Consider the following 288,358-nt stretch of genomic DNA (forward strand, 5'->3'; position numbering starts at 1 on the left):
CCCTGTACGGGTCATCTTCTGTATGAGTTAGGATGCATTTGGCTGCAAGTAACAGAAAGCTGGAGGAAGAAGGCTTAACCCTTTGCACTGGCTTGCTTTATTCTCGATTCCTGCTACCGATGCTAACCGTGTCGAGTCACACTCGACATCCGAGTGCAAAAGGTTAAAGTTGGAAGATATTTGTTATCTTTAAAAGTAGGGGCCCACATGTGTAATGAATCGTTCAAGGGTTGGTTCTTTCATCAGCTCAATAATGGCACCAGGCACCCAGGTTCTTCCCACCTCTCTGCTCTGCCATCCTCAGCAGGTTGGTTTGTTCTAGGCTGGCGCCTTCCGGGTCCAATATGGCTACCACATTTCCAGGAGTCACATTCCAAAAACACTCAGAGGCCGAAACCGGTTTGGCTCAGTGGATAGAGCGTCGGCCTGTGGACTCAAGGGTCCCGGGTTCGATTCCGGTCGGGGGCATGTGCCTTGGTTGCGGGCACATCCCCAGTAGGGGGTGTGCAAGAGGCAGCTGATCGATGTTTCTCTCTCATCAATGTTTCTAACTCTCTATCCCTCTCTCTTCCTCTCTGTAAAAAATCAATAAAATATATTAAAAAAAAAAAACAGAGGAAGAAAAGTGCTGTTTCTCTTCCCTTCTTTGTAAAAACAAAGAAATGCTTCCCAGAAGCCTCTAGCAGACTTTTCTGAACATCTCACTGGCCTGGAAAATATCCTGTGCCCATTTCTAAATAATCACTGGCAAGCCCTGGCCAGTGTGGCTCAGTTGGTTGAACATTGTCTGGTGCACTGAGAGGTCACTGGTTCCCGGTCAGGCCACATGCCCAGATGGTGGGTTTGATGATCCCTAGTAGGGTGCATGCAGGAGGCAACCAATTGATGTTTCTCTCTCCCTCTCCCTTCCTCTCTCTCTAAAAAAAAAAAAAAAAAAAAAAAAATCAATAAAAAAAATCACTGGCAAGAGTGATGAAATCATCACCATGTTTACCTTGGACAAGTTCAGATTGAGCCGGGGTACCCCGAGGGATAAGACTTCCCCTGAAACACATGACCAACTGAAACCTGGAAAAGATCAGGGACGTGTGACCAAAGAAAAAGGGCAGTCTAGACAGCTAACAGTGTCCGGCACACCTTCTTGAATATTCCAGAAAGAGGATGTATTGTTTTATTTCTGTTCAGCGTTGCCCACTGTACCTCCACATGCTTCATTTGGTCACTCTGAGCTCTACCATCAAGCCCCCTGTGTCCAGTCCCCATGATAGGACATCTTTTGAGCACCAGTGCAGGAAAAATGTGAGCAGACCTCACTTCATCCGAGGTTGAATAGACTCTGATGAAAATTTAGGGTAAAAGGAAAGTGTTACATGGGAGGGGGAAACTTTGAAAAGGCTAATATTAAATATATGTTTCTCAAATATATGTTTCACACCATGGTTGAGGAGCTCAGTTGGTTAGAGCATCATCCTGATATGCCAAGGTTTCGGGTTTGATCCTAGTCAGGACACATGCAAGATAAGTGGAACAATAAATCAATCTCTCTCTCTCTCTCTCTCTCTCTCTCTCTCTCTCTCTCTCTCTCTCTCTCTCTCTCTCTCTGAATAATAAAGAAAAAGAGCCCTTCACAAGGCTTCCCACAAGCATTCCATGTTCCTAATCTCACTCCCTGGTCCTGAGGTCTGGATCTCTGTGAGAGAGTGACAAGATCCGCTGATGTTTGAACTGGGTCATACACTGGCTGCTGTGTGGGAAATGACTGACTGAGGAGAGTAGTGGAGGGGAGCAGAGAGCCATTAGGAGGCTGGTGCTGTGATCCATGAGACAGAGATGATGGAGCCTCCCCTCTGAGGACCCTTGGAGGTGCAGGGTGGGGTTAGGTAGTTCCTGGAGAGGTAATGGTCAGAGCAAATTCATGGTGACAGGAACACAGAGGCATGTCTGGGGAACAGCAAGCTCGTTGGTGCCTAGGAATGCAGGAAGGGCAGCTATGCGAGATGAGGCTGAGAACAGGGTTGCCATAGGGATCATGGAGGGTCCTGAGTACCAGGTGAGGAGCTTGGGCTTTCTGCTGTGGACACCAGGGAGCCTGCTCTCCAGGGCAGTGGGGCAAAATGGAGGGAGGATGCAGGAGAACCCATGGGGAGGTCCTGGCTGGCTGCTGGGGACTGACAGCAGAGGTGAGAATTAGTCTCTGTGATGCTATGGTTCTCACACTTCATCTCTCATTGCTGAGTGCCTCCAAGCCTGAAAAACCACGGCTGAGGGTCTGCTCTGCCCACACATAGATAGGGAGATAAGCTGGTTCTTTCCACCAAAGCTGAGATCCACCCTGAGTCCAGCTTCCCAGTCCCTTTCTCACCTGGGAGGGGCTGACAGATGATCCCTGACTCCCTGCTTTTGTACCTGGTTAACGCGTCAGGGCTGAGCTGGAGATCTGAGCCTCAGCTCTCAGAAGAGGGGTTGCAGGGCTGACAGAGGGGCACTGGGAATTCTAGAGAGCAGTTATCCTCTCCCGGGAGCAGCAAGGGCCACTCCAGGAGCTCTGCTGAGAAGGGGCAGGCTCAGGGAATGACCAGTGGCAAACTCATCAAGGACCTCCTATCCTTACCCCCATCTGTCCACCCCATTTTTTCTTTAGTTCCTACTGCTCAGTTTGGGCTGAGAACCACTAGCCCACACTACCTTTTCCTTTGGGTTATCCTAAACTATTTAGTAAACCAGTCCTGGGCTCAGTTTACCCATCCATATAATGGAGGGTCTAACAGGGAATTCCCTCAAGCTGCCCTGAGCCCCCTTCTCCTTCCCCCGTGTGATTACTTCCATTTCCACATTGCCTTGTATGAAGATGATAATCAAATACAGTCTCCCCCAGGGAGGGCACAGGTTCTAGTCCGGTTGGGCACTTAGGCACTTAGCGATGAGAGCTTGGGTAAGTCATGTGCCTCCTCTTTAGCTCTATAGAAGTTCTACACACACTCGTGATGTTCCTATCTTTTCCTATTAAGAACTCATGTGAGCAGAGATGAGAGTCCTGGTCTCCCTGTTAGTTGCTGTGTAATTCTGGGAAGAATGCTTCCCCAATCTGGGCTCTGCCCCATTCTTCATGGTACATGTTCCCTGTCTGAACTGCTTTTTATCAGGGACATCCTCCCCCGCCCCCCCACTCCCCCAGTGATCTGTCATGCCAATTCCCACCTAGAAGTCAGCCCTTCTCAGGAACAGAATGAGCACAGAAACCAAGTTCTCCAGAAAGATGTGTGTATTGGGGGCAGGGGAGGACTTGTTCAGGTGCCCAGGATTTGGGGCTGTCCAGGGGCACTTAAAATGCTCTAGACTCGCAGCGGTCGCCAACTGGTGGTCCGTGAGGTCTGAAAGGTTGGCAACCGCTGGTGTAAAGAAACCTTTGGAGCAGTGGTCGCCAACAGGTTAATAACTAGAGGATCCCTCAGACCAGATGGACTCAAAGAGAGGGCCGCTTCTGGCTGGCTATTGTGTCCTGAGAAGAAAGCTTTACTTTTCTCCTAAACCCCCACCTACCCCAGACTTGGGTCTAGAGCTGAAGGATCAAAGGCTAAGTCTATTCCATGCTTGAGCAAATGACTGTTGCTTAGGGAGGGTACGAAGACCAAAACCTAAGGTCCAGAAAGTGCCTCAGGAGCCTGGGTTCCTGCCCCAGCTCTAACTGGTACCCCAGCTTTCAAGATGCTTTTAGATACACTCTCAATAAATGTCATTGTCACAGTTGCCATAGGCTGGGAATATGAGGTAAGATCCATTCTGAGGGCTAGGATTCCAAGACGCAGAAAGTGCACCTGAGGCAGGAGGTAAAACGCTCCACCCCAGCCCTGGCCCAGCTCTCCTCTATGCAAGATAGCACTGTATCGGGTCTGTGGGTCAGAAACAGGAGGCTCCTGGAAGTTATTCTGGACCTCTGATCTCAACAACATAGCACATTTCTCCTCACCCCCATTTCTCTAATGTTCTGCCTCTTTGCCTAGGACAGTGGTCAGCAAACTCATTAGTCAACAGAGCCAAATATCAACAGTACAACGATGGAAATTTCTTTTGAGAGCCAAGTTTTTTAAATTGAAACTTCTTCTAACGCCACTTCTTCAAAATAGACTCGCCCAGACCGTGGTATTTTGTGAAAGAGCCACACTCAAGGGGCCAAAGAGCTGCATGTGGCTTGCGAGCCGCAGTTTGCCGACCACGCGCCTAGGGCATGTGTATCACCTGAGGGGCTTGTTGAAATGCAGGTTCTGGTCCAGTAGATCTGGGGTAGGGCCCAGGACTCTGCATGTCTAGCCAGTTCCCAGGGGTTGTCCATGCAGCTGGCCTATGGCCTCCACTTAAGAGTTGCAAGGCCTCAGGGTCTGGGTCTCTTGTGTAAAGTGGCAGGGGGGGCACGCCTCAGCTCTAAGTCTCTCTCCAAGCCTGTCTCCTGGCCCTTGGAGAACTGCATCCGGGATTCAAATGACCAAGAAAAGAGGAGTTAGAGAATGAAAGGGGACCTGAGGCCTACCCAGTGCAGGAAGAAACTTGTTCAAGATCTCACAGCATTTCAACCGTGATTGAAAAATTAAAAAGTTGCTAAAAAAAAAAAAAAAAAAAAAGATCTCACAGCAATTCAGTGACAAAGTTCCGGCACAGGCTTCCTACACAGGAAAAACAAAAACTAGAAAAAACACTCACTGAGGTGTTTACTGTGCTTTCTCTGGGTGAGCTATGGGTTCCTTTGACATTTTTTCTAACTTTTAAAAAATAAATGAATGTGTGCCAATTTTGTATTAAAAATTTTAATTTTAATAAAAGAAAGTTCTCACATGGTTCTTAGTAAATGAGATGATGTTTGAATGTGCTGAGTAAACTGTAACTACATACCGCTGCTGTTTAGTTCAGTTCTAATCGCCCGGATTCATTTCAACAGTTACCCTTACTCTTCTGGGCACACGAATCACCAGGATGAGGAGGATTCACCATCCGCCACCCTGAGCAGCTTGCTGCTCCCCCTCACCTCTGCTGTCTGAATTGGAATCTTTCCCCTTAAACTGGGGAAGAAGGTGCCCTAATCCGTTTTCGGGTAAACGACCTCGGGCCAATTCTGCTTTTGTTGCTGGTTTCCTGAGCTTAATTGCAAGCAAAGTTAATTTGAAAGAGAATAAATGTTACAGCTCTGGGGCGAATTCTAACGAGCCTTGGGCAATTAGGTAAGAACGCATCTAATTACCCAGGGCCTGGGGGCGCCTGCACACAACGCTGGGGTGCAGGGCTCAGAGAGGGGCAAACGGTTTTTCGGGCTTCATAACAGGAAGAAGAAAAAGTAAATAGTAACGCACCTCCCGTCCCTGAGCCCCCAGATGGGGAACCGGGAGGTCCTGTCCCACGGTTTGGGGGATTCTTGGAGTTGGAATTTCCAAAATGCTGCAGTGAAATGTTCTCAAGAGCCTACAGTCACGCGGAGGGTCTGCCCGCGCTCCCTCCCACCGCGGAAGCCAGAGCGGGCGCTCGCTCGCCGGCGCTGCAGCGTCGGTTCCAGCCAGGCCCGCCCCGGTGGCACAAGAGCTTTGGGTGTCGGCAGCCGGTGGGAGGCTTGAGGACTGACGCTCTGTCAAAGCCTTAATCCCAACCTTCGAGGGTCCCCTGTCTCTCCCGTGCCCACTGTTCACACCAAGTCCCTTTCTCGCTGCGTCCTCTTTGGGCACAGACCCTGGCTTTGGACCGTGGTCCTAGTTGACAAGGAGCGTGGGGGACGAAGGCGCGGGCACTTTACCCTCCATCTTTCTCCTTTCCCGGGCTTTATGGTGATGCTCCAGAAGGCTGGGGATATGGTGGTGCTTTTTTTATTTTAAAGCCTTTCCTCCCTCCTGTGCCTGGTACTTTACTGTTTACAAAGAATTTTTTCACCTCTGGTGTCTTGTTCAACTTTAGAAGGACTCTGTGAGGTAGGGGTCACACATTCCCATTCACAGGTAAGGACAGTGGCTTAAGGTTATTGGCGCTGTCAAATCACTTGACTTGGTAATTTTAAAAACACACACAAACAAACAGAGAAAGGGTACACTCCTGTACTAACGGGGCGCATAGACCATCCTTTCCCAGCCCAAATCCCCTGCTGGGCTGTTAGCAGCCAAGGACAAAACCCTTGGGTGGAGGGCTCTCAATTTCCAGGGCTTCCAACTAGGCAAGGCATCCTGACTTCTGCTTAGGTTCTCTAGCTGTGCATGGAGAACCTTTGAATTTCATACCAGCACGGGTCCATATGGAGATGATGACCAACCCCTAGAATTTCCCAAGTTCAAAAAGCTGGGACTCAAACCCAGACTCACGGTCAGCAGGGTCAGTGCTCCTGCCACCTTCTGCCTCCAGGTGGTCATTTAGCACCACCAAAGTCAGGAAGGGCCAGCATCTAGACCCGTACTATCCAGCGCAGTAGTCATCAGCCACACACTGCTATCCAGCACAGGGCATGTGGCTAGTCCAAATTTAGATGAGCTAAAGCTGTAAAATACACTCCAGATTTTGGAGACTTAGTATGAAAAACAAAAACAAAAACATCTCAACAATATTTATATTGATTATATGTTGAAATGATAGTTTGGCTATATTGGGTTAAATACAAAAATATTATTAGTTAATCTCACTTGTTTTTTATTTTATTAATGTTGACTACTAGAAAAACTTAAATTACACATGTAGCTTGCATTCTATTTCTATTGGACAACACTGAATTAGACAAATACCCGCCTGGAATGAATCACATTCACATGCATGTGAACAGGACAGCGCAATCCCCAAAATTAAAAGTAAGTACCAGTGGTTTTTAGTCTTCTTTTTCACATACCCACCCCCCTTCCCTACCAAGTTAACTACACAGAAAGAGGCCGAGTTTCTCTTGCCAGAACTCACTTGCTCAAAGATTTTTATTAAAATGGTTCATCTGAACACTCAGGTTTATCTGAAAGCTGCACCCGAGCCTCTGAAATATTTAATGCTGGACATGTTTACTCCAGAATAGAAACTTACAAGATTTCTCAAGAGAAAGGTGGGAAAGTTGTTGGATTTTCTGCTTTTGGTTAGCTTGCTTCTCAAAACAAACAAACAGATACAAAACAAAAATTTTAAAAAAATCTAGTTTCTTTCTAAAGCTTACTTCACCGACCACCTCAATTAATGTTTCACTTTCCTTTTTGCACGAGGAGAGGGTGGCAGAGGGTGCCAGGGATGGAACAGCCAACCCCATAAACTGAAAGCGTCACTAATGGGCTCCCCTGAATCCTTGTCATCCCTTTGAACTTGAGTTCATCCACTGGGTCCAGGGCTGCTTGATGAAAAGGGAGAGTGGAGCATGGACAAATGTATTTCTACCTGCTTCATTGGAAAACTACATTTAGGACCCAGATGAAACAGCTGCCAAATGATCAGCACATCATGCTCAAAAGATTCAAGAAATTATAATAATGACGGCCTGGAGCGAATCCAGAGACTTTAGATTAGATGCTTGCCATGAGCTCTATTCTAATTCCCTGGAATAGGGCTAGTTTAGGCCCTGGGTGGCCCACGAATGCTGCCAAATATACAGGCCAGCATCCACGGTGCTAGGGCCCCTCAAGATCATGTGAATGCTGCAGCCCTCTTGTATAACATCGGGGAGACTGGGGTGTGGGTGATGGTTCTGGGTCACACTGTGGAGCTGAGGCACAATCCAGACTCTGGCCGTATCTGCTATTCTCAGAGGCAGGGAAAACCAGCGGCAGGCCAGGCAAAGCAGAGCGATTTCCCCAATTGCAAAACAAAAGAAAACAACAAAACTACTTCTTTTGCAAACTTGTCTTCCTCACCTTAAAAGTAAGGCGCTATTGGAGCCTTTTATTGCAGTAACATAGTTAAAGGCATAAGAGGCGGAACCCGTGTAAAAAGGCCCGTTTCCCCGCCGTGCAGGGAAGAGTGAAGTCATGTGATTCGGATCCTAGAGTCCGGTGTAGACACGACACTGCGCCCCCTGAAAGGCATGTCTTTAGGAGCGTCACCTGATTGAGGGTCCTTTGTCCCAGTCCGTGAGCTGAGCTGCCTGTCCCAACGTCCTCCCATTTACAAAGTGAACCAGGTGTGTACGCGATGCACTCGGAGGCTGACTCTCCTGTCCACGCCTCTTCTCTGTAGCCCTCAGTTCGGCCCTCTCTCCAGTCCTGTCCTCAGTCTTGGGGATACTCTTGTGCAAACAGCCAAGGCATCTATGAATTTCCGACCGTCTGCTCGGCTCACATGGCGGACACGAAACGATCCACCCCGCCAGGATAGGCGGCCATGTGGCGAGCATGGTAGGCACCTGCGCCGCCCCCTCCGAGCTGCCCACCAGGGTTGTAGCAGGGCCCCAGCGCTCCGAATTGACCGGGCGACGTGCGCCCATAAAAGTCCACGGCGGTCTCGACGCCGCCACTGCTGCCACCGGCGGGGGGCGAGGCTGGCCCCGCCAACCGGCCAGCAGCCGCAAAGAGGGAGCCGCTGGCCCCTTGCGGGTACGCGCCGTCCGGGCCCGCGTAGGCGGCCGCGTAGGCGGAGGGGTTGACAGGCCGGGCTCCCGCACAGCCTGCGGGCTGGTAGCCGGTGGCTGTGGCCGAGGCGCTGGCCGCCGCAAAGGCGCACGAGCCCGCGGGGCCCGACGGCGCGGGGCCCAGCTCGGGGCTGAGCGGCCGCTCGGGCACCAGCCCGAAGACGCGGCACGGGCCTGGCGACGCAGCCGGGTAGTAGACCGGGGGCGGCGCGGCGAGCGACGGCGGGGCATAGCCCGCATAGACGGCGCCCGGGTACGGCGGGCGCGCGGCGGGCACGGCGCCCGGGAAGATGGCGGCGGCGGCGGCGGCGGCAGCGGCGGCGGCGGCGGCGGCGGCGTCGTGCATGTAGGCCGGGTAGGTGGAGAGGTCCGAGCGCTTGAAGCGCTTGCGGCGGCGCAGGAAGCTGCCGCTCTCGAACATGTCCTCGGCGTTGGGGTCGAGCGCCCAGTAGTTGCCCTTGCCCGGGCGGCCGGCCTCGCGCGGGATCTTGAGGAAGCAGTCGTTGAGCGTGAGGTTGTGGCGGATGCTGTTCTGCCACTTTTTGGGGTTGTCGCGGTAGAAGGGGAAACGCTCGGTGATGAACTTGTAGATGCCGCCGAGCGTGAGGCGGCGCTCCGGCGCGTGCGCGATGGCCATGGCGATGAGCGCGATGTAGCTGTAGGGCGGCTTCCCGCGCTGCAGGGGGCGCTTCCGTCGCCGCCCGCCCGAGCCGCGGCCCGCCGCCTCCACCGGGACCCCGGCCCCCGCCTCACCGCGTTCCTCCTTCACGGTAGCCAGCGCCTCCGGCTGCGGCGGCGGCGGCCCGCTCTCGGCTGTCATGGTGCAGCCGTCGCGTCCCCGCCGCGCGCTACTGTCGAGGGGCGGGGGCGGGTCTGAGAACCGCAGGCCCGGCGCGCAGGGTCCCGGGAAGGACGCCGGGCTCCTCCGAGGAGAGCTCCCGAGGTCCTCGCGGGCTGGCGCCCGAGCACGATTTCCCCGGCAGGGGCGCGCTGGAGGCTTGGCACCCGCAGCGTTCGGGCGGCCTCGGGCGGCACAGAGCGGCGTGTCCTGCCCACGGACGGCTCTGCTCGTGTTCGGGAGCTCGAGGCCAGGCGCCGGCAGTGGCGTTGGGACCGGGACTAGGCCCCGTCGCGGGCTGAACGGTCCTTTGGCGCCGGTGCCAGGAGGTCAACGGGTCTGGCAGTGGTCCTGGGGCCGAGGCGCCTGCACTGGTCTGGGCTTCCCGCTGATCAGAGGATAACCGTCGAGGTCGTGCTTCGGCCCGAAGGCCAGAAGGGCAACGAGTGAGGGCGTGTGCACTCTGATGGGGTCGCTAGGCCGCGCCCGGGCGGCCCAGGCTGCGGAGGGCGAAGAGAGCAGGGAGGCGAGGCGCGGGGCAGGCGGGACGGCCGGCGACTCCCTCTCCGCAGCCTTGGCCTCCACCGCCGACACCGCAGAAGAGGCTCTCCCCTGCACAAACCCGGACCGGCTCCTCCCTCCGCCGGCTTCTTCTCCTTAAAGGCGCCAGGAAGCTTAGGGCGGCGCCCGGTTCCCCGCCCGCCCCCCGACTGCCCGCCCCCTGGGCCCGGACGCACCTCTCCAGGTAGGAGCAGCTGTGGTGGAGGGCGGGAGCCCCAAACCTCAGAGCGGGGAGGGTGCTTGGAGATCCCCCGGCCGGCCTCCTCTGCACGCCGACGGGGAGACTAAGGCCAGGGACTGTCTTGGGGATCTCGGCGCCCGAACTCCGCGCTTCCGGACTTTCCCAGCCTCTGTAGAGCGCTGGGACCCACAGGTGAAAGAAAGGGTTTGCTTTACTTTTTTTGTCCACAGAGGGTGAGAACTGGCCAGGACGGTGCTTGATTCTTGTTGGGTGGGGGACTGGGAAGGGAGAAGACTTTCCAGGTGACTGGCTCCCAAGGTCTTTCCAGGATGATTTGCAAACCCCAGGCAAGACTTGCTTGCCCATTCCTGGTCCAGTCCCTCATCTTTCAGAGGAGGATTCCTAGACCCAATAGGGGAGGTGACTTGCCATAGCCCCACCGTGATTTTGCTGCGAGGGGAACCTCACACCCGTGTCTGTTCGGACTGCGCTGGAGACAGCCACTTTCTCTTTGGGTCGAGGGATCCCACACTGTACCGAGAGTTTGCATCTCCAGATTCCTTCTATTGCCGCTATTACGGGAATATTAAGGGAAAGGCCGCCCTCGACCTGCAATCATCTGTCTTTGGGTGACTCGAGACCCCTCTCTGTATGTGTGATGGTGAGTGGCGCACAGCTTAGAGGATGAAGGCTGGGCTTCTGCCCTCTCGTGGTCACGGAGGGCTCCAAGTGACTCCCAAGACCCAGGGGCCCGCCGAACCGCCCCTTCCTCTGCGGAGAGTGAGGGCTGCGAGAGGTGATGGCCGCGGGGGTGCTCCGAGTGGGCGCGTCTCCCGAGGAAGGGGCGGGCTGCTGGGACCCTTTGGCTTCGCGGGTGTCTACTTTCCAGCTAGGCCCCCTCCCCACGCCCCCCGAAGGCGAGCCTCAGCCCTCTCCTGAGACTCCCTGCGGCGGCAGCCCCGCCCGCCAGGGTTTGCTACTTGGTCTTTCCGCAAAAAAGACCCTTCCGCGAAAGCAGAACCTTAATTTTCTGCTCTGTGAATAGAGGGTGGGAGGGCACGTGCAGAGCTCGGAGGTCTCTTCTATCCTTAGGACTCCGGGCTTTGGTGCCAAATCCAGAGGCTTTTGCCCGGAGGCAGCTTTTCTGCGGGGCTGTGGGTGCAGGGTGGGGCATAGCCTTTGGGAGTTTTAGTCTTGTTCTTCGTGGCGGAGAGCTGGGGGCAGGCTCAGCCCCGCCAAGCATTGGGCAACAGTCTTTGGAAGAAAGAGGCAGAGAACCCAGATCCTTGCTTTGCCAACTCGCGATGTGGAAGCCATTGCACGATTTGCATGAGGACCTTTTTCTGTGGATAGGTGCGGTGCTAGAACGACTGGAGTGGGGCTTTTCACTCGCCCAACAAAACTCCCAGCTTCCTTCTTCCAAAGTAACACGGACACGAAAATCCAGGTTTAATCTAGTTATGTTTTACAAAGGGAAAATAAAACCAGTTAAATATTTTTTTAATTTTAACTGGATTACATCATGTCAATCTTACAATACTTGATTTTGTGGTCCCAAGATTCTAGAATAAGATTTCCAAACTTTAAATTTTGGATCACTATCCTAACGTAATTCCATAAATCAAAGAATTCACATTCTGTAATTCTAAGGTTTCATGACCAGAAGTCTAAATTCTTAGACTGTAACTATATTCTTGTGATTTTAAGCTTCTGGTCAAAGTCTAAAAGCGTATTCCTCATATTTTAAGATTCTGGGACTAAGATTTTTGTGCCTGAAAATATGATACCGCTTCTCGAGATTTTAGATATTTTTGCAGCTCTAAGGTGGTATATATTACTTAAGTTGAATTTCTGTCTAGGAATGTCTAATTGGAAAATTTGGCTCCTCTTAATCCACAACTCTCTTCTTCCTTAAGCCTGAAATGCTAACACTGGATCCACTATTCTTTGACTCAAAGAATCTAATTCTAATAATTCTTGTAATATTCATGACCATTGACTTTGGTCGGTCATGACTTTTATTTGGTTACATGAGTTTATGATTCTGTACTTTAAGCTCCAATGGCTAAAGTTAGAAGCCTTCATGTCTCATGATTTCTTCATCAAGGTTTATTATTCTAAAATTCCAATTCCTCTTTCTCAAACTTTGCTGTGACCACACAGACCAAGAGTTAGCATCCCAAGATTAGAAATCCCAAGATCCTAAGATTTTCATGAGCAAAAGATCCTAAAGATTCTAGTCCATGAATGTTTTATTCTAACGATGCATTTCAAATTTCTGTACTTTGAAGAGTCTATGAATTCACGATGTAACATTTGAATTAAAGGATTTGATGAGTGAACTGTGACAGTTTACCCGTTTGGATCAAAACTATACAAAAAGATCCCTCAGAGCATGGGCATTTCCTTGCTTTCCTCTGGTCAAATCTTCCCCTCTTCTCTAGGGAGGTGCTACGTAGGGGTAACAGACCCCATTGAGAACCATTTGAAAGCTATTGTTTAGGTTCCAGTCCCTTGGAAATCATTCTCCTCGGTCAGCAGGGATAGGTTGGCATTGGTGGGTGATTTACATCTGCTTTGTGTCTACCTTCAGTCCTGTGTGTATCCCCCGCACCCTTTGGAAAACCCTGCTGCCTTGAAGGATATTTTAATATACAATTTGGGTGTGTGTGTGCATGTGCCCGTTGGGGTGGGTGTGGGTGGGGGAAATGCTGGTGATCTGTAGAAGCCCCTGGCAGCTTTCTCCCTATGACTTCTTTGAAGTGCCCTGAAGGATTTGTAAAAATAAAGGAGGAGATCCAAGGAGTCATGGAAAATCCCTCCCTATCCCTTCACCCACCCGGTGCCCTTCATGCAGATTCAGAAGTAACCAGCTCTTCTCCTTAAGGAAACCTTGGACATTTGAGCTGGAAGGACCTAGGCCCAGATTGGCAAGGGGCTGGCTTACCGTCGTGCAGGGAGGGCTCAGCACCGAAAGGGAAAGTTAGATATTGGTGCTCCTTCCCTCCTGGTGGGCAGCCTCCCCCCTTTTCCTGAGTTCTCAGAGCCTCACCTGTGCTTAATGGTCGGCCTGGGCCACTCGCCTTGCCCTTACCTCACCCGTGGCAACGGAACCTCCTGGCCCCATTGCTTGCAAATCAGATCCAAGAATCTCGATGCAGTGGCAACACAGTGGCTGGGTTACTCTGGGACAGTCACTCAGGGCCACAGCTGTATGGCCTCAGAGAGCATCAGAGCAATACCCTGCCATGAAGGGGGTCCCCTGTCACAGCAGTGCCGCTGCCCGAGGGCGAGGATTGCAGCAGCACCGGGATGAGAGCTCTGATTCTAGCTAGTTCATTACTGATCCGGAGGCCTTGAGCCATCTGCTGCCCTTCTTAGGCCTCAGTTTCCCATCTGTTAAGTGGGGGGATTCACAACCTGTGGTCCCTCTTCCAGGGAGTCCAGAGGATGAAATGGGGTACATCGCTGACCCGAGATCGTTTTCTTCGTCGTTTAAATTGTTTTCAGGGCGAACTTGGATGTGAGAAAAGACAAGCTGGGGAAAATTCAAGCCGTACCCACGCATGGGCAGAGATAAGATGCAGCTAACTGGAAGAAGTAGCACTTGATTAAAGTAAAATGTTTTCTGCGGCCTGATGGGGGTGGGGGTGGGTTAGCTTCGGGTGCTTTCTCCCCGTTGGTTCACTTAAATACTGCGAAGAGAGAATGATCATCCCCCGGGGATCGGACGCAGGGACTGAGGCCCAGAGAGGGGAGCCTTCTGCTCCCCACAACCAGCCTCTGGGTTCACCTGGAGGAAGCACCTCGCTTTTTTCTTCACTCCCAATGTCTGCGAGTCCTCGGAGCGGGGAGCGGGAGCTCACGAGCGGGCGGGGAGCTCAGTGGCGGCGGCGAAAAGGGCAACCAGACTCGAGAGAACTTGAACTTGCAACCAGACTCGAGAGAACTTGAACTTGTCCGACCGACCGCGCTCAGAGAGTCCGGGACCCCAGCGCAGCCTGAGCGGAGGCTCCTCTTGGAGCCTCCACTCCCACTTGCCCCCTCTCCCAGGTGACTCCCCCAGGTTACGCTATCTCAGGCGCTCAGCGAGCCTTCCAGAGCCGAGGACCGCGGAGCAGAAGGCACGACCCGAGTCTGCTCAGACCGAGCCCGGCCACGGGATGGGAGAGAGCTCGGCGTTGGCGATGGCCCCGGGGCGGGTGGAGGTGGCGATGGGCAGGCACAAGTCCGTTAAATTCCGGGACCGTGGGTGCAAAAGCAGCCCCCTGGAATCGTCGAGCGTCTGGGTTTTTTGAGTGTGCTGAGCTCTTTGCAGATCTTTGGGACTCCGAGAAGCCTGGAATTTGCACGGAAGATTGTGGATGTTCATTTTGGGCGATAGAGTTCAGGGTTTGTAGGCTATCTCAAAAGGGCCCCCTCAAATTCCAGTTCAACCACCTGAGACAGGAATGAATACAGGTCTGCGCGGACCCGGCCTCTGATTGGGATCTTTGACTCCTCCAGCCTGTACTGCAGCCATCAGAGCAATCCCCCTGCAACGCCGTCTAGGTTCCCCGGGTGCGGGCGGGAAGGGGATGAGCTCGTGAGAGCTTGCCAGGTGCCTTAGGCATTCCCCACCCAACAAGACCCCTGCTGGGCGGGCTGCTTGCTTAGCCCCCAGGGCGTCAGAAGACACTGTACCCCGATGCACCCCCGGAAGGCTAGGCAGCTCTTTTCTAGCCCCTTTCCTTCGATTTTTATGGGGGTGGGGGGGTCTCTCTCTGTCTCAGGGCTGTGTGTTTCTCTCGAGCTCACTGTTGGTCTTTTGGCCTCAGTGTGTGAATCGGCCTGTGCATATCCTCCCTTTCTGGGCACTTCTACCCAGTCACTGCTGAAGAGAGCCTGCAGGTGTGTGAAGGGAGCCATCGCCGAAATCCAGCCAAGACCCAGCTGCCATATCAGCTTCTTCCCTCCTGGAGGCTGGGCAGTGGCAAGGCGGGGACAAACTCACATCCACCAGGAGGACACTGGAGCAGGTGGGAGTCATGATCCTCGGGCCTTTCTGCCCCAGGGCCTCTTGGAGCCTCCACTCCCTCTGCTCTGCTGAGCCTGGCCCCAGCATGTTTGGATTTTGGCACTTGTCACACATTTTATGGTATGATGATTTGGTTATGTGACTGTCTCTTCTTTGGGAGCTCCTCAGTGGCAGGTTCCATGCAACTGGGCACCTGAGTCATTAGCATAGGGCTTGGCCCAAGGCACAACATGGCCCTGCTGTGAGAGCAGGCTACGTAGAGAGTCTTGGATCAGTTTCTTTGCCTGCCTCTTTTTAGCTATATGACCTTTGGCCACTTATCCATTCTGGGCCTCGACTTTTCAATCTATAAAATGGGGATAATAAAATGATGTGGTAAGAGTTGTGAAGATTACCAATATTAACTGCAAACACATAAAATCTCTTTTATGTGCAGACACTCTTTTAAGCACTTTACATACATTAAATACACTAACATTATCAGGAGATCTGGGGGCAAGTCTCAAGTCTGTCACTAACTGGGCATTGGGGATTCATCCTGGAGAGCAGGCAGAGCACTGGATCTGGAAGGCATGATGACTGGATAGGCCATCTAGGCAGGCGGGCAGCTGCAAAAGAGCCCAGAAGCAGATGTCTTACAGGTAATACGGAGGGCATGAGGGAAGGTTCAGACTCAGACAATACCTTTTATCCAAGATGCAGGTACAGAGGCCTCTGGGATGATACTGGGGCCATCTTAGAGGGACAGTTTGGGCAACTTGGCCCTACTGGACTGGGGTCTAAGGGTCTCACAGGGGCAGCCTAGCTCCCTAGTCTCCTTGAAACGTAGGGCCTGGGGTCTGCATGCAGCCCTGGTTTTCTGCTCAGGCAGATCTGGTCCAACCTTTTGGCAGGAGCTTTGGGGAAAGCTTCAGCACTGGGCTGGGCATAGTCAGGGGCATAGTCCATGTGCTACCACCCAGTCGGGTAGGACTCCAGGGTCCACAGGGAAGGTCAGGGAACTAGACTTGCCCTCCTGATGTGGGTTTGGACATACTCCAGAGTAGGGAAGAGGTGAGAGACTGGGGGTCCTTTAGGGAGCCTCACCCTTGGTGGGTGGTGTATGTGGCTCCTCTGTCTTCCCTGAGCCCTAGCCAGGCCAAAATGGACCCAGATGGTGGGACCAAATGGACTGCTGGGACTTGGCTCTAGGTCAGTAAAATAATCATAGTGAAACCTCTACTCTTTCATGACAGCTGGGCAATTTCCAATGTCTTTGATATAGGTGATGCTGCTATGAATGTGTTTGTATAAGAGCTTTTGATTTATTTAGAAATATCCTTAAGACAAAGTCCTAAAGGTGAGATTTATGGGTCTTGGAATATTTTGATGGTTCTTAATATAGTGCTATCAAATTGTCTCCAAGGACATCTTGCAATGGTTCTATTGCTTCCTTTTTCAAAGTTCTAACTTTCTCATAGACCACCTACTATTTCCTATATGTGGTTTGTGGAACTGCCTCTGATTGTTAGAGCATTTGTTTGCCAGAGATGATTGACATTGGCTTTACCCAATGAATGGGTAAAACAGTGAAAGTGTAGGTAAGCAGCTCCACCTCTTCCTCCAGGTTCACTTTGCTGACCACCTAGTACTCCTCCCTTTGAAATTGGTTTCTGTCATAGAAAAAAAACACGAAACAGACTAACAGTGATGGAAGAATTCCACCAAGAGAAGAAAAGAGTGTGTCCCTTTACACCACCCCCTACCACTGTTCAGCATTTTATCAATGATTTAGAAGAAGACACAGAAGGCAAGCTGATTGGGCTTGTGGCTGACCACACTGAGGTGCTGATGCTGGTAGCTGACAGTTACAAGAATTGGAACAATCATCAGGTTGGGAGACTGAGCCAAAACCAACAAAAGTCATTTTAAAAAGTGTTATGAAAACATTATAACATTTCAGGTGATAAAACAGGAAGAAAAAAGTCACTCACATGCCAATTACCTATCATTCATCTACTAGGTTTTTCTATGTTTTATGTTTTTTTTCTCCTTTGTGTTCTTACACACACACACACACACACACACACACACACACATGTTTACATAGGCGTAACCATTGTATATGCACAATTCTGTAATCTTTGAACATAGTGCATTTGGTTTGTTTTGTAAACATAACTACATGTTGCCTTTTACTTCCCATTTTTCATCTGTAATTGTGAATGAAAAGGTCTAGTGTTGATTTAACCCTTTCACAATTGCTGTGCAATTAAGTAATTTACAGTATCTTTGATATAGGTGATGCTGCTATGAATGTGTTTGTATAAAGAGCTTTTTATTTATTTGGAAATATCCTTAAGACAAATTCCAAAGAGTGAGATTTATGGGGCCAGGAACATTTTTGGTTCTTAATATAGTGCTACCAAATTGTCTCCAAGGACATCTTGCAACCTACTACAATCAAGATAATTAACCTCAATTGCCCCTAAAAGTTTCCTCATGCCCCTGGGATTGATCCAATCCCCCCATTCCTGTTATCCGCAGGCAATCACTGATCTACTTATATCACAATAGACTAGTTTGCATTTTATAGAATTTTACAAAATGGAATAACACAGTGTATTCTTTTTGTCTGATTGCTTTCACTGAGCACAATTATTTTTATTCTCATCTATGTTGTGATATCAGTAGTCTCTGAGGAGTCTCAGGAGTACTGGGGATACCAGCATCAGGAGCCTCCTTTGAATTGCAGGCATTGGTGGATGGGAGGTTCTAGAGATAGGCCTCCTCTAGAGCCTTGGGTTCCTGTGCAAACTCCAGGCCTGGGGCTCACTGTGGGTCTGAAGGGGTCGATCAGGTGAGCATTGTGGATTTTTCTGACAACTCTTGTGGATGGTGGTGATCAGGAATATGAACAGGAAGGCTGGGGGGCTGGGGGAATCACTACCTGACACCCAGCAGCACTGGGGCTCTTCCCTCGGCTGAGCAGAATCCACCAGCCCTCAGGTTGAGATGTGTTCAGTCTTTTAAATTTTGCCCTTTTTAGTGAGTGTACAGTGGTATCTCATTGTAGCTTTAATTTGTATTTCCCTCATGACTAATAATATAATTATTATGTATTGCTATGTAACAAATTATCCCAAAATTAGTGGCTTAAAAAAACAAACATTTATTATCTCACAGTTTCAATGGGTCAGGAATTTGGGTGTGGCTTAGCTGGGTATAGCTAGCAGAATTGACCCATCTGAGCTTAAAGTTGCTTTGGAGTAGTGCTGAAATAGGAAAGTGGAAGAGAAGAAGAAATGAAAGAGCAAAGGGTTGGAAAAGTGGACAAAAGAAAGATCAAATTAAAGAATTAATTTAATTCTTTAAAGAATTAATTTAAAGAATTATTTTTCAGCCCTAGCCGGCTTGGCTCAGTGGATAGAGCGTCAGTGGGTTTGGTTCTGGTCAAGGGCATATGCTTGGGTTGCAGACTCGATCCCCAGTGGGGGGCGTGCAGGAGGCAGCTGATCGGTGATTCTCTCTCATCATTGATGTTTCTATCTCCCTCTCCCTCTCCCTTCCTCTCTGAAATCAATAAAAATATATTAAAAAAAAGAATTATTTTTCAGAACAATATAGTAGTCCTTAAACCAATTGTCAGGCTATAGTTCTGCTGAATGGAGGCGTTTAAAATTTTTTGATGATGCTGGGAAACGAAACATTTGTTGAGCAATGTACCTGTATCAGGCTTTGAACAGGAGCTATACATGTCTGTTGATTTAATCAACCCCAATAAGAGTCCCATTTTACAAATTTAGAAATTAAGGTCTGAAAAGTTAAGTAAAACTTGGCCAAGGCCATATACTTGAGATGGATTTGAATCCCTTCTGTTTCCTGCGAAAGCTCATGGTATTTCTTAGCAGTAACCTAGTACATTAATGCATTATTATACTTCCAACTCTGCCTTACAGTGTCCTTTGCCTCCAAGACCCATAAGAACTCTTTGAGTGAGTTGTAGTGGGCAGTAAGAAGCATAGATCCCCTGATCAGTCAGGTCTCAAGATGTGGTAGTCTGAGTTCTTGCAGATTGAGTTGTGTTACAAAACCTCTCCTTTCCGCAAGTCTAACAGGCTTCAATGGCCAGGAGGTCTTTGCCTGGCTACCTCCATGAATGGAAGAGTCGCTGGTGGCCCCGCCAGCGATGTCCTCTTTCCAGTCAGCACCCCTACAACACCCTTAAACACGATAAATCTTGGATGTGAAGCTGCTTCAAGTTTTAGCTCCAAGTCATGAATGGGTTTGAGAGGGTCCAGTCTCCTTTCCAACCTTCGTTTCTTCAATTATCGAATTGAGGGGGAAGAGTTAGTTGGATAGATTACTCCATGGAAGAGAAGACTGCAAAATATGCTCTAGTCCATCTGAGCACTAGGCTTGGTCTGTTAAGTCTCCTACAGGTCTTGCATATATACTTAGGACTACTTTTCAAATATATCTAAAATGCCATAAATAAAATGCAAATTCATTTAAATATGTTAGTGCAGTTTTGGTTAGTTTTTAGACATGAAATTTCCTAAAAATTGTATCTACATGTATGTGTGCCTGTTGTGAGAACTGTGCAATTTATAGCTGATAAAAACATATCTTCACATTCGAAATGATTGAGAAGCACTAAGAGATTCCCCATGGTCTCTCTAGCCAGATGGAGTAATATTAAACAGATTTAAGAACCAGTGTAAAATTACAATTATACAAGATTAATGAATAAACTGTAGAGATCTGCTTTAGGATATAGTGCTTATAGTTAACAATATGGTGTTGTGCACTTAAAAATGTGTTAAGAAGGTAGATCTCATGTTAAATGTTCTTAACACACATGAAAAAGGACACCATGAATCTTTTGGAGATGATGGATATGTTTGTTACCTTGACTGTAGTGATAGTATAACGTATATGCATACGTGTAATTCGTCAAAATGTGTACATTAAATATGTGCAGTTTTTGGTTCTATTATGCTCCAATCAAGCAGTCAAAAAATAAAAAAAAAACAAATTAATAAGTCAGAGTTATTGACCAATCAAAGTGTATGTGCTGGACCAGGAGCCCAATCAGAATGAAAGTCTGCTAAGACAGCATCCCTTATCCCTGATGCTTGAGGCTTTAACCTTGAGTTGAAGAATCTTGGGGTGTTCCAGGGAATCCCAGGGGAAGGGCTGAAACAAACAGGAAAGGCCGAGGATCCCAGGGGAAGGGGACATGGGTAGGAGTGAGAGGGGATCAGATAAAACCTCCTTTGGGGGTGAGTGTGGTTTTTGAGAACAGTGGAAAAGTGTGGTGATGAAGCTCAGTGATGCTGACCTAACACAAGTAAATGGCCAAGCATCCTCGTCTACCTGTTTCATTCAGTTTTCACAAGCACCTCATTTTACAAATAGGGATGTAGAGGCCCCAAGAAGGGGAGGAATAAAAATACAACCAGGGTCACAGAGCTGGAAAGTGCCAAAGCCACTTGGATTGAAAATAGAGTGTGATTCCAGGGCCTTGTGGGTCTTGGGAACTGGCTCAATTTACATAGAAAGGTTTGGGTGCTGAGGAGACCTGGATTCAAATCTCAGGTCTGCCATTTCCCAGCTGTGTGATTTTGGGCAAGTTACTCTTTTGAAGACTGTGTTCTCATGTGCAAAATAGAGACAACAGGGTCCTTTACCTTACAGAGCTCCTATGAAGGTGAACTGAGTGTCTGCGGTGGAGCCTGTAGTTAGTGCCTGGCATGCAGTGTTCCTCTGCTGCCCCACCAGCTCCTGATGTTCGCACCTTGGTCAGTAATGAGAGGCCAAGTACTCCAGCTCTCTGCACCCTGTGCTTCCATGAGAAAGGCCTGGAGGGTTTTCCTCAGTTGAACAAAAATAAGGGTGTTGGCAAAGGTGAGGTTTGCCTAAGGCCCAGGCCTGAAAGTTGGGGCCTCCTCCCCCAAAGTTCACTCCCTCTCACACATGGGTGGGGCCTAGTCAAAGCTGCTGAAGGCCCAGTTTGGATGCCCTGAGTCGCTCGCCATGCCTGACTGCATGGGGTGTCAGTTCTGCCTTGTTCCTGCTGCATTCCGGCTTCGTATGTCAGCACCTCATGAAAATCTTCCAGGTTCTGGCTTTGAATAGCCCCTTGGCTGCCTGGGAGTGAAGAGGCCGCCTCTGTTTTGCTTGTCAAATCATCTGCTTTGTCTATGGGCAGGTAAGCTGGGTCCCCCCACCCCCTTACATAATACCCACCGGGCCATCACTGTCAGGGCTGATTCTGCCCAGCTCAGGTTGAACAAACAGCCGTTTAGACCCACCAGCTGAGGCCGAGGCCACGCAGTGGCAGGAGCTGCTATTCTTTGGGAGCAGTTTGATGACAGGCTCTGAGCAGATGCCTGCCCTCCAGTGGGGAAGGAGCTGAGCTCTGACTTGCCTGTCCCAGCCGTGGCAAATCCCCCTTTCTTAGCTGAATCAGACCTTCCAGAGGACTCCCACTCTCATTCCTGAACTGGCTGGGCATGTGATACAGGGAGTAGGCAAAATGAAATGAGAGGGTAACGCTGATATACAAAGAGCCCTGAACGTGTACAGAGAACCCAATGGTCTGCCAGATTTCTTCTTTTGCCTTAACTGCTAGGAGACTTGGAACAAATTCAGTACTGGAGGCAATAGTTAACTCATCCCAATTGCCTGGTAACATCCTGTGTTCCTTTTAATTGGTTCTCGTCTTAGTATTTAATCAATCTTTTTAAATGTATTTTTTTATTGTGATGAAATACACATAAACATAAAATTTACCTATAGAGGGGGCCAATGGGGGAATAAAAGGGGACATCTGTAATACTTTCAACAATAAAGATACATTTTTAAAAATTACCATTAGTGACCTTTAGTACATTGACATGCTGTATAACCAGTGCCACTATCTAGTTACACATTTCATCATCCCCAAAGGAAACTGCTTACCCATAACCTGTCATTCCCTTTCTTTAACTTTTAAGACATCACAGATTTCCTTGTGAAGTGAGTATGGATTCTAAATAAGTATAATAAATAAAATAATAGTTAACACTAATTCCTTAATATCAAGGGCAACTCAATAGCTTGTTAAAAGTAAAGGTTCAGATTTTCAATTAGCTCATAAATGTATTTTATTCTTACATTTTATTTGGGATTAAAATTTTTAAAAATTGTGGTCAAGAACCCTTGAGATTGATTTTGGTTGGTTCATAAGTCTCATTTAATATATAAATTTTCACTCCATCTTTCATTTTTCCTTCGGAATTTATTTGTTGAAGAAACTGGGTTATTGGCCTTACAGAGTTTTCCACATTTTGAATTTTTATTTTTAATGGTGTAGTTTAACATGTTTATCTGTTTTCTGTATTTCCCATATATTGGTGACTAGGGCTGAATGTTTATAGATATTAAACCTTTTAATTCATGAACATGTTTCATTTATCATGTTTAAAATTGATTTTTAGAGAGAGGGAACGGGGAGGGAGAAATAGAAACATCAATGAGAGAGAAACATCGATGGGCTGCCTACTGCACGGCCTCCACTGGGGATCGAGCCCACAACCCACGTATGTGCCTTGACCCGACCTGGAATCAATAGGCCACCTCCTGATGCAGGGTTCGACACTTAACCACTGAGCAACATTGTCCAGGCTTGTTTATCATTTTAACGTAGGTTTTCCTTAATGTCAATCAATAAAGTTTAAAAATTTTTCTCCATAAAAGTTATGTACATCTTATTAAAATTACTTCTAATACTTTGTCTTTTTTGGATAAAATTTGAAATGTTAGCTGTGCCCCCCCTGCAAGCCCCCACCTGCTGCGACCTGCAGACCTGCACGGTGGGTTTCAGGATGACCTGTAGGAGGGCTGATGCATAATGAAGATACTACACAAGAAATATGAATTTTTAAGGCATGGGAGGCCACGTGGAGCCTCTTGAAAGAAGAGGAACCCACGAGTCCTGCCTGCTTTTATTCAGTTTGGTTACACATTTGCCCTTTAGCAATGCATGCAGGCAGAGCAGATAGAATCAAAGGTCAGTAAAGCTCAGTAAAGTTTAGTAAACAATGTAAAGATTATCACTTCAGGAAATCACCTCGACCCATCACAATCAGAGCAGGAGCAATCTATGCTGATATCAGCCCTGCTGTGAGATCAAGGTCCATTGGCCTTCCAATGTCTCTTTTGCACTTTCATGCTAATGCTGCTATGTGGTGGTCTCCAGCACCCACCCTGCTTTATCCTATATAATAAAGAGGTAATATGCAAATTGACCGTCACACCCTCACACAAGATGGCTGCCACAAGATGGCCAGCAGGGGAGGGCAGTTAGGGGCGACCAGGCCTGCAGAGGAGGGCATTTGGGGGCAACCAGGCCTGCAGGGGAAGGAGGGCATTTGGGGGGAACCAGGTCAGCAGGGGAGGGCAGTTGGGGGGAACCAAGTCAGCAGGGGAGGGCAGTTAGGGGTGACCAGGCCAGCAGGGGAGGGCAGTTGGGGGTGACCGGGTCAGCAGGGGAGGACAGTTGTGGGTGATCGGGTCAGCAGGGGAGGACAGTTGTGGGTGATCGGGTCAGCAGAGGAGCAGTTAGGTATTGATCAGGCTGGCAGGGGAGTGGTTAGAGGGTGATCAGGCTGGCAGGCAGAAGTGGTTACAGGCAATCAGGCAGGCAGGTGAGCGGTTGGGAGCCAGCAGTCCCGGATTGTGAGAGGGATGTCTTGTGGGATCGGGCCTAAACTGGCAGTTGGAAATCCCCTGAGGGGTCCCAGATTGGAGAGGGTGCCGGCTGGGCTGAGGGACATCCCCCCCCCCCCCAGTGCACAAATTTTGTGCACCAGGCCTCTAGTTGAGATATAATTGACATATAACATGTGTAAGTTTAAGATGTACAATGTCATAATTAGATACATGTATATATTGCAAAATGTTTACCACAATAAAGTTAGTTAACACATCTTTCACATCAAATAATTACCATTTTTTGTTCTGGTGGTAATTTGCTTATCAGTTCAAGGAGGTGGGTTTTTTTTGTTTTTGTTTTTGTCAACTCTGGGATTTTCTACATAGACAATCATGTCATCTGTGAACTAAGATGGTTTTATTTCTTCCTAATCTGTGTAACTTGATTTCTTTTTCTTGTCTTCTTGCATTAGCTGGAACTTTCTGTTACTGATTTTTTTTTAATCCTCACTTGAGGATATTTTTCTGTTGCTTTTTAGAGAGAGTAGAAGAGAGAGGGAAAGATAAAGAAGAATATTGATGTGGTAGAAACATATCAATTGGTTGCCTGGCCCGGGAGGAGCCTGCAACCAAAGTATGTGCCCTTGATTGGAATTGAACCTGGGACCCCTCAGTCTGCAGGCTGACCCTCTATCCACTGAGCCAAACTGGCTAGGGCTCTGCTATTGATTTTTTAGTTTAATTCTATTGTGGTCTGAGAGCATATATTGTATGATTTTTATTTTTAAAGAATTTTAAAGGTGTATTTTATGGCCCAAAATGTGGTCTATCATGGTAATTGTTCTGGATAAACTTGAAAAGAATATGTATTTTGCTATTGTTGAGGCGAGCATTCTATAAATGCTTAGTTATCTTTATAGTCTTATGTTCATATTTTCAAAACTCTTATTTTTTAAAAGATATATATATTTTTTATTGATTTCAGAGAGGAAGGGAGAGGGAGAGAGAAATAGAAACATCAGTGATAAGAGAGAATCATTGATTGGCTGCCTCATGCATGCCCCACAGTGGGAATCAAGCCTACAACCCGGGCATGTGCCCTGACCTGGAATTGAACTGTGATCTCCTGGTTTATAGGTCAATGCTCAATCACTGAGCCTCACTAGCTGGGCCTAGACTCTTATTTCTTATTACATAACAAAATATATTTAAGTGGAGCTTCTTTCATTGATTTTGTACAGGAAGTGATAAAGCCCTTCAACTCCCACCTAGGTCATTTTATATCTAGAAAGTTCTGTCCTTATGGCTTTTATTTTTTATTTCATTTTTATTTTTTAAATATATTTTCATTGATTTCAGAGAGGAAAGCAGAGGGAGAGAAACATCAATGATGAGAATCATTGATCGCCTCCTGCACGCTCCCTACTGGGAATTGAGCCCACAATCCAGGCATATGCCCTTGACTGGAATTGAACCCAGGACCCTTCAGTCCACAGGCCGATGCTCTATCCACTGAGCCAAACAAGCTAGGGCCTTATAGCTTTTATTTGTTCTAATCTCTTAAGGAACACCAAGTAAGTGTTGTGGAAGAGGAGTCTATAGAGGTAGGAAGAACTTTGATCTTGAAGGATGGTGCTGGAAATTTGCAGCAGAATAAACACTTGCTTGAGCTAGAACAAGCGAGCAAAGACAGGGAATCGGAAAAATTCACCATGCCCTTTTTTCCAAATATCTCTCTGATTTTTTCTTACCTGGTCCTCATCTCTCTCTCCTACCTTTCATGGGGTGATTTCTCATATACCACCTCTTCAGGGAAGCTGTCTCCTTCCTCTGGCTGGTGAGTGAGTTGTCTGTTTTCTGGACTAAGACTAGAATATCCCTGGTGCTAGGGATAGGTCTGGGTGGCCACTATGTCACCAACACTTACTGCAGTGCTTGGCCCCAAAGCAGGTATACAGTAAATGTCTACTAAATGGACAGATAATGGAATGAATGAAAATGAATGGAGGGCATTTGTTGATTGAACTGAATGAGGATTTGTTTGAACACTAGCAGTCAAATTATTTTTTAAAAAAAACCATTCCCACAGAGAGCTAGGGAAATGAAACAAGAATGACAGGCAAAATGGCTTCTAAAAATACCAGAACCTCAGGATCTTATTTTTCACACCTGGCTTGGCCAGTTTTGTTTATTCAGAATTTACTTTTTTCCATGTAAATCACATTCCCTGATATCAATCTCACTTTGACTTTATGTATTCCTGTCTTTTGGTTAAAACAAACAAACAAACAAACAAACAAACACTATGTTTTGTGAGCTCCTGGATCAAACATTCTGCTATTATTAAGAGACTACACGAAATTTGTGCACGGGGGTGGGGTCCCTCAGCCCGGCCTGCACCCTCTCGCAATCCAGGACCACTGGCTCCTAACCGCTTGCCTACCTGCCTGCCTGATCACCACTAACCACGCGCCTACCTGCCTCATCGCCCCTAACCTCTCTGCCTGCCTGCCTGATCGCCCCTAACCACTCTACCTGCCTGCCTGATCGCCCCTAACTGCTTGCCTGCCTGCCTAATCACCCCTAACTGCTTGCCTGCCTGCCTGATCACCCCTAACCACTCTGCCTACCTGCCTGATCGCCCCAAACCACCTCTGTCTTGGCCCCTCCCTCCGCGGCTTCATCCGGAAAGACGTCTAGAATGATGTCCGAAGGTCGTTTGGCTGTCTGGTCTAATTAGCATATTATGCTTTTATTATTATAGATACTATTTACTAGAGCTTCCTGTCTCAGCGGGTGCACTGAGTGACTGACATCTGATACATAATTAAATCCTCACTGATCAGTGCTATTTCCTCCGGTTTGTAGGTGAGGACACAAATCCAGAGAGGTTACCTCATTCCTGGTCACCCTGTAATAAGCAGTGAGGTCGGGATTTGGTCCTTTTGAATACCAATTCTTGGCTCCCCAACTCACAAAGTGGTCCACAGCCATCATTGGAATGGCTTCTTGAAGCCACTCTGTGAGGGAAGACAGCAGGGATCCCTACTTTGGGCATACATGTGTGGAAGGTGAGAGAGTTGATGGCAAATTTAGGATTTCAGCCCTGCCAGTGATGTGACTGTGGATGGTTGCTCTCCCTCTCCAAGTCTCAGAGTCCTCATCTGCAAAATGAGAAGAAGGGTTTTCTTTTCCTCCCCTGGCACCAAAAATGTGTCTTTTCTAACGAGGTGTCCTACAGTTAAATTCAGTTCTAATACTGACTCCACAGGTTAAGGGCTCAGTCTTACAGGACTGCACTCACTCAGATGCCGGTTGCAAGTGGTGAGTGGGTCCCCAATTACCTACACTTCTGCCTGACTTGGATACAAAGTCAGGAGTTCTCACAACCCCACTCCTTCCCCAGGTTCAGTAATTAGCTAGAACAACTCACAAGATTCTGGGGAATGCTATACTTGACACTTAATAAACACAAAAGATACATAAATGCATAATACACACATATATAAATACATATATCAATACATAAAACACATATAAATACATAATAAATTTGCATTTTATTATGAAGGGTATAAATAAACAGCCAGATGAGGAGGTACATAAGGTTCTGAGTAGAAAGGAATGTCAGTCTCCATAGAATTGGAGTTTGCCACCCTCCCAGCACCTTGATGTGTTTACCAACTCAGAAGCTCTCCAAATCCATTTTTTAGGGCTTTTCAATGGACATTTCAATACATGTGATTGATTAAATCATTGGCCATTGGTGATTGAACTTAACCTTTAGCCCGTCTCCCCTTCACTTCCTCGCAGGTCAGGCTAAGAAGGTAGTGCTGAAAGTTTCAACCCTCTAATCTGCCTGTTCTTTCTGGTTACCCCACCCTGGAGCTATTTGGAGCCTGCAAGAGTGACCTGGTTAGTATAAACTCAGGTATGGTTGAAAGGAGCTTGTTCTGAACAACAAAAGACACTCCTATCAACCTCAACACTCAGGAAATTCCAAAGGTTTTAGGTGCTCTGTGCTAGGAACTGGAGACAAAAATAGATTTTAAAAACTATTTGATAAATATCTCTCCTTCCCCCACCCCTACCCCCAGCCTCTGGTAACCACCATTTCTCTCTCCATTAGTATGAGTTCTACTTTTTTGTTGTTGTTTATATTTTAGCTTCCATGTATAAGTGAGATTATGCAATATTTGTCTTTCTGTGTCTAGCTTATTTCATTTAGCACATTCTTCGGTTTATACATGTTGTTGTAAATAGCAGGATTTCTTTTTTTAAAGCTGAATAATATATTTTTTCATATATATATATATATATATATATATATACTTTTCTTTACCCATTCATCTGTGGATGGCTATTCAAGTTGTTTCCCACATCTTGGCTATTGTGAATAATATTGCAATGTATATGGGAGTGCAGATATCTCTTTGAGATAGTGTTTTTATTTCCTTCTCATACATACCCAGAAGTGGGAATGCTGGATCATTTGGTGGTTCTATTTAAAAAAATTTAAGGGACCTCCATACTATTTTCCATAATCAACTATATCAATTTACAATCCCAGCAATAGTGCACAAGGTTTCCCCATGTTATCTTTTGACTTAAAAAATATTTTTATTGATTTCAGAGAAGAAGGGAGAGGGATTGAAAGATAGAAACATCAAAGATGAGAGAGAATCATTAATCGGCTGCCTCCTGCATGCCCCACATTGAGGATCAAGCCCAGAACCCGGGCATGTGTCCTGACTGGGAATTGAACCGTGACCTCCTGGTTCATAGGTTGACGCTCAACCATTGAGCCAGGCTGGCCGGGCTCTTTTGACTTTTTGATAATAGTCTTCCTAACAGGTATGAGCTGATATCTCATTGTGGGTTTGATTTGCATTTCCCTAATGATTAGTGATGTTGAACATCTTTTCATATGCCTGTTGGCCATTTGTATGTCTTCTTAGGGAAAATGTCTATTCAAGTCCTTTGCCCATTTAAAATTTTGTCTTTCTTTCTTTCTTTCTTTTTTTTTTTTTTTTTTTTGCCATTGAGTTGTATGAGTTCCTTATATATTTTGGATGTTAATAATTCCTTATCAGATATATGGTTTGTAAATATTTTCTCCCATTTGTTAGATTGCCTTTTCATTTTGTTGATGGTTTCCTTGCTGTGTAGAAGTTTTTTCGTTTGACATAGTCCCACTTATTTATTTTTGCGTTTGCTGCCTGTGCTTTTGGAGACAAAACAAATTTTAAGTAAAAAAGGTTGCAAGAGATAGAGGACAATATATATTGATAAAAATTCAATCCATCCATAAGCATTAAATTATGTAACAATTATAAACATCTGCACACTTGAAAATAGAGTTCCAAAATATATGAAGAAAAACTTGACAGACTTGGAGGGAGAAATAGACAGTTTTTATGATAAAAGTTGGAGGCTAGTTGGGACAGGTAGCTCAGTTGGTTAGAGTGTTGCCCTGATACACCAAGGTTTCAGGTTCGACCCCCGGTCAGATCACATACAGGAATCAACCAAAGAATGCATAAATAAGTGGAACAATATATCAATGTTTCTCTCTCTTTCTTTCTCACACATTCTTTCTCTCTCACTTCCTCTCTCTCTAAAATCAATAAAAAAGTTGGAGACTAGTTATATTGGGAGTAATATTCTTCTCCAACTAGTTCAGGCAATTCAAGGCTGAAGAAGATGAGTTAATTGCAGAGCAATGAGTCACCATGGCTTTCAGAGCCAGAATGAGGGGCAAATAAGGGCAAATTTGAAAGAAGTGGATGGGATGCTGAAGCACAGCTTTGAAGTTGAGGGCATGACAGGTCAACTGGTGGACATTCACAGGTTTAAAAACAAATGGCTATATTCAAATCATTGACAGCAGTCATGGGGATCAGCGCCTCATCCACAGCAGCTTGGGGGTTGACTAGAATTTCTTTGGTGTGCAGCGGCCCTCATTTTGGATGAGCCTCTGGTCATTGTATGAGATTCTTCAGCCCCTTACTGAGCTCCTACTATGTGCTGGGCATTGGTAGGGTGCCAGGATATGAAATGAATGAGGTAAGGAATAAAATACTGACGTATGCCACAACATGGATGAACCTCCAAAGAAATCATTCTAAGTGAAAGAAGCCAGACACAAAGGACCACATTTTATATCAGTCTGTTTATATGAAATGCCCAGAAAAAGCAAATCTATAGGAACAGAAGGCAGATTAGTGGTTGTTTTGGGCTGAGGATGGAAATGGGGAATGATTGGGATGAGGGGTCTTATTGAGTTCATGGAAATGTTCCAAAACTGGGCTATGGTGATGATTGTACAGATCTGTAAATTTATGGTATAAATCATTAAATTGTACACTTAAAATAGGTGAGTTTTGTGGTATATAAATTATAATTCAATAAAACTTTAAAAAAAATCACAAGATCTGTTTCTCTTCTTTGGGAATGTGGACCTTCCTAAGGAAGAGGAACTTGCAGGACACACAGTGCATGTATCAGCTGGGCACTTGAGGGGAGGTGGAGAGAAGGGAAAGGAGATGTGTGGTTGACTCATTTTCACCTTGGGGAACACATACCATACACACTGAATATTCCATACCACCCCCACAAAACATGAGGTATAGAACTTCATGGGAGTTGACTGGAATTTCTTTGATGTGTAGCTGCCAGGAGCAAACCCCCAGGATCCTGCCAGTGTCTGCGCTGACGGGTCTGTGCTATCCTGATGGTTTTTTGATAATCAGCCACAGGTGGGAGTATCAGCCCACCCCACCAGTCTTAGAACACTGAGGCCTAGAGTGGGAAAGGGCTGTGGCCCTGGTTCAGACAGCAACTGGGTGGATTTAAACCCAGGTCTCCAGCCCCCCACACTCCTGCTTCTTCCAAAAGGTCTGTCTGGGCTCCTGCATAGCAGGCTCTTGGGGATGAGGCTGAGAGGACCTAGGCTGACTCAGAGGCATGGTATTTCTCTTCTTATGTGGTGGAAATCTGGACTTGAGGCCCAGCTCTGACACTGGGGAGAAATCATGTTCCCTCTCTTGGGGACCAAGGGTCTATATTTGCAAAATTGACCTTTGAACATTGATTTCTTCTGAATAAAGATGTTATTCTAGGGAGCTTGATAGTTCCAACCTGCCCAGGGGCCAGCTCCTGAGTTGAGTCACAGGGAAGGAGAAGATAATTCTATTACAGAGGGGGCCACCCACTGGGGCCTTCTTAATCTAGCACAATAGTACAAGTAATTGCCTCCATTTAACCAGTATCTAGTATGAACCAAACACTGTGGTAGGTTCTTCCCAGACTTTATCCCACTTAATCCTCAGAGTAGTACTTAAAAAGGTAGGTGGTATTATTTGTATTTTACAAAAGAGGAAACTGAGGCTCAAAGAGGTGAGGTAACCTAGTATGCATTCCATGCCCACATCTGCCTGTTGAAAGCTTACTCATGGCTTGAGACCCATCCCTGGCACTTGTGGCTCCCCTCAGCGCCATCTCATGCCTCTGTACCACCATATCTGCCTGTCTCCCACAGCACTGGGGCTGTGGACTGTTGATTCTTGAATCTGTGTCAGATGCACCACTGGACTGGGAGCTTCCGGAGGGCAGGAAGCTACCCCTACTGGGCTCTGCCTCCCCAGAGGCTGGCCAGGCCTTCTGGGAATGTGGATTGGATTAGTCCCCAATTTATAAATTGGGTCAAGACCCACAGGCAACAAAGAGAAGAAAGAATACAAGGTCAGCAATAGTGAAAGTAAGTAATAATCCTCATACCCACCCTGTGAAGTAGGAATGATGATCCCCATTAAAAAATAATAAGGAAACAATCTCAGCTTGAGTAACTTGATTGAGGTCACGCTGCCAGCAAGTGGAGGAACTGGATTCAACCCTGACTTGATTCCAAAGCACACATTCTTTTCATTGTTCCAGGGAAGTTACCCATATGCTAGTCTTTTGATTCCTCCTTTACAATTTTTGCCATATCCACAAACCACTCATGCATTTGAGGATAATAAGTATCTATATTGTAATTAAAAAAATTTTTTTACATTGGTTTCAGAGAGGAAGGGAGAGGGAGAGAGAGATAGAAACATCAATGATGAGAGGGAATCATTGATCGGGTGCCTCCTGCACACCCCTTACTGGGGATCGAACCCACAATCCAGGCATGTGCCCTTGACCAGAATCGAACCCGGGACCTTTCAGTCCTCAGGCCAATGCTCTATCCACTGAGCCAAACCAGTTAGGCAATATTTTTCTTTAAATCAACTCACTTTTAAAAGACACAAATTTATTTTAAAAAGCAACTTTAGATGGAAACCCAGTATTATTTGTCATAATTAATTAATATGTTATTATAATAACGAAGTTCACCCCCATGCCACATTTCTTGGTGCCAATATGTACTCTGGGGAATCCATATCACCCTCCCCCCCAACACACACATTTCACACTGTCCCCATGACTCCTTCTAAGTTTCTTCTCTCCTCTTGTTTACTGTTCATTTGTCACATGATGCTCAGAGTCCTAGAAAGTGTGTATGGAAAGGGACATTCATCATGTCACTGTGTCTGAGGAGCTTGTGACTTGCTCACAGGCACATGTGGTCCAGGTCCCATAGGGGCTTTTCACTGCTCACATTTTATGGGCCAGAACCAGACAGGTGGTGCCACTTTACTACAAGGGGGCACAAACTGTAGACTCTCCTAGAAGGAGAGGAGGACCAAATAATGGTGAGCATTAGTAATATCTCCTACACATCATTCCTCACACCATTCCTATGGGGGGCAGGGAGGTGCTAAATATTCTTTCACTTCTATAAATGAGGGAACTGCAGCCCAGAGAGTTAAGTTGACCAAAGCCACACAGATGAAAAATGTCAGAGCCAGGAATGGCACCCTGGTAGCCTGGCTCCAGAGTTCATGTATAAAACCCAGGAGAGTGCCTAACAGACAGTCGGCAATCAATCTGTATTAGTTTTCTATGGCTGCTGAAACAAATCACCACAGACTTGGTGGCTTAAAACAATCCAAATTTATTCTCCTATTTCTGGAGGCCAGAAGTCCCAAATTTCACTGGGCTAAAGTCAAAGTATCAGCAGAGCTGATTCCTTCAGGAGGCTCTAGGGGAGAATCCATTTCATTTGTTTTTCTAGCTTCTGGAGGTGGCCTATATTCCTTGGCTCATGGCCCCTTTCTGGAATTACTCTAACCTCTTGCCTCCATTATCACTTCTCTTAGTCAAATCTCCCTCTGCCTCCGTCTTGTAGGGATACTTATGATTACATTTAGGGCCTGCCCCAGATAATCCTTCATTTACTCACACCCGCAAAGACCCTTTGCCACATAAAGCAATACTCTCAGATCCCAGGCATTAGAACACGGACATCTTTGGGGCTATTAGTCAGCCTGCCACACTACTGCGAGGTTCTTATTATGTGGATTCTGGTTATCTTTGCTCTGTCCCTTTTTTGCACATTCTACCTTGCAGGATAGCAATTTGTTATGGTTTATTTCTTCTGCTGGAATGCAAGTTCCCCGAGGGCAGGGATTTGGGCTGACTCACCTTCCTCTGTACAGAGTTGGTCACAAACAAATGACAAGCAATTGTGAAAGTGATTACATTGAGTGAAGTAAAAATTTCCCTTGAAGGCATCAGAAATAGCTGTGGCAAAGGCGGAGCCAGTGACGGGTGGTACCCCAATGAACCACCCTTTTTGAGGATGAAGAGGGTGTGGCCAGCTGTCCCCCAGGATTTATCATTGCTTTGTCCTATGCCTTGGCTTCATTTCTGTATGTTCAAGAGGTGAGAGCTGAGGGGAAAGTTGGTTGTGTTCTCACCAATGCCTTCAACTCATTGACTCATTCAGCAAGTGTTTATTGACTATCCCTAGACATTAGTAACATCTTCAGCTGAGGCAGCCATAGCCTTGGGAGCCTCTTGTGGGTGCTATGTGGAAAGACTTTGGGTCACATGTACGTATGCCATTGGCAAATTCCTAATCCATGAGGTGGGATAGAAAGAGGCTCAGGATACTTGAGCTCGTCTTGATTCTGCTGTTTCCTGGGACAAGTCACATCTACTCTCAGAGTGTCCACACAAGTTTGTGTTACTGAGTTTACCACATTATTAAGTTGTAATTATATATGGTTTCTGCACGCTCCTTCCAGGAGTACCCTGAAGAGAGGATAATGATTTTGTCATCTTTGTTTTCCCATTCATTATTTTAACACCTGGTGCATCATAAACTCTCATTAGTAGTAATAATAGTATAGTAATGATAATGTGTGTCAAGCACTGTTTTTTTATGTAATTTAATGTTGTAACTCATTTAATCCTTGAAACAATTCTATGAATTAATTATTATTCATGCTCTGCAGACGAGGAATCTGAGGCACAGAGAGGTTAAGTAACTTGCTCAAAGTCACATGATTAGTAAGTGGCAGAACCGGGTTTGAAGTCTAGGTCCTTCATCCATAGTTTATGTTTAAACCAGCAGTCGCCAACCTTTCGGACCTCACGGACCACCACTGGTCCACCGGCCACCGGTTGGCGACCGCTGGTTTAGACCACTCTGAGCATCATGGTTTGTTTGAAGAATGAAACAAAAGGTGAAACGAGGACCTCCAAGGTCTCTTTAGTTCAGATTTTCTCTGAGTCTTAAAAATGCCTCCCAGCAGACTATAAAAAGGTACAGGACAGAGTCTACTGAGAGAGGGAGTTTGAATCCTCGCCATGGCAGTTAGGTATGGTTGTGACCTTGAGAAAGTTATTTAACCTCCTTGAATTTCAGCTTCATCATATGGCAAAAGCACAATATAGTAAGTCCTCAATGCCATCTATGTGTTCTGTGACTTAAATGAAACAACATATGATGAAACCAATTTTGCCAGAACCTAATTGATATATATGAGTTAAGCTCCTAAGGCATCTCATCAATATTATATTGAAATGACACTGAACAAAACAATGTTATTTGAGGACCCGCTATAATGCCTACATTGCTATTGGGAGAATAAAAATATAAAAATGTAAAAAAAAAAAAAAAGAGAGATTACCTTATGGAAAAGGGCTTGTAGAGATAAAGCAGTGGAGTTTGGAATATAATCATTACAGAGTTGGATATTCTTTAAAACAGAGTTTGGTGGGAGATTTAGGTAGGTCACCTTCTTAAGGATTAGTATGAGAGATTCCCATGTAAAAAGTTAAATGAATCCAAGGGTGGTCTGCTTTCTGGATGTATGAGCTTTGGATAGAAATCAAGCAGGTTGCATCTGTGTGTAAGTGCATGTGTGTGTGTGTGTGTGTGTGTGTGTGTGTGTATAGCGAATCTTGGTGTCAATTTCTAGGAATTGGGTGGGAAAATATATTGGAATGAGTAGGGACTAGGGAATGAAGAAACATGTTCAGATTCCAGTTCTGCCATTATCTTCATTTGTAATCTGGCAGGTTTGGCAAGTTGCCAATCGTCTCGGCTTTAAGTTCCCTGTTTCCAAGATGAGGGGGTGGAATTTGAATACTTCCAAGGTCTCACTGAATACTACCAGTCTAGAAATTCCCAAGCCAAGTTCCAGGTTCTTCAATGAATGAAAATTCCTTCAGTATCCGTTTCTACCAAAACAGCAACTGTTTTCCCTTCCCACTGATTCGGGCACAGGTGAGGGGCTTTCTGTTCTACTGTACAGCCACCCTCTCCCCCCACCTCACGTTGGTGAGGCTCCAAAAGGTCCACTTATTCCAGCCAGGTTAGCTCACGCCTCTGGATAAAAATATCCAGTCAACAAACATTTCTTTCTTTCTTTTAATTTAAAACAATCACATAATTAGCAAATATAGGATTATGGGAGAAAACACAGATAAGTAAAATGAAAATTTTAAATTCCATCACCTAGAGATGACACTCTTAAGATTTTAGTATATGTCCTTCCAGATACTTTTTTTCTAAGTGAATTTTAATTAAAAAATTAGGTCCATACTGGACATACCTAAGTTTTTGTAACTTTCTTTTCCACCTAACATTACATTGTGAACTATTTTCCCTACTCTTCTACATTTTTAATTGTTGCATAGTATTCTATTGTATATTAGTAAGTATACAATCCAATCCCTTATCGCACCTTGTTGGTCATTTGCATTTTTCACTCTGCTGAATATCATTGTCCTTAAATATTGGAGTACATCTTTAAGGTCTTCTTATATTTCTGAAAAGAGGAATGGCTGGATTGAAGGATATGATCTTATTAAAAAATTTTGCCGAAACCGGTTTGGCTCAGTGGATAGAGCATCGGCCTGGGGACTGAAAGGTCCCAGGTTCAATTCCGGTCAAGGGCATGTACATTGGTTGCAGGCACATCCCCGGTGGGGGGTGTGCAGGAGGCAGCTGGTCGATGTTTCTCTCTCATCGATGTTTCTAGCTCTCTATCCCTCTCCCTTCCTCTCTGTAAAAAATCAATAAAATATATTAAAAAATTTTTGACACACATTTCCTTTTGCTTTCTAGAAAGTTTGTATCAAAATAAATTCACCACGAGATTAGTGATCATGCATTCCCACTTTAAGAGCAAATAGGATGGGTGCCTAAGTTAATTAGGGGTTGGGCAGATCTGGGGAAGCAATGCAAAGGAAGTGTCTATGTGGAAATCTGTAGAACAAGCAGGAGTGAGCCAAATAAGGAGGGAATATAAGTGATCCAGACAGAGGGAACAGCATATGAGAAGACCCAGAGGTATGGCACTGAGAACAGAAATAAGTTCCATGTGGTTAGAGTTTGGAGGGCTGGCAAGTAACATGTGAAGTGACATGATAAGATTTCTCTTTTAGGAAGGTTATTCTGGTTTCAGTGTAGATAAAGGATTGGAGGGGGCAAGACTGGAAACAGAATAACAAGTTAGGAGGCTGTTGCAGTTCCCCAGCTAAGTAATGCAGTGGCCAAGACTTGGGTAGTGACTGTGGGGATGGGAAAGACAGACTGGAGGACATTAAAGAGGTAGGGAAGACTGGAGTTAGTGATTATTTGGGCAGTAGGAGAATGGAAGAATTGGAAACCTTAAGGATGGCTCTTGGGTTTCTCTCTGATGCGGGATGGAGAACCTAGATGCCATCCTATGGTTTGGGGATAGGAAGATGATGGATTCAACTTGGGACATGTTAAATGTGAGGTTCCTGTGGGACCCAGCCGAGCGGTGTCCTCTAAATATTTGAATTTACAGAAGAGAGGTCTGGGCTGTACGCGGCTGCTGGGACCTCTGAAGTCTTGGTGAGGATGCAGTCACCAAGTCACTCCTCACCCCAAGGGACTCTAACTTCTAAGGGACGGGTAAGGGAGGAGCCTGGAAAGAGAGTGCCAAGGAGTAGCCAGAGGCAGGAGGAAAATCTGAAGGATCTGTTGTCACCGAAGCCAAGGGAAAGACTTTTTCAAGGACAGAGGTTCGGAGAGCTCCATAGGGCTATGTCCCTCACATTTTCTCAAGGGTTACCTCATTTAATCCTCCCAACAGAACTTCAGCATCTAATTTCAGAAGAGCACGTTGAAGACCAGAAGGGGAAGGCGTATTTCCCAAGGCCATTCAGCAAGTCAGTAGCAGACAGAATTGAACTCAGGTCTTGATGGGTAGAGTGTGGGCCCGGTGGGTGCGCCTCGCACATGGATTTCAGCCTGAGGTCTTGGGGTGGGTGATGAGAGAATAATGGCCGGCACTTCCCAGGTACCTAACGTGTGCCTGGCCCTGCCTCGCCGGCATTATTTCTAACCTCACAACCAGGACTGCGGAGGAGCCTGGGCCCAGAAGCTAAGCAGGTGCCAGGGCCGGGCATCACCAGCCCCATCACGCAGTCAGGCGGAGGCTCTTTCCACAGAGGGGGCAGCGTCTCCAGCGGGAACACCCGGAGGCGCCCCGGGACCCCCGCGCGCCCCTCGCCCCCGCCTGCATGCTTGGCCGCTGAGGCGTGAGAGCCGCCGCCCGGGGCCTCCCTCCCGCGCGCCTTGCACAACCCGCCCGATAAGTGCTGCGTCTTGGGGCAATTATCGCCCTCCCGCCGCGGGCTGGCCGGGCAGGAGGCCAGGGGCCAGGGGACTCGCAGCCACCCAAGGAGAGCGGTAACCGCCAGCGGGGCGAGCCACCTGCGTGGCCGCGATTGCACAAACCCGGGACGCGGGACGCGGGGACGGAAGGCGGGGAGACCGCGCGGCGCGGAGACGTCACGCACAGCGGCCCCGCCCCCGAGTCCTCGCCCCCGGCGCCCCGGGAAGACCTTGGGCGGTCGGCGGGGCGAGGCCGCCCTTGCGCTGCCAGGCTGCCGGCCAGGTATTCTTTTCCTCCTTCCTTTCCCCTCTGCTCTCCCTCCCCCCTCTTTATTCCCTTCTTCATCTTTTAAAACTTCCCCCCATTCCCTCCGTTTCCTCCTTCCTTCCTTCCTTCCTCCCTCCCTCCCTCCCTCCCTCCCTTCCTTCCTTCCTTCCTTCCTTCCTTCCTTCCTTCCTTCCTTCCTTCCTCCCTCCCTCCCTCCCTCCCTCCTTCCCCTCCCTTCCTTTTTCCTCCTTTTCTCTCCTCCCCCCTACATCTTTCTCTTCCTTTCTCCTTTCATCCCCCATCTCTTCTCCCTTTGTCTTCTCCTTCCTTCTTCTCTTCTCCTTTCCCCCCTACCTCCTTTCTCCCTCCCTTTAAAAATATTTTTAACTCAATTTTTAATTGTGGTAAAATACACAACATAAATTTTACCTTCTTAAGCATTTTTACGTGTAGAGCTCAGTAGTGTTAGGTGTACGCACGTCATTGTGTAACCAATCTCTAGAACTTTTTCATTTTGCAAAACGAACTATACCCACTGAAGAACAACTCCCCAATTCCCTTTCTCCCTAGCTCCCGGTAGCCACATTCTACTTTCTTTTCTTTTCTTTTTTTCTATCCTACTTTCTTTTTCTTCATTTCTTCCTTTTGCCTTTTTGTGCCTTTCTTTTTCCTTTATCCTTTTTCTTCCCCTCCCTCGTCCCATCTTTCTCACTTTCTCTTCTTAAAAGCCTCATTGCCCCACTGCACCCCTGCTAGCCCTCTAGAGTCTCTGCCAGGGGCTGGGCCCAGAGGCCTGTCAGCGAGGCTGTTAGCCGGCTGGTGAATCATCATTCCTCCCCAGTGTGTCAGGGCCAGTGGGCGGCCCCTGGAAGCCTCGCCTGGCTTTTCGCTGGTAGGCAAACATGTCCAGCAAGGAACTTCTGCCAGAAGAGTTAATTAGAGAGAGGCCCTGACTCCAGCAGGGTCTCAGGGTCAGACTGGGAGCCCCTCTCTCCTCTGGGCCTTCCCCAACCCTGGGATCCCCCTCTAGACAGTGCAAGACAGCCATGATGATGGTGATGGTGATGGTGATGATAACTTGGACTGACAGAACTTTACAGTTTACAAAGCATTGCCATAGACATGATCTCATCCTTGTTCTCTCAACAGTTCTGGGAGGTAAGCCTTATTATTCCCGTTTTACAGGTGAGGAAACTGAGCTTCAGAAAAATGAAGGGATTTGACTGTCGCTACAGAGCTGGTAAGGGGCAGAGTTGGCAAAGTGGGGACTAAGATTTGTATCACAAACAAAAGCACATACACAAAAAAAGGCTATATCAGAGTTTAAACATTTAAAAATTATTTATTGCTCCCTCTTCTGTGTTCCCAAAGCACCTTGTTTAGACCTCTCGTGGGTAGGCCCACCTGATGGTTTTCTTCAATACCTGGGCGTAGGGGGCAGATACTGAGTGAGTGAGTGGTGGAGGTATTCGATGGTATGCATATCAGGTGTAAAAGAGTTGATTTCTAGGCAGCTAATAGATTTTTAAAAGTCAAGCAGAACTGCTACCTGGCTGGCTCTGGGTTATCTGGAACTTTGGCTCTCTCTTCAGAAACCGTATTGAGAGAACAGGGGACTTCTGAGTGTGGATAGAGCTACAATTTTCCCACCTCTTCTGGGTGGAACTTCTGGCTCACAGTTCACATTCTTTGAGCACATTTCAGTTTCAATTACTTTTTCATATATTAGTGTGGGAATAAATTTTAGTTTCATGGGTAATTATGGTAGATTATAATTATTAATGTTCACCAATATCCACTTCTCTACTGGGTACATGGAGGCATACAATCCCCAGCCTTCCTGAAGTAAAGCATGGTCACAAGACTATTTTTTGCCAATAAATGTGATTTATTGGCATTTGTGGACCGGAGCATTGAATTGCAGATGTTCGACTCCTTAGTTCTCTCTTCTCCAGCTGCACTGACCAAGGAGGCCACATTTCAGGATATTGGTGCTTTATTGGCCTGGGTCTCAGGAAAACTACCATGAAAATAACCCCCTATCAGCTGTTATGAATGTATAGAGTGAGTGAGAAATAAACCTTGGTGGTATTAAGCTAATCACATTTGAGTTGTTTGTTACTGTAGCTTAATCTAGCCTATTCTGACCAATACAATCATCAGTAGAGCAATCGCTAGAATACACTGAGTATATAACAGATTAGTCAATGTTTAAAACCTAACTTTCACCCTTTGGAGCAAGATTAGAAATTTTAAAGACAAAAATTATAATTGCACAATCTAATAGAAGAGATAAGCTTTATTTATATTTTCTTCCCTAAAGCTCTCTTACCACATATACTTTAAACATGTTTTTAAGAGCTTAATTGAGATACAATTAAAATACAATAAACTTCACATATTTAAAGTGTACAATTTTATGCCCGGTCAGCGTGGCTCAGTGGTTGAGTGTCAATCTATGAACCAGGAGGTCACCATTCAATTCCCCGTTAGGGCACATGCCCAGGTTGTGGGCTCAATTCCCAGTAGGCGGCGTGCAGGAAGCAGCCAATCAGTGATTCTCTTTCATTATTGATGTTTCTGTCTCTCTCTCCCTCTCCCTTCCTCTCTGAAATCAGTAAAAATATATTTAATAAATAAATAAATAAACAAATAGGATAACATTCAGCAAAATTAATACTCATATTTATCATATTAACTCCTGGTGCATGGGTCAACACTCAACCAAAGAGGAAACCCCATATACATTAAGAAGTCACTTCCCATTTCCGGGGCCCTGGCAACCACGAATCTGTTTTCTGTCTCTATATATTTTTGCCTGTTCTGGAAATTTCATAATGAGATACGGAATATGGAATAAATGGAACCATACAACATGAAGTCCTTTATGACTGGCTTCTTTTCTTTAGCATAATGTTCTTGAGGTTCCTTATGTTGTAACATGAATCAGTATCTCATTCCTTTTTGTGTATGAATAATATTAAATTGTATGGATATACTATATTTTGTTTATCCATTCATTTTTTTGATAGATGTTTGGGTTGTATCTACCTTTTGGGTATTGTGAATAGTGCTGCTATGAACATTCACATAGAGGTATTCCAGATAGTGTTATAGAAGAGTGTTTTTCAAAGAAAGCTGTTCCTCCGGATATTAGTAGTTGCTGCAATAGAAGTATTATTTGCTCACATAAGTTTGAGAAACACTGAGTGAAACAATATTTGACATCTCCTGTTGGATTTCTCAGATCCTTTTATTTTCTAAAATGCTTTGTGTATATCAGAGAGGAAATGTGATGTGCAATACAGGGTGGAGCAAAAATAGGTTTGCAGTTGTTCATGTGGAAAATAATACAATAATTAATAAATAATAACCATAATATAAGAATAAACTCCATTCTGTGTACTCACAACTGTAAAGCTACTTTTGCTCCAGCCTGTATTTTTCAAGTCCAGTGTAGCACATAGTACATACTTTTTTCAATTTGTTACATAAAAAAATTTCTAAAAGATATAGTTCAGTGACTTTTACAAATGAAATGCTTCAGAGCATATATTCCCTACAAAGGGCTAAAAATACTTTTAGATTATATATGGGTTTCTCAAATTAAGAGTAATAATCTAAGGGACCATTTTAAAAGGACAAACATCTCATGGACTCCCCCAGAATTGACTTAAATATATTTCATTTTATTTTTTAAAATATATTTTTATTGATTTCAGAGAGGAAAGGAGAGGGGAAGAGTGATAGAAACATCAGTGATGAAAGAGAATCATTGATCAACTGTCTCCTGCACGTCTCCTACTGGTGATTGAGCCCACAACCCAAGCATGTGTCCTGACTGGGAATTGAACCGTGACCTCCTGATTCATAGGTTGACACTCAACCATTGAGCCACCCTTGCTGGGCTTAAATATATTTTAGTTTAATGTAACTTCAATGCGTACTGATATAAAAGTAGGCATAAACTCCTTATAAATAATAAAACCAAAACAAATTTATAAATTAAGTACAATATTACAAAAAGCATCAAAATCCAAACTGATGCATTCAATGTGATAGATTTCACTTCTTGCGGACACTCAGTGACTGTTTGCAGTGTTACTATGGGCTGACCGGTTAAGGGGAAGGTTCTTTTGATTCCCTCATGCCTGTGTTACTGTGTGGGTGGGATGTCTTCGTTCTCCGACAAACTTTTTTACTCAAACTTCTGAAAGCTTGCTTCTTCAGGGCTGTGAGATTTCATCTTCAGTTAACACTTTAAGATTAGGTCTGCCTTTCTTTTCTCATTAGCTATTATAATTGAAGTACTACTGCTTGGTCCCAATTCATCATAAAAGTGCATGCATGGGCAGTATGATGGTTAATTTATGTGTCAAGTTGACTGGGCCATGCGGTACCCAGATATTTGATCAAACGTTACTCTAATGTTTCTGTGAAGTTGTTTTTGGATGAGATTTACATTTAAATTTTTAGACTGAGTAAAGCAGATTTCCCTCCCTAATATGGATGGGCCTCATCCCATCAGTTGAAGGCTTACATAGAATAAAAAGGGCAACACTTCCCCTGGATGGAGACAAGATGTTGTGTTCACTAAGCCACCATCACTCCATGGCCCAGATCACATAGCTCCCCTCTAGCAGTACATCTGACAGCATCTCTGAATGGAGAAGGAGATGATTGGGAGGTCAGTTGATGATGGAAGAAATTTAAAAGTAATTTTGATTATGTGAAGTTTTTGCCTTCTATGCTAAGTTTAGCCCCCAACTCCCATGTCAGTTTTGTTCTCCTTGGCAACAGCACCTTGTGTAGGGCTTGGTAAGAAATGCTTGCAGCCCAGCCAGTGTGGCTTAGTGGTTGAGCATTGACCCATGAATCAGGTTCGATTCCCGGTCAGAGCACATGCAGAAGGCAGCTGCTGATTAATGATTCTCTCTCATCATTGATGTTTCTATCACCCTCTTCCTCTCCCTTTCTCCCTCTGAAATCAGAAAAGAAAAGAAAAGAATGAGATTTTAAAAAAGAAAGAAATTAAATGCTCCTCAAACATTAGAATTAGGAGGACCCTTATCAATTGTTAGAGCCAACCCACATTTTAAGGGGAAATAAAAAATAGTAATAACCGCCGAAACTGGTTTGGCTCAGTGGATAGAGCATCGGTCTGCGGACTGAAAGGTCCCAGGTTCGATTCTGGTCAAGGGCATGTACATTGGTTGCGGGCACATCCCCAGTAGGAGGTGTGCAAGAGGCAGCTGGTCGATGTTTCTCTCTCATCGATGTTTCTAGCTCTCTATCCCTCTCTCTTCCTCTCTGTAAAAAATCAATAAAATATATTTAAAAAAATAGTAATAACCATTTAATGAGAGCTGACTCTATGCTAGGACTCATGCTGAGCACTTTGCATACATTATCTAATTTTGTCCTTTTAACAACAATGTGAGCTGAAAATTACCATGCCTACCTTTTTTTAGATTATAAAAGATGTCTGTGTACAAAGGGCTAGCTAGCATTGTTTCTTTCATCAGGTAGGTGTCTTGGATAATCTATTCAAGGAAGAACACTTAGTCCAACTCGATGAAGCCTATATCCTTTGGGTACTAATGGAAACTGGTAGCCCATACTAAGGCCATATTTCCAGATCAGGCAGTGTCAGTTTGAGCAGATGAAAAAAGGGTGCGACTCTGGATGAATTTTTGATGGTGGCTCCAGTAGAGCTGCTGGTGACCCATAATGCTTTCAGGGGTGCAACAGGGCAAAAGGTTGCACAGCTGGTGACTTGCAGAACTGGCTGTGTCTAGAGCCCACTGGCTGACCTTATGCTATACTGCTTCTCATTGCATCTGGAGGAACTAGAGACCCACAGAAAGGCAGAAACTTGACCTGGTCCCCCAGCCCCTCAGGCAGGATGGCCACTTTATCCAGAGGCGCCTTTATTCCTGGGCCTCCCAAGACACCCGGCTGCAAGGACACCATGAAGAGGGAAAAAGAATTTCAAGTGCATTCTAAGAACCACCTCCATTCTCTTGCTGTGTAGGGTAGGAGCACGCACTCAAAGACCCAGCCAGGAAGGAAGATTTGATCTCCTGGGCAGGATCCACTTCCCATGGCGACGCCTTCTTGAGCCGAAGCTCTGGTATGAAGTAAGACTTGTTTAAAGCAGTTAAAAGCAGCAATCCCCATTGTGTCAAGTGGTGACAGTATAATCCTCCTTAATAATTTTGTTCCCTCTCCAAATTCCCCTCCATTATGCATCCTTAAAATGTGACTTCAGACGCCTCTTCAGGTTTCTAGTCCTGTAAGTGCAGGGGCATTTGGTGAGAGGGGGAGACGTAAAGACTGTCTCTGTTGCACTCAGATCATCATTGGAAATATCTGCCCCCATGTTGTTGGCTAGAGGTATTATTTAAAAATTTTTTAAATGAAAGTTTGAATTATATGCAAAAATAGAGATATTAATATACTAAAGCTCCACATCACCATCCTGTAGCTTTATTGATATCAACAAATGGCCAATCTTGCTTCATTTACACCCTATCCACTCCCAACTTCTTGCCACTGGATTATTTTGAAGGAAATCCCAGATCATTTGGGATACATGTATCTTGTATTTCTGAAAGATAAAGACTGTTTTAAAAAAAATTATATAGCCGTGGCCAGTGTGGCTCAGTTGGTTGAGGCGAGATAGAGGAATTCATTAAGGATGATGCTGAGGTGCTTGACCTGAGCCACTGGGAGGATTGGGGTGCCACTCACTGAGAAGAGGAATAGAAGAGGAAGAGCAGGTTTGAGGTGTGTGTGTGTGTGTGTTGATTGTTAAGCTCTGAAAATTTTTAGGTAAATAAGAACCTTTCCTTTCCCTGGAGAAATCATAATCCAGTGAGGGAAGCAGTGACATAAACAAATAATTCTGACATAAAGTGAAAGGTACTGAGTGGTAGACATCTCTATGAGGTGGTCAGGACTAAATCTGTGGGGTAAGAAGAAAACATCTGAGGAGGTTTCCTAGAGTTGGTGATAAAAATGTAAAGGTGGGAGAGTTCCAAGTAGAAGAGGGAGTTGGTGAGTTCTGGAGTTGGCTACCTGAAGTCCTGTGTGATGAGGTGAGGGTGTGTGAGTGGGAGTTCTCTTGGAGCTGGAGAGGCTGGCAAGGGGCTGAGCGGTATGGACTGCCTCTCACTGATGAAGGGCCAGGACTTAACAAATCCTTCTGTCACTAGAATGTAAGTTACCCAGAGGCAGATCATTGAATAGTGTCTTGCACATAGTAGGCACTCATGAAACATTTGTTGGATGAGTGATTGATTGGTGTTATTGAAATCTTTGCCTTTTCTTCCATGTTGTTGGGGATTTCTAAGCGCCATCTATTTCTTTTGTATACATTTTAAATAAGAATAAGGTAAAATTTATATTCTAAGTTCAATGAAAATTTCACTTATTTATTTATTCTTTCTGAAGCTAATCACCAGTAATTTATTTTTAAAAATAAAAACCAATATGTAAGTGGTTTTTGTGGGACTATAAATTTCACTCACAAGGGTTGAATATTATGAAATAATTAAGAAATGCAAAGAAATACATGAGTCGTTTTAAAAATATGAATATATCCTAAAGCATTTTAGTTGGTGTTATTTTCATTAACATTAGCAAGTTGAGAAATATCAGAAAACTAAACTAACTATGAAAAATTTCTAGGTATTTCTAGACTAGATATTATATCCTGAGCCAGCAATCTAAAAGCCAGTATTTTCAAATGTCATCATTGTTGGGGTGATGAATAATACTTAACTAACTAAAAATTATCAAATGTTAGAAGAGAAGGGAGATCCCTTTGATTTCTGGTCTACCCTTTCATTGTACAGGTGAGAAACAGGCCCAGAAAGGGAAAAATAGTCTAAGATCACATAGCAAGTTAGAGGCAGAGCCAAGAATAGCATCCAGATGTGGTGGCTATTATTCCATGCTGTGGTGGCTGTTGTTTGTGTCCATCTAGAATCCCTTCCCCCACTTCAGGAAACAGAATTCATTCCTCTGGCCACATGTGGGCATGTAGCACAGGCTAAGCCAAACATTGTATAGTACTTCACGCTCTCTTAGTCATTGGTTCAGGAGATGAACATGTGACCCAAGCTTGACTAATCAGAATCCTTCCCTGGCATTTGTGATAGTGGAGCTGGGAAAGGAAAGGCCCTTTAAACCTCTCTGGTTATGAAGCTGTGAGGACCTAAGCTCAGACTAATGTGGCTAGTCCTGTGTCGCACAGAAAGAATAACAGAAGGAAGACAGAGAGAAGAGCCGAAACCGGTTTGGCTCAGTGGATAGAGCGTTGGCCTGCGGACTGAAGGGTCCCGGGTTCGATTCCGGTCAAGGGCATGTACATTGGCTGCGGGCACATCCCTGGTGAGGGGTGTGCAGGAGGCAGCTGGTCGATGATTCTCTCTCATCGATGTTTCTAGCTCTCTATCCCTCTCCCGTCCTCTCTGTAAAAAATCAATAAAATATATTTAAAAAAAAAAAAAAAAAAGACAGAGAGAAGGGAGAGATACTCCAGATGGGAGTTGAATTACTTATTCTAGTTTCCAAGGTGTATCCAATCTGACGTTCTTTTGGCTCTTACATTTTTAAAAAAGTAATGATAATATCCTTCTGATAACCCATGTTCTTTTATTACTTTTTTCCCTTCTTTTTCTTTTGCTTAAACAAGTTAGAATTGGGTTCCTGTCACTTGTAGCCAAAGAGTCTAGCCCAGGATTTCTCAACAGCAGCAGTATTGACATTTTGGAGCAGATAATTCTGTGTTGGGAGGGGTTTCTCTGTGCCCTGTAGGATGTTTAGCAGCAGCGCTGGCCTCTACCCCACTAGATGCCAGTAGCACCCCATCCCAGTGGTGACAACCAAAAATGTCTCCAGACATTGCCAAATGTCCCCTGGGCCGGGGGGAGCGGGGGGCGGGAATGGCCATGGTTGAAAACCACTGGTCTCGTTTAATACCCATGTTGACTCTTACTTATAAAACAGAAAACCGATAGGGAAAACTGAAATTCAGTGAGATGTGGGACTTTTTTCAAGGTAACAAAGTCAGGACTATCAAATCAAGCAAAAGGGATCCAGGAAGTGATACTACAAAGAGATGTTGGTACATGCCGATGTTGGCTCTCTCATAGCTGTTGGAACAATAACAAACTCCACAAAATGAGTTGGGATTTTACCCATGACATAGGCCATAACGCTCTACCTAAGAATTCTCACGCATCTCAAGAGATGGTGAGACACAGCAATACCAATTAGTTTTATTTCTGTTGTTTTAGATCTTGGAGGTTTGGGTTCAGTGAACTTTGGGTGTCTCCAGAAAGCTCACCACATGTTCCTCTGAAGTAGATATCCAGGAAGCCAAATCTTGCTACAATTGCACAATGATGTCTACGTGAGATCAGTAAAAACCACCAAGAATCAGCTTTATTTTTGTTAGAACTATCTTGGAGGAAGTGCTCTTCAGAGGGGACATTGGGAGGAAACAAGTAGTAGCACAGGAATCAAGAGTGCTAAATGTGAGCTTGACTCTGCCACTAATGTGGGGTGACATTGTGTAAGTGTCTGCCTCTCTCTGGGCCTAAGTTTTCTTCTCCGTATAATGAGGGGTCGGATCAGACAAATGCTGAGGAGCGCCCCAGTACTGACCTTTAAAGATTCTTGTAAACAGACACTGTGTCATATCTATTCTGGCTCCTCTACCCCCAATACAGGACCTGGTATAGCCCTAGAAACCAAATAGGCACTAAGCAAATGCTTAGTAAATGCACAGATAAATAAATGATTTACTTAGGAGAGAAAAAACACAATAACATTCCAACTTCCACAGATGCATAGAACTGCACGGGATCTTAGAATTGAAAGGGATCCCTAAGTTTATTTAGTCCAGCTTCCCAATCAAAGCCAGAGCCCTCTACCTTATTTCTGAGATGGACATCTGTTTAAATACTTCTGATGATAGGGGTCTCACTGTCTGTAGGGGCAGCCAGTTCCACCTGAATAGATTAGATATTAGGAAGTTCTTTTTTTATCTGGAACCTAAATTAGCCGCCTTGTAGCTGTCACTTGCTTCTAGTTTTATTTTTCTAAATTAATTTTCATTTTAATCCAAGACTATATGCGCATAACTAAAAAAGTCAAATAATGTTAGACATCTTATTTATACTGAAAAATAACTCTCTTCCTCATCCTTCCTTATTCCCTTGGGTGCTTCCTCCATGCAACCACTTTCCACTCCTTTAGCTCTTTCTTGTGATACTTATATCTGAATTTCTAATTGATATGCCTAAATTGTAACTTCTAGATTTGTCAATTTTAGACATTATCTATTGACTTCCTATTTTTATAGGAGAGGGTTTACCCTCTTTAACTAACCTTCCCCAACTTTCCACTTCATCCTCTCACTATACTATCACAATGTTTGGTTCAATCAGTATGTAGTGTTTTCATTAAATATCATTTAATGCTAAGCCTACTAAAATACTGTTTCCTTTCTTGTACTTTTTTTCTGTTCTTTTTCCCCCCTGGGGTTAATAATTGTTTCGATTAATTTTCTATGTCCTTTCCCCTAATTATTCCCAAATGTTTCAACTAAACTCTACAATGCTTATCAAGACATCATTTACAGAAAAGATTTTATTTTTATCAAAGTTATACATATAGTAATTTAAAGAGTCAAATAACGCTATACGATTTGACAATGAATCTGTGCCACAATATACATTTCAGAAAGCCCCTTCACCTAGCCATGAACAACAGATGTGGCTGGAGGTTATTATGATTTGGCAACAGGTTAAGAAATGGAAGCCCAGAGAGGAAATGTGACCTGCCCAAGGTCACACAGCAAGCACCGAAGGAATAGAGCCTTTAACACAGCCCAGCAGTTTCCCAGCTACACTTGTGCCTGGAAACATTACTTTGAGTCCAGACTGGTCAATGGTAGAATGTGCTCTAAAGATAAGGGGCCCCTGGAGTGTGACTCATTTTTAATAGACTGGAATAAATCGCTTCTGTGCAAAGCAGGGCTCAGCAACTGGCAGGACTGAACGGGGTTGGCAGCCATCCGAAGTGTCAATGTGAAAGGCGAGAATGTCTCCACACCCTGTAATCCCACAAATAGGGTCTCTATTTTTTAAGATTTTTAAGCAGTATTACACAAACCCTCCAGGGGCTTACGCAGGAGCAGGAAAGTAATCTCCTCGCGTGTCCTGTTGCCACCTTCCTTGCTGGTAGAGAACAGTATCACCTTAATCCCCACGAGGAGCCAGAAGGGAAGGAGTGAGAAATGGCCCCAGGCCTGAAGTCACATCATCCTTATTTTGCAGAAGTGAGCTCTACAAGGTAAGAAAAGAACGCGTGTTTAGAAACAACCAGAACAATCCCTGCACAGTTAGGACTGGGGAGAGGGCAGGGCCCCTTTGACACATACGTGGTCGAGGGGGTTGCTTGAGACCGACTCCTGAGTCCTCAGAGGTAGGAGGATGCCATCTCTTCAGCTGTTTTTACCTGAAGAGCAGGGAAGGTTTTGTCCAGAGAGGAGGGACACCATGCCCTCCAGTGCAGCCCCAAATATTCCTGACTCTCTTCCTCAGCCCTAATCTCCAAGTTTTCCCCCAGCTCTTCAAGGCCCAAGGTCTCCTAATTTGCGATCACATACAAACGCAGCAGCAGCTCTGGGAATGGGCAGACTGCCTGTGTGGGGACTCACACCCAGGATATCCTGGAGCAGGAGTGTGGGGCCCACGGGCAGGGCCAGCAGCCGGGCCTAGAAAGGGAAACAGAGAAGTGACCTCCCTGACCCTGGAGTGGAATCCATAGTTTCAGTTGGGTTGGGGAAAGCTGGGGGTAGAGACCACAGAGCCCCTGAGTTAGAAGAAATATTTGTGATAGCTCGTTTGAAAGAGAAGAATGTGAAGCTTAGAGAAGAGGAGGGCCCGGCCCTCAGCCATGTGGTGCTTTGGTGCCACGGTTGCTCATGGCAATAACAGTAATTGGGTGCTTCCTGTATGCCACCCACAGAGCAAAACACTCTGCCTCCATTAAGTCATTTAATCATCCCAGGAACTCAGTGAGGGGGTACCCGTTATTTCTTGCATTTTGGAGATAAGCAAACTGAGGCTCAGAGTGGTGAAATAATTTGCCAAAGCCGTGGGGCTAGAAACAGGCAGAAGCAGGACTTGAACCGAGGCCTCTCCACTGCCAAAGCCTGTGCTGTGGACTCAATGAGATATCAGGTAGGACGATACTTTGGACAGAATTGGGGTATTGCATTTCCCTCTGTTCCAGTTCATATGGCTCTCAGCATGAAGGGAGAATTTGGGAGGCTGTGGTAGAGCGGGGAGTCAGGAAGCCTTGGGACCCAGCCTCTTAACTGACGTGCCCTGTGACCTGGGACACGTATCTCCCTTCCCCTCTCTGGTGCCCAATTTTTTCTCAGGGGCAAGGCGATGAAAGTGCATTCTGTGCTGCATACAGGGGATGGTCATGTGTCGTGGACACGATTCCATCCTGCCTTCGGTGGCAAAGGGGAGAAAGGCCACCAGAGGAGATTCTGGGCCGTGGCACAGAGCCTGGCCTCCCAAGAGGCTGGGCGGCTTCTAGCCCACCAGCCAGGCCAACACAAAACCTGCGCTTTTGTTTGACTTGGCTTCTTGTACCTTGTTTAGTCTGCAGAGCAGGGAGCTTATCCTGCTGCCTTTGTCACAGGCCATTAGTACACACATAATCCCCAGGGGTTTACCACTGGCTGGTTTCTCTAGGAATCTGGGGAGGGCTACAGAGGGAGCCCAGCTCTCAGGAACCATCCCCTCCCAGCCCCCATTTGAACAGCCTCAGCTGAGAACCCATGGCATTGTGTGCTCCTGGTCTGCGGTTCTGGCTGGGTGACCTTGGGCTAGCCTCTCCCCTTCTCTGGGTCTTCGTCTGCCCATCTGTGCAGGAGAGATCTAGCTCAGATGCCCTTCAAGGGACCTCAACTCCATGCGGATCAGAAATACATTCCTACGCGGTTTCTCTCCCTTTAGGCCTCCCTCATCCCTCTACTGCCCCCTCCCCCAGTTCTGGAGCAATTTGTTGTGTCTTTTCACTGATCTTATCCCTGCCCTGAGCCTGGGGCCAATGCCTCTCTCATTCAACCTCCTGCTTGTAAATCGAGGATAATAATGCCTGATAACTCACCCTGCTGCTATAGGGATTAACTAATTAGTGGTTATTAAAGGATGGCAGAACTCGATATATTCTTCCCATGAGGACACATTTTCTCCTCTGAGTTCCTGCTATTGTCTGCACAATAGTAAAACAATCCCAAGAGTTTTGACTTCCAGCACCCCCACTGTACAGATGGGGAAACTGAGGCCAGAGAGGGTAAGCAGTAGCCTAGGATCATGCAGTCTCTTTGCAGCAGAGAGGGGAGCAGACTGACTCAGGGCTCTGGACTTCTGCCCGGTGCTCCTCCGCCATACCGCACCCGGTAGTCGTGGTTCGGGGCTGTGGCCGTGGTCCCTGTGCTGGGACGGAAGATGCACCCACAGGCTCCCACACCCTGGTTCGTAGCTTGATGTTAAGGAACAAAATTTTGCTTCAGGAAGACCTCGGTGCCTGACCTGGTCTTGACTTACTGAGTGACCTTGGGCATGTCACCCCAGCTTGCTGCCTAATTGTCAGTTTCTTCATCTGCAAATGAAAATGACACCTTCCTCCCAGGTTAGTGGGAGGATTGGCCCAGAGCAGGCATTTGGAAACGGTAGTAACTATATAACTATGTTATTATGGTGTTTTTACTGACAAGCTCACCAGAGAGCTGCTCAGTGAAGCTTCAGGAGCAGACACTCCCCAGGTGCTCCTGCGGGCTACACCCTGGCTAGGGGCACCTTGCTTCATCCTCACCCGAGTCAGCCAGGGAGGTGCTATTACCCCATTTGACAGAGTTGCACATGGAGGCTCAGAGAGGAAAGAACTTGCCTAAAGCCATGCTTGCTTTCAGAGTGAGATGACCTCATTTTTAGTCTCTTCTCTTGAGCAGAGGCTGTAAGCTAACTGGCCTCCATGTTGCAGAGGGCATTTTCGTGGCTGTGTCCTGACTTCTACAGTCTCAGGATAGGGAAGAGCTAGTGAAGGATGGATTATACTGCTTCAGGGAACAGTAGTGAGGTTCATGTCACAGAAAACACTTAAACAGAAGCTGGATGAACACTCGACAGGAATTTTGTTGAAGTGACCAGTGCACCAGATAACAAGTTTAAGACCCTTTAGTGAGAGGTGACATGGAACTGGAGGAAAAGGAGGGGCTGGAGTCTAACTGAGGTCTGATTTAGTCTCCAGCATTTGCCAGCTGTGTGACCTGGGGCACGAGTCTTCATCTCTCTGAGCTTTGGCTTCCTCGCCTGTAAAATGAAAATTAGGATCTCTATCCTGCTTACCTTCCAGGACTGTAGTGAAGGGTCAGAGGTACATAGAGTACAGCTGTGTGGGAGTAAAAGGAGGGAGCTGCTCACTCAGTTGAGGCTCCAGAGGCTGCAAGAGAAGGGTGAAGTGGGGCATTCTGGGCCGGAAAAGGCCTTGTTGGTAAGGGAAAAGCATAGGCAGAGGCTTGAGGGCAAGAAAGAGCACAGCATATATGGAGAGTGAAGGTTGGTGTGAGAATGGAGGAGGGCTAGCAGCAGGATCAATGTCAGGTTTCCTGTCCCATCACCCAAGAAGTGCCCACTGCACTGACCGGGAGAGGCCATCAGGGCCAGCCTTGGTGAGGGCCTGTCTGTCCAACCTGCCCAGCACCATTCAGGACAAGTGACGGGGATGGCTTTGGGGGTCTCCCCCCTCCACCTCTTTCTCATGGAGTCTTGTCTCCCTGTCTGGCCTTCACCGATGGGCTTCAAGTCCTGGTGTCCTCCTTTGGCATACCCTTCCTGCCAAAACCCTGCTCATGACTCAGGCTTTGGCACTATTGGGCTGAGCTGTCTCCTCGCTTCACAAGTCCTGGGCTGACAGCCCGATTGGCTTCCTAACTGCCATTCCTGCCTCCAGCCCCACCTCACTCCAATTCAAGCCCCATATCAGTCACAAGCCCCTTAAAGTGACTAGGAGAGCAGACATCAGTGCCCAAAGGTTGGTTCTGGTTCTGGACAAGGTATGTGCATGTCTTCACCGAGCACCCTCCTCTTGCACAGACTAGTGGGCGAAAACGTCCTGCCTGAGGAGTTGATGTGGCGCAAGTTTAAGGGAAGCTGTGGCCAGGGTAGCCACATTTCTGTTTTGTGAGACAATACATTTTGTTATTTGCAGCTGAAAGCTTCTTAATCGGGGCAGAGAGAGGAAGTGCATCCTCAGGAATCTCTCAGTTTTGAGGGGTAGAAACTAATTCCAACTGGCTTGAGCAAAAGGAGGGACATGTTACTGCTTTCCATAATAATATAAGATGGATCTTCTTTTTTATTTTTTTAAAGTATGTTTTTATTGATTTCAGAGAAAGAAAGTGAGAGGAGCGAGGGATAGAAACCATCAATGGATCTTCTTTTTTTAAAAATATATTTTTATTGACTTCAGAGAGGAAGGGAGAGGGAGAGAGAGAGAGAAACATCAATGATGAGAGAGAATCATTGGCCAGCGGCTTCCGGCATGCCCCCTACTGGGGATTGAGCCCACAACCCAGGCATGTGCCCTTGACCGGAATCGAACCCGGGACCCTTTAGTCCCCAAGCCAATGCTCTACCCACTGAGTCAAATCAGCGAGGGCTCAGTGCATCTTCTTATGGGCAGAGGAATCCATGCAGATTACGTGGATTTTGAAAAATGCTTTCCTTCTGATAGTCTAGAGCCTATCCTGGCTTTGAGAATTATTGCTTAGCTTTGGAAAACTGTATGTGTGCGTTCCAAACATTACCATTCGGAAGACTGTGGGAAGAATGAGTAGGCCTTTTTAGCTCATATTGGTGGAGACACATTGACAAGGACCATCCTTTGAGTGCCCAGGCCCAGCCATGTTCTTCTGCAGGGGCTCGACGTGGTTATTCTAGACTCAGACTCTGGGAGAGATTCTGCTGGGGGTGGGGGTGGGGTAACTGTATACAGTGGGTCGCCTTGACTTTGGGTTAGTCCCATCCCTGTGATCAGGGTTGAGCTTGTCCTAACTGGTGAAGTTTCTCTGGTGAAAAACTGACAGAAGGGTTCCTCTCCCAGAAAGGGAAAGGGAAGTGGTCTTCAAGATCAGAAACACAAGGAAAACCCATGTGGAGGGTTGATGTTTCTTTGTTTCAGACTCTTGGAAGCGTTCTGTTTGTAATCCAGCTTTATGGCTGCATTTCCGTTGTTCTCTCTGACCTTCAGACTTGCGGGTGGGTTGTAGGTGTTGAGGATACACTGGGGGTAAGAGGGTGTTCTTTTCAACAGCCCCCACATGGTGAGGCTCTGCACTGGTAGCTACATCATGTGGCAGAGACTGGAGCAAAGCTGATGGAAGCCCAGCAAGGAGCCGAGAGAGGTGGGCAGTTGAGATCCTTTGAGATCTGTTCCTTAGCCCCAATAGGTATCCAGACATTTCCCTTTCAGGCCCCAGAGCTAGGTTAAGATGGGACTTTAGGGTGGCCTCTAAGGAGACACACCTCCCCACCCAGCAGCTTCTCTGCCCTCTTGGGTCTTTCCAAAGCCACCCCCTCTTATGATGGGTTTCCACCTCTGCCTTTGGGTCTGAGTTGGGGCCCAAGATGCCCTCAGTCTGGGGTACTGTCCTCCGCAAGGAGCAGTGATGTGTGTTACCTCCTCTCTTGTGTTGGGAGGCTTAGGGACTTAGTGTAGCTGTTGAGAAATAAAGCTATTTAAGTGGTGAGCATTATATTTTGATCCACAAGTCTGTCTGTTTCTAAAACTCCCTTGTAGACACCGTCAAGCAAAGCCTGGCAGGCTTATTTTATTTTATTTTACTTTTCATCCAAAAGATTGTGAAAATTGCTTGGTTAGATATGATACAAGAAGTCATTTTCCTTTGCGTTGGGCTCTACTCTGCCTTCTCCACTGAAGCCACCAGCTTGGAAGCTTTCTGGATACAAGCGGAGGGAGCTGCTCCTTGACCCCCCTGCCTTAGCCTGTGCTCAAGGGTATACTTGGCCACAATCTATAGCTCCTCCCATATTCTGCCTCAAAGGAGCACGCTGCAGGCCGGACTGGGATGCTTGGCCCTGCTCTTTGCTGGGTGGGAGCCTCAGCCATTCTGCCCCGAGTGCTGACTGTGGACTCACTCACTTTGCCTTTGCTGCTCCCCTTCTCTGGGCCCTTGGTAGAAATAAGGTAGCTGATCCATGGCTGTTTACATTCTTAGAAGGGACGATCCAGCCGAAACCGGTTTGGCTCGGTGGATAGAGCGTCGGCCTGCGGACTGAAGGGTCCCAGGTTCGATTCTGGTCAAGGGCACGTACCTTGGTTGTGGGCACATCCCCAGTAGGTGTGCAGGAGGCAGCTGATTGATGTTTCTTTCTCATCGATGTTTCTAACTCTCTATCCCTCTCCCTTCCTCTCTGTAAAAAAATCAATAAAATATATTAAAAAAAGAAAGAAAAAAAAAAAGAAAAGAAAGGACGATCCAGCTTCCTGGAGGACCTCCATGGTAAAGAAGTGTCAAGTGAAGTAGCATGGTAGGCAAAGGCCAGAAAAGCTTGAGGCCGGTCTGGGGAAAGGCAGGGAGTTGGACATGGCTGGAATATTGAGGATGTGATGGAAAATGCTGAGAGGTGAGGCTGGGAAGTTAAGAGTGGTGCCAGGTCATGGGGGAACAGGAGGTATTACTTTACCCTACAGACCAAGGGAGCCCCTGAAGGTGTTTGTGCAATGGAATGGTGGTGTCCAGGGTGCATTTGGGAAGAGCCCCGTGAGGGCAGCATGGGGCATAGGTTGGAAGAAGCGAGACACAACACAGGAGGAGATTCATGCGATAGGAGCCAGGGAAGAAGGGCCTAGAAAATGTCGATTTTTGGAAGGCAGGAGGGAGCGAGGATCTCCCCCTAAGGGCATGGACTCCTCTGTGCCCATCTTCCTCTTCAGCTTCCCAGTTTCCCAGACTCCCATCATCTGGGAACCAGGGGTGTGGACTCTCCCTGTTGCTCTCTATTCTGGCCTCATTTTGCGGAGACTCCCCCCAGCTTTAGTTGCTCCTTTGCTGGTATAGTTAACTCTTTCTATACTGAACACAACATTAAACTAATCTTGTCTGAAGTAGCAATAGCCTCCAAACAGGTCTCTCTGCCTCCATTCTAACCCCCATCATCTAATAGCTATCCAGTAGCAAGAGGGAGCCTATGAAAATAGAAGTCAAATAATGCCACCTCTCTGCTCCAAATTCCTCAGTGACTCCTCATGCACCGAGAGCAAAAGCCACCTCCTTACAATGGTCCTCTCTGCTCTGCCTCCCTCCCTGCCATCTCTCTGAAACTGTCCACTCTACCTCCTACCCGAGCCTCCTCACAGACCCTCCAGCATACTTGGCATTCTCCTCCTCAGGGATTTCACATCTGCTGCTCCTTCTGCCTGAAACTCTCTTCCCTATGGATGCCCTTGACTCTTTACCTCCTTCACTTATTTGTCCAGATGTCACTTTCATGGTCAAGCCTTCTCTGATGATCCTATTAAAGTTATATCTGCTCCCCTTCTCACTTATACTCTGGGTCCTCCTTCCTTGTTTTATTCTTTCCTTTCACCTGTCACCTTATACTATACTGCATAATTCTTATTTCTTAGGTTTGTTTTCTGTCTTTCTCTGCTAGAAAGTAATCTCAAGGAGGAGAGGGAATTCTGTCTGTTTAATTTCTGATGTATCTTCCAATATCAAAACGGGGACCATATAGCAGGTCACTCAATATTTGTAGAATGAATGAATGAATGAATGAATGAGAGAGTGATCTTTGACTGCCTTTGAGTCCTGAGAGCCACTGAGAGCTGTCCCTGGTGCTGCCTGGCTCTGCCTCTCCCTGTCCTTTCTGCGCTGTGTGCTGACCTCAGCTTGTCTGGTCACTCTCAACTCCTCTGGCCCCTGTCCCTACTCGCTCCTCAGCTGCTGATCCAGCCAGTCAGAGGGCAGATGAGGAAGCTACAAGATTTAAAATGAGGGGTATGAGTCCCTATGAACTCGACTGTCAAGTCCCAACCCCTTGGCATGTGTTAGAAGGCTCCTGCTTTCCGTTTCAGCTCATCCTTGCACCACGTCCTCCAGCAGCCTGTGCTCCTGTTCCCTTTCTGTTCCTCACCCACCTGTGACTCCAGATTCCATGCTGTTCTCTCACCCGCTCCCCCCGCACCCAGCTTGTCTGGCCAACTCTTGGTCAACCTTCAGATTTTATCTCTAAGATCACTTTCTCTGGAAGGCCTTGTTAGATTCCCAGATAAGCTTCACACGCCCATGGGGCTCTGATCCTCCTCTTTGGTGACAGTTATGCTTGTAATTATTCCCATTGCTTCCTTCCCCTCTAAATCGTGAGGCTGGAAGGAAGGTGCCAGGTCAGTTTTGCTCCCCTCAGTACCTTTGGAGCGCAGCGCAATGACAGGCACGTAGAAAGGGTTCAATAAATCATGGCCGAAAGAAAGACTGAAGAGGAAGAAGGAAGCTATAGAAGGCAGCCCGAAAGAGCAGGCTCTGGAATCTGAATGACTTACAATCTGTGTGACCACGGGTAAGTCCCCGCCCCTCTCTGAGCCTCTACTTCTCATCTCCAAAATATTGATAGTAACACAGCTGCACCCGGGTAGTTGGGATAATTACATGTGATACTGAGCAGACACGTGGTACTTGGAAGATGCGGGATAAATGGCCTAATTAATGATGAAATTATGAAACACTAGTAATCATTTCTCTCTGTTCAGCTTCTGTCTGTAAAGTACTTCCAAGACAATTATCTTATTTTATCACCTATTACATCACTTCTCTTAGAGTAGTTCTTGGAGGAAGGAAACTGCGATCAGACAGGTTAAGCAACTTGCTCAAGGTCACCCAGCGTTGTAGGGCTAGGCTGAGACTGGACCAGGCAGCATGACTCTGGAGTCTCTCTTCTAGGGACCTGCCATTCTCTGCTTTGTATTTTGGCTGCTTGGGTATAAATCTTACTAGATTGTAAAGGGCCAGTATTGTGCCCAGTTCACTACAGAATCCCTAGTTCCCAGTGCAGAGTCTGACTGAGAGCAGGTAGTTGGGAAACGTTTGTTGAGGAAAGTTTATCCATGACTCACACTGCTCACCTGGCTCCCTCTGGATGCTCAGTTCAGAGCAGGACCCCTCGACTAACTCCCACAGGCCCCTTAGGAAGGGCCAAAGGCAGGCTCCTGAGAGGCAGTGTGGCCTCAGAGGAAATAGCCATGGCTGTCACTGGAGCATGTCCTGGGCTCCACTGAGAGACAAGTCAAGTGTCCCCTGGAGCCCTAGTCGCCTCTCTTTCTCAGCACCTGCTTGGGTATCCACTCACCTATGACACCTGGGTCAGAAGCAGTGCTGGAGAGGGCATTGTGTGCAGCCAGGCACCCTGGGATCCCATGCTTGCTCCACCCCGGGGCTCTGGGGCCTGAATGCCATCTGTGAGCTCTTGGGCAGCCAGGGCAGCCTCCTGGGAGACATGCCAGCCTCCGGTCCTTCGGGCACGTAGGACCCTGGGCCTGGAGACTTCTACTGGTCACTCTCTGGGGAATTGGATTTATTGGGGGTCCGAGGACTTGAAGTATTTGTCTAATTTTGTTATCCCTGAGTACTCCCTGCCTCATAACTATTTTCTTTTTTTAAATAAAATTTTTATTTATTGAATTAGGGGGAGAGAGAGAGAGAGAGAGAGAGAGAGAGAGAGAGAGAGAGAGAACGAACGATTTGTTGTTCCACTTATTTATGTATTCATTGGTTGATTCTTGTATGTGCCCTGACTGGGGATCCGACCTGCAACCTTGGCGTATCGGGATGACACTCTCACCAGCTGAGCTACCCGGCCAAGGCTCTATTTCCTTTTTGAGTCTACGGCACATAGAAGAATGAGAAGAGCCCAAAGGAAAGAGCTGGAGAACCCAGATTTTGTCCCAACTTGGTTCCCTCTGTGGTGTGCCCTGGCAAGGTGCTTCCCTCACTGGAACTTGGCTTCTGAGGTTGAGAGGAGCATTACTGGGAGACCCTGTCCTTTCTCATCACAGATAGACAGGCAGCTCATGAGACTGTAAGACCACTGGATTCTGCATTAGGAGACTTCTATGACTTTGGGCAAGTTGCCTAACTTCACAGAGACTTGGTTTTCTCACCCATAAAATGAGGATAACATATCCCTTCTGGACCACATCCTAGGCCAGTGATGGGCAATCTTTTGAGCTTGGTGTGTCAAACTTCGCCAAAAAACTGAGCATAACTCGGGTAGTGTGTCACTTTGAGGAAAAAACATTATTTCGCAAATGTTTCATCCTTGGCATGCGGCCGCCTCAGCGGCCGCGTGTCATCAGAAATGGCTACGAGTGTCAGTGCTGACACGCGTGTCATAGGTTCGCCATCACTGTCTAGGCTGTTGGGGGCTCTGGAGGTTTCATCAAGGTCAGAGTGCCTATTAAGATTAGGAGGGAGGTGATGAGGATCCCAGTGTCAACCACCTGCATTTTAAATCACTAAATCTACAAATATTTCTTAAGTACCTACCATCTTTAATACAGCAATGCATTGAATGTGGAGATACACAAATATGTGTCCAAGGATTTAAAAGTTCAGGTTTCTGAGCCTTTGCTTTCTAAAAACCCAAATATAATAATTCTTAGATGTCATTGTTATCATCACTGGGAATAAGTTTCCAGGGGACTTGAGAGTCAAAACACATGTGGAGAAGATGTGGATCAAGGCAGAGGGCAGAGTCAGCCCATCACCGAGAGCCTACTGTGTGCTGAGTGCTGTGCATGTGTGATGTCCATTAGTCCTTAAGACAGCTCCTCTTTAAAAATGGGGAGATTTGACAGCACGGGGTCTGTCTTCCCAGATGGCAACAACGGGCTGGAATTGAATAGCAGCACGCCTGTTTGGATGGGGGAACGGGTTACCTGCTCACTACAGTCCCCTCCTGTCCTCCTTAACTCCCGAAAGACAGGTAACTGTAACCCAGTCTACTGATGAGGTTAATGGAAAAAACAAAAGCTGTTGAGAGACCCAGAGGCTAGCCACGGTGGGGAAGGGCAAAGGGAGGGCATGGAGGTGCCAGGGCCCAGAAAGGGTTGAGACTCTAGGGGAGCGTTGCCCAGCAGGAGCCATGGTCTTGGAGAGCTGCAGCTAATGTGGGTGGTTGGCGCTCAAGGAGGGCGAGGGCGAGTGCGATGAAAATGCATAATGGTCCCTCCTTCCTCTCACCGTCTGATCCCCTGCCAGTGCCCCAGCAGCCAAACCCTCCTGGAAGCCAGCCAGCAAGGGAGCCTGGGAGATGCAGTCTGCAGGGTCAGTGGCACAGGACGGCCACGGGTGGAGATGGGACTGAGGGATAGGACATGGCGCAAATGGAAAACAGTCAGCACATTTCCCTGAAGCCACTCCACTAATGAGATGCAAAGCTTGGTCTGAGGTCTGAATGCTTACCAGGACCTGGCAGGTTCATAAGGAGGACAGGAGGGGAGTGTAGTGAGCAGGTAACCCATCCCCCCATCCAAACAGGCCTGCTGCTATTCAATTCCAGCCCATTGCTGCCATCTGGGAAGACAGACCCAGTGCTATCAAATCTTCCCATTTTTTAAGAGAAGCTGAGAATATGGATTTCAATGTAATGCCTTCCATTCTTAATTATCGGCAAATAATTCCAGTTTAAAATCATACTGGCGAATGGTTAAAGAATCTGTGGTACAGTCATACAATGTAGTATTATCCTACATAATAAAATGGTAATATGTAAATTACCATCACTCCGCTACGCCCACGATTGGCCCAGCAGGAGGCGCAGGGGGCGGGACTCAGGGTGGCCGGGGTAGCTGATTGGGCCAGCAGGACGCTGAGCTCGCGGCGCCACTGGCGCGGCGAGCTCAGCGTCTGTGCCATGGCTGCGCCGGAGGCTTTCGGAAGGCCTGATGCACCGGCGGACAGCCGGCCAGCTCCCCTGCGATCAAAAGCCAAAGCGGGGGAGCTGGCCGGCTGTCTACTCCGGCACAAGGCCTTTCGAAAGCCTCCGCCGCGCAGGAGGCTTTCGGAAGGCCTGGTGCACCGGAGGACAGCCAGCCCGCTGGTGCACCAGGTGAATGATTAAATCATGCACTGGGCCTCTAGTTTAGCAATAAAAAGATATGAACTATCAAGCCATAAAAAGACATGGGGGAACCTTACATGCATATTGTCAAGTGAAAGAAGCCCGTCTGAAAAGGCTACATATTGTGTGATCCCAAGCATGTGACATTTTAGAAAAGGCAAAACTATAGAGACAATGAAAAGATCAGAGGGTGCCAGGGGTTTAGGGGGAAGGAGGAAGTATGACGAGGTAAAACAGGGGATTTTTAGGGAAGTGAAACTTCTTATGCCGCTGTAATGGTGACTACATGACATTATGCTCTGCCACAGTTCCTATACTGTAACCCAAAGAGTGAAACCTAATATAAATTATGGGCTTTAATTAATAATAATGTATCATGTTGGTTCAGCCATTGCAACATATGTGCTATACTAATGCAAGATGTTAATAATACAGAAAACTGTCGGAGTGGAATTAGGGAACTTTCCACTCAATTTTTCAGCTAAAACTGCTCTAAAAAATAAGGGCTATTATTAAAAAACAACAACATCATACTGAAAGTACCCTGTGGGCCAAATGCAACACATGCCTGCTGGGTCTAGCGACCAGTTTGTCACTTCTGATCTAATTCAACACCCACATTTTACAGAGAGGAAAACTGAAGAACAGAGAAGGGAAGGGGCCCTGGGAGTCTCCAAAACAAAGTTGGAGCAAAGCTTTCCATCCTGGGATGCTGGGGATCTTCCCAACAAAGGGAGGGGCACCCCAGGAAGGTCTGCTGCTGTGGAAGAAGAGGCAGCTGAGGGCACAGGTCAGTGGAGAGCTTTGTCTCTGGCCAGACTGGTTGGGCTGAAATGCCCCAACAGGTAGTGAGAGCTCCCAAGAGCCCAGGTGCTCTTAGTGCCTGTGTTTACTTAGCCAGAGACCAGACTCCCTCCCAGCCTGGCCTGGATCAGACTCACTGAGTTGGATGCAGAAAGGAGTGGACACTTGTGACCCTTGTATGTGCCTTAGAGCAGGACAAGACTCAGAGGATAGAAACTGCCCTCTGCAGGGCCCAAGCCTGTGATGTTATGATGCCGTCAGAAATGTGAGGAGTGCTAGGCAGTTCTTCGGCCCTTTATATACTTTATCTCCTCTAATTCTTCCCTTCCATCAAGGCTATGGAGCAGGTAGGACAGAGCTTATTATTCTGGTTTTATAGATGAGTAAACTGAAATTAAAGAGAGCTTGAGTGTGTGCCTTATATTGACACAGTCAGTGAGTGGCAGAGCTGGGGTTTGAAGCCAGGCCTTATTTTAAATATGAAAAATTATATTTGGCTCAAGACCAAAAGAAGTGTTTATAAATAAGCTAGTTGATAAATGTGTTCCTCATAGGAGTAGAGGTTAGTGTTCTGAAACTACATGTATATTAGAGGCAACAAGTAAGTAAATAAGTTGTAGGTCACACACGAGCATTGGGGAAAGAACTCCGTGGGGATAGATTAGAGTTGGAGGTATCAGTATGAATTAATGCCTATTCTTTTTTTTTTAAAATATATTTTATTGATTTTTTACAGAGAGGAAGAGGTAGGGATAGAGAGTTAGAAACATCGATGAGAGAGAAACATAGATCAACTGCCTCCTGCACACCCCCTACTGGGGATGTGCCCGCAACCAAGGTACATGCCCTTGACCGGAATCGAACCTGGGACCTTTCAGTCCGCAGGCCGACGCTCTATCCACCGAGCCAAACCGGTTTCGGCCCTATTCTTTTTATTTCATTTATTTTTATTTTAATCCTCATCAGAGGACATTTTTCCATTGATTTTTAGAGAGAGTGGAAGAGAGAGGGAAAGACAGAGAAATATCGATGTGAGAGAAACACATGGATTGGTTGCCTCCTGCATGAGCCCCGGCCAGGGCCCAGGCTGGGGAGGAGCTTGCAACTGAGGTACATGCCCTTGACCGGAATCGACTGAGCCAAACCAGCTAGGGCCATGTCTATTCTAATGTATGTACAAATATAGAAACAAATACAGATATGTGTGTCTGCACGGGTTAGCATACATTTATATTTCCTTTCTCTCTCTGCTGAGAGGGCCTGGAAGCAGTGACACCCCAGTAACAGTGATCACACTCAGAGTCTAGATCTTGGTTCCTAAATGCCATTCTCCAGTGAAATGAGCCAGGAATCCTGTCAGAAATGGCTGGATCTAGGACTGAGTCAGGGAAAATAAAAGATGATACAGAGCCTACAGTAGTGCTAAAAAGTAAGGATGCATTAAAAAAAAAAAAAGATGGACTTGTCAAAAGCATGGAAGAGTGACCCCGAGAGAGATTCCAGTGGCTAAAGAAAACACGTGTAATATTGGATTATAACCCAAAGAATAAAAAATAAAACCATGAGTCCATATTGATAAAATAAATAAATAAATAAATGAATAAATAAGTAAGGAATCTTCTGTACAGAAGAATTCCAAGTGATAAATACAGAAGGAATGAGAAAAAGACCATTTGAACACCCCATTAATCTCAAGAGCCAATGATAAAATCGATGGGCAAAACTTTAAGGACAAACAGGATATCTGTGTGGCCTCAAAAGGACCCCTCACCAAATGTGCTGATTTTAACATAGGCTACACACTCTTTGATAGTCCTCCTTCAGGAGGTGGAATTTGATTCCTCATCTCTTGAACTCAGTGCGTAGTACAGGCTGAGCTCAGTCAGCCTCTTCTCTGAGTAGAGTTTGGAAAGGGAAACATAGTAACATTATGGTGGGAAACCTGGCAAACACCACCTCAACCAAGTGGTCAAATTTAACATCTCCAGTAATAACACTAGTACTGTATATCATATCCCTGGTGTGATGCATTGGGAAAGGAACTTCATCTTTGTGATATTCTTCCTAAATACTCATTAGCTCTGTCAGCTCATGAGAAAACAGCAGACACACCTAAGTTGAGGACATTCTATAAAATGCCCAAGCAGCTTTAAAATGTCAAGGTCATGAAAGAAAAGGGAAGGCTGAGAAACTCATACAGGACCACCAAATTTAGTGTTTACTCTGTATTGGATTTTGGAACAAAAACAGGACATGAGTAGAAAAATGGGTGAACTCTTCGTGAAGTCTGTAGCTTAGTCTGGGCCAGTGTTAATTTCTTAGTTTTGATAGTGGTACAATAATTAATGTAAGATGTTAATATCAAGGGAAGCTGGGTGCAGGATAATTGGTAACTCTCTGTTCTATTTTTTGTGACTCTTGTAAATCGAAAAGTATTCCAAAATAAAAAGTTGTAAAATAAATTATATTTGTTGCACAAAGGAGTTGATAGCCACCACCGAGGAAATCTCAAAGCCAATGGCGTAGCCCCTGCTTTATAGTTCCAACACATCCACTGTCAGCATTCAGCCTTCAGTTCTCCGATCTGGTTTACTTTACGTTAGTCCCTGTTGATCTTTATAACACCAGGAGAGTGAAGGTAGATATTTACGGCAGTGCCCACTGCACGGATGAGGAAATTGAGACACAGATAATATTACTCACCTTCTCTTTGAGCAGAGTGGGGATTCTAGCCCAGAGAAGGGGGAGGGGCTGCCCCTGGTCACATAGGAGGTTAGGGGGCTAATCCGGGACTAAAGCTTCAGATTCCCTATTCTTAAAACTACCTTGGCTGCTGTTTCAGGGCAGCTGCAGACAGAGCTTAAATTTGGACTATTTGGGAAGACAAAGGAAAGCAAAGGAGAGTAAATCTCATTTTACCCCCACCCCCTTCTCACCTTTGAGTTAAGCAATAAAGCTGAAAAGATCCTTCAACAAACAAATCCCTCCTCATTATACAATCCATGGGCACACTGGCTCTTAGGAAACCTGAAAGGCAAGCTCCTTAGGAGGGAGGGCTGTTCATACATGTCTGTCCAGGTGCCCTCTTCCCTGTTCATGCTCAAGAAGACAGAATGTCTGCTTCAAGAGCAGCGGCTCGGTGGACATTAGGTTCCCACACTCCCGTGGTGGGACGGGCTGGGGGTGGTGGGAGCAGTACGCTTCCAAGAGCAGGCTTCCAGGAAGGCACGCTGGCCGAGGCACGGTCTACACGTCTCTAGTCCAAAGTCGGATTCATTCTTGGTGTTGGAAAATGCTCCCCAGTGTTCGTCGTTGGTGAAAAAGGCAATCGCGGAGTCAGGCCCATGTGGGTGATCAGATGAAGATGGTCCCAGGGCCAGAGGATGAGTCCAGAAAAGATAAGCCCCCTTTCTGTCAAGTGATAAATGAAGCCCCATTCTCCCTTTTAAACGATGAGAAAACCGGATTCGTATGAAATGCTTTTGCTTCTGAAATTGGGGCCAGGAACTCGTGGCAAGGTTTGGCCGCACCAAGAGGTGGAATTGCCTTAGAAAAGGGGAAGGTTTGCTTAAGCCACGGAAAGGCAGAGGAAAGAACCCACTTGGGCATCTTATTAGAGAGATGGAGAATGGTTTCTCCATTTGCATAAACAAAATATTAAAGCTTTCTGTGCAAGAAACCTATATCTCAGGGGAAAGGAATGCAATCATTCCGGTAATTAACAATTTCCCCAAGAAGTGTGGTTTGCATCATACGTGATCTTCTCATTTTGATCCTCTTTGTTCCCAGAAAATGCAGCTTTTCTTCTCCAGGGCCCCATGGAGGAGCGATGGCATTGACAGGAAGACTTTGCATTCCTCTAATGTCAGAGCCCAGAGTTTCAACTCTTGGCCGATTGGCTTTTTAGATTAGGAAATACAGTGTGGTTCCGAGGAAGATTCTGAGCATTGCTGTCACATCAACCCGGGCTTGAGTCCTGGTCCCATTTGGTAGCAGGTGACTGACCTTCAGATAATTGGTTAACCACTCTGTCTTCGATTTCTTCTCCTCTTTAAATTGGGCTAACGACTCCTACTTAATGGCATTGTTGGGAAAGCCCCTCAGAGAATTCCATCATGTAATGGACGTTTGTTTTGAGTATCTCTTGATTATTTTCTCTCTAATTTACTCTTCTTTAAAAAAAATTTTTTTTTGTTACTCCTCATATGAGGATATTTTTTTCGATTGATTCTTAGACAGAATGGAAGGAAAGGAGTGGGGGGGAGGGAGAGAGAGAAACATTGCTGTGAGAGAGACACATTGACTGGCTGCCTCCCCCACGAGGCCCAGATCAAACCTGCTGCAACCCAGGCACATGCCCTTGATTGGGAATCGAACCCGAGACTCTTTGGTTCAGGGGCCAATGCTCTAACCACCTCTCAACACTGGCCAGGGTTCTAATGTATTCTTAAGTAGTCTTGTTTTCCAGGATTATGTATTGATCAATGATTTCTTTTTATTTCTTCAGGTAAACAAGAATTTCTTTCTTCCTGCTCTTTTTTTTTTAATAACTGCCACGGTAAAGTTGATTTTAATAATAGTTTTCAAAACATTAAGCAGATTAACCGGAATTTTCTATTCTGAACAAGCTAATCATATGTAGTTCTACCTCTCATTTGTAGCAATTACCACCACTTTAATTGGCTAATTAATTGTTAAATGATGATCAGTCTTAGCAAAATGTAAGCTTTGTGAAGGCAAGGTTAGTAGAGATAGTGTCTGTCATGTTTGCTGCCCTATCCCTCATACCAGGTGCTGCCTTGTATGTGTGTGTGCGTGTGTATGTGTGTGTTCCAGTAAGTATTGGCATGAAAAAAAGAATTAATGAATGACTAAACCTTGGAAATAGTCAAGAGATACTCAGTCAACAAAAGGAAGATAGTTTTATATTGGAAGAAAAATATTTCACGTGATTTTATCAAAGATGACAGTGCATTGACTTTTAAGTTTGACTGAATTTCACATGGCATTGTACACCACTAACCATGAGTGAGGACCATAGTTTTATCACTAGAATCAATGGCTTTAAATCCCAATTCTGTCACTTCTTAGCTGTGTGACTTTAGACAAGTAAGTTCTTTTATACCCCCCGAGCCTCCATTTTTCTAGCTGTAAAATGGAAGATAATATTTATATCAAGGCTTTACAGATCATGTAAGTGATGCTTTGCATAGTGCCTGGCACATAGCACCTGTGTGATTAAGACAGCACCTTCAAGAGATGCTATAACACAGTGGTTAAGAATATAGCTTTTGGTGTTAGAGTGCCTGGGTTCAAACCCTGATTCTAATATTTATTAGTTGTGTTTCTTTGGAAAAGTTACATAACTTCTTTGTGTCATATTGTTTTTCTCATCTACAAAGTGGGGATGATAATAATAATACCTACCTTTATGGTCACTGTAAGATTTAAATAAGTTAATATAGGTATAATGCTTAGAGCAGTGTTTGGTGTGTGTGTGTGTGTGTGTGTGTGTGTGTGTGTGTGTGTGTGTATTAAGCATAATATAATGTCACTATTATTCTTTAGTAGCAAATGTTTCTCCTTTGAGGGTACAGCCAAAAGTTAATCTCAGCCATGTAAATGATCAAGGTGAAAAACGTTTTTTAGTTTAAACAAATAAAATTCACTTAATATTTATTTAACTCTAAATGCCAGGAGATCAGGCATGAATTGGACACTTTGTTTTCGAGGGGCCTCTGGCCAGGCTGAGGACACAGACATGTATATCAGCACTTGCAGGAAAGGCCAGTTAGAGCAGGAGGCAAAAGGCTTGAACTCTAGTTCCAGCTGTGCTTTGAACTTGTTGTGTGGCCTTGGACAAGTCCCTTTCCCTCTCTGGTCTTTGTGTTGGAGGAATAATTACATTTGATGTAATCTGTGGACCCATCCTGCTTGTTATCCTCAGATCTTATTATTATTATTTTTTTTCCAATAAGATGGTGCTTCTTCCATCTCCTGAAGCCTGTGCGGCCCCTACAGGAAGGCGTGTGAATTCCACCGCTGACAGGTTTTCAAACTGCCAGCCCCACCAGCCGGCCTGAATAAAGGCATTTCTTTGCCCTGAGGAGTGAGTCTGAGACCTACTCCCTCCCCTCACTGACTGTAAGGTGGGGGAGCACGTGCCATTATCTGGGTCTCGGAACCCCAGTGTGCAACAAAGAGGCTCTGCCCAAAGGTCTCCAAGGTTCCTTCAACATCTTTGTCCTCTGCTCTCAGGTTATTAATAGGAGCTGATGTTTTCTAGGGCAGCACTTCACAAACTATGTTCAGTAAAATAGTATCCTCTGTGGGATGTGGATAGGATTCAGTAAAACAAAAGGTGGTGGTGAGAGGGGGTTGTTCCAGCCTCCAACAAGCATGGGAAATATTTAGTAAAATAATGATTCTCAGGATGTTTAACATGTTAAATGCATGTTCAATTTCCTCAGGGGACGATGCAATAGACAGACAAAGGAAGGCTCACCATGTGGCTAAGAGCACAGGCTGGGATTTGAATCCTGGTTCTACTACTGTCCAGCTGTGTGACCATGGAGAATTTCACTAGCCTCTCTGAGCTGCAGTTTCCTCATTGGTAGGTCAGAGAAGAAGTGGAGCATTAGCTAGTGTAATTAAGCTAGTATAAAGCTTTTGTTGCCCCTGAAATTGTTCCATGGTCCCCTTGGTCTCTGATGGGCTGCATCAGTGCAGTCTGCAAGCCTTGAATGCCAGGCTAAGAGGTTTGTTCTGCAGCCTGCAGACTAATGGAAGAATTAGCCATAAAAGCCATAGGATTTAGAATGGAATCCTTGGCATTCTCTGCATGCACAGGGCTGGCTGGGCAGGGAGGTTCCCAGGAGAAAAGCAGATGGACCTTTGCCCTTCTCCCGCACTTAGGCAGAAAGTAGATTCAGGATAAGGTCGGCTGAGTAGTCTGGCTATTGTGCCTGCCCTTTGGGCTTCACCATCCAATCTGCCATAGTGCAGGGGGCTTAAGGCATGCCACTCGGGAGGCCGCGTGGTAAGCCCCAGCCGCTGCCCGGGCTTTGGGGAGCTCCTGAAAGCAAATAAGCCTGAGCCGAGGAATTAGTTCTGTTGTTTCCTAGAGAAAGGAGTGTGGCTGTAAATTTCCAGCTGGGGACCCACACTGTCCACCTGTCGCCAGGGGAGAGTCGACTCCTGTAGGCCCCCATAGAGCCTCTGAGCTTGACAGTTGAAATCTCCCATGGTGAGGCCCCTGGGGTGAAGAGAAGCAAGATCTGGGAGACATGGGCCTGGGGCAGGGCCTAGTTCTGTCTTTAACCCACTGGGTGAACTTGGGCAAGTTCATTCACTTCTTTGAGCCTCAGTTTCCTCATTTCCAAAATGAGGGAAGTCCTCCAAGGGCTGATATGAGCACTGTGTGTGGCAGGGCTTTGCACCAGGAGGGGTATTATTATCTTTATTAAGAGTGGCTGAAGGGGAGAGCAGAAAAGCATGACGATAATTGGAAATGAGAATTCTGTGTTATTGCTAGATAATCTTAAATTAGAGCATAGTAAGGGTATTTTGGTTATGTTTTAAAAATTAACTTTCTATCTTAAAAGCACATACTGAAATACGGTTAAAGCTATATAATATCTGAGATATGCTTCCAACTAAAGAAAGGTTGGTCTGGATATGGGTAGGGATGAAGCAAGACAGGCCAAAAGTTGATCAGTGAAGTTGGGTGACAGGTGCATGGGGGTTCATTATACTATTCTGTCTATTCTTCTATATGTTTAAATTTTCCCCTAATAAAAAGTTAGAAAGCATAGCATTTAGAGTCAGATTGACCTGTTTTCACCACTTAATAGCTGTGTGATCCAAGGCAAGACACTGCACCTCTCTGAATCTCTCTTCTCATCTCTTAATTAGTACAGTAATACTAGTACCTGTTTCTTAGGGTTCTCACAAAGACTGCATGTGATAATGCATGTCAAAATACTTACCCCATGCTTGGCACACAGTAGGCTTGTGGAAAACCACGATTCCCTTCCCCACAGAGATTTTCACCAAACATCTGTCACCCACTGCCCTGCTGGATGCAGTCAGGCTCTGGGCCAAGGTCTGTCTCCTCGGGTGGAGGAGGATAGTCCTGCCTCAAGCCTTTCTCCAGTGGTTGTTGCTGGGGCTCTGCTGGGAGAGTTGAAGGGAGCTAGCGTGGCATTCCCACCCCTCCTCCTCATCTGGAAAAAAGGGGAATGGGTGAGGGGCACGCACTTCGATTGGGCATCTTCTCTATACCGACCACTGAGATTCACAACCACCCTCTGAGGTCAGGGATTTCACTCAGAGGTTAAGAAACTTGCAAGTGGTTGCACGGCTAGTGAGTGAAGAGGAAAGAGGGAGGAGGGAATAAACAGAGGGAATAGGGACAGAGGGAGGTGAAAAGAAAGTGACTCCAGAAGAACAGTGAGGAGGCTAGAATGGGGTGAAAGAAGAGGAAGAGGATGAATTAGGGAGCAAGAGGCACCAAAGAGAGTAGGGAGAAGAGCAGAAGCAACCAGCCCTTCCATCTTTTTCTATTCCGGGTCCCTCACATGACTAGTCGTCTAGAAGGGTAGAAGATGGGAAGGCCAAACACATCTCCCTGGGGGTACCATCTTTTCCCAACAGCAGACCAGTCAGCACTGCTGATCGGACAGCATCCTGGCCACACCCAACTGGGCTCCGCATTCCCCTCACTCCTGGATCTCTGCATGGTGCTGGAGTTGAACCCCACAGTCCCATCCTCATCTCCTCTCCTTTAGGTGACTGTTCTCAGCTAGCTTAGGTGGGGTGTAGTCTTCCCAGGGGCAGGGCCTGACAAATGGAGGGGCATCTTTCACAGACCAGGCCTGAGCAGGTGGGTGGGAGCTTCCCAAGGAGTAGGAGAGGAGCATCCTTCCCCGAAAGGCTCAGTGTGCTTGGAGAGATAAGAGAGGTGGGCACGAACTCCTTGTAGAGCAATAAGAGGCATTTGGAAGAAGCAGAGTCAGCCACCTGGAGACCTGTCCTCAGAGCCTCACTGAAACCCACCCTGCCACTTGGCATCTATGTGACCTTGAGACAGTATCTTCACTTCTCTGGCTCTCAGGAGCGACTAGAGCATGTATAGGATGGTGGGATTAAAAGCACTTTGTGAACGCTGGAGCCCTGTGTCCATGTGAGCTCTCATTCCTAGGTGCTGCCCTGTGTGGTAGGATGTGGAATGGTGTTTCTCCATTGGGCTGTAGTTTTTATCCAGGGGTTACACAAGAGACCTCTACATGAGGACAGTCCCCTGATCTCCAAGTCACCGTTGACATTTTATCTCTTGCTTTGTTTGGTGTGTGAAGAGTCACTTGCTCAGTTATTCTTAGAATATGCTGTGAGGGAAAGATGTGTGCTTCTTAAAGAACAGATGTGGTTCCTTTTCAGAAAATGGAAATTACATAATTCACCCTGATTATCTTTTAGCCTCAGTTACCAGGAAGCTCAGAGTAAAACTTAAGCTTAATAATAACAATATAGGTGGTTATTATACAGTTTTCTTTCTTTCCCTTTTACCGGATTTTGTCCTCTTCTGTGTCAAAGTTCCCTCTGGCTCTTTCATATGACGATACATGTGATTGCATGTGGAGCCCAGAGGGATAATTTAGGGTAGCTCCTCCTCTCAAGATTTTTAACTTAATCACATCTTGTGCCAGATAATATTCATAAGTTCCAGGAATCAGGACATGGGCATATCTTTGGGGCAACCACTCAGCCCACCAGTCTATCGGAGAACCCTAGGCTCATAGAGCCATCCACTGTCTTTTATTCATTATATAACTTAGTGGTTAGGAGTAAGAGCTCTGGGGTCTGACTCCTGGCTTCCCATCCTAGCTGTGTCATTTGCTATAGGGCCTTGGGAAAAGTCCTGAATCTTTCAGCACCTCAGTTTTCTTGCCTGAAACAGTGAAGATAGTATCTCGTTCTTGTAGAGTTGTAATAAGGATTAACTAAAATGCTTTCTAAAAACACACAGTGTAGCACTGGCATATAGTAGACACTTAATACATGCTAGCTATTATTATAGACGGTGGTTTTAGGATATGTCCATGCAAATTCTTTAATATTCCTCCCTTCAGAAGGTAGGGCTCAATTATCCTCCTCTTGAGTATTGACTGGACCTAGTGGCTCACTTCTAATGAAGAGAATGAAGCAGAAGTGACCGTGTGTGACACCAAAGACTAGGTCATAAAGATGTGACAGCTGACTCCTTGCTCTCTCTAATCGCTTGCACTGGGGACCACGTGGCAAGGAACTGAGGTCTCCAGCTGACAGCAGCGTTGGGTGAATTTGTAAAGAGCCTCTTCCTGCCCCAGTCAAGCCTTGGGATGATTGCAGCCCTGGCCAGTACCTTGATTGCAATCTCATGAGAGACTCAGCTGGAGCACCCAGCTAAGCCTCAGTTCTGACCCACAGAAACAGGTGACAAATGTTATGTTAAGCCACTGAGCTTTAGGGCAACTTGTCACACACAACAGATACCTACATAATTACCTATTATTATTTACTAGAGGCCCAGTGCACGAAATTCATGCACAGGTGGGGTCCCTAGGTCTAGCCAGCGATTGGGGCCTATTAGGACCATCTCGCCCAGTCCTGATCAGGGTCGGGCCAGCCGGGGCCTGCCAGCTGCTGGCCGGGGCCTGCTGGCCGCTGGATGGGGCCTGCCAGACGGGGAGAGGGACAGGGGGAGGTTGGCTGGCCCTGGGAGATTGGCTGTGGGAGTGCACTGAGCACCAGGGGGCAGCTCCTGTGCTAAGCGTCTGTGCCCTGGTAGTCAGTGCACATCATAGCGACTGGTTGACTGGTAACGGTCGCTTAGGCTTTTATATATATAGATCTTTGCACACTAATTATCTATTGCATGCCGAGCAAGGGGCATTGCAGGGGATGGCAGAGGACCTGTCCTCAAGGGGCATTCAGTCTGGTGGGAATTGAAAGGGCAATGGGATGTAAAACACAGTTTGCAATAGAGGGTGAGACAGTGACAATGTGGTGTGTAGCACAGACAAGAAGGAAAAATGTTTTATTAAGACAGAATTCTGTAAAGGGGGCAGCTGAGCTGGTTGGGCATATCTAGAGCACCAGAATACGGGCTGAAGTTCAGGTGGAACCCAACCAGTCTGTGGATCTGCATATAACAATACCATGAAGGAAAAACCTCAGTCATTCTCTACAATTGTAAACTAGAGCTAAATATACACCTATCTTATTGTACTCGTGAATATAAATCAAAGAGAAATGTAGTTCACTGGAAGACAAGGACTGTAAGACTACTTATAGCATCATTAGTCATAATATCCCTAAATTGGAGATGACAATGGACAGTATAGGACATTTCTAGTACTCTACTGTATGCACAGAATACCTCAATTTAAAAAGTTTAAGATAAACAGGCCCACTAAAAAATGAAGCACATTATTAAATAAGAATTACATATATATTTTCATACTTATTTGTGCCTAAGTATATATACAATATACTACAAATCAGTGGGCCCTGACATAAACATCCGGTTCCTTGCCAGAGGGTCTTGTTGGCTTACTCTATGGCTGAGGCAACAATTCCTAACAGTGTACAACAGAATACCACAAAGTGTAAACTCAGTTTCAGCCAGAGTATTTCCAGATGCAGTTGAAATATTGAACTGGAGGGATTATGAGATGGAGGGTAACTCATTGTTAGTGAGAAATAGCACAGTAGCAAGAGGTCATCTTGACATGGTATTACACACAAGAACTCTGCTTTGTGGGTATGTAAGGAAATACAGCCTGGAGAGCATCCGTTCTATTAAATGATGCCACACTGCTGAGGGACAGGCAAGGAAATCCTGCACACCTGGGAGTGTTTACCATGTTCCAGGAGGTTTAGGTGTGCATGGCAAAAAGAGGCCTCTGGTTGGAGGGTGGAGAGTGTATCAGAGGCAGTCAGGAGGCGACAGGCAGACCAGTGAGGAGGCTAGTGCAGGAGTTAGGGTGAGAGTACATGAAAGCCTAAACCCCTGGGATGGGAGAGGAGGGGCAGGTGGGAGAGGTGTTCTGGAGGCAGGACTGCCTAGTGACTACATCAGAGGAGGGAGGAAGGAGGAGGAGTCTGGGATGACTCTTGAGTGTCTGGCTTAGGTGACTGTGTTGAATTTTGGAATCCGTAGCATTGAAGATTCTCAGTATCGTATAAACCCAGCTCCTAAGGGTTGAAGGGGGCTTAGATTAATCCCATCTCTGCTTCACTTACCGCTGATGATTCCCAAGCTGATTTTAGGTAGTCTAGGAACAAATCATCTTTTTGTGGTTGGGAAATTATTTTTATTGTATTAGGAACTACTAGCACATATGACCCATGATTTCACAGATTGCTTAGCAAAGGGCTAAAGAAATTATTTTCATTTAAAAGGCAAGTTAATAAAAAAAAATTGTTGGTAATAGCACAGGTGGACACTGATAGGGTTGAAATGAGGAAGGAGTGAAGTTCAGAGCACTCTGCACTGCCTGGAGCACATGTTTTCTCCATAGGGTCTGTAGTGATGCCCGGCCACCTGGGGCACACATCTCCACAGGGTCCGTAGTGATGCCCGACCACCTGGGGCACACATCTCCTCCACAGGACCCGCAGTGATGCCCATCTCTTCAATGGGACCAGCCTGCTGCCAAGCCTGGCTGTCCAATCAGGTTGGCCCATCGGCCCTCGGGAACTGACTAGGGCATCTGGGCCTTTGCGTTGCCTTGAGAGCCAGAGCCAGCTTGTCCAGATGAAGGATTAGACGGTGGCTGAAAGAAGGTAGAGAAAATGAACCTGCCCATTCCCCAGAGGCCTTCACGGAGATGAACTTGTCCTCACCTGCCTGCCGCCTGCCCGCCTGCCTGCCTTTTGTGCAGATCTCGGCATTGTCCCGAGAAAAGACTCATGCACGCAGGCTGGAACTTCATGTGAGGATGGCACTGTGAGGGATGGCAGCCATTGTGACCCTGGGAGCCCCAAGCCACCCACTGTGCAGGTAAAGAGCAGCTCTGGGCACCGCAGAGGTGGCCCCTATGAGCAGGCAGATGGGTGCATTAGCTGTGCAGCCCAGCAGCCTGCCCCAGCCACTGTCCACACAGGAGGGATTCCTATGGGGACACAGCCTTGTCGGGCTGGGCCTCCTTTTATGGGAGTCCCCAGCACAATGCTGGTAATCCTGCAGACCTGCCCCACAGTTGTGGGCAGGCAGGAGCGCACTTGGCTTCCTGTCTTGCTGAATGGCTTGAATGGGTGCTGGGCCCACTTTTAATCCCTCCAGCGTCTGCCTGTCTCAGTAGAGCAAGGTGGTAGAGAGGAGAGAGAAGGGGAGAGCAGCCATGTCTCCTCTCCAGGCAGGAGGCTGGTGTGGCCCTGCCCTGCACAGCTCCATACCTTTCAAGGACCAGACGTGAGACCAGCAATGGGACTGCTTGCCGGCACCCTCTTGGACCTCTGTCCTTCTCCCAACACTGTGCTTGGCCAGATTGGGTGTGCTAGGGTTACAAGCAGGGAGCCAATGGTGGAGAAGAGCTTCAAGATCCCAGCACATTGGAACTGGAAGCACCCTTCGGGATCCCATTTACTCCTCTCCTTTTACAGATGGGGACACTGAGGCCCAGATGGGTCAGGGTCTTGTCTGAGGCCATACAATGAGTAAGTGACAGATATGAATAACAGAGCTAACAGTCCTGACTTCAGTCAAGTGGCCTTTCCAGTGGACAGCAACTGGTTCCCAGACTGTTTCCTGGAGCACCCCTAACTATTGGGAAACATTTAATGCTGCTGACAAAAAGAGTCCTGTGGTCAGATAGGCCGGGAAATGCTGCACACGCACAAAGCACATCAAGAAGCAGAGGCATGACCCTGGCTGGGTAGCTCGGTTGGTTAGAGCATCATCCTGATACGCCAAGGTCGCAGTTCGAGCCCCGTTTAGGGCACATACAAGAATTGACCAATGAATGAATAAATAAGTGGAACAGCAAATCGATGTTTCTCTTTCACTCTTCCTCTTTCTCTCTAAAATCAATAAATAAAAAAGAAAAGAAGCAGAGGCCATGAGAAGTCCTGCAACATGTAAACTTGGTCGATGTTAAAACAACCCTTTCCACATGTATTTGGCAGTGCCGTTCTTTATTCACCTTTTCTCACACAGAAGTAGTACTCTGAAGCACACAGTCTGGAAATCCTGGATTAGACCGTGCTGAAGACTTTCTTGAAGTGATTACGAAGATGATGAGGACATTTCTGCTTAACGTCTGTGGAGTTTAACCCATGTGGAGGCCTGTAAAATGGGAGGGGTCTCCTTTTAGACTCAGAATCGCCCGATGTTTATTGAGCATCTCTTATTTCCAGGTGTCTTCCATCTCAATGATCTCTGCTAAGCCTCCTATTGGATGGGTAATAGAACCTCGGTTTTACTGTCATGGAAACTGAGGCACATGGAACTGATTAACTTGCTTACAGTCACACAGCCAACAGTTAGCAAAACCAGGTTTCAGGCCCAGGTCTACCCAGCCTTAGTGCAGAGCTCCTGCTCATCTGCCAGCTCCCCTCCCCTCTTCCCATACAGTCTGATAATAGGAAACAAAGGCATAGAACTGGAAATACAAGAAAAAGGCCTGGGACATGCCCTGTTCCACCCCAGATGCATTGTATGACCTTGGACAAGACCTGATGTTCCCCCAAGTCTCATCCCCTCCCCCGCTCCCCTCTACAATGGGAAGGTTAGACGAAGGGCCCGGTCCCTGTGGGTCTCTCCAGCTCTCCATGACTCTGGTCCTCAGGCCCAGGCATAGGTCATCCTGGAGGTGTGTCAGTGCAGAAACAGTGTGACTTGAGGCTGGACTCGTGTGTGGCACAGGGACAGGCCAGCCGTCTGCCTGAGAGGGCAGGCATGTGCCAACTCATTCCTGGCACCTTGTCAGAGCCAGGGGAAACTGTCACCCAGGGCTCAGGGATGGAGCCAGCCCTGCATGGTGTTGGTTCTCAGTAGCATGACCTGTGACACCCTCACAGGTAATGACGTCCTTAATGGGGGGTGGAGAAACTTGCAGGACTAGTGAGGGTGGGGCCAGGAAAGGGGCAGGTAGGCGGTAAGAAGGCATTGTAGCATTTTAGACCTGGCTTGGCTTTACTTTCCATAGGCTGTATTTGTCGCTTGTTAGTCAATTGATTTTTTTAAAAAAGAGGGCCATTGTCTTAGTTTGGGTTACCCTAGAAGCAGATTCTAAGACAGAGATACAAGTGGAAGTAATTTATTTGGGAGGGGACCCAGGAAATGCTGCCAGGGAGCATGGTGGTAAAGCAGGGAAGGGAAAGAATGAAAGGCATGTTACCAAGCAAGTGGCCCCTGTGGGGGCTCTGGGAGCCAGTGTGGCTGAATGTTCATCCTGGGCGTTACCCACCCGAGGGGCGAGGCAGCTGCAGTAGGTACCCCCAGCCTGTGGCAGCCACTGGTGGAGGACTGCTTCCAGGGAGGGGGCTGTTAATTCCCTAACACGTCTTCTCTGTGCTGGCAGTGACGGACCGGCAGGGGGACTAGGCAGAGTGGCAGGTGCTGAGGGCATGTGGGCGGGACACTGAAGTATGTGCCACGGAGGGTCAGTGACCCAGACTAACACAGCTCCACCCGAGAATGGGTCCAGGCTCCTCCACAGTGTGCAGGGGAGTGGAGTGGGGAGGGAGCAAGGTTGAGTGGGTCCCTTGCCCTCTTGGAGTTTCAGTTTCCTCATCCAACAGATGGAAATGTCACACACAGAACCAAATCATAATTGGTAAAAAGTCAGTGAGTATGTATTCATTGCCTGTTCCAATTCCACATACCGGTTCTCATTCACCTCTGCTCTGATTGTGAGCATTTTGGTCATCCCAGCGCCTACACACCCCTCCGACCCATCCTGGCCAAGGACCCATCACCCTAGAATGGGAAAGAACTTTAGATCTAGAAATTAAGATTTTTTTTTTCAGGCCGAAACCGGTTTGGCTCAGTGGATAGAGCGTCAGCCTGCGGACTGAAAGGTCCCAGGTTCGATTCCGGTCAAGGGCATGTACCTTGGTTGCGGGCACATCCCCAGTCGGGGGTGTGCAAGAGGCAGCTGATCGATGTTTCTAACTCTATCCCTCTCTGTAAAAAATCAATAAAATATATTTTTTAAAAAAAGATTTTTTTTCAGGTTCCAGGGAAAACAGAATGATACAGCTGAAATAATATGGGAATCTGAGAATAATAATAATAATAACCTGTGAATCAAGAGGCCAGGATTCAAATCTCAGTTCATTCATCCATTCACCTAATATTAATTGATAACCGGAGGCTGGGGGTTGTGATGAAGAAGATGCAGTTCCCAAAGGAATTCTGTGTCCTGGAGTAAGCAGGCCCCTGGCCCTCTCTTGGCTTCAGTCCCCCTACCTGTGAAGTGGGCCAGGTGGTCCCTGAGGTCCTTCCAGCACTATCATTTTTTGCTTTAAGTGCAACACCCCCAATCTCCTTGAGATCTGCCACCGAGGGTCAGTAGAGGAAGTGAGGCCAGGGTCCTGCTGCCTGATGACGATGGGCTGGGCCTCCAGTGAGACTGCCACAGTGCCTGTCCTGCTTCTGCGAGCGCCGCGTAAGCTCTGCAAACAGCAGCTGAAGATGGTGGATTTAGGCAGCATTAAGCTGTATTAAGTGGAGCTGTTTCTACAAAGAGTAGGTTATAGGATAAACATGGCAGCAAAAGCACACTAAGAGGATGGAGCGCTTGTAAGACGTGGCTTCATGCCATCACCAGCACCTGGGGGAGAGAACGGTTCCCCTGCCTCACCCATGTGCTGGGCTCTGAGAAGAAAACTGAACTGCATCTCCTTCCTCTGTGACTTCTAGGAAGATGTCCCTTGCTACCCTAGGCACATGACCCAGGCTGAGCCAATCGGAGGACTCCAGTGGTGATTGGTCCAGTCATGATCACATGACCCAAGCCAGACAAATGAGTGTCCTTTCTTAGGATATTTTTAGCTGGTGGAAAAGACTCCTCTCCTGATGGGTGATGGCGATGTGAAGGGTAGGGCTGTCAGGAGCCATGCCCTGGCCCACGGAGAAGCCTAGCTGTGTCAGGATGGAATGAAGCCCACAGTTAGAGATGAGAGTGAGTGTCTTGGTGTCTGAGGCCTTGGTATCAGACTTCCCTGAGGCCAGCTTTACCCCTGCTCTTCTTGGTTACTTAAAATAATAAAATGCTTTCTGAAGGTAGTGTGAGTTTTATTTCTATCACTGAAACCAAGAGGATCCTAAGTAAGACCAACATCTTCCATTTATTGAGCTACGTGGCAGGAGCTTTTCACTCCACCACATTACAGAGAGTTGAGAGAGCGGAGGGACTTTCCTAAGGCCTTTCTGCTGTAGTCAGTGGCTAAGCAGGGATTCAAACCCAGGTCTGCTAACACCGGACCCCTGTGCTCAACTCTTCTACACAGTGGAGCCCCTCCAGACCTCCCCCTCTGGGCGGTGCCTTCAGAACAGACTCAGCTCCCAGGACTTGACCTTTTGTGTCTTGGCTTCCTGTGCTGCATTTGAATTGCAAATACAATTGCTCCTGTAAATAATAGTTTGACAATAAGCTCCGACGATGGCTCTCAGCAGCTCAGTAGGTTAGAGTCAAAGCCTCCACGTCGGATCTCTCCTCAAACCTTCCCCAGGCTGACCAATGCTTTTTGTCGACATGCTTTGGAATGTGACATTTCTGAGCATATCAAGCCCTCGCCTCAAAAACTGCAACCAGCGTTGTCTCTGAAGTCTCAGAGAGGAAACGCGGCTTGCCGAGGTCACCCAGCTTGTCAGGGCAGAGCAGAAATGGGAGCCCAAGCCTTCATTTGGTTTCTTCCTTTTCTGATACATTTCTGGGTTCTCACCCTCTGCCACAAGTCCTGGCACAGGTGACGGTGAAGCTGATGCTAGTGCTGGTAGAGAGCCCCACCTTTTTCTTTCAACCAGCTGGGGCCTGCGCCTCCTTCATTGAAACCTCCCCACAGGCTGTGGGCAGGGAGTTGGGTAGAGTCGTCGCCCTTTCCTCTAACAACAGAGCGTTCCCCCAAAGCCAGTGTAGGTTAGAAGGGGGTATGGGAGACCTCAGGCCAGCCTTGGCACTGACAATGAATCTCTGAGTGACCTGAATATGTCCATCACCATCTACCCTGCTTTCAAGAGGGAAAAAACACTCTTTTTTTTTTTTTTTCCAAATATATCTTATTGATATTTTACAGAGAGGAAGGGAGAGGGATAGAGAGTTAGAAACATCAATGAGAGAGAAACATCCGTCAGCTGCCTCCTGCACGCCCCCTACTGGGGCTGTGCCCGCAACCAAGGTACATGCCCTTGACCAGAATCGAACCTGGGACCCTTCAGTCTGCAGGCCGACGCTCTATCCACTGAGCCAAACCAGTTAGGGTGGGAAAAAACACTCTTATTGAGTTTTGTATGTGTAGTCACTTGTAACTACCCAATGGAGTAGGTACTGTCGTCACCCCACCTGACAGATGGGGAACCTGAGGCCCAGAACAAACAGCACAACTAGCAAGTGGCAGAACTGGGATTTGAACCAAGGTAGCTTGGTTCCAGAGCCCAGTCTGTGAATCACCTCACTATCTCATCCTCTTCTGAATTGTGAGTGGGTATCCTCTGCAGTCAAACCAGTCCAGGTTTAGTGGAGGGAGGGTACATGCATCAAAAAGTGAGATTCTGAGGTTGAAATCACCAATGTTGTAGTAAGATAAAACGAGAGTGAATTAATCTCATTTAAAGGCAGTTCCTAAGGCTTACTTTACTACTTAAAGAAAAGGGAAAAGGCCTGTTCTCTGACATTTGTGTGGGCAGACTGAAGAAGCAGGATCTCAGCAGGGTCTTCCTGGCACTTCAGTGTCTCTGAACTCAGAGGCTCGTCTGGCAAGGCAAAGAGATCTGTCTCCCGTGTTAGGAGACAGCTCCACGACGAGGAAACTGGGGCCAGAGAGGGGGAAGCATTTGCTAAGTGCGTGCATGCGTGAGCGTGCATTTCTGGGTGCGTGTAGATGTGTGTGTGTTTGTTTCCGTGTGCATGTGCAAGAAGGGCCATGAATGCTCCCATGGGATCCCATCCAGATCCCAGCTGTGAGATGAGCTTGTCAGTTGTGATGCTTGGAGGGCAGTGTTCTGGTCCACTGCCCATGTATGGAGTCACTCTGACTGAGCTAAGTACACAGCAGCTGGAATCAGTGGGCAGCACAAAAATGTAGGTGTAGCTCCGTCCCTCCCCCCGCACTCCTTCTTCTTTCCCCTCCCACAGGGTGGAACTGCCTGGAACAGGCAGGCCCAGCCAACAAGTCTGCACATGCAGCATCCAGGAACAGCTGCAGGGCAGCTCTGGGGCACATGTGGAAACATGAGCCCTGATACACACACATGTATGTACATGCACATGTGTACATGCAGAGTTTTCTAGGAGTTACACTCAGGAAAAGTGTGGGGCTCTTCATTCTGTCTGGCTCAGCCTCTGACTCTCTGGCGACTTCTGACTCTTCCCTCTTTTGAGCTTCGGCTCTCAATCTGTAAAATGGGCACGATGTTGTCTACTTCCCAGGGCTGTTACAAGTCTCTAAAAAAGGATGGCAGGATTTAAGAACTCTGGGTCGGATCGAAGGAGCCCCGGGGGGACCGTTAGCCTAATGTTCGCATTTCACAGACAGGGATGCTGAGGTCCTGAGAGGGACAGAAATTGCCCAGATCACAGGGAAGTCAGGCACAGATTGGCTAGAACACAGGCCTCCTGGTTCCCCGTCCCACACGCCAAGCTCAAACCTTGGCTTTGAAAGAGCAAGTGCTGTCCCTCATGAGTCCTCGTTCTTGCATCTGACGTCCACGTGGATGTGGATGTGATCTGGAGACCAAAATACTTTGTAAACACCACTTATTAACACAAATTCACATGTACTTCACCGGGGGTGGGAGGTGTCCTTCTTTGTGAACTATTAGCTTAGAAAGGCATACAAAAGACTTTATGACTCTCAGTTTGCTTAACATATTTGGTTTGCTTTAGGCCTACAAGTTCATACTAAGCTCTTGCATATCTGCTGGGTTCTTTATTGACACTGTATCAGTCCAGCTTTCCCTAAAACGTAAATTCTAAAATAGATGGAGAGGCAGGGGAGCCAGGTTTTAGGGCTCCTGGGAGTGTTTGCCCAAGCCCCGCCCCTCTGCCCATCTGTAAACTGCCAGGCTGGCACTCATCCTGTGTGTTTTCCCTGCCCGTGCTGCCCCGGCCCCTCGGGCCACCTCACACTCCACTTCCTCACCCAGACTCTCACTTTGCCCTGTACTGTAGCTCTGCATATACACGCCCGTCGCCTATCAATCAGGTTGGGTGCTCCTCAAGGGCAGGAACCCTATAGGACCCAGCCCACAGTTGCCGCTCAGGAAATGTGTGTCTAGTGGAACAGCTCCCAGGTGAACTTGGAGTTCAGGCATGCAAGTCACAAGAGGAAGGAAGAACCTGAAGGCAGCAGGTCACGCACTGGGGAAGCCAACGCTGCTTTTCCCTCCACCTCTGCCACCAGCCTGTGTCATGTCCCAGACCGTGTGACAGGACTTCCTTGGTGACCTAGAGTCCCCTAATAGCAATCATATCCGTTTATTCAGCGTATACCATGTGCCAGGTATGTCTCATATGCTAGCTTTCATCTTAACGTCGCTGTAATCCTACGTTCAAGGTTGGGACCCGAGGTTTGGAAACCTCCATTTATTTGCTTCAAGCAGAGGAGCGAGGATTTGGCCTCAGGTCTGTGTGATTTCCAAGGCCATGCTTGTTCTATGATAACACAGGCCTCTTCCCAAACGCTGATGCTCTAAGGAGGCTTGGGATGAACAGCTTTCCCTCTGGAGGGCTGTTTTCTTATTGTGGAGCCAGGGAGGACGGGGGCTCTTCCCTGGCCCTGCTTCCTTGTGAGGTCATCCCCCGACCTCAGTTTTCTCATAGGCGTGATGAGGAAAGGGTCCAGATCCACCCAAATGTATTGGTAGTTCTGAAACCATCGCATTCTTTACTTGGGCTTTTAGGAGCAAAGCAGGAGAAAACGGGGCAGGGGGAAATCCCAATTGTAACTGCTGTCCTCAGAAGGGGTCAGAGAAGGACTTGGGCTGCCTGGGAGGGTGATAATTCACCTCCCTGGTCCGTAACTCCTGGAAGCATGGAGTCCAGGCATGCATAACAAAAGCCAAAGAAAGACCTTCTTGGAGTTTCCTGCCTCAGTAGGACTCAAAGCAATGGCAGTATCAGGCAGAAAAACAAAGCAGCCAGAGGCTGCAGTGTGTGTCTGTGAAGGGCAGAAGCCACAGGTGTCAGATTGGATGTGCAGGGCCCCCTGGAGGCAGCTCAGCCTGCCCAGACCTCCAGTCCCTGCCTTGGACTTGTCTCCTCTTTGACCTTGAGAGAGCTGGCACTCTGTGAGAAGATCTCTGGGCCCTCCCGGTTCTGGCTGTCTCACTGCTGGGATGCTTTGAAAGTGCAGGGTCTCCCTCTCCAATGGCTCCAAGGCATTTCCTCCTGGGGTGGTCCGGGCTCAGCACAAGCTCCAGCCAGGCTCACGCACTGGGAGGTCGGGAGCTGCCCCACCCACAGCCTCCTCCTTCCTCCTGAATGCTGTTTGGGCCAAGGACTGGGGCTAGAGGAATCTAGGGCAGTGAGGATGCTGGTCCTCTGGAAATAGCAGTTACCTCACCTCCTACAGTGTCACTACGATGTAGAATCCATTTTACATTCTCTGCTATAACCTTCTTTACCCGCTCCTGCCCTGTCTCTTTTGCCTGATTCCTTACCAGTGGTGTGTTGTAATGTTTAACAAGGGTCTCCTTAAAAAGGTGCATGCCTATACTGATAATAGAGGAATATGCAAATTGGTCAGGATGCCATCACGTAACAGCCAATCAGGACAGGGCCGGGGGCAGGGCCCAGGCAGAGAGCTCTCAGCATGCCTGCACCGGGGGTCCGCAGGGCGTGGAGATGAAGGGAGAGCAGATAGGCAGTTAGGGGGATTAGGCCAGGAGGGGAGAGCAGATAGGCAGTTAGGGCAATCAGGCCAGCAGCAGAGAGCAGATAGGCAGTTAGGGGATCAGGCTGGCAGGGGAGAGCAGTTAGGCAGTTAGGGTGATCAGGCAGCAGGGGAGGGCAGTTAGGGGGATCAGGCTGGCAGGGGGGAGCAGTTAGGCAGTTAGGGCGATCAGGCCAGCAGGGAGAGCAGTTAGGGGCATCAGGCAGGCAGGCAGGTGAGCGGTTAGGAGCCAGTGGTTCTGAAATAATAATATGCAATACTCTTTATTGTAAATTCCATACACCTTTAACTTCAGTGCTGCTATTCCTTATAATAGCCACTATCAGTTTTTATAATTCTGTCACCAACAACAGTGTCACAAAATCAAACTACTGTATTTTCGGCGTATAAGACGACTGGGCGTATAAGATTTTCCTGGGTTAAAAAGTCGTCTTATACGCCAGAAAATACGGTATGAACAAATGCTTGGTAACTAATAGGATTCAGCAAAGAAGTCACTCACATCATGGAGTGAAGTTCTTGTATGGATGTCTACTGACATTTTCATTTATACAATGTTAGAGTTAGAGTTAGACAAAAATGACATAATGAAGACATATAATGGAACTTCACTCATTCACCAATGGCAAAGATAATTTTTTTTTTTGCTGAATCAGATTAGTTTTCAAATACTAGAAAAATTTCCTCATATGTTGATGTTATTAATGATATAAAAAACTATAGACATGACAGACTTTTAAATTTAATCTGAATTATTAACATTTTCTCCATCACTTTTTAGTCCAGAGTCTAAGCTCTACAATCAACAAAACATTAAAATAAGTCCTGGTTTGTAGCATTTGCCCATTTCCATGGTGTAAGTACTCCCACCATTGCCAGTTTCAAGCTCCTGACATGTCACTGAACGTGGAGTTGGGGAGAGATGCATGATAGCACACCATTCTATAGTCTCCCACTGCTGATACAGAACAGGTAAACAAGCTCAAGGGTAGAGATACTAGTAAAATAATTAGGATGTGATGAGTTTGAGGTATTACCTTTGTCTCAAATATTATTTTATAAAATTGTAAGTTTATATAATTTATTTTTGATAATGGCTATACCTAAGCACCGGTGTGCAAGATTCCTGAAAATTTAGCAGTCAGGTCTCATGAACTAGCACAAACTGGCTCCAGCATGCCACATGTCCTCACCCTGCTTCAAGCGTCAAATGACACTTCCTCCTTGATGCCTTCCCTGATCACTTCAGGCAGAGGCCATTGCTCCCTCCCATGTGCTCCATGAGGGTGGCACCAGGTCTGACTGCCCTCTGTCCCTCAGGGCCTATCACTGAGCCGGCGCCATTGCTCAGCAAACCTGTGCCACAGGTATGTGTTGAACCAGCCCTCTTCACCCCACCCCCAGATGTCTTCTATGCCCTGCCCCTCCTGGTGCATGGTCACCGGCTTCTCCACCCTGCCCCTCAGTCATCCCTGCAGGCCACATGGAAGCTGTAGTGACAGGCTCTCAGCAGCAGGGACAGCCCCTTGGCCTCAATTTCCCTATCTGTCAAGTGCTAAGAAAGGAGGGATGGAAAGAAGGAACACAAAGTGATATTCCTTCTGCTCTTTCTTAGGCACATAGTTGTGGGCAGTTGTCATTGGTCTGTAGTGTCTTGTAGTTTTAGTGTCTTGTAGTTTCTCATGTAATATAAGCAATTTTCCACATTCCTGTATAGTTTTCAAATTTTCCACTTTTGGTGGATGTAGAATGTCATATTTTATTTAATTAAAATTCACTTCACCTTTTCTTTATTTTGAGACATTTGTATAGTTTTTGTTTTACTGGAACCAATTTTACTTCATCATCACCAGCATCAGGTGTTTTTATTTCAGAAAATACATGCTAACTTAAACATCACAGGCTTGTTATTGTTCAGTGTGCTTTTATTTTAATTCCTAGTGCTAGTGGACATTTTTTTCTGCCAACTTTTCTACTCCTTGCCCCTGCACTCTTAAACGGAGAGCACAGATCACAAAGCGACTTATTCTTCATGTCTTGAGTCGTTACTGACATAGCGGCTCCTGGAATGTGGAGGCTTTCGACTCCAGACTATGATTTTGAGTGAATACAGCTGTCATTTATACTCTTTGGGACATTTCTCCTGTCAGGCTGTTAAATATTGCCTTTGGCTAGGGTCAGTGGGCCAACTGCTTGAGTCTTTGTTTGCTTCTCCTCTGAAAAAGCAGACACAATAACGAAGCTTGTCAGACTTGCCCAGAAGAAAACACACTGGGCACCGGAGCCGGTTGCTTCATTGGGAGGAAGGTGCCTGGGTTCATGTCACCTGGTACAGCGGCCCGGGGACCTTGCAAGTTTAAATCCTAACTCTGGGCTGGTGTCTGGGTGTCTGCGGTTGTTGGATCAATGATTCCCCAGAAAGTGGAATGACTGCATTTGGTTTTATAAAAATCATGTGGGTAGAACAAATGTGGATTACGGTACCTTCACGTGTGCATTGAGCTCGACACTTTATGGAACCCTCTAGATATGTCATAGATCCTCACAGTTCCTCGATGGAACAGCTATGGCCATACCACTTCATGAATGAGGATGCTCAGACCTGACAAGATGATGTCCTACCCACGGTCCCTCAGCTGGTGTGCGGCAGGGCCGGCCCTGGAACTGGGGTCTGGACCATTGCTCCACAGCCAGATGTGAGGTCTGCGTGACTTGGGCTTCTGTGTGTCTGGCTCCTCCACATGTTCGCTCATGTTCAGAAAGCAGGATGTGGGGAAATTGCCTTTAAGTACAATAAAGGAGAAACAAGCGATGATCTCACAAGGTCTTTTGTTTGGGATGGTACCTGTTTATCTAACTGACTCTCCCCAAATCACTAATAGCGTCTTTGCAGCCAGGAGACGGGCCACCCTGTATCTGAGACATAGGCACCTCTCTTTGGAGTTCAGAAAGTCGTGATTCAATCCACACTGGTGCCTTGTGTTGGACAAATTCAAGAGAAAAAGGTGACTCTGGGTAAGGGGCCACTGATACCCTCCTGAGGACACCACGGGGACTCAGAGATTGCTGAAGGTAGGAGGTCTGCAAGATTCTGTGGCACGTGATGGATTCTCTATGGGTGGCCCTTCATAGAAAAGGCATTGGTGCCCTACCCGGTTTGGCTCAGTGGAAAGAGCGTCAGCCTGTGGACTGAAGGGTCCCAGGTTCGATTCCGGTCAAGGGCATGTACCTTGGTTGTGGGCACATCCCCAGTAGGAAGTGTGCAGGAGGCAGCTGATCGATGTTTCTCTCTCATTGATGTTTCTAACTCTCTCTTCCTCTCTGTAAAAAATCAATAGAATATATTTTTAATTAAAAAAAAAAGGCATTGGTTTCAGAAGGAAGCAACATGGTATGGAAGAGGGCACACAGGCTTTGGACAGACCAGAGGGACCTAACCCAAACAGACCACGGCTGGGATCTTGCCTGCCACCTGTGTGACCCTGGGCAAGTCACTTAACCTCTCTGGGCCCAGTCTCTGTGCACCTAACTGCAGTGCCTCCCAAAGGCCTGTCCTATGTGTGACACTGGTTCTCACTTTCTCTCTTTTGTTGTGAATGTCCAGCCTATCTATATGTCAGTGCTTTACCCATATCCACTCAGACCCCTTTCCCATGGTGGAGCCTACCTATGGCCAATGTCTGCATCTCTTTGTCAGAAGACTGTCCTCAAGTGCTGGAATCTGCTCTGCCTGCACACAGGAGAGCTCCAAGTGCTGGGAGGAGGCCCACCCCGCCCCCTTTGCCATGAACAGATGGACACAGAGGTATTAATACTCCCTCCAGCTCCCTTGCTCCTGACCAGGATGATGCTGGGCTGTGACTTGCAGGAGTTCCCTCGGAGTGACTGGTTTGAAGGTGCCCTTTGGTGCGAGGGCCAACACTCTAACCACTGAGCCAAATCGGCTAGGGCCGTTGTTTTGCTTTTAATGACAGGTAAAAAGCAAGAAGACATTACATTTTGGATTGTGGTAAACATTTATTAGAAACCTCCCAAGTTGTTTTCCAGTTTCATACAACTTGGAAAGAATAAAGTCCAAGTCAGGGAGACAAATATTTGAGAATTATGTGTGGGTTTAAAGAATGTTTACCCAATCCAGGTAAGAATCATTTGCCACTAAAAGGTTCCCTGCAACCTGTCCCCATCACCATGTCACCCTGCAGAAGGTCAAGTGGCCTTATGCACAAGACTCATTCCCTGCATTCCTGATCAAGGGGCACAGAGGGGTGGGTGTTGTCAGGAGCAGCCGGTGGACAGGAGGGGATTGGGACAAGACGCCCATAGTTGCAGGGGTAATTCAAATACCCCACACCCTTCCTTCAGAGACCAAAAGGCAGAGGACTGAGGCTTGCATCCATTTTGGACAAAACTATAGAAGAACAAACAGGTAGACCAAGGTCTAGCCATCATTAAGGTGAGCGACCTCAAATGACATTTACATAGTATATTATGGTTCTTATCACATACATCTAGTCAGTCTGCTTAAGAGAAGGCTGAGTTCCAGCCCCAGCTCAGCTACTGACTTGTTGGGTAATCTTGGGCAGGTAACTTGCCTTTTTTGGGTCCCAATTCTCTCATCTGTAAAAAAGGGATGGAGCAGATAATGTGTAAGCTGGTCCCGGATTCTTTCTTTGTAACCCATATGACAACTCTGAGATAGGTAGGAAAAGAGCATTATCCTCATTTTACAGATAAAAACACACACACAAAACAACAACACCCCAAGGCTCATTGGGTGGAAGAGTCCTGGACAAATTTGCAGTGTAAATAAGTGTTTTTGAATCCTCCACCTCCTGTGCTTTCTATTACATTGAAGACCCCATTGCATAGTCACCGTTGGAATTTTTGTTTTTGGGACAAAAGTCTTTGCAGGTGAAGGGATAGTTTGGGCAAAGGCCCAGGATCCTGTCTTTGCAGCCCAGGCACATCTGCTTCCCCCTATTGCTCACGACTTTCTTTCAAGGAGTTTAAAAAATTGGGTGTTTGATGTTACATAACCTTGGTTCTCCATCAACACTTAAGGAAGATACCACAGACAGAAGTAACCCCGGAATGACAAGAATGCAGTCGTATCTCTTAGGCATGTCAGCAAAAGACACGCTGGCTGGCTCCAGGTGGAGAGATGCTGAGCTGAGACGCACCCCCAACAGGCCAGGTGGGCAGCAGTGACCTTAGTTCACAAGATGGGAACTTCCTATGCAGCCACGTACTTCACCCACATCATCTCACTTAATCCTCACAGCAGTCCGAGAGGTGGGACACATTCATGATTAATCCCCATTTCACAGAGGAGAAAACCAAGGCCCTGAGGTTGGGGAGCTTTCCCAGAGAGTCTCTGCATGTGTTGGAACTGGGATGGAATTTGAACCAGGTCTGTCTGTCCACAAGCGTAGCTGTGTTTTCATTACCCCAAGACCACATGCTACCTTCCAGATTATTTTGGGACAATTTGCAAAACTCTGTAGTCTCTCTCTCTCTGTGTCTCTGTGTCTCTCTGTCTCTGTCTCTGTCTCTGTCACACACACACACACACACACACACACACACACACACACACACACACGATTAAGTGTGGTACCTCTGGGAAGGAAATCTGGTGACTCATGGGCATAGAAAGGAGGGAGATTTTCTTTTCAGCATATGTCCTTTACCTTTTAAAAATTCTGAACCATATGCATGTAATACCAGTTTAAATGGATTAATTAAATTTAACAAAAGGTAACCTAATATATTAGTTTCCTGTGGCTGCTGTAGTAAAGTACCACAGGCTTCGTGGCTTAAAACAGCAGAAATTGATATGCTCTCAGCTTTCTGGAGGCCAGAAGTCTGAAACCCAAGGGTTGCAGGGCCATACTCCTTCCCAGGGCTCTGGGGAAGAATCCGTTTTCTTGGCCGTGGGCCTTCTTTAACTTGCGACCACATCACTCCAATCTCTGTGGTCACACTGCTTCCTCCTCTTCTCTGTGTGCCTGTCTTACGAGGATACATGGGGTAGCACGGAGGGCCTGCCCGAATAATCCAGGAGAAGTCTCAAGATCCTTAACTTATTCACATCTTTTGCCATAGAAGGTGATATTTAGTCTTTGTGCTACATAAGGTAATATTCACAGGTAGCAGGGATGAGAATGTGGGCATATCTTTCCAGGGGCCGCCATTCAAGCCACTATACCTCGAAATTAGCAGGTGAATCTCCACTCCTTCCTGTCAGATGTTGTCTCCTCCAGGTGCATCTCTCTGGATAGCACGCTGGTGTCTAAACAGAGCAGTTGTAGATTTGAAGCTCATTAGAGTGTTTCTATGGGAGTTGGTCTGGGTAGGTTCTAATCTCAGGACCTCCATTTGCCACCTTGGGGGCTTTTAGGAAAACCAGTATGCCCGTTTTCCCAGAGTAGTACTCCTAAAGTGCAGTGCTGATGACATCACATCTCTGCCTTAGGTCTCCCAGTCTCCCCTTCCTCGCCCCCAATGAACGGCACACCCCTGGCCTTAGCATTCAAGGCCTCCTAATGACTGGCCCTGTGTCCCTGGCACGTTCACCTCATAATTTATATGGCCTGGCCTTGCTCTTTCTTACATCCCTGCTGCTCATGCTCTTCCCCTGCCTGGAATTCCTTTCTCCTTATCTGCACATGTTGAAATCCTTCTCATCCTTCAAGGCCCAATCAGATGCCACCTCTTCCACAACGTCTTTCCACCTGGCTCCTCCCATTACTCCTCTGGCCCCTGCATCTCCTGCACCATCTGTGCACTGGGCTTGGCTTTGTGTCAGGAGCCTCATCACCCTAATGAAGAGTGGCTCCGTCTGGGCACTGTCAGCGCTGGGAACAAGGCCTGCCATAGGGTACGTGTTCAATGCTGTTTGTTAAGCTGAATGATATAAAAATAATAGAAACTAGACTAGAAGTACCCTCAGGGGTTGTGTGTTCAAAATCCTTCATTGTAGCCCAGCTGGTGTGGCTCAGTGGTTGAGCGTCAACCTATGAATCAGGAGGTCAGGGTTTTGATTCCAGGTTAGGCACATTCCCCGGGTTGTGGGCTCGATCCCTAGTGTGGGGCGTGCAGGAAGCAATCGATCAATAATTCTCTCTCATTATTGATGTTTCTATCTCTCTCCCTCTCCCTTCCTCTCTGAAATCTATAAAAATATATATTTAAAAATCCATCATTTTATAGATGAGAAAACTGAGACCCAGACTGGGAAATTATGTCTCTCAGCCCTGTCTTTCTGGAAAACCAGAGGGATTAGAATAAAAGATTGAAAGGTTCTATTTGGGGCCCTCTTAGCCTCTGGCTTGGGCAACTATATCTATTTATAATGATGTCAAATGCAAAGGGCATGCCTTTCGTGGTGAACTTTATCTGTTTTAAAGGAACAAATACAGATAATTTGGTTCCTTCCTTACCTTTCTCTGGCTGTCACCAGCAAATTCCAACTCTAGTCTCACACATGGCCTAGTTAAGAAAGCTCTTTTCACTTCACTCTAATTTAAAAAACAAGCAAACAAACAAAAACACTTTCCATACTCAGATTTAAGCCTAAACTACCATCCAGACCCAAGGTTTTGGAGCTATTTTTTTGAGTTCTACTTCCCCAGGCCAGCGAAAGCTGCCTGCCCAGCAAATGCTGCTAGCTATGTAAAACCTCAGAGAGGTAAACCAGTCTTTATCATGTGGCAAAGTGTGAAAAGAGGGAAGCGGAAAGGCAGACCAGAACACCTGTGGCCATTATGAAAACCACAGTCACCTCCCAGCTCCACGTGGTTTTTATTCTGAACGTGCAGCATCTGTCAGCCACAGATGAAAACCCAGCAACAGAGGACCCAGAACGAGGGCTCAGATGAGTTGACTGAGGAATTAGAAGGATTTTGTAATAAGCTCATTAATTCTATCGGATTGAAATATCTTCCAGCTCCACACGGCCAGAGACAGCCGTACTTGTCTGACATTTACACGGCTTTTATGGCTGCCTGAAGCAGGGATGCAGGCCTGCCCAGAGCGGCGAAGGGCTTGAGACCAGGTGCTGGGACTCTGATCCATCACTTAGAGCTGAAAGGAGTCTTGACCAAACCAGTAAGCCCCCTGAGTCTCAACTACCTCACCTGTAAAAGGCTTTCCCCAGGACTACATTCGATTATGCATTTTACCCAGAGTTCAGACTGTAAAGTAGCATGCAATGGTTCATGTTATCACCAACTTGGGAGAAAAGGAAAAGCAAAACTGGGTGGTTGAGGGAAGGCCACTTATTTCAATTTTCTTCATAACATGAATGGAGAATTCACCGATTCCTCCTAATTTTGGTCCTTTGACTTAAGTCTGACCAAGGGAAGGGATGGTTTCAGCATCTAGGCTTGGAGGAGCTTGCAGGGGGACCCAAGTGGGTGGCCAGATGCAACCTCATTGATGCCTTAGGGTCATATCTAAGACAGCCCTGCATTTCTCTGCATTCTATGAGGAACATCTTAATTACTCCTGCTGGACACCAAATAATCAAAACCACCAACACCTCTTGGAAGGCAGAGTCTTGTCTTAAATGGTTTTCTTTGTTTTTACATTAATTGAATATAAAAACAAACGCTAATGGTCTTGCAATAATGTTAAATAATAAAGAAGAGACATTACAAAGTGGGATCTCAACTATGTAAAAACTATATATGTGTAGAAGAAAAGACTTGATGAAAATGTTAATAGTGGTTTATGTGAGAGAATAGATAATGAATTTTATTCTGCTTTTCTATATTTCCTAAAAATTTAAAAGGGCTCATCAATTATCTATATATATATATAAAAGCCTAAGTGACCATCTCAACCGAATGGATGACCGAACAGGCTGCGTGGGGCAACTAGGCCAGCAGGGGGGTTAGTGAGGGCCGACCAAATGACTGAGCAGCAGGCTGCATGGGGCGACCAGGCCATGGGGGGGGGCAGTTGGGGGCAATCAGGCAGGCAGGTGAGCAGTTAGGAGCCAGTGGTCCCGGATTGGAGAGGGTGCAGGCTGGGCTGAGGGGACCCCTCCCCCCGTGCACAAATTTTGTGCACTGGGCCTCTAGTTCTTATAATAAAAGAAGATCCTATCCAAAAGTATTTTAATGCCCTAAAGGAAAAATCCATTTATATATTTTCACAAAAGCTTTATATGCAACTTCAGTAAAAATTAATGATGTTATAATACTGAAAGAATTTGAAAATAAGATATTTTATGAATAGAGGCTCCAAGTAACTCAATAAGTACAATACAGGTGAATGTATATTAAAATACATTTCTTACACAATAAAAATATCTGTGTGATCAGAAAAACATTGTTTCTGAAAATAGTACAATTATAACAAGGAATATTTGATACATCTAAAAGCACAACATGAATGTAAAAGGATTTGGGCAGCCTCTTGGGGTTTGTTATAATAGGGTTTAACCTACATTTATTTAGGCTCAAAAGCATCAGCCTTGCTCAACACTATGCAGAGTTGGGTTCCCTGGAGCTGTCATTTGGCAGGAAGTCTTGAATGTTTGTTACCTGTGGAAAGGGTTCAGTGGTTAGAGACATTAGGTAAAGCTTGGTTTTAAGTATTCAACGAGTCTCATCCTTGCTTCCCTTCTTGGAGCCTCAGATATACTAATTTTCACTGTGAATCTCCAACAGGGCTGTGCAATACCCGTTTTGTGCATTTGCTTAAAACATTTGACCAGAAAATCTTTAGCCCCCACAAAGAACACGACACATTGAGACATGCAGTGTCACAGGCATGCAAAGATTTTATCTTTTCAATTTTTATTTTTGAGCCCACGGAGCAGAGTTTATCTCCATTGTCACAAAAGGGGTGTCTTATGAATTTGAAGCACACGTACAGATCCTAATAAACCACTTAATGAGTCCTGTCACATGGAACCGAAGCCCAGTTCCCACCGCCAGGTCGCATCTCATTCCAAGTCAGAAGCTCGCAGAAGCTGGGCTCGGAGGAGACAGCAGGAGACCAGCAAGGGCTCGTGAGCTTCCTCACAGATGCAGTGCTTCGGCCTCCTTTGTGAAATGTCTGAGGAATGACACGCAACCCTGCAACCCCTCCCACCCCCAGCACACAGACGCACACCCTCTGCTGGCATGCGAAGCGGCGTGCTTAGAAAGGGGACTAAAACCCAAACCACAAAACCTCACATTCCTTTTGAGGGCTGTGTGTGTACACACCCTGGCCCTTTGACCCTCTTTCCTTTCAGAACAGGGGTTTTCGAGGCTTTGAGTCAGGAGTCCTGGACTAAGATTGCAGCTCTGCCATGAACCAGCCTCGTGATTTCAGCATTTACCCTCTCGGGGGCTCAGTTTCTTTATCTGTAAAATGGAGCTAATGAACCCTGGACTGCAATAAGGACAAAACAGGATAAAAATGCTACGAGGCATTGGAAACATGAGGCTTGGTTATACCATTGTAAGCGGAAACAGCCCACCTTCTGTTTCTGAGATGGTGGGGAAAGTGAGAAAAAATAGGGGGCGGGCTGGAAAAACTAAAGGATGTTCCTTAAACAATCCCAAGCTCCTCTCAGAGTCCCTAGTCCCTTCCCCACCTATCTACTTAACCTTTGCATTTCACCAAACGCAAAGCTTCCATTCATTCTAAAGAAAACAAAAGCAGGAAAAGACAGGACACATGAAATAAAGTATCTAGAACACTATCCATAGCCTTTTCCAGTTCTGATAAAATGTTTATGCCACTGAAAAATCCACTCAAATGAGCACTTTCTTTAAACATGTGCCAAAAAGAAAAAACAAGCATTTGATTAGAAATATCCAAAACAGACATTAAAACTTCTGAAGAAACAAGAAAAAAGTCCAATAACAATTAACCACATCTCTGAGTACTAACAGGCCAGAATCTTGGAAAAATTGCCATAATTCTAAGGCAGGCAGAACTGCATTAAGAAGTGTATCAGCCCTAACTGGTTTGGCTCAGTGGATAGAGCGTCGGCCTGCGGACTGAGAGGTCCCAGGTTCGATTCTGGTCAAGGGCATGTGCCCTGGTTGTGGGCACATCCCCAGCAGGAGGCAGCTGATTGATGTTTCTCTCTCATTGATATTTCTAACTCTCTATCCCTCTCCCTTCCTCTCTGTAAAAACTCAATAAAATATATTAAAAAAAAAAGAAGTGTATCAAAATGGCAGAAAGAGTAGGAAGACCGGCATTGCATAATGTAGATTCCAAGTGGTTGTTTACAAATGTTAATTTCAGAAAGAAGGAACACTATTTCTATAATTTTGGAATGGCGAAAGCCTTTGTAAGAATGCCTCAAATACAGAAACCATAAAGAAAACCATTGCTTTATTTTACTATGTATTAGAAAACCATAAACACCTCCTACATTGCTAGTGGGAATTTTAAATGATGCAGCCACTTTGGAAAACTGGCCGTTCCTCAAAATGTTAGAGTTACCATATGGTCCAGAAATTCCATTCCTAGGTATATACCCATGAGAAATGAAATGTATGTCTGCATAAAAACTTGTACGTGAATGTTCATAACAGCATTATCACAATGGATAAAATGGATAAATGGATAAAAAATTGAGTATTCCCCTACAATGTGCTATTATCCAACCATAGAAAGAAGTGAAGTACTGACACATGCTACAACATGAATAAGCCAAGAAAGCATTATTCTGAGTGAAAGAAGGCAATCGTAAGAGACCACATGTGTATGTTCACGTATAGGTAGAATGGGCTATCTTATTAGTCTATCCCCGTGGTCGGCAAACTGCGGCTCGAGAGCCACATGCGGCTCTTTGGCCCCTTGAGTGTGGCTCTTCCACAAAATACCATGGCCTGGGCGAGTCTATTTTGAAGAAGTGGTGTTAGAAGAAGTTTAAGTTTAAAAAATTTGGCTCTCAAAAGAAATTTTAATCGTACTGTTGATATTTGGCTCTGTTGACTAATGAGTTTGCCGACCACTGGTCTATCCTGAATAGAAGTACAAATAGATCAGTGGTATCAGCAGTTGGGGTCTGGGGAAATTAAGAGTGACCACTAATGAGTTTGAGGTTTCTTTCTGGGGTGATGAATATGTTCTGAAATTAGATGATGGTGAGTATACTAAAATCCACTGAAATGTATAGTTTAAAAGGGCGAATTTTATGGTATGTGAATTATTTCTCAATAAAGCTATTATTTAAAAAACATAGAGCTGTTATTAAAAAACAAAATGGCAAAGTTAATGACAAATGAAAAAATTGTAACATTTCACACAGATGACTCATATCTGTAATACACAAGGAGTTCTTATACAAAATTTGAAAATAAATAGGTTATTTTAAAAATTGGCAAAAGCTAAGATGTGCATTTCATAGGAAAAGCAGCACAAAAGGTCAATAAACATTTTTCTGTTTATGCTCACTTTGGAATTTTGACGTTACCACGATCGTTAGACCTGTTGCTAGATGTTCCCAGTGTGTTAGTAATGAAGTTTATGCTTTACTGTGTCGTATTCTGAGAAGGGTCCTTAAGCTTTATCAGAGCGCCAGGGTATCTAGGGCACAAAAGTCAGGAATCCCAGAACAAGGGGACACAGGTAAATAAAGTATGGCATTTCTGTACAATGCAATTCTACGTAGCCATGAAAATGGACTGTGTAGGTGAGGCTGTATAGCAATGGAAACTCTTGTACAGCAGGAGAGAGTGTAAATGGGTGTAACCATTTTGGAGACTATTTGTTCTAATGCTGAACATATGCAGATCCCATGACCTAGCAATTGCATTCCTGAGCATATGTACAACAGCAGTGTATACATATGTTTACCAAAAGACATCTAAAGAATGTTTAGAGCAGCTGTGATAGCCAAGACCTGGAAGCAACCCCCATGTCCACCAACAGTAGAATGGATAAATCAATGGTGATATATTCATACAAAGGGATACTACATGGTAACAGGTGTTTATGAACTGTTGCTATATGCTAAAACACGAATAAATCCCATTCATATTCTACTGAAGGAAAGAATATAGACATAAGAATAAATACTGTATAATCCAAAGGTTCAAAAACCAGGCTACACTCATTAGAAATTAGAAGTCAGGATAGTAGGTACTTTTGAGGGAGTGGGTACTTTTTAGGAGAGGATCAAAAGGGTTTTTTGGGATGCTGGTAAATGACCTATTATTTTATATTGGTACTGAATATAAAAGTAGATTCAATTTATGAAAACACTTTGAGGTTTAGACTTATAATTTTTTTTGGCATATTTCTGTTTTTATCTTATGCTTTAGTCAAAAGTGTACTTAAACTGACACGGTAGAAGAATTTTAACAACATGAAAAGAAATTCATGCTGTTACATCATATTAAAAATACAGGTTGATACAGGTGCAAATTGTGTGAACAGTAAGCTACCATTTTTTTTTCTCCTTGAGGTTCACCATGCATTTATGATTATAAATGCATAACATGACATATCTTTAGGAGAATATACAAATAAATGATGGGAGTAAGTGCTCTGGACAGAGGAACTGGAAGAGAGATTTCTTTTCTAACTTATGCCCTTTTGTATCTTTTGAAGTTTTAACTGTGTATTTATATTGCCAATTCAATGCATAAATAAATTAATGATAATGCAGATTACAAACCTATATGATTTCATCTTTGTGAAAATAAAGACCTGGCACTATCAATATCAAACTGATAATCGTGTTTACCTCTGGGTAAGGGGTTTAAAATTATTTTTATTTCTTTTTAAATTTTTATTTTAAAAACGTGCCTGTATTTTTTGAGTCTTGTGTGAACGTGTATTTTTGAGAATGAGAAAAGTCATGAAACCTTTTTTGCAATTCCGTTTTTATCAATGTTATTGAAGTATAATTTGCAAACAGTAAAATGCACGGGTTTTTAAGTGTAGAGTACAGAGTTTTGCAAAGGGACTTACGATACACTCATGTCATCACCAGTGGTAGAAATCAATCAAGATGTAGAAAGCTTCCACCCCCTAGAAGGTCCCTCCATGCCCTGTGCAGGCAGCCTTCCCGCTCCAAGGAGGCAGCATTGCGCGAGATTCTATCGTGGCGGCTTAGTTTTGTCTGCTCTAGAAGTTCATAGAAATGGAGTTACACAGTATGTACTCTTTTGTGCCTGGCTTCTTTCACTCAACATAATGCTTTTGAGATTGATTTATGTTTTGTGTATATCAGTAATTCATTATAATTTTTCTTAATGAAGAGTAAATTCTTGCTGCTTTCCGATCTGTAGAGCGAGACGCAATCATCTACGCACAAAACAATCCTCCACAGCCTCTCCCTGTCTGCTGCAGGCTGGGGAGGTCGTACAGCCCGCATATCCTGGGAGGAGAGACAACAGCCACCCCCACCCCAGGCCTGGCCTGCCTCCTCCCCCTCCTGGCGGCAGCGCCCGTCTCAGGTGAGAGCCACCCTGCTCTTTGCCATTGTTCTGCCAGTGACAGCCTCCCAGGCAAATGGAAAGCCGTCAACCTGAGGGCTGTCAACTGCAGACAAGAATTCCTTTCTTTGTCAGGCTGGGTGGTCTCCGTGGCTTCGCCATCAACCTGCACAAAAGATGATAAGCATCATGTGCACTTGCAGAACCACACTGCCACCACCCAACAGCTCTAACCGCACTCCTTTGTGAGGCCAGGACTAGGCAAATGTGGCTTCCCTGGCCTGTGTGTAAATCATCAAGCCCCAGCCCCGTAAGGGCATCCAGAGGACGTTTTTGTCCACCCGACCCCACCACCTGCATGTTTCCTGAAATGTATTTGTCCCCAAACCTTAGTCACGGACAGCTAGACGATCCCTTAGCACCTGGTCCAACCCTCTTGGGCTTCAAAGAGGGTCCAGACACAGGTAGGGACTTGTCCAAGGTCACACAACACAAGGACTAGGGCAAGGACAAGAACCCCTGCTAGGAGAGCCATCTTTGAATTCTAAGCTGCTTTTGTTAATAAGTGATCCACACACACCTTCTCCCCTCAATAGCACAATGTAAAGCGTGATTTCTAACTTTCCAATAAAAAAGGAGTGGTGTGTGTGTGTGTGTGTGTGTGTGTGTAAAGCTACCTACTTGGTGGCTCTCCCTTCCTTGCCTTTGTGGCTAGGCTACCAAGACCATTTCATTTCATTTCATTTCATTTCATTTCATTTCATTTCATTTCATTTCAGGAATAGTTTGGTGCCCTCTACTGGTTATCAGTAACAGCAACAACAGCTACCCCTTCCTGGAACCTCCAGTGCAGGATATTCAACATGCATCATTATTTCTAATTTTGAATCCAAAGAACAGGCCAGTAGAGTAGGCAATTTTGTAGAAGAGGAAATTGAGGCTCATAGAGATTCAGTTGTCTGCTCAAAGTTGTAGCCCAGTGGGACTCCAAATTCTTTCCACTTTTTCAAGTCAATGTAGCACTTCCCTCTTAAAACAACTTATAGATGATAACCTCAAGCCCTAGCCAGTTTGGCTCAGTGGATAGAGTGTTGGCCTGCAGACTGAAGGGTCCCAGGTTCAATTCCGGTCAAGGGCATATGCCTGGGTTGTGGGCTCCATCCCCAGTAGGGGATGTGCAGGAGGCAGCCCATCAATGATTCTCTCTCATCATTGATGTTTCTACCTCTTCCTCTCTGAAATCAATAAAATATATATATTTTTAAAAGATAACCTCAAAATATGCCATGAAGTAGGCATTAACGCTCCTATTTAACACATGGGGAGGCCTGGGCTGGGACATCAGTGACTTGCCTAAGGCCACAGGGCCAGGAAATGCTGTTCCTAGTCACTGTGCTGGGCTGCTGCCCAGAAGGAGAGGCACACGTAAGGTCTGCAAGGAGCTTCTTTCTTGACAGCCTTTATCCAGAGGAGGAATTGGGAAGCTGCAGTGTTCCCAGCCAGAGGAACAGTGTTCCCACCTGGGGATTCTCTGGGCCTTTTTCTGTTCCAGGCCTTATGTGGTAAGGAGGTTCCAAGAGACTCAGGGATAAAGAAAACACATTTTCTACTCATGGGTAACTCGCATCATGATTCACCGAATGGGGTGGTCGGGCTGGTGTACTATAAAGTGATCAATTTCGACTTATAGTGAGAAATCTATTCCTCGTAGTGAGAGCAGTCCATAGACAGAAGGCTGCTTCTGTGGGTGTGAGCTCCAATCCCAGGGATAAGCAAGCAGAGCTAGGGAGACCACACAACAGAGATGTTGTAGAGAGATTTCAATCAAGCTTGCATGTTGTTTTTTAAGTGTGAGTGTTAACATTATTGGAAGGTTTTATATAAAAACCCAGATTTCTAGCTTCTCCTCTAACAAAATGGAAGGCTTAGCCTCATTGGACCTGCCTCAGCCCAGTCACAGCTGCCTCCTCAGCTCCCTATTGTTGGCCTGGCAACAAGGATGCCTGTTGACACCATTTCTCATTGCACATATGCTGTGTGATTGTTTGATTTTATTATAAAAACCAAAGTAAAACTATTTTTCTTATTACATCTTTGTCAAAAAGGAAAAATAGCCCGGCTGGCGTGGCTCAAGGGTTGAGCATCGACCTAGGAACCAGGAGGTCGGGGTTCGATTCCCGGTCAGGGCACATGCCGGGGTTGCGGGCTCGGTCCCCAGTGTGGGGTGTGCAGGAGGCAGCTGATCCATGGTTCTCTCTCATCATTGATGTTTCTCTCTCTCTCTCTCTCTCTCTCTCTCTCTCTCTCTCTCTCTTCCTCTCTGAAATGAATAAAAATATATTTTTTTTAAAAAAAAGGAAAAATAAAAGACCCAGTCATTTGTTGTAAGGAAAATAGGTCTGACATATTTATCTGTGGAAGTGAAACTATTTCTGTACATTTAAAAGGCCAGTGACCAACTAGCTTCACTTGTTTCCATTACAAGCTTGGGCCCCATGACAACTTGAATTTGCTTCCCTGTAGGGTCTTTGGTGCAGCAGCCCAGCACCTTGGGTCAGACTGTCATCCTGTTGCCACTTCGTCTTCAACTCCAGAGACGTGGGGCCAAAAGAGAAGGCCATGAGTCTGGTGATCTGAAGGGAGAAGAAACCCTGCCCAGTGAGACCGCCGCGAATCTCCAGCTCAGCGAGAGCACAAAGGCTGCAGCCCACCTCTGTGCCCTCTGCCCTAGTCCTTTGGAGATTGGCACCTTGATCGTGAACCTTCTGAATTAGCCTTCCTCTCTGCACTTTCTTCCTGTGATCGGGTTCCTAGCCCTTCCCTCCAATCTGGCCACACCATGGCTCAAATTCCCCCGGTGGTGTCCAGAAGTGGGCACAAGCTCCAGATGTGGTCTGAACAGCCAAAACAGTGAGAAGAACACCTCCCTCAGCTCAGACACTGCTTTCGTTCTTGTCACCTTGAACAGGTTACTTAACATCTCCATGCTTTCGTTGTCTCATCTATTAACTGAGATGAGTGAAAATACCCACTAAGTAGTTATAAAAATGAGATAAATTTAAAATGCTTTTGAAACCACGAGCACAATATAAGTGTTTGCTGTTATTTTTGTTACTATTGTTATTGCAGTAAGTAATGGCTAAAGCTGGACAGCAGTGGAATAGGCTGTTCTGAAGTGGAGTATTCTTTACCACTGCAGGTGTATAAGCAGAACCAAGGTGGTTGTAGGGTTCAGCTTTGGACCTTGAATTTTCAGTGCTGGTGAAACATCCAACTAGGCTTAGTCAGTATTACCATTCTATTTAATTCCACGGACATTTACTCAACAGCTACTCTGTGCCAGACATTGAGCTAAGTCCCGGAGATGTGAGAGAAATCAGACGGTCCCAGCTCTCAAGGACCCGAGAATCTAGTAAGGATAGCAGGTGTGGTAAGTGCCACAGCACCAGCATATATGAGGTTCATAGGCAGCCAGAGGAGGAAGTCAGGGCAGGCTTCTCGGAAGAGGCAGTAAGAAACAAGGTCCGCTGGGCTGTATTCAGGATCTGGGGGATGCAGAGTATGGAAGGTCCGGGAGTGACAAAGGATTTTGGGTTCCAGTGCTGACAGTCCTTTTTCCTAGGCCCTGTCCTTAGTTGAATCATTTGGACCCTCCCACCCCTTATTGCTTTTGGAAAGAAAGTCCTTGTGAGTCTTTAAGATGTTTCCTAAATCCCTTTGTACACACACAGACATTTTATTGATCAAATTTCCAATGTGATGTTCCCCCCCCCCCCCCCCCCTTTAATCCCTTTATCTTTTGGTTCACGGAGATTGAAATCTAAATTTCTCCAGGAGTGTTTGCCTGGTCAATCACAGCCTAAAGGGACTGCATTTCCTGGATTACTAAATCAATACAGCTTAAGTCAACAGGATCAGACTGACTTCTGTGTTTCTGCATCCTTGTCCCAGACAGTTTCCCCCTTGGCGTGCTCCTTCTCACCAGATGTTCTCCTATTATGGACTGATGCCAACTATGTTCAAAGTGACCACATTAAGGGGTACAGCCCCAGGGAATCAGGGTGAAAATGAAAATAAGAAAGAAAGCCACACACACGTACTATTTACTAGATAATAAAGACAAATATGTTCACATCCTGTCATCTCGGCATGAATAACCCCAGTAACGCTCTTAGACAGGAGGCCCTGTCAGGAAACACTGCCAAGTTTCTCATTCCCCTTCCTGGCTTCCATTCTTACCTGCCTGCTGCGCTTCAGGCTTGGGTCAGGGCTTTCCATTCTTTCTGTGCTTTGTTAATCACCCCTCTTTCAGCCAGCATCACAGTTGGTCTGGGAGATGGGAGAGGTACAAAGCAGGAAGATAGATGTAGTCACAGGTTTTCCCCGAGACTGGAAATGGGGAGAGGCAAGAATACATCCACTGGCCCATTCTCCTTGCCTGCTTTCCTTTTGTGCCCTCGTGGAGATGACTCATGCCGCTGCGCTCCGGGCAAGCCCCACGGCCTCCGTCACCCTGGGAGATGTACAGATCGGGGCATGCACTCTTTTTCCTTTCTCTAAAGGTGCCTCGTTTTAGCGTGGTTGAGGCGTCAGCTAACCATTCAGACCCAGTTTCATGAAACTTTCTAACAAAGGCCAGGAAGCTGGAGGAGAGGGAGTTACCGATAAGAGGAGACCCAACAGGTTGTCAAGAGTTACAAAACACTAGGGCTTGTACAGCATCTCAGCTGTGCTTTGTTCGAATGCTTTGTTGGGTAGGAGGCTCTAGGGGCTAATTATTCTCAAAAGGTTACTTTGGGGGAAGAACTGTTACCTTGTTCTTTAGAAATATTGCATAGCCCCAGCGACCCTTAGAGCTGCATCGAGTCTAAAAGGGTCACCTAGGGTTCTGGCTCTCAAATTTGGTGCCCATTAGAAGTATGTCGGGGTAAAGGGGTAGGGTAAGGAGGGTGCTTTACAGAATTCCAATGCCCAGATCCCATCCCTGACCAATGATATTGGAATTTCTGGGGGTAGGGCCTAAGCATGCGCTGGCTTAACTCCTCATATGCTTCCAGTGTGCTGCCAAGTTTGAGAACCTGTGAGTGGGACTCTTACTATTCACTGTGGTTAGTGGAGCTACAGTATACTAGGGAGCTTGTTAGCAATGCATATTCTTAAGGGTCCACCACAGACCTACTGAATCAGAATCAGCAGTTTAACAAGATCACCAGGTGACACGTATGTGCTTAAAGTTTGAGAAGCAGTTACTTTTCTTGAAGCATTGGGCAATCTGGCAATAGTGGGCCCAAATTCTGTCTTGACAACTACCCATGGGATCTGTGTAGTAGCTGACTCTTTTAAGAGGTACCCTCACTCCAGTTTGCTCAGGTTCCACACCTGACCAGGTTCATTAACTTCCACTGATCGCTTGGGCCCATTCACCACTATCTAGTTCCAGAACATTTTCATTACCCCAAAAAGAAAGCCTATATTCATAGGTAGTCATTCCCCAGCCCCCTCTTCCCTCAGCCCCTGGCAATCACTAATTGGCTTTCTGTCACTATGAGTTTGCTTATTCATATATTTCATATAAAAGGAATGCATAATGTTTTCAAGGGTTATCCATGTTTTAACATGTATCGTACTTTCTTCCTTTTATGGCTGAATAATATTCCTTCGTATGGATATACCACATTTTGCTTATCCATCCACCATTTAATAGATATTAGGGTAATTTCAAACTTTTGGCTATTGTGAATAGTGCTGCTATGAACATTTGTGTCTACATTTTTGTTTGAACTCTGTTGTCAATTCTTTTGGGTATATACCCAGTTGTGGAATTGCTGACTCATATGGTATTTCTATGTTTAACTTTTTTGAAGAATAGCCAAACTGTTTTATATAGCAGCATTTTATATTCCCACCAACAATGCGTGAGGGTTCCAATTTCTCCACATCTTTGTCAATTTACTATTTTGTTTTTTGTTTTTCTTAGTTCTAGTCATCTTATTGGGTGTAAAGTGGTCTCTGAATGGTCTGCCTGAAAACAAGAAAAGTTCTATTGGGATGGTATCCACAAATTACCTGAAAGATGTGGGAAATGTGTAGCTAGTGATGAACATTACTTTTTTTTTCCTGCATACTATATATTTTTATTGGTGTTGCATTAAAATATTTAATACCTACAACATAATAGAAAAATTCAGGTGGACATTACTTTGAATAAAGAAAGCACTTTTGATGTTTCTCTTGAAATTATCATGTTTTCTTTGGATTACAAAATCCATATTATTAACCGGTTAATAGCTAATTCACACTATTAATCGGTTAATAGCTAATTCACACTATTAATCGGTTAATAGCTAATCCACATTTTTAACTGGTTAATAATTAAGCCACATTAACTGGTTAAAATTAACCCACATTTTTTAACCAGTTAATAATCTGCATTTTAAACTGGTTAATAGCTAATCTGCAATATTAACTCCTTAATAGTTAATCCATATTATTAACCGGTTAATAATTAATCTGCATTAATTATTACAGTTAATAATTAGGATTTTGTAATCAAAGAAAACAGGATAATTTCAAGAGAAACATCAAAAGTGCTTTATTCAAAGTAATGTCCATCGCTAGCTACATATTTCCCCATCTTTCAGGTAATTTGTGGATACCATCCCAATAGAACTTTTCTTGTTTTCAGGCAGACCATTCAGAGACCCAATTTTCCACTTCTTCGTACGTTTTGAAGGGCTGCTCAGAAAGTGCGTGTGCCATCGATCGGAACAAGTGGTCATCTGAAGGAGCAATACAACAAAATAGCATACATATCAAATCGCATATATATCAACATATGTGTAACTCCATCTATTGAGAAAAATCCGCATTGTTAACCGGTACACTTAGTATACCAACCTTGGTACCAGGCTCTGCATTTGCCTGAGACCACACAGCAAGTGAGCGTTTGAACGCAGGTGTTCCCATTTCAACCTAAGGCTCCGTCCAAAGGCAAGTCAGATCAATCATCCCCGGGTCTCTCTTGATTGACACTACCATTATTACCAGCTGCTATCATTTTTGGAAGCTTACTCTGTGCCAGGCATTGTGTTGAAAGTCTTTACATCTAATTTTCCCAACAACCAGAAAGTGGTTCCGTACTTATCCTCATTTTACTACTGAATTCAGGTTAAATACAGTAACTTGTTCAAGATCACGCAGATGGTGTCAGAGTAGGACTTAACCTAGGTCTGACTCCAAAGCCTATATTCTAAACCAGCAACCGAAACGGTTACTTTAAAGATGACCAAGTCCCGAAGAAAACGACCTGGGTACCGCTTTCCCCCCTAATTTATAAACTGGCCGCTATTCCCGGTCCCCACAAGCGCGCAGACTCCGCCTGCCGCTCCTCCCTTCCGCCCTCCCATCGCGCAGGCGCGCTTCCCCTCCGAGGCTGCTCGGGGGCGCCTGCGCGTGCGCGTGCGCGTGCGCGTGCGCAAGGCTGGAGACCAGGCTCTCTGAGGTTGGAGATGGCGGCGGCCGAGGAAACTTCGCCGCAGCCGGCGACTTCAGAACAGCCGGCGGAGCTGCCTGCCTCCGTGCGGGCGAGCATCGAGCGGAAGCGGCAGCGGGCGCTGATGCTGCGCCAGGCCCGGCTGGCGGCCCGGCCGTACCCGGCGACGGCGGTTGCGGCTACCGGAGGTTTGGGTCCTGGCGGCGCTGCCCTTTCCCTCTGCTGGGGGACCGGGTGCCGGGTCTCTTGTGTGGCGTCGAGCCCCCTCGCGTCTGCGCGCACACCCTCCCGCTGTCCTGGGTGGCTGGGGGGTCCGCTCAGGGCCTTGTCGAAGCGAGCTGTCCCCGCCCACAGGACGGTTCCGCGGTAGAACCCGGCTTCCTGACTCCCAGCCCCGGGCTGCCCTGCCGCGGTCTGGAGCGTGGGAAAGCCGCTGCACTCGCCGGCAGGTGGGGCGCGCCAGTGCCGGTCAGCTCCTCGGCTGCCCCTTTCTGTTCTCTTCCTGCAGCTTCCAGGTACCAGAGGTGGTCCTTGTATAAAACTTTTAGACCTTCACCATGTCAGCGATCTGCACCTGCTCCCTCATTCATCCTCAAAGGGCGGCTGAGGGCACTTTCCGTACCCAGCCAGGGGTTTGCTACTGCCAAAAGGAGCAGACGGACATTAGCTACCTTCTTTGTGGGGCCAACAGAGGTAGCACCTGTTGGGCTTCACGTGTTTCAGATGAGCTCATTTGATTCTCAGAGCTAACCGGGAAAAGGATTAGGGGAAAGTTTGGAATCTGTTTTAATGAAGTGGTCATTGAGGACCAGAAAAGGAAAGAGGTTTGTTAGGGGTTCATCCCCGCAAGTGCACAGGCTAATCAGCACTAGAACTCAGGTCATCTGACATTGGGATCAGGTCCCCTCCGCCCCTCTAGCTGCCTCTGCTACACTAGGCATCTCTCACCTTTGTGTTGGGCTTGAAGGTGCTCAGGCAAGTGCTGCTAGTGCCGGGCCTAGGGCCACTCAGTGAGAGGTACCAGGCTTTCTGAGGCCAGATGTTGCTTGTTTAAGAGATTTTAGGAAGGTGCAAAGCATGTGCCAGGCCCTAGCCAGTTTGGCTCAGTGGATAGGGAGTGGCCTGCGGACTGAAAGGTCCCAGGTTCGATTCTGGTCAAGGGCACATACCTCAGTTGCAGGTTTGATCCCCGGCCCTGGGTTGCAAATGGGAAGCAACTAATCGACATGTCTCTCATCCTCTGTTTCTCTCTCTATGTCTGTCCCCCTCCCTTCTACTCTCTAAAAATCAATGGAAAAATGTCCTTGGGTGAGGATTAACAACAAAAAGCATGAGCCAAGGCAGACCGTTCATATGGAAAAGCCACTGAAAACGCCTTGGGTGGGCTCAGAAGTTGTGTGGGGCAGGGCCTCAGAATCACAAGGGCAGGTTAGACAGTATGAGCCAGGTTGATGGAGACTCAGCTATGGCTCGGGCCTGGGGGGTGGGGTGCAGGTCTCAGAAAAGGAACGATGGCTTCTGCTAGCACTTTTTGTTGTTGTTGTTAATCCTCATGTGAAGATGTTTTTCTATTGATTTTTAGGAAGAGTGGAAGAGAGAGGGACAGACAGCGAGAAACAATGAGAGAAACACATCGATTGATTACCTCCTGCTCAGCCCTGACCAGGGCCCAGGCCTGGGAGGAGCCTGCAACCGAGGTACATGCCTTTGACTGGAATAGAACCCAGGCCCTTCAGTCCATAGGCCGATGCTCTGTCCATTGAGCCAAACCGGCTAGGGCACGCTTTTGTCTGGCAGACAGCTGTTCCCCTGGCTCTGACCCTGATGCCAGAGAATTCATTTCCCCCTTGTACGTCCCTGGTTCCTTTCAAGTTGCTGCCCCAGCACTGAAGCTCAGGGAGAATGAGTCCGAGTAAGTCTGCGCATGGGCCCTTTGAGAAGAATTGCCTGGGACTCCAGCAACCCTTCATCTTGTTCAGCCACAATCCCTGCTGGTTTTTACAGCCATGCGTTATGGGGACTTCTCTTCCTGGCACTATAACCCTGGGCTTGGGGGCCTGGTGTGGGTCTGGGACCTCTCATTCCTAAGGGAGGACTTCCACAATTGAGATAATTTTTATCTGCCACACGTGGGTGTGGGACCACCCCTTTCTGAGTCTCTGCCCCTCCTACCAGTGTCACATGGCTGCTGCTTTAAATCCCTAGTTGTAGGATTTCCATTCAGCTAGATTTTGGGCAATTCTGAATGATGGTTTTCCTATAGTTTAGTTGTAATTTTGATGTGTTTGTGGGAGGATTCAAGTACCGATTTTATCTACATCACCATCTTGACCAGAAGTCTCTTTCTAGGTGCTATTTATTTGTTTATTATTTATTTTTTAAATCTGCACTTGAGGGATATGCCTTTATTGATTTTAATGAGAGTAAGGGGGGCGGGGAGGGGGGGGGGAGAGAGAGAGAGAGAGAGAGAGAGAGAGAGAAACATTGATGTGAGAGAAACATCGATCTGTTGCCTCCTGTATGCCCCCACAACTGGGGACTGAACCTTTTACCCAGGCAGATGCCGAAACTGAATCAAAAATGTGACCTTTCAGAGTATGGAAGGATGCTCCAACCAACAGCCCCACTGGCCAGGGCCCTGGCTGTTATTTTTTAATTGTAATTGTACATTCCTGTGCATGTTCTACATACATAATTAGATCATCTGTGAATAAAGACTGTTTTGCTTCTTCCCAACCTTTATGCCTGTTTTGTTGTCATATTGCTCTAGCTGGAACCTTTAATATAATGTTGGATAGAAGTGGTTATAGTGGACATTCCTTGTCTTGTTTGATATATATTAAATTTAAGGAAATTTTCTGTTTATGCAGAAGGGAGCATATGGGTTTACCTAGCTCATTTGTTGACCACTTTTACTTATTTCTTATAGGCATGACCAATATAAAAGCAGCACCAAAGATAATTGATACACATGGAGGCTTCATTCTGGAAGAGGAAGGAGAAGAAGAACATACAGTTGGAAAAGTTGTTCATCAACCAGGTAAAGTGTGTTTTCAGAAAATAGGAATCTAAGTGGGTCATTTAAAAAATTTATATTTTTATTGATTTCAGAGAGGAAGAGAGAGAGAGATAGAAACATCAAAGATGAGCCCTAACCAGTTTGGCTTAGTGGATAGAGCGTCGGCCTGCAGACTCAAGGGTCCCAGGTTCGATTCCGGTCAAGGGCATGTACCTTGGTTGCAGGCACATCCCTAGTAGGGAGGGTTCAGGAGGCAGCTGATCGATGTTTCTCTTTCATCGATGTTTCTAACTCTCTATCCCTTTCCCTTTCTCTCTGTAAAAAATCAATAAAAAAAGAAAGAAAAAAGAAAGAAACATCAAAGATGAGAGAGAATCATTGATTGGCTGCCTCTTGTAGTGGGGATCGAGCCCACAACTTGGACAGATGCCCTGACTGGGAATCGAACCTTGACCTCTTGAATTCATAAGTGGACATTCAACCACTGAGCCACACCAGCCAGGCTAGGTTGGTAATTTTGAGTAATTTGTATAATTCTTTGCAAATTGATGTTAAATAATTATCTTACACATGTTTGGGTTCAAAAATACTTGATGAATTGATAGGGATTTTCCCCCTGATGTTATTTCCTTTTTATTCTATCCTTTAAAATATTTTTTTCAGTAGATATAAGATTACTTAAAGTTTTATTTTGTCTTTTATGTAAATTTTGTCAGGCATAAAATACATGTCGAGAAGCTAATAAAATAGAGGAAAATGTATTCTAGTCACAAAAAAGAAAACTTATTAAAGAATTGATCTTCTTTTCTTTAGGACCTGTTATGGAATTTGATTATGCAATATGTGAAGAATGTAGTAGAGAATTTATGGATTCTTATCTTATGAGCCACTTTGATTTGCCAACTTGTGATAACTGCAGGTACTTACTTTATTTCAGACAATGTTCTCAATTGCTAAAGTTGAATGTTTACATACAGGCACTTGGATTTAATATATATATATATATATTTTTTAATATATATCTTTTTATTGATTTCAGAGAGGAAGGGATAGGGAGAGAGGGATAGAAACATCAATGATGAGAGAATCATTGATCGGCTGCCTTCTGCACGCCTCCCACTGGGGATGGAGCCCACAACCAGGCATGTGCCCTTGACTGGAATCGAACCCGGGACCCTTCAGTCCGCAGGCCGATGCTCTATTCACTGAGCCAAACCAGCTAGGGCAATATTTTTTTTTAGTAATAATGATTTTTATTTGGGGAGTTTCCTAACATTTCTATGGTTTCCATTTTGCCAAAGAAATACAGGAAGCCTGTGCTTATCAAAATTATATGTCACATAAATTGGAATGCCCTAGGTTCTGCCATAGATAGTTTTTTTTTTTCTTTCTGCTGGCCTGGGGGTTTTAACCATCTCTCAGTAGCAGGTTCCTAACCCTTCTCTAAGGATCTCCATTTCTTACTTGTCTCAGTGTATGTTGATGCCTTGGTCTGAGGACTGGGGCCCTTAATGAGAGAGAGCTCCCCAGCCACTCTCCTAGTTCTTTCCATTCATTTTTTTGCTCTCCTGAACAGCCAGGGAAGAATATAGATGAGGAAAAATCACATTCTTCTGTCATTCTTTTTCTTCTTCTCCTGGCCTTTATCCCCTTTTTTATATTACCCCAGAATAATTCTTTCCAAATGGTTCTCCTGTTCCTTGCTGTTTACCTCAGCCAAGTCCTGTGTTGGTGTCTTTCACACCTAAGATCCTATCGTGGAATCTTACTGAGCTCTCTTATCTGTTCCCTACTCCCAGTTCTTTTACCTATGGCCCTAGATTAACTCCTGACCTGCCAGGAGGACCTGCCTTTTCAGCATCCCTGCTACAGATACTGGGAGCAGTCACCATTGGCTTTTGTAGGTAGAATCCTTGGAAGATGGAGAGAATGGAGTTGTTTCTGACTTCATGATCACATCGGTGACTGGAAATGTTCTGGCACCCATTGGAATATAAATGATAAAATCTGTTCCCATTGACAGTGTCATTAATGCACACAGTGGTTAAGGTCCACAATATTGCTACTCTCCTTGAAGTATCAATAGCTTTGGAAACTGAATTCGCACTTATAATCTATTTCCATGAGAAAATGAAAGCAACCGATGTATCAATTTAAGAAAATTAGTGGTAAAAATATATTTGTAAAATTTACACATACTTAGGAACACAGTACTCCTTTCTGTTTCCTTTCAACATCTTCCAGGATTATAATTCAGTACAGTGTAGTTTACCTGACCCCTCCTTCAGTTGAGACTTACAAATTATTTACTTTCTTAAAGGTATTTCCAATTTTAAGTCTCCCTCCCTGACCTGTACCTCCTCCAGTGTTCATTACTTCAGTAAAGGCCAACTTCCTTCATTGGCTAGTTCTCTGCTATTCTGTGTTTAATTCCAAATCTGTTTGGCTCCATGTTCAAATTATATTCTCATCCTTTCTCCCACCATTACCTTAGACTAGGCCTCCATCAGCTCTTGCCCGGACCACTGTAGTAGTGATCTTTTAACTGGTCTCTTCTCCCCACTTTTGCACTGTTAGTCTCTTCTCCATATAGCCTTTTACTCAAAACTCTTTGTTTTGTTTTTGTTTTGCTAATCCTCATTTGAGGATATTTCTTTCCATTGATTTTTTTTTTTTTAAGAAAGAGTGTAGGGGGTAATGGGAGAGAGAGAGAAAAAACATCAATTGGTTGCCTTCTGCACCCTCCCTGACCAGGGCCGGGGATGGAACCTGCAGTCCAGGTATATGCCCTTGACCAGGAATTGTACCCCCAACCCTTTGATCGGGAGGCCTAGACTCTTAATTACTGAGCAAAACTGGCCAGGGCTCAAAACTCTTTAATGGTTCCTTATCCATTTGGAATAAAATTGTCTTCATCATTGCTTAGGAGGTTGATGCCTATCTCTGATTTTATCACTCATCACTGCTCACCATCACCCACTTTAAGCTTTCTAGCCACAGTGGCCCTCTTGCTGTGAGCTCCAGTTGCTAAGCAAACTCTTGTCTTGAAGCCTTTGCGTTTGCTCTTCTCTCTGCTAGGAATGTTCTTTCTCTGGCTATTCAGAATGTTCTGCCTTCTTAAGGGCTCTACTCAGAGTCCCCTATCAGACTTTCTCTGATACCCACTCTATCTGAAAATCCTTTCTTTACCCTCTTATATTCCTTCATAGCACTTTTATCTGTCACTGTGTTTACTTGTTGACTGACTTTTCCTTTACTGGGATGTAAACTTCATGAAAACAAGGCTTTATTTTATTCTTTGCTGTATTCCTCATGCCTCAGACAATACCTGGCATGTAGATAGGGAACAAATGAATGAGAAGAACTATATAATTGACTGTCTCCATTTTTGCCTTGACTTTAAAAAGCTCAGAGCCAACTGGACACTTAACTGTGTTGGGGCAGGTGGACCTTGCATATTTATTTTCCTTATTGCCTGTCCATCCTGACTTTATGCTTTAATTTATATTTTCTTATTTATTGAGTCTTAGTTCTCATTTATATTTGCTATACTCTAATGAGTTATTTAAAAATCTGTGGAAAAGAGGGACTTTAAGTAGAAAAGGAATTCTTAACATTTTCAATAATATGGATTTGTTGCTAATATAGCTTCTCAGAATATGTAAAGGATAAAGCATTTTTTTCTGTTAGAATTTTTGTGCTGCCAATTTGACCATGAGAGCTGCAGGAAAAAGTATATGTTCCTTTTGGTATGCATACCCTTAGGTTGTTAGGCTCTTTGAAAATGTAGTTTATATTAAATAACTAACTTATATAATGGACTTAATTTGTTTTCAGAGATGCTGATGATAAACACAAACTTATAACTAAAACAGAAGCAAAACAAGAATACCTTCTGAAAGACTGTGATTTAGAAAAAAGAGAACCACCTCTTAAATTTATTGTGAAGAAGAATCCTCGTCATTCACAATGGGGTGATATGAAACTCTACTTAAAATTACAGGTCTGTAATGAGTTATATTCAGTCATTTTATTCCCTGGGACAGGTGAAGTTTTAACAAGCAACTAGTTCTAATTAGTTTAGTTTTTGCTTTTAGAATTAAAAAGATCCTTTGCATTTTGCTTTGCATATGAATCACAGTTACTCATAATGACAATAGCATGTTTTCTTATTTTGCTTTTTGGTGCAGCACTTTGGAGCAAATGTATTATCATTGAGTAATGTTAGGAGTACAGTTGGGAAACTAAAAAAGCTTGGAGTGAGAGGCAGACCCTGTATTCCTGCCGCCCTCTGACCCGAAAGTCTTTTTTTAAAAAAATTCAGCAGTTTTACAGATGCCTAAAATCTAACTCTATTTGGGAAATACTCATCTGAAACGCTGTGAGGTGTCCATGTAACTGTAGTATGTTCCAGAGCAGATTTTCTCAACTCCTCTTGCTGCCATTGTGTTACAGGTGTGCCAAGATAGTGAATACTCTTAGTTCTTGGGGCTGCGATAGTGTCCAGGCTGGGTGCCTCGGGTCACAAGCAGCCTCTTGTATGTATCCCAGAATGGTACAAATACTGTAGTAATATTTTGAGGCATTAATTCAGAGCAATTTGAATTAAAATATACTAGAAAATCCTAGTATCTTTAAATAAAATTAAGCCACATGTATAACCAAACATACACGGAATTTCATTGAACATAAGACAACTATCGATTAGAAGATTTACTATTATTTTATGTACTATCAGAAATGAAAAAGTGCTCATTAAACTGACAGTGCTTCCTTATCACTTGGTGTTTTTATTTTATACTTACTGAAATAGTGCCATTACACTTATTATTATGCATTTTTGCTATATATCATGCTTGTGTGTACATAAAAAGGAAAATGCAAGTACAACAGCTTTATTAAGGTATTCTAAATTTCTTTACATTGAGTGTCCAATTGTTCTGAACCACTTTTTAAAAAAAAATATACTTTTATTGATATCAGAGAGAGGAAGGGAGAGGGAGAGATAGAAACATCAATGATGAGAGAATCATCAATTGGCTGCGTCCTGCACGGCCCCTACTGGGGATCGAGCTCGCAACCCAGGCATGTGCCCTGACAGGGAATCGAACCCTGACCTCCTGGTTCATAGGGTTCAACCACTAAGCCATGCCGGCCGGGCCTGAACCACTTTTGACTCAGAATTGTTAAAGTACTGTTAGCACGTTGGTGATACATCATTTTTAGAGGATTAATTGTGAAAAATGAGATGTTTTAGAAAGTTTGAAATAAGAGTATATCACGTTTTTTATGTTAAGAAGAAATTTGAGTTTGGCTACATTGATTGATATTTTGGTCCCCTTAACACAGTGGTCGGCAAACTCATTAGTCAACAGAGCCAAATATCAACAGTACAACGATTGAAATTTCTTTTGAGAGCCAAATTTTATAAACTTAAACTTCTTCTAACGCTACTTCTTCAAAATAGACTCGCCCAGGCCGTGGTATTTTGTGGAAGAGCCACAATCAAGGGGCCAAAGAGCCTTATGTGGCTCGTAAGCCGCAGTTTGCCGACCACGGACTTAACATATTGTGAGAGAGATCCTGAACATAATTCTCAGTGTATATATTATTCTCCTAAATATGAATAAATTTTATAAAGAGTAAAGCTACATAATCTAAAGTATTAAGAGTAGAATAAAGACTTTTTAGGTCATTCAGCTACCATAGATTTTAAAAAATGCATATTCTAAAGATCAGAAGTTAGTCAAGTAATGGAAACTATTATTGATTCAGGAGAAGAGTGGTAGTGATTGATTTCCTGTGGTGGGAGATTTTTGGAGGTTACCTCCTACTTAGATCTGATGTGACTAATTGATAAATAAATTTTGGGGGGTGAGCTTATTAAAACTCATCAGACCCCTGATTTATATGTCCTTATGTTGATTCAAATGGAAAAGCTGAGTGAGTCAGAGAAACAGTTACAGTCAAAGGATAACTTTCCTATTCATAATCAAGGTTAGCATACATTTACTGAGGGTCTCATAGGTTTAGATAGAGGTATTAATAGAGTTGTTTCTTATCAATATTTAAAATTTCAAATAAATATTTATAAAATTGTACTTGAGTTAGATCATTCTTCGGTGCCTGTGGATTTAATAATTATAACTATAATTTACAACTCTGAATCACAACTAATTTAAATATGAATTCTGTATTATAGATTGTGAAGAGGGCTCTTGAAGTTTGGGGTAGTCAGGAAGCATTAGAAGAAGCGAAGGAAGTTCGACAGAAAAACCGAGAGAAAATGAAACAGAAGAAGTTTGATAAAAAAGTAAAAGGTAAGTAGGTATATTTATATCCTAAAGGACTATGTTTTTTCCTGTTTAAAGATGTAATGTCACCAGTCGTTTGAAATACTAATATGTCATATGTACATTGAAGAAAAAAGTCTTAAAATATGCTCTCAGGAGGTTGGTGTTTGACACTCTGAGTCCAAGCCTCACAATATTGCAATTCTAAAAAGCATGTAAACCCTCATTTTAATGTGAATCATGTTTTTATATAAGATCAGGGTTGTATCCCTGGTCAAAGATTTGGCAACAGTTCAATCTTTATAAGTCAAAAGAGTTATTAAAAGCAAATATATTGATTAGCAAGCCTCTTAATTGCTGAAAATGAAAAAATCTTGGTTAAGTCTTATCTAATTTGGCAGCTAGAAGGAACCTATCTAATATCAGCTAGTTTAACCTTTTGCACTCGGATGTCGAGTGTGACTCGACAAGGTTAGCATTAGAATAAAGGAATCGAGAGAAAAGCAAGCGAGTGCAAAGGGTTAATCCCTTTTATTTTCTCTCTCTCTCTCTCTCTCTCTCTCTCTCTATATATATATATATATATATATATATATGTGTGTGTGTGTGTGTGTGTGTGTGTGTGTGTGTGTGTGATCTATATATATAAAAGGCTAATATGCTAAGTGTCCCTCTGCCTGTCCGACCAGTTGCTATGACACGCACTGACCGCCAGGGGGCAGATGCTCAATACAGGAGTTGCCGAGCTGCAGTGACTTGGCAGCGACGGTTCTCGGCTGATGCACCCAGAAACCAGAGAGGAGGGAGCCTGATTCCTTGTGGGGCCGTGCGATTCCACCTTCGGCCGTGGGTTATGTTGTTGCTGGGGCACTGTCAGCCCCAAATCTGGTTTACTGCACACTTGCATTTGCGTTCCACACCCTGTGCGACAGCAACTTTGCAGAGTGCCCTCTTGCACTCTGGGACCCCTCAGGGGATGTCAGAGAGCCGGTTTGGCCTGATACCTGCAGGCCAGGCCGAGGGACCCCAACTGCTGAGGGACCCTGCTCACTCCACAGATGCCGGGGAGGGACTGCAGGAGGTTGGCTCCAGGGCGTGTCTGGCCCATCTTGCCCAGTCCCACTCCGCTGGCCACCTTCTAATTAATTTTCTTTCAATGTGTCCGTGCACTGGGTCACTAGCATATGAATAAAAAACTTAGAAAGGTAGAATGACCTGGTACATAATTATGAGTGTTGGGACCAGGCTTTTATGACTGAAAGTCTGCATTGGCACATTAATTTCTCTGTCCATACATCAGTCTGTCCATGTGACTATCCATTCTGTTGTCCATTTATCTCTTATTTATTTGTTCATGCATCCATCTGTGTATGCATATGTGCATAAGTCTTCATCCCTCCCTCCATCCATCAGTGTATCTAATAATTAACGTGTCAGCTGTGTTCTAGGCACTGTGCTGATATAAATGCTGGAGTCAGTTTGTCAGAAGAAAAAGACCAGCAAACTTAAAATCATAGTAGAGTGTGATAAGTACTGTGATAATGGTGAGCATAGGTTGCTATAAGAGAACAAAGAGCACTTTTTGCTGTATCACAGAATCCCTAAAATATCTTAAAAAGCAGGCATAAATGTTCTTCATACAGTATTTGTAAGAGCCATAGGGTGTAAAGTGTATACAGATAGCATATATTTTATGTGTATACAGGGTTATACATATACTATATTGATTCATATGAAATTAATCTCTTAGCCATAAAAAATAATTTTGCTTATGTTTTTAGAATTTAGGTTTTGCAGGGTGAATGAAGGTTGCTCAGGTATCTTAAAAACAAACAAACAAAAAGCTGAATGTAAGCTGCCTTGTTTCTCATTGTGAGGGCATTTCCCTCATTTTCATTACGGGAGTAATTCATTTCAGTGCAGAAAAGTTAGAAAACTACAAAGAACTATCCCATGATTCTGCTACCCTGAGGCAATTAGTAACATTTCAATGTCTGTTTTTCCAGTTCTTTTCAATTCATAGACACCTTAGAAATTTTTTTTAATGAAAAATGGAAGCACTGTTGACATTTGTGAAGTTTATCATAACTTTATCGGAACAAATAACTGCATTATAAACATCCTTATATAATCTTTATATAGATTACAGTTAACTTAAAATATCAATTTGGCCCTAGTTGGTTTAGCTCAGTGGATAGAGCATCAGCCTGTGGACTGAAGGGTCCAATTCTAGTCAAGGACACGTACCTTGGTTGCAGGCTTGATCCCCGCTTCTGGTTGCGTTGAGTGCAAGAGGCAACCAATTGATGTGTCTCTCCCACATCGATGTTTCTCTCTCTCTGTCTCTCCCTGTCCCTTCCACTCTCTCTGAAAATTAATGGAAAAATATTCTTGGGTGAGGATTAACAACAACAAAAAATCAATTCCAGAATCAGAGGGTAAGGTAAGCATACTTTTATGGCTTTGAGAGAGATTTCCTATAGCAAACTATGCCGTATAAGAGTATTTCACAGACGAATCTTCCCAGGTTAGTCCCTGCTGTACCACAGCCTTCAAAAATACCTGCAAAGACTAATTGAGAGGATTTGGAATGACATCTTTGATCTTTTCGATGTTCTACCCTAGCCCTTTCTCTCTTCGACATCAAGGAGAGCCTAGAAGGATAAAGTAACAAAAGGCATCTTGAGGGATATGAAAGAGGGGGCATGTTTATAAACTAATTACATATTAGTCTAGGGTTTTTGTTAATCCCAGTTACCTGAATCATCTCAATTCTTCCTTCTGCTGCCTCTTTAAACCCCTTTCCTGATGGTATTTTAGTGCAGACAGTAATATATGGATAAAGGAATTAGAAATTTGTACCTGCAAAGAGACGGAGTATTTTGAAAAGGAGTGCTATCTGTAATGTTTTTCTTCTGTCTGTAATGTTTTTCTTAGATACTATTTCTGTAGTTTGGTCAAGATGTCACCCAAAGTTGACTAAATTTTTATAATTTGACTAATAATAAAATATTATGGCATTGGTTTAATCTTTTTTTCTATGAAAAGTTTTAAGGTAATATAATTTAAATATTAGTATGGATAGAATATTTCTTTTGAGATTTACCCAATTTTTATAGTTGTGGTTTTTTTTTAAAGTAAACTCGCATACAATTGACTCTTTTTCTCACCATGTTAAGTTGCTATTAATCACCAGATTGCTATGGATTTTCCTTATCCTTGAAGAGGTTTCCTAAGGCTGGTTTCTTTAATTCATTTCTTGTTTGGGTGAAGCATGTCTTTTTGTTTTGTTTTCAGCATTACAGCCTGACAGGTGTTTATTGTCCATTTTGTCAAATGACAAAGTGAAACGTGATGTATTACAAATAAACTAATGATTCATAATCTTGGTTCATGGGCTATTATATTTTACCTGATGTTAATATTTATGATTACTTTAAGACTTTTAAATTAGAGAATTTTTGATACATCATCTGTATATTGCAATGTGTGTTTACCACCAAAAGTCACAGCTTCTGTCACCATATTTGATCCCCTTTACCTTTTACTACCCTCCCAACCCCCTTCCCTCTGGTAACCACCATACTGTGGTCTGTGTATGAGTTTTTGTTTTTCTTGTTTGTTCATTTGTTGCTTTCTGTTTTATATCATATTAGTGATATCATGTGGTTCTTGACTTTTTTTCTGTCTGACTTTATTTATTTTTATTGTTTAAAGTATTACATATACTAGTAGTATTACATGTGTTCTTTTTCCCCTATTGACCTCCCCCATCCACCCCACCCCCAGCACATGCCCTCACCCCCCTAGTGTCTGTGTCTATTGGTTATGCTTATATGCATGCATACAAGTCCTTTGGTTGATCTCTTACCTCCCCCCCCCATCTTCCCACTGAAGTTTGATGGTCTGTTTGATGCTTCTCTGTCTCTGATTCTATTTTTGTTCATCAGTTTATATTGTTCATTATATTCCACAAATGAGTGAGATCATGTGATATTATCATTGGTTTCTTGGGATATATTCCTAGAAGTGGGATTACTGTGTCAAATGGCAGTTCCATTTTTAATTTTTTGAGGAAACGCCATACTGTCCTCCACAGTGGCTGCACCAGTCTGCATTCCCACCTGCAGTGCACCAGGGTTCCTTTTTCTCCGCATCGTCGCCAGCACTTGTCATTTGTTGATTTGTTGATGATAGCCATTCTGACAGGTGTGAGATGGTACCTCATTGTTTTGATTTGCATCTCTCGGATGATTAGTGACTTAGAGCATGTTGTCATATTCCTTTTGGCCTTCTGTATGTCCACTTTTGAAAGGTGTCTATTTAAGGCCTTTGCCCATATTTTTATTGGATTGTTTATCTTTTTTTTTAAGTTGTATGAGTTCTCTATAAATTTTGGAGATTAGGCCCTTATTGGATATAATATTGGCAAATATGTTCTCCCATGCAGTGGGCTTTCTTGTTGTTTTGTTGATGGTTTCTTTTGCTGTACAGAAGCTTTTTATTTTGATACGGTCCCATTTGTTTATTTTCTTCTTAGTTTCCATTGCCCTAGGAGCTGTGTCGGTAAAGATATTGCTACGACATATATCTGATATTTTGCTGACTATGGATTCTTCTAAGATTGTTATGGTTTCCCATCTTATGTTTAAGTCCTTTATCCATTTTGAGTTTATTTTTGTGTATGGTATAAGTTGGTGGTCTAGTTTCATTTTTTTGCATGTATCTGACCAATTTTCCCAACACCATTTATTGAAGAGACTGTCTTGATTCCATTGTATGCTCTTGTCTCCTTTGTCAAATATTAATTGAGCATAATGGCTTGGGTCTATTTCTCGGTTCTCTGTTCTTTTCATTTGTCTATATGTCTGTTCTTGTGCCAATACCAGACGTTTTTTGAGAACAGTGGCTTTGTAATACAGCTTAATATCTGGTATTGTGATCGCTTCAACTTTGTTCTTCTTTCTCAAGATTGCTGCAGCTATTCGGGGTCTGTTTTTATTCCAGGTGAATATTAGGAGAGTTTGTTCTAGGTCTGTGAAATATGCCATTGGTATCTTAACGGGGATTGATTGCATTGAATCTATAGATTGCTTTGGGTAGTATGGACATTTTAATGATGTTGATTCTACCAGTCCATGAACACAGTATGTTCTTCTATTTGTTTATGTCTTCCTCTGTCTCTTTTTTCAAGGTCCTGTAGTTTTCCGAGTACAGGTCTTTTATCTCCTTTGTTAAGTTTATTCCTAGGTATCTTAATTATTTTGGTGCAGTGGTAAATGGGACTTTTTTTTTTGTTTTGTTTCTTGTTTTGTGAGTTCATTTATTGGTGTATAAAAAAGCCATAAATATCTGGGTGTTAATTTTGTATCCTGTTACATTGCCAAATTCATTTATTAAATCTAGTAGTTTTTTTATGGAGTCTTTAGGGTTTTCTATGTACAATATCATGTCCTCTGTGAAAAATCAGTTTTACTTCTTTTCCAATTTGGATGCCTTTTATTTCTTCTTCTTGTCTGATTGCTATGGCTAGCACTTCAGTACTATGTCAAACAGGAGTGGTGAGAGTGGGCATCCCTGTCTTGTTTCTGTTATAAGGGGAAATGGTTTTAGTTTTTGCCCATTGAGTATGATGTTGGCTGTAAGTTTGTCATGTATGGCTTTTATTATGTTGAGGTATGATCCCTCTAGTCCCACCTTGCTGAGAGTTTTTATCAAGAAAGGGTGTTGGATTTTTATTTTATTTTAAATAAATCTTTATTGTTCAGATTATTACAGGTGTTCCTCTTCCCCCGCCCCCCCCCCCCATAGCTCTCCTCCACCTGATTCCCCACCCCACACCATGCCCTTATCCCCCGCCACAGTCTTCATCCATAGGTGTAAGATTTTGTCAATCTCTTCCTGCACCCCTCATACTCCCTTCCCCCCTGAGAATTGTCAGTCCACTCCCTTTCTATGTCCCTGATTCTATTATATTCATCAGTTTATTCTGTTCATCAGATTTTTTATTCACTTGATTTTTAGATTCACTTGTGGGTAGGTATGTATTTGTTGTCATTTTGTTGTTCATAATTTTTATCTTTACCTTCTCCTCCCCCTTCTCCCCCTTCTCCCCCTCCTCCCCCTCCTCCTCCCCCTCCTCCCCCTCCTCCCCCTCCTCCTCCCCCTCCTCCTCCCCCTCCTCCTCCTCCTCTTCCCCCTCCCCCCTCCCCCTCCCTCTCCCCCACCACTACGGTTCACGACCACGGTTCACGACCACGGTTTTGGATTCTTGCTGTTCATCACTTTGAATATTTCTTGCCACTCCCTTGCGGCTTTCAAGATTCTCTCTTTGTCTTTTGCCCTTAGCATTTTAATTATGATGTGTCTTGGTGTGGTCCTCTTTGGATTCCTCTTGTTTGGGGTTCTCTGTGCTTCCTGGACTTGTAAGTCTATTTCTTTCACCAGGTAGGGAAAGTTTTCTGTCATTATTTCTTCTAATATGTTTTCAATATTTTGCTCTCTCTCTTCTTCTGGCACCCCAATAATTCGGATGTTGGTACGCTTAAAGTTGTCCCAGAGGCTCCTTACGCTACCTTCATATTTTTGGATTCTTTTTTCTTTTTGTTTTTCTGTTTGGGTGTTTTTTGTTTCCTCATATTTCAGATCTTTGGTTTTATTCTTGGGGTCCTTTGATCTACAATTGAATTTCTGTATATTCTTTATTTCAGACAGTGTATGCTTAATTTCTGACTGGTCCTTTTCCATTTTTTTGGCATTCGCATTAAGGTCCTTGAAGGTCTCACTAAGCTCCTCGGAGGTCTCATCAAGTTTCTCGGCGGTTTTTAGAAGATTCTTGAGTAACCTTATAAATGTGGTTTTGAACTCTATGTCCAGTAGTTTGCTTTCCTCCATTTCTTTCATTCGTGACATGTTTCTTTGTCTCTGCATTTTGCTGCTTCCCTGCGTTGATGGAGTGGTTTTCTGTGGTAGGAGACCTATAGGGCCCAGTGGTTCAGCCTCCCCTATCACCTGAGGTGGACACTCTTGGTGCACCCCTTTGTGGGCTGAGTACAAAGTCTTGGTGTAGTTAAGCCTTGATTGCTGTTGGTACACTGGGAGGAATTGACCTCCAGGCCAATTGGCTGTGAGGACCCACTGTGTCTATAATGGAAGAACTGCTGTGCTGGAGACATGCTTATGGGGCAGGACTTGTTTCAGTGGGGCTTTGGTGCTCACTGAGTCTGCCTCTTGAATGTGTCACTTATGGATGTAAGGAGTTGAAATCTGGTGTCGTCTCACACTGACCACTAGATACACTAGCTTCTGGATCTCCAATGGGGTGCAGTTCAGCTACTGTCTGAGGCCACCCAGCAGGAGCTACAGCGAGAACTACAGTTTTCTCTTCTTTGCTTGGGGTTTGGAGGTTTTGGAGCTGTCTGACCAGAGCTGCAGTTTGTTAGGTTAAGCTGCGATAGGGCAGGCCATTTATATGCAAAAGCTGCTGCGTGGAGCTTGGGTGGGTTTGTAGATTGGGTGGGGCGGGTTCTCAGGGAGTCACTAGGCTAGGGCGTGGCAAACATCGATGGCTGCCAGTCAGCCGTCTCTGTGTCTCCGAGTTTCCCCATCCCTGTGTCTCGTGCCCCAGCGTAGTAAACAATGATTGCTGCGTGCACCTCTGCAAGAAAGCCGCCCTCATTTTCTGACCTGATGGCAGACAGTCCAGCTTCTCCCCGTAGGAGTTTGGGTCCCCAACGTCTCCCCAGAAACTTGTGTTCAGAGTAATCGGGAGCTTGTCTCCCTTCGGGTTGAAAAAAGCAGGGCATCCAGTCACCCGCTGCCAGCCCGATTCGCGTGCCTCCGTACCTCAGCTTTTCAGCGCTTGTGCACGTCTCAATGCTCTTTTCTCTTTCCTTCTAGTTGTAGAACTTCCACTCAGCCAGCTTTCCCGTGGTTCTGGGTGATAGACATTTTGTCTTTTAGTTGTAGTTTTGAAATTGTTGTGCGAGGCAGCAGTTTAGGTGTTTACCTGTGCCACCATCTTGGTTTCCCCAAGGGTGTTGGATTTTGTCAAATGCTTTTTCTGCATCAATTGATATGATTTATTCCAGAGATGCAAGGATGGTACAATATCTGCAAATCAATAAATGTGATACATCACATAAACAAATTAAATGTGATACATCACATAAATAAATTAAGGGATGGTTTTTATCCCTTAATTTGTTTATGTGATGTATCACGTTTATTGATTTGCAGATATTGTACCATCCTTGCATCTCTGGAATAAATCCCACATGGCCATGGTGTATTATCTTTATAATGTAATGCTTGATCCGATTTGCTAGAATTTTGTTGAGGATTTTGGCATCTATGTTCATGGGGGATATTGGCCTATAATTCTCTTTCTTTGTAGTGTCTTTATCTGGTTTTGGGATTAGGGTAATGCTGGCTTTATAGAAAGAGCTTGGAAGTGTTCCTTCCTCTTGAATTTTTTGGAATAGCCTTAGGAGGAGAGGTTTTAGTTCTTTGAATGTTTGGTAAAACTCCCCTGTGAAGCTGTCCGGCCCAGGGCTTTTGTTTGCTGGAAGTTTTTTTATTACTGCTGCAATTTCCTCCATAGTTATCGGCTTATTCAGATTTTTTTTATTCTTCCTGATTGAGTTTTAGAAGGTTGTATTTTTCTAGTAATATGTCCATTTCTTCTAGGTTGACCAGTTTGTTAGAATAGAGTTGCTCATAGTATTTTTTTTTTTTTTTTTTTTACAATCCTTTGTGTTTCTTTGGGGTCTGTTGTTATTTCGCCTCTTTCATTTCTGATCTTGTTTATTTGGGTCATCTCTCTTTGCTTCTTGGTGAGCCTACCTAGGGGTTCATCAATCCTTTTTTTTTTTTTTTTTAAGGATTCACACATTTATTACTGAACCAACCTACTATTTTAGAAAAAAAAAAAATCAAAATCAGAGCAAAATCACAAGTCCATTAATTTTCCAATGAAAATGCCCCAACTGTCCAGACAGTAGCATCTTTTCAATCATTTAAAGGTATAGGCAACCTGAATACAGCATAAATATGTGAGTCATCTCTCATGTGTGATTTCTCTTAGGTCCAGTTTGGTTCTTCTTCAGTGTCTCCTCTTCGAGTTGTACCTGCTTTTATTACCAGTTTTTATCAGAATCCATTGGGAATGGGCCAATTCTGCTTTTGTTTCTTGGCCAGGAACCTCTTGATCCTGAAAGTCTTGTGGGAAGACATGGTGAAGGAGAAGAGAACGCATGCACCTCGATGGTGGAGAAAGAGTGGGGTTCAATCTTGTTAATCCTTTCAAAAAATCATCTCTTGGTTTCATTGATCTTTTGTATTTTTCTTTTTTTTTGGGGGGGGGGGTCTCTATGTCATTTATTTCTGCTCTGATCTTTATTATTTCCTTCCTTCTGGTCACTCTGGGTTTTTCTTGTTGTTCTCTTTCTAATTCTTTAAGTTGTAGAGTTCGATAATTTCTTACCAGTTTTTTTTTTGTGTGTGTGTTTTTTTTTGAGGTAGGCTTGTAATACTATGAACTTCCCTCTCAGGACTGTTTTCACTGTGTCCCATAGATTTTGGATTGTTGTGTTTTCATGGTCGTTTGTTACCAGGATGCTTGTTATTTCTTCTTTGATCTCTTTGGTAACCCAATCATTGTTTAATAACATGCTATTTAGCCTCCAGGTGTTTTTGACTGTTTGTGATTGTTTTTATTATAGTTTATTTCTAATATTATGCCATTATGATCTGAGAAGATGCTTGATATGATTTCAGTCTTCTTGAATTTGAAGAGACTTTGCCTGTGTCCCAGTATGTGGTCTCTCTTTGAAAATGCCCCATGTGCACTTGAGAATAATGTATATTCTGTAGCTTTGGAGTGAAATGTTCTGAAGATGTCGATTAAGTCCATCTGATCTAGTGAGTTGTTTATGATTACTTTTTCTTTGCTGACTTTTTGTCTAGAGGATTTATCCAGTGATGTTAATGGGGTATTAAAGTACCCTACTATAGGTTGTATTGCTGTCAATCTCTCCCTTGAAGTCTTCCAGAAGTTCTTTTTTTTATGTATTTGGGTGCTCCTGCATTGGGTGCATACATATTTACCCAAGAGTTACATCCTCTTGTTGTATCGATCCCTTTAGTATTAAGAAGTGACCTTCCTTGTCTCTTGTTATGGCCTTCACTTTGAGGTCTCTTTTGTCAGATATAAGTATTGCTATCCCAGGTTTTTCTTCATTTTCATTTGCCTGAAAAATATTTTTCCATCCCTTCACTTTCAGTCTGTGTGAGTCCCTTGTTCTGAGGTGGGTCTCTTGTAGACAGCATATATATGGGTCCTGTTTTCTTATCCATTCAGCCACTCTTTGTCTTTTGATTGGAGCATTTAGTCGACTTACGTTTAAGGTTATTATTGATAGGTACTTGTTTGTAGTCATTTTTATTCTTTATGCCTGTTTTCCTTCTTCCCTTTCTATTTCTTCTTTTTACAACAATCCCTTTAGCATTTCTTGCATTGCTGGCTTAGTAGTGATAAACTTACCTTTTTTTTTGTCTGCGAAGCTCCTGATTTCCCCTTCAAATTCGAATAAATAGCCTTGCTGGATAGAGTATTCTTGGATTCAGTCCCTTGTTTTGCATTTCTTTGTATACTTCATTCCATTCCCTTCTGTCCTGATGTGTTTCTGTTGAGAAATCATTTGGTAATGTAATGGGATATCCTTTGTAGGTAACTCTCTGTCTTTTTCTTGTAGCCTTTAAGATTCACTCTTTATCTTTAACGTTTGCCATTGTAATTACATGTCTTGGGGTGGGTCTTTTTGGGTTCATCTTGTTTGGGACTTTAGTGCTTGTGTAACTTTTTCCTTCCCCAAATCAGGGAAGTTTTCTGTCATTATTTCTTCAGATAGGTTCTCTAATCTTGTTGCTCTTCTTGTCTTTCTGGAACCCCTCTTATACGTATGTTACTTCATTTCATGTTGTCCCAAAGCTCATTTAGGCTCTCCTCCTGCTTTTTAATTACTTTCTCCAATTGCTGTTCAGATTGGGCTTGTTTCCCTGCCCTATCTTCTAGCTCACTAATTCGGTCCTCTGCTTCTCTTAGTCTACTGTTAAAACCTTCCATTGTGTTTCTTATTGTTGCTATATCACTTTTTAAAAAAATATATATTTTATTGATTTTTTTACAGAGAGGAAGGGAGAGAGTTAGAAACATCAATGAGAGAGAAACATCAATCAGCTGCCTCCTGCACACCCCCCACTGGGAATGTGCCCGCAACCAAAGCACATGCCCTTGACCAGAATCAAACCTGGGACCTTTCAGTCCGCAGGCTGACGCTCTATCCACTGAGCCAAACCGGTTTTGGCTGTATCACTTTTGATTTCCTATTGATTGTTACATAGGTTGTTGATTTTCTCGTCCATCTGGTTTATGAATTGTATGACCATTACTCTGAATTCTTTTTCTGATGTATTTCATGCCTCTGTTTCATTCAGTCCCCTTTTTTGCCCCCCTCCTCCTTTTCATTCCTTTGGGGTTGCTTCTTGTCTCCCCAGTTTTGCTATCACTGGAGGGTCCAGGCGTTGAGTTGCACAGGGCCTGAGCTGTAGCGGTGGGCTTGGCGGGACGTTTTGCACCCAAAAGTCACGGGTGAGCTTGGGAGTCCCGGGGGGCATGGACGCTGCAGGTCGGTTGGAGCTGCGTGCATGCCAACAGTCAGGGGCCGGCTCGGGGCTGGGGAGGCATGGCTGCTGCTGGTCGGCAGGAGTTGTGAACATCGGCAATCAAGGGCTGTCTTGGGATGCTTGGGACCTGTGCCACCGTGGGACCTGTGCCACCATAGGACCTGTGCCGCCGTGGCAGGTAGGCGGGAGGTGAATGCACTTCAGGGCTCACAGGAGCCTGAGGCCGGGATGGCTGGAGTCATAGTGTCCATGGGTCTGCAGCTATGGTCTTTGTCCAGAGTGGCTGTAGGGTCTCGGTTTATGTCTGAGGCCAGTCTGGGTGATGGTGAGACTGGGCTCCTAGTCACAGCAGCTCTGCCCTTCAAGATGGCGTGGTTTCTGTGCCAGTGCTGGCCACCTGGGAGTGCTTGCAGTGGTAGCGGGGGCTCCCCGTGTAAGAGAGCCTGGTCCACCAGCCCCTGAAAGTCTTGCAGCATCTAACGGTTCTTCACACACACACACACACACACACACACACACACCACATCCCACATCCACACATTCCCCTTTCACTCCCTCACTGTCTCACACTCTCTCCCTCACTGCCACCCTGCCGGCCCTCATCTTCGACCTTCTCAAAGCATGTCTTTTGAGGAAATTTTTCCCTGTGGTTACAAGTCCCTGCAAATCTAAGAATGTTCTGTTTCTTTTGCATATGGAAACCTAAGTTCTCTTGTTGTATGACATAACTCCATTGTCTTATGGTATTTTATGTGCATTGGTCAGTGTGATACCTTCTTTAATTATGGCTTCTTGTTGAGTTGCTTTAGAGGTTGGTGGATATTTATGTTCTTGCCCTCCTGACTAGGCCACAAAGGGCTGACAGTGGAGCACACACTGTAGATTGGAAACAAGGAGCTTACTATGCAGTTTGATCAGAAGTCTCTGAACAGCGAGGAATAGAAGCAAGTCTAACAGTTTTTAGTTGAAAAGAAATTGGGACCTGGTTCCCTCTTGGTTTTCTGATTCTGATTCACAAAGAGGCTGACCCAAAGTTTACTTCTTTATGGAAAGGTAAGAGATTAATTACCTGCTTTTAGAATATGATCTACTTCAGTAGTTCGAGAAAGAATTAATCTTGCTACAAAAGGAAATTAAAAGTATAAATAGTATAAGGTATATTAAATATAGAGAAAGTGAAAGACAAGAATTTTGCCAGCAAATTCAAATTGTTATAGATCTCAGATTCAACGAGGCAGAAGTAGAAATGATGGCATCGCTGCTTCTCAGCTTAAGTGGATTTCAAAAAAGGCAGTATATGTTGGCCTTGATATTGGATGGGAACTTTCATTGGTGTAAATACACAGAACATGGTTTCTTTACACAAATAAGGCAGAGAAGGCCTTTCTTTAAAGTTATACTCAGCTTTCTTTCATTTAGTACTGGTAGAAGTTAGCCTTCTTAAAACAAAAAAGAAAATTAATTTTCACTCTTTGTTACTATGCATTTCCTCCCTCCCTCTCCCCGAAAAGAAGTGGGTGATTAAATTTCATTTGGGGCCCCTTCTAAGTTTGCGGACATTTTACATTTTGGGCCTATCTTACCTAATAATAGACAAACATGTAAATTGACCATACCTCTGCTATGCCCACAGCCATTCAAGAGCAAATATGCAAATTAACCCAACAAAGATGGCGGGTTAATTTGCATATGCAGGTGCGGAGCGGCCAGTCAGGGTGGGATGCCTGCTATGGTGGTGGGGGGGGGGGGGCGTGGAGGGAGCTATAGGAGCGGTGCTCTGTCCGGGAGCGAAGACTTGCAGGTTCCTGGTCTGCCGGGAGCAAAGGCTGGGAAAGGAAGGCCTATTCTTGCATGAATCTTCATGCAACGGGCCTCTATTGGTTATATATAACTTACTAGAGGCCCGGTGCATGGATTCGTGCACCAGTGGCATCACTTGGCCTGGCCTGCGAGGATTGGGCTGAAACTTGCTCTCTGACATCCCCCGAGGGGTCCCGGATTGCAAGAGGGAAGTTCTCGGGTGACGTACCCCGGAATCGGGCTCCCTCTTTTCTCCCAATATTATGTCACTTTCTCTCTGTATCCGTCTCACTTTACCCTAAGTTTGGCAGTGACTGATGACTTGTGGGCATTTGGCTGCAAAATGCAATTATTTAGCAAACAGGATTTACTTAGCCTGGAATCTGGTCGGCCTAGGGCAGGACTCTGCTCAATGTCAGGCTCCCGCCCAGGCCCTTCCGCCCAGGCGGAGTCCTGTGGCAGCGGGAACCTCCTTCTTCCCACCTGAGCTGCTCCTTCGCCTTCTTCCCTCCCCAGAGGTTGCCCACTGGTGCTCCTTACTGTCTGCCTGGAAGGAGGTAAGCTGCGGCCGATTTCCCAGCTCAGAGTGGTAATGGGAAAATTCGCTACCTCCACTGGAAATTGGTGTTAAGCGGATGGGCTAGCGTGGGCGCCAGACGTTGGGGCCACAGCCAATAGGTCCTGCATGTCTCATCATTTAGCTAATCGAGTTGAAAAGTTTCTATAAGGGCCAGACCCACCACCTCTGCAATGGGCTAGAGGTTTGGTGGGGAGCCAGACCTGAAGTGGGGAGCCAATGGGCTAGAGGCCCAGTGCATGGATTTGTGCACCGGTGGGGTCCCTCAGCCTGGCCTGTGGGAATCGGGCTGAAACCGACTCTCTGACAGCCCCCGAGGGGCCCCGGATTGCGAGAGGGCGGTTCTCAGGTGATGCATCCTGGAATCGGGCTCCCTCCTTTCTGGTTCTGGGTGCGTCACCTGAGTACTGTAGCTGCCAAGTCACACGGCTCAGCAGCTCCTGTGTTGAGCATCTGCCCCTTGGTGGTCAGTGCCTGTCATAGCTACCGGTTGGACGGTCGCTTAGGCTTTTGTATGTATAGATGACTGTCTTTGGCCATCTCTCAGGAGAGTGAAGGACACAATTCCCTGTTATTGTGCTTCAGTTTATGGAGGATAGAATAAAATAAAAGCTGCTTATGTTGTTTCATCATTTCCTGGTGATTTTTTCCCCTCTAGTTAACAAGGGGTACCCCTATGTTAAAACTTCCCATCTTCCCATCAAGTATTTAAAAGCATCTGGCCTCCCTTAGCCAGTTCTCATAAGTTTACCTCCTAAGCAGCACTCTATTTTTTTGAATACAGGCTGCCTCTTTTACAAAAGTAAGGCATTAAACCAAATAAAATGCAAGTCTTAGGCTACCAGTAGCACGTATTTTAACCTTTTGCACTCAGATGTCTAGTGTGACTCGACATGGTTAGCATTAGAATAAAGGAATCGAGAAAAAAGCGAGTGCAAAGGGTTAATAAATTACCAGGTGAGGCAGTCCACAGCTGTCTGTGCTGTGGAATGCTAAGCCAGGGGACTAGGAGGTTGTAACACTGTAAACCACTCTTGGCTTTCAATGCTGCTAGACTTGGTCCCTCTCGTTCCCCCCTCCAAGGTTTCCTCAGCTCCCAAGTCCTATCAACTCTCTCTCCCCTCTTCCAGTCTCAGACCTTTCTGCCTTCTCTTCTCATTCTCAGCAATAGGTAGTTCGATTTCTACTTTCCAAAGTTTTAAGTTGCTTAAATGAAGTAATGTGAAAAACATATTAATCTTTACTTAAACAAGTTTTTATTTCACCATATGTTGTTTGCCATATATGCTTTCTCTCCTCCACACATATATTTTGCTGAACTATTTAAGAATTACTTGTAGACACTGTAATTCTTATTATGTCAACATGTTCTCCTAAAAACAATGACATTCTCTGCATAACTAAAAACAATCACACCCATAAATTTAACATTAATATAATGCTGTTATCTAGTGTATGTATCTCCCCCCCGCGGGTCCCCCCCCCCTTGTTTCATTGCCTTTACCAGCTTTTCAGTTGTTGGATCTAGGGGCCAAAGATGATGCATATCTATAGTCTTAGTTTCTCAGTCTTTTTCTTTCATGATATTGATATTTTTTAAAACTAAGAGTTGACAATTTTATTTTTACACTAGAAGCCCGGTGCACGAAATTCGTGCACGGCGGGGGGTTGTCCCTCAGCCCAGCCTGTACCCTCTCCAATCTGGGACTCCTGGAGGGATGTCCGACTGCCCGTTTAGGCCCAATCCCGTTCGACTGCCCGTTTAGGCCCGATCCTGTTGGGATCGGGCCTAAACGGACAGTCGGACATCCCTCTCACAATCCAGGACTGCTGGCTCCCAACTACTCGCCTGCCTGCCTTCCTGATTGCCCCTAACCGCTTCTGCCTGCCAGCCTGATCACCCCCTAACCACTCCACTGCCAGCCTGGTTGATGCTTAACTGCTCCCCTGCCAGCCTGTTTGCCCCCAGCTTCTCTCCTCTGCTGGCCTGGTCACCCCTTACTGCCCTCCCCTGCAGGGTTGATCACCTCCAACTGCCCTCCCTTGCAGGCCGGGTGCCTCCTAACTGCCCTCTCCTGCTGGCCATCTTGTGTCCACATGAGGGAAGGATCTTTTACCACATGGGGGCAGCTATATTGTGTGTTGCAGTGATGATCAGTCTGTATATTACTCTTTTATTAGATAGGATTGAGGCCTGGTACACGGGTGGGGGCCAGCTGGTTTGCCCTGAAGGGTGTCCCGGATCAGGGTGGGGTTCCCTTGGGGTGTGGGTCGGCCTGAGCGAGGGGCCTGTGGTGGTTTGCAGGCCGGCCACGCCCCCTGGCGACCCAAGCAGAGGCCCTGGTATCTGGGATTTATTTTCCTTCTACAATTGAAACTTTGTAGCCTGGAGCGGAGCCAAGCCTGCTGCTCCCTCCGGGGCGGCAGCCATTTTCTGTGGCAGTTAATTCACCTTCTACAATTGAAACTTTGTAGCCTTAAGCGGGTGGGCCCGGCCAGGGTGTGCGGAAGCTTTGCTTCCCCTGTTGCCGGCGGCAACCCTGGCCTGCTCTCTCAAGCTCCATTCTGCCGCCATTTGTTTCAATTTGTTTACCTTCTATAACTGAAACTTTGTAGCTTGAGTGGAGGCTTAGGCCTGCAACGGCTATGGAAAGCTTGGCTTGCTCTGTTACCTGGGAAACCTTGCTCTCAGTGGCTGTAGCCATCTTGGATTGGGGTTAATTTGCATACTTGCCCTGATTGGCTGGTGGGCTTGGCTTGGCTGGTGGGCGTGGCTTATGTAGCAAAGTGATGGTTAATTTGCATATTACCATTTTATTAGAGAGGCTTTCATAATACAAGTAACATAAACTGATAAGAGGCTCCCTCTCTTAAAGAGTCCAGGCCACCTGGTGTGCGGAATGTCCCTCCATTTGGGTTTATTCGCAGTTTGTTTCCTCATAATTAGATTCAGGTGGCGTGGTTTTGGTAGGAACGCTTCCTAGGTGATGTGTGTATCATATCAGCACACATACCAGTTCTGTTCTCTAAGAGAGTGCTACTCAGTTTGATTGCTTGGTTAAGGCAGCGTCTGCCAGATTTCTTCAGCCACCCTTTACCCTGCAGGGTGACTTTTTGACACTTTGTCAACATCTTGTTCCTTAAATTTCTCTCAGTGGTTTTAGTACATGGGAATGATTCTTTCCTGAGTCAGTTATTGTTAGGGTGCATGTACTAGTAAATGGCAATTTTCTATTTGTTATTCTTTCTATAATTGCTATTTGACTTCTCTTGGAAAGCATTTTTAGTACCATTTGGATTCATGGATTCTTATTCTCAAACCAGTGTTATAATCCATATTTCTATCATTTATTTTGATGTTGTTGTCTCAAATTTGGCCAGTGGAAGCCCTTCAAGCTAGCTCCTGTCTTTTATTTTTATTTGTAAATAATTTCAAACTTACATAAAATTGTAAGAATAGTACAAAGGATACCCATATATCCTTTACCCCAGTTTACCTATTCTTAACTTTGTCATTTGCTTCATTATTTGCATTCTATATATGTTTTTTCTGTACCCTTTGAGTAGGTTGTATACATCATCACTCTTTACTCTTAAATACTACCGTATTACTTAATAGGAATGTCCTCTTACAAAATCAAAGTATAATATTGATATTTTTATCTAATCTGTCATCCATATTCTAGTTTTGTTAGCTGACCCAATAAAGTCCTGTATGATTTTTCGTTCTAGCATTAGGTATCGGCTTTAGGTACCATGTCTTTCTAAATTTTTTTATTCTACACTATTTCCATCAGCCTTTATTCTTTATGACAGTGTCATTTTTGAAGTGTTTCATTTGGGACTTTTCTGATTTGCCCTGAAGGTTAGATTCTGGTTACGCATTTCAGGGATAACACATAAATGATGTGTCTTTCTCGGGGCATCACACTTGGAGGCATGGTGGTGGTAATATTTATTTTTGATTTGATGAGCATAAACAAACAAAGAAATAAAATGGTAAGACTTGCAAATGTCCTTAACACTTCCCCCTAGAGTTTACCAACTATCCATGAGCCAGTCTTGAGTATTATGATTGCAAAGATTTTCTAACTTTAGCACTCCCTCTGCATTTAACCAGCATCCTTTCCCCCATTTGTTTATTACTGGTAGGGGTTAGTTCACAATAGGTTCATTTCTGTCAATTATTTTGGTGCTCAAATTTTAATCCTCACCTGAAGGTATATTTTTATCAATTTAGAGAGGAGGGGGGAAGAGAGAAAAACATTGATTGGTTGCCTCCCATATGGGCCCTGACCAGGAATTGAACCAGTAATTTAGCCATGTGTCCTGACCAGGAATCTGAACCAGCAACCTTTTGATATATGGGATGGCACTACAACCGAGTCACCTGGCCAGGGCAGGAGTACCTTCAGACTAGCTGAGTCCTTTTGACATGTCTTCATCATTTGCTGAGGAGTCCTTTCTGCTTTCTACATAAAACACATGAATATTTATTATATTTTTATGTTTGTCCATATACACACATATATAAAAATTAAAACCTTGAGTTCACACTGATAAACCCCATTCAATAAAATTTAGGGTCCATTCTATTTTCCTGACAGTGAGAAATCTGATTCCCATTATCCTTACTATAGTTAGCTGATTAATATCCCTGTGTGTAAAGTGATGTCCCATCACTGTTGCTGCCTCCTCTGTAGGGAGATCCTCCTTACCTTTCTTGGGCTGCCCCACCCTACCATGGATGCCTGCTTTACTTGCTCCACTTAATAATGGTTTTAGGACTGGATTGTTTCAGGAAGGAAAAGAAGGGCAAGAAAATGACAAACAGCAGTTTTTTTAGTACTTCCTTATTTTCTACCATATTTTCCTAGAAATGTCTAGTAAATACTAAAGGTATGACCGATCATGGCTACTAAGCTAGATTTTGGTTAAGTATTCTTTTAGTGTTAATACTTCTCTTCTCTCTCTCTCTCCCCCTAAATTCACATAATGCTCAAATTTAGGCAGAGGTTAGCTTAGCAGTGATTGGGATGCAGTCAGATTTTGAGGGATTTTCTGTGGGGCGGTAAAGAAAAAGTGGCCGGGACACCTTACATCAGAACAACGTTGAAAAGCAGGTATTGGTACTCAAACAGGAAACATTTTCCTGTCATGTGAAACCATGAAGCAGCTGTGAAGTTCTGGTTAGTTTATCATTTCAATTATTTATAAACTGGCCTAAGATAAAAAAAAAAAATAATAAAAGGCCTAGAGGACATTTCAGATGTCTAGAAAAATTAGGGTTCTTCGAAGTATGAGATTATAGGAATCAAGCTTAGATTTTGGATGAACATAAACTATCTTAAGGTGTGTACGCTGAAGCTTAAAAATCGTCTCAGATCAAGTGCTTTTCATACGGGAGGTATGAAAAGGCAGCACAGCTGTGGTTAAGAACATGGACCTGAGCTAGACTGTGCCTCTGCCATCAGCTAGCTGTTTGATCTATGACACACATTATGTAACTTCTCTGTGCCTTAGTTTTCTCATCTACAAAATTGGGATGATAGCTGTACTTATTTCAAAGGATTGGGAGGATTAAATGTATTTTATACAGTGCATAGAGCAGTGCCTGATACATAGCTCTATATATGTTTCATTTGATAAAGGCTGAAAATATGAATACTCAGGTAGCATTTTGATTGCTTATTACAGATCTAAAATGGAGCAAAGAAAATGTGTGATTACTTGGTGCATGTTGATCTTTATGGTTGACATAAAAGATAACTACCATACTCTCCCTTAGGTTGTGCTTCTGTTAGTGCTGGGCTTGATGGATCATTGGTTAGAATAGAAAAAAAGTAAGCAATTACTGTTGCTTTTTGTTCATTAAACTAGAAACTGAAGTTATTAGCTTGTTAATTTCAAAGTGGGAAGAGGAAGAGACAGACTCCCCTTGGCTGCTGTAGCATCCTGTCTCCCATAGTCCACCCACACACTCCATTTCTGAATCTATTTCATACTACTCCAATGGCATGAATGATTTGACAGGTCAACCTTGTGAGGTAAGTTTGTATAATCAATTTTGATTTGTTAAAGTTAAGGCACACCATACATACCTACACACCTGATAGATTTCAGCTGAATAGCACTACTGAAAAACTGGCATTTTGCTCAGTGGTGGTGTTGACCTATGAATCAGGAGGTCATGGTTTGATTCCCGGTCAGGGCACATGAGGACTGTGGGCTTGATCCCCAGTGTGGGGCATACAGGAGGCAGCCAATCAATGATTCTCTCTTATTGATATTTCTATCTCTCCCTCTCCCTTCCTCTCTGAAATCAATAAAAATATATTAAACACACACACAAAACCTGTTTTTCCCCCTCTTCTCCCTTTAGAATTACGGCGAGCAGTAAGAAGCAGTGTATGGAAAAGGGAAATGGTTGCTCACCAACATGAGTATGGACCAGAAGAAAACCTAGAAGATGACATGTACCGGAAGATTTGTACTATATGTGGCCATGAATTGACGTATGAGAAAATGTGATTTTTAAATGATATGTTTCACACAGTTTTAGGTTTAGATACAAGAAACTTACACAGGTCTTATTCAAAATTCACACACACAAAAAATGCCTTGATAGGTGAAATAGTTGTGTAAATAATGCTTCAGTACTAAGTGTGTATGTTATAGCTTAAGAGCAAGTGTCAGTTCAGGTCTAGCAAGTCTGGTTGTGGGCTAAATATTGGGTCTGATAGTTTTTTTCTGGAACAGGGATGGGAGCTTAGTGGTACAGTAGGTTTAAAAGTGTTAGGTGAGAGCTAAAGTTGAGAAATAAGAAACCAAGGCAAACCTTAGATTGGGGTAGGAGGATGAGTTTTAGTCAAGGCAAAAGCTGGCTGCACTGGGTTCTTATTCCAAGAAACAACAGGGATGGTGGTAAACCCTGCCAAGTCAGGGGGAAAGGAGCTACTACTGGGACAAGTCCTGGTTAATAACAGGAATAAAGAATGAGTTGTAGGGTCTGACCATGTTTTCTCTATTTGTAGGGTTTACTATAGGCACTAATATTAGTCGCTAGATAGCTCTGTTCAAATCTGGATTAAAATGGAAAAATAGCAAGGAAGGTAACTACAGTAAGTTTATCATACCTTGCTAACATTTACTGAGCACTTATGTGCCAGGAAACCATTATGCTAAGTGCCTTACAGATATTCTAATTTTATCCTGGGAGGGAAGACAGCTTGCTTCTCTGCTTATTTAGCACTTGGAAAGGAAATAACCAAAAACCTGACAAAGGCAAAAGTCAAAACAAAAGTTAAACCCAAAGAGGGTTGACTATAATTACTCATTATTCTTTTTATAAGTACTCAATACAGAAATGTTAAATATATTTTTTGTGTTGTTTTTTTTTTAATATGCCATGCTAAATGTTACAGCTCAATAAAAATTGATTCTGAACGGGCAGAAGACCTTCCTAGGACAAAAAAAAACAAAGCTTCCAGCTTGATGCTAACTAGGAGTTCAGGCTGCTGACAACATTACTGCGTTGGGAGATAAGGAGCCCTTGAGCCACATGGATTTAGGTTCAGATTTCACTTACTAGCTGTGGACCTTGGGTAAGTTACTCCATGGGCTGTTTTTATCTGGGCATAATAACACATCTCTTAAACTTATGAGGATTGAATATGGTGAATCTGTAGAACGTGGAACATAACAGCCACTCGTTAATGAGCACATATTGTCATCAAGACCAATAGTTATAGATTTGTCTAGCTGAGATCTAATTCTAGTCACTGTTTGCATTCATCATTTTAAGACAATCCTGGTATCCAGATACTAATGACAGCCAGGTCTGCTCTGGTTAGGTTGGCAAGTTCACTTAAAAAATACTTTTCTAGTAAAAGCAAACAAACTTATCTTCATAGAAACTGCTTCCTGAGTAATTCCTGGGAAATTTAGAATCAGGGAAAACAAAAGTATATGTTCACTTTGACAAAAGATGGTAAATGGCATCTGAGTAGACTATATTTTATAGTCACTAAATGTATGGTAAACCAAAGAGATATGTTAATGAGAATGCTTAATGCATTGTAAACTTATGATTCTATGTTGCACAAATGCTCAAAAATACTACCATTTGTGTGGTTGGTTTTTTTAATAGATTTCAGAGAGGGGGAGTGAGAGAGATTGAAACATCAATGATCAGCTGCCTCCTGCATGCCCCCTAATGGGGATTGAGCCCGCAACCTGGGCATGTGCCCTTGGCTGGAATTGAACCTGGGACCCTTCAGTCCCCGGCCAACGCTCTATCTACTGAGCCAAACCAGCTAGGGCCAGTTGTGGGGTTTTATTGGTAAATTTTTTTTAAAGTTTAATGAAAAAGTCTAAAAATGCTAGAAATATGAAATGTTAGATAATACCTTAAACTTGTATTTTACAGTGCAGTCTCATTATCCTAGTTAAGTCTCAACACCATATAGGAAACAGGCTCAGAAATTATTATTTGGACCAGGTTCTATAGAAACAAAATCCCAAGTATAGAGTTTTAGCCAATTTAGCTACTTCTGGAGGAAATGACCAGAGCCTCTAAGATAATGGCTCCCAAACTTGTCTGCACATTGGAATCACACCGAAGCCTTAAAAACTATAGATGGTATGTGTTGCACCCCCCCTCCCCCGAAGTTGTGATTAATTTAAAAAATAACTGAAGGTTGCCAGGTGATTTATGTTCAGAAAGATTTAGGAACTGCTACTGTAAATAACACTTTTTAAATACAACTATTTTAAAGGGAAAATTTCAAATGGAGGTAAGTACACCTTCAGTAAGAAATCACTAATTTTAAAATAGACTGAGATGATAAATCATGAAATACCAAAATGTAAAAAACGTATTTTTAGTTTTATTTGAGCCATGTTAGGTTATCCATAAGCTGTGAAAAGCTATGCTACTTGGTAATAAACCCATTGTTTCTATATACTACTTTGTAAGCTTGACCTCTAGGGTTCACATACCTCAAATCAGTTATCTTTTGTGCCTTAAGGAGAAAAAATGTCAATCAGAAAAGTTGTATCTGTTACATATATAATAATACATCCTATGGTCATCGATCGCCACATGTCATTAGGGAGTATTTGCTTTTTAGGGGTAATTACAGGTAACCACTGCCATATTCTTCACTGTCTTCCCTCTGTTTCCTTTAGAAAGTGAAAGGAGCTACAAGAAAGCAAGCATTCAAACCACCTGAAATAAGACAAATGAGACTTTAAAAAAAATCTTGACATGAAGGGGAAAAGGACCCTTAGGCCTGTAGGGCACAGAACTGCTGGAACACAGCCAGGATATGCGGGTCTAATTCAGCAGTGAAGAGCAGGTTCTCCAGGGTCACCATGTACTGCTGGATTATTTGGTGATGCTGTGGACACAAAAGGGGTGTTTAGGTCAGAAAAAGAGCACATAAGCAATCTTGCAGAATATTCCCCTCAGCAGCCCACCCACGTTGTGAAAAAATGGAAATAACGGGCCCCTGAAAAGCCCCAACATTTGTAGAGGGAAATGAGGATGTTCAATAACTTAAAAAATGCAGTTCTGACCAGCTTCTATGGCAATGCCTGCTGCTATCACTATTAGACTAGGTTAAGCTGGGTCTCTCTCCTCTAATGAGGACAAAACAAGTATAACTTTAATAAAAGTAGCCCAGAGATTGACCTACAAAGATTTTTTTAAATAGGAGTAGCACAATTGCTACTGTTTAAAACCATGGTTCTGAAATGTAAGAAGAGAAGTTTTGGAATCTTTACAAAAGAAAAAAAATTAATAGACAATTACCCAGTGATCTAATAATCTTTTCTATGTGCACCTATATAACTTGAATAGAGATCCCAAAAGAACTAGGGGTTGTTTTAATTGGCAATAACTAAATCTAGAGAGGATTTTTATTTGGAGGTTTAAAGAACTTTTTTTCCTTTATTTCCTTTAATCAGTTTCCCACAAACCTGTAAGAAGATCTGCTGGAGCCTCTCTATACAGTTCTTATACCATGGTGTTAATATGCTGGTCCCGTCCGTCTCACATCGTACTAAATGCTCAGTCAAGATCATGATAAAGCGCTGGAAAAGGGGGTACAGAGTTAGAGGTATTAAAGAGAGTGAATGAATTCTTCAGAAACAATCATACTTTTGACCAAGAGACCATAAAGATGCTATCTGTTCTGCTGTCTTTATGATATGTAACTTTCATAATTCAACAAATACTGTCTACAAAGACACACCAGTAATAATGTGAGTTAGTACATCCTCTTTGGCAATAGGTAAGGACCTTTAATGTCTAGATTACTTAGGACATAATCAGAAACGTTACAGAGGAATCTATGTACAAAAATGTTCATCAAGAAGGAAAACAGTCATTAAATGATCAGTAATTGGGAATAATGAGAGAAGTATTTAACATAAACATTCTCAGTTTTTTAAAGCCTGGAAAAATGCTCATGCAAGAATGCTGAGTCAACAACACAATTTGGAGAGATACATGGTTAACCCCAAGTGCTCAGCTTTTATTTCCTTTGTACTTTTAACTTTAATAACTACAAATGACATTTTTTAAACTAAAGAAATATATTTTTCTTTTTACATCAATGTCCAAGCCAAAATACCTGAAATATGACAAGGAAGAGGTTCTTTTGTTCACTCTGAGCAGATTCCACTTTTTCCTGCAGTCTTTCTATTTGCTCTTCAAGAGCCCCATCTTTCCTGTCACTGCTTCTGTCATCATCATCACTTCTCTACAGAATGCAAAGGAAAATGCCATTTAGAATGCTACTGTATTAAATCCCATCAAGTGAGGGAAATAACTTTATTCTGTCTGGTCAAATACTATTTGAAGACTTGTATTCATTTTTTAAAGTATGTTTGTATTGATTTTTTTAGAGGGATAGAAACATCGATGGCTGCCTCCCACCAGAGATTGAGCCCGTAAACTGGGTATGTGTCCTGATAGAAATCAAACTGGTGACTTCTTCATTCATAGGTCGATGCTCAACCACTGAGCCACACTGGCTGGGCTGAAGATTTGTATTCTATAGGGAAGAGTACCACCCCAACACACACACAGACATCCAAGGGTCAGAAAAATTCAGTGGCACTTATCTTGAATAATAGCAGTGGGAGTGTTTGCTATTAGACAGAAGTGAGTTATGCCTTTTACAAGATAGTCCAATCAGGGAGGAAATGTGTAGCATATATTTTTCCTCCAGTCAAAATGAAAACAACTGTGAGCTCCTGGAAAATATACTTGATTCCTGTTATTCATCATAGCTATGCTTTCTGAAGTAGCTGTGAGTCCAGAATTAGTTATTACTGAACCATTGCTCTTAGGGGAAATAGAGGGTTACATCTCAATCTTGCCCTAGCCAGTTTGTGCAATGGTTATAGCGTCGGCCTGTGGACTTGATTCCCGGCCCCAGTTGGGGTACGTGTGGGAGGCAACCAATCAATGGGTCTCTCTCCCCTTTCCCCTCTCTCTAAAACCAATGAAAAAAAAGTAGTGGTAGGTGAGGATTAACAACAAAAATACATAAATCTTACAAATAATTATATACAATATATTTTATGATTTCAGAGAGGAAAGGAGAGAATCATTGATCAGCTGCCTGCTACATGCCCCATGCTGGGAATCGAGCCATGACCTTCTGGTTCATAGGTTGACCTCTGAGCCATGCTGGCCAGGCTATAGTATTGGAACACTAGCTGAGAAGGACTTAACATTTTCCTGACCCTTAGTAATATGACTAAATTTCTTTGGCTTTCAATCTCTCAAGAATGCTGTCTCCCCCTCCCCACCCCCCCGCATTAATCTACACCTGAGGATATTTTTTCCATTGATTTTTATAGAGGAGAGGTTTTAATAACAAGTCATCATCTCATAAGTGCATAGATTTAGCTATTTTCCCATAGCTTTTCCCACACACTACAGATATTACTTTTTGATGGAGCATCCTCATGTACAGATTGGTGAATTTCCTCTTCCTTTTTCTGGGTGTATATTAATGGATTCATGAACATTGGATTCATAACCAACAGCACTGTAAGTCATGCCTGGACAAAGCTAACCTATGTATTTTCCCCATCAGGCAAATCATGGCCTTCTTGTACTTAGGAACGCTAGACAGCCCTTCAGTCTCATGCTTCAGGACCATTTTAAAAGTGAAATAACCAAAACGCCAGCACAGAATGAAAACAAAAAGTACAAATAACGTGGCACTAAACACCATCGAAAGGACACTTAAATAGGAGCACTGAAACAAGGCAGAATTGCGTTGTTCCATCTCAGCTGGGAACAAGCCCACTGGGCAACTCAAAATGTCCACCGCTCTGCATATGTCTGCCATGACCAGGAAAGCACCGTGAGTATTGACTTTTGAGGTTATAAATTACTTTAGTGAGTTTGTAAAAATAGAAGCTCCAAATAATAAGGACAGATAATGCATTCTTATAACTCGGCTATTTATTCAACAAAGTAGATGACCAATGAAAAAACCGACAGTGCTTTCCAATCATTAATAAATCTCTACCTGCCCATTTAAGCAATAACAGAAGGGTAGCTTGCTAATCTTTCATCCTCTAATGCAGGGGTCCTCAAACTTTTAAAACAGGGGGCCAGTTCACTGTCCCTCAGACCGTTTGAGGGCCGGACTATAGTCTAAAAAAAAAACTATGAGCAAATTCCTATGCACACTGCACATATCTTACTTTGAAGTAAAAAAACAAAACAGCAAAAACACCCGCATGTGGCCCACGGGCCGTAGTTTGAGGACGCCTGCTCTAATGGGACATAGAAAAACTGGGCAAGCCCTTACATAGCTCAAAGAGGCTCATCCTTGTAATAGCTGACGAATGGCTGTCCGACACGCAATTCACAGCAGACTGTTTAAGACTCTGCTGGCAATGATGGGCTCAATATAACTCTGTTAAGCTTTAACAGTTGCCTTCTAACTCACACTGAAGAACTTAAGAGTATTCACCAAGGTTATTTTTGTTGTTTTTAAAGGCAGAAGTCATGATTTTACAGATTAAGAGAATAGGCTCAGATGTTATATGACTTTCCCAGTGTCACAGCCGCCAAGTGGCAGAGACAGGAACTGACTCCAGGTGTGTTACATTCCAAGATCCTTTTAGCAAGAAGGTAGGCAGCACCACATTTGGAAAGCCCATTTCTTTCTAGGTAACACTCTATTGGTAAGGCCCATCTATGAGAGCCTCCTCTATTCCCCAAACAAAACGATCAGAACCTCTTCACTCTGCTTTTATCTCTAACACACCACCTGCTTTGGGGTCTGCCTAGGCAACTGGGCACATGTTTGTCTTTTCCTAACAATACACTAAGGCAAAGTTCTAGAGTACCACTGCCCAGTATACCGTTCTGCAATGAGAGAAAAGTTAGATATATCTGTGCTGCTTATTTATCACACTAGACATGTGACTACTGAGCACTTGAAATATGGTTAGTGTGACTAAGGAACTGAATTTTAAATTGTAGCTGTTACCGTATTGGACATCATATTCACAGAGAATGGTGTGGCATGAGGGAAAGTTTCTGGAGTTTGACCGACTTGGATCAGATCCTACCTCTGTCACTCATAAGCCATGTAATCTTAACCAAGTTATTTAACTTCTCTCAGCCTCAATTTATACATGTATAAAATGGGGATGACACCATTTACCTTACAGTATTTTAGGTCCATGAGCGTATGTTTAAATTCATACATTACATACATACGTACATGTGTGTCTATATGGAAACTAGAAGCATTTGAGTCTGCTATAGGTTCGTATAGATCATTAAACTTGCTCTCACCTTCTACTCTGGTAAATGTGTATATAACTCTAGAAAATACAGCCAGCTCACCCCTTCCCTCCAAAGTGGCAAAGTACTCAATTTCTTATTAATGAGAAACATTTTCTAAACTTGGAAATGACTGCCTCACCCTCACAGTACAGGTGGAGTGGTAAACATCGATAACTGCCGCCTCCTGTTGCAGCAGAAACGTAGAGAAATACTAGTACAAGTGTTTTCTTTCACTCTCCTCCATCCAGAGATGTTCAACTGGAAAAGTAAGGGTTGTGGCTTCCTAAACAGGCTCACCATGCAGCCGAGAGCAACAAACCCCCACGTGCTTCTTCTTCCTTCACTTCTACAAACAGCTACATATAAATTTGGCCTCAGAAAAAATAAGTTCCCATTCAAGGTAATGAATTTTGAATATTTTCAAAGAGTTTCTGGTGTACCTTGACCTTTTATGAGTAGAAATAAGACTTACCCGTTTGTGCTGTCTTGCGAGTTTTTCTTTAGCTTCATCTAGCTCTTTCTGTATCTTCAGAACGTGTTTGTTCATCTTACGAATTGTAGAGTGCAGGATTTCCCAAACAAACAATCTTAAAGTAAAATGATATTTGGTTACTGTATGCTAACCAATGTTTACAGAAAATAAGACCTCTCAACTTTTATAACCTACTCATGCTTAAGGTCTGGTATAGCCTTCCACTCTTTAGGCAGAATTAATCATATTGTCCCCATTAACATTTAAGCATCTATCACTACCCATTAGACTCAGGTGAGCTTCCTGAAGGCAATACTGGGTTCTTGGTCATTTTTCTTATTTACATCGCCTAAGACCGTGGTCGGCAAACTGCGGCTGGCGAGCCACATGCGGCTCTTTGGCCCCTTGAGTGTGGCTCTTCCACAAAACACCACGGCCTGGGCAAGTCTATTTTGAAGAAGTGGCGTTTGAAGAAGTTTAAGTTTAAAAAATTTGGCTCTCCAAAGAAATTTCAATCGTTGTACTGTTGATATTTGACTCTGTTGACTAATGAGTTTGCTGACCACTGGCCTACGCGATACACACATTGAAGAAATGTGTGCATATTCATTGAAATGAAATGGCAAGCCAGAAAAAACATGAACAAAATTACATGTTCTCTCTTATTTAAACACTAAATATTGGAATTTTCTTGAAGACCTAATCTGAGGCTCATTTTACATGCTTTATACTATTTAGCACACACTCAGCCAATTCTCTTGGAACATTTAAGAAACTCATTAGTTGACAATAGCTGTAAACTGCTGGGCTTTTAAGAATAAGATAAATATTTGTATGTCAGCTACCTTATCAGCAAATTGCTAAAGTACCAGAATCACCTTGTAGGCGCTTTTAAGTGACTTCTTAACTACTTTTCTGTCTATAAAGTAGGTCTCCTAACCCCAAGACATAGCATAGAAGAGTAGTACTTCCTTGTACAAATTCTGACTTGGATGACAGTTTTAAGTGGAAAATTGTCTTTCTATCTGTTTAGAATGTTAGCAGACAGGATAAAAAAAGCAGAGTACTTTAACTCTAGAAAGGGTGGTCAGAGAGAACTTTGCAGAAATAGCTGAGCTTGGACAGAGCTCTTGAACAATGTATTCATTCAAGAATGCATGTGTTTGAATTCCAGCTCTGCACTTAGCTATGCAACTTTGGGCAAGCTACGTAAGCACTTTCTACTTTGTAAAATATAGAGGATCATGTAACCCGTTCTGCAGTGGTGTTGTAAATGAGCTGCAAATGTAAATCACTCAGGATAATGGCTAACACTTACTTGGGTGGTCACTTTTCTGAGAGTTTGGAAGTCTGTTGTTTTGATTTATGAATGCCAACTTAGCCAGTATGATAACCTTAGATCACATCCTATCACTCTAAGGACTCAGTTTATTTCAGACAAGTGTCTTCTGCCAATAACGGACACAACGAAAAGGATAAATGCTTAGTGTTTAAATTTTTATGTCTTTGCAAGTAATTTTTCTTTGTTCCCTGTTTTGTGTTAATTTCTGTTGTCTGAGTCCTGATCAATTATAAAGACTGGGGACTCAACTTCATGAATAAGAACCAAACTTAATGAAAAGTCTCTTTCCTTTAAGGGGAAATGGGTGTAGAATGAATCTTCTGCATTAAATCCAGGATTTTTATGACTGAGGTGAGACCTCTCTCCCTCACAGGCATCTGGGTGTCCACCAGGCTTCCCTCAAATCTCTCTCTAAAAATGTATATTTAATCTGTGACTATTCTCCCAGTTCCTAGTGTGCATTTTAGGTCCCCAATGGAGCTGGAATTCTTTTCCGTGTTCCATAGTCTAGCCGAGACCCTGACACACAGCCTGATCTTCTCTCCTAATAATCTAGATCCTTATCAGCATTTCTACTTGACTGGTTGAGACCTGATTCAACTTACATGTGTGTCCCTAAGCGACACTGCAACTTGACTGGCTGTATTTCCACTGCCCAGGTGTCTGACCATTAGTATATGTTAATATCAACCTGGTTTGGATCAAAATTTGGAGCTCACGTGTAAGAACACACAAAAACCAATTTTTAGAGAAGAACTTTGTAAAATAATTCATATTACCTAATAAAGTCACGAGATAGTTCTGAAGAGAAGATCCAATTTGCTACTGCAGCACAGTCAACAATCTGTGTACGAATCATCTTGTCTACTAGTACAGCAATCATCTACGACGAGAGAAGAATTCTTAGGGTAAATCGCACTTATATGTAGGCCAAAATAATCCCACTGCTAGAAAAGTAAAATAGAATGGTCGTTAAGACTTATTCTGCCTTCTCCTTAGCTCTGGTACTTATTGCAGAAATACAATAACACCAGTAAAGATTGAGCAAAAAAAAAAAGAAAAACTCTGAATGGTAACATAAACTTAAAAAAAATTTAGATAATACCATTCTCACCCTTCAAAAATATAGGAATGTTTTATCATAAAAATCTTAAATATATCCTGAAACTTATTTAAATGCCTCTGTATAACTCATGGCATAAAAACAATATATTAATATTGAAAAATCTGGTGTGTTTGCAGAAACTGGATAGACTGCATAACTACTTCCTACCCTATTGGTAGAATCTTTAAGCAATAAGATTCGTACTATTGAAAATGTGTCAAGCTCTGGCTGGTTTGGCTCAGTGGATAGACTGTCGGCCTATGGACTGAAGGGTCCTGGGTCACAGGCTCGATCCCCAGTGGGGGGTGTGTGGGAGGCAGCCGATCAATGATTCTTATTGATGTTTCTCTCTCTCCCTTTCTCTCTGAAATCAATAAAAATATATTTAAAAAAATGTGTTGATATTATGGTCCCAAATCAAAATACTTGCTCTTAAAAAACACACAACCAAGTATCTTTAATTCACAGCAGTAAAAAAATTACATAGATTTTAAAACCATTCTATAGTCAAATATCATGTTTACAAACTGAAACGATGGTAATAAATAGCCTTGTTTTTATACCCTATACAATCAGAGCCTCAACATGTCTAAGTAGTTTTTACCTGTGGATGGTTCCTCCAGACCTCAAACATAACTCTTAGAACATGTAACTTTCCTTCATCACTTTCAGCTAGGGTTTTGAAGACTTCATGAAACCTTTTGATAGCGGGAGAAAAAAAATACCACATAAAAACTTATTCGTTAAGCATTTTAATGTTTCAAAGCCTTTTCAGTATTAATTTACAGTGCGAAATAACCAAATGTTAACCATTAAGGATATACAGAAAAGGAATGATTAGAAATTCAGTTTGTATGTAATTTGTCACAAAATCTTAAGAGATTTACAATATACCAGTTAGCCCAGAACTACAGAGTTTACTGTGTGTCTAAGAATAAGTGAGGTCTAAGGAATCATCTCCAAACACAGGTGATGTATTCTGTGCGACTCACCTTCTGTGGAAACCCTGCAAGTAATACTGTTTAACCTTTAGGATGTCGAGTGTGACTCGACACGGTTAGCATCGGTAGCAGCTCGAGAAAAAAGCAAGCGAGTGCAAAGGGTTAAGACGGGGCAAGGAGGTCAGTTTCTCTGGCCGGAGGAACATCTGTATGTTCTAATTTTGGACTGTCTGACGAGTCAGAAAGCTTTCTTCAGATGCCAAATTTTGGGTGGCTCCCAAAAATGCAGTGGGCTCTCATTTCTGCTTAAGTTCCTTTAGGAAGATGTCCAGACAGGGTGGGAGTTTCTTGACTGTAGTACTAGGGGCCCAGTGCACGAAATTCGTGCACTCAGAGGGGTCCCTAAGCCGGGTCTGCACCCTCTTGCAGTCAAGGAGCCCTCAGGGTTGTAGTCTCCCCTGGCTGCAGGCCCGAGGGAAGTGGGACTAAGCTGGCAGTTGGACATCCTTAGCACTGCTGTGGAGGTGGGAGAGGCTCCCGCCACTGCCTCTGCGCTCGCCAGCTTCTGGCTGAGCGGTGCTCTCCCTGTGGGAGTGCATTGACCACCGGGGGCAGCTCCTGCGTTGAGCGTCTGCCACCTGGTGGTCAGTGTGCGTCATAGCGACAGGTCCTTCTGCCATTTGGTTGATTTGCATATTAGCCTTTTATTATATAGGAGGATATGACTGTCCTAAGGACCCAAGTTTTCCACCGGTTTCTCTAAAGGGTCTATATAAAAAGCATTCCATGTATATATGCAAACTGTACACACAGATGATAGAAGCCATAGGACAAGGATTTTAGTTACCACAAATCAAAACCCATTGTATAAAGTTATATTGTAATACTAAGATCTTCATATTCAGCAATTTTAGGTAAAAATTACTGCTGTTATTCAAGCCAACTTCAAAACCTAAAGAAAGGGGGTGTGTTCTTGTTGCACTTACTTTGCAAGAGCACTGAAGGAGTGGCTGAATGATTTGGCTGCCAAATGTAGCAGAGTCTGCATAAAAACCTCTATTTTCAATGGATTAAAGCTGAATCCTTCATCTGAAAAATATTCCATAGTAAGACAGAACAACAGAAGTATAGCAATTCCTTGGTCCCTCACCTGGAATGCTCAACAGATGGCATGCTCACATCTAAATAAAAGATCACCACTGATCTCAAATACTCAAGACATAAAACTAAGCATAATTGTAATTCATTTTTTGGCTGCCTCCCTAATTCTTCTATGTGATCCATTTCTTTTATAAATACCACATAGATTTCCTTGTTCTTATCTCACTATATGGTAGCAAGGTAAGTTCTGTAATAATAAAAGCATAATATGCTAATTAGATCGGACAGCCGGTTGTCCTACCGGACAAGCCGGGGCTGCGAGGGCCGAGCCCCTGGCACAAATTTTGTGCATTGGGCCTTTAGTATATAAATAAAAAAAATACAGTAAACTTCAAGCACTTTAGTCTGTGTCCTGAGATGTCTGACAATGTCTAAATTTAATATCATACTTTTGACTTAGGCTTTCTAATTACATTTTTTCTAAAATCCTAAGTGTCTTAGAAAAATCCAAACAAAATCCCAGTAATAAATAACCCAAAGACCATTAATGTTTTATTTTGATTAGCCCTTTTTCTATGCACGTCTTATTCATAGATCTAACAAAATTTCTTTCTCCTGAAATGATTACCTAGTTGTCACAGATTTTCATCTGTTTTACTGATTTGTCTGTGTCGTTTGTTTGTGTAGTTTTCAAGATATGTTTTACATGTGATAAGGCAAGTCCCTCTCAACACTTGTCTTATCCATTTATTGATTCAAGGACACTAAGAAATTATTTTGCCAACTTTCCTATTCTTCCCCTCCAAATACTTAAGGACTTTCACCGGAATTACATGATACATAGTCAGTATTAAACATTATTATTATAACAGTTTAATTTGGAGAAAATATCCAACTTTGTAATACACCAAATCTTCCTGAACCTTTCTAAAGTGAAAGCAGGGAATGCCTAAAAATCTTTCAATGAAAGCAGTATATTGTGCTTTGCATTTAGATTATATACATAATCCAAGCTATTTCATAAGGATGTTAGAATCTCTTTATACAAGGGAGAAAATTCCTAGGTACTAGGTACAACTGACAGGCTGAACAGACTTCAAAGGAATACAGTGATTTATGAGCATCTAATGAGATTTAAAAGGAGCTTGTGTTGCCAGAGTTATGTTTATGCTCTAACCTGGCCTATACATAGTCCACTCAAGAAATATTTAATTCCCTTACCGTCATCATCATCCTGGTTCGGATTTGGTACATCTTTCAGAATGCTGAAGATTTCATCACTGGTTGCTTTACTTTTAAAGGCAACAGCTAAACAGAGGGCAACCGAATGTCCAGGAAGAGAATCTAAGCACAGAATGGGGGGGTGGAAGGGGGCGGGGAGGGAGGGAGGGAGGGTATAGATCAGGTTTGAAGATTATTCTTGCAAATAGTTAAATTAACTGAGAAACTAAAAATAGTTTTTTTTTTTTCAAAATAGAATAGTCTTTATCCCAAGATCAATATTTAATCTGTACAAAGATAACACATATGAAAGTTACATTTAATAAGTCAAGGCTTTTTACCTAAAATAAGGCATAATTCTCACCTCAACACTTCCTTAAAAACACTTAGCTAACTGAAATTAACAGTACAAGGGGTGTTGATCTTCAGGGATGAGAATGAAGGAAACTGTGAATACAGTTAAATAGTTCTTTGATATCCTCAAGTCCCTAGGCTTCTGTAAGCTGAAAAGCTGAGAATCAATGTATTCCTCTTTCATTTTTGCCACTTCTCTTTTCCTGAGATAGAGCAAACTGAGTTTGGGTTTGAACAAGGTGAAGGCTGCCAACTTAAAGTTTTTTCTTCTTCTGAGTCCATACACAAGCCAGATGTTCATGTGCTGTGTTTACTACTGGTTAATATCTATCAAGTCCTTATTGTATGAAATTTGTTCTAGTGTATGCTGTAAGACATCACCAGAGCAATACACTTTTAATGTAAGGTAGACAAAGGTAACAATTAAAAAGGAAGTTCTGACATAGAATATGAGTTAATAGGCACTTGGAATGAGTAAAGTAAATTACAATAGGTCACATGTACTTTGTGCTTTTCCTTGAAACTTGGAGAGAAAATAAGTGACAGAAAAAAGAATCCCTGGAACCGAGGTGTTTGTATTTTAGCTGGGGAACCAAGATATTCACAAAGGAAGCAGCCACAAAGCAACACAAAACTGGCTTGCTGAAGGTTAAAAGTATTTACAGTCATGAAGATACTAGAAAGGGAACAGGGTCCAAAGATAGACAGGGCTTTCCAGCCTGGGCCAATAGTACAAAGGCAAAGCCAACAACCAGAAGGATGGAAGAAAAAAAAAAAGGAAGTGGGACTGGCTGGAGTAGAGTTCCATTGGGAAGAACTGACAAATAAAAAAGCAGAAACTGTTAGCAGGGCCTTAAATGTTAGGCTGAGTTGTTTATGGGGAAAAAGAAGCCTAACAAAGTCCTGGATATCAAAGACTGTCTTACAATTCTGAACCAGTACAAGGCAGAACTCAAAACTCAGCACTTCCAGGTGCTGCATCAGGCTTTGCTCTTCCAGGAAAGCACTGTGGTTAAGAGCATGGCTGCTCAGTCAGTAAACCTGGACTTGGATCTGAGCTCTAACACTCAGAAGCAATCTCACTCTGGCTTTGCCTCTCTGAAGCATTTTCCTCATTGTAAAATGGATATCATAAACATACCTATTTCTCAGAGTTGTTTTAAGGATTAAGGAAATATATTTAGCCATGGGGGTTTATTTCATGGATAACAGGTGTAGTCTGAGGTGTAGGTGGAGAATTAAGAGTGCAGTATGAGGGCAAGAGAGAGGAGCAAGTTTTAAAATACAAAGAATCTACGCAACATGATATGGAAGACTCATGGAGGAGCTGTGTTTAATGCCAAGTGAAAAGACTAACTTTGAAAAACCTCACACCTAACTCTCTACCAGTGATGACTATTGGACACCTTACCTTCATTAACTGTGAAGTACAAAATGGCATATCAAATTATAATCCCTCTGGCTTATAATGCAATCTCACTGGTCAAAATATAGTGTATGTATATATAGTGTGCTCCCACACCCGAATTGGTATCAGATGATCAAGTTATTTCCATCACAATGACAAATATACATCTCCATTTTAATAAGTTCTGGCTATAAATTCACCTTGCTGTGCTTAGCAATATTTAACATAATGTCATGACTATAACATAATAACCAGTGTTAAAAGAAAAAAGTTACAAGCCAGTAATAACTAAGTGTATCACAATGAATCTTCAAAATGATGACAGAGCAGCTCCACCCGGCTTTGCTCAGTGGTTAGAACACGGGCCTGTGGACCTAAGGGTCACAGGTCCAATTCCCAGTCAAGGGAATGTACCTCAGTTGCAGGTTCCCCAGCCCCAGTGCAGGCACGTGTGGGAGGCAACCGATCAATGTGTCTCTCACTGTCTCGCTCACATCAATGTTCTCTCTCTCTCTCTCTCTCTCTCTCTCTCCCCCCTCTCCCCCATCTCTCTAGAAGTCAATGGGAATAATATCCTCGGATGAGGATTAAAAAAAAAAAAAAAGGCAAATAAAACAACAGTGGCTAGTAACAGATCACCTTTCAAATAGAGAAAATATAAATCCAAGAAAGAGTTGACTTTTTCCTCCTTAAATAACTGATGTCAAAGAATACTTGCATTGTTACTTCTTAAAGACAGGAATTTATTTTATTACTTACTGCTACTTTCATCTCCATATTTGTAAATGCAGGTTGGGTTTGCAGGACATAGAGCTGAGAAGGTAGGAGGAACAATATCTAATACACGCTGATGGTAAGACAACCTACAATACAAATAAGAACTTCAGAAATATCATTCATCAGTCCCATTCCTCATTAACATCCAACTTATTTGGAAAGTCACAATCTCCAGCACCCTCCCAGTACAATGCCAACTAATAAAAGAAGGAACAATGGAAAAAGAAACATCACTTAGCAATCATCATAAAGGTGGTAGGCAAAGAGTTGCCAGTAGAGGTTTGGTGAAGAATAGGGTGATGTGGAGGTTTGATGAACAGGATGAGTATAATCTCAGAATATTTACTCCAAAAAATCAATTACAAAGGGAAAAATGGTGAATTTAGGTGGAGAAGCCTGGCAGACAGAGACAGGACCAGGTAGTCAAAGTTAACATCTCCAGTGGTGGTATGCACTGTGAAGAGCAGCAACAACAATATAAGACTTGAGTCTGGTCATGATGACACAGCAGGGTGACCCAAGAAAGTGAGGCCTAGATTCTTTAAAACTGATAAGGACATGAAAAATAGAATAATAACTGTTCACGATTGAGGAATGTGAAGATAATGACAACTAAATGTTACACGTGTTCTTGGATAGAATTCTGAACCAGAAAGAAAAAAAGGCATTGTTAGGATAGCTGGCAAAATTTAAGCAGCATTCGTGGACTGTATGGTAGTATCTGTACCAGAGCTGATTTCCCGATTTGAAAGGTGGTATGTTGTCTTTGTTTTGGGGAAATATACAATGGACCGTTAAAGGTGACGAGATGTTATCTGCAGCTTGTTTCCAAATGGTTCAGAAAAAGACCCATGTAATAGTGTACACATAGAGGAGAAAAAGGAGAGAACCAGAACAAATGTAAAATGTTAATGAGGGAATCTGGATGAATAGGATAGAGTTCTTAGTATGTTTTTCTCAAGTAACAAAACAACTTTTTGGCTTAATTCACACAAAATCCAAATGTTATAGTTGCCTAATTTTTTCAGCTTACATCTTGATTAAAAACTAGCAAGGAAGAGATGCAGGTAGTTGGATTTTAAAAATTATATTCTGGGCATATACCACAAATGCAGAAGAGAGAAAAATCTTCCCACAAAAATTAGGAGACTTAAGGAGAAAACACAAAGAACATACCTCATACATTTTTCTAGAACTTCTTTTACAAACTTTGGTTTGGGACTATCAGGATCTTGAGTAAGACAATCTGACCTAATGAGTAAACATAGTTTTATAAGATCTTACACAGAATCTGTACTTATTCCTAACTTGTACTTAGCTAAAAATAGATTCCTTCTACCTAAATTATTTCATTTATGTATATAAATATAAAAAATAAACTAAATATTTTAGACCATGAAGACTGTTTTTATGTTATAGTTTTAAATATTAACAGTATCTTTAAAATTATGGTAGATTGTAGAGAAAGGAAAAGCTAAAATATAATACCACTTACCAATCTTCCCAGCTCCAACGGAACTGGAAGTTACTTAGATGATGGGAAAACCAATTAATAAACCTATACAGAGAAAAGGGAGGAAGGAACACAAAAAGATGAATGGTTACAATTTATTACCAGAAACTTATGTAATCCTTCAGACAAATAAAACCCTATGTTATACAGTTAAGTTACAAGCATATACTCCTACCTATAGCTGTATCTTCTGCTACTTATCCTTTTCTCTGCAAATCCTGTACCTCATCTTCTTAAAAAAATAACAATTTCCTATCTCACTCCTTTTTTAAGTGAATAATAGATATGACTTGAGTGCCTATTTTGTGCCATATCCTACATAATATCCTACATAATAAAAAGGTAATATGTAAATTACCATCACTCCGCTACGCCCACGATTGGGCCAGCGGGAGACACAGGGGGTGGGATTCGGGGTGGCTGGGGTGGTGATTGGGCTGGCAGGACGCTGAGCTCGCATTGCCAGCGGCGACGCGAGCTCAGCGTCTGCGCCATGGCTGTGCTGCGGCACAGACGGGCCTCTGGGGCAACAAGCCGGGGTTTTGGAGGTTTGGAGGCAGCGAGGGTGGGTGGGCGGCGCGGCTCCCCCGGGGGAGGAGTCTGGCGGCAGTTGGGCCACAGGAGCGCGTGGCAGTGTCCCGGTGTCCGCAGAGGACGGGGATTTCCACGAAGGCAGAGGAGGCAGCGGGGCCCCAGCCTTCCTGGGCGGGAGGCAAAGGCAAGACCCCGGCCTGGGCTCTGGCCGCAGGAGGACCACGCCCCCGCCCCGCCTCTCCCTAGGGGCCCAGGGATTTCGGAGCTGCCGGCCACACCGGGTCCCGACCAGCGGACAGACAGCCTACACGTGCATGATTAAATCATGCACTGGGCCTCTAGTGTTTATATAATTTAATAACTTCTGAGGAGTATATTATTTTTCCTATTACTTAAAACAGTGGCAAAAAAAGATTAAATGGCAGATAAAACATTTTATAAATTGTAAAGCCAAAGCATTGTTTTTTACCATCACGACCATACGTTCACCACAAACAGCAAAATATACCACTGAAGCTCCCTTGCCTCTAAAAATATATCTAATCTAGATAGGGATCACCTTAGCAAGCTGTATAATACTGTGAAATTTTTAAGAGCCCAATAAATATTTGCTGAATGAATAGCATAATTGGGATGCCAAATACAACTGGTAGTTTTACTAATTAGACAGGGGGAAAAAATCAGAAGACACTTTCTTAAAGTACATCTCTCATGTAGCTATAATTTCAATCACTGAAATTAATCAAGATAATAGGCCAATGACACAGAATAGCCCTTATTGCTAATTTTCAGATATGGAATTTGAATATGGACATAAAAGATCATGAAAATTGGAGAAATATTCAAAACCTGTCCTGATCTGATTTGGGAAGCTGACAAAGGTAAGAAAGGTGGTACATAGATCTCATTCAAAAGAAGACAGTGGGCATGCAATGACCACAGCTATAAAAATCCATTTGTATAAACAGTCTTGAAGCTGGAGTTACTGTATGTTGAAGCTAATTATTTTAGAAACAGATACTATATCTAAATAAAAATATATGTGCTTATATATAATAAATATATAGTATCAGACTCTACTTCTACATAGAGGTTAGCATAAAGTCAATTATAAAAGCTTACATACCCAATAGCAGTGGGAAAAGTGTAACTGTACCAAAGCACCCAACAAGTAAACAATGAATGAAATTAAAGAAACCTTAGCATGGGCATCATTTCCTATTGAAGATTAGAATAAAAAGTGTAATGTGATATTTACAAGTATGAGGTGTGGTTTTTTTAAACTTTTTTTAAAATGTACATACAAAGGATTATTTTGGGGAGGCAAGAGAGAAAAATCAACTTGGAAATTCTTAAAAAGGCAAATCAAATTCTTTTATAAAGCACAAGGAGAACTGGTTAACAACCAGTATAGAAATAAGGCAATTACTGTACCTGTCTACACATGTAGTATTCATCGTGTCCAAACGCATATATAACATTTCAGTTGCCTGCGCAAGCTGTAAATTTGAGGATAAGGAAAACTATTCTCCACCCTCCTTCAAAGTAAGTTGTGATAGAAAAAATAAATAGCATTTCCTACAAGTCTGTATAATGACTGATAATGTTGAAACATTTTTTCATGTAATTGATCTTTATAAAAATAGCTTTGAGGTATCAATGTACAATAAATTTGACCTGTATATACCCATACAAGTCAAGATAATGAACACTTACATCACTTCCAAAATTTCTCCATGCTCCTTTGTAATCCATTCTCCCTTCTCCCCACCCCTACCCATGCTCCCAAGCAAATATTGGGGTTATCACTAGATCACTTTGCATTTTCTAGAATTTTGTGTAAATAGAATCACATAGTATGAATTATTTAGATTTTTAAAAAAAATCCTTAACCAAGGACATGTTCCCATTGATTTTAGGAAGAAAGGGGGGGAAAGAGGAAGGGAAAGTTAGAAGGGGAGGGAGAAGGGGGAGAGACATAGAGATAGAGATAGAGAGAGAAAGAAACATTGATTAGCTATCTCCTGAATTCACCCTGACCTGAGACCTAACCTGAAACTTAGGTATGTGCCCCCACAGCAAATCGAATCCACAAACCTCTGGTGCATGGGACGAAGCTCCAATCAACTGAACCACCCACTTAGGGCTGTTTGGTGTTTTTTACTCAGCATAATTATTTTACAATTGATTCATGTTATTGTAGGCATCAAAAACTTTTTTATTATAGAGTAGTATTCCACTGTATAGGCATAACAAAATTTGTTAATCTACTCATATATTGATGAGTATTTGGACTTTCAGTTTAAAGTTATTACCAATAAAGTGTCCATGAACATTAATGCCTAAGTCTTTGTGTAGACTTGTGCTTCCATTTCTCTTGGGTAAATACCTGAGTGGAATGGCTAAACTGCATGGTACACATATGTTTAACTTAAAAAAAAAAAAGTCAAACTGTTTTCATGAAGTGATTTAAACCTACTAGCAGAAATATTTAGTAATCTTTTAAAGCTAGGCCAACAAGAGTAAGTTTAAAAACAAAGGAAAGGATACAACTTGGGGTAGAGAGCCAGGCTGAAGTTTGCACAGTTCAATGAGAAGTGTTGTGTACATCACATCAATGTGAGGGGGTGCTGGAAGTTGAAACAGCTCTGCAAAGATCACCTACAAAAGAATCAGGAGTCAGAACTCAATTCAACAGCTATCTATGCACGTCTATTAGAAATACCTCACTATTCTAAACATAAACTCTAACTCCATGACATTTATAATGAAAGAATCACTTTTTTGTTTTGGTTAATCCTCACCTGAGGATATTTTTTCCATTGATTTTTAGAGGCGGGGAGGGTGGAAGAGAGAGAAACATTCATGTGAAAGAGACACATTGATTGGTTGCCTCCCACATGCATCTGGGGCTGGGAACCAAACCTGCAACCCAGGTGCTCGGGCCGACCCTCTAACCCCTGAGCACAATGGCCAGGACAAGAATTACTTTTTAATCTTTAATGAAAGTTCCTTCTCTGTATAACTCATTCAGATAAGAATATGCAAATACAGTAAACCCTCAATTTTGTGGATCTTGATTTAACAGACTTTGAAATTCATGGACAAAATTTTTGGTCTATATGTCATATGTGAAAATTAACACCCTGTTCATTTAAAAATGCTTTTAACCAAGATATGCGTATATTAAATGAACAGGGTTTTTGTTTTTTGTTATTAGGTCATGGTTATTATTATTTTTAAAAATATGTTTTCATTGATTTCAGGAAGAGGGAGAGGGAGGGAGGGATAGAAACATCAAACATGAGAATCATCAACTGGGTCTCCTGCACACCTCCCTACTGGGGATTGAGCCCAAAACCCAGGCATGTGCCCTGACAGGGAATCGAATCAGGGACCTTCTGGTTCTGAGCCACACCAGCTGGGCTAATTCATGGTTATTTATAACAAATTTTAGCGAATAGGCCATATGTTGGAAAAACACTAATTTTACTGACATAAGTATTATATATCTACAACTATAATCTACATATTTAAATCAAAGAATCACCGCTCATAAATCTGCAAATGTATGTGATCACACCACAGTGCTCAAGGTTAACTGGTTCTGTTGTCCTGGGGCATGACTTTCTGTAGTAGTTTTAACTTGTGCCAGCCGATGTTTAGTAGTGCCCCAGCCATGTGCATGCATGCATTTACTAGACCTATTAAGTATAAATTTAAAATTACAGTAACATATAGAAAACTTTTCTGTGAAATTAAAATTTTCAGTTAATTTTAATTACACAAACATGTCTGTAGAAGTAAAAACAGGTAAACTAATTTGTCAATTTTTAAGATATATATATGTTTTAAAATATATTTTTTATTGATTTCAGAGAGGAAGGGAGAGGAAGAGAGAGATAGAAACATGAATGATGAGAGAGAAGCATTGATCAGCTGCCTCCTGCAAGCCCCCTACTGGGGATCATGCCCACAACGTGAGCATGTGCCCTTGACTGGAACCGAACCCAGGACCCTTCAATCCGTTGGCTGACGCTCTATCCACTGAGCCAAACCAAAATTTTGTCAAATTTTTAACGTACATTTTGAAAACCTATATAACAGACTTTCAGCTATAACTGACACCCCCTCACCCAAATTAGTCCATTATATTGAGGTTTTACTATTATTAGTGCTTATTTGATAATCCCAGAGAACCATGTAATTAAATTCCAACTCTGGAATTATAGGAGGCACATATCTATATTAATTTTATTCTAATAAATTAAGTAGTAAAAACTCTTATGAGACTGAGGATGCAAATGGACAATAGTCAAGTCATTCCACTCTGCTACTTGAAACTGGTGCCCACAAACCTTTTTGGTAATCCAGGCATTATTGGCCATGCCACTTGTTCAGAAACTTGTTTCCACCCTCCCTTGTGTGGACCACCTACCAAGAATTCTAAAGCCTGATCTGCATTCCTTCCTCTGCCTGCTGTCTCCACACTTCCCTATGTACTTCATTCTGACTTTCTGCACATTTTAACATATGACTTATATTTTGCACTTCAAATGACATGTCAGTGAATCAAATTCAGGGCTAAGCTTACTCTCAAATTCTGTAAAAACTGTACAGCTGCAGTACTTTTAAGAAAGCACACAAGTGCAGTATAAATAAAAAGTGAATCATAAATAATACATCATAAGTATGCTCATGAGTATTTTAACTTAAAGGACTATGTAATTGACAGTTTGACTCATGTGTCAAGTTGAAAACACTTTTAGAACCTAAATCTCATAAGGTATTCAAATATACTACTAATATCATCTTTCTGTATGACTTAATATGGAATCAAAGCATTATTCATTCTTCCTACTTCCAAAACTATTGGCTCTTTTTTAATAAGAATTTTGGTTTTCTTTCTTTCTCCTTCCCCCTTCCCCCTCCCCCTCTCCTTCTCTCCCCCTCCCCCTCTGTTTCCTTTCTAATATATTTTTATTGATTTCAGAGAGGAAGGGAGAGGGGAGAGATAGAAACATCAATGAGAGAGAATCGAGCCAAACCAACTAGGCAATAATTAGCTCTATTGATTTCTAAGAATAAAGATTCATATTTAACCCTACACCTTGTGACACGGTAAATAATATTCTAGTCGGGTGTATACTACTAAGAGGCCAGATAAACAGTTAAAAATAGATTATCTGCTAAAAGTAATACAATACTGTCAAGTATTAAAGCCAATTATATATCTGTTACGTGGACAATGTACTGACAGAGCTAGAGTAACTTATATTATCCATGATAACTATCCAGGAATGACGATATACTATATAAATAATTGATAGTCCTCAAAATTCCATTTGGCTATTGGTTTAAACCTCCTCTTTTCTCTGTATTAACATGGCTAACAGAGTACCAAAACAGACAGCAATTTCCTCGCTCCTCTTTTAACTTTTAATACCTGACAAGTAGCAAGAAAAAAAACAATAAGCCAAGAGTAGATTAATACTTTTAAGTCAACAGAAAGATTCTGAGAAACAAGCTCCATGTGGAATGCATACCTCAACTATATGGTAGTTCAAGGGGATCTTGTTTTTCCCTGGATAGCTCACCAGCTGTGCAGCACTGTAAAAGGTATAATTTAAGTTCAGTAAGTATAAAAGATACACGAACAATCAAATAAGTAGTTTCAAAGCAGTTGCTTAGATATAAGGAAAGGAAATCTTTTCTGGAACTTTCTAGATTTCAATTACTTCACTACAGCACAGATTATTTTATCAAAAGAAAAATTTTTAATGCATCCAAAACTCCTTGAAAGGTCAGGAGTTTAGGTAACAATACTAAGGAAGTATATTCAACATACTAACTTAAAAAGTTTAATACGGCAGGCCACTCCCAAAAGACTATGTTCCTTTCCACCTTAAAACCCAAACCAAACTTTCCAAAGTCTAAGAAAATATTAAAAGTAAACTTTCCCCAAGCTAAATGTCTAAATGCTAGAAAACACAGCAAAACCATTAGTATTCATTTATTCCCATAATATTCACACCAAATATATTGTCATTCAAATTAATTTGTCCATAGCATATTACAAATGTCCACACAAAAAAGCCGACATCATATGCATTATTATAAAGCACTATAGTACTATAAAGCACTCAGAAAAGTACTATTTTGAGAAAGCAAAGTAGATTGGTCTTAGCAAGACAGGGTGTCAGATGATTTTTTTTTAATACTCTAAACATACATTTTTGCTCTTATTAACTTATCTACATTGATACATTTTCTCCACTCTAAAAGAAACATGAAAAGAATCCTACCAAGTATTTCTTTCCTTCCAGTGGGACTTAATGATGCAGTGAAGATTCTCTTCTATTACAAATCTTTCCACAGAATGACTCCCTGGCATTACAGGACCCTGGAAAGAAAACCAAATGTATATACCACAGACCTAAAAAAAATATTTTCTTTCATTTATTCAACAAATATTTGAGAGCTTATGTATAATACTATATTGGGTGCTGGGAATAAAAGAAAGTGTGAAAACTCTGTATTTTCAGCAAATATCATCGTCGTATTCACTTACAACAGAATGAGTGTCAGCTGCAGTATTTCTTCTATATCTCTGACACCACACTATCATAGCCCACCTCAATTCTTATGTGAAACAAAATAATTGTTGTACATCATTAGCTCTATACTGCTTATTTTAAACTATAATGGTGGACTACTTCCATAATAAACATGGAGGGGAAAATTTTATTTCAAATACCATATAGACATAACTAAATCATGTATGCATTGTAAGATATCCACATTATATTGTTTTTAAAAAGGTTAAAAAACATGTATTGTTTAATTTTTTATAAAAGTACATGCATAGCAAATAGGTTCAAAGAGTTTATTATTTACTATTATAGACTCTTAATCTCTATAATTTCTAATTTTTTTTTTTACATAAACTTTCCCCCGCCCAAAGGCCAGAACAGAAACACACAAATCCTCTTCCTTTTGAGGAGAACAGTTCTTTTGTATTTTATGCTCTTCTGGACACATTATAGAGACAACATCAATTAAGTGTAAACAGTACAGGCGAAACAAATTTTGAGGTCCCTTTCCAGTTCCCCTTGCACAAATAAATACTGAATCACAAAGATTCCAGCAGTCTTAAATGTAAATTAGACTTTTAATTAGACATACTGAATTAGACCATTACATAATGCTGGCCAAAAGCATTTTACTATATATGTAATACTAGAGGCCCAATGCATGAAATTTGTGCAAGAGTAGTTTTTCGCAGCCCCAGTTGCCTCGGCCCTCGCAGACCTGGTTGTGTCTGGACTGTCATCAGGACAGTCGTTCTGCTGTTCGGCCGATTGGTCCATTTGTATATTACGCTTTTAATATTATAGACTAGTGGCCTGGTGCACGAAATTCATGCATGGAGGGGGGGGCTCCCTCAGCCCAGTCTGTACCCTCTCCAATCAGACATCCCTCTCACAATCTGGGACCGCTGGCTCCTAACCGCTCACCTGCCTGCCTGCTTGATCGCCCCTAACTGCCTCAGCCTGCCTGCCTGATCACCCCTAACTGCCCTTCCCTGCCGGCCAATTTGGTTCTGATGGATCGGTTTCTATGCCAGTCAGCGTCAAAAGCTCTGCCTCCTAGGCCGCCATTGGCTCCTTAACAGTTCAGCCAGATTTGGTTCTGATTGGTCAGTTTCTATGCCAGTCAGCGTCTCTAAACCTGATCAGAGAGGCAGGGCTGATCAGCAGCCCCCTCGGAGGCCTGGAGAGAAACAGAGGCGCGGCTGCTGGCGAAGCCCAGGGACAAAGAGAGAGGCAATGACTGATCAACAGCTGCCACGGAGGCTGCGGATCAGACCCTGCCTCTCTCTTCGGGCCTCTCTCTGAGCCTGATCCGCAGCTCCCTCGGCAGTCAGTGCTGAGTCGCTACGGCAATCCAGCACTGACTGCAGGAGTGACTTCCGGTGTTCGGTCAAGCCTTCGGTCGGTCATTATGGACCCTGGATTTTTATATATTAGGATAGGCAAAGTGGGTTGCAAACTGATAACTTCATAAACATAACCAATTATCTAACAACTTTTTACTCAGTTTGATTTTACATATATCAAATTTTCACCAGTCATTAGCAATTTATGGTAGGAGAAAGAAAATTCAAGTTTGACCTTAGGTGGTAATACTGGTTCATATGCCAATGGTTCTCAACTGGGGCAATTTTGCTCCTAAGAGGACATCTGGCAATTGCTGGAGACATTTTTGGTTGTCACAATTGGCATTTAGCCACTAAATACTACTAGCAATTAGAAGGTAGGGGCCAGGGATGCTGCTAAGCATCCTACAATTCACAGGACAGAGCCCCACAAGAAAGAATTATCCAGCCCAAATGTCAATTGAGTTGAGCCTGAGAAATTCTGCTCTATGCTGACTGGGATATACTAAGCCAGAGATTTTTAACTTTTTTTGTCTCATGGCACATATAACTAATTACTAAAATTCTGCAGCACACCAAAAGGTATATTTTTTGGCTGATCTGACAAAAAATTTTAAGTTATAATTTAGATTCATTCACACTGGACGGCTACTGCTGTGTTGGTTATTGTCATTTTTTTATTTGACAATCCCAGGGGAAAACGGTCAGTGCTCATGACTAGTCAGGTAATGCATGTTTTAAAAATGCTTGTGGCACACTGGTTGAAAATCATGCACTAAGCAAAAGGTATGGTACTTCAGCCATTTGAGTTTTTAGTACGAATCCAATAATCACTGTGCCCGTGGCTTGGATATGAAAGTTAAGACAGTCATTCAAATGCAGAAGTATAAAATAATTAAAGCATAGTTACAATGTAAATTTTTATACTAAATGTCAATATTAAAAGTATACATTTTCTTAATTGCTCAAGTATAACTGTTGCCAACAACTTGACATCATAATAAAAAATACATATGTTTTAAACTATAAACTCAGCTTATACTCATCGTCAGGGTTTTTTAATTACTTTATTTTTTTTAAAGTGTAGGGATTAGAGAAAGATGAGTGATCTCTAAAACTGGGTATTATTCTTGAAAAATAGCCTTATTAAAAATAATAGCTAGTGCCCCAGCCGGGTGGCTCAGTTGGTTGGAGCATCATCCTGTTTATCAAAAAGGTAGTAAGTTCGATTCCCAGTCAGGGTACATACTTAGGTTACAGGTTCAATCCCTGGTTGGGCTATGTACGAGAGGCAATTGATGATGTCACTCTCTATCCCTTCCCCTCGCTCTAAAATCAATAAACATATCCTTGGGTGAGGATTTTAAAAAAAGAAAATAATAGATAAAATTATTGAGCATTCATAATTTATTGTATTCTGTTCTATGCATGTTATGTTTATTAATAACTTAATCCTCTTACAACTTTATTTAACAGTACTATTATTATTCTGTTAGGAAACTGAGACAGAGAGGTAACTAACTCATCTAAGATCACACATCAAGGATATAACTAAACCAGCAATAAAACACAAACGAATGTGGTTCTCGAACTTACTCTCTCTTTTTTTAATCCTCACCCAAGGACATGTTTTTTATTGATTTTTAGAGAGGAAGGGAGAGAGAGAAACATCTACGTAAGAGAAAAACATCGACTGGTTGCCACCGGTAATGCCCCGATCAGGGATTGAACTAGAAACCTGGGCATGTACCCTGATCAGAATCAAACCTGTAGTCTTTTTGGGTACAGGGACAATGCTCCAACCAACTGAGCCACCTGGCCAGGGCTCAAATTTACTCTCTTTAATTTCACACTGTGCTTTCTCTTAATCTATATAGACATGCTAAATATAATTTCTTGCATAATGAAGTGATAACATTCACTGAATTAAACTGTTAACTTCATTGCTACAGACCCTCTTAGATAATAAACTCAAAATTAAAATGTATCACAGGCATAATTCAAATACGCTTAAACCATAAATACAATGCAACACATCGTATTTGACAGGAACTTTTAATTGGTCACATACCTCAGGATCATCCGTGTAATCAAACATTCTGAAGATGACTCTTGGCATTGGGTACACTGAATCCTCAGTGTGAGGAGGTGGTGTAAAAGGAGGCAAATTGTGCTGCAATGCTTCACACAGGATGCTGTCAAAGGCAAGATAAGGTCTTAGGATGTGCCGCTCCTGCCAGCGATCCTTTTTCAATTTCTGAATCTGGGCCCACAGGCAATCTAAATACTAAAGACATTAATTTTTAATAATTAATATATATTTGGAGGCTAGAAGAAATAACATGTTCAGTAGACAAAGCCAAAAATCACTACTTCTAAAATACAGGATGCAGAAAAGAAGCTAACTTTCAATTAAATATAGTACAAAGGAATGGTGTTTTTGTTTTAATGATTTTATAAAGTCAGTATCTGTCTGAAGCTGTTACATTCTTCAAATTGGGCATTTAAGTAAAAAAAAACAAAACAACAACAAAAAACAAAAGTCAACTCTATGATAGCTGGAATTCTCCAGAACAGGCAATGTTTCAATAATGTTTCAATTACATTCAAACATTTATTAAATATCCACTATATGCCCAGGGCTATGAGGAGGTGGGTCCCTGATAGGAAATGTGGAAACCTAGCTAAGGTATATAAATGGAATGACCTGAATAATCACAGAGATAAGAATCTACTCAAGAGCTGACTGTCCCTATATCTCAAGAGACTAAAATTAATTTACCTCTTCTTGTGGATGTGGTTTCTCAGCAGTCCACACTTGTAACATGGGCACATGAGTCTTTTGGCGTCTTCTAAAGATAAAATGAAAATCTATTTTTTAGGTTTTTAAAAACATGAAAAGATGTTCAGTTGCAATGCCATTTCTAAGAATTCATGTCTCCCACAAATATATTTGCACATATATACAAAGACATTTGTACAAGGATATTCACTGAAACATCTGTTTATAATGCAAGAGACTGGAAATAACCTAAACATCTCCAACTTGGAACTAAAGAAATTATGGCACATTAAAAGAGTGGAATATTGTACAACTATTAAGAAGAATGAGGTAGAGCTATATGTGTTTATGCAAAAAATCCCAAGTTATATTAAGGGGCGGGGAAGCAAGAAAAGAGGAGTGTGCATATTGGACTACCATATGGATAAAAAATGGAAAAGGACATATACCAGCACTCAAATGCTAGAATATTCATACATTTTAATTTTTATTCTTTGGCAAGCATCTACCTTTTTTAAGAAAACCAGTACAACTTTTCAAAAACATAAAAACATTTTCAAAATCTAACATTTAAAGGTAGCTTAACATGATAAAAAAGCAGATTTCTATCCTTAAGACTTCTTTTAGCTTTATTTGTAACTAAGCAGATATTAGCAATATCCAAAGAAATATCTATGAATAGACAGAAAATGAAACTTGTAACAAACGTATTTTGAAAAACGTAGGGGGCACAAAGCAAGTACCTACCTACCAAGCAATTAAGCCTAAGTTTACTAATAACTCCTATTTTTAGTATTAAAGGTTAAGGACCACTGTTACAAGGACTTGGTTTAGGATTTACCCACCTGAAATACATTGTATGTTCTCCACTGTGAAATAAATTAATAGTAAAGATGTTCAAACCTCTAAAATATTGTGTCGGTAGGTCTGGGGGCTGGGTTTAGAGCATACTTAAGTTCCACAGGTAAATCTTAGACATATTAGTATCTGGAACCACTGTGTTAAGATGTTTTATGCCTTTGCAATATGTACAAGAGTAGCTTAAAAGCAGCTATGTTACCAACTCTTTTGCTCGAACGAAGTAGGGATATGAGATTACCTAGAGAAAGCTTTAGGAAACTCCACAGCTTATTTTTGAGAAATGCAATTCAAATGATATTACTAAAACAGATAACACATAAAACATTTATGATATCAGGAAGGTATTCTTTACTTAAACAAAGAGAACTATGAATTGTGCCCTTACTTAAGATAGCTTTCAGTGTTGGCAAAGATGCGGTCCATCTCTGCATCTTTCTTCTCATACAATTCCTTTCCAACCCAGGGCAAAGATGACAGAAATGCATACACATACCAATCCCGTCGCACCTAAAGAATTTTTTAAAAGGTAAGTTTAAAATATGTGCTAGTTAATTGTCATTCATATTGTATTCTTGAATGAAATCCCGTGAAAGCTATTTAACAGGACTTAAGACATCTGTTTCATTCAGAGCATTTCCAGATATTTTAGTTTTACTAGACAGAATCATTTAACATAGAGGTCATAAGAACCTATCAAAATACTAGTTGACTTAACTTTTAGATATTAAGAATTTATAGCATGATAATCTATTATCTTTTCTTTTTAAGTAAATTATTTTTACTTTATGAGAGGTTAAAATGAAAACCACTGACAGCTTCAATTTGTATGTACATTTTTTAAATTAAAAAAAAAAAAGAGCTATAAGCATTAAAAACATTATTTTAAAAGGGTTACCAGTCAAAAATTCCTAGTACTATATGGACAAGACTCAGCATAAGGAGTTTTCTTACCTGAGGTACATCCTCTTCCTGAGTTACGCTTACAAAATTTTCAAACATAGCAACCATTGATGGGGCTGCAATGACGTGACAATTCACAAGATCAGATAAAAAACGAACCTGTTGGAGAAAACAATTTCTACTAAATTGAAATGTCCCTTATAATAACTACAAAACAAACTTGGAAGGTGCAAGCCACAGGTCTGAAAAACTCGAGCCCAAGGGCCTAATCTAGTCTGTTTTTATTTATGTTTTTTTGTTTCTTTCACAGCCTATGGACTAAGAATAATTTTTACATATTTAAATGCTTGAAAAAGATCCAAAAGAATACTTTGACTTACATAAATTATATAAAATTAAATTTCAGTGTCCACAAGTAAATGTTTACTGGAACATAGTCATACTTATGTGTTTACATATTGTCTACGGTTGCTTCTGTGCTACAATAGGAGAGCTGAGTAATTGTGTCTGAGATCTTATGAAGGACAGGAATCTGTGCATTTATAGGTTTCCATTCTATACTATACGAAGAACCTAGACTGTGATATTCTAACTTCTTCAATGTATAATCTTCTTTTTTATATGGCTGTGGTGCTGCAAAAAGCAACAGATGTAAAGAATCACATATTACAGAGAGAAGAACTAGGATTAAGAAACCATTGGACTTGGTAATGAACTCTTTGGTACCTTTAAAGAGAACAGTTTCAAAAGAGCAGTTATTGTGATGAGTGTGGAACTGTATTTCAAGAGAAAGGACAAATTATTTGATGGTAATTCACCTCCATCCCTGTCTTTTCTTTTTTTAAAATATATTTTTATTGATTTCAGAGAGGAAGGGAGAGGGAGAGAAAGATAGAAACATCAATGATGAGAGAGAATCACTGATCGGCTGCCTCCTGCATGCCCCAGCGCGCAACCCGGGCATGTGCCCTTGACCGGAATCGAACCTGGGACCCTTCATTCCGCAGGCCAACGCTCTATCCACTGAGCCAAACCAGCTAGGGCAATCCCTATCTTAATATACCAAAAACAAACAAACAAAAAACACCCCCCCTTAAAAACCTCATAAAACTACTTACCAAATACACAGCTTCATTATAATTGTTTGCTTTCAAAGATTCTTTAAGTTGACGAATCATGGCTTCTACAAATTCTCCACCAAAGTTGTAATTCCTGGCATTCAGCAATCCAACTAATGTTGTATAAATTGTCAACTTCTCAGGTAACAGACGTGCACTGATTTGAAAACCCAGTACAAGAAGAAAACCCCAAAACAAGCATTATGTTAAGTTGCTGAATTTTGTATTACATAAACCTTTTATCATTTTATGAATTTGGGAACAGGATTACTTCTGGCTGTTTTCAAAACTATTTCAGAAAAGGCATAAATTTTGAGAAGAGTTGCCGACATGGCCCCCACAATTTTTCATTTTAATTCTAATTAGTTAATCCAAGAGTCAAAAAAATAATGCACTATAATTATGAAGTTGCCAAACAGAAAAAATATATAACCAGTTTTTAATCCAACATTTTTAGTGCAACTGAATAGCAATTCCATACAAAACAGTTTTCATGGTAAAATACCTGGGAAATACCAGGTCAAACAAGTTTCTTTAATGCAGAATCATTAAGGGGGAGATTCAGCATTTCTAAACTTAGCTAACCAAATGTTGTAAGATCAGAATTCCATTTTGAGAAACACTATTCAGAACTAAAACTAGTTTCAATCAAGCTTCTACAGTTAAATTATTGAATTATTGAAATTTTAAAATGGTACTCTGATATAGTAAATTTCTTCATATCCCAGTTTGCTTACTCCAGGTGTGTTAATTTTCATTAAAGTTATTTGAAAAGAAGAAAAGAGGATTACAGTAATAAACCTTTGGAAAAAGCAAATGTTACTTCCTAATTTAGGCAGCCTTTAGAAATTAGCTAAAAAAGAAAAGCAACTAGGAACTCATGATCATTCAGATTCTCATCTATTTTTTTCTGTTTTTCTAAGGTACCTAGCAGAGAAGGGCAATTTATGTTAAAAAAAAAAAAATCTTTCCATTGATAGTAATCCCTGCACTCCTAAAAAAGTCATGACTCATCTGAGTCTAAGCATAAATCTACTCCATTCTAACAAATGCCTGCAAAACAGAAGACATCTTATGGGTAACTATAGCAAACTGATTTTCTCAGTTTCTTAGTCCAAGAACATATCTTCTTGAATACTAACTGGATTCCTTGGAAAAATTATAAGTGAAATTTTTACTTTATGAGAGGTTAAATGAAAACCACTGACAGCTTCAATTTGTATATACTTTTTTTTTTAAAAAAAAAGAGCTATAAGCATTAAAAACATTTTAAAATAACTGAAATGACAACTTATAAGTCACCTTCATAATTCAAGAATACCTAGATAATTTATAATCTCTAATAATAAAAGCATAATATGCTAATTAGACCAGATGTCCTTTTGGAGGTCCTTCCGGACCAAGCCGCAGTGGGCGGGGACAGAGGCAGAGGCAGAGTTCGTGCATCGGGCCTCTAGTTTCACATAAAGTACAAAGATCCCTTAATCCAAAAGTCATAGCTACTTCTTTCAAGGCATACGATTCAGTCTATTTGAGAGATGAGAAACTCTAGATTGCTAATTCCACCACTAGGAGAGACTGTTTCATGATTCCACGTTAGACTTTTCTCACTTTAATTTCCTCACAAATTAAATGCTGATACTTGTTCTAGCTAATCTAACTCAGAAAGTTTATGCCTAATAATACTTCAAAAGCTTCTCAGGCTTCCAAGAATTACTTTAATTCTCAAATTTGTTTGGTAAAATACAAGTTAAATTCTATTATATATATTTAAATGTACATGCTTAAAAGAAAATCTCTGAATGTGAAAATATCTACTTTCTCACTTAAAAACAGTCAACTCAAATGATTCTCAGGTTGCAAGAAACAAAAGGAAAATGCTCAATTTTAGTTCTATCTATCTCTGAGAAAAAGAGTTAACCAAAGGGCCACAGGTCATTTCATTTGTACGAATTCCCCAATAGAAGGAAAGCTGATCACATACAGAACATAAGCACATTTTTTAACATTTCCCAAAGCATTTAAGAGTAGATAATACATTATCACCTGGATTCATAAATCTTTTGCATACATACACTGTACAAAGAAGCCTTAAGATCTTGCTCTTGTAGTTAGGAATATCCGCTTCCAAAACACCAGCCAAGCCTTCGAGGTTGCTCTCCAAAGAGCAGGCACTCTGTGGAGGACGGCATATTATGTATCTGTCAAGTACTTAGCAAGTAGTAAGTTAAAATTTTCTAGGTGATCATAAAAAAAGTTAAAGTGTTACACACACAAGGCACTAAGGTTTAATATAAATCAATTCAGGTCGTTACTGTTTTTTAGAAATCCATGAAAAGTGAATGAGTGAAAATTTAAAAGTAAGCAGTCTAAGACAGCAGAGTATTAGAAATGAGGACATCACAGCTCTATTCTTTTTCTCTAATTCACTTACTATATGACATTGGGCAAAGTACCTTAAGTATCCAGGATTTATTTGGCTCATTTATAAACTGAGAGACTATTCCCTAAAACGTCTTAAGACTCATATTCTATGAAAAGTGCTAAAAACATTTATTCTCAATTATCTGCATCCCAATGTTTTAAATGTGCATACTCTGGGCTACAGAGGCATGGCAATACATACAAGCTTTGCCTAAAACAGACCATCAAAGCTTTCAGCTGATGAAATTAATCAAAGTACTGTCAACTACAACCCTTAGTCCCTCACAGTTTGTACCTATTTTGGTGCATACCTTTTCTCCTACTTTGCATATTAAAGATTCCAAATGATCTTCAGTTTCATTTGCATCAGAGGTCTTTCTCCTTTTGTGAGGTTGTCCCCCTGTTTCAACAACATAAAAAATTAACATTACGTGATAAATTCGCTGTCACAAATTTCATTTAACATTTTAAATGCTATGCTAACATTTTAACATTTTAAATGCTCTTTTTCTACCAGAAGCCCTACTTTTTACATATAGTAAAAACTCTTAACTGATCCTCCACTTCTCAAATTAGGCTGGATTAACCAACAGTCTCCATACCCAGGGCTACTGTAATTCTAGGAGGCATTATTTATGTTAAATTGTGTGTAAAAGGTGCCCCACAAGTGATGAATGCAGCAGCCCTCTGCATTTCTGCGCATGGACAGGAATGGTGCTATCCACTGGCAGACAGAGCACTCTCTAACATCATGTATTGCTACTTCCTTTCTTTACATTTGAATTGTTTATTGTTCCTCAATTACCTATTCTTAAAACCTGTTAGTGCTAGCAATACTCATTGTAATAATAAAATTATTATGTAAGCTGATAAAATATGGTGCAAAACCAAACTGAAGCTTTGGAAAGACTTGATTAGAAAATAAAGCTTTTATATTAGGTATGAAGAGGAAAACTTCAATAGATGAGAAAAGGAGAATAAAACATTAGAATTCCTCACAAGCTTTACAAAAATCTGAGCTCTTAATTCTTCAATTAATAGTTTTGGGTCTGTAGACCATGCAGCACTAAGGTACAGTTTACACCAAGCAATGGGAATTACAATCAGACATTTATACTCAAAGAAAGTCCTCAGCACTCTACCAAATAATTGGTGGGGAAAAAGTATGCATTTTATTTTATTTTATTTTTAAACAAATGATATATATATATTTTTTAATATATTTTATTGATTTTTCACAGAGAGGAAGAGAGAGGGATAGAGAGTTAGAAACATCGATGAGAGAGAGACATCGATCAGCTGCCTCCTGCACAACCCCCACTGGGGACGTGCCCGCAACCAAGGTACATGCCCTTGACCGGAATCGAACCTGGGACCTTTCAGTCCGCAGGCTGACGCTCTATCCACTGAGCCAAACCGGTTTCGGCAAGTATGCATTTTAGAATTCCCCAATTTAACTATTGATCCTATTATGTTAAAAAAAACACCTCACATCCTTTTGTGGAATAAAAGGATTCTTTAAAGAAGCTTAAAAGAAAATATTCCAGCCCGGCCGGTGATGCTCAGTGGTTGAGCATCGACTTATGAACCAGGAGGGCATTATTCGATTCCCGGTCAGGGCACATGCCCAGATTATGGGCTCCATCACAGGTGTGGGACACGCAGGAGGCAGCTGACCAATGATTTTCTCTCATCATTGATGTTTCTATCTCTCTCTCCCTCTCCCTTCCTCTCTGAAATCAATAAAATGTATTTTATCTATCTGTCCTTTCAGTTGCTAAAGAATTAAAGTTGAATGAAGCTGTGCTACAAATCAACCTTAAGCACTGGACTGTCTACTATTCCGACTCCTGCTGTTAGTGGTCTCTTACTATTTTGTTTAAAACTAACATACTGCCCTGGCCAGGTGGCTCAGTTTGGTGGAGTGTCATCCCGTGTACCAAAAGTTTGCAGTTTGATGTGGTCAGGGCACATACCTAGGTTGAAGGTTTGATTCCCTGGTTGGGGCGTGTGGGGAGGCAATTGATCTAAGTTTCTCTCACATCAATGTTTCTTCCCCTGGCCCCCCCCCCCACCCCCCACTTCATTTCTCTCTAAGAATCAATAAAACATCCTTAGGTGAGGATTAAAATACAACTATAATATACTGATCTCATGTCCTTTTGTGGAATAACATACCATACACTTAAAAAACTTAAAACTAATATTGCTAAGTATGGTACATAATGCTGATGCTACACATAATGCTGGCTAGTCTCCCAATATAATTAAAATTTTTTTTTAAATGTTTTTTATTGATTTTTAGTGAGAGGAAGGGAGAAGGCTAGAGAGATAGAAACATTAACCTGCTGCCTCCTGCACCGCCCCCCCCACCTGGGATCAAGCCCGCAATCCCAGCATATGCCCTGACCAGAAATCGAACCAGTGACCTCTTGGTTCCCGGGTCAATGCTCAACCACTGAGCCATACCAGCTGGGTTATAATTTAATTTTGAACTTCCAACAATTAGATTATTAGGACAGCATATAGACAAGGGAGCAGTAGTCTGTAACTGTGCTGGGGATCTGTATTAGTAATGAAAATCTGCAGCTGGATATAGGGTTACACATAACTTCAATCTCCTCTAGACTTGTACGGCCTAAAGAACTAAGCCATTTTTACAAAGTTCATAATCACTTGCCATGAGACCTTTTGGCTTGAAATATATGGTGATTATCATAAAACACAGCATATGGCTATTCGAAGCTTTGGGTGTTAAAGTTGCTCCAGTGACTGAAATGATCATTGTTTTGCATCCCCTTAAATGTTATGCTGAACAAAACCAATCTATTACTACCCAGGTAGGATCAGATGTAAAGACCACAGGGTAAAGCACTCTGTGTCTTGACTCCTCCACCCCTTAGTCATCATTATGACCTGGCTTAAATAACCACTGAGTACAGTTTTGAAGGGATAATGCCATAAAAAAATACAACATGCGTGCAGTATGACAGCTGAGATATATTCTTGGGAGACATCTTCCTGTGTAAAGTTGTGGACATGTGTGGCATTCTGAGATCAGTGACCTTGATTCTTTTGGTTAATCCTCACCCAAGGATATTTTTTCCATTGATTTTTTAGAGAGAATGGAAGGGAAGGGGAGAGACACACAGAGAGAAACATCGATATGAGACACATCAACTGGTTGCCTCCCATGGGTTGAGCCTGCAACTAGAGGTATGTGCCCTTGACCGGAATCAACCCACAACCCTTCAGTCCACAGGCTGACATTCTAACCACTGAGCCAAACCGGCTAGGGCATGACCTTGAATCTTAAGTATACATCAAATCTAAGTCATAAGATCTATAAAGGTTCCACTATCTGGAGAGCCAACTTTCATTCAAAGGTCTTCTATTTCTAGGATTCATTCATTGAATAAAAGTTGCCTATTTGATGCAACGTTTATATAAGCTAAAAGCCAGGACATTAAAAATAGCATTCTCCTAGAGCAGTGGTTCTCAATTGGGTGAGATTCTGCTTCCCAAGGGTTGTCTGACAATTGCTGGAGACAATTTTAGTCATCACAATTTGGGGAGTGTTTCTAGTATCAAGTGGGTAGCCAGCGATTCTGCTAAATATACTACATTGCACAGGGCAACTCCCAACCACAAATAACCCAGCCTGATGTTGAAAAATTCTGTTCTAGGAGGCAGAATGTAATAGTGTTCCTTGGAACCAGATTCCAATAAGGTTGGGGGTATGTACAGGCTGAAAAATTAGCTGAATGAGAGCAGTTTGTTGTTGTTTTAAACTTTAACCACTGCTATCTTCTTTCTGCCCCATCTACTTTGCCAACCCTTTATTCCACAACCTCCTTAAATTAGCTATCCAGCTGGCTTATTCCCATACCAGTTTGAAATCATATCCTGGTTTTTAAAGCAACCCGCCTCGCCCCTTTTAGAAGCTTGAAAAGGAGGAAATGATGCTGTAGGGAGAGAAAGCAGGATTTACAAAGAAAAGCCAGATAATCCAAGTGCACAGTCCTATATCTGAACTACAACACCTCTTTTTTCTCTTCTTCCCATTTTGACTATATCAAAAAACTAATTTATTGTGGAGAATGGAAAGAGTCAGGATGTATTGAGAAGAGAAGCCCCATTCTCACCTGATATTGGAGAGAATATGAAGGGAGGGGGTAAACTACAGACAAATTTTGAACTCATGGACAGTAACAGGATATTGAAACGTAGAAGAGAACCTGGATGACAAGCATGGGGAAGTAGAATAAAACACCTTAATTAAGAATAAAACTTGGGGAATTAGCTGAATGTCTTCACATACCCTCAAGAAAACATATTTATGCCTGGCTAGTGTGGCTCAGTGGTTGAGCGCCAACCTATGAACCATGAGTTTCACTGTTTGATTCTCGGTCAGGGCATATACATGACCAGGTTGTGGGCTCGATCCTCTGGGGTGGGGGGGACATGCAGGAGGCAGCCGATCAATGATTCTCTTCATTGACGTTTCTATCTCTCCCTCTCCCTTCCTCACTGAAATCAATAAAAATATATTTTAAAACAAACAAACACTATGGTAGCTCCCAAAGCAAGAATAGCTTTTATATTAAAATGTAACTATGTAGTAGTTTTGCAATATAAAGTTACATATTGCCACTTCATTCAGACACCCTTGGCTAGAATAGAACGGATGCAGCAAGTCTCCATTGAACCCATCTAAAAGGATCTTGGTACACCAAATAATTTTCCCCCTGTAAGGCGATTCTAATTTTATATGAATATGTTGTCCTATACATTATGTCCTTATTTAGAATTAGATATACTATAAGAAGTTTTAGACCCACGAAGTCAAAAACAAAAACCAACAAGGTAAGAGAGAAAGTAAAGTAACAAAAACCTACAAGGTAAAAGAGAAAAATAAAGTACCTTGACCTTGCATATTTAAAGCGGAGGTAACCATCACTTCTGAAACAAGCTATACTTTTCCTGAAAGTAACAAATCCCTTCACTTCTATTCATTTTATTTTTCTACTAGTGTCCCAGTGCACAAATTCATGCACAGTGAAAGGAAATTAATTAGAGAAGAAATACTTTAATATTGCTATTCACATCTTGCTAATGAAAATTAAGTAGGATTCTACCGAGTCTCCTATCTACCTACTCCAGGACTTCTGTGAGGATCAAACGAGATGAGGCAATAAAAACACTTCACAAACATTTGGTTAAACTGTAAAATGTTTGCACCTGGCTATAAAGCAAGTCGGGTTCCTGGGCTGAAGAAACTCCAAGGAGGCTAGTTGCTAGGGAGAGGAAGCTGGACGTTGCTATGTGATGTCATTACTCAGTGCCCACAGCCACCGTTTCTGGGCTGGGCTGTGGGCCGCATTTTGCGCCATGGGGTCTTGGCAGCATTGGGTGCGATTTTGGTGGGTGCTGCTCCGGGGTGGTGGCGGGGCCTGTTTCCCACTTGGGGGAAGCCAAGTGTTGGTTTGTAGGCGACTGGTCCGTGGTGCAGTTTACTTTTAAATGGCCAGTACACGTCATGGCAGCTCCTGTGTTGAGCGTATGCCCCCTTGGGGTCCATGAGCATCATAGCTACCAGTCAGATGGACACTTAGCCATATATACATACATACATATATATATACATACACACACACACACACACACACACACACACACACACACACACATATATATATATATGCCTGGTGCATGAATTCGTGCACATTGAAAGGAAATTAATTAGAAGAAATATTTTAATATTGCTATTCGCCCTTTCTCTATAATAGAAGTGTCAACCAAATTCACAATTGACAATGACAGATTGAAACACATGCATGCGATTGGCACCAGTGAGAGCTTTATATGTACGGCACATGTGCGAGTCAACTTAGCCTTTTATAGATATAAAATAAACTTGCTTAATTAGACCTGCTTTCTGATTTAGCTAAGCTTTTTCCAGCCCAGTGAAGCACCCCAACTTCTCTTTCAGGTAATTGTCAGCAACACAGCAATAAATACCAACATGAAGCAGATTATTATTGTAGATCACGCAGGGAGAACAAAAGGTAAAATATTTAACTGCAGCAGTGTTTGACTATATTCTGCACAGTGAGAAAACTTGAAGTCATTTTCAAGGTCCACAATTTCTTACTTCTTTTCAGTCGGGTCAAGTTTCTAAGCTTTCTAAATCTCCGTTTTCTGGCTAATGAAAAGAAAATAGGATTCCACCAAGTCTCCTATCTACCTACTCCAGGACTTCTGTGAGGATCAAATGAGATAAGGCACGTGAAAACGCTTCACAGACATTTGGTTACAGTGTGAAATGTTTCCACCTGGCTATAAAGCAAGTTGTGTTCCTGAGCTGAAGAAACTCAAGGAGGCTAGTCGCTAGGGAGAGGAAGCCAGGCATTGCTACGTGATGTCATTACCCGGATGGTTGGACACTTAATATATTAGCCTTTTATATAGATAGTTAAGTAAAAAACCAGTTAGCCTAAAGGATAAGGATCTAATTCTAAGTAGCTTAAATGGGGCTAATGTGGGTTTTTGGCTAAGATTATGGACAACTTAAATACTTTCTTAAAAGAACACAACAATGTACTGAACAGTTATTATCCTATGCATATCCTATAACTGAAAAGCTTCAGAAATACTCTTAAAGAGATAATAAGAAATGTTAGATTTAGCACTGGACCAGTATCCATACACATTTTCACTTGGACTTCTCTTTCTTTGTCTATAAATTGACCTATAGGTGAACTTCGTTGGTATAGTTGCCTGTTTCCCTGGATCCTTGACACTTTAGTTTCGACACAGAGATACAATTTTTTTAATAAATATATTTTTATTGATTTCAGAGAGGAAGGAAGAGGGAGAGAGAGGAACATCAATGATGAGAGAGAATCATTGATCGGCTGCCTCCTGCATGCCCCCCACTGGGGATCGAGCCGGCAACCCGGGCATGTGCCCTTGACCAGAATAGAACCCAGGACCCTCCAGTCCGCAGGCTGACGCTCTATCCACTGAGCCAAACCAGCCAGGGCCAGAGATACAATTTTAAAATCAACTTCTATGAGCTGATCCTCTGCTACTTCTTTGATCTTACCTCCTATAACTCTCTCCCTCACTCCGCAGCAGCAACACTGGCCTTCTTGCTGTTTTGTGAATAAGACAGGAATGTTCTAGCCTTAAGGCCTTTGCATTTGTTGTTCCCTACCACTGCCTTCCCCCATAGAGCCATCTAGTTTGCTCCTTACCTTCTAAAGATGCCATTCTAAAGTTTTTTTAATAATATATTTTTATTGATTTCAGAGAGGAAGGAAGAGGGAGCGAGAGATAGAAACATCAATGATGAGAGAATCATTGATCAGTTGTCTCCTGCCTGCCCTCAATTGGGGAACAAGCCAGCAACCTGGGCATGTGCCCTTGACTGGAATCGAACCTGGGACCCTTTAGTCCACAGGCTGCTATATTTACTGAGCCAAACCAGCTAGGGCAACATGACATTCTTAAAGAGGCTTTCCCTGAGCAACCTATAGAAAACACAGCATTTAACAACTTAACAAAAGGAAGATAAACAGCCAATCAAAAAATGGGCAAAGGATCTAAAATTTAGATCCTAAATAGACACTTTTCGAAAGAGGACATTCAGAAAGCCAAGAGACATATGAATACATGCTCAAAGTCACTAATCATCCGAGAGATGCAAATCAAAACAACAATGAGGTACCACCTCACACCTGTCAGAATGGCTATCATTAACAAATCAACAAATGACAAGTGCTGGCGAGGATGTGGAGAAAAAGGAATCTTAGTGCACTGTTGTTGGGAATGCAGACTGGTGCAGGCATTGTGGAAAACAGTATGGCATTTCCTCAAAAATTTAAAAATGGAACTGCCATTTGATCCAGTAATCCCACTTCTAGGAATATATCCTAAGAAAACATTAACACCAATCAGAAAGAATATATGCATTCCTATGTTCATAGCAGCACAATTTACAACTAAGATTTGGAAACAGCCTAAATGCCCATCAACAGATGAGTGGATTAGAAAACTATGGTACAACTACACAATGGAATACTATGCTGCTATAAAAAAGAAGGAATTCTTGCCAATTGCAGCAGCATGGATGGAATTGGAGAGCATTATGCTAAGTGAAATAAGCCAGTCAGTGAAAGAAAAATACCACATGATCTCACTCATTTATGGATAATAAAGAACATTATAACCTGATGAACAAAAATATAGATACAGAGGCAGAAAAGCACTGAACAGACTATTAAATTACAGCGGGAAGGCTGGGGGTGGGTAAGAGATCAACCGAAGGACTTGTATGCATGCATATAAGCAAAACCAATGGACGAAAGACACTGGGGGAGGAGGAGGGGGGTGGAGAGGGGAGGCCAGGGGAAGGCCAATGGGGGGGAAGGGGGAGGAGACATATGTACTACTATTTGTAATACTTTAAACAAACCCAAAAAAAATTTAAAAGAAAGAAAACACAGCAACTCCTCCCCCACAGCAGTCTCTGCCCTCTTAGTTTTATTTTCCCCTGTATGACTTATTGTCATATGATACACTATATTTTATTTGTTTTCTATCTTTATATTGTTCACTGCTGTATTGCCAGTAGTTAGGACAATGCTTGGCACTGTCGAATATTTGTAGAATAAATGATTATATCTCATCAAGCACATGGGAAGTCATGGCAATCAATGCCTCATTAAGAGCTGACAATAATCCAGAAATGCTATGATGTATCTTCTATTAAACGATAATAATAATAATAACTCAGCTTATAAGAACATAGCCTATGATAATATTTAAGCTTCTAATATTTTTAATTTTAAAAATATTAATAGATGCTCAACTAAAACAAAAGTATATAAAACACTTGATTCTGATCACTGGTTAGGGTAAGCCCTAGCTAATCATTACACAAATACAAAAGTTCCAGATTTGGTGTAGTAACCAAGTCTATAAACTGCCCCTCCATTACTAAGTTATTTGCCATAGTAAGCTTTGATTAAGTAACTCCTTATTTTACTTCTGAGGTTCCTGCAACAAGACCCGAATGGACAATGATTTAGCTGCCAGCTGGCATTAAAATAACTAACTCTCAAGAAAAATGTGCCAGCATCCCAATAACCAAAGCAAAAGTTGCATTTTTACATATTCAAATCCAATTCTCCAAGTTGCCCTCTGGAAACATTTTCTCTCCCAATAGGTTTACTCCAGAAGGGAGAAGAAGGAATGGAGAAAAGAAAGTATAAGAAAAGCAAAGAAAATGAAATAACTTTAAAAGGCTCAAGTTCTCTAAACCCCAAGCATATTAGTTTTTGATTAATCTAATTCAAAGCATAAGAAAACTGTATTTTCTGTGCCCCGAATGTACCTTATACAAAAAGCCCATGTAAAAAAAGAAGTATGAGCATACCGTGCAGTGAAGAGCACCCTGGACTTGCGCTCACCGGTATCTAAGCACTGCCAGCTGTGGCTCCATGTTAATTACACGAAAACTCTAGATCCTGAGGTATCAGGGGAGAACCGCTTAGCCATGCCCTAGCTGAAATCTGTTGTTTCGTTGTTAAAACTAAATACACGTGATTTAGTTTTACCTACTCCTAACCGCATCAACATTCATGTAGAGAAATATGTTAGTGGAGAAAATTAATTCAATTAAATTTTATTATTTTTTTCTTACATCATTGACATCTGCCAATGTTTACCACCTCTTAAGCATTAACAGGTGATAAAACAGACATCATCATATGCCATTCATCACATGTATTATTTCATTTAACCATTACAAACCAGTAAGAGGTATGTATCATCTTCTATATTACAGATTAATGTTAAAAAAAGGTGATCTAACCCCCAGGTAAATGGTAGAGTCTAGCTTTAATCTTAAACCCTCGATTCCAAAGTCTGCCCACTTAACCACTACACTACATTCTTTGCAAAGAATACATTAAAATACTAATAGAATTAGGTTTTTTGGATGTATGCTCTTGACTGATTATGTAATGTGAGCATCTTTTTTTCTGTTTTTAACTAACACAATTATACTTGGTTTTTATGATGCACCATGATCTCCATGAGCACAACCATCCAAATGGAGACGACAACCCCTGATCTAAATCTCTAAGAGCCCTCCAGGTGGTTTTCCAGCAGTCTCTTACACCAGGGAAATACAGTTACAGCCAGTTCAAAATCTAACTTAACTACACGCATCTGTTTATTAGCGACCTCTTGGGTGTGGATGAGGGATCTCTTTCCCTGCAGCTTAAGAGAAGGCACATCCACAATGACCGGTAGGGGAGGGAGACCACATAGATTCATCAGACCTTTCAGTTACTGCTTTGTTCCTTTCCCTTAGCAATCTGCCCAGAGTCCTTTTCAGGTGCAGTTTGAGGGTCAAAACGAGAGACGGGGACTAGAGGGTCCGCCGTCACTGTCCCCAAGAGGCGGCCGCACAGACACAGGTGTGCTTCCCTCCCGGCTCCGTGGTGCTAAGGACCAAATCCAGAAAAGTCGTTAGAGACGTGGGCCCCCCCAAGGCCTCCAATCAGCCAACGACTAAAGGCGGGGAGGGGAGGGGAGCAGGAGCTTTTTCAGAGGTCGCCAGGCCACACTCGCGCTGTGCTACCCTCCTCCTCTTCGTGGGAGGGCTTCCCGTCCCCTTCCCTCGAGACCCAAAGACCAAGGAAGCCAAACCTCGGCCCCCACCTGGGCGCGGCCTCGGCGGCCGGGCCCACGGTACTTACCGTCGTTCTCGTCCCGGTGCCGCCGCCGCGACATGCCGCACGTCTCCGCGCTGCCGAGCCGAGCCGAGCGGGCGGGCGGGCGGGCAGGAAGCACCGAAGGAACCGTCGGAACGCCGGCCGGCGCGAGGACAGCGGCGAGGCGCGCGGAGTGGCCGGCGCGCAGGCGCACTCGCTCGGGAGGGCTCCCGGAAGCGCAAGGAGGGGCCGCCGGGTGGACGCGGCGGTGTCTAGGAGCTCCCCAGGCCGCGGGCTTCAGGTCCGCACGCAGCCGCCCCCTCGTGCTTCCTCTAGCGGTTCCCCTCTCCCGCCACTCGCTCTAAGTCCTTCCGGGGCCACGTAGATAGCGACACCGCTTCAGCCAGGCACGGCCCGGGGCTGCGAGCCAAGCTGGGAGGCGGGCGGTCCAGGAGGGAGGCTGCCGCCCCCGCCTCAATTTCAGACCCTCTCTCGGCGCGGGGGCGGGCTCTCTGGTTTTCCCAGCGTCCCTTCCGCTAAAAGTCTCAAAGACTTCCGGCGCGGCTGACGTCTCCAGCGTTCCTTCCTACGTAAACTCCAGGCGGGGCCTGCGGGACCCTGGGTGGTGAGCTGTGTTAATTTTTAGGCGGAGACTGTTCGATGAAGAAAGATCTAAGAAAGGATCAGGACCGGCAGGTACGTGCTCACCGAACTGCCACTTCCGGGCCTTTGCCTCCTCGGGAAAGCCGGCCGGAGAGACTGGGCCTTGCCCGGAGCGCCATTTTGGTAAATGGCACCATTCATCCGATTGCTTAATCCAAAAATGTTGGTCGGAGTCGTTCTTGGGTCCTCCTTTTCCTTCACGTCCTACCTAACAATGAATCTGTAGACCCTGTCGGCTCTACTTTCAAAACAAATCCAGAACCAGACCGCCTCACTCCCTTGTTTACAACTCTCCTGTGACTTGCCACTGCGAACTCCATATCATTAATTCCTTTCTCATCTCTGTACTCCAACCACTCTTTCTTCCTGAACCTCCAGTAAGTCAAGCGTGTTCCCCCTTTAGGAAATGATTCTCACTATTTCCTTTGCCTGCAGATCTCTGCTGCCAACTCTGCATGGAGAGCTTCTTGTCATTTTAGGTTTCAGCTCAAACATCAGGTCCTTAGTGAAGCCTTCTCTGGCTACCCAATCACTTTTACTTCACATACTGTATTTGCTAACATTTAGCACCTCCTGTGTGCCAGGCAGTGTTCTAGATGCTGAGGATGCACAGGTGGACAAAGGAAAATCCCTCCTTTCTTGGTGTTGGTGACCAATCAGGGATGGACAAACAATGCAATCAGAGGTAGTGAGCAAACGGAACGTAGTAAAAAAGGAGATTAGAGACGTGGTGGGAAGGGCATTGTAAGGACGTTGGAGTTTATTTGAGTAAGTTGAGAAGCGTTTGGAGACTGGTCTAGTTTTTTAATAGTTATTACCTTCCTGGCTCTTACATGAGGAGGCCAGTTAGTCTCCTTCAATAATTCTCTCAAGAAATGATGGTGGCTTGAATGGGGTTGGTAGTGAAAGTGGTGTAAAGTGATCTGATCTGATTGTATTTCAAAAACAAAGTTGGTAGGATTTTCTGAGAGACTGTGCGATAGTGTGAAAGAATAAGGAATCAAGAAGAAGCCCAAAGATTTTTTTTCTCTGAATAACAGAAAGAATAAAAATGCCATTTATGCAAGTGGAACTAGGAGGGGGCTGCAGCATCCCTCCTGGACCGCAAGTAAGGAAGACTGGGGAAAAACAAGAGTTTGGTTTTGAACAGCTGCATTTGAACAACCTATTAGCCTTCCCACAGAAGCTATCCAGTAGACAGTTGGATATGTGAATTTGGAGTTCAGGAGAGAGGCCCAGCCTTGAGATATAAATTGGAGTCAGTTAGTGTATAGTATTCTCAACATAAATTTCCCTTTATTTGTGATTGCTTACCTTTTTCAAATATTTACAAAAGTTGAGAAAATTATGAACCCCCATGTATTTTAACAATCAGCTTCAGCAATTCCCAACTAGTAACCAATCTAGTTTCACATGTATTATCACAGTTATTCTCAGGAAATTTAGTTTTTAAATTCTTGGGACTAGATGAGATTACCTAGAGGGCGAGTGTAGATAAAGCGATTCAATAATTAAAGTTTGGGATGGAGGGTAAGGAGAATCCCCAGCAAAGGAAATTGAGAAGTTTCATGTTTCACTGATAGTTTCATGTTTTTAAATGTGTTTACTTATTTAGTGTCGCTCTTCTCTTACTAGAATATAAGCGTCAAAAGAGCAGGGATAGTAACTGTTTTCATTAAGACTGGCACCCGCAACACTATTCTATGTGCCAGGCATAGAATAGTTAAGAATGTCTAAAGGCGAAAACTGAAAAGGATTTAGAGTGAGGGGAGGCCATTTTGGGGTGGTGGGTAAGGTATGTGTGGAGACTGTAAGGCAGGGAAGGGCATGAGTCATTTGTGGAACTAGGCAAAGCCCGTTGTAGCCAGAGCAGGTTATATGAGGGAGAGTGTTGTCTGAGATGAGCCTAGATTGGTAGGGGAATTAAGGAGACAAATTCCTTTCCAGTCCTCTCTACATCCCTACAAGGTAGATGCTGTCATCGAATTTTAGAAATTAGAGAATTAGAACTCAGAGAAGTTTAATATCTTGCCCAGGTTCACATACTTGCACTCAGCTACATCATGATCCAAAGCCAATGTCTTTCCCAGTGTTTCATGTTGCCTCTTTGTTACCTGTAACATTTGCTTTATAAAAGAAAGAATGCACTATGTTGGTTGTAGTGTGTCCATTTTGGCAAGATTTGGCCACAGTAACAATTTGTATATTTCTTCTGGCTCACTAAAATAGGTTTCTCTTGGTAGTTATTTCTTCTAAGAAAGGGAATTTGCATAGCTCAAACATTTAGGGGACAAGAAAAGAACAAAGTGTTTATAACTGAAGTTATTAGCATACAGCTTGGTTGTACCGGTGCTTTTTTGGTATCAACTTACCGTAAGTTTGCCCTCTAATTCAGGTTTTTGCTCAAATGCTACTGCCTCAGACTTTACCTACCCTCTGTGTTTTAAAGATCCCCTCCATCACCCTGGCTCCTTACTCTGTCTTCATAATCTCTTTTACCATGTGACTTAAAAAAAAAAATTATTTGCTTACCTTCTGTCTCTCCCCATTGGAATGCAAACTCTAAGAAAGAAGAGACTTTTTTCTTTTGCATTCACTGCTATATCCCCAGTATCTAGAACAATGCCTGCTAACTAAATACTATTTATTGAATGAATGAGTGAATGAATGGATAGCTTGGGCTACTGGGCCCCTGCTCATTTGCATGATTGATTAACTTCAAGTTTACTTCAAGTAGGAATCAAAGACTTGGACAATGTTGTTTCTCCCTTGCTCACTTCCTAGGAAATAGTTAACTGAAAGGAATCTGCCTCACTGCTACAACCAAACCAGATGCCTTCTTCGACTTCACCAGACCAAGGAAATGACCTGGAGGCCTGTCTTTTAAGATTTTCAGACTTGGATTTGAAAGACACAAGTATTATCAATCCCAGTAGCAGTCTTAAAGCAGAGCTAGATGTCAACACAAAGAAGAAATATTCATTTGCAAAGAAAAAGGTAAAATTGCTAAAATTGCTGTTGATGTTTCAGGATCATGTGTGTATAGCTAATGCCGGTAGATCTGGAAGTAGCTCATCAAGGTTGTCCTCCAGGGAGAGGAGGGATAGTGAGACAGTAGGCTGTTGCCATGCTCGAAGTAAGGTCTCCTCAGCACCATTACCAGTGATCTTAATTCTGTGCCAGGCAAAGGAGACTCGTAGGCAAGGTGTGGCTCTGGAACACGTGTGGTGAGGTACAGATCCTAGACAGATGGGCTGGATTCCTTTCGCCACCCTGGGTTATGGGAAGAAACTCAGGAGTCCAAGTCACAGGGAGAACAGACAGGCAGTAGGGCAGCTGCTATCTGAGACTCCTGATCTGATCCAGCTGATATAAAGCTTACTAATAAAACTGTTACTCTTCATGTTCTTCTACCGAATAGTAGAAACTGGAAACCGCTGTGGGAAGATAATAGAAGAAATTTCACTGAGGCTTCCATTAGCCTCAAACCTAAGGTTATTTCACAGTGACAATTTGAAATGTAATTGCAGGCATTTGCCCTTTTTGTCAAAACCAAAGAAGTTCCAGCACCATCTTATAAATGCAAAGAAATATGGTGGAAATGCTGTCAGCAACTGTTCACGGGCCCCACTAGCATCCATAGACACGTGGCAACACAGCACGCTGATGAGATTTGGCACCAGACTGCTTCTGTTTTAAAGCAGCTCGCTGTGGCATCGAGCACCTCAAAGAGCCTTAAGTCTGCCGACAAAAGGAACCCCCCGAAAGAGTGCCTTACTCGAAACCATGAAGTGTCTGCTTGGCTCCCTGACATTAGTTGCTTTAGCCCTGATGAGCTGATAAGGTAAGAATTTCATTCTGTACTTTTGTTTTAATTTAAAAAATGTTTTTTCAGCCACAGTGAGATATCACTAAAATGGCAAGATCTTAAAGGCACAGAATTTCTTTACAGGCCTAAGCAAGGGTGATAAACATGTACTGTGTGTAATAGAAGATTTTAGTCTATGCAGTAGCAGGTACCCACACAGCTGGTAATGTAGCCAGGTTTCTTGAAAGCCATTCTGCATCTTATCTTTAGGGAGAAGTAAAGAACAGAAAATTATATTATTTTCAAAGAGAATAGGAAGGCCCAGAAACATTAATGATTCCTCTACCCTGAATAATATCATTGCTTAAAATTTTTTTTTAGTTACCAAATGTGGCTTTCTGAGCTGAATATGCTTTAGAAAGGATGTTAACTTTTAGAACTGAGGCACAGGATTAAGAGGTTTAGACTCTGCCTTTGAAAAACTTACCAAATTATACTACAGAATACTAGAGGACGGATTTCTGGTTTTAAGCAATTCCTGAATTTGGTGAATTGAAAATGTCCAAGTCTGATATGATTTTATCACTAGTATTTAGTGCTAAATCCACCTTGTTTATCAGAAAGAAAAGGAGAAAGGAAGAGAATTGAACTTGGAGTCAGACTTGAGCGAGTTGCTAAAATTTGTTGTGCCTTCATTTCCTCGCTTTTAAAATTGGAATAATAATGTCTGCCCTGCCTATCATACAGTATTGCTGTATGAGTTCTCTAAAATGATGATGGTACAAGCACTTGTGAACTATAAAGTGCTTTATAAATGTGGCCTCATTTAGGTATGGTCCTGCATTTCAAGGAATTTGCTTTCTAGTTAGAAAAACAAAGAAAAGGGCATGAAACAATTAGCAGAAGATATGAGACAAAGTATATAATTATTAGTTAAATTGTATGGTTCAGATAATTTGTTACAGGAGTTTAGAGAAAAGAAAATAGATAGGCTCTGAAATAGAGAAAAGGCTTTGGAGGAAGCTGAAATATGATAAGGGTATTGAGAGATTTAGACTCCAGAGCTGGACAGGACTTTAATTATCATCCACTATAGCATTCTCTAAAATACATCTGTGCAACAATATTGTAGAGGATGCTATCAGGTATTGAAAAGAGGTACTAAAGACAAATAAGTTTGGAAGCACTAGTTTAAAATGTTCTTTATTACAGGATTTCTCAGAGCCTTCAATAGATAAGGGGCTTTTACTGGGACTGAAAGAGGGAAAAACTGCCTGTAGGATTTCTCAAAGGTGATTTCAAAGAACAGCTTCAGAGCACACTTTTGGGAAATGCAGCTTATTTCATTTCTCCAGTTTTACAGATGAGGAAATCAAGGCTCAGAAATGATAAGTGACCTGCCCGGATCCCACAAGTTAGTATAAGACAGCACAGTGCAATAGAAAGAAAGGGTATATGGGTTCTAGTGTCAGAAATCTGGTGTTTTGAGTCCTGATTGTCACTTGTAGTTGTCTCACCTGTAAGGAATTGACTTCAGTTTACTTAGCTATAAAGTGCAGATATGTTCTTCTTTAGAGCAAATACAGACAGATAGGGGTTGCTTCTCATTTTAGGAGAACAATAGTAGGTGCAAAGGCAGGCATGAATTGCTCCATCTAGGCCTTCCCTGCCTCGGCCTGGTTATACTTGATGAACTTAGGCCAGTGATTCAGATGTCCTTTCTCTGTGGTTTTCTTTTTGCAGTGGTGAGGGCAGTGATGAAGGAGAGGTGTTACTTTATTACTGCTATCGTGACCTGGAGGACCCCCACTGGATCTGTGCCTGGCAGACAGCTCTGTGTCGGCACCTGCACCTCACAGGCAAGGTAACACCTTCTTCCACCCCATCCTTCACTAGGCTGCTCTGGCCTCCAACTTGGATTGCAGAGGCTGTGCTCTTTGTTTTTATTTTTTTATTGGTTTCAGAGAGGAAGGGAGAGAGAGAGATAGAAATATCAATTATGAGAGAGAATCATTGATTGGCTACCTACTACATGTCTCCTACTGGGGATCGAGCCCGCAACCCAGGCATGTGCCTTTGACTGAAACTGAACCCGGGACCTTTTAGTCTGCAGGCCAATGCTCTATCCACTGAGCCAGACCGGCTAGGGTAAGGCTGTGCTCTTTACAAAGAGATTTGCTGTTGAGTTTTTAGAAATTAGCAAACTCCTGTGAGGCATATAAGTAGAATACTAAGTAGCTATTAACATGGTGTTTTATAAGAATATATAATGGCATAGACCAGGGGTCAGCAAACTTTTTCTTAAAGAGCCAAATAGTAAATATTTTAGGATTTGCACAAAGAAACGACTCAACCCTGCCTTTGTAACATGAAAACAACTGTAGATAATTAGGTAAATGGTGGGTATGCCTATGTTCCTGCAAAAGCAGGCATAATTTCCCTTGGCATAGGGAAATGTTCTTGATATAGTACCTAGAAAAACATTTTATAGAACTGTACATAGAGGTGTGATTCCAAGTTTCTTCTTAATTTTCCTAGAACATGCCAGGGCCTTTACCATTTCATGGTACTGACATTTGCTATTTTCTTTCCCTCTAGAATGCTTTTTCCCTAGATCTTCACATGGCTCATTCCTCACTTCAAATCTCTGCTCAGATGTTATCTTCTCAGAACTCTAATCTGAAGAGGTCCTTTTGTAAGCCTCATCACTTTCTATCCCTTCTAGTCAAAGAATTTACTACTATCTGAAAGTATAGTCTTTAATTTGTTATATCTGTCCCATATAGAATGTAAACTTCATGAAGACAAGAACTTCGTCTTAATTGATGTATTGTCAGTGCACAGGGCTTAGCACATAGCAGACAGTGTATGTTCAGAGAATGTTGAATAAAGGAATGAATATGTGTTTGTAACAAAAGCACAAGTGTTTGTGTGTATAAAGATGGAGAGTAGTAGACATCGAAGTGTTAATTATGACTCTCTACCAGAGGATTATGGGTGGTTTTTCTTTTTTAAAAATATCCTTGATGATTACATATCTGTTCATGTATATGTATATTATATATTTTTAAAAATTTAAAAAGTGAGTTAGGTTCCCTCTGGGATCCCCTCTAGTTATGACGCTGTACTGTCTATGTGTAATCTTTCCCACTCATGTCCCAGGTTTTAATTTGCTTTGGCAATCATTTGATCAGTCAGCGACATTTTCCACATCCATGTTTGCTAACAGATAGTGGACTGAAAGCTTCATTCAGTTCATCACCCAGTCCTGCCATTTCTACCTCTAAAATGTCCCTTGACTCCATTCACTCTGTCCTACACTTCCACCACTTTAGACCAAGCCCCACCCTCTTACCTGGTCCATTTCCATAGCTTGCAAACTATTCTCCATTCTTCTCTCCCTGCCTGCCATTTAATCTAGTCTGTACACAGCAGCCAGAATGATCTTCAAAGGTAAATAAAATCATATTAGCCCTCAAAATCTTTTAGTGGCTATCCAGTGCATTTAGTGTAAAACCCAAATTGTTAACATGCCCTTAGGTTCCTGCATGATTTGGACCCTTCTTACCTTCTTTCCGCTCATCTGATACCATTCTTCTTTCAGTTTCTTGGAGCCCACAAAGTCTTTTTGTGTTTTTGGGCCTTTTTATAAGAAAAGTCTTTAAGGAACTCTCCCATACTAGTACTCGGTTTCTCCTGTGTAATTTTCCCTCAATCTTCACTTCTCAAAGAGATCTTTCTTGACCTTCAATCAATTTCATCTTTCAAAATATACTCTCTTATAGCATCTTGTAGTTATTTTTTATAGCACTTGTCAGTTTGTAACTTTTATCTTAATATCTGTGACTTCCCTTAGTCTATAAGCTCCAAGAGCGCAAGAACTGTATTTTTTCCCAACCACTATATCCCTAATTCTCAGTACAGTTCCTTGAGCATAATAAAAAATTTAGTAAACATTTGTGGAATGAATACATTTGTCACCATGTCTATTTAGAGAGCATCTTAAAAGATGGGCATTCTCATAGTAAAACTGAATGTACAAAATATGAAATCAATCTCTTTCCTTGGTTTAGGGGCAGATTTTTATTCTTGGCCCAACCTGAGGTGAACTAACAGTGAGGGTCCCTAACCACAAGGTGGCAGTACCTGCCTAGATCATAGGTCTAAATTCTAAGGTTTCCATGATACATGATGAGTTTACTGAGATAGTTTTCTGCTGGTAGGAGATTTGTCAGGATGTTGGCATTTAGGTAGAAAAGAGGAGAACTTGAAAATTCTGGAATTGTGGAAGGAAGCTTCTTGTTCCTATTGCTATACATTCATTATTCCCAAAAGATACATAAGGGAATGCATTGGAGACTTTGGAAAGGAAAAATTACAAGATTTATAGCCAATAAGATCTGGTTTTGAATCCCAGATCTACACCTACCAACCTGTGCTCTTGGACAAATTACTTGATTTCTCTGAGCTTCTGTTTCCTTTTCTGTTGAGTGGGGATTATGACATCTACCTTTCAGGAATATATTATAAAGCTCCTGTCTCATAGTAGGTGCTCAGTAAATGCTAACTGTTGCTCTTCATCTCTGAGGTTTAAGGCCTTTCTCACCAAGGAGCTACTTTGAAGATTTCTGTTAAAGAATCCTAGTGATTGAAAGTCTAGCGGATGAGTTTAGAGATTGTTCTGCCCCAATTGTATAGGGAGTGGATGTGCTTGTTTTTATTTGGGTTCTGAGATTTAAAATAACAGGAAAGAATATACTAACCTACCCAAAAGACAGTTACGTACAAGTATGTACCTCTTCATCATATCTGTCACAGTAATAACAGCTTTAGGGTAGAGTTCCTGACTCATCCTGGTTTAGCTCTTTTTCTATGTAATCCCTTAAAAATATAGAAGTTGAATCATTTAATCAAAAAATTCTCTCCAAATATGGTTTAGAGGGAAGTTTCAGGTTTAGTGGGAGAGTAGACAGTTAATATTACTCATAGTAAAAATAAATGTTTACACTTTAAACATTGATCCGTCAATACTGTTAGCCATACATAGCAATGGACATTCATTTTTAATGATCTCTACCCTTTTCATAAGTTTATTAAAATAACAAGTAGTAAAAAATGTATTATTGTATTACTATTATTGCAATAGTAATAGTTATCTCAATTTTGAAATAAAGCCTAATAAATAATTTTGTTAAATTGGAAAAAATGTGTATATATAAGCTGGTAATAGGTATAGTAGTCTCTGCAGATGGCGTGTACTTCCGACTCTCTTCTCCCGGCCGAGAACAGGCTTCCCTAGGCTCCAGTACTCCCTCAAGGACTGGATGTGACCCAGAATGCTCATCATGGAATTCTGCACAGCCACTACTAGTGAGCTGGCGTGGGCTTGTAAATGAATCCCATTTATATCCATGCCCTAAAAGAATTGAATCAAGTGTCTCAGCCAATGGAGTATCATCTCTGGGCCCTGAAAAGGGGGAGCCTTTAAAAATTTTAAAATTCTAATGCATTTGGGAGGTATCATTGTTATACAGGTAGTAGTAACACTATAGGACCTTAAATTACCTTTCCAGAGAATACCGTGATATAGGTAAGTGTTGCACTTTTCTCTAGAGAGCTCAGCACCCTCTAAAGATGATACATCTTTAAACTCATCCAAGGATTTTGTAGCACCAAAACAGCTAACTTTGCAGGGTCCCCAGAGCATTGCCTCTTAAGGCAGGGGCCTTAATCCAAGCTCTAATGTCTCCTAACCAGTGAAGCATTTTAAAAAGAGTACAGATTTGAGAAGCCAGAAAACCTCAGATGTAGACACACATTCATTTGTTCAACAGATACATATTGAATGCCTACTATGAGGCAGGTGTTCTAGGCACTGGTTATGCAACAGTGAACAAAACAAACACTCCTCCTGCAGCTTTGTATTCCAGTGGGTGGGTTTGCAATGGTGGGCTTTCCCCAAACACCATGCAGAGATGCATTCACCCCATTCCCAGTCCTTAGGTGTGCTCTGTGCTTTAGAACTTGGGGAGTCTCTCCCCAGCAGTGGTTTTCATTGTTCTCTTTTTCCTCTGTTTTATCAAGATAAAGAAATTATATAAAGAAGTAAAGATAAGAAGTAAAATAATTTCCTCAGGGCACTTTGCAAGGAAGTGGCAAAACTGAATCTTGATTCTAGATCTGCTGACCTGGATTAAACTCAAAATGTGGTTCTCTGGCCATTGGACAACTGGAGCTCCATAGCAAATGGGGCTTTAATTTCATGCTCTTATTCAGCACACATTAACCAAGTACCTCATCTGAATTTAGGGAGTGCTGTTTTAGAAAACACAGGTATCTTTGTGGTAACACTTTGGTGTCCACAGCAGTGTCTGTGTTTCCTGTTCAACTCACTGATACACTTGAGCCTGTTCTGCCCTGGGAAGATTTAAACTGCATTCCCTTTCTCTCACCATCTTGTGTCTCAGGTGCGAATTGCTACCGAAGGAATCAACGGGACAGTTGGTGGAAGCAAATTGGCCACCAGACTCTATGTGGAAGTCATGCTTTCCTGCCCATTGTTTAAGGATTATCTGTGTGAGGATGATTTTAAGGTAAGAGAAATTGAAAAGGAAATGGCTCTAGAGCCATGCCTCAGTGCCTCTTCCTGCTGTAGGTTATGAAGAGAGGGCAGTATAGAGAAATAAGCAGTGCCAGGTAACTACCCTTCCCCGTTACCAGGTGACAAGGTAGTGTGTTGGAAGGATGTGCTTGTTCCAGTTCTTCCACTGAGTCGCCATGTGGTCTTGGACAAGATAGTGCCCTCTCTGGACCTCAGTCTCCCTTCTTAAAGAATAAGGTTGACACAATATAAATTCTGAAACTTAGATGTGTTTGCTTATTTGGGAGACTGCCTGGCTATCTCGGTAAACCTGGAATGATCAGAGCACCACTTCACACAGGGAACAAGGTTGCTCTTACAGCTCAGGTGCTTTATCATAATAGGTGATAAAGGTGGTGGGAAATACCTTGGTAGTGTTAGTGCTGGTGGTGATAGGTAAAGAGGTCATTGCTCCAGGACAAAAGCTGGGATGTGATCTTACATGTTGAAATTGCTCAGCGGTGTTTCAATTTTAAATGCTATTGCTATAGAAACACCTTTTCAGTGTAACATTTCTGAAACATGGTAAATATGCAGTAAGTACCAAATATGAGAATTATTTATAATACCATAGCTGTAGTATTAAGAAGTCTCAAATTAGAAAAACCTGTTTTAATGGGAAAAGGGAATTATGGCTAGACTGTTCCAGAAAATTCAACATTATCTGCTTTGTTTCTCATTGGCTAGACCAGCAAAGGAGGAGCTTGCTGTTTTCCAGAGTTGCGTGTTGGTGTATTTGAAGAAATTGTGCCTATGGGGATCAGTCCCAATAAGATCTCCTATAAAAAGCCTGGTATGCTTGCTTTTAGAAGGACAAAACAATAGACATATGTGAAGGTTAGACACATCAATCAGCTGGAGTTGTGATGAATCCTTTCATTAAAATAGCTGTGGGTGGCTAACATATGGGTCATTTAATGCGTAAATTGGTCTTCTCTTTGGAGATTCCCCCTCAGAATGACTTATTCTTGATGACGGTTTGGCAAGAAGTCGTTTCCTCTTTAAAGATAGCAGTTTTGGAAGAGTGCAATTCTTACTTGTGAATAGTTTATCAACTAATTTTTTGGTTTGATTTTAGGAATCCATTTATCCCCAGGTGAATTTCATAAAGAAGTAGAAAAGTTTTTGTCTCAGGCAAATCAAGAACAAAGTGATACTATCCTCCTGGACTGCAGAAACTTCTATGAAAGCAAAATAGTAAGAACCAGAATTGAGTCCCCACGGTATGGCATGTTCCCCAAGGGAATGTGTGTGCCCATCAGTGGTCAAGTCCCATGGATCTCTTCCCACTGCTAGCAGCTGCAGAGAAAAACCCAAGCCTTTCAACTCAGGATCTGATGAGAAAGCCTAAGAAAATAGGAATTACAGACATATTGGCGAGTAACGTGCGTTCCGGCTCCCATGTGCCTACCCTTGACACATGTCAAGGATCTTGTAAACTTTGCTTTGGGCAGCCTCTCCAGTTCCCCTGAAGATTGGGAAGGTGACTCACAGCTCGCCAGCTGTGTCTCTTAAGTTCCAGATCTTGAAGTTGAAAGGTTCAGAGTGTGGGATGAGAACAGCAACTAGCTGGTGTTTCCTTGCCAAGGAAGGTGGTGCGGGAGGGGAGGGTGTGTGTGACAGAAGAAAGCATACCAGGTATACTTTTTTTTTTTTTTTTTTACCATTTTCCTTCTATCCCACACTGTAGGGACACTTCCAGGGCTGCTTAGCCCCAGACATCAGGAAATTCAGTTACTTCCCTAGCTACGTTGACAAAAACCTAGAACTTTTCAGAGAGAAGAGGGTACTGATGTATTGCACTGGGGGCATCCGTTGTGAGCGGGGTTCTGCTTACCTCAAAGCCAAGGTGAGTCACCCTCCTTGGGGCACCATAGGCCTGGCCGTGAAGAAGGCATAGTCCACAGCATGTGTGGAGCTCCCTTCCCCCTTCATTCCCTCTCCCATCCTGGCCAGCCAAGTGTTTATTTTCCCCTGGTATGGTTTCAGCTTGGAGTTTATAAGTACAAAATACAAAGTTCTTAAATCTTAAGATGTGAAAAACACTCAGTCTTAGAAACTCACCAGGTACAAACGGGAAAGATTAGTTAACGTTTCCCTTTGCCTAATACTTTTGCTTGATCCTGAGAAGAGCAAATTCAGTAACATTACATGTCCCAACAGGTGTCTTTCTATATTTAGGGGGTGGCAAAAATAGTTGAGCTTCCAGAATCTAGAGAGTGAAGGCCCTGACTGCTGTCATCACCCATCGCCCCCCTCTCCCCCACGCAAGATCTGGCCAGTTGCTTCCTTGCGCCCTTGGTCAGCAGTTTCTCAGTGTCCTGCAGTGGGAGCCAGGAGCCACCCTTGGGCATCCTCACCACGTGCCTGAAGACTGAGATTGCATGACGATTCAGATAATAAATAAGATAGGAGTTGGATTGTCCTCTTTCCTTCTTAATCTTTAATTAGTTTGGATAGTCTTGTATTTGTGTCCTCTGTAGAGCTTCTTCCTGACCTCTGCTTGTCTCCTGAATCTCCTGCTGTTTTTCCACACATAGGGAGTGTGCAAGGAAGTGTTCCAGCTCAAGGGTGGCATCCACAAGTACCTGGAAGAGTTTCCTGACGGTTTTTACAAAGGGAAATTGTTTGTTTTCGATGAGCGTTATGCCTTGTCCTACAACAGTGACATAGTGTCAGGTAGGTCAGCACAAGCCTAGAACCTAAACTCACGATTAGGCACACTCTGTATGAACCATGCTGGAAGGCAGGCTGGCACTGATTCTGTGAAGAATAAAACTGGGAGAAGGAGTGCGTGGCACCACCACTGCCCAACAGAGTTGGAGATGTAGCGGTACAGCAGAGCCAGGAGGCCTGTGTTGGGATCCTGGCTTCACCATTTACTCATTAGAGTCCTAAAAATGGAGATAATGTCCCTAGCTCTCTGCCTGCTCGGCAGTGAACTAATAGGCTAAATCAGGGTTCTTCACCTGGGGTCAATATGTAGAATTCGGGAATTCTGTGAATTTGGATAGGAATAATTTATTTTCATAACCTCTCACTAAATGTAACACTACCATCAATTATGAATATAAGCAACAAATCAGTAGTATTAGATGTACCTGTGACTTTGTCAGTAGAAATCAGTATTTTCATAGATTACAGTTGCTACCTGTATCAAAATCGTATTTATGTTCATCATTGCTTCAAAATGGAAAGAGCTATTAGGCCCACCACTAATTCTTATTATTTAATGTGCTAAAATCTTTCTATATTCCAGATTTTAAAAAAGATTTTAATATTTTGTATTTCTATATAATTGCTTTCCTTTGTAATCCTATGTAGTTTATTTTATGCATTTAAAAATATATATTTCTAAGAGTTCATAGTCTTCACTAGACTGCCAAGTAAATCCATGGCACAGAGGAAAAGACTCCCCTAGTTTAGATGGTCTATGGACACATGTGGTCTTGCACTTTTGCATGGTGGGTGGGGCATTCCAAGGTGGGAGCTGGACCTAGGGCCAAGGCCAGAGGCAGGGGTGGCCACAGGAAGCGGTGACCACAGGAAATGTGTGGTTTGACTAGTTTTGAGTCCACACTAAAATGTGGTACCAAATGAAGGCAGTCCGTGGAGAAGAATGGAAATAGTCCTTTAGCAAAAGGGCTCTTGATGCCACGGTCTTGAGCAGGAAAGGTCACGGGCAGACATCCCTAGTGGCTACTGTAGTTTCTAGAATGGGGATCAGAGACTGAGATTGCATGACGATTCAGATAATAAATAAGATAGGAGTTGGATTGTCCTCTTTCCTTCTTAATCTTTAATTAGTTTGGATAGTCTTGTATTTGTGTCTGCTATTAAAAGCTATATTGCACATCTGTTTTGGAGCTAGGTGGAGTATAAAGGGAAGAGAGAAGGCTTGAAGGTATCTTAGATAAGCTAGGTAAAGAGACTTGAAGAAGGATGTTACTAATGGTAACAGGAGTCAGTAGGAAAAAACCCGCTGAGAAAGTAGCTAAGTATGATTTTTAGGAATCCCAGTGGCAAGTGTCTGTTAGCAACAAACAGCAGGAGAACCTCAGGCCTGGGGAAGAGGGATGCAGAGCTGAGTAGGGATGCAATGATCATCTACATTCAGGTATGTTGTCTCCCAATGAAAAAGGGAGTAATCTAAAGGAAAAAGACCGTTGAACAAGAGGGTGGTTGGCTCGCTTTGAAATAGTTAATGAAAGAGAGAAGCATTACTATTTGTTTCTAAATGGGAAAAGGAAAAGTGGATTGGTGAATGCTGGAATCAGGAAGACAATTTCTGGAAGCAACCTCTCCCCCCAAAAAGTGGGATGAGGAGTGTTTTTTGTTAGAAGATAGGAGACTTACTATTTAGAAATCTTCCCCAGATGCAACAGGATATATTTGATTCTAATGAGCTAAGAGTTATATTTAGGAACTGGAGAAGTGCGTGTGTTTATAACAAAGATTGTTCTTCCATCCCCAGAATGTTCATTCTGTGGAGCCCCATGGGACCAGTATAAACTCTGCTCCACTCCCCAGTGCCGCCAGCTCGTCTTGACCTGCCCTGCCTGTCAAGGACAAGGACTCACAGCCTGTTGTATCACATGTCAAGACAAAGGGAGCAGGCCAGCTTCAAGCCCTACCCAGAACAGCTTTAAAGAGGAATGTGACTGTACAGCCCGACGGCCACGCATACCCAGTGAACTTCCACAGCAGGCGCTACCCCCCCTGAGCCCAGAGCCAAGACCTGATGTTGCTGAGGATGGGCCCTGCTTGTGTGAGCGGCACCGGCAGCATTTCCCTGAGGCTTCACAAAGCTAGGTTCGAGGCAGCCGTGTATCTGGGAATAGCCAGGCTGCAGCAACAGAGAAATGGGCAACTTGGGTGCTGGCCAATGACACCGTGGCAAACTGGTCACCTATTGGCCACTTATACTTCATAAGAGAGAAGAGGGAGTTGGTGCTGACCACTTACCTGAGACATTCTGACTCAGAAGATGCTAGAGCACAGGAAAAGGTGAGCTGTGTGGGATCCCATAGCAGCTGAGGAATAGAGCCTTGAGCCTGGCGACCAGGTCATGCCTTTTCTGTGCCAGGTGTCAGGGCTGCTAGCAGTCATTTTTCTTGTCATCATACCTGTCTGTCCTGATGGCAAAAGTGTGAAAGCTGTGACCCTGGAAGTAGACTCCTTGGAACAAGTCCTATTAGTCCCCTGCCATCCACCCCAACCCTCACCTCGTCTGTTAGCCTGAGTGCACTAGACCGGGATCTGTAAACTACGGCATTTGGCCCATCTCCTGCTTTTGTAAATAAAGCTTCATTGGAATAGCCACACCCATTTTTTAACATATGATTTAAGACAGACTTAACCTTTTGCACTCGGATGTCGAGTGTGACTCGACACGGTTAGCATCGGTAGCAGCTCGTATGTCGAATTGTATTGAATGTATCAATAATTTGAAATATAAAAAAATCCAAATAAATAAGTTTGTATGAAAAGAAACTCCAGTTTTTTATTCTATTGCCGCGCTTTGTAAAATCTGGGGTATTTAAAAAATTAAATCCCGAGTAGAATAAAGGAATCGAGAAAAAAGCAAGCGAGTGCAAAGGGTTAAGTATTTACAACAGAAAAGTTATGGCCTGAAAAACCTATATTTATTATCTGTTCCTTTACAGAAAAAATTGCCACCTTCTGGTCTAAACCACAAGCTCGACTGATGGAACAGATGGTCATAAAGATGTGGCTCACCTTCATTTTTTATTGATTTGGTTTTTAACAGAGATCTTCCCCTAGTAGTCTCTGCTTTCCCTAGCAGCCACCACACTTTGCTTTTAAGTATTTTCTTTGAGGGATTCAGATTAGCTTGATGACACATAGGGGCAGTTTTTACACCAGTGGTTTGGGATACAAGACATTCTGAGTGAGGTCATTCAGCACTGCCATGGTTTCCCGGCCTTGTCGGGTGTGTGTCGCTGTCACAAAGGTCCCAAGAAACACATACGCAGCCATTCATAGACCAACAGATTTAATGTTAAATTGCAGTTTCCAGTGATGCAGAATACAGCTGCAATTGTGTTTCAAGGAGAAGCTGGTGGTGCCACTCCTGGGTCCATCTGCAGCCTCGTAGACACTCTTCCACAGAGGTGGCTCCACCTCTGGTTACCCTGCGCTGTCACGGCATCACAGTTCAGTGTGCAAGACTTTTCCTTTCTCGTCAAAAGCCTCTGCTCAGTGCTCTGCAGCAGTCTGTTCGTCAGCTCTTTGGCCTGGCCTTGATCAGAACATTTATCCTATCACTCATGAATGTAACTTCCCAAGCAACAGAAATACTAGCTCGACTGGCACTGTGGTATGTTAAAAGGCACAAGGGCATTGTGGCTTCACATTTTTGCTGGATCCCAAGAAGTGCACATGTTAAAGGGATGCGGCAGAGATACTAAAATTACGTTTTCAGAATCATCATCTTGGGATAGTTTGGCCAGGGTTTCCTATCTTTACTATCTGGGTCTTCCTATTGGCTTTCAGAGGCTTAACTTTTTAATTAAGATTAGCAGTGACATGTCTAGTAAGTGCTGCCACATGTAGTTGCAAGTCTGTCAGCATAGACTGGAAATTTATCCCTCTAACGTTTGACTTCAAGTAAGCCATTAGCCCACTGTGTGATACAGAAAGGTGTTTTCAAGTATTTGGCCACAGGGTTTCATATCCACCATAAGGTTAGCATTCAATAAAGGAAAACATTCTTTCTGACTCCGGTGTTAAATTATAAATAAACCCTGATGCCATAAAGAACACTCAAGGAGCTGTTTGTTGCCTGGGATTGGTAAAGACAGGATCATTTTTGAAACTTGGAATTTCCTCATATCCAGCAAAAGGAATCTCGTGTTCTTTGATTCCTGGCAGAGCTCAGTGGCTTCAGTCTTTCTGTCTTTCTTGAGGGGAAAAATTATGTTCTTGATCCAGTAATCAATTTGGCAACTTTAATCTTGAGGTTCTTTGATTTAAAGGAGGGTTAATAAAAAAAAAACCTGTTGTGCTGGCTAAATAGCCGAGATCAAATTTGTAATAAAGTATTGTATAATGCTTCTATACCGTGCGGAAGAGTGTGCTGTTTGTTCGTGCGTTACACAGTCAATACACCTGAAACACCACATAGCAAGGCCACCAAAACCAGGCTCTCGGGGGTAAGTCACTGCTGCTGTAACGTCATCTTCAGGAAGATCTGCTGGTCCAGGGGCTTCTTAGTTTTTAAACAATAACCAGATGGAACTTCTGTGACTAAAGAAAAACTTCACATTAACCATAGTTTATAAAATCTCAACTGTAACCACTAGTTATCCTAAAACCTTTGTGCATAAAGAACTGAACCACAAAAGGGTTTGTGCCGGCATTCTGCCTTCTGGCTTCCACCGCAGAGCACAGAGTATCAGTAGGACGTGTCCAGTTCAAAGGCGTGGTCATCACCGCCACGCACTAGACTCCACTCCGGCACTTGGGAATGATGGGCCCAGTCAAGTCTGCGAGCCTCCTCTTCCTCACTGGAAAGGAATGGAGATGAGATGTAAGCCAGATGTCCCTGTGCGCCAGGAACCACCTCTGGCTCAGAAAGTGCTGTGAGCTTCTCGCAAACTCTTTGGTTAGAGTCTGAAGCCAGTTGTTTCTAAAGGATAGTTATGCGTGGGTTGTGTAACGGCCCTCCAAATTGTCAGCATTCACTGATGAGGGTCTGTGGTAATGTAGATTCATTCATAAATTACTTCTAAATTGCTGGCCTACAGATATAAAACACCTTTATCCAGCTCCACTATTTTAACTTTATGTACAGAGGCCCTACAGCCGAAGATCCCTAGTCCACTTCAGATAAGAGTTAAGTCAGTCTTCTTAATGAGACTAGGGTCTTAACTGCTGGGTACGTTTCCCTTGGCTTTCTCGGAGCTCCTGGCCTCCCTCCTGACTATATAAACAACAGTGTCTACCCTAAGATTCCCCTGCATTATCTGTCCCCTCAGGGTTAACCCTGACATTTTCCCAGATGCAAAACATAAGCTCAAACGCGGTCACAGAACAGAGTAGTTAAAAGCCATAACGAAGAAAACACTAGCCAGGAGGTTGCAGGCTGGAGGCATTAGCTTACAGGACCACAGGACAGGGAAGGGGTTCCCTTGGTTGTAACAAGGAAGAGTGTTTTGAAATGAATTAAGTGTCTGCAGATGAAGACCAAGCAGCAAGCTAGATCAGCCATGAGAGGAAGAAGTCTGTAGAGCTGGAAGGTGGCAATCGGGGCTGCTGGTGTGGCAGACAGGAAGCGGAGGAAAAAGGTCTGTCTATACTTAGATGTCTTCCAGTTCCCAAGCCGGACAGTAGACCTGCAGCCAACAGATTGATGAATACGAGCTGCAACAAGAACCGAATCAGCTTGTGCAATCACGGAGCCTATAAAGCAGAACTACCTAGGAAGGTGCGGTCCTCAGGTTGTGGCTGGGAGCTGGGGGAGGGGCGTGGGGCACAGGGCACCCAGTATGGGGCCCAGAGTTCAGCTGGTGCCTGAGCTCCTACACACCCCTTCGCCCCCATCTGGAGAATAATAAATGCAAATCAATGGGCAATCTCCTGATGAGAAAACACTGGAACTATCAGAATGTCCAACAGCTTGGGGTTAGATGTGGCGAAACAAAAACCCAAAGAGTGGAGGAGGTTCACCTGAGGTCACCAAAGGGTTTATGATTCAGGGGTGGGGAACGTCCGGCCCGTGGGCCGTATAAGGCCTGTGAAATCATTTAATCTGGCCCTGCCAAGGCATTAGGGATGAGTCAATTAAATGTCTGACCAAGTACAGCAGGCTAATTTTTAAGTTGATAATTCTGTATGGCCCTCAAATGATGTCATAAATATCCAAATGGCCCTTGGCAGAGAAAAGGTTCCCCACCCCTGGTTACGTGAACAGACCTTCAGGCATGTCCATGTTACCTGTGCAAGCATGCCCAGCAGGGCAGCCTCTTTACACCTTGCACGCAACGCCTCATTGCAGACCTCCACAATTCTGGAATGTCAGTGTTGTTACCATTTCCATATGACGGACGAGGAAAGAAGGGCAGAGAGAGGGTACACTTTCTGCTCAAAGCACCACAGCTGGTGCCAGAGAGAACCAAGGCTTGTGCCTCAGTCCAGCGCCTCTCTCACTACAACCCGAGCCCTCCACGTGGGTTTTACATATCCACAGCTCATCTGGTCCTCACAGGAGGATTAGCTCCATTTCCCTGGACAAGGAAAGAGCCAGGGTCTTGAGAGCTGGTGGCAGAGTCAGGACTGGAACCTGGGTCCCCAGCCCAAGCTCAGGGTACAGAAAAGAACCCCGTGTTTCTTTCCCCGCTGCATGCCCTCACTGCGTACCCTGGGCTGGGGCTGGGCCGAGTTCCCCTGCACTGATGTCGCAGGGACTGGGTGAGGAGAGGGGGAGGCACTCACTCACTAGTACTCAATATTCTTTCCCCCCATTTTAAGGAAATTGAGGCCAAGAGAGGGAATAACATGCTCCAATTCATGAGAATAAGTGACAGAACTGGGAGTAGAAGCCAGGTCTCCCAATATCCTCCTGCCATTCAACCTGCTGTTTACTTCCATTACAGCGAATTGCTCCATGTTGCTTATCATTGCAACATCAAGAGACTCGTTTATCAGAGCCCGAAGGAATCTTGAGTCATCCAGACCAACCTCCACGGTGACTTGAGCTCCCTCCATCACTTCCCGCCAGGCTTGGACACCTCCATCACGTCTTTGGGGAGCTTTTTACGTGCATTTATATACACAACAGCACTTACTGAGTGCTATTATGTCCCAAGCACAAGAATCAGAACTAAAGATATTGCTTAACAGGGGACCCAGATATACCAACAGTAAGTTTGATAAACTATTACAGGTACCCTGGCAGGTCTCTATCAAGTATGAGGCACAATGCACGAAGTGGTCAGATCTTCTGAGGAGGGGCAGGTAACATTCTGCTGAACCTTACAGGATAAAGGGGTAGATGGTGGGAAGGGAGCAGGAACATTAGGAGTAAAGGCCCTCTATGGGGATGCTTTCGCTTGCGTCTCTCAGAGGCATTCTAGCTACTTGGAATGGTTGGTGCTAATATGGCAAGAGGATGGCTCATCAGGGTTGTCAAGAGATGAGTCTGGCAGGGCCTCACCCAGAGAGGAGGTGGGGAGCACAGGTTCAAGGGCTGGACTGCCAGTTCGAAGCCCACTTCTGCCCACTGTGGATAACCTTACCTACTCTCTAGGCCTCCTTTCCTTAGCCCAGAATGGGGGTAATAACAGCACCTGCCTCAGCTGGCTGCTGGCAGCCGGCGGGAGTAAGATGGGAGTGTGCACAGCAGTGCCTGGCACACAGCGGGCACCATGCATCAACGACGTTGTTAAGGGACTTGTGAGCCATGTCAGGGCGTTTAGGCTGAGAGCAGTGGGAGCCCCGAAAGGGGTCTAAGCAGAGCCCGAAGGAATCCTGACAAGACAAGGTTCGGGATGAGCACTGGGCCTGGTGCCAGCCCCGGAGGACCAGGTAAGTGTGATGAGGACTTGACATGAGGCAGCCCGATGGGGGTGGCGAGGAGGTGACTGGCTGGGGTGGGGCTGTGTACAGAGAGAGGCCCAGATTTCTGGTTTGAATGGCTGTGAGGAAAGTAGTGCCTTTTCTGAGATGGTCTTAGGGGAAGACGATGATTTGGGGTGTGCTGTGCCAGGGAGAATACAGTAAAAGAGTGACGTTTCTAGGAAGGGATGTTTTCTAGGTTTAAACATGTTACACCCTCCCCCGACCCTAGCCTTCCCTTCCCGCCCCCTCCCCCCACCAGACTCCCTTCCCTCCTCGTCCCACACACACAACTGTCTTAACTTGGAGGCTGCAATTCAGACTTAAGTAGAGAGAACTTCAACAGCAGATTTACAGGACCTGACGGCCAGGCTTAGCCTAGGTCTGAGCTATAAATAGGACTTATCTGAGATCACCATGGGAAAACGTAGCCGGGGACCCAGGGCTCCTCCCAGATACCACCATGCCCAGGTCCCTGCTCTCTCCCACAGAACACAGGTGGGAGGGATCACAGACACACCAGGCAGGAGGGTCCCAGGCAGGCTGCCTGTCTGCAGGGGCTCTGGCTGACCCATGGCCTTGGGGACTGCTATCCCCCCAGGAGGAGCCCACCTGCCCAAGCCATAGGCCGGGAGCCAGCACAGACGCAGGTCACAGCGAGAGGAGACGGGAGGCTCAGACACTGCTCACGACCACGGTGGCTGAGTGGAGCCCACAGGAGTATTTTATGATAAACATATTCAGCTGGAAAACACAGAAGCCTGTCTGCTTCATCGGAGCATCAAGAGTGAGATGAAGGGACTGTGTTGGAAAGAAAGGGTTTGTCTTCCACAGAATCCCTTTTAAAGGAGGATTTCCCTTTTCTGATGCATTGTCAGAATCAGAAGCATTTCTTTTACCAAAATTAGCAGCTGGCCGCAAATTTGCTTTTAAAGCTAGAAATCCTACATCACCAACTAGCGCTCTGCATGTTGTGTGTAATCACCGACCCGATTCTGCTCCGATTCCTCCTGTGGGGAACCCCAAGGGGAAAGCCGCACAGTCTCCCAGAGGCCCACGTTGATCACCCGTCACTCCTGTCCAGGAAAATGCCACAGTCCCGCTTCCCACCTGCTTTCATCACCAAACTCTTCAGGTTGGCACTGAAGGCCTTTGGCTCACAGCCTCCCCACATTTCCTGAGTCCCATTCCTTGTGAACACCTCCCATACCTGCCAATCATCCTGCCTTTGCCCATGCCCTTCCCTCTGCTTGAAACGCCCTTCCTCCCTTCTCAGTGAGTTCCCATTTTCTGTTCTAGGTCTAACTCCCCATAATAGTTCCTCAGTCCTCTTGGGTCCTTCGTCTCTCCTGTCCTGCACACTGGGTCCTATCACCTCGCCTTTGCCCGTGCTAGTACCCCATCAGGAGCGCCTCCTGACCTCCCCCACAGCCTCTCTTCCTTTCCAGGCTGGCTGAAGGCCCACCCCAACCAGGATGCTTTGTTTAACTGGCCTTTGCCCTCACAAATCATTTCCTCATTTTATTTGGATACAGTATGCAGGCACGCTTGAATTTTTAGGCACATCTTTGAGTCTTTTCTCCCCTAAAAGGTATAAAGGTTCTTGAGTCAGAGAACTAGTGTTTCTGTTACCCCTTACGTCACCGAGCACACGCTCACTAACCACTGGTGTGACTTGACTGAGCCGCTGCCTACAAGGGCAGCCTGACCCAGGCTTCACTTTCTCCACAGGGAAACGGAGGGATGGGCCTGAAGTCCTTCCAGCTCAGGCACAACCTCAGGAGATCCCCAGTGCTAGGAGTTGGGCCTGGATTTTGGAATCACAGACTCTCAGGACTGGGAGTGTCCTCCAGAGTATTGCATTAAACCTCCAGCTGATTTTGGTGTCTCAGCTTACCCCCAACCCCTACCCCACCGTCCCTGCAGCAACCCTGATCTCTAGTCACCTGGAACCTTCCTTCCCCAGAAGAAGAAAAAAAAAAGACCCCCAGACCATCTTGCTACTGGAAGACCCGAGCTGCATTAGCCCTGAGAGAGGCACCGAGGGGCACCCCGGAAGCTCAACTTAGGCTTGGAGGGGCCATGGGAGGCGACTGCATAGCACAACGGATCTGAAGGCTGCCAGGGCTCCTTCTGAAGCCAGCTCCCACCCAGCTGGGCCAACAGAGTTGAGATGGATGGCCTCCCGCGACAGTTCAGGGTGGCTATCAACTCTGTGGCACCATAATCATCGCAGTTCTTAGTTCTTATTGTTACTTCTTATTTTATTTCAAATCAGGGCACTTCAGATAAACCAGGGCACTGGTGCATTTTTTGGTTTGTTTTATGGACTTTCCTGGACCTGCAGCTCTAGAAAAAAGTGGCAAGTGGCGTGAGTAATGACTGACTAGCCTCTGGGCTGTGATGGCTTGAAGAGCAAGAACCTGCATCTTCAACACCCAGGGGCCGATGGGGCTTTGACCAGTGTTTGTTGAACGGACTAACTCCATCTGCAGTGTGTGTGGCTCTGAGGTAATCTAGGCAGAGGTTCTGCGAGCGCCTGCCTTGTGCACACACACACCTGCACACTCATCTCCAGGCATTCACCTCGCCTCAGGTTCATCACCAGGCGCTTTACCCTTTTGCACTCGGATGTCGAGTGTGACTCGACACGGTTAGCATTAGAATAAAGGAATCGAGAAAAAAGCAAGCGAGTGCAAAGGGTTAGTACGAGGCTCTTTGTATTTTACTGAGTGTTAAAAACAAAACAAACAACAAAAGCCACATGTAAAGCAGGTTTGAATTTGATGAAAAACTCACTGGATACATTGCCCTTTAGAAAACATATTTCATAATTCAATCTCAGAAAGCAACTTTTTTTTTTAACTCATCATGCTGCCATCTCATCTGTAATAAGAATAACATAATTTGGTTTTTCTTCTTCCTGCCTTGTCTCTAGCAAACGCATGGCTAAATATAATAATCAATTATGTTAACGTATTAGGCCTACTCCTTTTCTTGGTTGTTTTTTCCTCCAATTTTCCTATAGCCTTATCAGACACACTCTTTTGGGAGGCTATACCAAGTTCTTTTAACAGCCAGCAGGAACACACATAAATAACTACACACAGAGCTGGGGAACAATGGCATCTGGAAAAGTCAGTGATGGATCTCACTTTTCATTCAACTGACGTATGGGTGTTTGCTCACAAGAAAGATTGTGACGTTTTCTTTTAAGAAAAGACAAACTATACCTTTAACTGAGATTCAATTACTGTCACCTGTTTACTACGAAGTCAACATTTTCAACTTTTATCTTAAAAACAAAGAGACATCTCCTAGGCTTGGGGCTTTGGTCATAGTGCTGGTTGGGGGCTGTGGGACCTGGGGCTAGAGCCAGACCGTGACCTGGACAGAATTCTTGAGTTCAGAGAAGGGTGTTCAGAAGAGAAGACTCAAGGGGAGCCTGTGTTCTTCCAAGGTTCATTTCAGGAGCTAATGCACTGAGGGTGCCCTCTGGGCCTGCCCTGGGCTGGGCTGGGCTGACCTGAGCTGAGCTTTGCTGCGGAGGGGGGGGGGGGGGGGGGCTGGGGTGGAGAGGGCCCAGCCTCGGATCCCTGAGACAGGCTGCTCACAGCCCAGCGAGGAGACAAGGCATAAACACACAAAACAAATGCAACCAACGTGAAAGTCGGAGTCAGGCTCACCAAGAGGACCCCCTGGAGAAGTTATCCATGAAAATTCCCCCAGGACAGGTAGGGAGGGAGCATTTTTACTCACCAAGGTCGTTGTTGCTCATCATGGCGTTGGAGGCCCGCAGCCGGGGCCCCTGCTGGGTAAAGTGGTAGCCGAATTTCAGAAGCGTTGTGTTTTTCTCCAACATGCTCACGATCTCCATTTCCACTTTGCTGCCCAGGGGCTGGCTCTTTGGTCAAGAAAGAACAACAGTCACCACTCATTCCATTTGCAATGTACCTGTCCCTTCTCTACCCACCAGAAACCCTGAGTGGTGGGCAGGGATTTTTATCCCCACCTCCCAGAGCAGGAAATGGAAGTCTGGAGCAGGTGAAAGGTCACAGCCGGGAGGAAATGAGCTGGGATTTGAACCCAGGCCACTGGACACCTACGATAGTCTTTCCACTGGCCCACAGCAGCATCCTAGAAGGACTGAGCAGAAGGACCTTCAAATCATCTAGTCCCAAGGAAATTTAAAATCCTGCTGCCCGGGCTGTTCCCCGTATTAATTAATCCAGGATCACTGGGAGTGAGGCTCAGGTGTACGTGGCTTTTCAAACTCCTCAGGTGATTCCAATGTACAGCCAGGTTTGCTAATCAGTCATTTAGACTCATCTGCAATTTACAAATGAAGAATCTGAGGCTGAGAGAGGGAAAGGATTTGCCCAAAGTCACACAGGGGGTGGGAATGCCAGAGTCAGCTTCCTACAGCCTGTTATGTCCCTTACCCCCAAAGCTATAGTGATCATCTGACAAAGATGAAAGAAAGGGAAAACCCTTTAAGATTTACTCTTAGAAACTTTTGAATATGCAATGTAGTATTATTAACTCTAATAATATAAGTCATGCTGTACATTACATCTCTATGACTTATTTATTTTATAGCTAGAAGTTTTCACTTTTTAAAAAATATATTTTTATTGATTTCAGAGAGGAAGGGAGAGAGAGAAACATCAATGATGAGAGCAAATCATTCACCGGCTGCCTCTCACTACTGGGTATAGAGCCTGAAACCTGGGCACGTGCCCTGACCGGGAATCGAACCATGACCTCCCGGTTCATTCATCAATGCTCAACCACTGGGCCATGCCGGCAGGGTGAAGCTTTCACTTTTTGACCCCCTTCGCCCATTTCATCCACTGGACCCCATCCCTGGCAACTACCAATCTTTTCTCTGTATCTATGAGCTTGGTTGGGTTATAAGTGAGTTCATATGGTATTTGTCTTTGTCTGACTTATTTCACTTAGCATAAGGCTCTCAAGGTCCATCTATGTTGTTGCAAATGGCAAGATTTCATTCTTTTTTTATGATTAAATAATATTCCATTGTGTACACACACATGCACATCTTTTTTAATCCATTCATCCATTGATGGGTACTTAGGTTGCTTCCATGTGTTGGTATTGTCAATTGCAGTGAACCTGAGGGTACACGGTGTATCTTTTCGAATTAGTGTTAGTGTTTTCTCAGAAGTGGGATTGCTGGATCATATGGTAGTTTTATATTTTTTTCAGGAATCTCCATACTGTTTTCCACAGAGGCTGCATCAATTTACATTCCTACCAATAGTGCACAAGGATTCCTTTTTCTCCATATCCTTGCCAGCCCATGGTATTTCTTGTCATTTTGATAATAGCCATTCTACCAGGTGTGTGGCAATATCTCATTACAGTTTTGATATGTATTTCCCTGATGATTAATGATTTTGAGCATCTTTTCATGTACCCATTAGCCATCTGTATGTCTTCTTTGGAAAAATGTCTACTCAGATATTCTGCCCATTTTAAAACTGGACTGTTTATTAAACTTTAAATTTAAATAATTAAAATTAAATAAAATTTAAAATCCAGTTCCCCAGTTGCACTGGCCACAGGTCAAGTGTGCGATAGCCACGGGCTACCATGTTGGTGCTGCAGACACGGAGCATTCCCATCATCACAGGAAGTTCTTGTGGAGGCGCTGTCCTAGACTGTGAGCCCTTGGATGGCACAGAGGGCCCAGAGCTCTAGGTCAAGGTCACGGAATTGAATTGAATGGAGGAAACAGGAATGGGCTCGATGCATAGGAGGGCTGAGATGATACGTCAGCCCAGCATCCAAAGCGACAAGCGTGGAACTGTGGTTGAAATCTTGACAGAGAACTCCTCCCCGGTTATTCTGAGTTCACCAGAGCTTGTCTGGGTTCAGATGGGGCTGAGCCTGATCAGGGCAAGCAGAGGGCCGCTGGTGAAATTCTGCCAGACTGTCTGGCAAGGCTCCTGAAAGGGCTGGGAAGAGCTCTGGCCTGTCCTCAGAGGACTCGGACCAGCCCTGCGCTCTGGCTGGCTTGGCCTGGCAGCCCATTCCCCCCCACCCCCCCTTGTCCCCCTTTTGTAGCTGGAAGCCTGGCCTCCCCTTGCGGGCACTTGCTGGGAGAGCACTGAGCAAACTCGCAAACTCGCAGACTCACGATGGGCTAGTCCAGTGGTCGGCGAACTCATTAGTCAACAGAGCCAAATATCAACAGTACAACGATCGAAATTTCTTTTGAGAGCCAAATTTTTTAAACTTAAACTTCCTCTAACGCCATTTCTTCAAAATAGACTCGCCCAGGCCGTGGTATTTTGTGGAAGAGCCACACTCAAGGGGCCAAAGAGCTGCATGTGGCTCGCAAGCCCCAGTTTGCCGACCCCTGGCCCAGTCTGAGAGAGCGCAGAAGCGCAGGTCCTCCCTGACTGGAGGGGCTGCCGGGGCTGCTTCTGCAAAGCTGGCACTTGAGGTCGCTCAGTCCAGAGTACAGCGCACCCCAGTGCAGACTGCCCCCATCCAACCTCCCTACATCCTGCGGAGGTGGGCCGGGCAGGCAGGAACTAGCACCCCCGTCTTAGAGATGAGTAAACTGAGCCCACGTATAGATGGAAGCTGGACTGTGCTCCCTCTGCTTACTGACAGAGCCAAGGCTTGACCCTAGCCTGGGGCTGGAAGGACTTCAGAGGACCCTGTAGGCCCACATTCTCAAACTCGCATCCACTATCCCTGAGACACACGCAGATGTCTGCGTGTGTGTGTGTGTGTGTGTGTGTGTGTGTGTGTGTGTGTGTGTGTGTTTGAGAGAGAGAGAGAGAGAGAGAGAGAGAGAGAGAGAGAGAGAGAGAGAGAGAGAAGATACAGGATTCTTTTAGATAATTGTGGCCAATCTTCATGGCATGTTAATCTTGGACCAAAACCACTATTTTACATTAAGGAGTAAAATAGAAAATATGCATGCATCTTAACAAGCTTTGCACTTGCTTTATTCTCAGGCCCTCCCCCTTTTCTCCAGGGATCCTGGGACTAGAAGGCCTCGATCATCTCAGAGATGAGAGAAGAGGCCACGGGGATGAGGTTAGGACTAAAACTCTGGTTCTTACTTATTTTTCAAATACTTGTTAGTTAGTGATCATTGTATGTCATAAGCACCTTACATACGCTAACTAGGAACCTATGGAATATGTACTATTGTTGTACCTTTCATCTTACAGGTGAGAAACATGAAGAACAGAGGTATTAAGAAATTCCCGCTGAATCACAGAGCTAGGCAGGTGCAGACCAGGATTTGAATATGGGTGGTTTGCTCCCGTGTTGATCATTGTTTTTAGTTGCTAAATTCTGGGGGGTAATTTGTTACACAGCTATAGATAATTGCTGCACACACATAACATTGAGCAAAAACAAAACAAAACAAAAAAACAGATGTAAAAGAGTACATGCATGTGATCCCATTGATCTGACGGTTAAGAACAGGCAAAACTCATCTCTGGTGATAGAAAGCAGGATGTGACTGCATTAGGAGGGAATCGATTGGGAAGGGGCATGAGGGAGCCTGCTGGGCTGCTGGAGGCATTCTGTCTTGGTCTTGGTGGGGATTACACAGGTGTATACATGTATGAGTCCACTGAGCTGTCCTTTTAAGACATATTTGCTTTACTATATATGTTACACTTCACTAAAAAAGTAAAGTTAAGTAAGAAAGGGAGGGAATAAGGGAAGAAAGGAGGTAAAAAGTTGTTCCTTGCATGAGCTAGAATCTCTCCCAGAAGTTAGTTCTCCCTACCCCATCTGTCCACCACCAACTAAGTGTAACAAACGACAGAAATATCACCTCCCTTTGATTGAGAGACGACTACATGGTTAAAGGATCAACACATTAAATCCTCTCACTATGCTAGTAGGTTGAGTAACAGTATTATTCCCATTTTATAGATGAGGAAACTGAGCCATGGACACATTAAGTGACTTCCCCGAGTTGCACAGCAAGAACAGAAGGGGGGCTTGATCCTTTGTTTGACTTTAAGTGTCAGGGATCTGAAGACAGGTCATCTTTTGGGTCAGGCTGTCTCTTGTCTGGGAAGCTCCTGGTTTTTCAGGACAGAGTGTCGTGGCAACCTGACACGGAGCGAGACGGTTGTTGTCACAAATCTTTAGTCTAATTCACTCTGACCTGGGTAGGAAAAGGGTTTTCTCTTCACCATACATTTTCTCTCTCACTTCCACTAATTTTATCTCATTTTTCCCTGAGAAGTGAGGTCAGTAAAGGAACACAATTGGCATGTGGGTGAAGGAACAGAGACACAGGCCTGTCCTCTCATTGAAGTTGGATTACTTAGTTAATTCCAGGCAGAATTACTTCAAATCACAGTGAAAATACAGACGTGAAAATGATGCACAGACCCAGAGCTGCTGCTTCGGAGGTAAATGGATAAGGAACCACACAGAGAGCACACTTAGTCGAAAAGTCTTGCTCTTTTGGTTTTCAAGTGTTCTTCTTACGCCTTGCAAAACCAGAAGTGTATTCAGTCTCACTTAACATGGTTAGCCAGCTGACATAAGTGTGTCATCTAAAAGTAAGGGGTGTTGCCGTGTGTGAAACCCTTCAGGATTCTGTTCCAGTGTAGCTTTCATTTTCTTTCTAAACTTATTTTCATTAGGAAAATAATCCAATCTGGGGAAAACAAGAAAACACAATCCACTTTCTTTTTTTTCAAAATATTAAGCACATCCTCACTGTCAAACATTGGAATGAAACGTGATAAATCCAGCCAATACCCCGACCTTGCACATGTCTTCATTTGGGGAGGGGGTCGTGTTTCAGGTGTTGTCTGCTCAGAGGGGCAGGGAGAGCGCCCTGGGCCCTCAGGGTCCTGGGAAGGGCCTGCTGGAGGGAGCTCAGTCAGGAGCGAGGAGGGTGACTTGAGAGGCCCAGAGGACCCCCATTTGGGTATGACCTGCTGGGAGTGGATGGGGCCTGCAGACACCCCATTGCAGGGTCTCCCCTGTCCATCCAGACAGGCAGCCTGTCTGACAGGCAGGACCTCTCCGCTCCAACCCAGCTCTGACTCTTACTTGATCTATGACTTCGGGCAAGTCTCATCCCTTCTCTGACCCTCAGTTTCCCCGCCTGTAAAAGGAGGGCAGGACTGCCATTTTCTCAGTGTCCTCAGCTCCGGTCAGCGCCCCTCTGCCCCCTCCCACGCTCACTGCCTTCCCTGCCCCTCCAGCCCTCACTGCTGGCTCTGGGCAACTTCACGCAGCAGCAGAGCAGAGTCTGGAGATAAAGGAAGACTGGCCAAGTAAACAAAGAGCCTCAGAGTCCTGGTTCCAGAATTTGTGTCCTGAGCCGGCCCGGGAGGCTCCTGTCACCGGGTAGAAGGCCCCACGTCCCTTGCCTTGGCCATATAAGGAGAGAGGAGAGCAGCGACTCACTGACACAGGTTACAGGCATAAGGGCTGAGGAGAAGGCTGCCGCCTCTGAAGGCCTCGGGGACTAAACAAGAACGAGGAATAAATCACATGCCACTCACCACCTCCTTTTGGTCACGCTCCCCAGAAGCCTAGGGGCTGGGGCACCTGATGAGAGGCAGTCGCCATGCCCAGACCTCCTACCGCACTGTGAGAGGCATGGGCGGCCTTCCCTAGAGCCTGGGTGGCAGAGCCCCCTCCCCAAGACAGGCCTCCTCCCAGTCCTCCTCCTCCCCTACCAGACCCCACTCAGTCTCCAGACTCCAGCATATGGGAGCCCTTCCCCCAGGTCCCCTCATCCAGGAGGTCATCCCACCCCCTCTGGTCTCTCAGGCCCGGATGCCCTCTTCCCGCTCCCATCCAGCAGGGAACCATGTTCCCCGAGCACAACTTGGGTGCACAGGGCAGTCTACCACCCACCTTCCCTCCACATTCCTTCAGAGCCCCTTGGACTCCCAACTCCCTGTCTGTCCTTCCTCCTGGGGTACCATTCATCACGTTTGGATGGGCTCCTTCACTTTCCCTCTCCTTCTCTTTGTTTGTGTGATTCCTGCACCTGAGATGCCCTGGCCTCACTTCACATTCTGAGATACTGTCCACCCTAAGGTTTATCTCAAACTTCACCTCCTCCAAGAAGCCCTCCCTGATGCCTGCTCCTGGCTGAGAATGCCCCTTCCGGTGGACGGCAGGGCCCAGTCTGTGGCCTGCTGGAGTCCCTCGCCTAATGGTCATTCCTGCTCTATGCTTCCTATGCAGCACAGAATCCCTGGAGGGCAGCGCAAGAGCCTCATTCACACAGTGCCCAGCCCTGCTCTGGGGTGCAGCCAGCGCTCACCAAATGCTGACAGAAACCAAAAATGAGGCTCCCAGGCTGCGGGGGTAGGTGTGAGAATGCTCTGGCCTCACACCAAAGGAATGGAGAGCTGAGAAAAGCCAAGCGAGGGCCATGTGAAACTACAGTAGCATTCAAGAGCCCGGACAGACACAGCTCATACACTTTGGAGTCGCCTAGACCTGGGTTCTAATCTTGCTTCTGCCACTTACTTACTGTGTGACCTTGGGCAGGTCACAAAGCCTGCATGGGCCTCAGTTTCCTCGTCTACAACACCCACTCACAGTCTGTGCGAGATTCGAGGCACCTGCTCAGGAAATTAACTCTGAATAATGTGTGAACTCCCTAGATCGCCTCTGGAGTAATTACAGAAGTTATCGACCACCCTAGTGGCCCGGTGCACAAAATTTGCGCACATTAAAAGGGAATTAATTAGAGGAAATATTTTAATATTGCTATTTGCCCTTTCTGTATAATAGACGTGTCAGAGATGGAAGTTAGTAAAGTTTATATAAAAATCTTCCTCCTGTCAGAGTCTGGGGTGTGCCGCAGGACCCAGAGTCAAGTGCCTGCCCACCCGCATGCGCCTCGAAATCGCGCGAGACCCAGACCTGGCCGGCCCCACCCCCGTCAAGCCCCGCCAAGCAGAGGGCACAGCCTCAGGTCCCCGTCAAGCCTCGCCGGGCCGGGGGTGCAGCCTCAGGTCCCCTGGTGCACACCGGGCAGGGGGCGCAGCTTCAGGTCCCCCACTGCACCCTCAGGCCCCCCGGCCCAGCGCCAGGGTGGGGGGCGTGGCCTCAGGTCCTCTGGCCTGGGGTGAAGGGGATGGCCTGAGGTCTCCTGGCCCAGCACCGGGGTGGAGGGTGTGCCTTGAGGTCCCCCGTCAAGCCCTGCTGGGTGGGGGGCATGGCCTGAGATCCCCTCACAGACTCAGGTCCCCTGCCCCGGCCTGGCGCCATGCAGCCTCAGGTCCCTGCTGATTGCTTGTTACAGGAATTCCACCTCCACTGTGGGCGCAGCCATCTTGTGATGGTGTTATGGTGTGTGGGTCAATTTGCATATTACCTCTTTATTATTTAGGTTTAATCTGCCATCTCCTCAGAAGTGGAGATTTTATTACCCCATTTACAAGGGAGGTAGTGAGGCTCGGGGAAGTGTGAGGGTGAGGGTGATGCTCCCTCTCTGGGCTCTGGGGGAATAGTAGTGAGAAGGAAGGTGGGCAGCTCGCTCCCTGGCAGCTGCCATCACAGCGACCTGAGGCCAGTGGTCTGGGCCCTCTTTGGCCAGCATTCTGCCCCAGGTGTCAGTTTTCAGCTGACGCTGGGTAGACCCTGACTCCTTGCACAGCTAGGCTTGAAGTCACATGACCAGCTGATCCCGGGCCTGGCTCAGAGCTGCTGCCAAGCCTGCTGCATGCCTCTGTTCCATCTGCTGTGCCCCTCCTGCCTCCAATAAGCAGGGTCAGCAATGGCCAAAGGAGGGGCACGATAGGTGGGGTGGGTAGGGGCTGGGAACGGGCGATGTAGCAGCCAGGCCACAGCACGTGAGAGAGGCGAGGAGTCCAATGCAGCAGATTCACATGCCGGGGCCACAGCGGGCTCACGCGGCCCTTTTACATGAGTTAGAGAAAAGGACCCTCTCTGCAGAACAAAGCCCCACCCTGAGTCTCGGAGAGCGGAATGCGGGTTAGACTCCGACCCCTGCCTGCTCATGGTGCGGTGAACACGCATGGCCATCCAGGGCAGCCCTGCTTACCAAGCACCGCTGCGGGCCAGGTTCTGAGCTCAGCCCTGAGATGGCGATGACACAGACACAGCACCAGCCTCTGAGAACCTCACAGGGAAGCCAAGGTCCTAGCAGAACACCGGGGGGGGGGGGGGGGGGGGGGGGGGGAGAGCACCCACCTCGCTCTGGGGGGCCAATTTTCAGTGTAAACATTCCCGCTAGGGGGGGTTTCAAGGTTCCGAGGTGCTATCGCTGAAGGGGATTTGGGGAGAGATGTGCAGTCAGCTCTGGCACGCTGGGTCCAGCTGGCTCCAGAACCCCAGTGGGAGAGGAAGGGGCTGCAGCTGAATCCAGAGGGAGAGGCGCTCTCCAGGCAGAGAAGTGGTGGGGGCAGGGAGGACCCTCCAGCGGGGAGAAAGCAAACTGTGAAGAGCTCTGAAGGGGTTCTGATGGACAAGGGCCCACGGAATCTTCTGGAACCTGGTGCTATTTCAGTTCTTGGCCTGGACAGGGGTCACCAGCGCGGTGTGATTCGTTCAACTGCGCGTTTAAGTGTCACGCACTTTTCTGTTTGTTTGAACTGGTTTACAATAGAGATAAATGTCTCCTTCAGGGATAACCACTACTTATAATTGTACTTCCTTCCCATCTTTCTCCTATGCACACATTTGTATGACCAGAAAGCAAACATTTTCATGTAGAAAACACAAGTTCCCTATCCACACACCATAAAGAAGACAGTGTGAAAGTGTTTTAACACGTAATGGATGGAGGGTGGGTTTTGGAGTCACCGAGTCCTGGATTCAAATCCTGGCTCCTAAAACATGAATGTGGTGGCCCTAAGAATGTTGCTTGCCTGAGCCTCTCTGAACTGTTTTCTCTTCTGCAAAGTGGGAGGGAGAGTACCCACCTCCTGCAGGGAGGTTGGGAAAATCAGAGATGGTGAGTGTCAGGTGCATGGCACGGAGCCTGGCCCACAATGGACCCTCAACACATGTAACACATAAGATATCCAACCTGTAAGATATGGTTATTAGCTCTGTTTTAAAAGTCAGAACTGAAAGAGTTGCCCTGAAAATAAATGATTGGATCACAGAAGTCATAGAGAAACGATAACCCCATAAGGATAAAAACAAACCAGAATTTACCCAAAGAGTAACTTGGATGGTAAGGAGACTCAAAAACCCATTGAGTGTGGGGCGGGGGTGATGGAAGGAAATGGGATATTTAGCCTGGAGAGGAAGATTCCAATGGTTTATAAGATCTGTGCAACAGATGTGTCCTGTGTGTAGCACAGAATGGAATTAAGCCCAACAAACAGGACTTACTAGTAAAGGGAGCTAATTTCTACAGGAGCTAAGAAAGGGTAGCCGGGTAAGGAGTGAGCTCCCCGTCACTAGGGGAACACAAGCGAAAGCTGCCAGAGCCCTTGGTGGGAATGAAGGAGGAGGATGAGCGTGGTGGAGGTCCCCTGAAGCTGGGCTCTGTAGCTTTTATAATCAGCAGCTTCTGCTCCCTCCAGCAGCACGCAGGAAAGCGCAGGACGGCGAGCGTCCTGTGGCGAAGGACTCGAGGAGACCCTTGCCCAGCTTACCTGGTTATCGATTTTCAGTTCCACCAGGGAAGTGTTGTACGGAAGAGCTTCCACCAGGCGCAGGATCCCGGCTCCGGAAATGAAGTTGGATTCCACATTCAGGGTCTTCAACACCTTGTTCTCCTTGAGCATCTCAGCAAGGGCCTTGGGCCACGGGAGAAAAGCCAGGGTTACCTGTGAGTCCCTTGAGCAAGGCTGGCGCCCCTCTTGGGTAAAACCTAAAACACCGAGGGAAACTTGCCGGGAGCAAGAGTCCCTTGTACACTTCTGCTGTTCAAGCTAGGGACCAGGCTCGCCACACTCCCTTCACCAAGCACAGCTTGGCGCCTCTCCTCCCCTCCACCCTGCCATGGCTCCCAAACCCCTCCCGGAGCCTCTACTGGAGGCAGGTTCTCCTCTCTCCCCTTCAGCCTCAGCTCTCGCTGCTCCCTTATGGCAGGGCCACTCCCAGGCCCCCGTGCACGCCCTGCGCTCTCCCACTGTGTAGCCTTTGCTCATCCTGTCCTTGCCGACTGGAATGCCCTTTCCCTTCTGCTTCACTCATCCAAACCCTCCCCGTCCTTCAAGGTCATTTTCAATGCCCCCTTCTCGAGAGGGGCCTTGCTGACACAGCTAGCTCGCTGTGGCCTGTCTTATTGAACCTCATGGACTTTATCCACAATCTTTCATGGCACTGCTATCCCCTGGTTTAGATTGTTTTTATATTGATGTTGTCTCTGCCATTACACTTTTTACCCTCCGTGGGCTGAGAAATCACTGTATTCATCCCAGCGCTCAGCACGGAACAGGTCCTCATCACTGTCCACTGAGCGACAGGTGGAGTCCCGGCCTCCCCAAATATTCTCACTGTCTCTTCTATTTCCCTGTTGGGATTCCATGGAGCCGCTGTTCTCTGGGTCTGAGCGGCAGAGAGCAGGGAGAGTAGCCTGGGAAACCACCCACTGGGCTCAGGTAGCCCCAGCACGTCTGGGCGGAGTTCGGCCTGGGGCGCAGATGACGGGCAGCGCCTCTGAAGGAAATGAAGTAATTAGCGGCTGGCGGAAACAGTGTGTCGCAGAGGAAAGGAGACACCAACCAGCAGCTGACGGGCCAGGATATACACCCGTGGGCCTGGCTGTCTGCAATGGCGATCTGAGCCAGGAGTGCCCTTCCCACTGGCCCTGCTTGCTGAGACCCCACGCAAGGCTCACTCCCAGGAAGCCTTCCTTACTGAGACCATCACTCCCCGCTCAGCTCGCCCTGCCGTGCACCCCCAGGGTGCAGGTCAGCTTTCCCTGTGACCCTCCCGAGGGGAGGGACCCAGTCTGGGTTCTCTCCCAGCATCCCCCTTGCCTGGGCCTGCCAATCAAAATATTTAATAACCACAGGCAAGTCCACAGGCTGATCCGAGTGGACACACTGGTGGCTGAGCAGGTGCCGGAGGCACTGCCATGCCAGGTGTCAGCTCTGTTTGCTGGACCAGAGGGAAGGGATTGGGCGTCAGGGGTGGGTGGGAGAAGAGCTGGGGCGGGCAGTGGGGGTACATACAGAGCGGCCTGATTTACCAGCCGGCCCAGAGCATCCCAGTATCCAGAGTGAGTATACGGGTGCGGACGGGCTGACTTCCGCCTTTGTGTTGAATGTGTAAAAAGAAAAAATTGAAGGCTACTTTATAATAAATACAATTTCATTTGAACCACAGTATTTTTAAGATATATAAAAAAAAAAACACCAATGAATAAAATTGGTCATCAGGACCCACTGAGGAAGACAATGATTTTAAAGATGGAGAAACCGAGGCGCAGTGTGGGGCAGGCCCTTGTCCAAACCATGCTGAAAGCAGAGATCCAGCTGTAGGGTCCACGTGAGTTGCATTTAAATCTCAGCTCCCCCCTCCACTTGCTCTGCAGCTTTGGACAAAGCAAGTTTCCTGAGCTTCCCGCACCCCAGGTTCTTCATCTGCCAAGTGGGGAGGCCTGCCCTTCCGGGACCAGGGGTTGCTGGTGGAGATGAACGAGGATAACGTACCGGTGGTGCCTGGGTACCCGCCATTCTGCCCACGTCCTCTCCCGGCTCTCGCCCGGTGCCCCTCACCACACCACGCGAGGTTCTTCCTCAGTGGGAGATGGCCAGGCCCGAGGCCACAGCACCAACCCTCCTGTGTGTGTGCCACCCACCCTCCAGGCAGCAGAGGAGAAAGGTACGTACAAAGGCCACGGGGTCATTGCTCCGCGTCCCCACGATGCTGAACTTCTTCACATACGCGTTGCCTTTCAGGGCTTCTGCGTACGCCTTGAGGGTGGGAACGGGGATGTTCTGCAGAGAGAAAGGCGGCAGTGACCAGCGGCCCCTGCCAGCGGCAGGCTGGGCAGGCAGGTGGGTGTACCTACGTGCAGCCTGATTTATAGCAAATCTCTGACCAAAAAGCTAACTGGGCAAAGGATTCCGGTTTAGCTCCACGTAGCTGGGATTTGGGGAGAACCTTCTGGTGAACAGATGGACAGAAACCCTTCCTGGAAGTTCAGACAGGACCCACCCCTACCTCTGTGCGCACAGAGACCAGAGGAGGAGGAAAAAGCAAGGCAGTGGGTGCGGAGGAGTGTTGGGCCAAGAACTCGGGCCTGGGCTGCGGGGGTGGGCAGGAGCTTGGCCTCTGCCCCAGCAAGTGGCAATGTTTCCGGTTTGCTCGGTGACTCTGGGAGGGCTCTTCCCTTCTCTGGGCCTGATTTTGGAAAACAGGTGTGTGTGTGTGTGTGTGTGTGTGTGTGTGTGTGTGTGTGTTGGGGGGGAGGGTAGGGGGTGCCCTAGATAATCTTTAAGAGAAATCTGTCCCAGAGGTCTCAGCCCTGACGTACAACGGAGGTTCCTGGGAACTTTTACAAAATGCTGAAGCTCGGGCCTGCTCCAGACCAATAAAATTAGAAACTGGGAGGGGAGTGGGTCTGGCATATATATATTTTTTTATTTCCGCAGGTGAAATATACTGATCTAGTCCAGCTGCCTGATGTGCAGAGGGGAGAATGAGGCCTGGGGAGGCCGAGCCCTTGCGGAGGCCCCACCGTGAAGGGGCGGGGTCCCACCCCATGCCCTCGGAGCTGCCATCCACTCCAGGACACACAGATCTGAACCAGGCCAGTGTCTCCCTCTTGGCACATGGCAGGCATTGGAGGCCCTGGCTGTGTCTTAATGGATCTCTCGTTTCAGAGCGTCACTTTAGCTCCCATGGGAACAGAGCCTGGGAGGCAGGTGGGGGAGAACACTCCGGACGGACGCAGGTTTCCAATCTGATTGTGCCGCGGGGCTGGCAGTCACTTAAAGGAAAGCGGAGAAGAAAGGAAAGAGGAGCCTGGAGTGAGGGGCCCGCTTCGTGTCTTGCTGCCACCCCCTCCCGGAACCAATCCTCCTGGCCACCGGGCTGAGCAGGTGGGCGAGCAGCTGGGCTGCTTCTGAATTTCCCCTGCAGCCTGTCCAGCACAGGGCTGCCTGTCCATCTGTCCCTCCTGTGCCCGTGGGGGTCACACGGGAAATGCCTGGAGAGAGATGGCTGACAGCGTGGCGTACGGCTTTAGACCTCTGGGCCCACAGCCCCCTCTCCGCTGCAGAACGAGGCTGAAGGGAGCATGACACAGCGCAGCGGTGGTTCCGGGCGGCACCTCCCAGGCTGGGGGACCCCGCGGGCCTGGTGGGCACCGGGCTTTTCCAGCCGTGGATCCTGCGCAGCCAAGTGTGTGTGGCTCACGGTCTTCTCTCAGAGAGGCTCTGTTTTGAGTAACAGGGCGGGTTTCCCGAGTGGCAGCTGGGTTGGTCCGGGATGAACATCTGGGCCTGATGTCAGTCCTCAGAAACAAACCAGGGCCACGGGATGTGCTCGTCTGCACTGTCCACCCCCCCTCCCCCCGAAGGTTTTGCCCCTATTCCTGACCCCGAGGGGCCCGGAGCCCACACAGGCCCGTCCTCTCTGTGCTACTAAGCCGGCTGTGGGCATCACGGTGACACCAGGCCATAGCTCCCCCTCAGGTGCCGTGGGAAGACCGGGACTTACCCGGATGTTGTTGAGGTTCACCTCTTCAAGCTTCGGGTCGTTGCTCTTTATCCGCTCCAGCGTTTCCTCCACGTCGGTGGAGTTTGGTTCCTCGTCGGGCACAGGCTTGTACTGTGTCGGTTTAATCACACCTAGAGTGACCCATGAAAGGGAGGTGTCTGACAGAGACACAGGGGTCACCTTCCCTCCACACGAGCACGCCCAGGAGGAAGCAGAGTTCAGGGACAGGTAGAGGGGGTGGGCCCTGCTTGGATTGTCTTTAATGTCCTGCAAGAAGTGGGTGACTTCCTTAAAACTCTCTGCACCTCGGGGTCCTCGCCTTGTAGCCTGTGAACAGGGGTTCTTGTGGGGATGAAAGGAAGCCTGGGTGGGAGAGACATATATATAAGCCTTACGGGGGGTGTGTGTTCGTGATTCTCTGGGCACCCCCATTTCTCTCTGGGTCCAAACGCCAGCTTGGAACAAGGTGCCGGGGCAATGAAGACAGTGCAATATTGGCACAGGAAGAGACAAACGGACTCGTGGAACAGGAGAGGCACCCGAGACAGACAGACGCACGTGGACGCACGGAAGCGTAGGATCAAGGTGGAGTCCCACACCAGCGGTGGGAAGACGCTGTGCAAATAAATCATGGTGTTGGGACAATGAGGTATCCACTGAAAAATGAAACTCTGATCTCGCCTCGCACCGCACACAAACATGAACTCCAGGTGGATTAAGAAGTTGCAGAGAAGAAGTGAACCTCTACAACTTTTAGAAGAAAGTACAGGAGGATATTTCAATAACACTGGGATGGAGAAGCCCTTTGTAAACAAGACGTAAACCCTGGAGGAGCAAAAGGAAAAGGTGGATAGATCTGGCAACGTAAAAACGTAAAAGTTCCGCCAGGAGCCAAAGAGCAGGAGTGGGAGGAAGCAAACAGTATGAGGACGACTTCCCTTCCCAGGTGTCCTCGCTGGGGGGATGAGGAGGGGTGAGGGGGGCTGCGTACTCACTGTTGAGTCCCTCCTTGTTCACGATGGAGCTGCTGCCCAGCGCCTGGTAGTACTGCTGGTTGCTCATGAGCGTGTGCATGCCCAGGATAGCTGCGGGGACACGGAAGGGCCCATGACTCGCCCCTCTCAGACAGAAGAGCCCCCCGGGCACGGACCTTCCACACCCTTGAAATTCTTGCTCCCAGAAATGGCAAGAAACTCATGCACGAAAACTTTTAAATGTCATTTGCCTCTATTTGCACGAATGTCAAATCTCTGTCACCAGCCTAGACTTCTCCAGTCCCCGGCCTCAGATTCCTAGATGTCCCCTGATGTCCTACTGACACATCCAACCCAACGTGGCCAACAGGACTCATGTTCCCCAGCAACAGCCTCTTCCTTTGGATCTCCTTCCATCTGGTCACCCTGCCTGTCCCTCAGGCTAGAACCTCAGCCCAGGCACCTTCACCCAGTCCCCACCCTTCTAACCAGTGTCTCTCGTGGGTCCCACCTCCCGCTCCATCACCTTTGTCTTGGTTGAGGCTCTCCCATTTCTTGGCCGTACTGTCACAGCTGTGTAGCCGCTGGTGTCCTGGCCCCACCCCCCAGCTTCAGCACAGAGCAGCCAGAAACATCTTTCTGGAAATGCAGATCTGACCACATCACACCTGTGCGCAAGTCATTCTTTCATCCACTCACTCACTAACGTTTACTGAGTGCCCACCTCATGTGTGCAGCTCCAGGGGCGAGGGGGACAGCGGGGAACAGGAAAGACAGGGTCCCCACCCGTGTAGCTTACTGTCTGCGGGGGACAGAGCCGCTAAGCAGGGACCCACACAATTAAAAACAGGCACAGTGTAAGGCAGGTGTGGTAAGGGAGAAGCTCAGTGTGTTCTGGGACAGTGGTCGGCAAACTCATGAGTCAACAGAGCCCAATATCAACACTACAACGATTGAAATTTCTTTTGAGAGCCAAATTTTTTAAACTTAAACTTCTTCTAACGCCACTTCTTCAAAACAGACTCGCCCAGGCCGTGGTATTTTGTGGAAGAGCCACACTCAAGGGGCCAAAGAGCCGCATGTGGCTCGCGAGCCGCAGTTTGCCGACCACGGTTCTGGGAGAATGGGATGGGAGTGATGAGTTCGTGTTGGCCCAGTGAAGAGAAGGGAGGCAGAGCATTGTGGGCAGAGGGAACAGCGGGTGGGAAAGCCCTAGGCTCGGGGAGTGCAGGGCCAGGAGCGGGCTGAGGTGAAGTTGGACACGTCGGGGGTGCCACTCGCTCTGGGCCAGAGAACACGCTGCACATCAGCCATTCTCGTTTGTTTGTGTATTGGAATCACTGGGGAATCTTTAGAAATTCCTGACACTCAGGCCTTCCCCAGACCAATTAAACCACCATCTCTGGGGCTGAGGGCCGAGATATCTGCCTTTGTAAAAAGCTTCCCAGGTGGTTTCAAGGGGCCGTCAAAGTGGGGGACACCGCCTGACACCATCCCCCTGAATCCTCCCAACAACGCTTGGGAGCAGACTGTATTCCATAGTCAGGTGGGATCCTGCAGGGTGGTCTAGGTTTGGGTAAGGAGTTTGGGGTCTTTTTCTAGGTGCAGCCTGGGAAGCCACTGGAGGCCTGAGCAGGGCATGAGCTGGCCTGACTCGAGTTCAGTGTGTTACTCTGGCTGCCTGGAGCACTAACTACAGCAGGAGGGGAGGACATGGGGGGACCACGAGGCTGTTGCAGTCATCGGGGTGGGTGGGTGGGTGGTGGGTTGTGACCCCCAGAGTTTGGCTTCACCAGCACTCCCTGGGCTGGCCCTGCTTTCACAGCCCGTCCCTCCCGCACACCCTCTCTGCCCCAGGGACACTCACTGCTCAGTAGTTTCTCCTGCTTCTCTCCCCCCACCCCCACTCTGCTGTCAATTCTCTCATTTGCAGCGCCCACTGCTGAAATGCCCCTAGTCGTGTTGCTAGATGTAGCACATAAAATTAAAGACACCCAGTTACGTTGGAATTTCAGATAAAAGATGAAAAATGTTTTAGTATACGTAGGTCTCATTTAGTCTTTGGGCTACTTATGTTAAAAACTTACCTGTTGTTTATCTGAAATTCAAATCTAACTGAGCATCCTGCATTTGACCTAACTACTCTACCCCTCCATCCCTCAAGACTTAGAATAACACTTCCTCCCCCAGGAAGTCCTCCTGGATTCCTCCCTCTCCCCTGCTAGTTCTCCCACAGCACCTGGTGTCCTTATCCCAGCACATAGTATACCAGGAGTTAGAGATATCTGCGTATCTGTGTCCTTCCCCTACTGGGCTATAGACTTCCAGATGCCAGGAAAGAATATAATCTCCCTCTCTTCTTCCTCTTCCAGAATACAGTAAGCATTTGGTAAATATTATTTGCTGATGCTTTTTAAAAATTCCCCCAGCCATTTCATGAGACGTGGTTTCTAGCTAGAAAAAAAAAAATACCAGGGCCCTTAGGGAAGAGTCAGGACTGGTCCTGATTATGCCCCCAATGCTGTGTGACCTTGGGCAAGTCCCCTCCCTCTCCAGGCTTCAGCCTTCTCTGTCCAATGAAGGGGTGAGACAAGATCGTGGCTGGACATACAATTCACCTGGGAACTTTGAGACAATATCCCTGCTCCACCCTGGACCAACTAATCCGAATCTCTGGAGGTATATTTTTTAATCTCACCTTGGATGGTTTTGATGTTCAGTGGGAGCTGAGAGCCACAAGATGAGATGATCTCCAAGTCCCTTCTGTTTCTCACATTCTAAGAGTTTTCTCTGCTAAAATTAGACCTGCCTGCTCATCACTAAGGAGAACTGGTAGGGAGAGAGGCATCTGCATTTTACAGGCCCTCTGGGCTTCTATTTGGGCTGTGGCTACGTGGGTAGTGGGAGCTGAGGCCTGAGTCAGCGGCAGGTGGATCGGAGCACCGTGCATCGCCTTCTGGAGCCGCCCCCCCAGCTCCCACACAGGGAGCGGCTCGGGGAGCTTCTGGGCTGCTGCTGCGACTGCAGGTTTGGAAGAACAGTTTGGAAAGGTTCCTGGGAATCCCAGGACAGACATGGCTGCACGTGGCTGACTGGTCTTCCTGAGAGTGTATAGAGAGATGGAAAATGTAAAATACATTTTGTGCTCGGATGACAGCTTCCTGTAACAGTCCAGAAAGGAGGGCAGAGGCAGGAAGGTTACAGAATGTGCCGGGGACCTGAGGAAGGAGACCTGGGCTCCAGTCTGGCCTTGGTACTAATTTGCTGGGTGACCCTGTCACGTCTGCTTTTTGGGCCTCAGTTTTCTCACCTGTAAAATGGGGTGTGTTCGAAAGCTGGTCTCTTACCTTCACATAGCACTTAACAGCCACATCACATCTCATCATTTTATCCTGTTTGATTTTTCGCAAGCCTCCAGGGCAGGCGCTGTGGACCCTCCACTTTCCAGCAGGCTCGAGAGGAAATGGTTTGTCAGAGACCATTTAGTGAGGACTCTCTGGCTTCTAAGTTAGCTTTCATTCACACACACACGCCTCCATGCGCTAGGTCACCAGCACTTCTAAAGTTCTAAACTTCCCCTCTACTTCAAAATCCTAAAAACAGATAACATGTATTCTAGGAAGTAATGAATGCCAATAGCAGGCCTAAGAAGAACTCTGAGGAAAGTAGGGATCCAAGAGAAAAAAACGAAGGAAGGAAGGAAAGAGGCAGGGAGGGGAGGAGGGAGAGAAAAAAGGAGGGAGGAAGAAGAAGAAGGGAGGGAGGGGAGTGAGAAGAAGAGGGAGGGGAGGAGGGAGGGAGGAAGGGAAGGAGGGAGGGAGGGAGGGAGGGAGGGAGGGAGAGAAGGAGGGAGGGGAGGAGGGAGGGAGGGAGGGAGGGAGGGAGGGAGGGAGGGAGGCGTGAGTGATGAAGGAAAACAGCACATCAGCATTGCCTGCTGCTTCGTTCCTGGTAGATATTGGCAAGGCTGGATTTAGCACTGGGGAATGTGAGTTTTTTAAAATAAGTCAAATCTTCCTCAAAACTCAAAAAGGACTATTTTTGAACTCTGAAAAAGAACATCAAGTTCTCCTTCCCCTCTCTGCCTTGGCAGGGCTCACTCGGCTCGTAATTCCGCTAAGGGTGCAGAGAGATAACGGCACACACCCTGGCCTGTCCAGCGGCCAACGGCTCAGGCTGGCGCAGGGCAGACGCAGGCATCCAGGAACAGGTGGGAGAAGCTGGCTCTGGCCCAGGACCGGGCGCAGTTGAATGCCCGCACCCTGCCTCTCCTACAGCAGGAGCCTACGGGCATGAAAGAGCACCCGAAGCTGGGGAGGGGGCTCTGCCTAAGACGACCTCTGAGAGTCACAAGAGCCAGGGGGTGCCAACGGCCCTTGGGGTTGCCTGGGGTTGGCCCTTCTGAAGGGCGAGTCTCCCTACCCACAATTCCTTCTGGGTCCGTCCCATCTGAAGGGTCCCCAAAGGCAAGCCAGGATGGCATCCCTAACTGAGAAGGGGAGGCACGATCATGCCAAGTGCTTGCAGGTGACTCCCAGGGGCCCCCAAGCCACAGCCCAAGGCCACACGCCAAGAATTCAGTACTGTCAGAGGCAAGTGTTCCCCACCCCGTGGCGACGCTTTTCACGTTAAAATTGACATGCCTCTGCGCCGTCCTCATCACGTCCTGGGCCCGCCAAGGGCAAGGACTGGGTCTGACTCATTCACACGGTGGGAGTTCAATAATGCACGTGACTCCATGAGTGAATGAATGACGCACAAACATGAAAACAAGTGAATAAATGAGAGTTCACAGGCCCTGCCTGACCCGTGTCACACCTGAGTCAATGTGACGCCTGCTGGGGGTCCTACCTGTTCCTATCAGCACCAAATGCCAAGCCCGTGCATGTGCATCTGCAAAGCAAGCGGCTCAGCGGGGCCGCCTCCGCTCCCCCGTTCACCCTGCCCTTCCTCCTTCAGGATCAGCTTGTCTCTGGCCTTAGCTCCCCAGCACGCAGCCCAGCCCCCTCCTGCACCCTGTCCTTTTCCCTCTGCGACACTCACTCTCACCTGTCATTTCCCACTGGCCTCAGTGTTGGCTTAGGCGGCTCTGGGAGGGCAGGCACCAGGCTGCTTTCTTCTACCAGGGCCCGGCCAGCGCCTGGCACACGGAGGGGAGGCCAGATACACGGCCGCGGAGTGCGTGAATGTGTGACTGGCGGAGGTGAGCCTATGGGAGTGCTCTGCCTGGGAGCTGAGGTGTGAAGGCTCCAGGTGATGCCCTCCTCTCCCTACTTTTCTATCTCTGGTGACCCGTCCACCTCCTGGCTCCATGCACCCCCTCCTTCGGAAGGCCCAGCCACCCCCCACCCTTCCATCCCTGCCTCTGGTGGGTCAGCCACACCCAGCACTCCGGCAAGATGTCCTGCCCCCTGCCTCCATCTCTTGCAGCATCTTTGAAATTCTGGCCTCTGGTCCAGCACTAGGAATAGCTGGTCTCTCGGTGGAGCCACCTCTTATGCAGTCCCTGGCTCCACCTGGCCATCGGCCTTACCTGGGGGCTGCCTTCTATGACCCCCCCCCCATCCTCTAAACACCACTGCCTCTCTGCCTACACCCCTGCTTTCATTCACCTCTCCAGCACTCCCCTAGTCCCAGGTGTCAGCGCTGGAATGTGGCATCCAGAGCCTTTCCTGCCCTAGCCGCTTTGGCTCAGTGGACAGAGTGTCGGCCTGTGGACCAAAGGGTATCAGGTTCGATTCCGGTCAAGGGCATGTACCTAGGTTGCCGGCTCCTCCCCGGCCTGGGCCCTGGTTGGGCTCATACAGGAGGCAACCAATATTTCTCACATCGATATTTTTCTCTGTCTTTCCCTCTCTCTTCCACTCTCTAAAAATCAATGGAAAAATATCCTCGGGTGAGGATTAAACAAACAGACAGACAGAGCCTTTCCTACTGTGGTCCCATCTTCCCCCAGCCACTCCGGGAGACTCGGCACCCCCTCCACCCACCGTCTGTGTCCACCGTGCCCTCCAACCCTGAGGGCTTTATCCAGGCTGCACCAGTTGGTGCTGATGCGAGTGGGCCATCGCACCAAGCTGCCTGGGTTCCACGCCCACGGGCAAGGCATTTAACCTCACGGTGCCTACTTTCTCCGTCTGTAAAATGGGGGCAATGAATCTTACTTCACAGGGTGTTGTCATCAATAAATAAACAGCAAGGCATTGGAAGCAATGCCCAGCGCACCTGGGACCTCGGCGTTGGAGGTCAGCATCTGTTCAGCCCCTCCTTCCCCAGAGACACCGTCACCTTCAAATGGCTGATACACAATGACAGGCGCCCACGCTGAGCCGGTGAACACCCGCGGCGACTTACGGCTCCCCCTCTCCTCTCCGGGCATGGGAAGGGCATGGTATCATGAACAGATAATAATAATGAGCCACGCCAACAAAAATAAAGAGAAACAGTTTCAAGAAATCAACACAGAAACTCGGCCCAATATTGCAGTTCTATTTTGGCACAGAAGCTGGCGGTTCTGACAGTGGAGTCATTTGATAATCCCTCTGAGCTGACTAATGAGGGCAGTGATGTCACGGAGGGTGATCGGGGGGAGAAGGACCAGGACAAAAACAGCTCCGGGGTGAGTCAGCGTGGAGGTGCTGCACAAGGATGTCAGCCACCCACCTCCCTGCTGCACAGATTAACCGGGAGTCAAGGGGACCCCCATCAGGGACACGGTTCGGTCGAAATCCATGGGCATGATGTGGGATCTAGTATGACTTGTGTGGTTTTGACAAAACAAAACTTGAACTTCAAAGCAAACCGGTTACGTTTTCTGAGTTAAGTGTTTGTTTCCATCAGGGCTGGGTGGGTGCTCACGGCTTCTGTATTTCATAGTGGAATGGAAATCTTTCTCTCTCGGCCCCTGACACCCTTCAAGCCACTGTCCTTTGGTCTTTCCCAAACTCCCTGCCTCCTGAGGGAAGGGTGTTTTGGACTCACAGTCTACACACTGGCTTTCTGCATTCGCCACTTGGTCCCTGAAACCTGGCTTTGGCCACCAGCACCTAAGGTCACCCTCCTGCACGTTGGAGTCCTCTCACTGTCCCTCCCCACATGGTTCCACTGTAGATGACAGCCGCCCCCTTTCCCTCTCCCATCCCCTGCGACAAATGCCACCAGCACGCACCCACAGCACCCACGAGAAGCCAGAGGATGCGATGAGGCAGGAGACCAAGTCCCCCAGCACTGGTGGCCTCACCTGGCCTCCAGCCTCACACACCTCTGCGTCTCAGGCGAGCCCCAAACCCTCATTCTGTCTCCCTAGCTCTTGCATTAGGTTCTGTCCATTGTGATTTGACCTTCGGCTCCCAGCCCATTTGTGGCTAACTGGCCCTCACCTCTCAAAGGCTTCTACCCGAGCCAGGACACTTGCCTGCACACCCCCAGGCCCCACTCCTGTCATGCCCTCTGCCTGGAGCTTGGCAATGCTAATGATGCCCACATCTCCATGCTAATGATGCCACAAGGGCTGCAGTGTGGATCCCTTGCAGAATTCAAGACTTTCATGGACAACTCTTCCCGCCTGGGTGGCCCACAGGCACTTTGAACTCCAAAGGTCTCAAACTGAACTCAGCAGTTCCCCTGAGCCTGCTCCTCTGCCACTGGTAGGGGCTGAATTGTGTCCCTCCAAAACCCCAAGGTTCACGTCCTAATCGCCAGGACCTTAGAATGTGTCACTGTATTTGGAGGTAAGGTCTTTGAAAAGGTGACTAAGTTACAATGAGGCTTTCAGGGTGGGCCCTAGTCTAATCTGACTGGCGTCTTCAGAAGAAAAGAGTAGGACACACATCACACCAGGGGACACAAGCATAGAGGGACGCAGTGAGATGTGACTACTGACCAGCCAATGGGAGGGCTCAGAAGAAATCAAACCTGCCGCCACCTTGAGCTTCTGACTTCCAGTCCGTGAGACAATACACTTCTGTTAAGCCACCCAGCCTGGGGTATTTTGTTATGGCAGCTCAAGCAGACTAATATACGCTCATTAACGACACCAACAGCCACTTAGTTTCTGGAGCTGGCAATCTGGAACCTTCCTTGACTCCTCCTCAACCTCAGCCAGGCAGAGTCAACCCCATCTTTCCTCTTCCCTTCCCACTTGTCTGAGTCTCTCCCCGTCCTACCCACCCTCCTGTCATCATCTGGGTGGTGATGGTTAATAGCCCCCAAGTCTGCAGAATCAAAAGACCACCCATCCCCCTGGCCAGGGAGCACAGCACGATGGGGGTGGGGTGGAGGGAGATGCAGACTGTTTGGTGTGGCCAGATCTGACTCTTGGTGGGCATGCGGGGCAGAGACTAGACAGTAGTAAGGAGAGATGCTGAGGTGGTGAAGGGCTCTGAAGATCAGGCCACCTGCTGGAGTTTTAGGGGCCATTTGGGAAGATCATGTGGCAATACACAGGAAGAGGGAGAGTGCTGTACAATATGAGATAGGCGTTTCCTGAGGGTGCAAAGTGGTAAAATCAGATGGCTTTGCTCCAGCCCTTGTGAACCTCCCAAGCTTGGGATGCCCACAGTCCTCTGTCTGCCCTCCACTCGCCCCCCATTCTCTCTTCCCAGGTGGCATGGGCAGGATTTGATGCAGATGGGAGCGGGGCCCATGCAGCCCCAGCCCCACCCCAGGATGCTTCCACATCCCTCTGGGAGGGGCTCTCATGGCAACAACCCATGGTTCCATAGTGTAATGAGTTTAGGTGGTTCTACCTCTATTGTCCTCATTTTGGTTTTTGATGATGGACTTCCATTTTAATATTCTTGGTCTCCTCTAGTCCTTGTTAGAGAGAGAGAGGCGGTTCACGTTGAAATAAACCGCCCACGGCTCCCTGCAGACGCAGGTCAAGTCCTGCTGGAGGACACGGGAGCGTGTGGCGCGCCGCTCACCTGCGATGTCACAGAGTTCCGCATCGGAGGCGTTCGCCAAGGCCTCCTCCAGCTCTGGCTCCAGGGTCACACTTTCCAGCACGGGATCCATCGGCTTCTGCTTGGGGACCCAGACCTTTCCTGCAAACACATGAGCGTCCATTACAGGGAGTGCAAGCGCGGCGGCACCGGGCAGCCTCCGGCAGCAGCCCTGGGGCCTTCCCCGAGCTCTGGGATCTCTCCATGCTGAGAGTCCCTGGAGGTGTCTCCCTCTGGGGACCAGTGCCAGACCTCCCCAAGAACAGGAATGGAAGATCTCCAACAAAGTACCTTTCTTTTTGAAAAGGATACCTTTATAGCTTGGTCAAACTAGACTGTTTGCTATTGAAGACATGGGTCATTAATTTAAATGGCCTGTAAGTAGAAAAAAGATTTTTAAAAAAGTCGAATACCAGTGGCTGGGATATCCTAACTAAGGGTTCTAATAGGAGAGAAAAATTTAGAAACATTTCTAAACAAAATAAATAAAATACACTCAGATCATTAAAAGAGGACTAGGGAGCAAGAAATGTCTCCTTGCCTCATGGGACGTGATATTTTTAAAGTGTCAGACTCAGAACTGAATGAGGAGCAAAGAGGCGCACAAGGATGGTCACTGCAGTGTCCACACAGAGGGACCGCTGGAGGAATTCTGGGGCATCCATGCGATGGAGTCCCAGCAGTTCTTACAAAGGATGATGGGGCTCTCCACTTACTAAGAAGGAAAATGCCAAGACAAAAGGTGCAAAAGCCAGTTTACAAAATAGCATGAATAATTTAATTCCATGCATGAAAAATTACACACACACACACACACACACACACACACACACACATATATATATACACTAGAGGCCCAGTACACAAAATTCGTGCACTCAGGGGGTGGGGGTCCCTCAGCCCAGCCTGTGCCCTCTCGCAGTCTGGGAGCCCTTGGGGGATGTCTGGCTGATGGCTTAGGCCTGTCAGTTGGACATCCTTAGGGCTGTTGTGGAGGCGGGAGAGGCTCCCACCACCACCGCTGCGCTTGCCAGCCATGAACCCAGCTTCTGGCTGAGCAGTGCTCCTCCTGAGTTGAGCATCTGCCCCCTGGTGGTCATTGTGCATCATAGCGACCGGTAGTTCCACCGATCGGATTTGCATATTAGCCTTTTATTATATAGGATATATGCAATAGATACTTATTGAGTGTTTCCTATGTGCTAGGCACCTTTCTAGGGGCTAGAGGAATATCAATGAACAATTTACAACTTAGTGAAAGGATATAGGTAATAAACAAGCATGTAAAGCTATTAGAGGATATTATGGGGAAATATAAAGCAGAGCAAATGACTAGGAAGTTCTAGGCTGGGTGTGAGTGAGGGGGCACTGCTCCTTCAGGAAGGTGGTCAGGGTGCAGGCTGGGCTGAGGGATCCCCGCCCCCAGTGCATGAATTTCATGCACTGAGCCTCTAGTTTCATCTATAATAGCATCCAAAGGAAAAACAATAGAAATAAATTTAACCAAGGAGGTGAAAGACTTGTGCATGGAACACTACAAATCATTGCTGAAAGGAATTAAAAAAAGACACAAATAAATAAAAAAGAATCCCAAGTTCATGGACTGGAAGACCATATTAAAATGGCAATAATGTCCAAACAATCTACAGACATAATGCAATTTTATCAAAATTCCAATGGCTTTCTTTTTCAGAAATGAAAAAGCCAATCCTCAAATTCATTTAAAATTGCTAGAGGCATCAAATAGCCAAAACAATCTTGATAAAGAATGAAGTTGGAGGACTTAGACGTCCTGATTTAAAAACCTACTATAACATAAAGCAAGGTGGTGTTGACATGAGGATAAATATAGAAACAATGGATAGAATTAAGAGTCCAGAAATAAACCCATACATAGATCTATGGCAAAGTTATTTTAGGGTGCCAAGTCCATTCAATGAAAAAAAGGAATAGTTTCTTCAAGAAGTTGTGATGGCCCTTCCGGTGGCTCAGTGGTTGAGTGCCGACCTATGAAGCAGGAGGTCATGGTTCTATTCCTGCTCAGGGCACATGCCCAGGTTGTGGGCTCAATCCCCAGTGGGGGGGGTGTGCAGGAGGCAGCCAACCAATGATTCTCTCTCATCATTGATGTTTCTCTCTCTCTCTCCCTGCCTCTCTGAAGTCAATAAAAACATATTTTTTAAAAAAAGAAGTTGTACTGGGACAACTGGAGATCCACATGCAAAAGGGTGAAGTTGGACCCCTATCTCATAGCATCTATAGCATCTACACAAATAAATGGAAATAAATCAGTGACTTCAACATAACAGCTAAGACTATAAAACTCTTAAAAGAAAACAGACGTAAATCTTTATGACCTTAGATTTGGCAATATATTCTTAGACATGACAAATAAAGAAAAAAAAATAGATCAACTGGACTTCATAAAAATTTAAAACTTTGCCCGGTTGGTGAGGCTCAGCGGTTGAGCATCAGAGCAGGAACCAAGAGGTCACCGATTCGATTCCCAGTCAGGGCACATGCCTGGATTGCAGGCTCAGTTCCCAGTAGGGGGCGTGCAGGAGGCAGCTGATCAATGATGTTTCTCTCTCACTGATGTTTCTATTTCTCTATTCTTCTTCTCCCTTCCTTTCTCTCTAAAAATCAATAAAAATAAAAAATTTAAAACTTTTGTGCATTAAAGGATATTATCAATAAAGTGAAAAGTCAACATACACAATGGGAGAAAATATTCACAGTCACATATCTGATAGGGTCTAATATGCAGACTACATTAAAGAACTTTTACAACTCAACAAGCACAACAAAACCCAATTTTAAAATGGGCAAAGGATTTTTAGATATTTCTCCAACAACATGTGAAAAGATGCTCAACATCCTTAGTCATTAGGGAGATGCAAGTCGAAATTGCAATGAGATCCCACCTCACACCCATGAGGATGGCTATAGTAAAAACCAAAAACCAAAATAACAAGGGCTGGCAAGGATGTGGAGAAACTGGAACCCTTGTATATTGCTGGTGGGAATGTAAAATGGTGAAGTTGCTTTGGAAGTGTTTTAGTTCTTCAAAAAACTTATTCCCCCCATATGATCCAACGAAAAAACCTGAAAAAAAACACACACCGAATACTTGTACATAAAAGTTCATAACAGCACTAATCACAGTAGCCAAAAAGTGGGAACCAAAAAGTTCCTCACTGGATGGACGGTTAAACAAACTACAGAATATTATTCAGTCATAAAAGGGAATGAATGACTCTCGAAAACAAGACGCTAAGCGAAAGAAGCCAGACACACGAAGTCACACATTATGTGATTTAATTTATAGGAAATATCCAGAATAGATAAATCCATAGAAACAGACTGGTGGTTGCCGGGGCGAGACGGGAAGGGAGAATGAGAGGAACTGCTCTTTGGTACAGGGTTTTAGTGTAGAGCGATGAGAGTGTTTTCCATCTAGACAGAGATGGTGCTTGCACAACATTATGAATGTACTAAATGCCCCTGAGTCGGTCACTTTAAAATGGTTAATTTTATGTTATGTGACTATTACCTCAATTTAAAAAAAAAAAACCTGCTCACTTTCACGACTGATTGAGAATAGCCCGGAGCAGGTGAGGATGGAAGCCGGAGATAGATAGGAGGCTCCTGCAATAGTCCAGGTGAGAGATGAGGGTGACTTGGACCAGGGTGGTAATGGCAGAGGTGGGAAGGGGTAGAAAGTGCAGAGAGAAATGTCCAGAAGAATATTCACTAAAATGGGAGGTCTATCTCTCAGTGGAGGAAATTACGTTGAGTTACTTTTATTGTTTAAATTGTTTACAGCAATGGCCAATACACAACAAAATCATCTGGGGGGAAATGTATCCAGAGATGGATCTGGAAAAGGGCAAAACATACAAAGGAGACAAAGGGGCTAAAATGAAAATCAACTGTGAAAATGACCGATACAATGCCTAGGATGAAATTCAATAAATATTTAAGACCTATGGTTTCCTGTCTCCTACAGCAGGTGCCTCCAGAGAGGTACCAGAAGGATTCAGACTTCTTCCCTTCCTTCATCTTACTAATGGGATGTGGGTGTGATGACTGGAGCTTCAAGCAACCAGAAAGGCCACGAGGACAAGAACATATTGCAGGGGATGAAAGATTAAAAAACTGGTAAGGGTGGCCCTAACCGGTTTGGCTCAGTGGGTAGAGCGCCGGCCTGCAGACCAAAGGATCCCGGGTTCTATTCCGGTGAAGGCACATACCTCGGTTGCAGGCTTCTCCCCAGCCTGGGCCCTGGTCAGGTTCCTGTAGGAGGCAACCAATCGATGTTCTTCTCTCACATTGATATTTCTCTCTGTCTTTCCCTCTCCCACTCTCTAAAAATCAATGGGAAAATATCCTCGGGTGAGGATTAAAATAACAATAACAATAATAATAACAATAATAATAATAATAATAAACTGGAAAGGGTGTTGATTCCTAATACCAGGCAAGATGCCTTACTAGCTCTGGACTGCCTAACCCTGCAACTCTTGTAAGTGAAAGAAAATTAAACTTCCACCTTGCTTAAGCTCTCTTATTTTACTTTTTTCCCTAGCACATATAGCCAAACAAATCTAATTCTAACGAAAATATTCTGCATGGATATTTTATTCTGACTCCTGCTTGAGTCAGCGTGAATGAAGTTCACATTCCTCAGGACTGTGCACCAGTGTATGGCTCCTACCACATTCTGTTGGGTCTTGCGTGCTGGAGTGTTGTTTCCCCTCAGCCTAGCTAGCTCTAGGCCCAGTGTGGGTGAATGCCCAGCCAGGGCTGGACTGAATGGCCCTGAGTCTGGCTGTTGGAGATGGAAGGTCTTCCCCACACTCTCTGTTGAGACCCCCCCCTCATTCAATCTACAAGGACTCCAACAATCACCAGGAAATACTTTATGGAGATGACACTGATGTTGGGGGTGAGAGTGATGATGATGAACCTTTTAAGCTTGTCATTATGCGGCAATAGAATAAATTCTAGCTACCCTCCTCGGGTCGGCCTGGTTTTTCACGAAGGCAGTCAGGCTCTGGGAGCTGAGAGCACGGTGCCAGGCTCCAGCCAGACTGGCTCCTCTGGAGCGGCAGGACCGGTTGTGTGCCGCCCAGATTCCCTTCCCACACCCATCCCCTCCGCAGCTCCTCCCCTGGGAGAGCGATGGGGGCCTGAGCAAGTGGACGCCAGCAAGGACTCACCCGCCGTCCACCCAGGCCTGCTGCCGACTCTCTCACAGCCTCGGTTTCCTCATTTTTCAAATGTGTGGGTGGGACGCTGAGTGTTTTAAGGCCATGAAATCCAGAGATTCTATTCTCTTTCTCTGCTGTGCTGAAAGCACTCCTCATGGCACCAGTGCCTTGCTTAAGAACATCTCGTGCCACATTCTCAGCAGGGCACACCTAGCCCTTCTGGTCAAGGCCCCAGTCATCCCCACCCCTTGCCCTGCCACCACCTTCCAGATCACACAGTCCTCCTTCTGGGGTTCCGTAGCCAGGTGCCCCCGGGCTTCCCTGACCCTCCAAGTTTTCAATAAAATTTGGTCTGAGCTCCAACGCCAGGGTTTGGGATGGCTCACCGTCCTCCCCACCGTGTCGACTCCTGCCGCCCTTTTCATTTTATTATTCATCCAGCAGATACTCTGCAGGGTATTGTGCTAATTCAACAGGGATACAGAGCTAACAGCCACAGACCTGGACCCGTGGCTCATCTCACTTACATTCTTGGGGGAGAATCGAAGAGGCTAAACAATTAATTACACAATTAACTAATTAATTTAAGAAATATATATATTGGGTGTCTACTATGTGGTAGGGTTTGTTAGATGTGGTTGCAATGAACCAGACAGATGTGGTCCTTGTACTCATGGGGCTTATATTCTTTTTTTAAAATATATTTTTAAATTAATTTTAGAGAGAGAGAGAGAGAGAGAAACATCAATCAGTTGCCTCTCATACACACCCTGAGAGAGAGAGAGAGAAACATCAATCAGTTGCCTCTCATACACACCCTGACTGGGGATCGAACCTGTAACCTTTCAGTGCACAGGATGACACTCCAACCAACTGAGCCACCAGGCATTATGCATTTATTTAATTTGAACTCATTCATTCATTCACCAACTCTCTACTGAGCCCTACTGTACACCAGGCCCTGCACCGGGTGCTGAGGGTACAGCCCAAGTCCCTGCCCTCATGGGGCTTACAGGCCAGTGAGAGAGACAAATGATACAGAGATGACGATAACGTGGGAATTGCTATGAAGGAAGCCCACAGACCCCTGAGATGGAGAATTACCAAGGGGGAGCTGAAGGGACTGCACATCCTAAACCCAGGAGACAGGAAAGGCTTCCCGGAAAGAGGGATCAGGACAGGTGAGACCGAAAGGGTACTCATAGCTAATACTTGCATAACATTCACTGTGGGCTGGGCACTAGTCTTACCTCAGCCTCATAACTGGTAATAATGTTTTCATCGGCCCCATTTACAGACCAGGAAATGGAGGCACAGCAGGTTTAACAGTTTACTCCAGCTCACACAGCTAGGAAGGGGCAGTGCCAGAATTGCAACTGAATGCACCCTGCTCCAGGCTGTTTCCAACCGTTGTGCCTCTGCCAGGGCAGGAAGACAGCAGAGGCAGCCAGCAGGGCCAGCATTCCAGGCAGAGGGAAGAGGAATACCTGCACAGGTGGGGAGGTGGACAAGCGCTCAGCAGGCCTGTGGGAAGCAGGGAGTTGAGCAAGGGCGAGCATGGTGGAAGAGGGCGGTAGAACGGTTTGGAGAGCAACAGGAAGCCCTCGAAGGACTGGGTGGTCAGGACTGCCTCTCTGTTCCTCAGACACTTCTGGAGGCTTGCCTTAGGCTGGGGCAGTCGTGGCAGCACGGATGGAGGAAGGAGTAATGCAACCGCCAGAGAGAGGAACTTTTGGGAAAGAGCAGGGATGGTTCGGGGAGAGATAGGGTCTCTCTTGTTCTTGGTTTGCACAGAATGGGCCTTGTTTAGGTCTCAGGTGCTGATATCACGATTAATGATCACTTCTATCATTTCCAAAAGTGTCTAGGTTTGTATAAAAAAAATAAGCAGGGCATCCCAGTTAAAGGGGATTAAGGGGGGAGTTACACTGGTCTGGTTTAACCATAACTTCCCTAAATCTACACCAGCAATGCTTCTGGAGTTGGGTTTATGTTTTTTGGCCACGCAGGGATGTAGGCAAGGAGGCCCACTCACATTGGGCTCAACTCAGGGCCTGGCATACAGTTGGCACTCAGCGATTCACGGAGAGTGACATATTCATAAGAGCAACATGATTCGGTACCTCGCTTTTCCCCTGTGTAGGGGACCAGATCTTCTCGGTCCTTAAACTCCTTTGCTTGCTTTTCCAAGTGATCCAAGAGCTCCTCCCTTTTAAAGGGGCCCGTGGGCGCCTTGGTGGTCTGATCCTTCTGCCTCAGGCCTGCAGGCAGCAGTGCGTTCTACAGTGGAGGTGGCAGCCCGGGTGACAGAGAGAGAAACAGAAAGAGAGGGAGAGGGAGAGGGAGAGAGAGAGAGAGAGAGAGAGAGAGAGCGGTCAGCTGCTGAAGACGTGCATTTCTCCAGAAACTCATCACTGAACAATGGGGCTCAAGTCACTCATTTACATGGAAGGAGTCTGACACCTGGTAGGGACAGGGACACGTCTAAGGTCATGCAACAGGCGAGGGCAGAGCTAGGCTAGGTCTTTGGATCTCCTTGCGTTCCTCAGCCTCTAATGTTTTTTGAAGACGAGAGGGTGAGGGGTCAGCCAACATGGGGCTGAGCGCAGAGGGATGCTCCAAGAGCACCTGTTGAGTGACAGATATGATTAAGCTGGTGTTTGGATGCAGGAGGATATTTATAGCCGTTGTGTATAAGCAATCGGGGAGAGAAGAAGGCCAAGGGGTTTGAGTTAGGGCCCCGGATGCAGAGTCAGGCAGGAAGAGGCAGACCCAAAAAAAACAACCGGCAAAGGCTCAGCAGGCGGTGAGGTGGGAGAGGTGGCATGGGCAGGCGAGGCGGGCCAGGCGGGGGAGGCGAGCTTTCAGGCTGCAGCCCGGGAAGGCCCGACCAGCTCCTTCTCTCTTTCTGACAGTCAGTGCTCATGCAATGCTGGCTGTTAAATATTTTGAACGTCGCCCCTGGAGATGGGTCTCTGAAGAAAGATAGCATCAACCAATCATTGTCGTGTCTCCTTCCCACGTGGGCAGGCTTCTAGGTGTGGGCTTCCTATTAAAGCAGATTCCTAAGTAGGGTGGGTTTGGCTTCCCTTTAACGCAGCCCCCAATACCTTAGACATTCAAAGTTAAAAAAAAAAAAAGAGTTTATACTTGCAAAGATGCTTAGAGATTGTCTGATGTATGTATCCATCCTTCAAGGGGAAACTGAGGCTCAGAACAAGGAAAGATTTGCCCAAGGAGTTTCAGGGACAGGTCTTCTTTAGATTTGGGGGAGGAGGGCAATCGTCAGTTCTAATCATTGCTCTCTCCCCCTTTCACTCAAAGAGGTGGTGGAGGATACCTGGAAGGCAGATGTGAGCAGAATCTCACCTCACTTCCTGCCACACCCCCAACGTGGCCTAACGGGACAGCCATTCCATCTCCGATCTTTGTACATCAAAATGCATACCTTCAGTCACTCACCCACACCAATGCTCCTTTCCCAAAACCCCTCTGGGAGGGGAATGATACCAGGTGTGTGGAGATAGCTATGTGCACACAGAGGGCTAAAGCCTGCGAGGGAAATACTACTGATTAACGGCAGTCTATAATTTTTACAAGATGTTTCACTGCTGTTAAACCCCCACAGTGCTATTCCGGCAAGAGCAGTGCCTGTGAGATCAGGGGACCGGCGTGGCCCTGACTCTGGGAGACTGAAGGTGAGCAGGTCTAGCTCAGTGCTGGTCATGTATAGGGGCTCGGGGCGTGGTGCTGGTGTACATGCAAGTGGATGTAAGCCACAAGTCAGAAGAGACATTTGGGAGTTGGAGCATGTTGTGAGTAGATGCCAGTAGGTAGAATTTGAGCCTTGATGGATTAGGGGTGACTATTAAGAACCTAAGAGATGTCACAGACATCCCCGTTTCCCCTAAGCAGCAGTCCTCAGACGCTGTCCACTGTGATATGCGGATGCGGGATGGGTGATGGTCACAGGTGAGCCACGCATCGGTGGGCATGCCCAAGGTGAGACGGCCCTCCTGTGGCTGGCTAGCCGTGTGGTCCACTCCTTCTCCCCCATGGCAGGGCACTGACTGTGACTTAACTGAGGGCGAGAACCACCTGTCTCTCTGTGACTACCCATAATGAGTAACCCAACGCTCTGTGACATGCCTGCACCTCACAGTGGTCCTCTCAAGCTCATGCCCTGACTTGGAGTAGTGATGACGCATATGAACCAGGGCCAGTTGCATCTCATTGTGCCCCAGTATCTGTGGCTGGAATACGTGAATGTTAGTCACTCGGGGTTGTTGAGAAAATTAAATTAGATAATGCAGGATTGGTGCTTAGCATAATGCCAAGCATCACAACTACTTCTTATAACTATTGTTCTATAATCAGATAAAATACATTTTAACAGGAGACTTGGTTACCCACATATGCATGTTGAACAGGGGAAGACTTATCCAAATATACCTTAAGATTCAAAAACACACAAGTACAAAATAAACTAAGCAACAAAAACAAGCGTTTTCCCAATGATCCTCAAAGGTTTTTGTCTGTAAGGGTTGTGGTGGCAGTTAAGATTCTGGGGCACATTCTGGGGCACATTCTATAAGGCTCAGTATTGTGACAGCAGAAAACCATGAGGTTGTAAATGAGGGGGAAAGGGTTTGCAAACTCACACCTCTTCTCGAATATATCTAAGAGGGACCACTGATTTAGTGAAAGTAGGGTTTTCAACCGTGGCACAACTCCTATTTGGGGCTGGGTGAGTCCTTGTGTTGGGGCTGTTCTGGGCCCTGTAGACTGTTCAGCAGCATCTCTGTCCAGTAGATGACAGTACCATCCTCCTCCCTACATTGTAACAAACAAAAATGTCTCCAAATATCGCCAGATGTCCTCTGGGGAGCAGAATCACTCCTGATTGAAAGCCACTGTGTTAAATTGAAGCCCATGTCATTATAAGAGGAAAATAGACATGTTTTTAATATTTTTTAAAATATCATTTATATAGCATGCTAAAATATGGCTTTATTTATTTAAATCTCTACAGAAAGCAGTTGATTTTAAAAAAGAAACAAGAATGTCAAAGGCCTTTTTTCTAACAATTCTTAGGTTATAGAATTCTTAAAGTAATTACTGAGAATATCAGCCTTGTTAGGAATTAATTTTTTCCATTAAATGATATGTTTAATGAAACATAACATGATTTTCAATTAAAATCAGAGACAGCTGCATATTTTTAAAGTCCTGATGATTTCTCATTTTAATTTATCTTCAAAAATGGCATGTGACCTCACATGATATAACAAAAATTAACTCAAAATGGATCAAAGACCTAAATATAAGAGCTAAGACTATAAAAGTTTTAGAAGAAAATATAGGCATAAATCTCTGTGACCCTGGGTTAAGCAATGGTTTCTTAGATATGCTACTAAAACAATAAACAACAGAAGAAAAATAGATAAATTAGACCTTCTCAACATTAAAATGCTTGTGCTTTAAAGGACACTGTCAAGAGAGTGAAAAGACAACCCACAGATTGGGGAAAAACTGCAAATCATATATCTAACAGAAGTCTGGCATCCAGAATACATAAAGATCTCTTACAATTCAAAATATAAGACACACAACCCAATCTAAAAATGGGCAAAGGATCTGAATAGACATGTCTCCAATGAAGACATAAAAATGGCCAATAAACACATGAAAATATGCTCAACATCATGAGTCGCCAGGGAAATGAACATCAAACACAGAAAGAGATACTACTTCATACCCACTAGGATAGCTATAATAAAAAAGACAGATAACAAATGTTGGCAAGAATGTGGGGAAATCAGAACCTTCATTCACTGCTAATGGGAATGTAAAATGGTGCAGCCTCGTTGGAAAACAGTCTGGCAGTTTCTCAAAAGCTTCAACATGTAGTTATCATCTGATGCAGCAATTCCACTACTAGGCATATACCCAAAAAAAATGAAAGCATATGCCTATGCAAAAACTTCTCCAGTTCATAGCAGCATTATTCATGATAGCCAAAAAGTAGAAACAACTCACATGTCCATCAAACGATGAATGGATAAATAAGTGTGGTATCCATGCAACAGAGTACTATTTGGCAATAAACAGAAAAGTAGTACTGGTACCTGTTACAACATAGAGGAAGCCTTGAAAACATTGTGCTAAGTGAAAGAAGCCAGGCACAAAGGACGACAGTGTCTGATTCCATTTACATGACATGTCCAGAATGGTCACATCTATAGAGACAGAAAGTAGCAGATGCCTAGAGCAGGGGGCGTTGAGGGGAAACGGAGTCACGGCTAATGGGTATGGGTCTTTTTCTTAAGGTGATGAAAATGTTCTAAAATTCATTGTGATGGTTGTATAATTCTGTGAATATACTAAAAATATTGAGCTGCACACTTTAAATTGGTGAATTTTATGACATATGAATTATATTTTTAAAAAAGTAAAATTGGCATATGTTATCTAAAAAAAAAAAAAAAGCTAGTGCAATAACTAAACTAAGTGGCTGGGGACTGCTGAGGACAAAGGCGCTGTGTATGCCAGTGGCCAACAGTGATGCAGAGACTGGCCAGGTGAGAGCTGGGCAAATTATAAAGTGGTGTCCTGTTTTATGACCAGATGTGCCTTAATATGTGAATTTGTTGTCGAGGAGTTAAATGGGTAAGAAAATACTGCCTTGGATCGGTCATGACTATTAGAACCTAACACGGACTCTCAGACCCAGTCATCCAACAGGTGAGGAGAGGGTTCCCCCAACCACGGGAGCTCTGACCAGCAGAGCATTTGGTGGACGTGTTTGCGTAGAAATGCATATTCCTTCTCACTCAACACACACCTGGGGAGTAAGCATTGTGTGTCAGGGCTGTGTGCTAACAGGTAAGGCCAGGCCCTCACAAAGAGCTCTCTAATTTGGATTAACCAGGGGGATGGGAGGTAAATGGAGGAAGTAAAGTAAAAGAGAGAAAAGTCTCAATGACAGCATGTGTGGAAAACAAGGTATTGCTTTAGATTTTACAGTTAATCAAGATCCTTAAGGGGAGAGGAGTTTGCTTTACTGAATAGCAAAGAATAACTAGCCTCCACGTTGCCTGTAAAGATTGTATACGTCTATGGTGCCTACGGGTAATTGGAACCATCTAACTTTAAGGAATTTAAGTCTCTGTCTCCTAATCTTAAAATGTGCACAGAGTGAATTTTTTGGGCACATGCTTCCTTTATAGTTAATTCAAAGGCAAGTATCAGTCCGGTTCCTTCAGGACAGTCATCAGCTGTCATTAGGGGACTCTGTATTCATATGCACACGTCACACGTACACCTTTAGTCCAATGCCAGGCTGGTTATGGGTGAGATTGGCTTTGGGAGAAAGCTCTGATGCATAAGAACTCTAGCATGTGTTCATGTCCTTACTTACAACCACAAATTTACTCACATGAGAAAGGCAGTGACTAATGCCTGGATGTCTTATCATTTCCGGAGAGGAAAGTTAGTGTTGGTTTTAAGGAGGAGGAATGTCTAGATGCTCTCTGATCTTCGCCTAAAATCATAGCTGTTAGATACGTGGAGTGGTGGAGACTGTGCGACACTGGAGCTTTGGAGGCCCCAGCAACGTATTTCCATGTAAGAACGTGGGTGATACCAGCCGGCATGTCTCAGTGGTTGAGCGTTGACCTATGAACCAGGAAGTCATGGTTTGATTCCCAATCAGGGCACATGCCCAGCTTGTGAGCTTGATCCCCAGTTGGGGGCATGCCGGAGGCAGACGATCAATGATTTTCTCTCATCATTGATGTTTCTATCTCTGTCCCCCTCTCCCTTCTTCTCTGAAATCAATAAAAATGTATTTTAAAAAAGAATGTGGGTGATGTTATTAGATGTACTCATCTTTATGTGAAATCTCTTGATTTTAATATTGACACATGATCCAAATATTTTCAAAACAATGTTCAGGCCAAATAAAACACATCTGTAGACCAGATTTGGTCCACTCTGCCACATCTGATCTAAGGTTCCTATTAGACTAAAATTCTATGTAGAAGACAGTCAAGATATTCATTCATTTATTCCATAAATATTTAGTGAGTGTCTTGCCCATATCAGGCTTGCTCTAGAGGAAGAAAGGGGTATATATATGGATTTTTACAGAAGGGTTTTTAATGTTAAAAACACACTAAAAGTTTAATATGTTCTTGGAAATAATCATAGGGGGGAAATTAGGCAATCTCTTCTTGTAGTGCCTTACTCATGTTTTTTTTTTTAATGTTTTTCTTTAATAAGGTATTACATATGTGTCCTTATCACCCCATTGCCCCCCCTCCCCATTACTCATGTATTTTTAAAGGGTCACTTCCTTTTCAATGTCATAAAATTAAAACTGGGATGTGCAGCTTGACAGGTTAACATCTTGGTCTAATTTTCCCAGCCACACTCTGGAGCCCAGTTGTCCAAAGGATGATGGAAACTTTGATAAATCCTCAACTGTGCTGTTAGAAGCTCTAACACCCTACCAACAGGTGCCAGGGAGGCCAAATATCAAGTATCTGCACCGTTGTCATGGCTACAGATAGTTAGGGCTACGTGAGAAGCCATGCCGGCTAGCACCATTGAGGGCTTGTTCAGATATGTACACGTGCATAATATGTGCACACACAGGCAACACACATACACATGCATGCACATACACACACACAAACACACCACTTACTAAAAGAAGCATTGACTCCTGGCAGCTCAGAGCTGCAAAGCCCTTAGAGGGTCTCTGGGCCAATTCTTTTATTTTTCAGTTGGGGAAACCAAGGCATAGGAAATTAAAGCCACTTGCCCAAAGTCACACAGCTTGTTAGCCACACAGCCAGGACGCCTGAGCTTGTGTAGAAACCACACTGTATATAAATAGCATGCCCAAGGAGCAGTATGCATGGTTCAGACTGGTTGCTAATCATATATAAAATGTCCCCCCTAACCTTCACAGTGACACGTTTATCACTTTCCCCAATTAAACAGCTGTGCCTGAGAACAAGGGGATGTAAAATGTGCTCCTGGGACACAACTCCTTAGAAGAGGATGGACCGTGCGCTACAACCTCACCGACTACTGGGAGCAGCCAGGAGCCAGGGTGGGGCAGGGCCTCGCCCGAGGTCACACACTGGCCTGAGAGCCAGGGCTCTCGGCTTGCAAGCCACAGCAAACTTTCCATCCCAGGCCTGCTTCCTCTAGGAACGGATCCTGGAAACAGGTGTGGCACCATGTGAGCACCAGGCTCCTCTCCCAGCGTAAGCGAGCCAGAGCTCCCCTCCTTATCAATCTAGTCTCACTTTACAGGCAAAGAAACTGAGGCCCAGAGGCGTGGAGGTACCGTCCTGGGGTGAGAGAAACCCAGGAGGTTTAACTTCTCAGAATTCCCATGACTTCTCTCCCCATCCTACTTCAAACCAGCTCAGCATGCCCCTACCCGACGCCCCACCCCTCCACCACCGCAGCCAGGCTGAACATTTTACAGAAGTCAGTCATCCACTTACTTTTTATAAGATATGTGACACCCCCCTCCCATTTTTTTTTTAAATGGTCTGGAGGACTTTTATTTTCCAGTTATCTGCCTGGTGTGCTTCCCTTGTGTGAAATGCAGCCCTCTAGTCCCTCAGGCCCCAACCAGATAAAGAGCGCTCAGCCTCTGCATTGCCAACCAGCAGCTCCCAGATCCCACTAGAAGTCATTCAGTGGCTTCAGCTGTTCATTGTCACATACGGGGGACTTAACCTGACTGTGTGGAGGGGCGGAGGGGCCGCACCAGTCACGTCCCAGACACAGAGGGGACAAGCAAGGTGCAAACCTCTAAGAGGCCCTCTCTCTAAACATACGCCCCGCCCCAACAGACACACTCTGGGCATCTTCTCTTTTTCTCCAGAAAGATCCAGGCCTTTGGCTCAACCATCATGACCTCGCTGCAGGACTGGTGCAGCCCAATAGCTGCTACTTCCCACAATCCAGTTTACAGGGCATTGGTGCTGACTTCCAAAGGCGTTCTGTGGCCCAAGCCCAGGAATTGTGGATGGTGGGATGTACTGCTCATAACAACACACTCTGACTCTCTCTGGCATGCATGGCACAAGGTGGGGCCAAACCTCCCCTCCCTGGCTTTCTCCTGATCCCCCTTTTCGGCACATTCCCTGCTGTGCCGGCACTGGGCATCCTGAGACAATGAATGTGTGATCCTGCTCCATAGGGGCTCCCAGCGAGAGGGAGACACACCCACGTGTGAGCAGCTTACTCTGTCCCTCTCCACTCATAGGCTTCTTGGAGGAGCGGCTACCTGAGCTGTGTCCCAGGGGACCGGATAAGAACCAGCAAGATGAAGAGGAGAGAGGAAAGTGGCGCTACGGTGGGATAGAGAGCACAGCATAGACAAAGGCATGGCAGGATGAGGGGACATGGTTTGCTAGGGGAAGGCTTTGGCGAGCCCAACGATCCAGGTTTCTGATCTGTCTCCATCCCACGGGCACCATCTCGTTCAGTCCATCATGCCTTCCTGGGACCATCAGATCCACCTCCTGGCTGGTCTCCTTTCCTTGGGCCTCTCTACCTCTACTCCTTCCTCCTCCCAGCAGCCAGCAGACCTCACCAGCATGAGCATCTGACCCTGTCACTCCCCAACACATACAAATGCTCAGCACCTCCACTGACCTGCGGGATCATGACCAAATTCTTCAGCCAGGCATGGAGAGCTCTTTATGGTTGGACTCCAACCTACTTCAGCCTCCTGATTTGTTCCTGGCTTCAAGTGTGCCATGTTTCAGCCACTGCCGGCTACTCCGCATTCCAGTCACGCCCTGCACTCTACCCTGCCATGCTTTGCTTGGGCTGTGCCCTCAGCCTGGAATTCCATCCATCCCCCTCCCCTGCATTCGTCATTCAAAACCCTCCCTTTGGGCACCCTGTTCAGCCTTTGCAGTGCTTCCCACATGGATCTGGCAACTCTCTTTCCAAACTCCCCTAGGCATCTGGCCAGGTCTTCTATAATGCTCATCCTAATCTGTGTTGGAGCACATCTATACCTTAACTCTCTCCCTGAAGAGGCTGGGTGCCCCTCAAAGACCACCTGGAATGCATCTTAGTCTTCTCTGAATCCCCAGCACCAAACACTGGGCATCCATTTCCAGCTAGGAAAAGGATGGTATTACTTGGACACCCTTCAGGTCAATGTTACACCTGCTGCCTCCAGCTGTTTGCCAGGTCACCCAATTGCTGCCCCAAGCAGGTTTGAAAGAAGGAACACATTATGAAAGGTATCAGGGTAGGGGTGTCCAAATGGGACCAGAGTTCACTAATGGGGGTTTGGGGAAATGCCAACTAGAGAGTAAGACCTTTGTAATGTTTTCTTTGGTCTGGATTTAATTAAACCCCTACTAACTCCTCTCACTGCTCCTTAGAGCTTTTGGCAAAGCACAACATCAGTCCACAAAACTGCAAACCCAAATGGTCCCTAATAGCATGTCTCTCCTACTTCAGTAATAAAAACACTCCACTCTTTTAACTGAGCACACGGACACTCAGATTAAAAACTGTATTTCCAAGGCTCCCTTGCAGCTAAGCTGAACCATGCATGAAACTAAGTTCCTGTCAAAGATATGAGAAGTGCCCAGTGGCAATGTCCATTAACCTCCCTTAAAACAGGCACTTGAATAATGGCTTTTCTCCTTTCCTTTTCTTTTTGCCCTGTTCCTCTATTGCAATGCCCGGAATGCAGTGGTCATGGGAGGCCTACAGTCCAATCGAATGTCCAAATGTGGTTTGTTTGGTCTATGTGTTTGAATGAGCTGCCAAAATTTCAAAATAGGAAACTTGTTACATAAAAATTCAGATTTCCAGTATCTCTTGATGTCAACAATTGGTGAAACTGAGTATTAAGTGTCCTTTAGTCAAACACAAACTCCCGTTTGCCTCAGTCCCCACCACTCCCTGTTGCAGTGATGGTGAACCTATGACACGTGTGTCAGCACTGACACGCATAGCCATTTCTGATGACACACGGCCGCATGCCGAGGATGAAACATTTGCTGCTCCTGAGGATGAAACATTTGCGACTAGAGTCTTGGAGTTAGTTTTTTCCTCAAAGTGACACACTACCCGAGTTATGCTCAGTTTTTTGGCGAAGTTTGACACACCAAGCTCAAAAGGTTGCCCATCACTGCCCTATTGTCTCTGACATAGAGACTAAGAAGCAGTGGCCATTTACCACTGGCTTTGTTGTTGCTTTTCTTCCTGGAAGGTTAAGTAAAAAATTTCTTAGGTACACATCTCTTTCAAGAGTGGAAAAGTAAAAGATGACCCAAACTGGTCCATCTTCCTTCCTTCAGGTTTATTACCTCCCTGATGTTGTGGGTGTTTGGTTTGCTGCCCCTCAAATAGAAAGTGTTCACTAGAGTGGGAGAGATGGGGAAGAAACTGCAAGGGTGGGGGAGACTGGGTTTAAACTTTATCTATAGTGATTATTTTTCTTTTTACGGGTGATTTGAATCAAATAAGATAAAAAAAATTTATATTTGTTAAATTTGGATGATGGAAATATTAGTATTTGGATGATGGAAATATCTGTACTCTCCTATATGTTTAGAATGTTTCCTATTAAAAATGTCACAATCAAAAAGGAAACGGCCCAGCATCCTCTGTGGCAGGTGCTGTGCTGGAGGCTTGGCGGGGCTGGTGTCGGGAAAGCTTTGCAAGGGAGGGGCGGGAGGTTCAGCCTTGAAAAATGAAAGGATTCCATCTTGAATGAAGGGTTCCAGGTCCAAGAAGTCCCCCAGTAAGCAAGCGGCAGCAGAGAGGAGGGAGGTGGAGGGAAAAGGAGGGCGTTCTGGGGAGGTCGGAGAGCAGTGAGGGGGAGGTGGTCATGAGGTCAGAAGACAGAGGCAGGGTGGGGACACACGGACACCTGGCTCCACTCACCCGCAGTTTCCCCCACCCCAGGCCCATCCTTGGCTCTGTGAACAGCCCGCAGTGTTTCTAAGGATATGTGCCTATTTTTAGAACAGAGATTTATTTCTTTCTATTTCAACTGTTTACTTCTGTCCCAGGCTTGTGAATCTGCCGGTTTGTGTTACAAGAGAGAATCATGGCCCTGTGGATCAAACTTGGCGGCTTCCTTCGTGGCCAAGAGGGTCCTCCGGCTTACAGGTCCCAATCTGGGCGTGAGTAGGGAGGATGCCACTCTGTTTTGGAGTCTGGTGGGAAGCCCTGTGGTGGCGCAGGAGTCCCAGGCTCTCATCTCGGCTCTGCGGCCGACGCGCTGTGTGACCTTGAACAAGCCCCGTCCCCTCTCTGGGCTTCAGGGTTGTTCTTGCTTTGAGTTTTCATCACTGAAATGGTCCTGACAACACTTCCCTCACAGGATGGTATGAGGTCTGATGGGATCCATGAAACACCAAGTACATGACACGTGTCCAAGAGGGACTCCTGAGATCAGGGGTTCTTTACCTGTTGTATGTATGTATATGCCGGCTGGGGAAGGGAGGGTTAGGTAGTCCCTAAGAGTGTTTCTAGCTCTGAGATTCTCCAGTCCTAGGTTTTCTCCTCCATCATTTCTTCCTATAGTTCATGGCCCCTTTTCTCTGAACTCTTGATACACCGTGGGCCAAGGAGGGCAGGGCTGCTGAATGTGGTCTATCACTGACGAGCTGTGTGATTCTGGGCATCCACTTCCTTATCTTAGGATGGTGCTAACCCCAGCCTGTGAGCATCCACCTCCTGGGATCCTTGCAGAAGTTTTATGTGATGGTCCCCACAGCACATGGAGCGCAGCACCTGGCATGCAAGACGACCTCAGGAGAGAACAACAGTCCTTACTGCTACTATTGCTATTACTACTTCCGGCTTTGCAGGGGCCTGTCATTTTCCACGGCAGTTTCTGTGGTTATAACGTGTCACAGATTCCCAATGGCTGTCTTCAAAGTCAACTCTTAGGACCCAATTTCTCTACAAGGCTGGAATTATCTCTACCATCTTCTCTCCTGCAAATATTTTGATTTTTTTTTACTGAAATACTAGTACTTTAAAAAATATTTTCTTTCCCCTAAAGCCTCATTAACAAGCAATATTTGTAATGAAAGTCTTTGTGTTGGTGCTTTCCTTCTTCTCTTGAGATTAATATTTATAGTAACAATAACATAACTTCAAAGGACATCGAATTGTGAAAAACAAGTTGCTGGTAATGCGCAGGCCCCTCCCACACGTGTGCACAGCAGGCGGTGGGGAACAGCCCAGGCTACCCGGTCAGGCCCACCGAGTCTGGAACCCCAGCACCACCTGTGTTGCATCCTGGGCAGGTTACTTCATCTCTCTAAGCCTCAGTTTCCCCATATTTAAAATGGGGCTGATAACAAAACCTCTCGGAGGACTAAAGGAGATAATCCACGCGGGGCTTTGCCCACGGCATACCCAGGAAATGTTAACTACCAGGTGACCCTCTAGAAACGTGCGCGCTTGCCACTCCGGAACGTCTTCATGCATTGCCGGTTCTCCCCGCTGCCTGGTCCAAGGGCAATCTGAACCGAGGAGTTGGCTCAGCTTCAGAGCAGCATCCACTTAACTCCAGAGAGATGAGAAAGGGCAGATCCTCTTGGGGAATTGGTCAGCAGCGGATACTTTTAGCACATGGAGCATTCCTCTCCCGTGGGAGTCCAAGTGCAACAATCTCATGATAAGCTCGAGTTTTTCCAGGCCGCAGAGAGATAGAAAGCTTCGGGGACTTTTTTCTTTTTTTCTTCTTCCAAACGTACACAAGTCTAGAGTCCTCTGCTGCAAGCATAGCTGCTTTCCAACTCCGAGTACTCTACTCTGTCACATGACACTGGGGCTTAACAATTGCATCATTGAAAACATAACCCCCTGAAGCCTGTGCTGAATTCAGTAACAGGACTGCCAGGACTTATCGGGGTGATCACGTCCTAAGTTATATAAATGTCTATTTACTATGTTGTACACCTGAAACTAACATTATATTGTATATCAACTGCAGTTGAAAAAAATTAAAGACGGCCAGCAACTGCTCATAAAATCATGGATGGTTACAAAAAGAATTGTAACTATGGGTGGTGATGGATGTTAGACTTATTGGGGTGATTATTTTGTAATATATACAAGTATTGAGTCATTATGTTGTGGACCTAAAACGAATGTTATATATCAATTTCAACTCAATTTTTAAAAGAAAAGGAAGAGAAAGGCATGGATGCTGAGAGCTGGAGGGGTGTCCGAGGGCCTGGGGCTGGCTGCAGCCACTCTGCAGAGAGGAAGACAGACTCCAAGAGGGGCCAGCACGTGCCTACATTGGAAACAAAGCCAGGAGTGAACATGAACGTCTGCGTCTCAGGTTGTCTCCAGGAAGAGAGGAAGATGACTACACAGCACCGTCCCCAACGACAGACCAGAGCACATCCGTGGCTCGCACTGCCTCCCTGGAGGCTCCCATGAAGCTTTCTGGTGGTGCGGCTACGATGTGAACTCTTAGAACAGTGTCAGGGCTCAGCCACTGTCTGGGTTTGGGATGTGAACAAGTTACTTCACCTCTCAGTTTTCTTTTCTTTTTTAAAAAAATGTATCTTTATTTATTTCAGAGAGGAAGGGAGAGAGAGAAACATCAATGATGAGAGAGAATCACTGATCAGCTGCCTCCTGCACGCCCCCTACTGGGGATCAAGCCCGAAACCCAGGCATGTGCCCTTGGTTGGAATCAAACCCGGGACCCTTCAGTCCACAGGTCGACACTCTATCCACTGAGCCAAACCAGCTAGGGCACCTCTCAGTTTTATATATATATACATATACATGTATATATGTATATATATATATATATATATATATATATATATATATATATATATATATATTGATTGGGCGGAGACAGAGAAGGGTTTGTTGTTCCACTTATTTTTGCATTCATTGATTTTTGTATGTGCCTTGTCCAGGGATGGAACCTGCAACCTTGGTGTATTGGGACGATACTCTTACCAACTGAGCTACCCAGCCAGGGCCTTCTCTCACTTTCTTGTCTGTAAGGGGATAATAGTGGAGTCTGCATTGTAGGATGATGATGGTTGAATGATTTCATATTTTCAAAGTGCTAAAAACAGTGTCTGCACATAGAAAATGCCATATGAGCACTTGTGAAACAAAAATTAAAACAGGAGGATATTGTTCTAAGAGTTCACATCGTAGTTGCGCCGCTAAGAGCATAACAGAGAAGACAGCGGCCTGGGTCTGGCCTGGTTCTGTGTGGACGTGTGACTGAGAGCAAGTTCCTCTCCCTCGCTGGGCTCAGCTCCTGCTCTGCAAGTGGGAGGGCTGGACACCTGCTGGCCCCTGTGCCCATCCGGGCCAGCCGGCTCCGATGTCTCTCACGCTCGGTCCGCATACCTTCGGCCGCTCCCCGTGCTGTGATTGCGGAACCTGGGCCAAGGGCGGGTGAAATGTGAGCTGGAATCTTCGTGCTCTCAGAAGGGAGGGAGGCCCACTAGATCTTTTCAAAACTCACATACTGACTTGCAAATCAGGTAACAGAGACACTCCGTGAAGGGCCCGATTGTACGGCCGGGACAAAAAACCCACTGGCCTCGGTTATCTCCTCTCCTCTCTCTGATTTCTCTTTTCTTTTCCTTGAGCTTAGAGAGAAAGGGGTCTTTGAAAACGTTCGTTTCGAAACCACAGGTCTCAAATTGCCCAACCTACTCCTCAATCCAAATACACAGCCACCTTCCTCCCTAGGAGAAATCTGAGCCCCCGCGCCTGGTCCTGTGACACCAGGCGCAGCGTCAGCTCTCGGAGCCCCAGGGTCTCCATCCCTCCAGGGGACACAAGCACCCCTTCCTGCAAATCCCCTGGGAGAAGGGCTCCGGGGAGCTGACTGTGTGGGCGGTACAGAGGCCCTGGGGACCTGCTGCTGGGGCAGGGGCACTGTGGGAGCTCTCTGCCGGTCTCCAGGTGAAACAGAGCTCCCAGCTGGAAATCCAGCAGTCCCTGGGGGCTTACCCTGGGTTCTGAGAGGGCTCCTCCACCTGTCCCCTGCCCACTCCCAGCTCTGATGCTTGCCTCTGGCCCTGTCATCATCTGCCCGATTTGCAGTCACAGCCTAATCGAACCTCCTTCTCATGCAACGGCTCAGGGCAACTCCCACAGCCCCGAAGGCCAGAGGCCCCAGGCCTTGAGGTCCCCCCAGGGGTGGGGTGTCTGCGCTTCACTCTGGGGACAGCAAAGATTCTGCAGTATGTCGGGAGGGTTGTGGAGAGGGGCAGGAGCCCTTTCTTGTTGTCAGAAAAGAACTCTGCGACCACAGGCTTGGCAGGACAACAGGGCTCCCACGTGAGCCCCTTCCACCTCTCCCTCGTCTCCCTGCATCTGGCATCTCCGCTGGCCCATCTGTCCTGATCCTAAGACAGCAAGCCCACCAAACCCTCCACAGAGACATACTGAGACTCCCTGCCCCTCGATCCCTTCTGTACAAGACCCTGTGCTCACGGCCTTCACTCCGCCCAGAATTCTTTGTTTTTATTCTTGACTTAGAAAAAACCCACGGCCCAGTTCCAATATCGCCTGTTCTGTGAAGCCTCCCGCCAGTAAGGATTAGTCCTCTCCCTGAGCTCCTGTCTGCTCCCATTTAGAACGGAGTTTATATGACATCTGCTGCCCACGGGACTGAGCGCCTGCGGGACAGAATGCCCGCCAGGCTCCCCTGTCAGCAGCCGGCACAGGGCCTGGCGCCTGGCGGGTAACCGAGCCATGTTCACTGCGTTGACTACAAGTAGCACATCCCCCTTTGTTCTCACTTTTTAAAGCTGTTTGTTCTTGCAGCAATGATCTAGGGTAGAATTAGAACAGAATAATTGTATAGCAACGAAGCTGGAAGCTTGTTGGTTTCTTGCCCTCATCACTAGTTTTTACTGAAACCCAGGCTAAGAGGGAGCCATGGTGCAGGCCAACAATGCTGCCTTCTAATCAACTTGAGCAAGTTCATCAGGGGAACCAACTCCTCACAGCTGGCCGGGGGGCCGGGAATAGCAAGATGACAGTGTGCTGCTGGCGGAAGTTGTCAATCCATGGGGCCTGCGAACCAGGGCCCTAGTCAAGGATTCTAGGTTTCTAGAAAGAAGCCACTTAATCAAATCTGGAGGCAAGACCAGGTTATAAGCTCAGGGACGCTTGGCCCTGAAAGGGACCAACCAATTCCATCATTTTATGGGTGGGGACACTAAGGCCTAGGCAAGGACAGCAACTGGTTCAAGGCCACATGGAGTAAGAGACAGGGCCAGGGTTGGAACCGGGACACCTAACCTTTAGTCCAGTGATGGGCAACCTTTTGAGCTTGGTGTGTCAAACTTCGCCAAAAAACTGAGCATAACTCGGGTAGTGTGTCACTTTAAGGAAAAAACTGACTTGCAAATCAGGTAACACATTATTTCGCAAATGTTTCATCCTCAGGAGCAGCAAATGTTTCATCCTCGGCGCGGCCGCGTGTCATCAGAAATGGCTACGCGTGTCAGTGCTGACACGTGTGTCATAGGTTCGCCATCACTGCTCTAGTCCCTCATTTTTCCTGCTAACTTACTGCCTCTACACAAGCTGGGATTACTTGAGGGTTAGTGGAATGGTACACAAGTGTTCTTCTTTTATGGATCACTATTAAACTACAGTTGAGCAATGACAAGTTTTTTTAAAAAGGTGTAAAATGTCCCATTTTTAATATAAAAATATAGCAAATGGAAAGTTCACTAAATTCAGTAACATTCATTATCTTCCTTCTCCTTGCTGGATGTTGACCTGCGTACCTGAGATAGAGATGTGGAATGAAAGGCCCCTGCTAGCTAGTAGGCCTTCTAGGAATCCTCCCTGACCCTGCTCACGGCTCCACGGTGCCTGGCCAAACCACAGACATAACCAGGGAGCCGTTCACCTTTTGATGCTGTGATTCTAACATCAGAGGCAAATTCTGAGCATCAAACACACTTAAGTGTGCTGGCTATGAAATGCAATGATAAAAACATCTAACAAGTGAAAGACTCTTCTAGTCCTTTATTTCTTGGTTAACTTATTGCATGACTCATGCTCCCCCCACCATCCTGCAGCAGCTGCCTGGATGCACCAGTGGAACGGGCTTTTGCAGACTCGGGGGCCGTGCTAGCTAGGTGGCAATCTTTGCAGGGCTGGGCCCCAGTTCTCGAGGAGTCTGCATGTGCTCCGTCTCAGTGTCCAACACATGGAGCTGCTTCTCCCATAGCCAGGATCCACAGGTCCAGCAATCAGGGTAGAAATGGGAGTGGCGCCGCTCACTACTACCCCTAGTGACTCACTGGCAAAATGTTCACTTCCTGTTCCTGTGACCTTATGCTCTGCTGGCCTACAGGTCTTAGTTCAGGACTTAGTTCCAAAGGGAAAAATGCTTCCTCCCAGAGACACAACGATTCCATTGGACTAGAAGTTAAGACTGATGCCCGGCCACTTTGGGCTCCTCATACCTCTGAGCAATAGGCCGAGAAGGAGTTTCTGTATTGGCTGGGGTGATGGATCCTAATTACCAAGAGGAAACTGGACTGCTGCTCCACAGTGCGGGTAAGGAAGCATATGTCTGCAGTAGGAGGTTGCTTAGGGCTTTCTTAGTATTAATCACAATGCCCCGTGATTACAGTCAATGGAAAACTACAACCAATCCAGGCAGGACCACTAATGGCTCAGACCTTCAGGGATAAAGGCGTGGGTCACCTAACCAGGCAAGGAACTGTGACCAGCTAGGTGCTTGCCAAAGGCAAAGGGAATACAGAATGGGTAGTGGAAGAAGGTAGTAGTTATAAATACCAGCTATAACCATGTGTATTTCCTTATTTTGTTGTGAATATGTTTGCAGGTGTGTGTGTGTGTTTTCTTTGTTTTCTTTCCCCTTAGTTTCTAATCTTGATTTTATTCTGTAGCATCTAAGTATTGTTCATTTACATCATAGTACTTAAGTTACGGGTTATAAAGAAGAGCAGAACTGAAACACTGGGTCTCCTCCTGGCTCTCAAGCATGCCAGCATTTGGAATAAAACTATACCATTCACTCTCTTATGTGTCCAGCTTGCTGACTGCAGACCTTGGGACTTGCCAGCCGCCATAATTGTGTGAGCCAATTTCTCATCATAAATCTCTTTCTCTATGTATTTACGTCCTATTGGTTCTGTTAGAGAACCCTGATGAATACAACACACACACACACACACCTGCAAAGGCAATGTTATTCCAATGCAATGGCCATGAAGGAAAGTGGAAGTGATAGCACCTGTCCCTCCCGCAGGTGGTCATGGTGGCTGTCCCTGTGCCTGTGACAACGTGGTCCCCTAGTGCCTACTCACATCAGGGTCCAGCTCATCCAGCTCGTTTTCCAGGGTCCTCAGCTCGTCCTCTGTTAGGGCTCCGAGGATTTCATCCTCATCCAGGTCGCGGTATTTCTCTAGTTCTCGTCTGTACGACATCGTGAAGCACTTGCCTTTGTCTTCTGGGTTTCCGTGCTGAAATAAGACCTACCAGGAAGAGAAAGATCTTAGAAAGACCCTTCTTGGATCTGCTCTCAGGGAAAATAAATGCTTGTCATTCACATGGTGGCCTGGGCACGTCTTACGAATCGTCAGGATAATGATACTATAGTGGGATACTGCACTAACTTGGACTAATTCCATAATAAAACCATGCAAGGTGAAAATTTTATTACCTGAGGGCAGGTAATTTAATGAATCCTAATTAATTGCACTGGCATGACCACTAATTATGAGTAACTGGTTATTATAAATGGCTTATGAGTGCCTGAAAACTATTTTATTCTTCAGGTAGTTTAAATACTTTTCTGTATAATCCTCCACCCTTCATCCCACACCCCGACGGAAAACTCGAACGCTGGGAACTCTGCCGAAGCTGTTCTTAACAGGGTGGGAGTGTCAGTGGTTAACTGAGCACCTGCTTCCTGCAGGCCCTTCACCTAGAATGTCTCATCCAATCCTCACAAGAAACGGCCAGCAGTAATGTTAACTCTTACTACCATGTGTCAACTCATGCCTCAGGCAATTCATAAGGATTTCCTAATTTCATCTCTGAGGTAGGAATTAGCCGTTATCTCCATTTTGCAGGCGAGGATATTGAGCTTAGAGAGGTTGAGGGACTCCCAGAAACCACGACACGGTGAAGCAGCAGAACCAGCATTGGAAGCCGGGTCCGCGGGCTTTCCCTGCACACTGCTCTAGCCGTTGTACTCCAACACCTTCTTCATAGAATCGCCCAAGTCCTGTGCCTCCTGCAGACCCTTCATATTCCTCCTGAGGGAGCTGGCTCAGAGGGGCAGGGAGATGGTCCAGGGCCCTTGCAGATATAATTAGTTTAGATGAGGTCATGGTGAGGAAGGGTGGGCCTCTAACCCAACATGGCTGTGTCCTTAGAAAAAGAGGAAATGTGGGCAGCCAGGCCTGCAGGGAGACACCATGTGAAGATGATAAAGGCAGAGATCAGGGTGATGCTTCCACAAGCCAAGGACACCAACGATGGCCAGCAAAACCCCAGAAGCTGGAACGAGGCTGGGACAGATGCTCACAGCCTTTGGAAGGAACCAACCTTACCGATACCTTGATCTTGAACTTCTAGCCTCTAGAACTTTGAGACAATAAATGTCTGTTATTTAAGCCACTCAGTATGTGGTACTTTGTTATGGCAGCCCTAGCAAGCGTATACAGTCGGTATCACCTTCTTCACAGCAGTTTGTGTTTTTAGATGCCCCCACCCCATGCAAACAAACGAAACCCATGGCTCATCTGTGACATGACTGATGGAATTTTCCAGAGAGAAACAAAAACCAGGGAAAGACAACCAACGAATCAATCAAAAAGGTGGTATTAACTGTTAATTAAAAACAACTGAAGCAGTTAAAAATAAACTAAAACTGAAGTTCACTAAGCTAACAGAAATGTCTCCATTTCAGAAGGCAGAGATACGCATTATTAATGTGGGCTTGTGCATGTGTGGGCATATTTGTAGAAGAAATCCAAGTGTGTGACAGCTGGCTTGATAAGAAAGATCTAGCTTCCCAAATACAGAAAACCCCAGCACATCCTTTTCTCTAAGAATGGCTCGCTTGGCCTGACGTCTTCCTCTGACCAGACCCCAAGAATGCAATGTTCAGGCCATAAATACGCCCCCCTCCCCCCCATTCATTTCTATTTACTTCCAAAGAAAGCAGAAGCAGCTGACAATGTTCTGGTATAGACGAAAAAATCCTTCCTGAAGGCTCTCAGAGAATAACCTAATTTGGCTTTTCCTAAGTGGAGCCAGGAGAGGTCTCCATCCCGGGACCAAGAAGAACCCTTGTCAAGGGCTTAGAATCTTCCAGAACCAACTCATAGAGCTACCTCTGAACGAGTGTCTCTTTCGTGGGTTGCAAAACACGTTTTTGGTGCTCAAACAGGTTTGGGTTACATGAGTTTCCACAGGACTCTGGGCTGCAGGACTTCCAAAAAATTCTGGTATGTTCCACACACTGAATGTCTCCAAGAGGGGCGGGTTGCAAGCAGAATTTCCCGTCCTTTTGACCAGGAAAACATGTCTCTGAAGAACTGCTCCTGGAATTGGGCTCTCGTGAAACGAAGTTGGGAAAACAGCCTCGGACTCACCTCTGGGGCACGAGAGAGGAGCCACTCAGACTCACACAGGGAGGGACAGAGGGGCAGGACCAGCGAGGGCAGGTTTGGCTCAGGAGCTGGCTTGTTATCTTTGCCAGCTGATTCATTTTCTAGATAATTTGCATGACAATCCTTAAAAAAGTCATGGACAGACACTGAAGAGAGAGGAACCAGGAAGAAGGAACAGGGGAGAGAGGAATCTATATCAAAGCCAGCTTGGAAAAAAGGAACGGGGAGGGAGCAGGAGGAGAGAAGGAGGTGGGACCTCCAGGGCGGCCGTCCTGAGGGAGGCCGTCATTCAATTTCCTGAGGATCCAGTCTCGCTCTTAGCACACACAAGAAAGCTAACAATCCACTTACACACTCCGCGGTGCTGTTGAATTAAAAAAATCCTATTTCAGAGGATTTTAAAAGGCTCTTTCTATTGTCAAGTGTCCTGTGAATATTACAGAGTGATGAGGCATGGCGTTAGATAAGCTGAGAGGCACGGAGAACTCCAAAGGTAAACTTTGAAGCTCTGAGCTTCAAGCCACACTCATCCACTTGGCTCCCAGGCATGGTTTCTCTCTCTAAAGCGAGACTCCTCCTGTGGTCGATGTCGGGGAACTGGAGGTGGGGAAGGGCAGGGATGAGAAGGGGGTGAAATCCTGTGCTACTAGAGCCCACTGCAGGCTGAGCCTTACAATACGGCTTGGAAGAGATGGTATGTTATAGCTGTTACCTTTTGCACTCGGATGTCGAGTGTGACTCGACACGGTTAGCATTGGTAGCAGGAATCGAGAAAAAAGCAAGCGAGTGCAAAGGGTTAATAAAAGGCCTCTGTCTCCTAAGAAAAGAGTGGTCATGGATGGACACAGGCCTGAGGTTCCGAAGACTTTGGTAGGCGTAAGAGTTGTGGTAACTCCCCAGGGTACCCTCACGGGGTTCCTCTCCTCCCGGTCTCCGTTTGCTCACCTGTAAAGTGAGCATCAGTGGACTGGGAAATTCTGCATGTATTGCAGCAAGTTGCGACTCACGGGCCTGGGTGTCTTTATCTATATAGTGGGAGGGTAAGAGTACTCCCCCCGAGGGTGTTGTGAGGAGTAACTGGCAACAAGCAAAGGAGGCATAAAGCTGGGGCTGGTGCATGGGCAACACAGGCTCACACTGGGAGCCCTTGTTGTGAGGCTGCTGCTGGAGTTGCCCAGGCCCAACCCTGCTCCCCTTGCACATCATCAGAGTCGGTTCCCTCAGGTAGGCCTGTGTCTCACTCGTCCTCACGTCCCGGAGTCCAGCCCTGTGCCTGGCGAACGTCCTAGTAGGGAAGGAGCACATTTGGGTTTTGGTCTCACAAGTGTCCTTGGAACTTTGGGCAAGTCCCTTCTCTTCCTGGATCCTCTCTTTTCCCACCTTTAAAACGGAAAGGTGTGACCAGGTCTTGGAGGGCAGGGAGCCCGAGAGGGGGAGGGAGCGGGAGGAAGAGGGAGGAAGAGGGTGATGAAGCTGCCAGGGCCCCCAGCATGGCCGGCCGAAGCAGAACAGTGCCTGCTGCCTGCTTCCTAAACCGGGTCCTGAGGAAGAGGGGTGAGAGAAGGGAGGGGCAGCTCAATAAATGTAACACCCATTTAAAAACTTAAGTCTTTCAAAGCCGGTGTGTATATCACACGAACAGCGCGTCTGGCCGCCCTGCTTCTCAGCAGCCTTAAGCTGCTGCTGCTGCTGCTAAATATGAAAAAAACAATTTACAAGCTGTGCCAGGAAATAAAACTGGGCGGGATGGGCAGTAAAAACGAACGGGTCAAGGGCTGAGGCCATCCATCAGCGGCTTCAGAAAGGAGAGGTCGGAGACAGGGACGCTCCTGGAGAACCAAATAAGCCTTTAAATCTCTCACCGAAGTGGGTCCTGTCACTTCTGCTAATGGCTTCTCCAGCCTCCGCCCCTGTGGGAACGCTTAGAGGAGGCGCTGGAGCAGCATCTTGATTTATGGCATACACTTCCCTGAGGTCAGGAGGAGCTGAGTCACAAGTTCAAATGAATATTTTCCACTTATACCATCTTCTTATTTCAGCCACAGTGAACATCTGAATAGTGGGCGAAGAAGGAGTGATTAACAAAGTTGTTTTCATACCCCATCTCCTCCTGTCTTTGTCTCTTCTATTTTGGAAGACACTTGGTTGTTGTTTTTAATCCTCACTCAAGGATATGTTTTTATTGCTTTTATTGAGAGAGAGGTAAGGAGGGAGGGAGGAAGGGAAGGAGAGAGAGAGAGAGAGAGAGAGAGAGAGAGAGAGAGAGAGAGAGAGAGAGAGAGAGATGTGAAAGAGAAATATTAATCAGTTACCAACCGGGGATTGAACCCACAACCTCACTTGCTTGATGCCCTGACCAGGAATCAAACCCGCAACCTTTCAGTGTATGGACTGAAGCTCCAACCAACCAAACCACACCGGCCAGAGCTGGAAGACCATTGGCTAGAGGGTAATGCCATGCGCCCTCACCACTGAAGTCTGTGCCTCTCTCTTCCAGGGGCTTCAGGAACACACCGTGCCTGAGAGTCCCTATTCCTTTTGAAGGAGCTGTCTCCCCCAAGCCCTCCTCAAGGGGCACCTATGAGGGGCAGCCATGCTTTATATCTTCACCCCCACCCCCAGCAGATTGGACAGAACAGGTGCCTGATTCACGTGAATGACCTGTGAGGTGGCCTGGGGCCAGAAAAAGGATGAGTTGGGTGACTATGAGCTCCTTTTGTATTCATTTCCCGGGGCTGCCCTAAGACCACAAACCAGATGGCTTACACAGCAGCCCTTTAGGTCTCTCAGTTCTGGAGGGTAGAAGTCCAAAATCTAGGTGCTGGCAGGGCTGGTTCCTTCTGAGAGCTCAGAGGGCAACTGTGTTCCATGCCTCTCTCCCTGCTCGGGGAGCCTCCGGCTTGCGCTGGCCGTCTCCCAGTTCTGTACGTGTCTGTGTCCAAATGTCTCCTTTCTATAAAGACACCAGTCCTATTAGACTAAGGCCTTTCCTCATGACCTTATCTGAACTTGATCATCTACAAAGACCCTATTCCCAAATAAGGTCACATTTATAGGTAGAACTTTTGGAGGGGGATAATTCAACCCATCATAGCACTGAACTGGGACATAAAGAGAGAATAAGGCAGGTGGTAGGGGAAGCTGGGAGTGAAGAGAGGTGAACGTGTGAGAGCGGAGGCCATGAGGTAAGAGACGTGTGGGGAGTGAGAGTCTTCAAGGGGGCGGTTGTGTGAATTCAGGGGCTGAGAGAGATGGAGAACATGGTGTCCCCAGAAGTGCCCAGTCCCTGCCCTCTCAGGCCTGCATAGCTATGGCTCCTGTTGGGTTCCTGAGGCCCCTGTCCTCCCACAGTCCTGAGGAGGCCCACCCCTCCAAGCACTCCGGTACCGTGAATGAGTCCCTGCTCCTTCCAGCCAAACAAGAGGAGAGCTCAGACTCTCACCCTCTGCTTCCCTCCTTCTCAGTCTCCTTGATGACGGATTCTTCCTGCCCAGCTGTTCCCCTGGGCTCTGCCCTCTTCTCACTTCTCACACTCCCCCGGGCTTCTTATCTCCCATGTGAGGTCTGTTACCAGAGATAAGCTGATGACTCAGATGGTCTCTCTCCAGCTCAGGCTCCCTGCTGGGCATGTCTCCTGGCGTCCCTCAGGCTTCAGTGCCTGACCCTGGGCATGGCCCACCTCTCCTCCACCACCATCTCCTCACCTGGGTGATGGCACCTCTGCCGTCCATCCGTCACCCAGGCCGGACACCTGGGTCAGCCTGCATGCTCCCCTTCCCACTCCTGAGCTCTGGTAGGTCCCCACGCCTGTCAATCCTCTCTCTCCCTCTTTCTCTCTCTGTCTCTGTCTTTATCTTTTTTGAACGTTATAGTTCTTTTTCAACTGTGGTAAAACATATGTAACATAAAATGTTAATGATTTTAAGTGTAAATTTCTGTAGCATTCATATTGTTGCGCAACCATCACCACCAGTCATCTCCCCAACTGAAACTCTGTCCCCATTGAGCACCAACTCCCACCCTCCTCCACCCCCACTCCCAGCCCCTTGCAACCACCGTTCTACTTTCTGACTACTCTACGTGCCTCGCCTGAGCGGAATCAGGCATTATTTGTCCTTTTGGACCAGAATCCCACCTCTTCCACGGCCTTTCTGTCCGCCCTTCCTCTCCGGGTCATGGGGCTTGCCTCTTTAAATCTACGTTATTACAACAGCTTCCCAAACGGTCTCCCTGCCTCCATCCTCCTACCTTCCTGTCCAGATGATCTTTGTGAAAAGCAATTCTGATACTGCTCCCAAGCTCAAAGCCAACTTCAACAGCCCCCGTTATGTCAGACAGCACACTCCCCAGCCTGGGGTTTGAAGCCATCCCAGACCGATCATCCCTGAGCACCCTGGAGTTTCAGTCCTTTAGGCTGTGCTCCGCGTCCTTTCAGCCTGGGGCCCCCGCCTCCACACAGTCTGAAGTCCTACCAAGTCCTCAGAGCACCGCCTCTCCACACGGCACCCCCAGCCTCCGCATCGGTGCACGTGGCCTCTCCCCACACTCGCCGCTGCAGCCCTCTGAAGGCAGCGCTGCCCCATCTTGCGGAGGAGACTGTGGCTCCCACCCCGCTCAGCCCCCAGGCGGGGTGGGCAAGGGCAGCAATCACCTCTGACCTGCTCCCATCTCGGTGCGCAGCCCTGGCCTGGCTCCGAGTCAAGGCACCACGACTGCAGATCAGCCAGGAGCATAGTCCTGGGACAGTCCCCCCGGAGCAGGGTGGACACGCCTATTCTATCCCAGGCCAGAGACCCACAGGGAAGGTAGTAAATTGGCCTCGACTGGGGCCGGTGGGCGTGGGTAGGTGTGAAAGGGGTAGATAGCGGGTAATGGAAGCTTTTGGGGGGAGGGGGCTTCCTCAATTTTACATTTTAAAACACTTAAAATGCGATGCAGTGATTATACCAACAACCACTCCAATGAGCAGAGACCCCTGCAGCTTATGAAACCACCACCACTCTCAGGCCTGCAGATTCAGGTGCCCTGTAACGTGGGTGTGTTGTCACCATGATGCCATCCGGACGGACAGGGAGAGGGAGACAGCCGGACGGAGAGGGCCCAGCTCTCCCAGCCCCCTGGGTCCCAATCCCCTGCCTTCCCGCTTCCCCAGGGAGCTCTGCGTGAGGCCTGAGCCGCTCCCCTGCCCTGCTGCTTCTCCCAAACACGGCTGGTTATGGAACTGGCCAGGACCAGTGCAAAATAAGACCGTGGGGTCCTTTGTTCAAAAATGGGGGGAAAGTGCTATTAAAGGTGCTGAGACATCAAGTTTTTCCTTTCTCTCCTGGTCTCTCTCTTGATCTATCATGGTGTTTTTAAAATGTATCCTTTAATGTCACTATCTACATACATAGGTGCCCACGTGCTACATCTCAGAGCAACTCACACCAAGTCCAGTGGCTGCCAGTTGAGCCAGCATCTCCACTTCCCATAGGCCACTGCAACACATGGAGTGGGGCGATCCTACGTGCCTGGATCAGGGTAGATAAGAGGCTTGCCTCCAGAGTTGCCAGCTGAATGCAATGGGGAGGGGGTGTGCAGAGAGCCCCAATGGAAGCTGGGTGGGGGTGGGGAAGAGAGGCTAGTGGGACCTGGAGGTGACGGAGGTGAGGCAGCTGGAGTGCCAGGAAGCAGAGAGGCAGCAGGAGGTGGGTCCCCCTGTGAGCCAAGGCTCCAAGCACTGGTGCATCCGCCGTTGTCCATGGGGCCTCATTTAAAAACAGAAACCCAAAGGTCAAATGAAGAATTCAAGAAAGCATCTGCAGAGCATTTAACCAAGCACGGGTTAAATGAGAAAAGGGCTCTGCACAACCGCACAGCCTACGCCCCTCTTCCCAGGACACACGCCTTGAAGGCCCCAGGACCCCTGTCCCCTGGATCTATAGGAAGCTGGGCCACCTACAATGGTGGCAGAAGGCGCTCAGGTGGGAGTAGAGCTGGTTACAAGTCCTGACTTTGGTTGAGGACTTGCTGTGTGACCTCAAGCAAGTGGCTATACCTCTCTGGATCTCAGTTTCCACAACCTAACTGAGTATTTATTGAGGACCTACCTACTTTGCGCAGTGTGGGCTTTTGTGGGAGAAACAGAAATTGGTAAGAGAGTCCCCAGCCTGTAGGAAGCTTACAGTTAAGGATCCCTGGGGTAATGTCAATTGCGTCGTCTCTTCATCCACTACCCTCAGAGGCGGGGCAAGCTGGGTCATTAGCTCCACTTTGCCAATGAGCCTCCTGCAGGGTCAGCCTGGTACAAGGTAAAAGCTTGCACTAGGGTCCTGCAGAGCTGGGCTAAAACCCTGCCCTGGCTCTCACTGGCTTGGCAGACTCCGGCATGTCACTCATTGTTTCACGGATTTGTTTGGAAAGTGAGGGCACAACAGGTACCTCCCAAGGGTGCTCTGAAGGGGAAATGAGGTAAAGGATGATGCGGTTCAGCTTGCTGGTTTTTATGCCCCTGCCTCAGTCCCACGAAGTACCAGCCCAACAAGCCAGCCCCGCAAGCCCTAGATGGGCTGAACAGCCATGGAAAGATCTGGGGGTTCTCAAGTGACTGTCCCCCCAAATGTAGGTCAACAGTGTGAGGCCTCGGTCCCAAGAGTCAGGGTGCTATCTCTGCTGCATGAATGAAAGTACAGTGGCCACAGCAGGGGTGATGATGGCCTTGCTGGGCTTCAGGCTGGAGCTCAGCTCTGGGCTCCTACTTTCCATTGGAGAGCTGTTCTGTTTTTTCTTTTTTAATAAGGAATTGGTTTTATTAATTATCAGCCAAGTGTGCAAATCTTAAGGGGACAGCTGACTGAATTTTCCCATAGGCATACACCTATGTAAACACCACTCAGATGAAGCTATAGGACATTTTCAGCTTTCTCACACCCCCTTCCCAACGCATCTCCCGAAATGGTAACTACTATTCTGACTTTTAAAACCATAGATGAGCTTTGTCTGTTTTTGAATATCACATAACTGGGAAAGTACAGCGGGTATGTGGCCACTGGGAGTTGACAAGATGAGATTTAAGGCCTGTCAAGACCTGCTTCTATTATGAAAACCATGTTTGGGGCCACTGAGTGGACAGAATGGGGACTCAGAGACCAGCAGTCTTTAAAAGACTGTTCTCGGGCCTGTGTGCATTTATTTTCCTAGCTGATCTCATTCTCTTAGTCACATGGGAAAGCACCTTCTGAAAAACCCGAGAAGCTGAACACAGTGACTCCATCTCTCTCTGCAGTTGCTACCAGCTCCCTCCCAGGGCACCCTGAGCCTTGAAGGTCCACAGGTCCGTCAACGATGTCCAAAGGGTGACGTGAGAAAGGCCCAGTGTGTGTTTATTTCGCATCTCTTGAGGTCATCACGGTGCCTGAGTCACTGCATCAGTCACTGTGGGTAACAGGGTTCCAGGAAATGACTTTGAAATCATCTCTCTGCCCCCATTGCCCTGCCCCCCCGCCCTGCGAACCACGCCACTCTCCATTCTCTGGCTTCTTCTCCCACCTCTCTTCAACTTCCCTAGTTCAGGCCACTGTGCCCTCCCATCAACCCCTGTCTCTTCTGTGTCGTCTCTCTCCACACCGGCTTAAAGGGGGTAAATGTCTTAATACAAATGGGAGAGGTCGTCAGAGTTCTGCCATCAGAGATATCCTCTCAGTGAAACCCCCACCCCAAGACGGAAAGCTACTTGAGGGCAAGTATCTCTGTCTCCCACGGCCCAACACAAAGCCCTGTACCGCTCAGGGGCTGAAGGCAGGTTAGTTGAATAAATGAATGCTAATTCGTTTTGACAGTCATAAGTCAAAACCACTGGCAGATAAAAACTGGCTTGTAGAGAAACTTGTGGAGCTCACTCCTGTTCTTGTTGTCCATTTTACAAGCACAAACTTTATCACCTTGCCTCATACCTTTATGAAGAGTGGTTTTATATTTTCTGAAAAACCCATGTGAAAATTAGCACCAACAATGCCAAAAGGCAAATGGCAAATCAGGGAAAAGATATTTGCTGCACATTGAACAAAAGGGTTAATTTGTTTAATAGTCAAAGAAAGAGATAGATAGATAGATAGATAGATAGATAGATAGATAGATAGGAAACAGCCCAGCAAAAATTTAGGAAGAGGAAAGAAACAGGCAATTCACATAAGAACACAAATGGCTAATAAGCCTATGAACAGATATGAAGCCTACTCTTAACTATAGAAAAGTCAATTGAGAAATGAGACATCATGGGAAAGCTGGGTCATTAGCTCCACTTTGCCAATGAGCCTCCTACCGGATTGACAAAGATAAAAGCCCTAGACCTTCCAGTGTTCCCAAGAGTGGAGGAGACCAGCGCTCTCACACAGAAGAGATTACATTGGTGTACTACCCTCTGTCAAGACAAGTTAAGCCATATCTATCAAAATGCACCCAACCCTTGACTCAGCAATTCCACTTCTAAAAATTTATCCTACCCGTTTACTCACTGAATAAAGGGAGGCAAGATGAATTGGCACGTGCCCCACTGCATGCCCCTCCCACCAATCACATGCTCCATCCTAGTGTTCCATCACGTGTCTGACCACAGGTGGAGGCGGGGGCACGTGTTGCACCTGTTCCGTGCACCTCCCCATGTGCCCCATCATGTTCTGCGTGCCCGCGTGTGCTACATTTAAAACAAACCAAGAAAAACAAAACAAAGAACAGAAAGAGACTCTGATTTTGAGTCAGGGCTTAACGGAATTCTTTTATAGACTTTAATAAGAACACTATCTAAATGCAACAGCCAAGGGAAAACTTTGGGGTAACTGGCGCTCATTTTGGTGCTCACAGTATGAATGTGTATGCAGGGTGAGCATCACATTACTAGGTGTTTGTTAAAGCTTATTGGGAATTATTAAGCTTCTTACTTAATAAGCTTATTAGAGCTCATCAGAAACAAGGAGCTTATTAGAAATTCAGAATCTCAGGTCCCTCCCAGGCCTACTGAGCCCAGAACCTGCATTTTAATGAGATTCTGAGTGACCCAACCCCTAGAGAAGCACTAGTATAGAACACAAGTTTTGGTAAACTCTCATTTCTCAAGTTTACCAAACCCTGGAGAGCAATTTGTTTCTTCTGGAATATACACCCAACTGGATGACCTGGAACAATTCTTATTGGGGTTCACTGTTCTATCTACAAAAATGGAGTAATAAGACCTGTCCTTCCTCCTTACGGTAATACCGAGTTTCAAATGAGATAATGGATTTGTCCTACTTACTGTGATGAGGTTGACAGGGGCTGCAGAGTCAGAGGGACCAGAATAGGTGTGGTTTCTGCCCTCATGGCCTCGATGGCTTGGTGGGATGGGAAAACACGTGTAGATGCTGGGCGATATTGTGTGACTATCATAGTTATCACAGGGCTTTCCTATGCTTACTCTTTAATTAATTAATTAATTAATTCAGTGGTCAGTCTTTTATTAAAGTACAAAATGCACACTGGCTGGGTGGCTCAGTTGATTGAAGCATTGTCCCATACATCAAAAGGTTATGGGTTTAATTCCTGGTCAGGGCACATACCTAGGTTGTGGGTCCAATCCCTGTTTGGGATGCATATGGGAGGCAACAGATCAATATTTCTCTCTCATATCGCTGTTTCTCTCTCTCTCTCTCTCTCTCTCTCTCTCTCTCTCTCTTCCTCTCTCTAAACATATCCTCTGGTAAGGATTGTAGGGAAGGGGAAAAAGAAAGAAAAAAAACACACAAAGAGCTCTGAGCAGAAATAAATGAGCCATAAACTCTATCCTCAAGGAACTATTAGTCTAGTCAAAGATAAGGATGTAGGTGGATGATTCCACTTACAGCACACTATGCGGATTCTCTGAGGTCTATTCAGGGGGCTGTGGGAGCACAGATGAGGCAATGGGAGCTTGGCTTTAAAGGGTAATTACAAGTTCACCATGTTCAGAAGGGAGAGATCAGCATTCCAGGCAGAAGGAACAGCAGGGACAAAGGCAGCGAGGTATGAAGGCGTGTATGCTTGCACCATGACAAGAATTTATGGCAGTGCCAAGAGATGATTTTGGGGCCAGGTCTTAGATGATCCTGGTGTTCAATGCTAAGGGATCTGGTAGGAAATGGGGAGCCAGGTCTTAGATGATCCTGGTGTTCGATGCTAAGGGATCTGGTAGGAAATGGGGAGCCCCCAGAGGGAGGGGAACAACACAGTCATAGCTACATTTCACAAAGACCTTTCACAGCAGCATAGAAGGAAAAACTTGAGGTGGGAAGACTTTACAGAGTCTCTGACAATGATTCAGGGGAGAGATGGCAAAGTAATGGATTGGGGTAGTGATGGGGATATAGAAATGAATAGGAGAGGTATCGAGGAAGGTAGAATTGGCAGGATTTTTGGCCAAAGGAATGGGGTGGCAAAGGGAAGGGAGGTTTCTGGCTGGGCGTCTGGGTGAATGGTGTTACCGTTGACCAAGAGGGGGGACCCAGAGGAGGACTGGGTGATGATGAACCTGCGTCTGGGCCTGTTGGTGGTGAAGTGCCTTTGGGATGTTTTATTGGCTTGCTCCAATTGGCAGGAGTCACAGGAGAGCAGTCCTGCCTGGGAACATGAACTTGGGAGTTGTTAGTTTATAGGGGCGCTTGGAGCCATACAGTGCATGGGATTCTAGGAGGGTGTGGAGTGAAAAGAGAATAGGGTTGAGAGTGGCACCAGCATTTAAGAACGGGCAGGAGAGATGAGCCCACGAAGGAGGCTGAGTGAGGCCAAGAGGCATTTCTGCTTCCCCGGTTCCCATGGGCATGGAGAGTGAACACCCAGTGGCCACAACTCATCACCCACCAGAATCATCCCCAGGAATGCCCTGGGGTCACCACCCTAGGAGTTCCAGAGTGACGAGAGGCTCGGACTAAGGACCTTGAGAAGGAGAGCTGAGACAGGACACATGGACCGGACATGCCTCCCCATCCCTCCCACGTTTCTCCTCATGCACAGTAATGTCCAGTCCTTTCACAAATCTGTTTTTCTCTGAGAAAAAATCAAGAGGATGTAAGAAGAGAGGAAATAAAATAAATGCTTGAGTTTGTTTAGTTTTTTAGATCAGACATGGACCTAGCACCTCCTAACATCAAAGAAAAACCTCCCAGACTTGTCCAAGGTTGACTCCAATGAGCTCTTTCTTTCATTATCATTAAGAGCAAAGAGAGCCAGGTCCTGTCATGATTAACCAAAGGTGGATTTCACAAACAAAACAAAGAGAGGAAATGGCCCCTGGATCATGCCATTGGATTCGTGTTTTGCTGCAGAAACAGGTCTGTGGCTTTAAACTGGTCATGTCTCCTAGCAGCCAAATAATTGATCTATTTGGTGTTCTGGCTTTAAGCAAAAAGTGAACTGGCCTCTTTAGAAATGTTGGCAGCTTGGCTGGTCCATTAGTAAGACCGAAAAATCAAAACATTAACTGGAAAAGGCCATTATGACTGGGCTGAGCCGGAGTCATCAATAGATGATGTCATTTCAGAAATAAGCAAGCCAATGTCACGAGGCCCCTGGGCAGAGTCAAACTACCCTTCATGGCCCATCAGCACCCTCCTTTGCAGATAGTGAAGTCTTCCAAGGAGAATCTGAGCCAGAAATAAATGGGCCTCACTTTACCCTTCCTTTGCTCAGCTTGATTCTAGAGCCTGTGTGACATCCAGCAGGTTATTAAGGAAGGTCCTCAGTCCGCCCATGTGCATACCCCTTAGATTCTCTTTCCCCCCTCTTCCTCTCTCCTGGTCCTTCTCTGTCTCTTCTCACACACCTCATCCCAGGAACACCTGCCTCTCCTCTGTGCCCTGTCTCCCTCTCCTAATACCTTCCCTCTCCCTTCCTTTCTCATCCAGGCTTTTAGAAAGGGTAGTAGGCTGTCTCCACCTCTTCAGCTCCCATTAGCTCCTGCCTCTTCCCCTCACTGACACTAATAACATTACTGCAGGTGCCAAGCACTGGGCTGAGGGCTTTCCCTGCATCATCGCCCTTAATTCCCACAGCAACCCCTATGAAATGGGTGCTATTGTTATCCCATTGTACAGAGGAGAAAACTGAGGATTAGATGGACAGGCAGGCTCACTAGCCCCTGTAAGGCAGTAGCAGATCCCACTTTTTAAGCCTCTGCACTGCCTTGGCCAAAGTCACCCAGGACTGCCTGCCAGCCCAGGTGGCCCCTTCTCAGTCCTCATCTCCTCTGTCCTGGTGCAGCAACTGGTACTGCCAACCCCTCTCCTACCTGGGCTCTTGGGAAGCCACTTTCCCCCACGCTTTCCCTCCGCTTCACAGAGGGGGTTCCCCCAGATTTCATCCCCGCACTTCACTCTTCTCACGTTAAAAAGTCTTCCAGGAAACTCCAAGCCCTGTTGATTCCAGGCCCACTAGAGACCATCTTGCCGGCCTCCTCATTGCACACGGTCAGTCTGAGTGAGTGGCAGAGCTGGGGCTGGAGCCAGGTGACCTAACCTCCAGGCAAGTCCACTTTTCCTTACTCAGAGCGGCCACCACCTCCTCCCTGCTTTTGTTTGTTTGTTTTTGTGGGTTTTTTGCTGAGCAGTAGCAAGCAGCCCTCCCCTGGAGGAGGGAGAAGGTGAGAGACCCTGATAAGGTGGGCGGAGGCTATTTTTAGAGGGCGCTGGCTTTCCACTTAGTCTGGGAGAAACTCGAGGGTCAAGACAGTCAAACACGGGTTTGAAAGGCTGGCTCATTAAAGGGAATTAAGACACAGAAGCCGCAGCCTCTGCGTTCCTTGCTTTCACTCTGTGCCTGTTTGCTGTGTGGCTGGAACTGATGAGAACCTATTTGCCTCCATTTCCCCTTAATTCTACCCGTGAGGCTCTGAGATGGCACTTAGAGAAAATATATAACCAAGTAAAGTAGGAACAAAAATGAAACTTCAGGAGGAAGGTGCTGTTGTCCAAGCAAGAAAAAGTCCTGGACAGCAGCAGATCAAAGAAGAGGGGGCCTTGGCGGGGTGCTCCCTGATCCCCAACACCTGTCTCAGCAGCAGAGGGGTCAGGAAAGAACTGAGAAAGGCTGGTGGGGGCCGCAGGCCTGGCGGGCCCATCGGCGCGTGACCTTGAGCAGGGGGCTCTGCGGCCCTTCACGAACAAAATGGCTGTCACCCCGGGGAGAATTCCAGATGGGGATTTTTGGGGTGCTCCCGCTGAGGGCCCAGGACTTTGGCTAGGGTCTAGTTCTGTGATTAGGGTGCGGACGTGCTTGGGCCGGGTCATCTCCAAAAGTCTGAGAGGGCACTGGTGGAGGCCCAGCGCCGGGTCCTAGCAGCAGAAGCGGTGGGGGTGGGGGATGTGCCCGCCCGGCTTGGAGACCAGACCGATCATAATTAGGGCACCTGGGGCCAGGGGGCCGCTGGACCGGAGCCTCCGGGCCTGCCCAGCTCTTTGGGTCCAAAGCTTTTGGAGTCACAGGCGGCTTTGCGAAGCTGATAGCTGTTACCCAGCACGATGCCGTCCTCACCGCGGGGCGCCCTTCTCCGGCGGGTGTGCGGCCCAGGCTAGCTCTCCCGGGGGCCCTCGTAGGTCCCGGAATCCGACCCGAGTTGGAGGGACCGCCAGAGTTCCCGGTCTCCGAACCCCTGCGCCCTGTGCCCCCGGGGCCCCGGGCAGGGGCAGGGGAACAGGTTGGGGGAGCGCCGTGGTCAAGAGCATGTCCTGCTGCTCCCACGGCCCCGGCTCCCCGCTTCATCCCGGGAACCGAATCCCGCCCCTACAAATGGGGAAACCGAGTCCCAGAGAACGGAGAGGGCTTGCCAGGGCTACCCAGTGAGTTGGCAACAACCAGGGGCTCCTGCCTCCACGCTCCCTCCCGGTCCACCTGGGCGCGCGCATCGTGGCGCTTCAAACCGCTTCGCCTCCCGCAGTTTGGGGAACTTTTCCTGCCACAGACAGGCGCAGCCCGAACCCGGGTTCCACGCCCACCCAAGCCCCCTCTCGCACCCCAAACTGTCGGGAGCACGTCGGCGCGGGCGCGGGCGGGCACCTGGAGCCCAGCAGGGGAGGCCCCCGAGCCCGCGCGGCTCTCCGCTCCCGGTACGGATGCGGCGCCGCGGTGCCGGGAGGAGGGCGCCCGGGCAGGGCCACCCGCGCCGGCGGGGCGGACCGGGGCGTCGGACTCCGGCCCCCCGGCCCCGGGCTCCCCGGCCGCGGAGGCAACCCGAGGCGGCAGCTATTTATAGAGGAAGCCACGCTCAGTCCCTCTTGGCGGCGGCGGCGACAGCTGAATATTTTGCCCAGATATGGCTGGGGCCCCGGCGCGGGGGCAGGGAGCCCCGCGGGCGCGAGGGGGACCCCTGCCCGGGTGGGGGGCTTACCGGGCTGTAGAGCTGCGGGGGACGGCGCGGGCGCGGGCGGCGGGCTGGCTGGCAGCGGGCGAGCGGAGCGCGGGGCTGGACGAACTCCCGTGCGGCCGGGGGCGGGCGGGCGGGCGCTACGCTCGGGGGTGGAAGCAGGGGCGGGCCGGCTCCGCGCAGTCACCGCGCCCCGCCCCGCCCGCCGCCCTCTCCCTCCTTATCTCTCCTCCACTCGGGGGCGCCGCGGCCCGGGGAGCGACACCCGGCGGGCGGCCTGGGCAGGGGCCGGCCGAGGGGAGGCTTGGCTCTGGGTGCAGCGCACTCCGGAGTCTCGGGTTCCCACTGGTCCCAGGAGGAGTAACAGTGGTGGTAGGTCATCTGGGAAAAGGGGGGCGGATTCTCGGTCCTGCCGGTCTAGGAAGGGTCTTGGATGGTGCAAAGCCAGCCCACCAGCTGCTGCACCTTCACCTCCTTCCACGGAAGCAACGCCCCTCCACCTGACTAGCAGCCCCGCGGGAACGCTTGCTTTTCGGTTCCCCAGTTGAGAGTCTTGTCTCTCTACTGAGAGAACGGAGGGTCCACAACAAAACAAGTCCCACGTTCTTAAAAGGCTAATATGTTTTCCAGAACAAACCACTTAAACCCAACAAACTAAGTGTTTTAAGTTTTAAAATGGCTCATAGAAAACCATTTGTATGGACCGAAGGTAAGATCTCCTTGGGTTACGATGGGAAAGTTTGTGGTAGGAACAAATTAATAGGAGCCGTTTTTAATCCTGGGGTATGATTACCAATGAGAAACACTCTGTTTTTAATCTCATCTTCCACTAAAATGCATCTCTACACGACAAAACCCATAAAGCTGTAAGAGAATGCTCTTTGCAAGGGATATGTTTTAAAATAAAGCAATGATTTAACATTCCAGATGTTTTTAAAAACCCTTTTGTGGTGGAATCTGACAAGTGCATACCACCCAGGTGTGCAGGTTCAAGAATTCCCATCTCTGAGAACACCTGTTGCAACCACCACTCCGTCCGGAAACAGCATTGCCAACGAGCCCGGAAGCCAACGTGGGCCCTTCCCTCCAGCACTCCCTCCTGAAGCTGACTCTCCTGACTCTCAGTCATCACCTCCTTGCTTCCCTCGTCCCTCCACATTTGCCTTCATTTGCTCAATTCTATGCTGTGAAATTGTGTTTCCTAAGGCGGTAGTTTCCTCTCCTTGCTGTAGAGGAATGTACACCCCACGGTGTACCACCGTTTTTAAGTGTACATCTCATTCTCAACGGACGTTTAGGTTGCTTGCAGGTTTTGGCTGTTATATATAGTGCTGCTGGGAACATTCCTCACCGGTGTCGTCCTTCTGCACAAGCCCAGCCGCAGCCACACTGGAATTAACAAAAGAGGAAACATTCCCCCCGTTTCTGGTACGTGAGTTGTGGTATCTCACTGAGGTTTGAATTTGCATTTCCCTGTGTCCTACTGGGTTGAGCACCTCTTCATGTTTATGGGCCAGTGGTTTTTCTCTCTTGTAAAGTATTTTGTTCAAAAGTATTGCCCATTTTGTTTCTGGATAACCTTTTGTTTATTGAAAACGTTCAATATATTTCCCCACTACATATATACAGGGTGGGGCCAAAGTCAGTTTACAGTTGTTCATATGGAAAATAATACAATAATTAATAAATAATAATATAAAAGTAAAATCTGTTTCTCATACAATTGTAAACCGACTTTGGCCCCATCCTGTACAGTATGTGTTCCTCCATTCTGCTTTGCCTTTTCACCTTCATAATAATGTCTTTGACGAACAGGTGTTCTTCATTTCAATACAGTCTGGTCTGTCAACTTTTCCTTCATTGTTAGCACCTTGTGTGTCCTGTTTAAGACATCTTTCCTACTCCTAGACCAGTGGTCGGCAAACTGCGGCTCGTGAGCCGCATGCGGCTCTTTGGCCCCTTGAGTGTGGCTCTTCCACAAAATACCACGGCCTGGGCGAGTCTATTTTGAAGAAGTGGCGTTAGAAGAAGTTTAAGTTTAAAAAATTTGGCTCTCAAAAGAAATTTCAATCGTTGTACTGTTGATATTTGGCTCTGTTGACTAATGAGTTTGCCGACCACTGCCCTAGACTATAAAGGTATTTTCCTATGTTCTCTTCCTACATTAACCTTTTATGCTTAGGTTTCAAATCCACCTGGAATTGACTTTGGAATATGGTGTGAGGTAGAGGTCAAGTTTCATTTGTCTGTCTGTCAAATTGTCCTAGCACATGATTACTTTTTTCAGTTACATCAACAATGCAATTAATTACTTTATTTTAAAAAGTAATGGAAACACTTCTAAAGTCAGGGAAATAGAAACCACCTCTGCATTATCTGTAGATAATTTGAGAATTTTTGTTTATTTTTGTAGGAAAAGAAACCATTATAAAAAAACATTTATACTACTTTATTTCACTTACACATTTATGTCAGACTTTTTTACTTTATCATAAATAATTACTTAAATCACTGGCATAAGCATTCCCGAATTTTGAATCACTTTCATTATAAATATTAAGTATAAATTTTAAAAAGTTAGAAAGATCATTTTAATGCTTTATACAAAGAACTAAAACACCTGGTCTTTAACTTCCTGTTCTTTCTTTCCCTAGATTTTCTCACACAAAAAAATAAGCAAATGACTTCAAGTGTTTTACCTTCAGCCTGGTAGTCTCCCTGAAATCCACTCCATATCTCCAATAGTTTGTGCATATCTTCACCCAGAGTCCTATTAGCTTAAACTCAGTATGTTTAAAACAAAAATTTTAAGCCTCCCAGTTACACTGAGTAAGGGTCACCATCCTAGCCTCTCAGACCTTAAGACTTGGCAAAACTCTTTTTTTCTTTTTCTTTTTTTCCTTTTTTTGCTGGCATCACTCTTTGATACCTCTTTTTCCTTATCTTCTATATCCAAGATGTCAGTACTAGTCATTCTAACCAAGAACTTCAAAAAGCCTTTAATATTTTTTTTCTTTAGTCCCATTGCTCCACTTTAGCCAGGGCTTTCCCCCTCATCTTTAGGCACCTGCCAAAGCCTCCATCCTGTCCCTCTGTTGATGCATCCTGCCCACTCCTTAGCAAGCACATTCATTATATGTGCCTGATATGGGCAAGACAGCATTGTGTGTGCTGTGGAGGATACAGATAGTGGTGCGCATCTCCCACCAACTCCACACTCAGTGACGTCACAGGGTTAGCTGGAACTGAACAATGGAGGGCGTATTTACAACTTAGGAATCATCACACTTTGCCGATCAAGGTTCACCGACCACACCCACTAGAACTAGTGGTCAAACATTTACCAGCACATCACTGCTCGAGAATGCCAGTAACCCTGGATGAACATGCATGGGGCTCAGGGACCACATAAAGGTCCCGTGTGCCTGGCACGGGGAATGGTGGACAATGAGGTTGGGTAGGGAGATGGTAGAAGGCCTGGGTCTTCAGTCTGGACTCCCTCAGCAATGAGAAGCCACTCAAGACTGGGGGGGAGGGGCACACCGGTGTGCCTAGCTGCCCCTCCTGCAGCACCACTAGCAATGTGTGTGCTAAAGACTCGGGATAGTCTTCACAGGGTCTGGTGACTTTGGGACCAGAGTAGAGTTAAGTCACGAAATTCTCAGTCTAACTGGAGAAGAACCCAGCACTGCAAGGAAGCCAACATGAAGAGAAAGGGAAACTCTTCATCTTAAGATCATAAAGCCTAGAAATTAGGAGGTAGTCAGTTCTTATATTGATAAACATTTTAATCTAATATTATAGTAATAATTCAAGTGCAATTTTCTTTGAAAATTCAACTCTGTTAAATAATACTTATTAAATAGTTTTCATCAAACATAACATATTCTTTTCAATCCCCACAGCAGTCAGAGCCATGTAGCAGAGATAAGATTTTTTTTAAGTCTACTACATTTTGTTATTGCTAGAACATCTGAATTAGTTGTGGAGGTCTCTGAGCAGCAATTAATTAACTTTTGAAAGCTCTACTAAATATTCTGACATATAATCATGAATCCAGATATCCGTGTCTGGCAGGGATGTGTCCACTAAATACACCACCACTTTCTGGTCCCAAGGATTAGCACTTTCTATCACTGTCTGCACCAGTGCCACCAGAGGTTTCTTCTCCACGTGATTCCGAAACACCATGGAAGCCTCCTCAGACCACTGGTTGCACTTCACTCCTAGGAGAAAGAGCAGAGCAGTGAGGGGTTAATGAGCCTTTTTCTGCCCCACTATAATGGAAAACTTAGTCAATTCCAGAGAGGCTTAAACATCCCAGGCTAGACTTGCCTAGCTGAAAAACAGTTGCAGAACCATCTTGAAGCAGCCCAGCTTATAGTTTTCTATTCTAAATGGGTTACTTTTGTAGACCTTTTTCTACAGACACTGCTTCATTTGAGGTTTAATGCTGTGTTATAAAATGAAGTTATAATAACTACTGAACATTTCCCTACATAAAGTACATGCATATTTAAACTGATAATAGACATAAATAGGGGGAATAAAATATCAATAATACCAATAACATTTCTCTTATTTATAGATTTTTCCCCCTGATGAATGAGATATAGTAAAAAAGCATTAATATACTAATTTTTCAACATTTTATTATATACAACAACTGGATTGAACATCTGGAGACTCAGTTACTATTTCTAGCTCTTCCTCTAGCAAGTGATCTGATTTTGGGCAAATCAGTTTATTTCCCAGGCCTTGGTTTACTTATAAAATAAACTAGTTGGATCAGATGAAATTTAAGTCCCATGCATTTCTAAGTCCCCATGACTTTTTGTTTGTTTGTTTTGTTAATCCTCACCTGAGGATATTTTTTTCCACTGATTTTTAGAGAGAGCGGATGGGAGAGAAGAAGGGGAAGGAGGGAGAGAGAAAGAAAAAGAGAGACATCAATGTGAAAGAGACACATCCATTGGTTTCCTCCTGCATGAGCCCCCACCAGGGCCAGGGATCGAACCTGTAATCCAGGTACATGCCCTTGACTGGAATCAAACCCGAGACCCATTGGTGCACGGGCCGACACCCTAAACACTGGCAAGGACGTCGCAAGTTTTTTCTTAATGCTACAATAAAAGTATAAAAAACCTAAACATCCAACAATAGGGAAACAATGATTAAACAGAATATTTTTCAGCTATTAAAATCATTATTAAGACCATCAAACAGCCACCCCAAAATTAGGGGGGAAATGCCAAGTGAAAAAAGCAGATTCTAATATTGTACCTGTACTAAGATTATAGCTTCAGAAATAAACTCATACATGAACAGAGACAGAAAGGAATGTGGAAAAACAGAAATAGCAGGTATAGCTGGAGGGCATGACTCTGACAGATCATTAAAAATTATTTCCATTATGGTAGGGAAGTTGTTTGTTCTAAAAAAAAAAGTTACCTCAATAGGCCAATGACTCTGTACTCAGGACAAAATGACAATATAAAAACCACGTTGGGGAGTGAGTTCAAATTCCACAGAAATTACCTGCTAGTTGAGCCGTGACTGCTTGGAACGGCAGCTTTCGGAACATGTCCGCTAGGGGCTGTACTTTTCTTATGTTGACTAACTCATGCTTGCCGTAGTCCAGCTCATAAACGGATACCAGTCCATTGGTCAGGATTCCCTTTAAAAGCACCCTGTGCCACCTAGGTGTGCAAAGGATTGAAAAGGAAGAAGAAACATACAAAATCAACACCTGCTTTAGTTAAGGATAACATTTTACGATAAAAAGAAAAATGAATATGAATGATGTCTATCAAAATATAGAACTATACTATCATAGTTTTTAAAGGGATTGCTTCTTCTTTTTCCAAAGGTTCCTATTCTCGGCTTTATCACTGGCTCATTTGATGGAATTCTCTCACTCCAACAACCTTTTTCAGGCCTCATGGAGCTAAAGGAGAATGAGACAATCTACTGACCATCACTAAGCAGAATGAAACAAATGCCATGGAGGATGATCGGGACAAGGCTAGTAGATCCCTTCATTCTGTCGGGGAGACAGGGATGGCCACACGCTGGGGGCAAGGCACATGTGTGGAAGGTGGGAAGAGGGAGGCAAGCGGACCAGGCCAGGCTGAAGACACGCATGAGGAGAAAAGCACAGGGGACTCTACAGGGCGCGGTGTTTTGGATGGAGCAAACACTACAGTAGAGCGGGGCGGTGGGATGTGGGCAGGAGTGGGAGAGAACGTCAGACTGGGAAGGGAGGTTGGGAAGAGATTACAAAAAATAATGTAAAGTTGACAATTTTAATTATGCCAAGTAAATGCATTGAAAAACAAAACAAAAAAAAATCTAACCTATTGCTTAAAGAACCTGGAAAGGGTAGGAGAATATGGGGGAAGATCCAGTGTTCAAGATGCCAGAAATTTACACAAATATGCTTTTCCCCTCTGGGCCTTTACTCATTAAAATGAGAAAAACCTAGATCTCCACGTTCAGGAATGAAGGACCATTGTAAAGTCCTAGAGTCTTGCTCACATGATTACACTGAGGCGAGGGTGATCGTTCATAATGTCTGAAAGGGAAGTCTCTGCTCCTGCACGGTGGGAGCCGGGGCCTGCCTCAGGGGGCAGACCCGGACACCCTCTGAAACACGTGTATCAGGTACAAGCCCCGTGGGACAGCAAGCACGTCACTGTAACACTGCTGGGCTGGGGCCAGACTGGACCGAGTCCCCAGCAATGTACACCTAGTGGGAAATGGGTACAGGGAAGCTACACAGGTGCCCCACGGTGAACTGCGGCAAGAAAGCTACAAAAAGGCTTTCTTCAACACTGATTGGGGACTACTAGGGGAAATTCCATAAACCTTCAAATTAGGCCACAGTGCAGCAAGCAAAAATCCATGAGTTACAGGGCCACAAAAAGGGATCAGAATAAGTACCTAAGAGCTTTTCGGGCCAAACTGCTGAGCTGGAGTCCCACCTGAGCTGGGCCATTTTGCAGTTGCGTTACGCTGGGCTCTTTGTTTATTCTCTGAGCCTGTTATCTCATGGGTAATATTTAATTTTAATTCACTTGCAGGAATAATATACACAAAGCACTTAGCACTTTATGTACTTGACCTTTTAGGCACTTTGCAAATGGTAGCCATTATAATTATTATTAAAATGAAGATAAGCTGTGTAAATATAAGAACTTCAGACCAAATTAAAGAGAACTTTTCATATATGGAAATGCCGCTTGGTGCATGCTGCTAATTTATTTAAGTGCAAAAGGAGATTAAAACACTTGGTTTCAACCAATAGCAATGTCTTCACATTGTACAGGGCAAATGATGGTGTCTCTGCTTTTAGTCTATAAGTAAGAGGTGCAGAGAAGTGAAGAGAGAGCCATCAGAGAACTTGTGTTGTACTTTTACTCAGCTTTCAACTTTCAAAACTAATAGCTTAAATAAAGGCTAGATTTCCAATTTCAGTGCAAGGCTGCTTGTGAATCTCCTGGAAAATCTGTTAAAAACGCGGATTGTGGGGTTCCACCCCCAGCGATTCTGATTCAGGGTATCTGGGGAGACCCTTCACTACAGGTCTGGAGTGAAGAAGGAGAATCTCCATTGTTAATAGGTTTCCCAGGTTATTCTTAGCCGAGATAGATCTGGAAACCACTGTAATAAAAAAATGCATCCAAAATTCCTACGTCTTAACTTAGTTGGAAACAAGGTAAGTGTAGTAAAGAGTCCTGGGTTGTAAGCGATAGAAACTCTAAACATTTTACATTGTTTCAGTTCATAAAGTTAAAAAAATCAGGGAATCTGTTCTTATCTATAAGACATCCCTTGCTTATCTGGGGTACAGATTAATTGGTTGAAGCCCAAGAGTCCTGGGGTAGAGCTGTTGGGCACATGGGGTGAGGGGAACGGAATCTAACATCCCATACTGCAGGTCTCCTCCACACAACCCTTGCTTCCAAGTAGGAACCCCCACTAATTATCATTAATCTTCCCCTCAGATAACAGGTAACAGTAATTGGATTTTCACTGTGATTAAATTATCCTGCAAAGAATTCTGAGGCAAATTTATACCAACACTGTTTCCGTTGTTCTGAATTAAACATATTTATGCTTTTTGTTATCAATAACTTGACACAGTAAAAATGCTTTTTGGAAGATGAAAAACTTGCAACATGTTAGTTGAATGCTTTTCAGAACGAGTTACTATACTTTTCACTTTTAAGAGTGAAAAGTGTGGGAGAAAAAAAACCCCTATATAACAAGAGAATGCTAAATTATGATTTCTCTGTATGATGGACTATTTACTCAGCCATTAAAAATGTTTATGAAGAAATTTTATTACATGAAAAACTGTTCACAGGATTGTCACGTAAAAGAGTAAGTGCAAAATTATACATACTAATAATAATCCAGCTGTATAAATATGCAGAGTAAAAACTAGAAGAAATACATAAGTAATTGAAGAAATACATAAGTAGTGTCTGGTTAACTAATTTTCATTTTGTATACTTTTTTGTATTTTTAAAATTTTCTACAATAAACATCTTATTTTTTAAATTAAAAGGTTATTAAATAAAAATGTTTTCTGAATAAACACATATTTTCTAATAGAAAAGTAGGAAAAAACATTTAAAACTTCACTTCAGATATGCTTAGGTTTTAATAGGAAAATGATCACTAGATTTTTAGATAAATGACATCATTTTAAGTATTAGAAAACTGCATAGTTCATTAGTCTCATTTCACATTCAAAACTCCCATTTGTGCTGTTCAAAGTCCCCCTGCAGGGATTAAGGACTCTTGTTATCACTCTACAAATTTCTCTTAGGAATAGAATAAAACGCTTTGTCCAGGGACCTACTTATTTTCCACTTTTGCGGCGTACACTTGGTCTTTCTCCACTGCCACGTGGCGCTCCTCAGACACACTGTAGTACAGGATCATCTCCTCCATCAGAACCTCCAGCTTATGGATCTCTTGCCACCGCTGGATGACAAAGTAGCCTGGGTGGCAGGCCACAGGCACGTACACATCCATGTGTTCCCCTGGCTGTGCCAGGTGCACCGGAGGCGGCAGTTCCTCCGTGGAGAAAGAGCCGGTGGGATCCACCACGAGCTTTTTGCTGACATCCGCGAGGCTCTTTCTGACATTCTCCCCCGGGTTGTTGCTCGCAGCAGCGGTGAGCCCGCCTCTGCTGTTGGGGGAGCCAGCTTCACTGGCGAGGGCACTCAGAAACACGTCCTTTTGGTGCTTCCACAAGTCGGCGTTTGTAATCTGGCGGTTAATGCTGCGGTGAGGATCAGGGAAGTTCTTAGGAGTAAATAAATAAACGTGTGTGACCCCTCTGGTTTCATCCACTTTTGTAACCTTTGAAAAACGTGAAAAAACAATTCAAGAAATCCAAGTTTGCACTGAACTCCGAGAGGTGGTTATAATATTAACGTTAAATATTAAAGCACAGTATTTTGCAAAAAATCCCCACCCCAACTTGCTCAAAGTCATTTTACTTCAGGTCAGATGAATTATCTATCATGTCTGTAGCAGTGGATAAGCTCTTAAGTAGTCTAGCAACCAGTAACAAGCTTATGGAAGTGAAGAATTTACTAAGTTCCAAAATCTCTGAGACTACCTTCCAACTTGCGAGAGGTCATTATTACTGAGAGGAAATGATTTGATATATCATGAGTAAATTTTTTAAATAAATGACACTTAAAACACTCAAAATAGAAAGAAGAGTATGAGGAATCCCAATGCGCTCAACAATAATCACAGCAATGGCAGAACGTCCAGTAAGCATTCTGCTTGAGGCTGGTGTCCTCTCACACTGAAGGGAGCAAAAAGCTTTGACATTCGCCATACCCTCCAGGACCTCTGGCCTAAACTCCTTATTTGGTCTTAATATCGGACTCAGCCCTCAGTCCTTCCCCAGTTACTTGAGAGAAGAGGGACCTTGGGAGTGAGAGAGGAGGGAAGCTCCGGGCCAGAAAGGCAGTTTGCACCTTTGCCCAGGAGACCTGACTACCTAGCTACCTCTTTCTGTCAGCGGAGTGAGTGTCTGCCTGGGACACCAGACACTGATAATGGGCTGTACTGCTGGGTGACTGACTGTTCAAGTCTTCTCATCAGCCCCTCTGGCTTATCTTAGAAATGACAAACACGAGATAATTCATCTAGTTTTTATCACATCAGGCCAGGAGTGAAAGGCAGAGAACAGGCCTGAAGACAGGGAGACACCTGCAAGGCAATCCTGCTGCAGCGATTTACTTGAAATTGTGTTCTTCCCTGGCAAGATGAATCTACTTAAATTCATCATTGGAGTGCTAAGGAAGTACTGACTGCTAATTCATTTTGATATTTATGATACAGAAGTACCGTTTCAAAAGTCAACCATTAAAATATTTTTATTGAGTACCCAATGCTCTGAATTGAGGAGCTGAAAAAGTAGCTGAGAAAACAATTTTCATTATCATGTGTCAATTAAAAAATATAAAATAATATGTAATTAAGAGAGGAACTGTGCATTATAAACCCGAGAGGAGTATGAAGAGAGGAAAATCACTGTGAGCTAGAAATCTTCATGAAGGTATTTCTCAAGGACATTTCATTATTAAATTTTCATAGGAAATGACAACACAATTTTGCATTAGTTAAGACAGAAATATCAGTTTGCATTTCTATTCTTGGAAATATGAGCAATGTTTTTGATATGAAGAAGCAAAAGTATAAAAAAAACTAGTGAAATAAATCTAGCAGTTGAAGCAAACTTTAGGAAAAGAGGCAAAAAACAGGATTATAAGTAAACAATTTGTTTATAATCTATTACACTAGAAAAAAAAGAAACAGAGGACTTAAGTGATTTTTAGAAACATTTATCAAGACATATATGGTGGTCCCTCTGTTGGGGATTTAATTCCTTATCATGGTACAAAATAGGAGCAGAGAACCATGTCTGCTACCTTGATTATAATGGAAAAATTATATAAAGGGTTTTAAAATAGTATTGGAGATATGGAGTAAGTTCTTTTTAAAAATTTAATCTTAATTGTTGTAAGTATTACAGATGTCTACCTGCCCCCTCCCCCCAATAACCCCTCTACCCCACTCACCAGAATAAGTTCTTACATAGAAATTAAACCATGAGCCTTAACCGTTTGGCTCAGTGGATAAAGTGTCGGCCTATAGACTGCAGGGTTCCAGGTTTGATTCTGGTCAAGGGCACAAGCCCCAGTTGCAGACTCTATCCCCAGTAGGGGGCATGCAGGAGGCAGCCAATCAATGATTCTCTCTCATTGATGTTTCTATCTCTCCCTCTCCCTTCCTCTCTGAAATCAATAAGAATATATTTTTAAAAAATTAAAACATGAAATATCTTTTCACCACACATCTCAGGCGTGAAAGTATCAGTTTACAGTAAGATAAATTCTTTCACACAAAAACAAATGAGCCCTTCCAGCTGACAGCTCCCTTTCTAAATGTATCGAGACCAATAAGATAACTAACCTTAATGCTACAGTCCGAGCAATTCAAAACAGAATCTCTTAACCAAAGCACAGCATCTGGCGTCCACATGCCAATAGATTGTGGAACATCCGCTAAACAGCACCTGATGGCCTGAAAAAGAAAACATGATGGAAAAGCAAACACACTACCTTAAAGTAGGTACTTGTGAGTAACATCAATATTATTTTCCTACAAGTCAGATGTTGCCAAGATAGAAAGCAAACGATAGCAATAGCTAATAATTACAATCACAGTACTCAGGCTAGAGCACCTGCTTTCTTCCTGGCTCTGTTTATATTCCTACTATTATATTTACTCCGAGTACCACGCACTTCACCTACTTCTCACCCTACAATACTTCTCTGCTTGACAGGCCAACGTTGCAACCATAATTATATAGATGTGAAACAGATGTGGAGAGACTATCAGATCACAAAACCGAGAATACAGGATTGGGACTTATATCTAGGTCTTCCCTCTAAACCCAACTAAAAAAAAATGAAGTGTCATTTGGATAAAAATCTGGTTGAAAAAATCTTTTTGGAGGCTTATGTGCTTCATTCAGCATTTCCTGAGCACCTTGTGGATGCCAGACAATTCTGCTCACCTTTGGGAGGAGGTTATAATGAAGAAAAACTGAGACCCATCGCTAGCTAAAAGCCTCAGTTCCCACAATCCTTTTGCCTTTCACCACCACGGCACAAGCTTTTGTAGAATGGCTACAGCAGGTAGTAGTAAAAGGTGACCTCAGGGACCCCTGCCGTCTCATGGAAGCCGTTGAACTGATGGAGGCAATTCTGTGAAGGGAACAAAACCTACTTCCTGGATTCCTTCTTTCCTCTCTGGACCACATCCCCCCTGTCATATCCTCCTCTTTCGAGTGTCTGAGTCTCTCAATGTTTCCCCCGGATGAGGTCACACACTCTATACCTGCAGGGGCCAGGCAGGTGATGAGGGAGTGAGGCGGCCAGGTGGAGCCAGCATACTGGCCTTCCAGGGAGAATGCCACTTCCCAAGCTCCGACAAGAGTACTGTCCCATAAAGAAGAACACTCAATATTGTCCGATTTTCTAGTTTGTCAAGTGTGAAATTATCTGATTTTTAAATCCTGGCAATCAATTCACATTTTAAAACACTAAGAGCCAAGAGCCCAAACCCAATATTCATGGGTCAGCTTTGGCTGACAGGCCATCAGTTTGCTGCTCTGACTTAGACCTTTTGGGAAGATGCTGTTAGCCAGAGGCGTGGCCTCATTGGCTTTTAAAGTACCCTCAACTTCACATCTATTAAACAGTGAATTTGGATAAGATTAATAGAAAAAGTTGTCATGGCTTTTAATGCTGTAGCTAAAGAAAGTCTATTGTGTGACTTTCAGACAGTCAGAAGCAGTGGGATGGAGCCCCTGTCTCCTTCCCCTCCATAAGGCTGGCCCCGGTGGATGTCCTAACAAGGGGTATCAAGAGAAAGGAGCACTTAAAAGTCTAACAATTTTCAAAATTATGGCGGAGCAACAATAAAAGTGATTTTGAAAACTGGCTTGATCCCAAGTTAAACAGCTAATCTGTAATAGCCATTTTAGAAAAGGTAGTGGTAACTGGAAAGAAATAAAAGCCATGCTGATTATGAACAAGTGCTTTTTATTCACTGAGTTTTGATGGCATAAGGATCTTCTTGCACATATAAGTCAAGCAGCCTTTTAAAATTACAGAACGTCGAACAATTTTATTTTCAAAAAATGATTAATTTCTATACAAAATCCTCTACTTCTCCTAAAGGTAGGAAATAGCCCAGCCAGCCTGGCTCAGTGTTAGCATTGACCTATGAATCAGGAGGTCACGGTTCGATTCCCGGTTCTCATATGTCTGGGTTGCGGGCTCAATCCCCTACATGCAGGAGGCAGCCAATCAATGATTCTTTTTCATCACTGATGTTTCTAACTCTCTCTCCCTTTTCCTTCCTTTCTGAAATCAATAAAAATATATTAAAAAACCAAAAAACAAAACTAAAGGTAGGAATAGTTCTAAACAATTTAAATTAATTCAAAATTCCTTATCAATTTTACTAATAGAGAAGAAACAGGCTGAGGTTAATCTTTTTACTAAAACCTATGGGGAAAACATCATATAAGAAAATTATTAAATATAAACAGATTTCCATAGATAATGGTTATCTAATCAAAGAACTCTGTAAGTAATTATTTACATACAATACCTTAAAGCTGTGTAGGAGTTGGCACTGACTAAATTATTAAAATGGAACCTCTAACTGGACAACATACCCTAATGACCTGACATACTTGAAAACAAACATCAAACCATCTACACTAATAAAAGAGAAATATGCAAATTGACCGTACCTCTGCAACACCCACCAGCCAATCATGAGTGAGTATGCAAATTAACCAACAAATATGGTGGGTTAATTTGCCTATGCAGATGTGGAGCGGCGGGGCGGGGCGGGATGCCTGCTAGGAGGGGGAGGGCGGGGGGCGGAGGGAGCTACAGGATGGGCGCTCCGGCCAGAGCGGAGAAGACTGAAGGCTCCAGCCAGAGCGAACACCAAAGACTCTGGCCGCAGTGAAGGTGGAAGGCAGTGGCCAGAGCGAAGGCCTGGGTCCCGGGTGCCGGAGGAAAACTGGTGCCAGCAGCCAGGGGAAGGAAGGCCTATTGCACGAATCTTCGTGCAACGGGCCTCTAGTGTTCTATAAGTCTGGTATTCTTGTCTGAGACAGCTGAATTTTATATCTGAAAACCAGTGAACAACCACATTTGGATCATTTCCAATTTTGTTACAAACTCAGACTTCAATCATTATCAAGATCAAAACTGAGAGGGCATCTCACAACATGATTACAAATACATTCAAATCTTTTTCAGCAAACCTCCTGAGCTTGTAACAGACAGTACCTGAGATGGTATCGAAACCATTTCTCGTAGAAACCGAGAGGGAATTTCCCTGAGCTCAGATACTTTTACGGATGTCACGGTGCCAGAATCCAGGAACTGAACATCAAGAGTCCGGCTGCTGTGAACGTTCATGATCTGCAATGAGACAATTTGGCTCATTAGTGAGCACATCCCAAAGGTCAAAACGGTTCTGTGCCATTACATTTTGTTCAGCTCTAAATTGCATGTAAAAGCAACACTGACTTCCGTTACTAAATTATGTCTTATTTTAAAATGTATTTATAGGTATTCTTTTAGAGTAGAATTGATTTCAACATCTAGTTGTTAATTTATTTCATCAGTACCAATCACTAAACTAGTAATAATCAGTAAAATTAATAAACATAGTAATATTTACTACATTTTCAATTCTAGGACACTATTGACTATACAACAATTTGACACCTTATTATGTATTGCTGATTATAGGATGCAATCTTCTCTCCACAATATTAAAATATGAGAAAAAAACTATTGTGTCTTAGCAATGAGGAAATAAAGAATAGAAATAACTCAGAGACAGATTTTTACTTATAGCAAATAAATGCTATATATTTTTGAATACTAAATGGTATTTTGTAGCTTTGTCAGAAAACCCAATTGTAATTATCTTCATTTGTCCTAGCTAAAAATTTGAAACTCAGAAAATCATAGAGAGGTAAAATAAGTCCAAATTAATAATTCGAAAATGGGAAAATTACACATTAAATCAAGGCAACATTTGATTTGTGATCAAATGGCAACCTCACAATGTAAGATACTGGATGCATCTTTAAATGCCCATAATTTCCCTTAATAAGCCATTGTGACATTTGGCATCATTAAACATAGTTACACCGGCCAAATATAGCCCCAGGTGGATGGTCATCTGGGCAGGAACTTCATGCCTACAATTGCACTAATTGCCACCATAGGAATGGTGGTGCCTTCAACATAGTGACTGCCATGAATAACTGAACCAGTCTTGGCATGGAAGTCAGATTTACCAGAAGAAAAGCCTGTTCCATTGCCCCAGAGAATACTTAATTAATACAATTTTTAAATCTCTTAAGATATGATAAACACAAACAGCACAATGAGGCAACATTTTAAAATGTATTTATTTTTTCAAACATACACACTGGCCGAAACCGGTTTGGCTCAGTGGATAGAGCGTCAGCCTGCGGACTCAAGGGTCCCAGGTTCGATTCCGGTCAAGGGCATGTACCTTGGTTGCGGGCACATCCCCAGTAGCGGGTGTGCAAGAGGCAGCTGATCGATGTTTCTAACTCTCTATCCCTCTCTCTTCCTCTCTGTAAAAAATCAATAAAATATAAAAATAAAAACAAAAAACCCCCACATATACACTGAGTATTTATATTAGTAGGCATGGTATATATTAAATGCTTATTATATCCAGGCATAATTGGGCCACAGAGATATACTTTCACATCTTAAAGAGTTCCTAGTCTCATAAGAGATGATACAAATATATAACCACAAAATAATGTAGTAAGGGCAATAATAAAGTTAGGAACTATGACAACATAGAGGA

At 44.9% G+C, this 288,358-nt stretch overlaps 6 protein-coding genes and 1 pseudogene across 20 annotated transcripts in view; 2 read left to right on the plus strand and 5 right to left on the minus strand.

Moving 5' to 3' along the window:
- Positions 1 to 6,913: 6,913 nt before the first annotated feature.
- Positions 6,914 to 10,012, minus strand: FOXE1 (forkhead box E1). Its single transcript, XM_079791480.1, has one exon. It carries the CDS (start codon positions 9,372 to 9,374, stop codon positions 8,262 to 8,264), a length of 1,113 nt encoding a protein of 370 aa, XP_079647606.1. The 5' UTR covers positions 9,375 to 10,012; the 3' UTR covers positions 6,914 to 8,261.
- A 197-nt stretch (positions 10,013 to 10,209) lies between these two features.
- XPA (XPA, DNA damage recognition and repair factor) lies at positions 10,210 to 143,825 on the plus strand. Of its 7 annotated transcripts, XR_013814517.1 has the most exons (10): positions 38,068 to 38,139; positions 39,310 to 39,364; positions 44,159 to 44,264; positions 109,087 to 109,197; positions 109,990 to 110,095; positions 113,014 to 113,179; positions 115,379 to 115,496; positions 135,914 to 136,046; positions 136,956 to 137,135; positions 139,501 to 139,635. XR_013814517.1 is itself a non-coding variant. In XM_079790567.1 (6 exons), exons 1-6 carry the CDS (start codon positions 106,174 to 106,176, stop codon positions 136,060 to 136,062), a joined length of 822 nt encoding a protein of 273 aa, XP_079646693.1. In that variant the 5' UTR covers positions 106,110 to 106,173; the 3' UTR covers positions 136,063 to 137,100. The 7 variants fall into 7 exon arrangements, 1 of the variants encoding a protein (XP_079646693.1); XR_013814518.1 differs by lacking the exons at positions 38,068 to 38,139; positions 39,310 to 39,364 and adding an exon at positions 107,740 to 107,854 and having other exon boundaries at positions 44,219 to 44,257; XR_013814516.1 differs by lacking the exons at positions 38,068 to 38,139; positions 39,310 to 39,364; positions 44,159 to 44,264 and adding an exon at positions 10,210 to 10,326.
- On the minus strand, positions 124,332 to 124,703 carry LOC307110636 (large ribosomal subunit protein eL39-like; annotated as a pseudogene). Its single transcript has one exon. The product of its transcript is annotated as a large ribosomal subunit protein eL39-like (transcript).
- NCBP1 (nuclear cap binding protein subunit 1) lies at positions 138,400 to 181,373 on the minus strand. 2 transcript variants are annotated; one of them, XM_079790557.1, is made up of 23 exons: positions 180,924 to 181,373; positions 170,463 to 170,551; positions 169,803 to 169,903; positions 167,728 to 167,884; positions 166,661 to 166,768; positions 166,095 to 166,216; positions 164,849 to 164,918; positions 164,138 to 164,353; positions 160,433 to 160,530; positions 159,674 to 159,737; positions 156,678 to 156,788; positions 155,562 to 155,626; positions 153,576 to 153,638; positions 153,257 to 153,331; positions 152,063 to 152,166; positions 149,542 to 149,664; positions 148,206 to 148,308; positions 146,883 to 146,976; positions 145,953 to 146,056; positions 143,832 to 143,946; positions 140,169 to 140,297; positions 139,513 to 139,626; positions 138,400 to 138,932 (listed from the first exon to the last, which is right to left on the minus strand). In XM_079790557.1, the coding sequence occupies exons 1-23, from the start codon at positions 180,955 to 180,957 to the stop codon at positions 138,819 to 138,821; spliced, it is 2,373 nt and encodes a 790-aa protein (XP_079646683.1). In that variant the 5' UTR covers positions 180,958 to 181,373; the 3' UTR covers positions 138,400 to 138,818. The 2 variants fall into 2 exon arrangements, with proteins under 2 accessions (XP_079646683.1, XP_079646684.1); XM_079790558.1 differs by lacking the exons at positions 170,463 to 170,551; positions 180,924 to 181,373 and having other exon boundaries at positions 169,774 to 169,905.
- Positions 181,374 to 181,418: 45 nt separating this feature from the next.
- On the plus strand, positions 181,419 to 196,996 carry TSTD2 (thiosulfate sulfurtransferase like domain containing 2). Of its 2 annotated transcripts, none has more exons than XM_079790562.1 (10): positions 181,419 to 181,574; positions 184,326 to 184,538; positions 185,072 to 185,385; positions 187,093 to 187,213; positions 191,817 to 191,942; positions 192,677 to 192,782; positions 193,068 to 193,186; positions 193,680 to 193,838; positions 194,530 to 194,668; positions 196,464 to 196,996. In XM_079790562.1, the coding sequence occupies exons 2-10, from the start codon at positions 184,374 to 184,376 to the stop codon at positions 196,799 to 196,801; spliced, it is 1,587 nt and encodes a 528-aa protein (XP_079646688.1). In that variant the 5' UTR covers positions 181,419 to 181,574; positions 184,326 to 184,373; the 3' UTR covers positions 196,802 to 196,996. The 2 variants fall into 2 exon arrangements, with proteins under 2 accessions (XP_079646688.1, XP_079646689.1); XM_079790563.1 differs by having other exon boundaries at positions 181,535 to 181,664.
- Positions 196,997 to 199,208: 2,212 nt separating this feature from the next.
- TMOD1 (tropomodulin 1) lies at positions 199,209 to 272,479 on the minus strand. 3 transcript variants are annotated; one of them, XM_079790564.1, is made up of 10 exons: positions 272,396 to 272,479; positions 255,715 to 255,882; positions 237,463 to 237,619; positions 230,109 to 230,228; positions 221,206 to 221,295; positions 220,211 to 220,341; positions 218,377 to 218,484; positions 216,190 to 216,333; positions 206,327 to 206,471; positions 199,209 to 199,518 (listed from the first exon to the last, which is right to left on the minus strand). In XM_079790564.1, the coding sequence occupies exons 2-10, from the start codon at positions 255,832 to 255,834 to the stop codon at positions 199,454 to 199,456; spliced, it is 1,080 nt and encodes a 359-aa protein (XP_079646690.1). In that variant the 5' UTR covers positions 255,835 to 255,882; positions 272,396 to 272,479; the 3' UTR covers positions 199,209 to 199,453. The 3 variants fall into 3 exon arrangements, with proteins under 3 accessions (XP_079646690.1, XP_079646691.1, XP_079646692.1); XM_079790565.1 differs by lacking the exon at positions 272,396 to 272,479 and adding an exon at positions 259,893 to 260,007; XM_079790566.1 differs by lacking the exons at positions 237,463 to 237,619; positions 272,396 to 272,479 and having other exon boundaries at positions 255,715 to 255,807.
- Positions 272,480 to 274,860: 2,381 nt separating this feature from the next.
- Positions 274,861 to 288,358, minus strand: part of TDRD7 (tudor domain containing 7) — a 55,007-nt gene continuing 41,509 nt past the window's right edge. For all 4 annotated transcript variants that reach the window (XM_079790363.1, XM_079790366.1, XM_079790364.1 and 1 more), the window contains 5 exons: positions 286,786 to 286,920; positions 283,880 to 283,990; positions 281,241 to 281,746; positions 277,910 to 278,070; positions 274,861 to 276,597 (listed from right to left, as the gene is read on the minus strand). In XM_079790363.1, the coding sequence (XP_079646489.1) occupies positions 276,377 to 276,597; positions 277,910 to 278,070; positions 281,241 to 281,746; positions 283,880 to 283,990; positions 286,786 to 286,920 (1,134 nt within the window). In that variant the 3' untranslated portion in view covers positions 274,861 to 276,376. The remainder of the gene's footprint in view (positions 276,598 to 277,909; positions 278,071 to 281,240; positions 281,747 to 283,879; positions 283,991 to 286,785; positions 286,921 to 288,358) is intronic.

The sequence above is a fragment of the Cnephaeus nilssonii genome (assembly GCF_951640355.1).
Source record: "Cnephaeus nilssonii genome assembly, chromosome: 14".
In the NCBI taxonomy this organism is placed as follows: domain Eukaryota; kingdom Metazoa; phylum Chordata; class Mammalia; order Chiroptera; family Vespertilionidae; genus Cnephaeus; species Cnephaeus nilssonii.

Coding starts and splice junctions, on each gene's coding strand:
- FOXE1 (XM_079791480.1), bottom strand. CDS start 9,374: ATGACAGCCGAGAGCGGGCCGCCGCCGCCGCAGCCGGAGGCGCTGGCT.
- NCBP1 (XM_079790557.1), bottom strand. CDS start 180,957: ATGTCGCGGCGGCGGCACCGGGACGAGAACGACG. Junction 166,217..166,660: donor AGGAAGAGGATGTACCTCAG/GTAAGAAAACTC, acceptor AAAATTCTTTAG/GTGCGACGGGATTGGTATGT. Junction 140,298..143,831: donor TCGCAAGACAGCACAAACGG/GTAAGTCTTATT, acceptor TGCATTCTGTAG/AGAAGTGATGATGATGACAG.
- TMOD1 (XM_079790564.1), bottom strand. CDS start 255,834: ATGTCGTACAGACGAGAACTAGAGAAATACCGCGACCTGGATGAGGAT. Junction 218,485..220,210: donor TGAACCTCAACAACATCCGG/GTAAGTCCCGGT, acceptor TTCTCTCTGCAG/AACATCCCCGTTCCCACCCT. Junction 199,519..206,326: donor GATGAGCAACAACGACCTTG/GTGAGTAAAAAT, acceptor ATTCCTTTCCAG/TGAGGAAGAGGAGGCTCGCA.
- XPA (XM_079790567.1), top strand. CDS start 106,174: ATGGCGGCGGCCGAGGAAACTTCGCCGCAGCCGGCGACTTCAGAACAG. Junction 109,198..109,989: donor AAAAGTTGTTCATCAACCAG/GTAAAGTGTGTT, acceptor TCTTTTCTTTAG/GACCTGTTATGGAATTTGAT. Junction 113,180..115,378: donor AACTCTACTTAAAATTACAG/GTCTGTAATGAG, acceptor TCTGTATTATAG/ATTGTGAAGAGGGCTCTTGA.
- TSTD2 (XM_079790562.1), top strand. CDS start 184,374: ATGCCTTCTTCGACTTCACCAGACCAAGGAAATGACCTGGAGGCCTGT. Junction 185,386..187,092: donor AGCCCTGATGAGCTGATAAG/GTAAGAATTTCA, acceptor TTCTTTTTGCAG/TGGTGAGGGCAGTGATGAAG. Junction 191,943..192,676: donor TGTGTGAGGATGATTTTAAG/GTAAGAGAAATT, acceptor CTCATTGGCTAG/ACCAGCAAAGGAGGAGCTTG.